This window comes from Lepisma saccharinum, chromosome 1 (assembly GCF_977018435.1).
Source record: "Lepisma saccharinum chromosome 1, izLepSacc3.1, whole genome shotgun sequence".
Taxonomy (NCBI): domain Eukaryota; kingdom Metazoa; phylum Arthropoda; class Insecta; order Zygentoma; family Lepismatidae; genus Lepisma; species Lepisma saccharinum.
The window spans coordinates 81892201-82112762 of NC_139229.1; the positions used below are offsets into that span (position 1 = coordinate 81892201).

At 38.7% G+C, this 220562-nt stretch overlaps 3 protein-coding genes and 1 pseudogene across 3 annotated transcripts; 2 read left to right on the forward strand and 2 right to left on the reverse strand.

Moving 5' to 3' along the window:
• The first annotated feature begins 758 nt into the window (after positions 1-758).
• LOC145997015 (cytochrome P450 4C1-like) lies at positions 759-33945 on the forward strand. The gene is made up of 11 exons (XM_083133637.1): positions 759-861; positions 3283-3373; positions 10595-10780; positions 12669-12738; positions 16465-16591; positions 19137-19221; positions 22841-22953; positions 24652-24720; positions 27446-27614; positions 31995-32174; positions 32490-33945. The coding sequence occupies exons 1-11, from the start codon at positions 769-771 to the stop codon at positions 32666-32668; spliced, it is 1362 nt and encodes a 453-aa protein (XP_082989763.1). The 5' UTR covers positions 759-768; the 3' UTR covers positions 32669-33945.
• On the reverse strand, positions 33946-103267 carry LOC145997007 (cytochrome P450 4c21-like). Its single transcript, XM_083133625.1, has 12 exons — positions 103070-103267; positions 100245-100351; positions 94660-94750; positions 90323-90508; positions 87954-88023; positions 86857-86983; positions 82502-82583; positions 77119-77228; positions 68697-68765; positions 37440-37608; positions 36770-36949; positions 33946-35281 (listed from the first exon to the last, which is right to left on the reverse strand). Exons 1-12 carry the CDS (start codon positions 103251-103253, stop codon positions 35112-35114), a joined length of 1545 nt encoding a protein of 514 aa, XP_082989751.1. The 5' UTR covers positions 103254-103267; the 3' UTR covers positions 33946-35111.
• Positions 103268-113436: 10169 nt separating this feature from the next.
• LOC145983651 (S-adenosylmethionine synthase pseudogene) lies at positions 113437-114714 on the reverse strand (annotated as a pseudogene).
• Positions 114715-126552: 11838 nt separating this feature from the next.
• On the forward strand, positions 126553-178744 carry LOC145997059 (cytochrome P450 4C1-like). Its single transcript, XM_083133681.1, has 12 exons — positions 126553-126730; positions 160678-160784; positions 162236-162326; positions 163473-163658; positions 164662-164731; positions 168280-168406; positions 170000-170057; positions 171358-171467; positions 172707-172775; positions 173764-173932; positions 176317-176496; positions 178184-178744. Exons 2-12 carry the CDS (start codon positions 160740-160742, stop codon positions 178354-178356), a joined length of 1278 nt encoding a protein of 425 aa, XP_082989807.1. The 5' UTR covers positions 126553-126730; positions 160678-160739; the 3' UTR covers positions 178357-178744.
• Positions 178745-220562: the final 41818 nt, after the last annotated feature.

The following is a 220562-nucleotide window of genomic DNA, read 5'->3' on the forward strand; positions in this document are numbered from 1 at the left end:
AAGTAATAAAGCAAGAGGGAGAGTAACAGAGGGCCTAGGACAGAAGGAGAGAAAGTATAGAAACAGAGGAAGAAAGGATGGGAGAGGGAAAAGGTAGAGAAAGATAAAAAGGGCGAGAAAGAAGGAATAAAGAACGGAGTTAAAGAGAGTGGAACAGAGAAACAGAGAGAGAGACAGACAGAGGAAGCAACTTGGCAGCAAATGACGACCGAAGCAGAGTCTACCTGGAAATATTTCGCCAACCTTGAAGCAAGTCACTTGGAACGGAATTCTCTGTCTTACGACAATTTGAAAAAAAAAACTACGTATAGTACTTCAGTGGTTCCCAAAGTTTACGCCGAGAAATGTTAGAATATTTTAACTGAAATTCAATCAATGATTTGATTGTTCCAAATATGTGCTTATTTAGTACTTTTTACATGTAAAAATGTTTCTGAATTTAATATATATGTTTATTTTTTAACGTAGGGCAAGTAACCTAACCGCAATAACAGAGCATTGCAAGTGTTAGATAGGCCTACATTCTGACTTGGGCGCCGCGGAAATATCTTGAAACGCTAAGGCCATCGTGAAACGAAACAGTTTGGGAACCCCTGAACTAGGTACTTGAAATCGTTCAAAAGGGCTTTACATACCTCCAATGATTAGGGTTGTCTCTCTAAATTTCCTGACGGTGAGGTTTCATTTTTTAAAAAAGGATGTACTGTTGAGAGATCACCATGATTGTAAAAGACTTTTCGCCCCTGTATTTCAGATTTCTTCAAGTTGATGTGCAGGGTTGCAGAAACCTATCGCCCCATATTCCGCTCCTGGATTGGTCCTTATGGGTACGTCGTGCTTCTGGCTCCGGATGACCTCGAGGTGAGTCCATTGTTGGGTAATATGTTGTTCTGTGAGGCCATCATCACTACACAACCACATGGGTTACTTGAGATTTTTTTTTTTCATTTAGAGTAGAGACTCGTTTTGGACGAAATCATTTTCCACAGCATTTATCTTAGCATTTATGCCATGACCAAAATTCTATCGTGTAAAGTCAAAAATCTTATGGCATTTCATATGCCATGGCATATTTCATGGCATTTCTCAAGAATAGAATCGGTTCTATTTCCGAAGCATTGCTCGTAGTATAACCAATCAGAAGCGACCTTTAGGTCACGAGTGCAGTTGCAATGGTAGCCGAGTGAGATGTAAACAATGTATCACCTCACATAGAAATGGCGGTCAAGGACAACATTTTAAGCTTTCATTTGAGATGAAGAACATTGAAATCGGACCATTGGTTTCAGAGATATAGTCCTTTTTTTTAAACATGCGCCATCTTGGATTGGCCGCCATTTCTATTAGCTACCACTTTGAGATTGCAATCATGTTTTTTTGCTATCCTTACACACCCATATAACTGTGGCATGAAGGATAATTAGTACCCCCCCCAAATTATACCGAATTCTTCTCTGGCCCATAGACTACCGTGTCAAAGATACCGAACTGGGGTTCGATTAAGGACTGCAACTATAGCGTATATGAAATTCCTGCTGATGCAACTGTTTATTTATTTATTTATTTATTTATACACACACACACAACCCCCCCCACACACACAACCTCCCCCCCCACACACATACAAACGTGGAAACTTACCGTTCTTCACGTCTATTAAATATTGCGCGATACGAAAGCGATGACGCAACAATCCAAACATTTGTTAAAATAGCGCTTTCAGGTTGCTGAAATACTGCGGTAGCTCAAGGATTTAGGATGAATGGGAGCTGCCTAATTGAGGAGCGCTTTCTCATTTTAACCAATTCGAGGACAAGGTCAAATCGACTGCAGGTGCACTTCTGACGTCCTCGTTAGGGCATATGTTTGTATTTTGCCAGCAACGTCTTCACAATTATTTGAGGGGGGATAGGGTTAAGTCATTTTTAGAGGTAAATATTAGCGAGAGTCTGAATTCTTTTGCACATTGTATGTTTAATAAACAGATATTCCTTTTGTTTAATGGGCAACTTTTTACATTTTGATTAATTGACATGTATTATTAATTTGATTAATGAGTACAGATTTTTAATTTCAATTAATGAGCACAGATTTTTATTTCTATTAATGAGCACAGATTTTTATTTTATTTCGTGAACACAGATTTTTATTTGGTATGTTAAAGCAATTTTCATTAAATGATCGATTTTCATCAACACAATCGTTTTCGTAGCATTTTTACAGTATATTTGGTAGTATGAATAATCTGATTCTTATTATGGGGTAACAAATAATTTGCCAACACAGCATATTATGTTCATTGTTATATCAAGAGCTATTTGTCGATTTTTATGCACTTTTAGAACGTTTATGTGTACGTAGTATATTATGCCCCAGAAATAATCTGGGCTCATTGTGGTGGTATGTTACATTTTAATGCCTCACATAATAGTATTAGTAGTACACATTTTAGTTAAGGTAAAATGAACTGTACCTTATAGCACACAGGGGTATGTGGAGGTATGGTCTCGTACATTCTCGATCTTAACCATTTTTGTATGTAATCAACACCATGCTCTGCCTGCTTTACTATCCAGACTAGGTTGCCCACGAGGTACTATTTATTTCAGCCAGAGCCAGAGCTTCATTATGCGGAGACAAGGCGGAAAAGATCATGAGCTTAGATCACCCACCCCGGGAATGTTATTTGTATAAAATAAACTGTTCAAGAAAATGTCAAAATAGAATAACACATCGGCTTTGGGGTTTGCAAGTCTTTAATAAATGACCAGCTGCAGCAAAGACAGCCGTAAAGTGGTCCTCTTTATGGTAAGATTGTGAATGTGTGGAGCCATACCACACATTTTCCCATATGCCTTATAACATGTTGCAATGTATTTTACCATGTGTGTGCGCGTAATACAAAACTAAGATTTATCCCAATTGAATCCTTATGTTCATATAAATTCTGTGGAAGCACATTAATGTCTTATTATACAATAGATGAAAAGTATTTACTGACAATGTTATTACTTAACAACCTTTCTGAGAGAATGTTTAATAATTAAAATAATTCCTTTTAGCATGTTTCAGAGTATTCGAATCAGTTTGATGAAGTTGTATAATGTAATATGTGATAGTAAATAATATGAAAATCAAAATTGACTTTCCAATCCGATCACATCACCATGCTTTCTTCATATGCCAGATCCAGTACAATGTCTGCAAATTAATACTGTTGTAATACCTAGGATTGTTTACTTTGTGGATTTACTAAAATTGTTTTCATTGTTTCATACGCAGGTTGTATTGGGAAACATGAAACACATAGACAAAAGCAGAGACTACAAATTCATTGAACCATGGCTTGGAAGAGGTCTCATCACGGGATCAGGTGAGCACGAAATCTAATCCAAGTAATCCAACAACCAGTGGCTATTTCTCCATGTAAGAAGTGAGGAACTTCCTACAGTTTCATTTATACTTATTTCCAGTTTTCTACTTTTTAAGAGTTTAGTGAGCGTTATAAAATTTTGAGCGCAATCAAGGTTCGGTACTCGACTGCCAAGAGTCAATGTGCTAGCTTTCACCCGCTCGTTCCAGATCTGTTGCCCAAAGACGACCGTCTTTGCCTGTCCCTGAAGAACCTTTCTTGTTATCCTACAGGGAGATGGGTGAGGGGCAGTGCAAGGGAGGGCGGGGGTACGCGGGGGGTAGCCCAGTTATACGGTCCGTGAGGAAGCTCCCGTGGTTTCCTCATCAGTGATGCCAACTCTAGCATAATGGTTCTAAACCTAGTAAAATTTGAACTTCATTGGAACCTAGCACTCTGTGTTTGGCATAATGGTAAAATCCAGCATCATCTCATAAACGAGCATCTCTGGGAAACAAAGAAATTAAATTCTAATGAAGATATTTTGAGAAAAATATTTATTTTTTAAAAAAAAATCTCCAGATCTTGTTTGTACTTCTTCAGCCGACTTGTTTCAAACAAAAGAAAGTATGGCGACCAAGGGACAAGCTTTTACAGGCCCTGATCCATCCTCTTGTTTTCATCTTTTCATTATCCTCCCCGATTTAACAAGTGAGGAACATTTCATAAAAGGAAATCGGTAGAGAGAGTTGGAGGTCACAAATAAAACAAACGGACTCTGTTACCAGTTATGGAATTTTCTTCAACTTTTTTTTGAAGCACTATGCTAAACACATTTTATTGAATGGCCGAAATTCCTAATGTTGCTTAACTACAATAAATAATCAATAACGCAGTTGACAACTACAAAATAGCAAAATAAAATTGAACTTAAAACCTCTACAGTCATCACAAAATAATAGTAATTAACTAATAATAATTGTATAATAATAATAATAATAATAATAATAATAAACTCTAGCATAATTTTATACATTTTGCGTAATTTAAGATTTGAAACAGCACCTTTTCTCATCAGGAGGTTGGTATTGGAATAGCTGTTCTCAATCCACACATGACAGACAGGGAGGGCCTGCAGCTAACATTACAAATGCAATGGCTAATACAAGGTACAGGCGAAACATGTCCATTGACGTCCGCAGGATTTTTTCCAGGGAGGGGCAAGGAAGGAATTTTTTTCCAGGGGGGCAAACAAGGCACATTTTCTCCAATAATAGTGCTGTTCCCTCAAAACACATTGCTTAAATTTGAATTTATCATTTCGTGCAATAATTAACACACATTATTGTGGCTGAAATGAAATTATGTGTGAAATATATTATTTTTGGTTGACTTTCATTTTCCAGGGGGGAACGCCCCCCTTGCCCCCAACTTCCGGACGCCCATGTGTAATTGAACACATTTTCAAAAACTTTCCTCGGTCTGTTTACCATAACTTCCTACATCCCAAAAAGTCCGCGAGTAGCCACTGCCATCAACCCCTTTACCTGCCAAATTAAGACAGGTACTGGTACCCTGAAAGACATGTGCACTAAAAGCGCTCAGAAAAGATATGGGCGCTATAGGACATTGTTGCTGAAGAACAAGGACGATAAAGGACAATGTCGCTAATGGACATTGTTACTGAAGAACACAGTCGCTAAGGAACATAGTTTCTAAAGGACATTGTAGCTAAAGAGCATTGTCTCTAAAGGACATTGTAGCTAAAGGACATTGTAGCTAAAGGACATTGTCTCTAAAACACATTGCAACTAAAGGATTTTGTAGCTAAAGGAGATTGTAGCTAAAGGACATTGTCGCTAAACGACATTTTGCTAAGGAACACTGTCGCTAAAGGACATTTTGCTAAGGAACACTGTCGCTAAAGGACATGGGCGATAAAGGACATTGTAGCAAAATGAAATTGTTTCTAAAGGACATTGTCGCTAAAGTCCATTGTCGCTAGAGGATATTTTAGCTAAAGGACATTGTCGCCAAAGGACATTGTTGTTGAAGAACATTATAGCTGAAGGACATTGCAGTTAAGGGACATTGTCACTAAGGGACATTGTAGCTAAAGGACATTGTAGCTAAAGAACATTGTAGCTAATGGACATTGTAGCTAAAGAACATTGTAGCTAAAGAACATTGTCTCTAATGGACATTGTAGCTAAATAACATTGTAGCTAAATGACATTGTAGCTAAAGGGCATTGTCTCTAAAGCACCTTGTACACGATGAAATAAATCCTGAACAAGTCCTTGAATTGAACGTTTAAAAGGAAATGACGTCAGAGACAATGTAATTTTTCTCATTTGATCCAAGGTTCGGTGAAAGAATTTCTATTTATGATTGGTTCCAATTAACGCGACCCAAGTCTGACTGTCGACCAATCAGAGCACATGCTATCGAAATCGATTACCAAAAAGCGACCTCTAGGTCACAATACAATGTATCACTTTACATTTTTAATAATAATGATAATAATAAAATCGTCTATATTAGAGCGGGCGTGTTTCGGCCTCCAGGGTCGCTCTTACAACAAACCCTTGTCTGAGTGATTATCACAACGTAAAGTAAAACTAAAGTACAAATGGAATATATATGAACATACCCTGATTACATGTAAGCTGGATGAACACTGAATATAAAAATACAAATTGAATAGAAATAAGAAAGAAAAAAGGATTATATGTATCAACTAATGGACATAGATATCTAATGTTCGTCGCTTTCATCTTTAGTACATATAATGTTACATATATAAAGTTAGCTGGAACAATGAATGAAACAGCAATGGCAATAATAATAATAAATTGGTTGAGTTGGTGTTTTAAGTCCACTTTATGCACAGAAAGGCTGAATAATAATAATAATAAATTGAAAAGACAAAAGCAAATTTATGAAATTTAGAATGCTAATAGTTATAACAAATTACATGAACAGAGTTCCAATTATTACAATGGGTATAACTTATTTATAACAGAAAAGTTGCTCGTGATTATGTGCTTAACTGTCTTACAAGTAGATGATTTTTTAGTTTCTTTTTTAAACTATGGGTCCATAGATTTACCGTGATAATCTAGGCTTTCAAACATTTTTTCTTAACCTCAGTGCCTACAATATTGAAACACGATAACTATTCAGCCGAGAGATATAAGGTTTCGTTGTAACGAGTGCACTCAAGGTCCCCGAAATGACGTGTCAATCATACCCCGGCACGGGGCCAAACGTCGTTATGCGTACGGAAGACCGGTCGTGACTCTCGGTCCAGGTTTTCAAGTTCGGTACTGAGACGGTCGTTTATTGTCATACTATTGCGAGGCGGAGATTAATACCTTGAAAAGTTACACTGTTTTGTTTACCTTTGATATGTAGATTCGAACAATCATAAAACACTAATAACATAATATCTGGTACCTGAAAACGTCAAATAACAACACTGACGAACGGTAAAAAGTGAATATATATTGTAACAACAAAAAAATATTGCAATCAACAACTGTTTACAAAGCCTCCTCACTCTCACAACATTCACTCTATCTCTCTTTCACACACATGAGGTATTTTTACATGTGAAGTATGGATACAAATCATGGATCTCATTAACATATCATCCCTTTTAATTTTTAAACCTTTATGTGAATTTAGGGCATATGTCTGCCAGCTCCTGTGCTCTTTTAAATTAACTTAAGTGCCAGCCCTCGGAAAGCGGTTAACTAAGACAATTGGGTCGGCGTGGTTAAATCTTTCGTTCGAATGAACGTGTGCATCGAGTCGTAAGCACGACATTACAAGTTTCTCGGACGGGGGTATTACACACAAGCCTCTCTCGTCCAATGAGAACAACTACTCAATTACATAGTGATGCAAAAACTTAATTGGCTCCAGCTGCCGGAAATACACAAATGAATCGTCGGCGCGAGCAAAAATTACATCAAAAACCACTATGCAACAAATAATACTATTTCACGCACACGACCTTGCAATAAAAACAACTACGCTTTCCACAATTAAAAGGGACTCATCAGTCAAACATTGACAAATTAAATGGCGCGACGGGGCGGTCGGTTACACAAGACATGTAGCACACTTTGACAATTTACACTAAATATTAAAGAAATGAAATGGAGCTTCTAACGCTGAATGCAGACAATTAAATTAGAACATCTGAACATGAAATTACCCTTTTTTATAACAATACCAAAAATTATCAGACGCGGGGGTTAGATTCGGGGTTTCCTGAGTAACTTTGCGAATAAGTGAGACTTCGGCGTTAACTGTACGGTGTTGATACTAACGACGCACGTTTACATGTACATGAGACCCTCTGAAGTATACTGTACCAGACTCTGCTACATGGCGTGGTCCTTCATCTCTCCTGGACGCGGGACTTGCACACGGTTCCTTTTTGGCGAAATTGTCCTCCGAGGTCGATCGCGACGAAGAATAATTGCGACGATATGGTGTACTTGCACCTCCTCAGAACCTCGGGCGTTCCTCTTGTCACTAGCGTCGGGTGTACGTGGTCACGCGCCGGTTCGGGATATCTCTAGTGTCGGGCATCAATTGGACGTCGATCTGCAATCATCTCTCTCTGGTGCCGGGCTTCGTTTGGGCGTCGTTCTGGTATCATCCTTCCCTCTCTTTCTCTGGTAACTAGCTTCGGTTGGAACGTCGATCTGGAAACGTCCTTCGGGCTTTGGTTGGGACGTCGATCTGAAATCATCTCTCTCTGGAAACGTCCTTCGGGCTTTGGTTGGGACGTCGATCTGAAAGCGTTCTTCGGGCTTTGGGCAGTGTTTGGTTTCGGCGTCGTCTGACTGGCTTCGGCGTCGTTGCAGGCGTCAGGGAAGCGACGCCCCCCTTTCTCTATCTTCTTTAGCCCTCCATCCTTATGTAGTCCACGCTTGGCAAAAACAAATCACCGCGTAATCTTCACCAAAATAAGGCGCACACTGGTAACTCCCTATCCGCAAGTCGCTCACAGTACGTAAGGAAACAAAGTTCACGGACACAAAACAATGATCACGCGAGAGTGTAGCGCGGAGCTGCTCTCTCTATGAAATCCGGGTGAAAACTGTTTTTGGGATGGTAGCACCGCATATATATAAGAGATTCGAATTCTTCCGTTGAACAGGACGCTCTAGTGGCTTGGCTTCGCTTTCTCAGGGGATAGAAATGACCTCTGTCCATTGTCTTGAAAGGCGCGGTCGGCGACGCGTCCTGGATCCTTGCAGAGTTATGCTCCAGCTGGTTTTCCTGGTCATCCGTGAACATGGGTTCGAACGCCTGCTGCGACTCGAGCCCGGTAGCGGCGAAAATAATCTTTCCTTATCTCCGCGTTGGTGCAAATATGTCATGTTCTAGGCGGCGGCTGTCACTCAAGAAAAACTCGTCCCCAACTCCCGACGTCTGGCTCGGATACAAGTTTATTCACAAAATAAATCAAACCTCACACTTTCATGTTTGTGCATAAAATGAATCAATAAACAAAAAATAATTTATATCGAACTGCGTTTCACATGTCACTAGATACCGTGACATCGTATTAAATGGTTTTAGGTACAAAAGAATGGCGCTGATTAAATTAAAGCGTTTACTCTACACGGATGCAAGAATATTTTAGTTTTTCTATTGTAAACACGGTGCACTCACCATAGATGGTGTAACTCGATGTGCCATTCGTGCTGTATTCGCAAAAGCTAACCGAAATGTTCCATGAAATGAAATGTTTTCGTGTAAATGTAAAGTACTGTTTTATAGCATTTACTTAGCATTTATGCTAGCAAAAATGTTAAATGAAATTCTTCCGTCTAAAGCGGACTCGAGAAAATACATCAACAACACAATTCTTCCGAGATTATAATATGTCCCTACTTCTTCCTTTGGAAATAAAATTATCTTTGTTACGGTTAATAGCCAGTCTATTTATTCATTTTCATGCCGTACGTACACACTGCCACGTTTTGGTTAAATGTGAACTTGTCCAATTTTTCTTTGATCGTGTACATTAGCATTTTCAGACCATTCAAGATTTCCAATGGGAACACTGTTCAACGACTTTCAATTGCGTTCAATTCAACCACTTGTTCATGATAAATTTGCTCGTGTACAGGACGCTTTAAGGACATTTTAGCTAAAGGACATTTTCGCTAAAGAGTATTATTGCTAAAGGACATTGTAGCTAAATGACATGGACGTGACATTGTAGCTAAAGGACATAGACGATAAAGAACACTGTCACTAAAGGAAATTTTTGCTAAAGGATATGGATGATAAGGGACATTGTAGCTAAAATACATTGTTACTGATGGGCATGGGCGATAAAAGACATGGTTGCTAAAGAACAGGCATCAGAAAAGAGACGAGTACGTGCACTGAAAGACAATGCCATCTTTGGGCAACCCTTCCCATCAGAGAATCTATTCTTCGGCAACATTCTTATTGTGACCCTGTGTCCGATGATGTCTTTTGACGATGCTATCTCCCGGTGATCCTCTGCTTCGGAAATTTGACTTTCAACTATTCTGTCTTTATACGACTCAATCTCTTGACGGTGTTTTGTCCCCCTGTGGCAACTTTGTCTTTTTAACATGTCAGCAGGTTGGAGACGAGGGAAGGGGAAGTAAATGTAGAAACCTTCTGATTTTCTTTCAGCAGCAGCCGCTACCTGAAATCCGTCAGGCGGTAAAAAAAGGCTGATAAGGTAGTTCCTTCCAGCCTCCTTGCTGATTGTACCGAGGTGTAAGAAACACGTGAAAAAGAGTGTCGTTTATGAACTGTGGCTTCGACAAGACAGTAAATATTGCGAGTTACTATCATAGATTATTTTCACGTTATATGTCTGTTGTTTTCACAAAGTACGTACAATACATATGTTATACTTTGTGTATGTAGACTTCTCATTGTTTTTATAATTCCGGATCTGACAATTCTGAAAAGTGTCATGCACACTTGGCTTAGTGGTAACGCTGTCACCTTATAATCAAGGGGCACTGGGTTTGATAGAGGCACATAGTGTTTCGGATCGCACTTTAAACTGTAGGTCCAGTCCTGATTAGCCTATCTGATCAAAAGTGGACTTAAGGTCTTTTAATAAAAAGTGTCAAATAAGAAAAAAACTACAGGATGTTGCAAAGTTTGGTCATCTGTTATGGCTCTCTCTAAAATTCAGCAGTAGTGACTAACTTGATTTTTCAGGTCCGAAGTGGCACGCCCACAGGAAGATCCTGACACCCGCCTTCCACTTCAGGATCCTGGAACAGTTTGTGGAGGTCTTCAATGAAAACTGCCAAATTCTGGTTCAGAGGCTGTGGAAGGAGGTCGGCAAGGCACAGTTCAACATTTTCCCTTACATCACTCTTTGCACACTCGATGTCATATGCGGTGAGTCATCCAAGCAGAACATCCACGAACCACCCATGGTCCTTTCTCTGTCTCATTTCATTCAACATATGCGGTATCTTCTTCCTAACGAAAACGTGACCCCTGAAATTTTAAAAGGGCACCAGGAACTCGATGTCCACTGAATTTTAATTATATTATTAACATTTCATCCACTTCTATGTTTCTTGTCCCTCAATCTTCTTTTAATGTTAAAAAATGCTGAATATTCTTAGTGAACGTTGAAATACATAATGATCATTTGAATGAAGAATACTTATTAATGTTAATTATCATAAATGCTACATGTATTAGAAAAACATTTGCACCTAAAAGGGACGAGGAGACAGGTGAGTGGAGAAGGTTACATAATTTAGAACTGAATAATATGTATTCATGCACAGATATTATTAGAATAACTAAATCAAGAAGACTTAGATGGGCAGGCCATGTGAAACGCATGGGAGAGGAAAGAATGTTTGGAAACCTGTTGATAAGAGACCTGTAGGAAGGCCAAGACGAAGATGGAGGGATAATGTTGAGATGGACCTGAAGGAAATCGGTAAGAATGGAAAACATTGAATCGATGTTGCCCAGGATTGATTGATTGATTGATTTGTTGTTTTAAGTCCACTTTATACACAGAAAGGCTAATCGGGACTGGACCTACAGTTTAAAGTGGGATCCGAACCACTATGTGCCTCCACAGCCCAGGATAGGGACAGATGGAAAGCTTATGTTGCTGTAGCCATACGCCTTCGGGATTAAGAAGGCTAGAGAGCTCAGTTTAGTGAATGAAGAATATAATGGACATAGACAGTGTATATTAGCATTTTTGTTTGAGTGCATATTTATGATGTTCCATACATGTTAAAAAATGCACTTAGATTGACACTTAAATTTTCAATGATCAAACACTACAAGTACAGAGGTTATAAGTGAATTATTTCTATATTTTCCTCATAACTTTAGAATCGGGGTGGTTGCCACCCTGGCCACCTCAAATTATTTACACTTTACTATGTGTCTCCATGGCAGAGCGAAATGCACAGCGGATAGCTTTATTTTCCTAAACTTTTCAATTTTGTTTGAATTGAGAAAATATATTGTCTTGTTACTTTTGTTTTGTTTTCCTCGACACAAGGTGTCCAGTGTTGAATCCACGTTTGAGTAGTTCGGGTACCATTTTTAATTCTAAATGGAGTCCTGATCAGTCTACCAGTGCTTAAAGAGGATATACGAGAACAAACTTTCTGTGTTTTGAGTCAACTTTATGCACAGTAAGGCTAATCGGGACTGGATCTACAGTTCAAAGTGGGATACGAACCACTTGTGCTTCCACCGGGTATCTAACCCTGGACTCCTTGATTACAAGGCGACCATGCAACTGTTATTTACAAATCGACCTCAAGGCTGTAACACTAATCAAGTGAGCTTCAAAACGCCATTTTTGTTATTTTGAAGATGGTCCGTCTTATACACGCTTGTTGTACCAGTGAAGATTTTTTGCCCTCTGTCAGCCTAAAACTTACAGAAATTTCTCGGCAAATGAAAATTATCTTACCGCACCAGCAAGTTTACTAATGGAGAAACAAACTCGACAATGGCCTCAGTTCGCAGGCAGATGGGTGGATAGGCCTTCAATAAGTGACTACACGTGGACCCCAAAGACTTATTCTCCTTAAGGTATACAGGCACTAACTCAAATTTCAAAATATATGCAGATCAGCAATATGCGTGTGCTAAAATGCAGCAAACTTGTGCAACACTACATACAGAAATGAACTAGATGATAAACAAAAACAAATTAAAGTTTTCATTTGACTATCCCTTGTATAATAGAACATACTGGTAAGATATTCACTTAACCTGACTGTATTTTATTGCACAGAGTCAGCGATGGGAACGAAGGTCAACGCGCAGAAGAATTCTCGGTCAGAATATGTCTCAGCCATTTACAGGTATGTACAGTCAGCTTCTAATAATTTCTACTAATTGTGAACTTAGAGCAATTTATAACAAACATTATATGATATTATATTAATATACACAAACTGTTTTCTTCTCAATAGGGATAACTCTCGAATGGGACAAATACAGTGGCGTCGCTAGGCCATCTGCTTTGGAGGGTCTGCCACCAGATACATGACTTACTACTATTGTAAATATTTTTAATGTTTGAAAATAGCAAAGTGATTAATAAGACAATAATATACATAACAAACATAAGGAATTAAAACAAACATAGACTTACTGCATTAATTTTTAATAATAGTATTATATTTTGTTGGTGGAATCATCTAATTAAAACAGATGGATATTCTTGTCCTGTTTTTCTAATGCTGGTGAACTATGTCTTTATGTATCAGCTGTACTCTGCGGTTCGAATTTCTTGCAAAATTATTAATAACACAATCCACACACAATTCATGACAGTCTTCCTTTTCTATGGCCAGTATTGCAAGTGAGGAAAGTCTGTCTTGGCCCATACTATTACGCAAAAATGTCTTGATTCTCTTCAAACAGCTAAAACTCCTCTGACACGATGCTGATGTCACAGGAATTGTCACTGCAATTTGCAACATTCTGCATAAGTTCGGAAACATGTCTTTTGGAATGGCGTTCATTAAATGTTAAATGTATACTATGGATGTGATGGTGTATGTCAAGTTCTTTAGGTAATTTTTTGCAACCATGATTTCAGCGATCGGCACTTGTAATTGAAAATATTCACAAAAACCACTCAAGAATTGAGGGTTCAAAAACAAGTCAAAATTTGTTGTAAGTAAAGAAGGTGACATACGCTGAATTCCAACCAGAACACTGGAAGTTGCTTTATCTTTGAAACGACTTTCCAGCTCATTTATCATTCGATCAATGATAGCGTAAAAAAGTCCGCAGAATTCAGATTTATCGGTATAAGTTTTGTGCCCCAGGGTTTCATTTACAACGTGGTCTTTCAGTGATGATGGTAATGTGTGAATACGTTTGTGAACTTTTGAATAATATTCAACACTTGTTTCATTGAGAGTTACCTTCTGTTTCGCAAATGACTCTGGCTCTTTGTATACAGAGTTAAAATATTCTTCATTTCGCATACCGCGTAAAGTGTCAAGCACTGCATTAACACCTGCAATTGCCTCCGCAATATCAAGGCTTGGTGACTGCAACTTGTTATTGAGAATTTCTGTTATGGACAGAAGCTCAATGAAAATAAACAGAGACGTCATGGTTGGAAAGAAACGGCTGTTTAGGTCCTTCGCTTTCACTGCCTAAATCTGAAGTGATGAAACTCTCGACTTCTTTTGTAGATGAACTTGGAGTGGGAGGACATGTTTCCGATTCAGCTAGTGCAGTTGAAGCAGGTACCTTATCTTCATCGAGACAATCTGTGACTGTGCTGCATTCGCTTAAAGCTTCAGATTTCAGGCGCTTACTTCGAATAATAAATTTGTCCATTGTTGTAAGAACAAAGTAAATGTTACAAAAAGCTTTGATAACAAACACACAATATCACAAAATCCGTAACACAAAACGCACCACTACCGTTTCCTCGCGTAGCAACCGTTGTGAAAATAGAACAAATGACGACGATCGTTTGCACTGTTGCCAGCTAAAGACATGGCGTGTCAGATGTAAGAACGTGGTTTTAAAAAAAAACAACTATGTCACAACGAAACGATTCTTTCCCAGAATATGTATCTAGAGGTATGTTCCTTCATTAACAATTGTTCAAATATGTTTTCTCGAATACTGTATGTAATAATAGCTAAAAATTGGGGGGCTTATCGATGGATTGGGGGGGGGGGGCTGAAGGTCCCCCAAAAAGGGCCTAGTGACGCCACTGGACAAATATAATAGACAAACTAGAAGAATTATACATGTAAACATGAAATGTAATCAAAATATAACACCATTAAGCCTTGTTTCCATGATATAAAAAACGCAATATGCTGACCAAGGCAGTAATTTATTTTATTATAAAACATAAACTAAACGTAACGTTTCAATCTTCTAGCAAGGTCTTCTTCAGACTCTGCACCAAGTACAAATGTCACAAGATACAAAAACAGGACGAATATATATACACAAACATTACTCCCCTCCAGATTATTAGAAAGTTGTTCTAGAACATTCTAGCAGGAGGCTTTCCCTTGTCAACTGTACTTTCACCTAAAAGGCTAAACATATATAGAATGTGGTTCACCTTCTTCCTGAAAGACAGGTTGAAACAACATAGGGATGATGTACGACTTAAGAGAGAGAGAAATGTGATATTTAAACACATGAGAGAAACAGGACATGACATAGAGTGGGATGAGGCTAAGCAGATGGGAAGGGAGAAGATAATACTAGTGAGAAAATGGAAGGAGGCCAAGAAAATAGAGAAGAAAGGAGAAGACACAATGAACTGGAATGGGGGATTGAAGTTAAACAAATAATGGAAGAAGGTGTTAGAAAGAGTGGAAAAGACAAGAGAGAAAGAGGAGAGAAGAACGAAGAAGAATGAAGGAAAAAGAGCATGAGATAAAGAGTCCAACCAAATTCTATATGGAAGTAAAATATGTTTAGCCTTTTAGGTGAAAGTACAGTTGACAAGGGAAAGCCTCCTGCTAGAATGTTCCAGAACAACTTTCTAATAATCTGGAGGGGAGTAATGTTTGTGTATATTCGTCCTTTTTTTGTATCTTGTTACATTTGTACTTGGTGCAGAGTCTGAAGAAGACCTTGCTAGAAGGTTGAAACGTTACGTTTAGTTTATGTTTTATAATAAAATAAATTACTGCCTTGGTCAGCATATTGCGTTTTTCAAAATGTAACATTTTTTATTTATATTTTCATAGTCTGAACAGAAAGCAATTAAGTACAACTTCTACCGTTGTTAAAAAAATTGCCTTAGAAGAAAACATTTTTTGTTATTACTGATTGATTGATATGATTTATTTTACTTCGTTTTTCTGCCAATTTTTGCTAATTGAAAATATGTGAATGAATAGTGATGAAATGAGATGAATATAGGAACAATCATAAACACACATGGCGACACAAATCTCCACTGGCTGTAGATCCAGACGCGACAACCTCGTTAGTCTGTAAAAAGCAGTCCAGGGTGTACTACGTCGAAGAGTGTTAGGGTGTTTTCCGAAAGGATCACCCCTTACACCCCTAAAGAATTACAATATACGGTGTATTGTAGGTTTGCTATGTTATATAAGAAATACGTGGTTATCAGAAAAAATCTTATTTTTCAATTTTTAATACGAAGTTGTTTTTTTCTGTCTGTTAGGGGTGTTTTCTCTTCACTCTCTGGTGTAGTCATTGATTAAGATTGTGAAAAATTGTCCTCTTGAACTAGTGGAAGTGCCACTCTAGTTCAATAGAATAACGGGGAGGATTATATTTTGCTCGAAAAACTGATGAAGGGAGCGTGTATTCTCCTAAAACGTCACAACCAAAATTTTTTATGCTTGTAACAACCGTAGACAACAAGATAAAGAATTCTACTATGGAAGCAATGCAACCATAGAAGAAAATTTGTAGATTACAATTGTTGAGTGTAGCAAAGATTAATTTGTCTCTTTTCTTCTCTTTCTATATAAATGTGAACCCTTTGTAACCTGAAAGAAGAACAAACCATATGCAAATTAAAACTAAAAATATCATTTTACTTTTCTTCTCAATTGCAGGTTCGGTATCTTGCTGCAACATCGCCAAACCAGACCGTGGCTCCATCCGGAGTTCGTGTTTCAATGGACGCCAACGGGAAAGGAGATGAAGAACATAGTGAGGGTCCTTCATGACTTCAGCAACAGGGTGAGGTTCATTTGTTGTCTGAACTACATAGCGAGACTGGAATGAAAAACTTATTAACATTCCGTGCTTTCCAGAATTTACCAGCGTCCATCGGACTGGTGAACCAAAAAATAGTGTCAAATTCGGTGAAATCTGGAAAGCTTCATGCTGAAACAAATGAAGACTAGATTCCATAAGCGCACGCACGTTCGTGTTGATTAGGAAAAACTCACTGATAGTGACTAAATCACAGAATATATTTCATGAATATTATATATTTTCACTTATCGAGATCTCAATTTGCATGTGCACTATGAATTTAAGTGGTATTCTTTTGTAAAAAAATATCGAATATTGCGAATGGATGCTTTCCTGTATGCTGCAGCAGAACAGGGACCCAGTTGAGCTACTGAAAACAGTAGAGAACGTTAGGTACAGTTCATCAACTGAAAACAGTAGATAGAATTTTCAGTAGGGAAAAAAATCTGACTATGAAATTTTGTATGGTGTTGCCAACTTAAAATAGTGATTTCCTATCTTGGTGCAATTTTCCCCCTTATTTTTAACCACTCTGTGTAAAATGAAAATTAGAGCTAATTTTCAATTTCCATTTTCACTGTCAGCACCACCGAACTACAGCGCCTTGATAACGTAGTGTGGAAAACGACCCAAGAAACTGTTTCCCCGAGACGATGACAAGTAGATGGCAGTGCGATCGACCCAGGTGCTAATTTTCTTATGAAAGTAATGCGGCTTTGTTAGTTTTTGGAATATGTTATGTAGATTTGTTTGTCTTGAAAGGCGGTACGTGAATTGATGAAAACAGTTATATTTGTGGAGTGATTTGCAGTCACGAAATGACATTAATTTGGAAAGAAAAGTAAAATAAAATTAATAAATAAATAGCATGCGTAACACAAGAAGAAACATCGCAAAGTGATTCCGGACGTCAGGTGTTGGATTGTGTACTAGAGTTTTATTTTCTATGTTATTAGAATATAAATAGTATCCTGAGAGATATTTCATACCGAGGCGACAAACCACAAGTGTCGCTTGGAAGCGAGCAGTCCGTAATCAATGAAGCCTTTCGAACCGTAGGGACACAAGCTCTGACTGCACCGTTTCTTCAGGGAGATTTTACACCAAAGCGACAAGCGACAAATACGAGAATTTCACACCAAAGCGACACGGGTCCTTCGGTCCAAGGCAACTTTCACACCGAAGCGACACATGTTGCTTGGAAACGAGCCAATCAAGAGCAACATTTCACATCGTAGCGGCATGACGGGAAGCACAGGCCAGCGTTCGGTTGGTGAAATCCTCAAGCGATAAGTGTCGCGTGTCCCTTGTTGCTTTGGTGCACAATCTCCCTAAAGCAAGACACTCATTGCATCGCGCATGCGCGAACAACAAACCACGGCAACATGTTGCAAGCTATTGAGGAAATGGCCCAGTTTGAGCGACAAAGCGACACGTGTGGCTTATCGTGTCGCCTAGATCTGTTGTTGTAATGTGCGGTTTTTCGTGTCGCCTATCTGTTGTTCGCACAATTAGCAGCGAACGCTTGCCAATAGACTGAAGGCAGGCACCATGTCGCTTGTCACTTAGTTGGGAACTCCCCCTGTAGCGCGTCGCTTCGGTCTGAGCACCCTTCTTCCTTTAAGGAGCTTTCCGACCGAAGTAACAAGTAGCACGCGAATACGCCATATGAACGTGTCGTTTGCTGTTTGGACCCTCATGTGCAATGAATGCTATTTTACAGTCTGGAAGTGTGTGTCACTAGTGTGACAGTGTGAACATCCCGTGTCACTTGTCCCATTGGTTTGAAAGTTTCCTTACACTCATGTCGATGGCACTAAGAAAGTTTTGTGGGGTTCCCCTTGTCGTTTCATGGAGTCATCATCGCCGCGATTAGTTTAAAGCGGAAGAAAAGAGACAGTAAATATCCAAAATACAAATGCTTCAGTGTGTATATCTTTAAAAGAAATGATGATGATGATAATAATAATGAACCTAATTCATACACAAAAATTTAGTTGCCAAGAGCATTCCACGCGTATTTTTTCTCCCGTATTATTTACGAAAGTATGACGATAACAGGACGTGGTCGACTGTCTAGAATGTTCGTTAATATCTTCGCGACCACTGTACCAAATATCATAGCAATTATCACATTCATAGAAATACTTCATGTAAAAGAATCAGACGTTGCAGAGAAAACTCCATTTACTTCCATTATAAGCAGACGAATACCAAGCACCGAGTTCAACACCAGCGCCACTAGCGGATCATTTTCGAGTGGAACCAGCCAGAGCGCGCAGAACTGTGCCGTTTTCCACACTACGTTATTCTAGGCGCTGTAACCGAACTGATAAGAATCGACCACTTTCACTTATTTTACATTTTTATTGTTGAACAGTGTTATTGATCCCATGCGCATCATTTGCTCCAGACTCCTTACCTACCTGCACTAAGCTTTGAATTTTGTTCTCTCTACACTGTATCATACTTCACTAATAAAATGCATCATCTCTTTGCCGTATTTTACTGTAAACTTCTTTCGTAGGTGATCGCCGAGAGGAAAGATCTGCTTCATTCAACCAAAGAACAATCGAATCAGCAGCAGAAACAGGACGAAGAGAATGGCCTGGGTAAGATATACATGATTATATCAAGTTCATATGAGCATGAGTGTTTGTGAGTGTCCTTTCATCAATTTCATCATATCATCACTCATCCCCATCTTCGCAATTAGCCAAAAGTGGCATAAAAGTGAAGTAAAATAAACTCAGTCAATCAGTCACTTTATTATTACTTCAAACCAATAGACTCCTGAATATTGGTTCCGAAATCTTCATTTTGAATTTTTAATGTCATTTAACCCATTCCTTTTCTTTGGAGTGACAAAAAATTGCTTACTTATTGTAACTATTTTCTAGTTTTTTTCCCTTGTATCTTCTTTTTTTCTTCGTGATTCTCTTTTATTAGTCTTAATGGTGTTTACTTACTTAATTGTGTATACTCCCTCTTTTCTTGAACATTTATCTTTCTAGGTTTCCCTTCTGTATTCTGTCTCATTTTCTTCTGTATTCCCTCTTTCTATTTGTCACTCCTCTATACTTCTCCTTTCATTCTCTCTCCCTCTCTCTTCCTATATTTTCCCCTCCTTTTAGTCTCTTTCCCCTCTTATTTCCTCTCTCTCCTTTCTTAATTTTTCCCCTTGTATGTACACATTGCTTGCATTGTAGAATTTTTTCTATTACAGACTTCTTTCACATTTAAGTTGCTATTACAACAATGTAACATTGGCAAGATCCATTCTATAACTGATTCTTTTGTTAACTTTTTTAACCATATTGTAACTGTTATCTTTAATCAAACTAAAAATAAATATCTGATGAAGGGAGTGTGTGTTCTCCTGAAACGTCACAACGAAAAACTGTTTTTATGCTTATAACAACCGTAGAATAATTATTTTCTTTATTTCTCCCCACTTCTTGATTTCTCTTCTACTCTCTCTGTGTTTATTCTTCTCTGCCTCGCTTCTCTTTTCTAATCGTTTCAGTCTTTCTCCTCACGCTTCTCTCTCTCTCTCTCTCTCTTTGTCCCTCTCTGCTCGCTTCATTCATTTTCTCTCTCTTTGTTTTGCTTTACCCTTCACTTCTTATTTCCTCTTTCTTTCTTTCTTTCTGTCCATTCATTCAACCTTTTCTGCTTTTTCATATATATATCTTATCTTTCTATAAATCCTTGCTTATGATCAGGGCTAGGATTTTGATGAAATTGCATCTTTTTTTCTGGTGAATAAGAAACCCAAATCTTTTAATATTTATATGTTTCCTGTCGTGCTGAAACTTTTAAGCACTATTTGTTGGGGCATTTTTTTGCATTTTTTGCCATTATGGGTTGTATAAGTCATTTTTTTTGGCATTTTAAGTCATTTTTTTATTTTCTTAGTTTTTCAGAGCACTTGTACGCTGCGAGTGCATGGGCAGCATTAACGTGAAAGGATTAAGATGAATAAATATCCTATTTTTTCATATCTTCCCTAGACAATTTAAAATATATGAAACCGCAGCTACCTTCCATCCGTCTCAGAAGAAAATAAACAACACGAATATAACGATTTCCTGACAATGAAATTCAATTGTTAGAAGTTCAAAACAGCTCGCAATTTTGCCCCAGGAGAAGAAAGTCGTTGCCCTGCCTAATCTTATCTTCTAATCTGCTCAGACCAATTGTCGTGTTCCTTCAAAGTGAATGGATGGAACGTGTGATCTGGCCATTGTCGAAGTTCCTGTTTATTGCGAGAATTTACTTTGGTGCAGTGTTCAGTAGAGCAGGTTTTCGAAGCATTGGACAAGATGCCAAAAACCAAGCAAAGTACACAGTACAAATTAAAACAGTTTGTGTCCCAGTATGGTGAAAATACGTTCAGTACGGACGGATCAGTATTATTCTGTCAGCTTTGTGGTGTAAGAGTTGCTGCGGAAAAGAAATTCACGGTGGAGCAACATGTCAACCGCGAGAAACACAAGGCAGCTCTGAAGCAAATTCAAGATCAGAAGAGGACGGTGCAATTGTTAATGGGTGAGTGTTCCTCCAAATCCTCTGTTATTTCTGAAGAACTGTGCGACGCTTTTATTTCTGCTGACATTCCTCTAAGTAAACTAAATAATCCTAAACTTCGAGCATTTTTGGAAAAACATACTGGGAAATCGATACCAGATTCTTCCACGCTAAGGAAAAATTATGTCAAGAAATGCTACAACCAAACAATGGATCAAATTCGGCAGAAAATTCATGGTAAAAAAATATGGGTGTCAATTGACGAAAGTACCGACTCACTCGGACGGTACATTGCAAATGTAGTGATTGGTACGATGCAGGAATCTGAGTCTACTCAAGTGTTTCTAATAAATTGTGAATGTCTAGAAAAAGTGAATTATTCAACGATCAGCAAAGTTTTCATTAACGCGATGCAGTTATTGTGGCCCGACGGCATTCAATATGACAAGGTGTTGCTTTTCGTAACAGATGCGGCACCGTACATGGTTAAAGCAGGGAATTCTCTGAAAGGTCTGTACTCGAAAATGGTACATGTAACATGTCTTGCACATGCGTGTCACCGTATTGCTGAAGAACTGCGAAGTCACTTTCCTGATGTAGACCAACTGATTGCAAACATTAAGAAGATTTTCCTCAAGTCCCCATCACGAGTGTTAGCTTTTAGGTCTCATGCACCTGATGTGACTTTGCCACCAGCTCCTATTCTTACTAGATGGGGTACATGGTTAGAGGCTTGTGGTTACTATTGTGAAAATTATAAAGTTGTGAAAGAAGTTGTAACCTCGTTCGACAGCAGTGAAGCATTGTGTATAAGACAAGCACAGGAACTCTTGGCTGATCCCGAAATGGAGGGAAAATTATGCTATATAAAGTCCAACTTCGGCTTCCTACCTTCTGCCATAACTTCACTCGAGACATCTGGAGCTACATTGGTTGATCAAGTTAATGTCCTTAACAAAGTTCAGGATAATTTGGAAGCAGTTCCAGGTGCTGTTGGAATACAAGTGAGAGAAAAGATGCAGAAAGTGCTAGGGAAAAATGCAGGATAAACAATAACATGTTCTATTCATGACGTATTGTGTGGGAAAACGTTTTCGTTGCCCGACTCTGAAACCGAATTAGAACCAAGTGACATTGTATGTTTTAAATATGCCCCTATTACCTCTGTTGATGTTGAAAGGAGCTTTTCTATGTATAAAAGTGTGCTAGGTGACAATCGTCATCCATTTCTTTTTGAAAATTTACAGAAAATATTCGTTACACACTGCAATTCAAAACTGAACAGTAACCTCTCATAATTTGTCAAAAGTTGCATACTAGAGTTGCTGTAATTTGAAGTGCAAATAAAATTTTAGTTTGGAATTTTTAACGGTTTTTAGGTCATTTTTAAAGTCATTTTTTGGCAATTTTTAGGTCATAAATGCATCTTTTTAAGGGCATTTTTTACGAATTTTTAGGTCATCAAAATCCTAGCCCTACTTATGATGATGCCATTCGTTGGTCAAGCATGTTAACTGGTCAACTTACGATCTTTCCACCGAAGTTTGGGCATATGGGTGTTTTTTGCCAGTGTTCCTTCATCAGTGTGATCTTATCATTACTTATCCTCATCGTCCCGATTAGCCAAAAGCGGCATACCCCCCTCTACTTTGGAAAAAAATATCCGGGGACAGCTTCAGTAAGGAATTTTTATATTTTCAGGTACGAAGAAGCGGATGGCCTTCCTCGACCTTCTTCTCGAAGCCTCTGAGGACAACGGAGGAAGCCTTTCCGACCAAGACATCAGGGAAGAAGTGGACACCGTCATGTTTGCTGTAAGATCAATATTCTTCTGCCGTTTGAGATTACAATAAGAGAGTTTATGAAGTATAACATATATTCATGTGAATAACTAGAAAATTTAGACTCTCAGTTGCAATATTTGCTTCACTACCATTACTCTTTGTCAATTGTTTCGCAACACTCCACCCTTACTGGGCCGCTTCTGGCAGGAAAAACCCAAATAAACAACTAAAAAGGCTCGTTAGTCCTGGGTTCCCATCCCGTTCCTCACCAGAGCGCTCGAAATCAAAGAATCAATCACAGGCAAGAACTTACTGAATTAATGTTACAGGGTGATGGCTGAAAACTCGCAGAAATGGGCTTTATACATTTATTTACAATTCAACAAAACAAGGCTCGGATTCTTCCAATAATTCTCTAATTTACATTATTTACATTTCTCTAACTTGAACCCCACGGCAGAACTGCCAAGTGGAAGCTAACTAGCATCGGCGGAACCGCCTCGGGATGCTCTTTCTCATGGGAGGCCAATGGACACCGAAGATCACTCTCACTTCTGCTATTCGTTTCACACACACTCTCTGTCCTGTCCTCTGTCAGAGGCCATATTTATACTTCCTCCCACGTCGCATGGGGGAGGGCTGAAAGTTTAAATCTTATTGGATCTTTTAAACTACACTGAACCATGGAGAAACCCAAGCATACAAAAACACAAGCAAAACACAAAAAAGAAACAAAAAAACAAATACTGTTTGTAACACAATTGACATTCTGTTGACAGTTTGAAATTTTCATTGAGGGATGTATTTTGTCTGTCCTCCTCCGTAGCCGAGCGGGTTAAGGCGTTCACTCGTCTTGAGATCGTTCGCTGCGGGACGGCGTAGGTTCGAATCCGGCTCTGGTCGGAATTTATTCGGCCTACGTATAGGGAGGAAATTGGGGAGCTCCGAATGAGTGAGCGGTAACCCGGTCGAGAAGACCTACAACGGCTGGGGGGTTCGACGGGCTGACCACCCGTCACCCCAATACTGGTCTAAGATCTCCACGCTATAACAGGTGACGGAGGAACAGTGTGGGAGGGAGACCAGCAGTCGGTAGGTAAGCCAAGGCTCTCAAGGGCTGTCGCGCTATGGGTTATTATTATTACGTATTTTGTCTACAGACCAATTGCATTTTTTTAGAATTTTTCAAATATAGCTAATTGAGTAACAGAAAATATCATTTACATTATTATTTTGGTTCAACACATTTCTTAGAAAATGATTGAGCAGATTTCGATATATTTTTATTTAACTATTCTGATTTCGATTTAATTCCAATTATAGAGATATAATAATAATAATAATAAAAGTTAAAAATTCTTATTTAATAAAATTTCAAGATATATCTGTAAAAAAGTGAATATTAAGAAAAATTTAAAACATAGTTGATATCTATTTATTATTCTGGAATGGGAAGTAAAATCACAGTTTCTATTTATATTTAAAACATTAAAATGTTATGTAAATTTGGGTACACATTCCTGTTCGATACAATTATCCAGATTAATTAATAAATCGTTTATTCGTTAGCATATATTAAACATTAAATTAAGTAGGCTTTCTAATAGCCTGCTACAATGGGTTAGTATGATAAATATAGAAAAATATAGTCCGTGTTGATGCACGAACAGTAATCTGAATATGTGTATGGATCTTATATTTGCTTAGTTATGTGTTTTTTTGCTGCAGGGCCACGACACGACAGCCTGTGCTATTAACTGGTGTATTCACTTATTAGGAGCGCATCCTGATGTTCAGGTAAGATTTTGGAACTTTAAACCATTTCAGCAATGTAATAAATGACGATGGCCATTTTATAAAGCATTTGCTGCTATTACACGGTTGACAGCAATTAATGTAATTTTAATGATTCAAGTTTTAAAAATATATTTATGGTGCACACAACTGCAATTTAGAATCATTATCTATCTTTATCAGTGTGTCTACCAGTCAAGAAAGTCATGGAAGTCAATAAAAAGTCAAGAAAATAAACAAGTATGTCAAGAAGTCAATAAAAAGTCAAGAGATTATACTTGTGGTCAAGAAGTTTTGCTATCACAATGACTGATTGATTTAATTTATTTTACTTTACTTTTCTGCCCTTTTGGCTAATTGAGAAGATGAGGATGAAGGGAGATGATATAAGATGGATGAAGGGACAGTCACAAATATATAGGGATAACAACATGAGCCCCACATAAGAATGTACTGGCTGTGAGTCCAGACGCCAGAGAATCGCCAGTCTGCCTAATGCAGTCCAGGATGCATTAATATATAAAGCAAGTCTAAGTCTCTTGTTACGTACAGCTTCAGTTTTCATCTTAACTAGCATTTTTGTAGGGGTTTTACATTAAAAAATATTTAATTTCTTGATTGCTAATTTCTAACTTTACCTAATTAGGGGTCGAATAAAGAAAGGTTAAGGAAAACTACAAAAAAGGTCAAGGAAAAGTAATGAAAATTCCAGAATTTTGGTAGACACTCTGTTTATTCAAGATAAAATGTTCAAATTTGATTTTTTTTTCTTTGTGTGAGTGTTGTAGTATAAGTCTGTATATATAGCATTCAAACAGCTAATTGCGCCATCTTCACTTATTCCAGCCTCGATACAAAAAAGAGAACCCAAAAATGTCCGGGACTGTACAGTACATGTACTCACGAAAAAACACGGTTGTGTTTTGTATTTGTAAACAGGTAGACTGTTAAATTTTAGTGGCAAAATACATACATTTTTAACAATAACTTTTATCAACAGAGCGCACTAACACATTTGTGCACCAAAGACATTATTTTGTTCAAGAGTTTTACCAAGGCTGACAACCTATTGCCTTTGCTACAAGTCGAATGTATTTATCAACATTATATCTCATCGAGGTATACGAGGGTCACTATTTATGTTTTGAGCCTAACAATTAAAAACAGGAATTTGGCATTGAAAACTGCTTTATTGTTTTTCGAAGTATTCTCCTTTATGGTCAATACACTTTTGCATTCGTTCGAACCATCTGTCAAAGCAGTTTTTCCAATCTTCTTGAGACACCTCCATAATATGGTTTTGAACGCATCAACGGCGTCTTCCGCCGACGAAAATCGTTGTCCACGCAATTTATTCTTGACATTCGGGAACAAGAAGAAGTCATTGGGTGCCAAATCAGGACTGTACGGCGGATGACCCATCAATTCGATTTTTTGACTGTTCATAAAGTCGGTTGTTAGACGAGATGTGTGACAGCTGGCATTGTCTTGATGAAGAATGATCCGACGGCGTTTGTTTGTTTTCCGTATTTGACCGAAGACCTCTGGCAAACAAATTGTTGTGTACCATTCAGAGTTGACCGTTCTACGTTCCTCTAAAGGCACAGTTGCCACACGACCAGTTTTCCAGAAAAAACAGGCGACCATTTGTTTCGATGTGCTTCGAGCGTGAACAAATTTTGTTGGGTTGGGCTCATCTTGGAACACCCACACCGTCGACTGCTGTTTACGTTCCGGCTCATATGCATATATCCATGATTCGTCACCTGTTACAATCTTATATACGTCTTTTGAAGCACCACGATTGTATTTATTGAGCATTTGTTTGCACCAATTGACGCGAGCGTCTTTTTGAGTTTTTGTCAAATTGTGTGGGATCCAACGAGAACATACCTTTCTCACAGCTGAATGATCATGTAATATTTTATATATGCTGGTGGAACTAATGCCTATGGTTGCCTCAATCCCACAGTATGTCACATGACGATCTTGCAGTATTAGGTTTTGCACAGCATCAATGTTTTCTTGAACAACAACTGATTTTGGACGACCTTCGCGAATCTCGTCGGTGAGCGAATGGCGGCCACGATTAAATTCGTTATACCAGCGTTTCACAGTGGCAAAGGATGGGGCTTCATCGCCAAATGTGGAAGTAAGTTGATCGATGCACTCTTGTCTTGATAATCCACGTCGAAAATTGTACGAAATCATCGCACGAAAATGTTCACGAGTTAATTCCATTTTATTGTTGTCGCGCAATCTCCAAGGCAACATAAACAACACAAATCAAGCTATTGACAAAACATTTGAAGTACGTTATGGTCAATAATGCCAGACGATTCCGTGCAAACGTCAAATCGCGTCTAATTTCAATCAGTGTTGCCAATGCTCAAAATATAAATAGTGACCCTCGTAGTATTCATCCAGAAACCATGATTCTTATCTCATAAAAGAGGTAATTTAATTGGTAATAATCTATGTGAGGAGAAAAGTTTTCGTATATGCAATACGAGGGAAGATATTAGCCAAAATATTAGCGCATGTTGCATACAGTAGGCCATATTGGAAAACAGCCATCTGGGATGTACACTAACTCATAGTGTGATGGACTTCACCACTGTTTTCTTAAAAATGGTTAAAGAAACTGAGTCACTTTTGAGCTGAATATACATACTAGACTAATGAGGTACCTAAGTGTGTTTCCTAACGTAACCAAATTTTGTTTTAGACCAAAGTGGTAGAGGAACTTGAGGAGATTTTTGGCGACTCAGACCGGCCGGCGACGATGCAAGACCTCCACCAGATGAAGTACTTGGAGAGATGCATCAAGGAGACCGTGAGGCTCTACCCCAGCGTCCCCATCATCGCCAGGCAACTCACAGAGGACGCCAATCTCAGTAAGAACAGTCTCGTTGATTTAGTTCATCTTAGAAGGTGGAACCATTGTGCTTTGTTTTGCTGTCTATATCAATTCTATAAGGACGATTCATACAAGAAAATAATAATCACTTTCAACATTATACAAAGTGATCCAGAAGTCATCTCAGAGCTTCATATTTAAATAACTTTATTTAATTATTTGTTTATTTACAAGATATGACTTGACCATAGCAGAGGGTTTCACCAAGGGTATGAATGAATAACTAGGCCTCCCCGATGGCGGAGTGGTAGCGTCGCTGCCTTGTAATCAAGGGGTGGAGGCACATAGTGGTTACATCCCACATTAAACTATTAGCCTTACTGTGCATAAAGTGGACTTAAAATAAAACACCAATTCAATTCAAACCACCAAATAATGAGTAGAAATGGCCCAACGTTATGAATAGCACCAAATATATCTGGAAAATGAACAAACCATTAGTTCAGTTACTTAAGTTATTTGGCAATGCTTGGTGACAGCTAGGCTATTCTATATAAATCTGAAACCCTTAAATGAACTGGCACCCAATGTGTGGAGATGACTGTATATACAGTGTCACTACAATTCATTGTGACGTCAGCATTGGATATTGTGGCATGTCATCGCTAAGGAAGATAGTTGGGCCTTTTGAGAAGGCGTTTTGTCTGGTGGAACTGATCAAAAAGGCCAATGCATTTTAGAATGTATTACGGAAATCTACCACCAACAAACTCAACAGTCGAGGTACGATTTAGAAAACAAATATCAAAACACGTACAAGATATGGTGTAACGAATACACTCACGGTCCAGTTATCAAGTTCGGTACTGAGACGGTCGTTTATTGTCATACTATTGCGAGGCGGAGATTAATACCTTGAAAAGTTACACTGTTTTGTTTACCTTGGATATGTAGATTCGAACATTCATAACACACTAATAGCATAATATCCGGTACCTGAAAAACGTCAAATAACAACACTGACGAACGGTAAAAAAGTGAATATATATTGTAACAACAAAAAAAATATTGCAATCAACAACTGTTTACAAAGCCTCCTCACTCTCACAACATTCACTCTATCTCTCTTTCACACACATGAGGTATTTTTTACATGTGAAGTATGGATACAAATCATGGATCTCATTAACATATCATTCCTTTTAATTTTTTAAGCCTTTATGTGAACTTAGGGCATTTGTCTGCCAGCTCCTGTGCTCTTTTAAATTAACTTGAGTGCCAGCCCTCGGAAAGCGGTTAACTAAGACAATTGGGTCGGCGTGGTTAAATCTTTCGTTCGAATGAACGTGTGCATCGAGTCGTAAGCACGACATTATACAAGTTTCTCGGACAGGGGTATTACACACAAGCCTCTCTCGTCCAATGAGAACAACTACTCAATTACATAGTGATGCAAAAACTTAATTGGCTCGAGCTGCCGGAAATACACAAATCAATCGTCGGCGCGAGCAAAAATTACCTTAAAAACCACCATGCAACAAATAATACTATTTCACGCACACGACCTTGCAATAAAATTTACGCCTTCCACAATTAAAAAGGACTCATCAGTCAAGTATTGACAAGTTAAATGGCGCGACGGGGCGGTCGGTTACACAAGACATGGAGCACACTTTGACAATTTACACTTAATATTAAAGAAATTAAATGGAGCTCCTAACGCTGAATGCAGACAATTAAATTAGAACATCTGAACATGAAATAACCCTTTTTTACAACAATACCAAAAATTGTCAGAGACGGAAATTAGGTTCGGGGTTTCCTGAGTAACTTTGCAAATAAGTGAGACTTCGGCGTTAAACGTACGGTGTCGATACTAACGACGCACGTTTACATGTACATGAGACCCTCTGAAGTATACTGTACCAGACTCTGCTACATGGCGCGGTCATTCATCTCTCCTGGACGCGGGACTTGCACACGGTTCCTTTGTGGCGAAATTGTCCTCCGAGGTCGATCGCGACGAAGAATAATTGCGACGATCTGGTGTACTTGCACCTCCTTAGTACTTCGGGCGTTCCTCTTGCCACTAGCGTCGGATGTACGTGGTCACGCGCCGGTTCGGAATCTCTCTGGTGACGGGCTTCGATTCGGCGTCGTTCTGGAAGCGTCGTTCTGGAGTCGTCCTTCAATCTCTCCCTCTGGCTTCGATCGGCTTTGTTCTGGAGTCGTCCTTCAATCTCTCCCTCTGGCTTCGATCGGCGTCGTTCTGGAGTCGTCCTTCAATCTCTCTCTCTGGTGACGGGCTTCGATCGGCGTCGTTCTGAAAACGTCCTTCGGGCTTTGGGCAGTGTTTGGCTTTGGTGTCGTCTTTGGCGTTGGCTGACTGGCTTCATCGGAAGATGGCGATGCATCGTTGCGGGGTCAGGGAAGTCGACAGACTCCCTTCTCAATCTCCTTTAGCCGCCCATGATTATGTAGTTAACGCTTGGCAAAAACAAATCACCGCGTAATCTTCACCAAAATAAGGCGCACACTGGTAACTCTCTATCTGCGATTCGCTCACGGTACGTAAGGAAACAAAGTCCACGGACACAAAACAATGATCACGCGAGAGTGTAGCGCGGAGATGCTCTCTCTGTGAAATCCGGGTAAAAACTGTCTCTGGGGTGGTAGCACCGCATATATATAAGAGATTCAAATTCGTCCGTTGAAACCCACGCTAAGGTGGCTTCGCTTCGCTTTCTCAGGGGATGGAAATGACCTCTGTCCATTGTCTTGTCCATTGTCCAGGCGACGCGTCCTGGATCCTTGCAGGCTTGGGCTCCAGCTGATTTCTCTGGTCATCCGTGAACATGGGTTAGCCCGCCCGCTGCGACTCAAGCCTGGTAGCGACGAAAATAATATTTCCTTATCTTCGCGTTGGTGCAAATATGTCATGTTCTAAGCGGCGGCTGTCACTCAGGAAAGACCCGGCTCCAACTCCCGACGTCTGGCTCGGATACAAGTTTATCCACAAAATAAAATACCCCACACTTTTATATTTGAACATAAAATGAATCAATAAACAAGAAATAATTTATATCGAACTGCGTTTCACATGTCACTAGATACCGTGACAATGGAAACAACATATCGTAACATCTGTTGCAAGTAGTATGAGGATACAATCAACCTGTTCCGAAATAATTGAATTATTGCATGATAGAGGGTGCAAGACTGCAAGTGTAGAACATCTGTTATTGTGCTGATGCAAACACAAGAACAGCATCTCAATGAAACTTTCTCTACATGTACATTATGGAATAGGATTACTTATGAGCCAACTCAGAATTCAAAATAGTCACCGGCGGCGTCCTCCAATGAACAGGGTGAATCCACGATCTTCCTTCGGAACATCTCAAATCCGTGCTTCCAATTGTTGCACAGTGGAGAGTCTTGTCTTGTACAGTCACGGACACTTCTGTATTGTAACGATGCCATTGAAAGTAAATAAGATCATTACAACCCAGAAGTGTCCGTGACTGTACATTTCCTCCTTTGCCCAGTCACACAGTAAAAAGTCGATGTTGTTCCAGCAAAAGTTCGGAAAAATTGTGGTCCAACCAGGCCCGTATGATAAGTTCAAAATGTGGCTGCACGCCGTCTTGCATGAAAACAAGCTCACGAATGGTTCCCAGCGAGATACGATGGGCCAAACATACCCTTGCAACATTGCGTTCGCCATTCATGGTATCATGCAGAAAATATGGACCTATGACCCTATCGGCTATCATATTGCGAAATTCATATGCACATATGTAATCCTATCCCATAATGTATATGTACAGAAAATTTTATTGAGATTGCTTAAATATTACAAAAAGTACAATAATTTTCAATAATGCCTAGTTACTTCTCCCCCACCTTGTGTATTTGGTTATAGGCGCAGGTGGAACAATTTCAATCCTTGTACAGCCAACAGCAAATATAATAGTAGACAAATTCCATCAATACATCCATTCATTTTGTATTCCACAATGTGGGGATCAAGAAGTGAAACAACAAGCAGGAATAAGCAGAGGCAATAAACATATATTTCCATGCTGAACATGCTGCTACACTCACCTTAATGATATCCATGGGCATATTTTAGGCAGAAGATCCTTATTGTTGTGACTTGTATTTTCAAATGAATTGTGTGCCTCCCCGATGGCGCAGTGGTAGCGTCGTCGCCTTGTAACCAAGGGGTCCCGGGTTCGATACCGGGTGTAGGCACACACTGGTTCGGATTCCACTTTAAACTGTAGGTCTAGTCCCGATTAGCCTTATTGTGCATAAAGTGTACTTAAAACACCAAATCAATCAATCAATCAAAATGAATTGTGTTTCCAGTGTTCTCTCCTGTGTGTTTTAATCAGAAGTTGTTCAATTCCAGAGAAGTACACTCTACCAGCAGGATGCACGGTGCTCATAATGACTTACATGGTACACAGGAACTCCATAGTCTTCCCTAACCCCGAGGAGTTCAACCCCGACAACTTTCTGCCAGAGAAAGTCCAGGGTCGTCATCCATACGCCTACATCCCCTTCAGCGCTGGACCCAGGAACTGCATAGGTAAATATGATACACATATTCTCTTGATTTCCCTCACCGTGGACGTACACTCGGTCTGGAACTCTGTGAAGCAAGGCCGCGCATAACGGTAGAGGAGGGGAGAAAGCGAGTGGGAGGAGCAAATCAGTGCATGCTGCTGCTACATGCACGCGCTTCTCCCTCATACGTCTTCACTGATCGAGCTCTCTGCATTCACTGCTTGCGTAGAGGACTTATATTCTTTCGCCTGCTCGGGACAGAATGTAGTCTCCTTTAATTTGATATCCAGACAGCTTGTACGCTTCGTTACAACACTACAAACATCTTTTTTTGCAGGTATGAAGTTCGCTTTGTTGGAGGTAAAGGCGGTTGTGTCCAGCGTCCTGAGAAACTTCAAACTTGAATCTTTGGATGAACGCCGGAAGATCCCTTTACTAGGAGAGATGGTCCTTAGACCAAAGTTTGGACTCAACATGAGAATTACTCCACGGAAAACAAGATCTTCGTATCATTAACTAGTCTGTTCTTAAAATCATTTTATTGTTACATCACAAGTTATATACGATATACCCTTTTCCCTCTTGTGTTTCATATGTATCATATTCATTTGCTGTTATCATATGATTATTATTGCTATTCCCGTAGTGGTAGGTTGTATACTTTTTCATCTATGCTGTTGCTTTCAAGGTATGGGAGTTTGTGACAGTAGGGTTGTCAAAGAATGTCCTTTCCGTGGGCTCAAAGGTGGACAAAATATACTTGTGTGGGATCTATGCAATGCCGGTTACCACAGCTATAGGAGCTCTCTCTCAATTTATACGTTTCTTTCTTCCCCTGTTCTTTCTACATTCCCTCTGCTTCCCCCCCTCTCTCTCTCGTATATCTCGTATCTCGTATATCTCTCCTCTCTCTATTTCCTTTCTTCCCCAATTCTCTGTTGTTTCCTTTCTGTTCTTCCTTCTCTGTTTCTCTCCCTTTTCTTCTTTTGCTGTTTGTCTCTCTCTCTTTCTTTCTTCCTCTGTATCTACAGGGTGATTCAAATGTCCTGTTACCTCTTGTGGAACAGCTTACAAAGTTACCTATCCAGAAAGTCAGTATGACTTCCAAAATTTTCTTGACACAAGAATTTGTCTGCATGCTCTGTGTGAGAATATTGTCTGTCTCGATTGGGCATCTTTGTTAAATCTTGCAGTGAAATCATATTGCACTTCCCTTATTGTTTTACTGTTCTGTGGATGTTCATCTGTCCATACACATGCTGCTCACCATTTATCCATGCTATAGTTACTATACTTGTATTAGCCATCTGAAGGCAGAGAACAAGTTTAATTCGTTCCACTGTGATAACTAGCTGGGGGAGGTGGGGGGGTAGCAAGACATTTGGAACACCCTGTATATCTACGAGGGTCGTTCACGTCAAACCGAGACTTTTGATTTTTCAGAATAACAGAAAAAGTTGAATATGTAGAAAATTCTTTTAGTTCCCGATGCAATCCCCTTCTACACTAATGCACCCATCCAAGTTTGGAGCGAGGTCAGTACTGTAAAGGGGGGGAAGGATGCAGAAACTCCCAGCCAAGGTCCTGTAGTGTGCAAATCATATAACGAGCAGGCTATGGGTGCAAATAACATAAATGATCTTGTTACTTGGATGCATTTTACTGCAAAACAACATACAAGGGCACTCATAAGACCTACTGTAGAGCATATAACCTAAAACTTATGAGGAATGATTGAAGTGTGTAGATTGGATACAACTGCAATGCATATCTATGCAATGGAGACACACGAGTTCATAAGATAAGTTTATTTACTACTAGCTACAATTGTCTGTTGTTACATTTTTTTGTATGGAAGTAACCACAAGTTTAATCGAATCAATATTCCTCACACAGTTATATAACATTTAAATATGAAATTATTTACTCATTGCCGCACCATATAATGTAGTGTTAGGAGCTAAACACTTCAGTAAATCATATGTTCTCGAAGTGGTAAATCTTGTATGCCTATTTGGAATAGAACATAGTATTAGCGTTGAACGGTGAAAGGGTTTGGAAAATACGTCTGTAAATTATATTTAAGTTCCTACAACGAAAAGTATTACTTTTACCAAAGAAATGTTTAATATTCATGGAACACGTTTTCAATTTCGAGAAAGCTGTGTTCCTGAACAAAATTATAATTTAATAAAAGTATATAAAAATGAACGAATTGTAAAATATGGATGTATATATATTTTTGAATAACTATACTGTGTGTACTTCTTGAAGATAATATCATGAAGTGAATAAATTTTAATATCAAAAGAACAATTTCTTGCATTATTGATAATTGAGTTACACAAATTCACCTGAATTGACTGTGCAATATTAAAAAAAAGAAGAAAATAAGTTTGGCGAATGATTTACTACTTACTTCAGCTGAGAAATATTGCTAAGAGATTTCTAGATTTTGCGTCTGAACCAATTCGTTCCTTAAAATTTGGGGAAACTATATTTTCCGTTCTTTTGTAAGGCGATTTATAACGATGGTAACTTATCAATATCCTGGAAGTAGCAAGTAGCTTTTTGTGCACATATGCACGATGGAAACTTTAGCTATAGTCTTTGGCGATATATTCTTTGTACATGGCTCATTTTGTAATAATTAAAATGTTTATATTTCTACACGTTTATGTAGGCTTATATTAGAGAAATTTGAAATAATAATATTTTGGAATAATGCAGTAGATCATTGCTAAACATATCAGAAGATTAAATTCTCCACATTGGTTCATATTTCCTTGCTTTATGTGTAAATATGATAAATCTGTGGTACAAATTAGTTGAAGCAATGTGAAACCAAACTGCCAAAATTTAGAATGGAAATGTGCAGGAATAGGTCGATTTATAGATGTTTAAGATTCAATTGTAGATTCAACATCGCATGTTTAGAAGGCCAATATTAGTCGTGAGATTAACAGTTGTCCCTTCTGCTGATCTTCACAGTGAGCCTGTTGTTATGAGGTCGAAGAACCATCCCCAACTTCAACTTGAGCTCGTCTCTTTTGTCAACGGCCGTCACGTGATAATTCCTCAGGAAAGTCGATATCACGGTTTTGGCCTCCATCATCGCGTACTTCTGACCTGAAACAGAAAAAAAAGAACTACTCATGTACATCTAGTTAACTGGAGAATAAGAAAATATGAAAGGTTCTAAATATGCTTCAATAACCTATTCATTCATTGTTTTCTGGCCAATGTGCAAGGTTTTCAGTACAACCTACAATTTTCCCAGTTTCTGTGGCTACTGGTGTATTCTTAACTATTTCTTCTGATGTATTACAAAAGCAATTTCATCCTAGCCATTGTTTCAATCAATTTCTTTCTTCTCATCCAGGTCACTGCCAGTTTCACTCCTTTTTCAGCACAGTTTAATCTATTACTTTGTCCATTTCACAACCTCCATATTTTCAAACCTCTATCCGCTCTTTTCCCACTTCTTCAGGTCCTTGTTCAAAGGTCCAGTGCAAACATTTCTTCTATGAAAGGCTTCCTTCATCATTGCTATCTTCAATTTGATTACCTGACTGCAACTCATGTTTCAATTAATATTATTTTTCTATTTTTTTGTCATCATTAATATAAAAGTTATGAAATTCTATATTTTCCTAAAAAGACAAGATACTAACACAAAATTCAATTCTCTCTCTCTATCATTCATTTATGCTAACATGGAACATTTAACTCTGCTGATAAATTTTCTTTGCAAGGTATTACACTAAATTCTTTCCAGATTCCAGAAAGCATGTTTTTAATAGGCATAGATATTGTATATCTTGCAAATGTATACAAATCACACTCTCCAAAACAAAAAAAAATGTCGAGTTGTTGCTTTTCATATATTTTAGATTAATTCACATACTACAATTATTAATTAATAATGTGGCTGCGGTGGCTCAGTCGGTAACGCGTCTGACTACCATGCTAAAGGTCCCGGGTTCGATCCCCGGCCGGTTCAAATCCGGGAACTTTTCTAACGTTAGAAGCAACCTAGTGTCGAATGCCATGGCTACTTGGGGGAAACCCTGGGAGGTAAAGGCGTTCAGGGGCGTGATGCTGATCACATCACCTCCACTCACGACCGGACTAAGAAAGTGTGGGGCGTTACCCCCACACCCCCTATACGCCTTCATGGCGTAGTGCTAAGCACAGGGGAGTACTTTACCTTTTTTACAATTATTAATATTCAACACCAGAAGCTTAGAAAATTTGTAATGGGCTATATGACTGTAGAAGGATAGAGTGAAATCTTACCTTTTCGCTTGTCGATGTTCATTTTTCAATCTTTACCATACAACATTCTCAATCTCTTAATAACATTCTAAAGGAATTATTCACCGCACATATGTGAACATCTAACCATGGAGGTACAAGCAGGCCATTGGGCCTAGTCTGAGCAATATGCAAGCTACACGTGCAGCTTGTCATGTCGTTTCGGCACGAAAGGTTGCATTAATTTTTGAAGGCTGGTTTGCAAATGATATGTGTAGTTTGTCGCTTCAGTCTGAAAGTTCCCTTAAACGTTGTGATGTGCTCAAAGAAAATGCCCAAGCTATAGGGTTTACCGTTTACCTATGCAATTCCTAGGTCCAGCACTGAATGGAATGTAGGCGTAAGGATGTCTCCCCTGGACCCTTTCTGGAAGGAAGTTGTCTGGATCGAATTCCTCGGGGTTGGGGAAGAACTCCGGTCTGCGATGAATCATGTAGGCATTGAGGGATATGGTTGAGCCTGCAGGGATCACGTGATTTTCTAAAAAGGAAAATATATTCTTGTCATTCATGCGAGACCACTTTCTGCAAAACATGTCTAGGCATTTCTTTGTTTTATAGATATTTCAATATTGATTGATCGATTTTTAAATTATTGGTATGTCAGCACATAGGCTATTTGTGCCTGTCACAGCCTTTTAACTAAAACAAAACTTAGGCCAGGACAAGAAAATTATTAATTAAAAAAGAAAAAATAAATTCTAATAGAAATTAATAATAGAAAAATAGTGAAAATTAAATTTCTGATTCGATTATTTCCCTTCTTTGAACAGTTCTCAAATACAATTATCAAGAAATAGTAACTATTAATCTTCGATCAGAGCATATTCTGAACAAATATACATATTTTAAACCCCTCCTTAAACATGAAAATAGTAATAACATTGATAACGTATTGTTCAATGGCCCAGATTTCAGTCGAAACCTTGCATAAATTGAATTTTCAAGAAAGTAGCTTTCCCAAACTTTACCTGTATGAAGGTCTTCCGCCAAGTTCCTCTCGAAGAAAGACACGCTGGGATACAGGCGGAGGGTCTCCTTGATGCACCGCTCCAGGTACTTCATCTCGTTCAGGTCCTGGACCGTAGGGACGCGCTTGGAATCGCCGAAGATGCCCTGGATTTCTTCAACCACTTGGTCCTGCATTAATTATAATTAATAATAATTATTGATAAAAACATTCTAATATATTTCATACACAGTTGCAGCTGTTTATTGTAATTGTCTGTTAGAATAAGTTTGAACGAAGGAAACTTATTAATGTTGCTCCTTATGCCGAAAGCATTAAATGTATTATTATTATTAAATATTACCTGATGACGGTGGCGACGAATGGGGTCCAAAACTAGGGGCGGGGCCAGGATAGTTTACTTTCCTTTGGTACATAAGGTACATAGTGCGGGGGCAAAAATAGCAAAAAGTGCCTGATGATGTGTTATAATCAAGGGATGGAGAGTTCGATTGCCACAGAGTGTTCTTAATCGCTTCGATGGAAGACATCGCTGGATGAAGCGACTTAAAATATTCAAATCAATCAATTGAACCAGGTTTTAAGAGAATTAACAATAATGGGAAGAAACAAATGAAATAATTGAAACAAAGATACACCCATGTCTCCCTGATTATTTGGCACCGATTTTCGTTAATCGAGCACACGCACACGGCCACGGAGGAGGATTCAACATTGTTACTAGTATTACATAATTATTACAAATTGTACACGCACACAAACAACACAGGGTTTCTTCATGAACCACCTACAAAAACTGACACCGTAAGACGAACAAGACACACAATTTTTCATGAGAACTTTCTTTGACAATTTAGGCCTTGTTTCGGCACTACGATCGCTGGGAGCAAGAACATTTTTATCATATTTATATATCGTTCCCATCGACATTTATTTTTCTCGTGAAAGAACATGACGTTAAAACTATACGAAAACGGGATCATGCTAGCAGAGAAGCCGACAGGATTTGTCATACCTTATTGAAAGGTATTTCAAGGTAGCGGAATTTTTTGAAAGCACTTTTCCGATTATTTTTTTGAAGTATTATTTTTGTTCTTTCTAACCTTTTAGAATTCTGATACAAATTTACGCTTCCTAGATATGGTATTTCGGAAACGCGAGGCCCTGTGCCGTGGCACGCGTCGCCATCCCTACATCGGCCTCCATTCAGCGCAGAATACTTACTTTGACAACATCCTGTTTGCCTGCTGGCTGTTTCGGGGAGGAGGGATTTCAATTTCAATTTCAATTTTCCTTTATTAAAGGGCGAGGTTCAGCCTGCGGCTGTTCTACCACCTAACCCCGCTCAGGGGCGCCGACTTGTCAAAATTATTGGGGGGGCTCTGATCACTGAAATAAATGAATGAATGACTCACTCCCTCCCTTTTTTAAAATAAAAATTACGTCTTCGTATAGCAGTTTTTAAGCAGCTATTATATTCCTCATGCAAATAAAATGTAACATGAAAAACGTTTAGAAAATGTTTCAAAGTCTCTTTATGTCTTTTGTGTATGCTCATTTGTTTTTTAGATAACAATTAACATTTTTATTGAAAAGTATGTATATACTTAACAGTTTTATGCCGGCCTCGGTAGCCGAGCATGTTGGGTGGTCGACTCAACTCGCTTTCATCTGGTGGTCTCGGGTTCGAGTCCCAGCGAGGGCATGGGTGTGTTTTAATGTCTGCAACAGACATGTGACAGGTTGCAAATAACCCATAAAATAACGAATATTTAACAGTTTTATATAATTATTTACATAAATGCTAACACAAATCGCAGGAAAATAGTTTTACTTTTTTGTTCTTGCTACAATATTTTACATTTTAAATTTAATTTTGCAATAATAAAAAAATAGCATGTACACTAAGATATAAAGTGACATACACAACAAAAACATATGAACATGATTTAAAAATAAAGCAAAAGTTGCTCTACGCAGTGGGTTATTTTTTATGAACTCATTAACGAGTGGTCTCAAGTCCAAATTATCAAGCACAAATTGATGTATGTGGAGTACCGCTAAGCTGCTTAGTCTCTTCTGCCTCATTGTAGATCTCAAATATGTCTTTAGTCGGCTAATAGCACTGAATGACCTTTCGGCTGTGGCTGTCGTCACTGGCAAGGTGCGGAGGACCATCATGAATTTGGCTCCTGGAGGGTGCTGCCTTCCAAAAAAAATTTCCTTATGTCACGTATGGTAGTTAGAACCACTTTCTTCTGTTTGGCGACATCACCAAGCATGGACATGTGTAAGGAGAGCCTGTCAGCATCCAAATCTTGGCGAAAGAATTCTCGCGTTTGCTGAAAGTTTGTTGTGCAACTGTTCACAGCTGAGATGCATTCTTTCTCTACGGCTGTTACTTTTTGTAGTCCTGTAGATTCTTGTCCTTGTTTAACACGTGATTTTGCTGTGTCACACACGTCAGTGTATATTGATTTATAATACTATTGTGGAGTGTAGAACTTGTGATGTTAAGCAGCATCAGGATTTTCAAGTCTCTCAGGGACGTGACGTTGCCGGGGCAATTCTGGCTCATCAACGAGGCTGGGTTTGCCCTCTGTGCATTTCAGCCAGAACTGCTCAAAACACATTCGCTTTTCTTGAAAGATGTCAGTCAAGTATTTTAGTTTTGATTCCACTTCTGTAGCACCAATGCGTGAAGACTGAATCTTACAGTTTACCTCTTCTATTGGACCATCACATGGCAGTAGAGGGAGAGAAAGAAAAATGTCTTGAAGTGAAGCAATGTCTCCAGGTATCCAGCACATTTTCATGCTGCGTCAGTAGAATCTTCTTCAGAAAATTTCACAAGAAAATTGAGAAGGTTTTCATTGTTCCTTAAGATCAGTTGCATACTGGAGGCTCTCAACGTCCACCGACGAGGGCAAAGTGGTCCCATTCTAGTATGACCAGCCTTCTCATTCACATCAATAATATTCCTAAATATTTGCATTCTTTTAGTCTTTAACAAGTCGTTGGCTAAATTCATTATGTCTGTGATTAATATATGTATAATAGTAAATAATAATTATATACTTAGTATATAGTAATAAGTCATGTGTTTTGCTGTCTCCAGTCATAGCCCCCCCAAAGTTGATGGTCTAGAACATTTCAAATGTGTATTTAAAGTTAAGTTCATGTGGCACAATTCAGAGTAAACTTTACAAGAGAAGAAAAATAATACATTAGATCCTCTTAAGCAAAATTATTTGGGGGGCTCTGCCCCCACATCATTAACATTGGGGGGGCTCGAGCCCCCCTAAGCCCCATGGAGTCGGCGCCTATGACCCCGCTTGTTGTCCAGACAGGGGGACAGCGGTAGGCCTAATTGACTGCTTGACCGCAAGTTTCTTTGAAACAGCGGGACACTGCCATAAGGGCGGGTGTAGTGCAGGTATACATTCAACGGCAAAATTAATATCAGGCAAATTGTCCATAACTATTTTCATTTTTTTAATGCTACATACTGTGTTATTTTAAGGAATGGAATTCTGTTGATTCTACTTATTAGACATTTTTATTTCAATTCATTGTAGAAAATAGACTAAATGAAAATGGTGATGAAAAGTTCGCCTACTGATTCTTTTGCCGTTGGGTGTACGTACCCTGTGTCAGTCAGACTGGTGCAAGGAAATTGTGTTCAGCCAAGCAGGCGCTGTACGCAAGAATAGCAACAAATGCCCGCCTGCTGTTAAACGTTCATTTGAGGAGTTAGCACGTACCACGTGGATATTCACCACATTACGTCGTTCCAGGAACTTAGTGCAGAAGGTGCAGACACCATGTACGCTACGTGACACGAAATCAACCAAGCAGACGACTTGTTGCAATTTGTGTGTGCTTCTTCTTCTTCTTCTTCTTCATGCCCCTCACTGCTTGTAGGTTAGCAGTACTTTGTGTGTGCAATGAGAGTAAAAACGTGCAGTGAACTAAACGGGGCTATTTATTAGTCTACAACCGAGGTGTGTTGTTGCGAGGCAGTGACTGAGTTGTTCCTGTCACTTCAGATGTTCCTGGTCGTATCCCACGAAAAATGTTTCGACGACATCAGAAACGCGTAGCAAGTAAAATGCATGCGTTCAGTGAAGCAGTTCTATCGACCATTGCTGGAGTATTTAACGCAGTTTGCCTGACCCTGTGGCCGAGCGGTTATCACATCGCGCTGCGACGCCAAGGGTCCCGGGTTCGAATCCCGGTCGGGCTTGGTTGTTTGTGAATGTCCATTCATCAATTTCATCCTTTCATCACTCATCCTCATCTTCGCAAATTAGCCAAGAGGCACAAAACGCGAAGTAAAATAAACTAAATCAATCAATCAATCAATCAATCAATTTAACGCATTTTCTACGCCAAACCCTCGCCGACTGATGGAGGCTCGCCAAACTACCGCTGTCAGTTCCAGAGTTCCCTCCCCTACTTTTTTTGAAGCCGAAGCAACAGTTGTTCCTTCTCAAGGTGAGTAAATGCACGAATCAAACCTAAGCACAACAGCGCCAGAGAAGTTCCATGTGAACTTTTGTTTCGGTGATCACGGCTACGTAGAATGTCTTCCTCTTCTCATTCTGTCTTACCATTTTCCTACCTCTCACTTTTCTATCATCTTCTGTTTCTTTCTCTCCATTTCTTCTTTTATTCTCTTTCTTTTGTCTGCTGTTTCTCTGCCTCTCTATTTCCCATTCTCTCTGATCTTTCCCTACCTCTAATCCGTTATTTCTCTCTCCTTAATCATATGTTATCTCTCTCTATCTTTTTCTTTCATCCTTCCCCTGTTTCTATGTGTTTTTCTTCCTTTCTCTCTGTTTCTTTAGATCTTATTGTTTTCTTTCTTCTCTTTCTTTTCATGCTTCTTCTGTTTCTTTACCACTTTCTCAACGTTTCCTCTTTATGTCTATATATATATCTGTTTTCCTTCTTCGTCTACTTCTCTACCTGTTTGTTCAGCTTTTCTCTTTATTTCTCTCTCTTTTTACTTATTCATTTGCTCCTCACCTCTGCTTCTGACTTCCTCTATTTCTCTACCTCATTTCTGTGAACTTTTACCTTTATTTCTTTGCCTCTCTTTTTCCTTCCTCCTTTGTTTCTCTACTTTTCTGCTTTCCTTCTCTCTCTCTCTCTCTCTGTTAATCCTTCTCATTGTAAGTGTTTCTGATTCTAACTGTACTACTCTAAATGATTCTGAAAATGTCTAACGAGAAATTTGCGTGAGAAGATGGTGACGGTTCTGCCTATAGTTCTGGCAACTGTGTAGCCTACTGTTTCGTGAACCATTAAGCCTTGTTTCCATGATAACCAAAAACTCAATATGCTGACCAAGGCAGACTTTATTTTATTTAAAACATAAACAAAACATTACGTTTCAACCTTCTAGCAAGCTGTATCAAATACAATTACAAATGTTTAAAACAAAATAAATTCTGCCTTGGTCAGCATATTGAGTTTTTGACAATATTAAAATGATTTCTTTATAATAACACCAGCAACAGACTCGTATTATTTCATCATATGTATAATAATCTTTTCTGTTATTTACTAAAAGCATCTCTTTGTATATAAACTAGCAGCAACAATTTCAGACGCCAATATTCACTCGAAATGAGTGTGGCTGGTACCACTCTAATACCTCGAAACATTGATAGAAAACCTGCTTTGTAGTTCAAGAACATTTTTCTTATAGTTATTTCGATCGATCGATGGATTAGTTGGTTTGGTTTATTTAACTTCGCTTTTCTGCCAAAAATTATATATATTTAATGGCTAAAACCTCAATATATGAAATAATACGCAAGATACCATACCGACAAAGCTTTAATAACACTCCAGCCAAAATTATAGAACCACTTACTGGCTCATCGCGTCGATGAGAATGAGTGATGATGATATGAAATTCATTGACGCTCGCAAAGAACACCTGCGCCCAGGTGTTCGAATGCGGAACACCTGGAATCACGTGGATATCCGTAATCTACATTTTCTTGCCTTGTAATCAAGGTGTCGCGGGTTCAATACCCAGTGGAGGCACATACTGGTTCGGATTCCACTTTAAACTGTAGATCCAGTCCCGATTAGCCTATCTGTGCATCAAGTGGACTTAAAACAACAGCTCTGCATTTATATTTCAATACATCTCTAACATCGTATACCAGACTACTGCGAGAAAGATGACCAATACATTTTCACTGCCTGTTCGTTATTTTTTGTGGTAAATCTGTGAACTCTCTCCTGAAATTATATAATCAGGGTGTCCCTGGTTCGATTCCACGTGGGAGAACATTGGTGATTGCAATCTACCATAAAGTGTTGCCTGCCTAGTCCCCTGTTAGAAGTTGCCGTAAAATACACAATTCTACCGTTAGAATTTTAGTCTCTCTGTTAAGTTACAAAAATGAAATGGAACCAGTTTTTCGTAAGTGCAGGTGCATTCATGTCAATCCTCCCGGACGAGGGTCGATTGCACCGCTACCATAACATGTCAATCAAACGACTGGGCGAATTGCACCAGACTTCCTCGCAGAGGTGTTCACCCTCCGGAGAGCGACCCTCGTGAGGGCAGACCTCACCCTCACCCTCACCTCCGGAAGACTTGTGAGGGTGAGGGCGGTGGAGGGTGAGGGCAACTGCGATCTCGGAGGGTGAGAGCGTTGGAGGGCGAGGGCGAGAGCGATGTCGGAGGGTGAGGGCGGTGGAGGGCGAGGGCGACTGCGATCTCGGAGGGTGAGGGCGGTGGAGGGCGAGGGCGAGAGCGATGTCGGAGGGTGAGGGCGGTGGAGGGCGAGGGGGACGTGCGATCTCGGACGGTGAGGGCGGTGGAGGGCGAGGGCGACTGCGATCTCGGAGGGTGAGGGCGGTGGAGGGCGAGGGCGAGAGCGATCTCGGAGGGTGAAGGCGGTGGAGGGCGAGGGCGACTGCGATCTCGGAGGGTGAGGGCGATGGAGGGCGAGGGCGAGAGCGATCTCGGAGGGTGAGGGCGTTGGAGGGCGAGGGCGAGAGCGATCTCGGAGGATGAGGGCGGTGGAGGGCGAGGGCGACTGCGATCTCGGAGGGTGAGGGCGATGGAGGGCGAGGGCGAGAGCGATCTCGGAGGGTGAGGGCGATGGAGGGCGAGGGCGACTGCGATCTCGGAGGGTGAGGGCGGTGGAGGGCGAGGACGAGAGCGATGTCGGAGGGTGAAGGCGATGAAGGGCGAGGGCGAGAGCGATCTCGGAGGGTGAGGGCGTTGGAGGGCGAGGGCGAGAGCGATCTCGGAGGGTGAAGGCGGTGGAGGGCGAGGGCGACTGCGATCTCGGAGGGTGAAGGCGGTGGAGGGCGAGGGCGAGAGCGATCTCGGAGGGTGAAGGCGGTGGAGGGCGAGGGCGACTGCGATCTCGGAGGGTGAGGGCGATGGAGGGCGAGGGCGAGAGCGATCTCGGAGGGTGAGGGCGTTGGAGGGCGAGGGCGAGAGCGATCTCGGAGGATGAGGGCGGTGGAGGGCGAGGGCGACTGCGATCTCGGAGGGTGAGGGCGATGGAGGGCGAGGGCGAGAGCGATCTCGGAGGGTGAGGGCGATGGAGGGCGAGGGCGACTCCGATCTCGGAGGGTGAGGGCGGTGGAGGGCGAGGACGAGAGCGATGTCGGAGGGTGAGGGCGTTGGAGGGCGAGGGCGACTGCAATCTCGAAGGACGAGTGCGGTGGAGGGCGAGGGCGAATGCGATCACGGAGGGTGAGGGCGGTGGAGGGCGACTGCACTCTCAGAGGGTGAGGGCGTGCGGAGTGAGGGCAAGTGGAGGGTGTTGGAGGGTGAGGGCAAGTGGAGTGTGGTGGAGGGCGATGGAGGGTGAGGGTTATGGCGGGGCCAGATCGAGACACGAGGAGATAGGATTAAATGAAATTTATTTTTGTTTTATAAATTTCCTTCGCCCAATAAGCCGCGGTGGTTCAGTCGGTAACGCGTCTGACTACCATGCTAAAGGTCCCGGGTTCGATCCCCGGCCGGCTCTAATCAGGGAAATTTTCTAACGTTGTAAGCGGCCCCGGCGCCCACCCAGCGTCGTAAACATGGGTATCTGGGGGGAAACCCTGTGGGGTAAAGGCGGTCAGGGGCGTGATGCTAATCACATCCCACTCACGACTGGATCATGGCGTGGTGCTAAGCACAGGGGAACACTTTACTTTTTTTTTGTTTTTACTTTACTTCACCCAATATAATATATCAATTTTTCGATAATATTTTTTTCCCGTTGTAACTTACATCGAATACTATTTGACCTGACATCGAATGGAATTGAGGCTCAAAAAGAGATATTACGATTTATTCGTGATGATCTCGTACAAATTTCTATGAGCGTCAAATGTCTATTTCTGAGCCATTAAGGCATTTATGAAATTGAAGCCTAATTCTAAGAATTACCTGCACATTTCACCCTGCTGGTAGACAGTGTGCGTGCCTATGGAACCATGAAGAATGCGCTGGATGATTCATAGAAAGCGTCCGTGGGAAGGAAAGACTGCTGGTACTTTCTTTAACGGCAGATATTTTCACTTGACTAGAAGAGCTTTACTTAGACACAGAAAAACAATCCAATACGTTTAAAGCCCTTAATGGATAAATACCTTATAAGGGTAGTAATATTCTGAAATATTTGAATCCATATGTAAAGTAAAAAACCACACACAAGTACCAACTAACTTCTAGCCATGATTTTTGAAACAAAAATAATAAATGTTGAAAAAACACATGCCTTCGTTTTATTATTATTTTTTTTTTTCAAATTTGTTTCATCTTTTAAAATCCGTGTTTTAAATGTGCTTTAGTGCTTAGAAATCTGTGTCCCTTCTGAGTATATTTGAAAGGTTTATGGGTCATTCCAAGTCAATTCAACCAGACCATGCTACCCATGATCTCAAAGTTTGATGAAATTTGACAAATTTAATCCTTTCATGGTGGTGAGAAACGACCTTTTCTTTTGTGTCTTACTTGCTTGGTTTCATATTTATATCCCCTCTAACTTTCAGTGATTCATCCTTTCTTCCGTTCACATAACCTCCAAGTATGAACTGCGCTGTCTTGGAGAAATAATCCTATCCCTCTTAAAAATAATTCAATCTTTTTTAAACTTTACGACAATGTTAACCAAACAATAAGGATTTCAAAAAAATATATTTTAACAGTTCACATTTATATTTTAGTACACTAATGAATTAATAAAATAGTATTTTCTATTTTTCTTTGGACCGAAAACATGATTTACTAAAATTTCAATTATCGTTGAGAGGGAAAGGTGCAACATCAACACAAGTATTTTTGTAATGAACTTATATAACTTGTCCTCCTCCGTAGCCGAGGCGTTCACTCGTCTTGAGATCGTTCGCTGCGGGACGGCGTAGGTTCGAATCCGGCTCTGGTCGGAATTTATTCGGCCTACGTATAGGCCCGGTGGCAACCCACCCTCGTGAGGAAATTGGGGAGCTCCGAGTGAGTGAGCGTAATCCGGTCGCGAAGTCCTACAACGGCTGGGGGTCGGTCGGGCTGACCACCCGTCCCCCTAGTCTGGCTGCAGATCTCCACGTCCCCTGGGTGGCTCACGTGGGAGGGAGGCCAGCAGTCGGTAGGTAAGCCTTGGCCCGATATTGGACTGTTGCGCTATAGGATTATTATAGGATTATTTTATTTATGCTTCTGGCTGGTTCGGAAGTTTTAATAAGTCTTAATTGTATAAGTCTTCATATATTTATATTATTCATTAGAGGCGGAAAGTATTCCTGTAGGGAGGGGACAAATTATCAATTATTTCTAGTGGAGAGGGGGATTGAGTTTCAAATAAGAAAACCTCTTTTCGAATTCCCCATAACAACAATAAATAACATGTCATAATAATTTCCTTCAATATACTACAAACTCATTGTAATTTTTTTTATTGGAATTAGGAATCTTATAAGCTGGTATCGAGATGAGACAATACTTAGCATAATCTCGGCTCTAGTTGTAAGCACCAATCTCGATCTCGAGGGGAAAAATTTCGGTCTCGTCTCAAGTCTGTAGCATAAGAAACATACACAGCATGTCGATGCACAAACTTTCACAGCGTATAGAGGACGAGATAAACGAATTTTCTTAACATTTTTGTACATTTCGACACAACTAATCCTCGGTAAAGGATAATTTTATCCTGAATTTATAAAACTGAGCTGCACAAGGCCATGGCTGCCACTGACGGATTTACTTTGCAATTGATTAAAATAAATAAAATATATACATGATCTATAGTGTTGCTCACGAAATGAGACACGATACGGGACAAGCTTTTTGAAATTCGAAATGAAACTGAATGCCTGTCACGTCTCACTGTTGCGATGAGACACGAGACAATACAAGACGGCTCGTGAAAAGTCTCGTCCCGTCTAGAAACTCTAGGAGAATTACAAACAAAAAACATTAAACATTTGCAAACATTTATTTACTTGGAAAAACGTAGTTTCTTTGGAAACCCAGGCCAGCGTTCATTACGTCTAAAAAAAGATAAGTACAAAGAGTAATGAACGAATATCTAAACTTTTTAAAATACTTTTTAATAATTGGAAGTAACCCATCGTTATTTCCCATTTTTCAATTTATTCAAGATTATTAATTGTATGTTGTATTAAAACTCCAAATACAAATGCGATTCATACAATGCAGATTCAGTTTTTGTGAAAATTATTGTGCTAGGGAATGGGCAGTTCAAGAAAATATTGTAAACTGAATAAAGAAAATTGAGGGCTTTGCTTCTTTAAAAAAAATATATTATTTGCTTATTCTTTTAAAAGTTCCCGTTTCTAATGCACCAGAAACATTTTATGAAGCTTTTAGGAAATTCTTTCTTTTGTGTATTGTACTAAATATTGCAGTTATGGATAGGTTTTGTGTTCGCACTACAAACATTTAAAAATATATTTTTTGTTTCTTCACAGCGGCAAGATTAGAATTTAAAGAAAACAATCCATTTCCACAGTGCATAGCAGTTCTTATAAGAATTCAATAGCAATAATGAAAAAAAAAACCACTCATTTATTGAACTTTCAGACCGAAGCGACATGTAACATGTATCTTTTGGAAAGCAATCTTCAAAAATAAACACAGTCTTTCGAACTGAGGCGACACGAGAAGCTACAGGTGTCGCTTATGTAACGAGTGCACTCACGGCCCCCGAAATGACGTGTCAATCATACCCCGGCACGGGGCCAAACGTCGTTATGTGTACGGGAGACCGGTCGTGACTCACGGTCCAGTTATCAAGTTCGGTACTGAGACGGTCGTTTATTGTCATACTATTGCGAGGCGGAGATTAATACCTTGAAAAGTTACACTGTTTTGTTTACCTTTGATATGTAGATTCGAACAATCATAAAACACTAATAGCATAATATCTGGTACCTGAAAAAACGTCAAATAACAACACTGACGAACGGTAAAAAGTGAATATATATTGTAACAACAAAAATATTGCAATCAACAACTGTTTACAAAGCCTCCTCACTCTCACAACATTCACTCTATCTCTCTTTCACACACATGAGGTATTTTTACATGTGAAGTATGGATACAAATCATGGATCTCATTAACATATCATTCCTTTTAATTTTTAAACCTTTATGCGAATTTAGGGCATTTGTCTGCCAGCTCCCGTGCTCTTTTAAATTAACTTAAGTGCCAGCCCTCGGAAAGCGGTTAACTAAGACAATTGGGTCGGCGTGGTTAAATCTTTCGTTCGAAAAAACGTATGCATCGAGTCGTAAGCACGACATTATACAAGTTTCTCGGACGGGGGTTTTACACATAAGCCTCTCTCGTCCAATGAGAACAACTACACAATTACATAGGGATGCAAAAACTTAATTGGCTCCAGCTGCCGGAATACACTAATCAATCGTCGGCGCGAGCAAAAATTACCTTAAAAACCACTATACAACAAATAATACTATTTCACGCACACGACCTTATAATAAAAACAACTACGCTTTCCATAATTAAAAAGGACTCATCAGTCAACTATTGACAAATTAAATGGCGCGACGGGGCGGTCGGTTACACAAGAAATGGAGCACACTTTGACAATTTATACTAAATATTAAAGAAATGGAATGGAGCTTCTAACCCTGAATGCAGACAATTAAATTAGAACATCTGAACATGAAATTACCCTTTTTATAACAATACCAAAAATTATCAGACGCGGGGATTAGGTTCGGGGTTTCCTGAGTAACTTTGCGAATAAGTGAGACTTCGGCGTTAACTGTACGGTGTTGATACTAACGACGCACGTTTACATGTACATGAGACCCTCTGAAGTATACTGTACCAGACTCTGCTACATGGCGTGGTTATTCATCTCTCCTGGACGCGGGACTTGCACACGGTTCCTTTGTGGCGAAATTGTCCTCCGAGGTCGATCGCGACGAGGAATAATTGCGACGACATGGTGTACTTGCACCTCCTCAGTACTTCGGGCGTTCCTCTTGTCACTAGCGTCGGGTGTACGTGGTCACGCGCCGGTTCGGAATATCTCTAGTGTCGGGCATCAATTGGACGTCGATCTGCAATCATCTCTCTCTGGTGCCGGGCTTCGTTTGGGCGTCGTTCTGGTATCATCCTTCCCTCTCTTTCTCTGGTAACTAGCTTCGGTTGGAACGTCGATCTGGAAACGTCCTTCGGGCTTTGGTTGGGACGTCGATCTGAAAGCGTCCTTCGGGCTTTGGGCAGTGTTTGGTTTTGGCGTCGTCTGGCTGGCTTCGGCGTCGTTGCAGGCGTCAGGGAAGCGACGCCCCCCCTTCTCTATCTTCTTTAGCCCTCCATCCTTATGTAGTCCACGCTTGGCAAAAACAAATCACCGCGTAATCTTCACCAAAATAAGGCGCACACTGGTAACTCTCTATCAGCAAGTTGCTCACAGTACGTAAGGAAACAAAGTTCACGGACACAAAGCAATAATCCCGCGAGAGTGTAGCGCGGAGCTGCTCTCTCTATGAAATCCGGGTGAAAACTGTTTCTGGGATGGTAGCACCGCATATATATAAGAGATTCGAATTCTTCCGTTGAACAGGACGCTCTAGTGGCTTGGCTTCGCTTTCTCAGGGGATGGAAATGACCTCTGTCCATTGTCTTGAAAGGCGCGGTCGGCGACGCGTCGTCGATCCTTGCAGGCTTGAGCTCCAGCTGATCTCTCTGGTCATCCGTGAACATGGGTTAGCCCGCCCGCTGCGACTCAGGCCTGGTAGCGACGAAAATAATCTTTCCTTATCTTCGCGTTGGTGCAAATATGTCATGTTCTAAGCGGCGGCTGTCACTCAGGAAAGACTCGTCCCCAACTCCCGACGTCTGGCTCGGATACAAGTTTATTCACAAAAATAAAATCAAACCTCACACTTTCTTGTTTGTGCATAAAATGAATCAATAAACAAAAAATAATTTATATCGAACTGCGTTTAGCATGTCACAAGATACCGTGACATCTCGCCCTCCTTCCGATCGAAAAATTCTGTAGGCGAATAAATTTTTTTACTACTCAGTGGCATGAAATTTTGACTACAAATTTTTTAACACCCTGTACAAGAAAAGTAAACCAGTTCGATAACACAAAACACATGATATAAATGATACCTCCAATTTACCTAATAAATATACATTTTATACACTCTGGGTATGGCGCAAGGTTATTTTATACTTCTAAAATGGCGCGACGTCGCTTAACCATGTTTCGCCATCCCATTCCTCTCTTCGGCGCTGACGACCTGACGGCCCCGGCTGTGGTTGGTGAAGATGATGCTCAAATGTTCAAAATGTTCCGCCACGTCCCTCGAAAAGCACAATATATCGTCCACGTACCACAGGCAAAAATCTTTGACTTCGTCCCCTAGTACCTCCGCCATGGCGTGCGTGAATGCCTGTACCCCGTTTGATATGCCAAAAGGAACAACAGTAAATTCATACAGGTTATCCTCAAACCCGAAGGCGGTGTATGGCATGCTTTTTTCCGTTAGAGAAATTTGCCAAAATCCAGACAGCATGTCTATCTTAGAGAATACCTTTTTGTCGTGGAACAACTGCAGGGTGTCTTGTAATTTTAATGTCCGGACGCGCTCTAACTTGCACCTTTGGTTCAATCCGCGGAAGTCGCCACAAATTCTAAGGCTACCGTCATTTTTTTTCACAACTAGGAGGGGATTTACATGCACCGCACGTGATTTTCTTATGACGCCCCATTCCAACATCTGCTGCAACTGCCGACGCACTTCCGGGCGGTGCGTAAAAGCGATGGGGTAAGGTTTGCTGACTACCGGTTTTTCTCCCTCAACTACGATTTCGTGCACGTATTTGTTACACCTTCCTGGTATCTCGGCGAGAACGACGGCATTTTCCTCCAATAGTTCGGCGAAGGCTCTCTTCTCCCCTATGGTGAGGCTTCCGCAGGAGGCTACCGTTGAATCCACTTTCTCTTTAAACTTCTCGTGGTGGTTGACCTCGGTGCATAATGCGACGTTTGGCTGGAACCCGCTCTCTTCTTCTTCCCCGGGCTTCATGAACTCGACGTCAAACTCTTCGTCGCAATTAGCCAGAGTTACGAAATGCTTGCCGATGTTCAGGACCGAGGCATATCGACTGAGGAAATCCATCCCGATTAACAAGTCGACAGACAAAGACTGGACCACCAAAACTTCAACTTCTACAGGGTGATCGTTCATGGACGCATGCAGAACTGTGTGTCCAAGCGGCTTCTCTCTCGCTTTCCCGGAGAAATCTACGAGTCTGAAATCTCGTAGGTGGCGAAGTTGTGGCCGGCGTACCCCTTCTGTAACTCGCCGCCATGTTGCCTCGGAACAAAGGCTTGCCTCGCATCCCGTATCCAGAAGTCCAGTTACCACCTCGTCTCCAACTCGCAGCTCCACTAACGGTGATCTCGTAGGCCAATGGTCCTCGCGTTTCTCCTCCGCATCCTCATCGCCGTGCATATCTTCGCCCAACCAGGCAGCTCGAATCCGGATTGGCGTGGTTTTTTCTCCTGGGTGGTTTGGCTCGAATTTGGGTGGGTTGGGTGCAGCCTGTCCCGCATCTGAGCCCTGACGCGAGACTCCTAACGGTTTCCCGTGTGGTGGTAATTTGACGGCCCCGGCTGCGGTGATCCATGTCTCGAACCCGGGCCGTTCGCATTCCTAGTCGGGCTCCTCTGGACCCCCATCTGGCCGCGCCTTGTGTTCTCGTTGTCAGAACGCGGGCTCCCCGGTCTACTGTCCGGATGACGTTGGTAATAGCCGTTCCTTACCCGCCCGTTGAAGAAGTTGTTGTTGTCGCTGTTGCCATGGTGACCCGGCGACCTACGGCTTGGTCCACCTCGACGTCTCCTTTCTCGGCACTGGCGTCTTCGTCGCGGTGAAGGCGGATTGTCTAGAAAACTGCTTACTTCGGCTCCTGGAGCGTGTTGCTGCCCACCGTATCTTTGCTGGACCAGATGAACGCGTGGATGCTTATTTCCTCGGCTTCCTTCATCCTCCGGTCGTCTCCTCTTGTTCCATCTGTCACTCCGCGTCCTCTCGCGTTCTTCTTCGCACTGGTTTAGGTTCTCGAGCGTGAGCGACATGGCTTCTGCGTCGAAAACGCACGCCCCGTTGAGATGCCGTCTTATCTCTTGCGGGTAATGGTAAATTAAGGCCGCAATTATCTCTGACGTGGTCATCTGTGGCTGGAGAGCCTGGAACTCATTGAACTTACGCCAGAAATATTGCGAAAAAGTAAGTCCCCCGTTCCTGTCGTACCTCTCGTTCCTCAGCTGGATGAGCATCCTTTCCACTTGCATAGGGCGCTGAAAGTGTGTCAGGAACGCTTCCCTAAACGCCGAGTATGAATGAAAGTGTCTTTCATTCCGATCCAGCCAGTTCTTTGCCCGATCTTGCATTAGGCCTTTCAGCACGAGTAATCGCTCCCCATCCGCAAGTCCTAACTCCCGCGCTGTTGCTTCGAATTCCTCGATGAAGGCAGACGGCAAAATCCTGTCGGCCCCGGAGAACTTCTTGAAATGTTTCTTATATTCCGGCGGGAACAGAGCCCTTCTCGTCGGTGCTGGTTCAGACCGTATACCTTCCCGGTTTGAAGTTTGGGCTTCGAACGGTCGCGGCGATGGAAGATGTAGTCCAGGTTCCACTTCGCTTCCTCCGTTGACAAGCGTAACCGGCCTTGCGTCACTCGCGCGCCTTGAAGACGAGGGGACCGCAGCTGGCTGTGGTGACGTCATGGCCGCCGGCTCTCGCGATGATCCGGGAACGTCGGCTACGTTTAGTCGTTGCAGTTTATCCTCGATTTCCTTTATCTTGTCGGAATTCCCTTCCGCTATGCTCGCTGCTCGCCGCACTTGTCGCTCGAGGGCATCGTTGCTCCGATTGCAGGCCGTCTCCAGCTGTGCACACTGCTGGCCGATGTGTTGCAAAGCTCCTTCCTGCTCACTTACGCTCTGCGCCAGTGTTGCCACCTTGGCTTCCTGTTCATTGAGGCGAGCGTCGGTCCTGGCAATCCTGGATTCGATTCGAGCCTCGGATTCTCGGATCGTCTGAAGGAGTTGTTGCGTCACTTCTTCTCCGGAGGCGCGAACAGTCCCTTGGAGGCGTTCTTCCATCCCTCGTACGTCGGTCTGCATCCCTTGCACCTCAGCCTGCAATCCCTGGATGTTGGTTTGGACTCTGGTTTCCAATCCCTGGATGTTGGTTTGCACTCCTTGCATTTCAGCCTGCAATCCCTGGATGTTGGTCCGCATCTCGGTCTGCATTCCCTGGAGCATCTGGAGAACCAGCTGGAATTGGTTGGCACCACTGCCACTTCCTACGTCATCTTCTTCCTTGCTGTGGTCGCTGTCCGCACGTGACGATGTACCCCCTTGGGCACTTGGTATCTCCCTTTCCATTTCCAACGGGCCCTTGCACTGAAGACAAACCGGTCTGGCCCCCTCGCTGTCGATTTCGGAATCAGCAAATTCCTTTCCACAAGCCTCGCAAACCATCATGACGTCACTCTTGTTCAAACAGTCTATACGACGATTTCTTAATCTCATGAAGGCCTTTCGCTAATTTATCTGCTCAATCTTCTGTCGCACTTAGGAACAGTTACGCAAAATTACGCGAGCTCACGCAAAATGTGAATTACAAATCGATACATAAAAAGAAAAAGGAGGTCCGTCGGGAATCCCTTATCCCGCAACTCAGCCTGATGCCATAAATTACGCCAACAACCAAAAAAAATACACAAAAAGTACATAAAAATGCCCTATGCAGCTGCCCTTGCTGCTTTCGCCGAAAAAATATCTGCCCTATTGTTACCAATTACGCCCAATAACGTGTCCTTACACGTGAACCTACGACAAATACATGAAAATAACCCTCGAAATACAAAGCAAAAACACAAAAATAACCAGGAACCTAACACAAGAATTTTATGCGTGACGTATACAACAATGAAATTTCTACCGCTCTCGCAACCTGGCTTTCCTGGAAAGACATGACAAAAGTTGCCGTCCCATGTTCGGGGCGCCAAATGTAACGAGTGCACTCACGGCCCCCGAAATGACGTGTCAATCATACCCCGGCACGGGGCCAAACGTCGTTATGTGTACGGGAGACCGGTCGTGACTCACGGTCCAGTTATCAAGTTCGGTACTGAGACGGTCGTTTATTGTCATACTATTGCGAGGCGGAGATTAATACCTTGAAAAGTTACACTGTTTTGTTTACCTTTGATATGTAGATTCGAACAATCATAAAACACTAATAGCATAATATCTGGTACCTGAAAAAACGTCAAATAACAACACTGACGAACGGTAAAAAGTGAATATATATTGTAACAACAAAAATATTGCAATCAACAACTGTTTACAAAGCCTCCTCACTCTCACAACATTCACTCTATCTCTCTTTCACACACATGAGGTATTTTTACATGTGAAGTATGGATACAAATCATGGATCTCATTAACATATCATTCCTTTTAATTTTTAAACCTTTATGTGAATTTAGGGCATTTGTCTGCCAGCTCCCGTGCTCTTTTAAATTAACTTAAGTGCCAGCCCTCGGAAAGCGGTTAACTAAGACAATTGGGTCGGCGTGGTTAAATCTTTCGTTCGAAAAAACGTATGCATCGAGTCGTAAGCACGACATTATACAAGTTTCTCGGACGGGGGTTTTACACATAAGCCTCTCTCGTCCAATGAGAACAACTACACAATTACATAGGGATGCAAAAACTTAATTGGCTCCAGCTGCCGGAATACACTAATCAATCGTCGGCGCGAGCAAAAATTACCTTAAAAACCACTATACAACAAATAATACTATTTCACGCACACGACCTTATAATAAAAACAACTACGCTTTCCATAATTAAAAAGGACTCATCAGTCAACTATTGACAAATTAAATGGCGCGACGGGGCGGTCGGTTACACAAGAAATGGAGCACACTTTGACAATTTATACTAAATATTAAAGAAATGGAATGGAGCTTCTAACCCTGAATGCAGACAATTAAATTAGAACATCTGAACATGAAATTACCCTTTTTATAACAATACCAAAAATTATCAGACGCGGGGATTAGGTTCGGGGTTTCCTGAGTAACTTTGCGAATAAGTGAGACTTCGGCGTTAACTGTACGGTGTTGATACTAACGACGCACGTTTACATGTACATGAGACCCTCTGAAGTATACTGTACCAGACTCTGCTACATGGCGTGGTTATTCATCTCTCCTGGACGCGGGACTTGCACACGGTTCCTTTGTGGCGAAATTGTCCTCCGAGGTCGATCGCGACGAGGAATAATTGCGACGACATGGTGTACTTGCACCTCCTCAGTACTTCGGGCGTTCCTCTTGTCACTAGCGTCGGGTGTACGTGGTCACGCGCCGGTTCGGAATATCTCTAGTGTCGGGCATCAATTGGACGTCGATCTGCAATCATCTCTCTCTGGTGCCGGGCTTCGTTTGGGCGTCGTTCTGGTATCATCCTTCCCTCTCTTTCTCTGGTAACTAGCTTCGGTTGGAACGTCGATCTGGAAACGTCCTTCGGGCTTTGGTTGGGACGTCGATCTGAAAGCGTCCTTCGGGCTTTGGGCAGTGTTTGGTTTTGGCGTCGTCTGGCTGGCTTCGGCGTCGTTGCAGGCGTCAGGGAAGCGACGCCCCCCTTTCTCTATCTTCTTTAGCCCTCCATCCTTATGTAGTCCACGCTTGGCAAAAACAAATCACCGCGTAATCTTCACCAAAATAAGGCGCACACTGGTAACTCTCTATCAGCAAGTTGCTCACAGTACGTAAGGAAACAAAGTTCACGGACACAAAGCAATAATCCCGCGAGAGTGTAGCGCGGAGCTGCTCTCTCTATGAAATCCGGGTGAAAACTGTTTCTGGGATGGTAGCACCGCATATATATAAGAGATTCGAATTCTTCCGTTGAACAGGACGCTCTAGTGGCTTGGCTTCGCTTTCTCAGGGGATGGAAATGACCTCTGTCCATTGTCTTGAAAGGCGCGGTCGGCGACGCGTCGTCGATCCTTGCAGGCTTGAGCTCCAGCTGATCTCTCTGGTCATCCGTGAACATGGGTTAGCCCGCCCGCTGCGACTCAGGCCTGGTAGCGACGAAAATAATCTTTCCTTATCTTCGCGTTGGTGCAAATATGTCATGTTCTAAGCGGCGGCTGTCACTCAGGAAAGACTCGTCCCCAACTCCCGACGTCTGGCTCGGATACAAGTTTATTCACAAAAATAAAATCAAACCTCACACTTTCTTGTTTGTGCATAAAATGAATCAATAAACAAAAAATAATTTATATCGAACTGCGTTTAGCATGTCACAAGATACCGTGACACTTATCACTTACGTGTCGCTCGGTCTATTGGAATAGGCGATGAATTCTTTCTTATCGTTTGTCCCTTCACAGACGACAAGCAATGCGTGTCGCTGGAAACGAACCCTTAATAATACATGAAACCTTTCGAACTGACGTTTGATGCTCGGACTGAATACCGTCTTGCCCCAGTTTGTCTCGTGGCGAGTGCATGCAGATTGACTGAAGTGTCGCTTGTCGTTTCGGCTTGAAACTTCCGTGTCGCTTGTTGCCTGTCTCTTCGCTATCGAAGCGACAAGCGTCACAGGTCCCTTCAGTCTATAAGCAAGCATACACTGCGTGTAGACGAACAATATAACTTCAAAAAGGAAATCGAAATAATAAAGAACTATTTAAGATCCATGTTCACAACACGCCCGACCCTGTGGCCGAGTGGTTAGCACATCGCGCTGCGACGCCAAGGGTCCCGGGTTCGAATCCCGGTCGGGCTTGGTTGTTTGTGAATGTCCATTCATCAATTTCATCATTTCATCACTCATCCCCTTCTTCGCAAATTAGCCAAGAGGCACAAAACGCGAAGTAAAATAAAACTAAATAAAATCAAATCAATGTTCACAACATGCCTGTAGGTGTTGCTATGTTCATTCGCGGATTTTAGTTTGCGAGCAGTAGCCATTTACCACTGCAGAAAATCAGCAACAAAGTATTTGCATTCTCTATCACTATCACAGATCAAATAAAGGGGCTCGTTGTTCTGCAGCTATGAACAGAGTGGACTTGTTTATTACCCCTTAGGCGACTTTCTGAAGCAGATTCCATTCTCAGTATGAGGAACGTTTATATCTGGAAATCTTTGTCAAGACAAGAGACCTGGCCACAGATTCTGGTCCTGGGAAGGATTAAATGCGCTCTCTCCCTCCCCTGCTCTTTTAACAAGGAAACGAGGAGATAGTTGGCGTCTGTGCTTTCAGTCAGCCTTGAAAATTTGGCTTAGGTGATTCCACGAAAATCTTTGAAAGTTGCCAAATGTAGCTCTTGTCCCACGCCACAAATATTCAAGTTTGCAATTTAAGTGTCGTAAAGTAACTGTTACTTGTAACTACTTGCTTCCAATCAATGTTTCATATCGACGGAGTGTTTCTTTCAGGGTGCGGCACTATTATGGGGGAATATTCCTCGATTACAACCCTTCCACGAAAAAATAAAATCTGCGTATGCCCATGATTATTGGTTATTTGACTGAAAGCATACCCTTAGAATTACTTATATTAGAGTGGGTGGTTTAGGAGTGGTTATGTCCAGGACCCTTGACCGACAATACCCCTCGAAAATGATTTATGTCAAATTTTTAATCAATAGATTTAGATTGAATGATTTGATTTATTTATTTGGTGTTTTAAGTCCACTTTATGCACAGTAGCTAATCGGAACTGGACGTACAGTTTAAAGTGGGATCCGAACCACTGTGTGTGCCTCCACCGAGTTTATAACTCGAGACCCCTTAATTGCAAGGCGATGACACTACCACTGCGCCATCGGGAAAGCACTCAATAGATTTATACTATGATGTAATACGTATAAAATGTGTTTCCGAGTGCAGAAATCACAAATAACAGGAGATATTGGATCCCAAAGTATGGACCGTGTAAGTTAAAATAAATAATAAAACCTACCTCATAGTACTTTCACTGCACAGAACCAGACAGTGTCGGCGATTAGGGGGCAAGGGGGTCAGTTAACTCCCCCCATTTTTGACACTTTTGCCCCCGCACGCGGCTCGTGCCTAAAATAACAAGTGAAGAAGTACATTTATAGGCAATGAAAAACAAATAGTAAGTGTCAGTGGGCCCCCCACAATTTAAAACATCTTTTCTGTCTTCATCCGTCCATCTGGAAAATGGTGTCTGCAACAAATTATACACTAAGTCATTTACTGGGTTCATTGTACAAACCAAAGCTCAACACATGAACACAACACACGATAGGAAACGCGAAACACACACGCGGAACAAGGTCTCGCGAGAAAGCAACGATTTTGCCACAACCACTGGATGCAATGTTTTCTTCGACGAGAGAACTGCTGCACCTAGATGGCAACACCCGTTCAATTCCAACGCTAGGTGACGTCACCGTTGCCATGACAACCGGCTAAAGTCTTCCGCAACCTAGCGGCGTCTGCTCTTGGTTTGTTTATGCTATGATGAACTCTTCACGTGCGTAGCGCCGAGCGGCGTATTATTTGAGTATTATCGTGTGCGTTCTGCTGGGAAATAGTTTAATTTAACAAGCAAATGAAAAATGTCAATATTAATTTGAAAATTAGGTGAAAACATCTGCACTTGTTGCACTTGGCCAGCCGCCACTGCGCACTATGCTAAACGTTCTCTACCAAGAGATAGTAAACTGTCCTTGCCCCCTCAGTATTGGCACCTTCTCATCCCCAGTTTTGGAACCCAATCGCCGCCACTGGAACCAGCAAAGCCATTCAATAGAGGAGAAATTGGGTTGAAGAATGCCACAAAATGAAAATATTTGTAATGTGCTCGAAACATATTGACTATCCGAAACATCATTTTTAAAATGCTTCTACTGAAATTGTATGTAAGGGTGCCCTTACAATGTTGTTAACCCCCTCTCTATATCTCCGTGTGTATGAGGGTGGGGGTTGTGGGTGGGGAGCTAGTTCTTCCCCCTCATCTATCAACTAGCATGGGTTAAAAATCGGTGCAATTGAACGAATTACATTAACAATATGCATAAATCACGTAATAAGCAACATTAAAATATGCTGCAATTTAACCAAATATATGACTACAAACATAAGAGAATGAAAAGCATCACACGAGCCTCCAAAATGTCGTAGTAGTATCATTATTCCTATTATCACATCTGAGCATACAGCAGCAAACAATATTCATCCCATAATATTCGCAAACTGTCATGGAATAGATCTTTGGAATATTCATATGGAAAGAAATGAATGTGGATGGCCAAGGGAACTAAGTATTTTTGTCATCAAAGTCACCAAAGCTATTTAATCTACAACTTATAATGCAAAGTATATTTCTCATTAATTTCATTCCGTGTATTAAAAGTTAGAATATCAACTACTTTTTAAAATGTATCTTTTTACTAATAAATGTAAAAAAACAATAGAAGATATTATAAGGGCATGCTTTCAATCATGGCCGTAGGCAGAAAAAAATTTCGGGGGGGTTCATTCATAATTGTTCCCAGGGCGTCACCAGAAATTTGAATAATAGCAATAATAATAATAATTGTACAATAATAATGAAAATTTCATAATAATAAAACAATTTTATTCCATAATAATAATACTAATAATAATAATTATTATATTATTGTTATATCCTTGAGGGGGCTTACTCAATCCAGCAGATGAGTGAATATCCAGCATAAGTTTCTTTTTGTTTTTTTTACGTTTCATACAGTGTGTACTGAAATGCACAATTATTTTACTTCGTCATTAAACTTTAGATACCTTCAAGAAAAAAACTTTAAAAAGTTAGATGGAAATTTTAGTCTTAAAGCTTTTGTTGTTTGACTTTGAAATTAATTTTTTGGAATTTTGAAAAGTGTGGAATCAGTTATTCTCTTTAAAAGCTTAGCCTGGTGCATGGATTGTAACCTCAATCGCGAACGTAATGCGCTACGAATCTGGAGGTACTAGGTTTGAACTCCTATCAAGGGGGATTTATTTTCGACTTTATCGGACGTGGAATTTAAAAGCTGGAAAGGGAATTTTGGGACAATCATAAAGGAATCTTCAGTGTATATTCCTTGTGACGCAGGAACAACACTGGAAAGATGACAGCAGAAGTGATAATGAAGGGGTCGCCGGTGGGCTGCAATTCCGAGAATAAATCCTGTTTCACTCAAGTTTCAGAATTCCAAATGTATGAAAATTCTAGCTCGATCGTTTCAACATTGTCTCCTTGTATTTTTGTGATGCTTCGAAAAAACAATTGAAAATTTGTTACAGATTTTGGTTTCTGAACATCAATTAATCCAACATGTCAGAGGTTTCGGAGTGGGTTTGAACCCTAGAAACCCCCCTCTAAATACGGCCATGCTTTCAATCTAATAATTAATAAGAACAATTCATGGACATCAGCAGGACTTTTATTTTGGTGGGGGAGAGGGGTGTAAATGAGGCATATTCCTACACAACAGTGTCGCCCCCTGAAAGAAACACTCTGTAGATATGAAGTTATCATGTCCCTGCAATACCCTTTTAATAATATACACAAACGACTGTGACTGAAAGAAAAGGATGCGTGTGAACTGATTTCATTGATTTGGTGTCTCAAGTCCACTTTATTCACAGTAAGGCTAATCGGGACTGGACCTACAGTTTAAAGTGAGATCCGAACCACTATATGTATCTCCACCGGGTATCGAACCAGGGACCCCTTGATTAGAAGGCAACGACGCTACCACTGCGCCATCGGAGAGGTCTGAATGTGTGTAAAATACGTACTTTTTGGTTGACCTTCATTTTCCAGGGATGGTGGCACTGCCCCCCCCCCCCCGTGCCCAGCCCTCTGTGCATTCAGGAAAACATTATTTAAAATTGTATGCTCTCAACATTTACTTCAATGATATTTTGAATTAGAATCTTAGATTTTAAATTAATTTGAAAAATATAAAATCCGGTAGCCGTTTTTAAAAATTTTCAGAAATAAGTTGTCATATTTTCAGAAGGAAAAAAAAGCTATCAATTTTGTCTCTGGGTAAGTTAGATCTTATAAGTTCATTACAAAAATACTTGTGTTGGTGTTGCACCTTTCCCTCTCGATGATAATTGAAATTTTAGTAAACCAAGTTTTCGGTCCCAAAAAATTAGATAATAATACTATTTTATTAATTTAATTGTCTACTAAAATATAAGTGTGATATGTTGAAATATTTTCTTCTGGAATTCTTATTACTTGGTTATCATTGTTGTGAAATTTCAAAAAGATTGAATATTTGTAAGGGAGATAGAATTATTTTTCGAAGACAGTGCAGCTCACTTGGAGGCTTTGGGAATAGAGGAAAGGATGAATCACTGAAAGTTTGAGAAACTGTAGAAATGAAACCAGACAAGTTAGAGAGAAAAAAAAAAATATGTAGTTTCTCACCAGCATGAAAGGATTAAATATGCCAAGTTTCATCAAAATCTGAGAGCATAGGTTCCAAGACCTCTTTTTTTACTTGGTTGAACTAACATGGAATGACATGACTTATATATATTATCTGTATCATAGGGCAAATATGTTAACTTTTTAGTACCTCGTTCTACCCAATGAGTACAGGGAAAGGATTGTAACTTTCTTTCATCTTCAATAAGCTTATGTTTATATCCGTATAGGAACTTTAAATCTGGAGAGATGTATAACTAAAGGAAGGAACTAAATACCAAAACTTCCAAGTGTCTACATAAAGAATGTTTTTTCTTGGTCAATGGGGGTAAAACCTACCACTAGAGCATGGTTTATCAAAATATGGTATGCAGTGCTGGTACACGTGCTATGTGTTCAGAAAGTAAATACTCGGTCGATGATGGCGTTGAGAGCGAAAATTAAAATATGAAATCAATTAAGACCAAATCGTATAATTTCAGATGCCATTGCCACTTGAAGTTCTTGGAGAGACATACATTTCCTTTCCTGGAGTGTCTACATGTGTGCTAGAAAGATTTCCGTAGGTAACAGAAAATAAAAGCAATAACAGTCTTAAAATACGCACATCTGAAAGACAAAGAACGAGAATAAAAGTATTCGAGTGATAAGACATTCAAGTAATTTATATGATTTGTTACCGCTGCCGCATAAAGTAGGAGCTGTATGTGAGTGATTAATGTTATCTATTGGATGCGTGTTTGAGCTCCCATCCCCAACGTAATGGAGTTTTTATTTAACTGCCATTTATAAAATGATGCCGGTACGATTTCATTTTCATCTTAAATCGAATTTATTTTTCCTAAATTTCCGGGGACAAATTTAGTACAAGAACTTTCACTTTTCATCTTCATCTATTGTTTATAAGAATTAATGTGACAAAGGATGGACTTTTGTATGGAGTATTATGTACATAAAATCTTTGTCCAGTGTCACAGCACATGGCCGTATTTAGAGAGGGACTTTGGATGTTCAAAGGTTCAACCCCCCTCCCCCCTAAACTTCTGACATGTTGTATTAATGGACGTCCAGGAACCAAAATCAGTATCTCATTTTCAAAAATTTATTCGAAGCTTTTCAAAATACAAGGGGAGACAATGCTGAGACGATCGATGTACCTTTATCAATTTCATCATATCATCTTTCATCCTCATATTTGCAATCAGCTAAAAGTAACAGAAAGCGAAGTAAAGAAGGCCAAACCAATCAAATGGTCGAGCTAGAATTTTCAAACATTTGCAATTCCCGAAACTTGTGCAAAACAGTTTTTTCTCGGAATCACAGCCCACCTCCATTGCTCCATTTTCACTTCTGCTGTTGTCTTTCCAGTGTATTTTTCTGGTTCTGACTGAAAAATGGGTTTGGGGTGTCCCAAAATTGCCTTTCCGACCTTTAAGTTGCCCCATTTGATAAGGTTTTGATCCTCCTTGACAGGAGTTCAAACCTAGGACCTCCAGCTTCCTAGCGCGTTACGTTCACCACCCTCCACCCAGCGGTAGTGTATACATGCAGTCCCATAAAACACGTACTTAGTGCATAGCGATTGTCGTCTGTCGACTGTTTGGTAAGTACAAGAACAATTATGAGCATTAGGAGGAGAGGATCGAACCGAACCGATCCATGGACCCCCTGGAATTTGCATAGTTTATTTCAAGATACAAAACATTTTTACTATTAATAAGAGAAATAACAAAACAGTTTTATTTTTAATAAGATAAATAAATTTCAGTTAGTATTCGAACAGAATAACAAAAATAAAAGTTTCATTAGATCGAAAAAAATAGTGTACATTAAAGAAACCATTTTACATATATCTCATAATCTACCATTTAATCGAAATAATAAATGGTTCCACAGTTTTGAAAATTCCAATTTTTTTAAAAAAATAAAATGTTCAGCTGTCTCATTTTGAAAGCTTTTATTGAACAACGAATATAAAATATATTAACAAAAAAGAATAACTACACATGTCGTGTACTCTAACTGTATTAAATGTAAAATATACAATGTAAAACAGCTATGCTGTTCATCTGGTGGATCGAGAACGAAAGTCTTTTCACGGATATAATAACAGCAATAATAATAATAATAATAATAATAATAATAATAATGATATTAATAATAATGAAAATTATGATGATAATAATAATAATGGAATTAAATTATATAAGTTTTATGGTATTTTGATTAACATTGTATAATAATATTTATTATTATTGTTATTATTTATATTATTGAAATTTGATCAATGGTCTGATCCCTCTCAAAATTTTTTTTGAACCCAACCCATGTCTACGGCCATACCATAGAAGGAATTAAATTCCGCCACCAAACTGATTTGCCGGAACAGAGTTCCGTTGTATTCCGGGTCTGCTGCATATCTACTTATTTAATGAACTATTCACATTTCCATAAAGTGTAAATATTTATTCAATTTGTTCAGGTTTTCAAACGGATGGTGACAGCCCCCACCTTGGCATGTATATTTATTTATGTATGTATGTGTGTGTGGGGGGGGAAGGGGTCATCCCCAAAGAATGAACATTTGCAAACTGAAAGAGAAATTCCCCCTTTAACCTTCCCCCAAACAGGTATCACTCAGGCACGGACACACGCACAGATTTACAAAGATAACGTATCACCAAATAATGAACAAATAATGCATCCCTGCGACTGTTTCTGGCACCTAGAAATGTGTGTGACTCATTCTTTTAGATGTCCCTGGTTGATGTGATGTGGGAGGTGTTTTTCTTGATCTTAGCATAAACAGTAGTTTCCAATAACTGGATATTCTTGACCCATCCAACTAGAGCCCACAGGCCATATAGCACAGATTAGACGCGCGCACACACACACACACACACACACTCACACAAAAAGAGGCAAAGTTGAAATGAACGATTGCATGGAAATTACTGCCAATACGTATATGCAATAATAAGCACATTAAGCTCAAATATACACTAACACCTGTGATAGAACTCTAAAAGGTTGCCAGAGTATCCCAAATCAAGATATATATATATATATATATATATATATATGAATGAAACCGTTGAAAGCATATGAATTTTCCTCAAGGTAAAAATGCAAAAAAAGCAAAAATCAACCCACTAGTAATGCCGTGAGGGTTGGTGGAGGGTCGTGGAGGGCGAGGGCGGTGGTGGGCGAGGGCGATTGCGATCTGGGAGGGTGAGGGCGGTGGAGGGCGAGGGCGATGTGCGATCTCGGAGGGTGAGGGCGGTGGAGGGCGAGGGCGACTGCGATCTCGGAGGCCGAGGGCGGTGGAGGGCGAGGGCGACTGCGATCTCGGAGGGTGAGGGCGGTGGAGGGCGAGGGCGACGTGCGATCTCGGAGGGTGAGGGTGGTGGAGGGCGAGGGAGACGTGCGATCTCGGAGGGTGAGGGCGGTGGAGGGCGAGGGCGATTGCGAGCTTGGAGGGTGAGGGTGAGGGGAGGTTGACTCAAAATGAACACCTCTGCTTCCTCGTGTACAAACAAGTTACTTTCACCCGACTTCCTCGTGTACAAACAAGCGAGTTGCACCGATTCCGGATACACGACGTCATAGCCAGTGTCCGCCTCTCTTCTAGGCAATCAGGCGTTTGCATGAGCTATCGTAACGTGTGTTGTCTGAAGGTACGTACCTAACTTTGTTAGTATCGAATGTCTTATCGTTTGTTTGAAGTTTCTTAGTAATAATGGAATTCATGATGAGCGAAAAAGGACGTAGGCTTATGGTTTACGGTAGTCATAAATTTTACAAGTAGCATGAAACGCAAGAAGGACTTAAATGGAAATGCGTAAAAAGAAATTGCATAGCAAAGCTTTATACGGACGGAAATGCCACAGTTATTGTAAAATGTGATGTGAACCATAATCATGACCCCGATAAGAACTTGAAAAGACAAGCCATCTCGAATAGTGTTAAAAGGAAAACTCTCAACGAATTGAACGAACGGCCACAAAAATATCCAAATATTTATGCTTTTATTGAAGCAGGCCCAGGTTGATGTATATGCTTTAAAAAATAGTGCAGATGTCACAAAAAACATAGTAAATTTCTGAAACAGAGAATGGAAAAAATGAAGCAGAAATATAAGAATAAAGCTAACACGATTTGATTTCTTAAAGGCTATTTCCTACTACAGTTCAAAGAAGGATAAGAAGAAATAGAATTGAAACATAGAGGTAAAATTACACAAAGGAAACTCATCCGCAAATTTTTAAACACGCCATGAGCTTTTACGCCATGCAACTTACCCCTTGGTCCGAAGGATTTAGCGGTGCAACTGACCCCTTGGTTCGAAGAGTTTAGCGCTGCATCTCGCCCATTTAGGTATTCTCGGGGTGCAACTAACCGTCACCCATCCTCCCTGCTATGGTTAGAATAAGAAGTAAAGATGGCATCGGCAACCGATTGAAATATTATGTTATACGATGCGCAGGACTGAGGCAATTATATTTCATATTTCATAAAAATATTTAAAGATGATGAATTTCAGTTGTGTGAACCATATACCTATTCTTAACAACGAAATCATTAATACATTAATTACGATCAACTATGTTATACCGTTAATGCTTTATAACCAGGCACTGGTATTTTTTACGCGTAAGACTTGTGAGGATGACGGAGGGTGAGGCATGAGTTGTGAGGGTGAGGGAACACCCCTACAGTGCATACGAGCATGATGTCATTACTACACTAAGAAAGCTTTGTCAAACTTTTAAATCTGAGACCATTAATAGTATCACAGATGAGTGTCTGTGGTAGAACAACCATTAATATACAGGTTGTCATTTAAATCGCGCCCACAGACCACAGATTCGTATAGAGAACATCAAAACAAACAACTTTTCTCAGTAACATTTTTCCCGTTGGTGCGTCGATTCGACGCTACAGCCGTTCAGAAAGGACCGTTTTGCCGCCTGCATTATCATTTGATCGTATCTGTGATGTCATTTCCTGCGGCGAAACAGCTCACGGCAGGGTTGCAAGGAACACACAAATTTTGTGAAAACTGACACACTACCAACCACATGATTAGGTGTAAAACAAAGCGAGAAACGCGTCCAGTAGACCGAACATCTTAGCCTACCAGCCAAAAGATCAGTAGTCATCTTAGGGGAAGGGGGAAGTGAAGCAACCATATGAGAAATGGTAAAAACGCATTCAAAATGAAGTGTCAATATCTGATTTTGTCTCAGCCTACATGTCAAATATCAACAACAATACATTTTATTGGACTTATAGCTTACAAGTGGCTGTTTACGCCCAGCTACATGTCAAATATTTGCAAATCTCGTTGCAGATTGATATCTACAGGTTTGTGTCCAGATGTCTTGTGGTACTTCTGTGCTGATAACGGAAGTATCCGAGGTTCACGTTGTTACAACGGCTAAAACACGTTCAACCACAGTAACAATCTAATGATGAATCAGTAGCGAATATACTGACCTGTGCACAGTTGCAAACTATTACATGTGTATCCGGTGCATAGATAAACACAGTCGTCGGAGAGCTTGTATTACTACTACTTATATCCCCGTTTTGCAACCATTTTTGTCACTTGCCTCATAATGCCCTGAATATACATTATATTATGTGTTGCAAACCTTTGGAATTTTGAGTTCTTTCATTTCTATTTTGTCATCTGTTCAGTGTGTCACAGACAACTAGTATCAGAAGGACGAAGTGAATAGACTAAATTGTAGGTGCTAACTTGCTAACTAGATTTGCAAATATTTGACATGTAAGCTGAGAGAAAATTCGATATGACCACTTCCACTTGAATACTATTTTCTTTCTACCATTTCTTGTATCGTTTGTTTACTTCCTGTTAGGTTAAAGAACGTGTTTTCTCGTTTTGTTTTACGGTACAAAATGTGGCTGATTGTAGCTATGTCATTTTTCACAGAATACGAGTGTTCCTGGAAACCCTGGAAGGCATCATTTCACGACGGGATATGACGTCACAAATGCAATCAAATGTTGTGTGTGGTTGCCAGCATTCAGGCGGCAAAACGGTCTTTTTTGAACGACTGTAGCGCCGAAATGATGCACTAACGAGAATAATGTTACTGAGATATGTTGTTTGTTTTGATATCCTCTATACGTTTCCGTGGTCCGTGGGTGTCATTAAATTGACACCCTGTATAATATAAATGAATAATATTGAATATAAGTATATAGGGCTTACCTGTATGTCCGGGTATGTGCCTAGAAGGAACAATGTCCAGGATATCGCCGTTGAAACTGTATCATGGCCCTGTGAAGATAAATCAGAGGATTTATTTTGAAAATAAAATGACACGAAAGAGATTTGCACCTGAAAGATGTCATGCAGTTGAATGAAGTTGGCAGTATATTCATCCCCAGAGCCGTAGCTAGAGATTTCTGCGCCAGGGGCGAGAATAAATTTCGGCGCCCCCCTACACTCGCCTTGTTGAACTTCTACCATTCTTTTTTTTAAGGGAGGGGTACAAAAACTTGTTGTTGTGTCTTACTTAAATAATGTCGTTCATTTAAATTGACGTTTCATTTATGCTAATAATTGTAACAATTGTATGTAATTGTAGCAATTATATGTAATTGTAGCAATTACAACTGCCGAGTTGTTTGTATGTATACACGTATTCTTCTGAATCAAGGATCATTATTGACCTCTCGATGTGCGATGATAAAATATCCTAGAAATGAAACTAATCCATGCAAAAAAAAAAAAAAATAATCTTACTATATGAATAGCATATATATTTCTTAGGTAGCAGAAGAATCTTTAAGAAATATCATTAATGTAATGTTTTTTAAAAATACATGAAACCCTCTCAAATACCCTGCAAAGTCATTGTACAAACTAGCTAAAATCATTCAGTATTAATGTAATGTTTATAAAGGAAACCCTATTTATACTGATGAGCTGAAATCAACAACAATAGAAACAAAATCGTATTAAGAACTACAATCAGTACATGATTAGTTGACAATTCTTCTGCGCGAACATACTATCTATAGTTTCACTCTTCTTGCCTTTCGAGCAGCAAAGTCATTAATAACATCATCGAACACAAGTGATTGAACTCTGTACTTCTCAACAGACAAAATAGCCAGGTTAGTCAGCTTTTCGTGACTCAAGGAAGAACACAAGTAATTCTTTATAAGCTTTAGCTTACTAAAACTCCTTTCACAAGATGCAACAGACGAAGGTAGAGTTAAAAATAGTTTGAGTGCAGTGACAAAATTTGGGAACAACTCAATACATGATATTTTATGAATGAATGAGAGAGCAGCAAGTGGTGACAATTCTGACAAGCATTCCAAGTGAAAGTCTTTAAAAAATGCTTGCGCATGATGTTTAAAGAACAACAGTTCATGAAGTAACTCACTTCCGTTAATATCCTCGGGGAATAATAAAGCCAGATCAAAGACTCCCTTTCTCAACGTTTCTTCTGACATAACTGCCATATTGCTTGGAATAATTACGTAAAAATCCTCCAAAACTACTTTCATTAGCTTGAATCGATCGCCTGTGTGTGACAAAATTGAATCCAATGCACCAAATAAGCTCTTCCTATTTTTTTGTTCTTCATTTATGGCTACACTTCCATCTTCTGCAACTTCATCGAAAAACTTGGTTTTCTTTTTGGGACGTTGTTCTCTACTTGCAATGTTCATATCACCGCAGATCTGTTTGCTTTTCTCAAAAGCGTTCGTCACAATTGTTTCCCGATGGGCAGACAGAAAGCTTTGCAGTCCCTGTAAGTGACTAACACCTATATCTACCGTAACAGACTTTTCTTGTAGCCGTAGGTTAACGTCGTTAATAGATCGAAAGATATCAGCCAAGCAGAATAAGAACACAAGAAAGTTAAACTTCTTAAGGCTCTGTAGCAAGCATTTGCACCGTGTACTGTTTCGGGTGACTCATTTGAGAGGTCACATAATTCCTCCAAAGCTGCACAGACATCCGGAAATTGGGTAGTTAGAGATTGTACTGCGTTTGCTTTTGAAGACCACCTAGTTGCTGATTAACTCTTCACAGTCGTGTGGCTTTTATTTCAGGCGCTGAAGAATCTTCGTTAGCGTCTGTGGATTCAACATTTTTCTTGAAAAACTTCGATAAAATCGTTGCACTTCTAATGTCCTCTTTCTCTCTTATCTTCTTTATTTTTCTGTTTTGAGCCCCAGAACGTTTCTTGGAAGACACCACTTATAATAATTACACAATTTCGGATACACACAGCTTCATCAAAGCACGTTGACTATACAATAGTCCTCGCAAAGTGAGTGAATAGTTCGTAGTAGCTACATCCGAATGGTCACGCAACCCGGTGTTTACGACCGTATAACGGAATAGTGAAACGGAATGAGAAGAAACGCTTTCTGCCAAGAGAATGCCCTGTATATTAAGAAAATTTATAGAGACAAACATATGTAAGAACATGCATGTTTTAATAACAAATAAGCAAAGTGTTGCCAAAGGCGGAAAAATGTTTTTTTTGCAAATCGTGTGTATTGATGCACAGAACTCACTGAGGTAAATTATTGCAACATTTCACTATACCAACGAACAATTTGGATGGCCATCTATTGAATTTGACAGAAAAAGAACTTTGACAAAGTTTCAAAAACATTGCACAAGGGAATAAATGGGCTGTTCCAAAAATCTATGTTTTCACAATATTACGAGGGACACTGGCAACACTGTTGCTGTCACGTGTCACTAACAGACGTGTTTCACCGCAGGATATCACACTAAGGCACTTTTAACGACAAAGGAGAAAGTTGGTTATTCTCGAACATATGCAATAAATTACATACACCTTGCAACCATGAAATGTGGGTGTATCTACAAATTAAAGCAAATATTCTAAGTGTCCACCATTTTGTTGGATACGTAAGTTGGTTCGCTTGATCATGTTCTCACATACCTTCCTGAGGGTTGCAGCACCGATATTATCAATTTCCTGTGTAATGTTTCGTTTCAGCTCCTCCAATGTTCTGGGTCTCGTTTGGTATACTTTCCCCTTTAAGTAACCCCACAGAAAAAAAAATCTGCAGATGTTAAATCGAGCGAGCCACTGGGCCATAAATTCTTGGATATTAGACGATCACCAAAAAATTCTCTCAGCATACGAAGAGATTCATTAGATGTATGGCAAGTTGCTCCATCTTGTTGTAGCCAAGCATTACGTTCGTCGTCTTCTAGGAGAGCAACGAATTGCATTATGAAATCCCCGTACACAGCGGTATCCACTGTTGTCTCGGAGAATAACGGTCCCACAATACGACATGCATGTTCTTACATATGTTTGTCTCTCTAAATTTTCCCAATATACAGGGCATTCTCTTGGCAGAAAGCGTTTCTTCTCATTCAGTTTCGCTATTCCGTTATACGGTCATAAACACCAGGTTGCGTGACTTTTCGGACACTCTGTATAATAGCATGAGTGTTTTTGTGAAGTTAATGAGAGCGTCAATTCTGATTTCCATTTGCACGGTCGCTCCATTTTTTTCTCTCGCTATTTTGTTTATCGTAATGCTCTGAATGTGTCATTGTCGCATATGAGAACGCAGACAATACTGACAAAGATCAAAGACGTCCGAGTATTGTATCTCGATGCCAAGCAGCATAGATTTTTATTTATTACTAGCTGATTACCCGGCGTTGCCCGGGTGTTTACTGAATTCTAACTATAGCGTAAAATGTAACTCATTTTATTTACGGGTATTTAAAAGCATAACTGCAGTATACAAATTATAAAGTAATATCTTTTACAAATTCACTATAATATAAATTTAACAACAATTTATGAACAACATTTTTAGTTCCACCTCCAAGAGCAAGAATAAATAAATTAAATGGCATTGGGAGTGTAACTATTCATCTCAACGGCCCCGAAAACTATGGTTTCCACACTAATATCGGTCGATTTACATGTCACCCCCAACTCTAGGGTTGCCAGGGGTGTCTTGGAGTTGAACGGCATTGGGAGTGTCACTAATCATCTTAGCGACCCCGAAAACTGGGGATTCCACACTAATATCGGCCGTTTTCGATTATTTTTACATGTCACCTCCTTCCCACCCCCATCCCTAGGTGTGCCAAGGGTGTCTTGGAGTTGAACGGCATAGGGAGTGTCACTATTCATCATAGCGACCCTGAAAACTATGGAGTACACACTAATATCGGTCGTTTTACATGTCACACCCCTAAGGGTGCCAGGGGTGTATTGGAGTTGAACGGCATTGGGAGTGGCACTATTCATCTTAGCGATCCCGAAAACTGTGGATTCCACACTAATATCTGTCGTTTTCAAATATTTTTACATGTCATCCCTTCCCACCCCCTCCCCTAGGGGTGCCAGGGGTGTCTTGGTGTTAAGCGGCATTGGGAGTGTCCCTGTTCTTCTTATCGACCTCGAAAACTATGTATTCCACACTGATATTTGTCGTTTTCGATTATTTTTACATGTCACACTCTTCCCACCCCCGCCCCTAGAGGGTGCCAGTGGTGTCTTGGAGTTGAATGGCATTGGGAGAGTCACCTTTCATCTTAGCTACCCCTAAAACTGTTGATTCCAAACTAATATCGGTCGTTCTACATGTCACACAATACCCACCCACACCCTTAAGGGTGCCAGGGGTGTTTTGGAGTTCAACGGCATTGGGAGTGTCACTATTCATCTTACCTACCACTACAACTGTTGATTCCAAACTAATATCGGTCGTTTTACATTTCACACAATTACCACCCCTACCCTTAAGGGTGCCAGGGGTGTTTTGGAGTTGAACGGCATTGGAGGTGTCACTATTCATCTTAGCGACCCCGAAAACTGGGGATTCCACACTAATATCGGCCGTTTTCGATTATTTTTACATGTCACCCCCTTCCCACCCCCATCCGTAGGTGTGCCAAGGGTGTCTTGGAGTTGAACGGCATAGGGAGTGTCACTATTCATCATAGCGACCCTGAAAACTATGGAGTACACACGAATATCGGTCGTTTTACATGTCACACTCCTAAGGGTGCCAGGGGTGTATTGGAGTTGAACGGCATTGGGAGTGGCACTATTCATCTTAGCGATCCCGAAAACTGTGGATTCCACACTAATATCTGTCGTTTTCAAATATTTTTACATGTCATCCCTTCCCACCCCCTCCCCTAGGGGTGCCAGGGGTGTCTTGGTGTTAAGCGGCATTGGGAGTGTCCCTGTTCTTCTTATCGACCTCGAAAACTATGTATTCCACACTGATATTTGTCGTTTTCGATTATTTTTACATGTCACACTCTTCCCACCCCCGCCCCTAGAGGATGCCAGTGGTGTCTTGGAGTTGAATGGCATTGGGAGAGTCACCTTTCATCTTAGCTACCCCTAAAACTGTTGATTCCAAACTAATATCGGTCGTTCTACATGTCACACAATACCCACCCACACCCTTAAGGGTGCCAGGGGTGTTTTGGAGTTCAACGGCACTGGGAGTGTCACTATTCATCTTAGCTACCACTACAACTGTTGATTCCAAACTAATATCGGTCGTTTTACATGTCACACAATTACCACCCCTACCCTTAAGGGTGCCAGGGGTGTTTTGGAGTTGAACGGCATTGGAGGTGTCACTATTCATCTTAGCGACCCCGAAAACTGGGGATTCCACACTAATATCGGCCGTTTTCGATTATTTTTACATGTCACCCCCTTCCCACCCCCTTCCCTAGGTGTGCCAAGGGTGTCTTGGAGTTGAACGGCATAGGGAGTGTCACTATTCATCATAGCGACCCTGAAAACTGTGGATTACACACTAATATCGGTCGTTTTACATGTCACACCCCAAAGGGTGCCAGGGGTGTATTGGAGTTGAACGGCATTGGGAGTGTCACTATTCATCTTAGCGACTCCGAAAACTATTGCTTCCACTCTAATATCGGTCGTTTTACATGTCACACCCCAAAGGGTGCCAGGGGTGTATTGGAGTTGAACGGCATTGGGAGTGTCACTATTCATCTTAGCGACTCCGAAAACTATTGCTTCCACTCTAATATCGGTTGTTTTACATGTCATCCACTTCCCACCAACATCCCTAGGGGTGCCAGGGTAGTCTTGGAGTTGAACGGCATTGGGAGTGGCACTATTCATCTTAGCAACCCCGAAAACTGTGGATTCCACACTAATATCTGTCGTTTTCAATTATTTTTACATGTCACCCCTTCCCACCCCCTCCCCTAGGGGTGCCAGGGGTGTCTTGGTGTTAAGCGGCATTGGGAGTGTCCCTGTTCATCTTATCGACCTCGAAAACTATGTATTCCACACTGATATCTATCGTTTTTGATTATTTTTACATGTCACACCCTTCCCACCCCCGCCCCTAGAGGGTGCCAGTGGTGTCTTGGAGTTGAACAGCATTGGGAGAGTCACCTTTCATCTTAGCGATCCCGAAAACTGTGGATTCCACACTGATATCGGCCGTTTTCGATTATTTTTACATGTCACCACCTTCCCACCTCCACCCTTAGGGGTGCCAGGGGTGTCTTACCCCCGCAGTATTTCATTCCAGATTGTAAGTCAAATGTGTACCAAGTTTGTTCATCGTGAATGTGACCAATTAGCTTAGCGACTCCAAAGACTATGGATTCGACACTAATCTTGGTCATTTTTGACATTTTAATTTTCACCCCCTCTCACTCCCCATCCCGATAGGTGATGAACTTGAAGTGGAACGGCATTAGGAGTGTCACTATTCATCTTAGCGACCCCGTAAACTATGGATTCCACACGAATATCGGTCGTTTTCGATTATTTTTACATGTCATCCCCTCCCACCCCTACCCTGGGGTTGCCAGGGCTGTCTTACCCTCACAGTATTTCTTTCCAGATTGCAAGTGATAGGTGTACCAAGTTTGGATGAAATCGCTCCAGGCGTTCGAGAGTTGTGCCGGAACAAACATACACATATACACACATACATCCATTTTTATATTTACTATTGTTGTTCTAAGTGACGTGTACTCTCGTCCTGTACACCTTTTAGCTATTTGAAAGCTGTCTGGGAAGATCATTGAAAGAGCCAAAAACCATCGCTACGTATTCTTTTAAATTAAATAGCTTTTTTGAAGAGATATTAGGAAAATTTAGTACAGTTGTTACGACATGCAGACTGCAGTTTACACCAATAGTACTTTTACAACTAACTAACTAACTGACTCTCTAGCCTTCTTAAACCCGAAGGTTCATGGCTGCAGCAACACAGGCCTTCCATCTGTCCCTATCTTGAGCAAGATCTATATTTTCCATCCCTACCGATTTCCTTTAAATCCATCTCAACGTTGTCCCTCCATCTTCGTCTTCGCCTTCCTACAGGTCTCTTACCATCAGGTTTCCCAACATGAATCCTGTAAACTCCTCTTTCCTCTCCCATTCGTGCCACATGGCCTGTATACACTATTGGAACTATTCACTAAGAAGTTGTAAAACACGTCCTCACTAACAAATAAATAATAGACATATACAGGGTGTCGCAAAACTCTTTCAACAACGCTTGGGTGCTGGTAGATATCATAAAAACCAGTAACTTTTCCCTATAAATATTACCTCGATGGCGCTTAGTTTCTGCGCTATAAGCGTTTAAAATCTATCCTGTACGTATGCAGCCCATCACAAGAATCGCTTGCTCTGACATAACTACCAGGGGCGCGTGGCAGGGTTGCCACTAGCGTTCCTCGTTAAGAGAGACGACTTGAAAACAACAACTTGGGAGTCTTGTCTGAGCAAAATCCAAATAATAATGATACTTTCGATGTTGTAAGAAGCATTGACAGTATTTATAAACTGACCAAGACAAATAATGGGTAGACTGAAATTCAAGATTACTCATTCTAAAATATCTCCATAATTAATTGATTGATTTGGTTTATTTTAATTCGCTTTTCTGCCACCTTTGGCTAATCACGAAGATGAGGATGATATGATGAAATAACAAATGACACCAATTTCTAGTCGTCTCTCTTAACGAGGAACGCTAGTGGCAACCCTGCCACGTGCCCCTGGTAGTTATGTCAGAGTAAGCGATTGTTGTGATGGGTTGCATACGTACAGGTTAGATTTTAAGCGCTTATAGCGCAGAAACTAAGCGCTTTCGAGGTAAACTTTATAGGGAAAGGTTACTGGTTTTTATGATATCTACCAGCACCCAAGCGTTGTTGAAAGAATTTTGCAACACCCTGTGTATGTATATATATATATATATATATATATATAAATTGGATATTTATTTCTTTTCTTTTATTTGTTTAAAAGAAGAGCGTGTAATGCGAGCGCAGCGAGCAAAAAAATCAAATCAATATCTTTGCAAACAGGCAATGATATTGTTTTAATAGGACTCCAAAACTTTCGAAGGGATTGCTTGCATCCTTTATTGCAAGTAATTTTCAATGTTTTTCTTCTTGCCGTTCGGCGCCCCCTTTCATCAGCGCCCGGGGCGATTGCTTCTCTCCCGCCCCCCCCGCCAGCTACGGCTCTGTAACATCCCCTGATATTATTAAACCAATTCACCAACAAGAGCAGTCACGAGGTGCGTAATGGAATCTGCTTGATTTTAAAATATGCCATTAAACGAAAACTTGCCTCAAACATGAACGTATCCACCTCTTCCCTGATCTCCTCGTCGGTTAGGACGGCGCCATCTTGTGAGGCCTCGATCAGGAGGTCCAGAAAGGCGAGCTTGTGCTTTTTGTCTGAAAGGAAAACAGTTGAAAGTAAAATAGGATACAAGCAGATTAACTGATTAATTTCGTTTGCAAGTACTACGCACATACACATTAAAAATTAATAATGCTTTTCAATCTTTCAACCTACAAAAGTCAAGTCCTTAAAGTTGTATTTTTGTTATTCTTGAAGCTTTCCTGGCGTCGAATGATGAAGAGGTTTTCTCGGGATATCATCCGAGTTGAAGATGAGGATGACGTCAGATGAAAAGTCGGAAGCCTATCCAGAAATTAACCGAGAAAACCTTTTCAATTTGTAATTTTATTATTTGGCGTCGCTTTTCTGCCTATTTTCGCTAAACGCGACGATGAAGGCAGGGTTGTTAAAGGTTCAGGAATTTTAAATAAATTCAATTCCGGTTCAAGAGAGGAAATCAGCAATCGTAAATGGGTTCTGGACCGTAAAGGACCATTTGAGTTGTAAAGTATTTCTTTTTCAGTTCGGGAACTTTTTTTCCGGAACAATTTAAATTAGGTCCAGGAACCTTTCATCCGAATCAATTTCAATTCGGTCCAGGAACATTTTTTCGGATCAATTTAAATACGGTCCAGGAATATTTTTCAATGAAACAATACGCAACTTGTATCGAATTTAAATTGAATTTAAATTAAAAATGTCCCGGTGCTGCAGCGGAACCCAATAGAACCCATTAGATTTTATGGGTTCCTGGACCTCTGTCAACCCTGGATGAAGGATGATGGGGTGATATTGATGAAGGGACACTCACATTGAACACCCAGGTCAGGACGGGAATTTAGTTGGCGAGCACCATAGTGCAGCACTTAGTGTGCTTGACCAGACCACCGAGCTGGCTTTCCTTGATTTCACGTGAAAACGCGTTGGCTGATTAACGTCTGCCCACTTCCACCCCACCCCTATTTCTAGAAGCAAGAAACCAAAGCAACAGTTGTTTTTGAATCTTGAGCAAACTGACTTCTGTCAACACAAGTAACTCATGCCTGGATCACATGAGGCTAGATCCACTGCTGGATTTTTCAGTTGGACTTGGGCTAGTTATGTGGTACTGGCGCATCTGCTAGTTTTCGCCTCACACGATACGTGTTACCCTACTTATCGGCACTGGCGTACGCAGGATTCTTTTCGGGGGGGGGGGGGTTGAACTTGCAAAAAATTGGATAGTGTATAGCTGCGTTCCTTGGCACAGGAACGTTTTCCATTTGGGGGATACAAAATTCAACCTCAATATATATATTGATGTAGATATGTATAATGTGGGGACATGGAAAATTCCATTTTAGAATAGCTCACACGGATTGCCTGTTTTGTAATGGAAAGTTTACATAATTATATTTATTATGTTTATTTATTTTTTTAGAATTTATGGTTATTTTATGTTGTTATGAGCTACAATTAACACTTTAAACTTTCGTTTTGAAAGTCATTCAAGGACAGAAATGGCTATCGGGGATCAATTTAAAGGAGGGTCTACACTTACCACTTTGGGTTTTCACGACTTCCTTACTGCTTTCATTACATTTCTTATTTTCTGAAAAGACTGTAGCTCCTTCCCAAACTCACAGATTATCTTCATATGACCACCAAACTTTGCTCTGATTGGCTGTTCTACAGAATCTAGCAGAGAAAGGCAGTTGCAATTACAACACGGTCTAATCGTCAAAATCAGTCAAGCAGCCAGCCAGGTAGCCATCATATCCGGTCAGGTAGCCAGTCCAGCACCAAGTAGGGCATTTCTACTGGAAAACAAGTTCCGTGTGATTCGGCCTTTATGCAGGGGTTTCCAAATGTTTTCGTTTCAAGGCGCCCAAGTCAGAATGCAACACTTGCAACGCTCAGTTAGTGTGGTTAGGATGCTTGCCTTGAGTTAAAAAAACAACACATTTCAAATTCAGAGACATTTACATGTTAAAAAGTACTAAATAAGCACATATTTGGAACAATCATATCTAAAACCATGTGTAAACTTACAAGTAAGTCTCATTTCAGTGAAAATATTGGAACATTTCTCGGCGCCCCTGTGAGTCCCGCCAAGGTACCCCAGGGCGCCGCGGCGCACACTTTGCGAAGCACTGCCCTAGTGGAAGGATGAAGTCATGGGCAGATTGCACTTTGCAATGAATGTTTCCGTGCTCAGTGATGCCTTCATTCGGAGGTTACACTAACGCGACCAATGTTTGGAAATAGAATTACGTTCTGTTGTAAAAATGCGTATTAACAAGTTTCTTATCTCCACGAAGTTCTAAGAACAAATCATTGAATAAAGAAGCAAGGCAAGTTATGGAAACTGTAGGTCTCTCCCTAACTACAAGCAGCTATGTTATAATTTTCCTTTAGCAGTACATTTCTCACAGCCAGTAATAACAACGTCGTATTCCTTAACAGTAAACTGAATGCATGGTGATAATTTTTCACTAATCGTAATTATTTTTACCTACTTTGCACAATACTATAATCACTTTTACTCTAATATCAATTCAAATACAGGGCCTCCCCGGTGGCGTTGTGGTAAAGTCGCCGCCTTGGCAAGAGGTCCCGGGTTCGATACCTGATGGAGGCATATTGCACAGTGGTACGGATCCTGTTTTGCGTATGGTCCCAGTTTGGAGTATATATACATATAAGATGATGGTTGTATCTTTCTTCAATTTATTGTGAATATTCGTCTGAAGAACACCCTGTTAGCAGGGGCGGCGCTAGAATTTTTTGACCGGGTGTGCAGAAGCTGCATATTGATAAATTAGGGTGGGCAGTACAAACGTAAGGCATTAGATGAGTTTGACTAACACGTATCCCCCCCCCTCTCTCTCTCACTCGAGATTTCCCTCTTACCTTGTGTAGAAAGAGATTTGGACACAAGGAATTCATCAAACCTAATCATCGTATCTTTTTTACAGATCATTTGGGCTGTAAGTGCGATCTTTTCGAACACATTCAAATGTCAACCTCTCTTCTGAACAGTACATCCTGGAAACTGTATTCGTGTAGGCAAATGAATCTCTGGCGCCTGAAACCGCAGTCAAGATAATCCTCTTGGTGTTTTGTGTCCCCTTGAGTGTCTGTGTTTGTCCCTTCATGACGTTCATCTAATTACTATTCAATCTCAGCGTCACCATTGGTCAAAACTAGCAGAAAATCGACTTGAAATAGTATAACAATGAGTAAAATCAGTCTTGATTACTGTCCACAAATAGAGTATCAACAGTTCATGGCACTTCAAAAGTTGAGAGAGTAATTTCAACTCCACGATGCTTCATTTTTTTTATTTATTTCTTATCAAAACAGACAACTCCGCGAACAACAAGTCTCAAATATTTTTGTCCGTATGTGAAATAAATAGTTTAAATCTCAGGCCAATCCATGGGTGTCCGGTAGGAGGGGGTGCAAGGGAGGCACGGCCCCCTGGAAAATGGGTCTTACCATGAACTTATAGATTACACACATATATTTCATTTCATTCACAGTAATTTATGTTAATTATTGGAAGGGTGATGCAGGAACATGATAGCTTCCAGCACTATTATCGGGGGAAATATGTCTCGTTTTCCTCCCCTGGAACAAGTTACCATGCTTGTCCCTCCCTGGTAAAGATGCTGCGGACATACATGGGCCAATCGTAATAATAGTGTAATCCACCTCTTAAATGGGCGCATCTTATGTTATGATAAAATGATACGGTTGACTCTACTATACTCTACTATATCTACTATATCGTCTCTCCGATCGCATAACGCTTTTGTCTTATAATTAAGGGGTCCTGGTTTCAATCCCCAGTGGAAGCCAATGCACACTCGTTAGGATTAGAGTTTAAAATGTTCTTCACTCGTGGATTATTGTCCTGATTATTTATTTTTTTCTTTAATTTGGCTCCTTCATTATAGGTCTCTGAGACCCCCGAATCAAGCTTTCTTTCCACCCCTTTCTTCATCTTCTTTGAAATTCTTGCAAGTTAGTCATAAGAACTGCATAACTGATAGTGAAAATTTATATGTTGGAAGAGAACTTGTAAATAGTGCTAGCCACTAATTACATCAGTTCAGTAATACTATAGATTTTTTCCAAACCTACAAAACTGTTTCATTAAAATTTGCTCACCTCGGTATTGTAGTGATTATGATTACTCGTTATTAATTAGAACAAATTAAAAATTATAATTTTAGAAACATTGCATTATTTGAAGATGACAGTTATGTTAAAATAAACTGTGATAGAATAAAGAAAGTGACACGTCAAATTACCCGCGGAGTGTTTATCGCAGTGCGTTATGACGCCAGGGGTCCCGGGTTCGAATCCTGGTCTGAGCATGGGTGTTTGTGTGAGTGTCCCTTCATCATCGTCGTTCATGCTCATCATTGTCATTAAGGCAAAGAAGATTTTTTTGTTTATTGTTTGTTACTTTGATCAGACCGAGATTTATGTGGAGGGCCGGTGCTGACAACATCACTCCTATCTATGCACAGATTCAGTTAGTCTATAACCTTTAGCGCAAGTCATGTCTGATGGTTAGTTATACTTTTTATACTTCCACATTGCTAATATCTATTTTCTTCAATTTACGACTGATTTCAAAGCAATTTTTCTTCATTGAAAGCTGGAAGCTGCAACCCTTTAAATCCTTTTAAATCCTGATGAACTCTTGATCATAGACATATACGTACCTCATAATCGTGAGTATCACATAAAACTTACTAAGCCTGTTGATTGCTTTTAATCATAGCAGTGTTCATTAGATTACAATTTAAAGAAGAGTTCTGAGAGTTCCTTTAGCTTTCCAATGACAGAATTAAGCTTGTTATGGGATGAATTGAAACTTGTGAACTTTCTACAGTTGGGACGCGCTAGCAACCGGCGTGGAACCACCCGCTCTGGTAGCGACGCGCTGTTGCCGGATTGACCTACTTCAGGATTTTCGCGAGCCCACAGAAACGCGTGTAGGATTAAACATCTGGTTAAACAGTCAACAACAGGACACTTCCATTGTTCTCATTCTCAGCAAAAACAAGTTCCAAGTGAGATCTGAACCACAATGTGCCTCCACCGGGTATCGAATCCGGGACCCCTAGATTACAAGTCGAGAACGCTACCAGTGCGCCATCGGGAGGCAGTCCTCTTTTAATTGAAAGTGGATAATTACAATATATAAAATTCATGCACTTCAGAGCAATATTAAAAGATACAAACATTCCAGTTTATGTTATCAATCAAAACACTATTAGCTTAAGAATAATTCCTCAACTTCTTGCCTCTACAATTGTCGTTTACTTACAGAAAGCGTCTTCATTTTCCCTTGTCAAATCCTGTTTTGCCTTTTTCCTCTCTTGGTATAGCTTCTTTCGGTCTTGAATCACCTGGAAGTTGAAAGTAAAAGCTGTGATTGTCTTGGTTTAATTTTTCCATACCACGGAATAAGGCGGCTTCGCATGAGTGCACTACTGCCACGTAGTGCAAAAGCAAAGCAAACGAAGGCTAAGAATTGCTTTTAAATTCCGTTTACAACGCGGAGGAGGTGAATCGCCAAGTGAAATGAAGACGAAAATGTAAATGGAATTTTGTCGAATGACGCACCGTGTCAGAACTAGAGGATGCCGAAATCGTGTGAAAATGGACTTCACACTTCCATATGCCGACAAATAGTACTCATAAAGAAGATGCGGCACGATATCCCCAAAGAAAACACACCTGGGCTAGCGAATGATGCACAAATCGCGTGTCGAAAATGAATGCGACGGGGATTCCCCACAAGAAGTGAGGGATTCCCGAGAATATGTCCGACATGGAAAGCAGGTATCGAATGGGGGTACAAAGGGAAATGACGGAGGTCACAGCACATGAAGAACATTTGGTCAGGAAGTGTCCGAAAAGCATTCTGCAGAAGGGGATTCCCCAGAGAAGAGGGGACACAGACAACATGTGCAAGAGGTGTATGATGACACACATGTACACAAGTAGTATTCTTCATTGGCTGTGGAAATGACATACGATACATATCACAGACGTTGTTGAAAATGTCCACCAGCCACATCTACACACAGACGGCATCGGCGTAGCAGGGACGCTCTGGTATGCTCAAATACGTTGGGCATGTCAGTGATCATCCCAGCACGACGGTAACTCGAGCAACGAGGTCCTCCACACTTTCCACCGGGGTTTCGTAAACCAGCCTCTTCATTTTGCCCCACAAGAAGAAATCTAGCATTGTGAGGTCGGGTGACCGAGGTGGCCACAGAACAGGTCCACGCCTACCAATCCATCTATCACCGTATGTATTGTTGAGTACAGCTCTGGCTCGGCGGTCAAAATGTGCAGGGGCACCGTCATGTTGATACCATACATCTTGCCTAATTGCAAGGGGTACATTTTCCAACAGTTCAGGTAGAACTTCCCGTAGGAACACACAATAGTTCCCACGGGACAAAGGATTGGGCAACACGTACGGACCTATCAGGTTGTCCCCGACAATGCCACACCACACATTCACTGCGAACCGTCGCTGAAAATGATGGTCAATGATTGCATGCGGGTTTTGCACATTCCACACGTGATTATTATGGGTATTGAAGACGCCTTCTCTGGTGAATAGTGCCTCGTCGGTCCACAACACTGCATTTGGAAATTTGGGGTTTGCAAGGGTTTGTTGCAAATACCACTGACAAAAATCAAGGCGTAGGGGAAAGTCCGTCAGCTGCAGATGTTGCACCCTCTGCACTTTGCATGGTGCATACCCTCATCGTGCAGCACGCGCAACACATTGGTATGGTGCGTGTGTCGCACATGGGCAATGGCACGGGTGCTTGTGCCTGGCGTCTCCCGTATCTTGTTCAACACTTCCTCCTCAAATTGGACACTGCGCACACTGCGCGGTCTGCCACGATCCCACACCCTAGGTCGTACAGATCCAGTTTCACGTAAACGAGCATCCACCTGTTGAAACAGGACATGTGATGGTAGGCGCAGATTTGGAAATCGTTCGCGATACACACGCCTTGCCTGATGGCTGTTTTGGTGTGTGTCACCGTAAACGAGATGCATATCGGCAAGCTCGTTGGTGATGTATGTCGCCATTGTCAGGCTCACAAAGCAGCACACGAATACGTACGAAACTAACTTGTGATGTACCGTTCACGACTACAGTCAGTGGCGGCTGGCCAAGTGCAACAAGTGCAGATGTTTTCACCTAATTTTCAAATTAATATTGACATTTTTCATTTGCTTGTTAAATTAAACTATTTCCCAGCAGCACGCACACGAATAATATAATACTCAAATAATACGGAGCTACGCACGTGAAGAGTTCGTCGTAGCATTAACAAACCAAGAGCAGACGCCGCCAGGTTGCGGAAGACTTTAGCCGGTTGTCATGGCAACGGTGACGTCACCTAGCGTTGGAATTGAACGGGTGTCGCCATCTAGGTGCAGCAGTTCTCTCGTCGACAGCAAACATTGCATCCAGTAGTTGTGGCAAAATCGTTGCGTTCTCGCGAGATCTTGTTCAGCGTGTGTGTTTCGCGTTTCCTATTGTGTGCTGTGTTCATGTGTTGAGCTGTGGTTTGTACAATGAACGCAGTAAATGACTTAGTGTGTAATTTGTTGCAGACACCATTTTCCAGATGGACGGATGAAGACAAAAAGACGTTTTAAATTGTGGGGGGCCCACTGACACTTACTATTTGTTTTTCATTGCCTACAAATGTACTTCTTCACCTGTTATTTTAGGCACGAGCCGCACAGCACTGAACACTCCACACAGGTGTCCACCCCGTACAGACAACACAGATGGTACGCACTACGTACTTCCTAACGGTCACTTTAGCAATGCGCTCAATTTCACCACACGCCTCAGGATGAACACCTTGCGACAATACGCGTAACTGACAGGCAGATCGCTACTCGCGTACACTGACGCGTACATACGTATACCAGCAATAGCGGGCCGTGACAGGTAGCAAGCATCCCACTGTGCGCCTCTAGCGGAGCTTTACGTCTTCCGTTGTCGTATTTGGAGCCGATATCAGTATGTGCTGGTCGTTCTCTCACGTGTACGTACGTATTTCATTTCTACGTACAGCCTTGGATACTACTTGTGTAAGTGTGTGTCATCATAGTACACCTCTTGCACATGTTGTCTGTGTCCCCTCTTCTCTGGGGAATCTCCTTCTGCAGCCTGCTTTTCGGACACTTCCTGGCCAAATGTTCTTCATGTGCTGTGACCTCCGTCATTTCCCTTTGTACCCCCATTCGATACCTGCGTTCCATGTCGGACACATTCCCGGGAATCCCTCACTTCTTGTGGGGAATCCCTGCCGCATTCATTTTTGACACGCGATTTGTGCATCATTCGCTAGCCCAGGTGTGTTTTCTTTGGGGATATCGTGACGCATCATTTTTATGAGTACTATTTGTCGGCATAGGGAAGTGTGAAGTCCATTTTCACACGATTTCGGCATCCTCTAGCTCTGACACGGTGCGTCATTCGACAAAATCCATTTACATTTTCGTCTTCATTTCACTTGGCGACTCAGCCCCTCCGCGTTGTAAACGGAATTTTGCACCACCCTGTATATATATATATATATATAAACTACATACACTACTAAACATAATAGTATAAACTACGATAGAAATATAGACTTACAAAAATTTCGTTCATGTTTACATTGTTGACATTTATTCTTCCATACTTTGAATAGCTTTTTTGGAGGTCTCAATAGTCATGTGAAATATATCTAATTTTGGTTCCCTTTCGGAACATCTGTTGTACAATTCACAGATTCCCCTGATAGGTGATTTATTTATAATGTTCGATCTTCTGGTACTTCTTCTACTTTTTCTACATGCTTGATGGTCATTTTCTGTGTTCGTACAAACATATAATCAACATTTTTTCAAATTTCCATGATATGAAGCCATTTTTTAAATATTCAATTACGGCCATGAGAAAGACCCCTATGGACATGGTTCTTCTCAATTCAATTACATACTTAGAACTTAAATTCCTCGCAGTACGGAATCACACTTCTATTTTTACTGGTTGTTTTTAGAACAACACATGAAACTTGCAATCAGGTCATTTGTCATCAATAATAATTACTGTGTGTGTGTGTGTCGTCGTCATAATTATTGTTGAACAAAAGCATTGTTATACTGTAATATATAACTATAATTGATGACATTAAGATTGGAGATGAAATGAAACCAATAACAATGCAAGTTGGCTGTGATTTTGCAATGCAAATAATTTCAGTTCTAAAATCAAATATCTGTGGATATGAATAGAAAATATAAATTGTTAATGACTTAAGAAATTGAAATATTTTGTTGCATTGATGTTTTTTTGTGCTTTTTTATAATGTTACAGACAATAATTTGCATCACGTATTCTTTGTTACTCTGTCCCAGCAAGCGAACGAAAACAAGTTTCTGCGCAAGTAGTGACGCGAGACGGCTCCACCAATGAACACGTGAGAGCGAACAGGATTGCGCGGAGGGGAAGCAACTGCAGTTACCATCCTTCGCAGAAGCGTGTACTGCTTCGCTCTGTCCACTCGATCTCCTCCCCTTCTCTGCCGCTATGTGCGAACTTGCTCCAGAGATAACCGATACAGCGTATAGTTGATAGCTTACCTTGTAAGCTAAGCCATGTGAAATTTTCAGACATTTCTTGTACTGCCTTCCCATTGGTGTGAGGAAGTATATGAAGTTCGGGAAAAACCAAGGACTAAAAACTCGTTCAACCAGGAGATCATTCAGTCTATGGAAGGAAAAAGAGACACAAATGAATAAATAAGTTATGCGCTTCAATCATAAAGAACAATACACTTAGTATGAAGCAAATAATAAGTATGAAGCAAATAATAAGTGTTGGGTCACAGAGAGGCATGAGCGGATTACGTGAGAAGGCAAACGGGGCGATCGTGAAATTGAAGTCCTGATTCGAACGTCAGCTCGGTATCTTTGACACTAGAGGAAGCCGACAGGATGCGTATCTGGTTTCGAGCCAGCGCCTGTTTCTTTCTGAAAGGCGGTGTTGTTACTTTTGAATGCAGCGTTCAGACTTCCATTCATTCACTGAGACGCTAAGGTCTCCACATTGTATGTATATAAAAAAAAATCACAATACTATAACACAACATGCCGGCCACCGTGGGTGCTAGGACGCCAGTGCACATTCATGAATTTCATCATATTATCAATAATCCCCATCTTCGCAAATTAGCCAAAAGTGGCACAAGAAGCGAAGTAAAATAAAGCAAATCAATCAAGAACACAACCTGGCAAAGATAACGCAGCCACAACCTCACGTTCAGAAATCTCTAAAGAAACTGATTTGGCAACATCTCATTTACTCCACGTGGACTTGACAAGTACTGTCTTGGACGGACGCTATTGGTGGGAAAGGTTTGAGGGGAGGATATACCACAGGGAAACTGATTTTTCGGAACTTTTTTTAAGTAAAGTGGCGTTCGAATCAGAACTTCAACTGCACTTTACCCATTTAAACTTAACAGTGAATCACCAATTAACGTCAATCTATCCCCCCGGGACCGCTTTGGAGTCTGATGCGATAAAGTTTTTACTTTGGGCATAAAAAAAAATAATTTTATAAAAAATTACTTGAGGTGAGAGGGTATTTTCATCAATAACTATATTTTTTATTGAAGATTCGTGCCTATTTATTATCTTTTACGTAGTTTGTTTCCATGGAAACGTGCAAGACTCACTTATAAACAGTGGTAATATATTCCGAAGACTTCTCTTCCTGTGCCTTCATCTTCGTTCCCATCGCAGTTTCTGGAAGAAAGGAATATGTTTCATGTAGCAATTGTTTTAACGAAACACAACATAACAATGGATATTGAGAATATCTACGTTTCATACATATTTCAATCGGGGTACTTTTACAACATTATGAGAAGATTCTAGATATGGACTTTTAAGAAAGCTTGCTAATTATGTTCCTCTTAAACAATAGCAGAATTCAACACTCAATAAGCCACTATACGCACGGTCATGAAGATAGGCGGTTGGGCAGAATTGCGCTGGTGCCACATATGGGAAAAGCAAAGCGAGAGCGGGATAAAAGTCGCTGGTTCCCGCGCACTGTGTGGCAACGTCAACCGGGCAGCGTTGCCTACAGTTGGGACGCGCTAGCAACCGGCCTGGAACCACCCGCTCTGGTAGCGACGCGCTGTTACCGGATTGACCTACTTCAGGATTTTCGCGAGCCCACAGAAACACGTGTAGGATTAAACATCTGGTTAAACAGTCAACAACAGGACACTTCCATTGTTCTCATTCTCAGCAAAAACAACTGATTCGCCCTAATTTTCAAGAAATACATTTCATTTGTACCTTCTGAAGCTTCAACAATGTTACAGAAGTATAAATGCCATGTCTTTACAAAACAATGGGCGAGTTTCGTATACAAAAACAATAGGCGGGCATAGCTGCGGTCGGTATAGAGTTGCGAAAAACACGCACGCCGCAGTGTGACAAAGAAGGCAAAGAGAGGCGGCATGAAATCAAAGGAGAACGTTGTTCATAACACAAGACGCTTTTTCTTTTGTAGGTAATTGTGATACGATTCAACACAAGCAAAAAGATGCCGGTAGCTGATGCTTGCAATGTACCATAATAAAAACACAACAGAGGTTCATTCAGTGAAGGTTTTCGGTTGCTGTGTAGAGCAGGAAGATAAAATGTTTCATGCTTGCCAGAATGTAAAATTCACACGGGAAGTTAACATTAACCTACAAGAAACTTCAGATTCAAACTTCTAGATTCTTTAATTTATCACTTTACGACGGAAATAACATATATTAGCATACTGATACGTACGTGCTTAATTTTGCGTGACTTTTCTTTTTTCCCCGAGCTTGCCAACAGCTGATTAGCCTGTCCACCTGTTTGTGCAAACGTGGCAAAGCAGAAATCCCCCAGCCACATGACAGCCAACGGGAGGACAGAATTTGGTCACGTTCTGCTGTTCTGCGTTCTGATTGCACACCGCTTCTTATCGCGTCGCGACTGTAGTTCGAGCGTCAGACCGACCGTCCGGGGAACTTTTGTGTTATCCCTGACTTTCGAGCAAATACTGTCAGTTTGTATCACATGGATTACAAAGACCAACTCTACAACGATCTTTCATTCTCTTAAACCGAACACACGGGGTTGTGTTCCGACGTGGCAACAGCGCGAACTTGTACCACCCGCCTAATTTCATTGCCGTGCGTTCAGAGCGTTACTAAATGACAATGTCTCTATGTGTTTTAAAGCAGTAATTTTCATTGTGCGCACAATATGTGTGTAGTGGTGTAATTTAGGCAGAGGTGCAACGCTACCAACTATCGCCTAAACGCACACCAACTTGATTAGTAGTGCGAGTATTTTCGTAACGTCCCTGACTGTTTTGGACTTGTTGCTTGAGAGCGAGTCATGACCCTCAGTCTCCAATTACTTAGCGTGGATGCCAGTGAGCCCTTGACGAACAGAGCCCGGTACGTGTCGCTAGCCCTGTTGGTCTGCTCTATACTGCGGCATTGTTATTTTTATATTTTTTTAAAATTTTACTTTATTTTCTATTTTTATTTTTCATATATTTTATCTATTTTATTTTTATATTTATATTTTTATTCTTATTATTTTTTAACATTTCTATTTTTTTATTTTTAAATTTTTAAATTTTATTTTTGACACATAACGGTGCGACCAGCGTTAGAGATCGGTTAGTTCATCGAACTCTCCAGCCTACATATTTTTGGGGGAGCAGGGAAAGGTGTATAAAGTCCTTGCCTTGACTCGTTCTCAGCCAACAGGTTGGTAGGTGCCCGGGCTTGCCCCTAGTTGATACTTGCCTGGAGATGAGCTCTGCTTGAAAAAGGTTCTTAAAGGTATAGAGCAAATAGCCTAAGTCTACTCCCTCAAGTAGGATATACAGTACCTTTTTGCATAAAATAAAAATTTGCAATCTCGTCTTAGTAGTAGTTATAATTCCTATCGTATATCATAGCTCATTTTCTCCAAATACGATACAACAGTCAAGTCCACTTTATGTGCAGATAGAACAGAATAACATATCAACTGGACTTACCGGAAATAATATCCAGACTACAGAGACCAATATACTGGAAAAGGTTGAATCCAGGAGACTCCAGTTCTTCCTCCAGCTTACGCATCAAGATGGCGCTCTTCTCGTTGAAGACGTTCAGGAACTGCTCCAGAATCTTGAAGTGGAACGCTGGAGTCAAGATCTTCCTGTGAGAATGCCATTTGGAACCTGTGGAACATAAATACAGGGTGATTAAAAAAATATTAACACTACATGGAAAATAGAGAATGTACTACTCACCGTCTTAAAGGAGGAAACTTTGCTGCAATGACTCGAATTTATTCGTGTTTAGTGTGATATACAGTATGTTTAATGTGTAACAGTCTATGCAAACATAGGTGTTACAATAGTTTTAATCCTTTTAGCAAATTTTCTATTTCCCATACAATGTTAACATTTTTTTGAATCGCCTCTTTCCTTTGCTGGTAATATTTCTTCTTCAAAGTCTTGTGCACTATGCGAATTAAGCTTCTTGCTTTTGAGGGGATGCCCACTCAGTGGCGTATTTGTGATTTCATTTCGGGAACTATTTTTTTTAGGGGGTATGCAAATTTGTATATGTTATTAAGGACGTATTTAGGACGGGGTCCAGGGGGTCCGGACCCCTCCGAAATATTTACCAAGTTTTAAAATAAAATAATTAAAATTGTTGACAAGAAATAACGTCTCACGGAGTTATCTCTTGTATGTACAGTTTTATTTACACCACTGCCCTACTCCGTATATACATCTTTTCATTACAAATCCAATATCAACTGATCCCCGTTGCCTTTTGCCCCAAAACACAGAGAATTGCACTTCTCAGGACTTCACTCTAAGAGCACACTATTTATCATAGCGCTAACCCGCTCTCGCCGTTTATCACGCAAGAGTCCCTACGCCGTCCTCTAATCAGTGCAATACATCTTATTTACGCTACGAGCACACTATTTGGCATAGCGCTAACTCGCCCCCGCTGTTGATCACGCAGAGGTCCCTAAACATTCGGCGCTCACTCTCTGTTTTTCTCTTTGCATCCATAAAAACTGACTCAATCCATCGGGCCTTGTATCGGAAAATTTGAAAACTGGCAACTTCCTGGGATATGAGAATATGAGAGAGCGTAACAAGTCGGAACCGGTATTTATACCTCCGACAAGCGACCCGCCCCCAACCACCGAGGCAAGGTCCTATTGTTACCTTTCATGGACGTTGGAGGGTTTTGGTAAGAATTATTGTTTCTGTTCTTTTTTCTCTTTTTTTTTTGAAAAAAAAAGAGGAGCTATATGCTGTGTGGTTTTTACGCACACAGCTGAAAATTGGAAAGTATATATGTACGAATTTATTTCTTTGTAAATTCTCTGACCTAGGTTGCTTTTTGCCCGGTAGTTGGGGAAGCCAACTGTTGCTTTCCCTCAACGGCTTCTTTCCAATTTCCAGCTGTGTGCGTAAAAACCACACAACATAGCTCCCCCTTTTTCTTTAAAAAAAAGAGAATAAAGAACAGAAACAATAATTCTTACCTGAATCCTCCAACGTCCATGAGAGTCCTTCACCACACTTTCCATCAGTCCCAGCAGTGTGTGAAAATTTCCAGTAAACAACACTACACATTACACAAACACACTGCATCATCCCCCCTCCTCAAGGAAGGATATACACTACAAACACAAAAAATAAACAATAATATACTTCACTAGTCACAGTTCATATTCACTCTTATAGTGTCTTTCACACGCATAATAAGGTAGAGGTCTGCACGGGCTCGGGCCAGGCCCTCGGGCCGGACTCGGGCCATAAATAACCAGAACTTCTCGGGCCCGGGCCTCGTGGCTATTTTGTTAGCGAATATTGTCATCGAAAAATAATTTTTAATTATTGAAATTATGGTTTACTTCGAGAATGAGAATAGGAGCACGAAGTACAACAGTGCCCATTTTTTTTTCAAATGCTGAATTGGAAAGTAATTTTAATTATGTTTTCGGGCTCGGGCCTGGCTCATGTTTACTTATTATCGGACTCGGGTCGGGTTCGGGTTTCATTTCCTCGGGCCGGGCCGGACTCGGGCCGCTGCGCGTCGCGCTAATTCCCATTTCTCGTGCAGCCTTGTTACGTGTGCGACATTTTCTTATTCCAACCCATTGAGATCATTCTGGGCCACTTTCGGTTGCAACATGTCAAACTGGTTGCCTAACTGGCGGTCGTAGTGAAGATGGAATGGCAAATATTGAGTTTTGCTCGTCACTGTACGTCATCCGCGTCTCGACAGAACCGTCGTCATTAGGCACCTCCTTTGAACCGGGTACCCCCTTCTCCCGCAAACGAAACACCAAGTGTACGTCTTCTTCCTGGGCGACATCTGGTTGCCTTGAAGCAAGTGGATAGCAGCGGACGGCCGTCTCGGTTAGCCTCGGTGCATTTTCAGGCGGATACTATCTCCTTCGCGTTTGTAACAAGGCCCCTACCAGAAGCCCCCGTGCTTCTCGTTTCGTTTCTTTATTCAAACGGCCCAATAGAGAAACACTTAGTACATGGACATCCTCCCTGGCTGGCCTTTTGGGCTGTGCAGTTGCAACAATAGTCGTCGGCGTTTTCTGTGCTTTTCTTGGAGCGTCAAAGTAGAAGATTTCATTCTTTTCCCCATAGAAACTCCACGCATTGACGCAAATATGAAAACTCATTCTGGCTTTTTATATAAAATCCCTTCCCAATAAAACTGATTTTATTGCATGTCTCAGCACCAGGAATGCCTGTTTAATCACGCGTCCCTTAATTCCACAAACAAGACCATCCGGCCGACAGTGTGAGGGGTGCCGGCCGCTAAACTTAATTTAGTGCCATCATGATAAAGCTTAGCCCCTTTTTCCCGTAGCAACTTCGCCGTGTTTACATCTAGTAATTAACAACTGGCTCCCCTATCGACGAAAGCTTGAAATTCCAGGCCTTTTATCTTGCAGCTAACAAGAGGCTCTTTCGCAAATTTTGGAACGGTGTTTCCCTTTTTTTCGACGAGACTGATTTTTGCGTGCCGTGTTGCCTGGCAACCCTGATTCATCCCATTTCCAGCGCGTGCGTTGGGAACTTTTACTTTCTTTAGACTTTTCATGCCAAATCGAAAGACATGATACTGTGATTGACAACCCCAGCAACGGATTCCATTCTTGTTCCTTGCCGGTCGTGTCGAACGTACTTCCGACGAATCTGTGCTGCTGGACTTTGTCGCCAACCTTGTCCGTCACAATGGCGGCCGAATTATTTTCTTTGAGTATCGGACAATTCTTCATAAAATGCATCTCAGAACAAACAAAACGCCGCACATCTCTCTTACGACCCCCATCTTGACCTGAAGCCGCACCCTTCTCAGAGCGAACCTCTTGACGCAGGTGTGTCTTTCTGTCGGGATTTTTCTTGTTGTCGAGATCATTAGTCTTCTCAGGCACTGGTCCCTTTTGTTGAGAGCTATTTTTGCGAAGAAAGCTGAGCGCTGGATCCACCAGCGACCTTGCTGCATCAGAAACTACCGACCCCTAATTGTATTTATTGAACGCATTTTTGTGTTTCCATCTGTAAGGAGGGGGAGACATAACGCGTTCTTCCTGGGTATCTTGTGTCGATAGATGTTCGAAGGAAACCATCTCGAAACTATGGATTGACATCCCTCTTCGTACAAATCAGCGACTGTTCCGAATTCCTGTCTGTACAAATACTGGCGAAACAAATTGTGCGCTTTCCTTGTGATCATTTGCTTCCTCTGAACTTCCGTTCGAGGAACCTCTTCCATTTTAAACAAGTTCTGCATGAAAGCCGTAAAAACTTCGTTATCGCCTTGCTTTACCTTACGATTTTTTTCCTGCAGTACTTCCTCATGTGAGGAATGAAAAAAAAACCACTCAAAAATTCATTCCTGAATGCCTTCATATCGCGAAGCACATTTCGCCGATATTTGTACCATTCCAACGGATCCCCTGATAATGCGACGAACACGAAATGATCTAACATTATTTGATCCGATATGCGACACGTTTCCTGAAAGAACTTCAATTTCTCACAAAATTCTAACGCCGTTTCCTGTAACGGTACTGTGCCAAACTTGGGGAGGGGTAACTTATATTCCCTGAGAAGACGCTCTCCCATGTCTTCTTCCCTGCACACCTCGATCAGCTGATAAGCCCGGTTAATCTCGCCTGCCCGCGTTGTTGCTCGATCCCCGGTACTTAATGCCAATTCAAGCAATCGATAAAATCATCCCTGGCAGGGATAAAAATAATTTTCTTTTGCCTGCGATAATTTTATTACTGAGGGGAAAATCCCCTGCACGGTTTTGTGCCACTGAAACTGACCTGCGCTTGTAAGCAGCCCCGTCCCCATCCAGCCATGGAGAAGGTCGTACAGGTTGCTCTTCTCAATGTTTTTAGAGTTACCAAGTAAGACCTGAAACAAGAATTGTATGCAGGTTACCAAATCACTAGGAGCAAGAGACAGAAAGGCATTCCCAAAACTTGCACATAACCATTTGCAATGAACAATATACCTGTAATAATAGGAAATGTTAGTAAATAATGTCAAGTTGACACATTTTTCACATAATGAATTTTAAATTTTGAGAATTTTGGTTAGGTTGTAGGTTAGGTTAGGTTAGGTGCTACACCGAAACGAACCTTTGAGCGTAGGACCTAACCTAACCTAAGCTAGAACCTAACCAAAATTCTGAAAACTGATATAATCAATTTAGGCATACTTCTCCAAGCAGCCAATTTCTCTCAAACACTTAATTTTGGTTAAAATATAATGAACCGTTAAAATCTATATATTTGTATTATTCTACGTCGTTTTTCTGTAACCATTGGCTAATCGCGACGATGAGTGATGATTAGATGAAATTGATGAGTGGACGCTTACGAGGAACACCCATACTAACACCGGGACTCGAACCCGGAAACATCGGTTGCGAGATCGAAAGTGAGTACTAATCATAAAAATGTTATTACAATATTAATTAATATTTGGGGTATGAGAGGGAATTATGTGGACATGATTAAGTACCTTAATTCGAATAGAATTTGGACAAACAGGAGTGTAATTGGAACTCACCATAATTGTAAATGCACATTAATTTTTTGTAATCTTCTTCCTAGTTATGCTTAATGGAGGGTTTGGAATTGACTAGTTCCCCTAAAACTAGGAGCTCCAGCCATAGCATTCGCACTACTAAATAATATAAGATTTTGACTCCTTCCTTCCTCTCTTTACTCTCCCTTATCAGGAAGTATTGTAGACGGAGGTAAAGGACCTGGATAAACCGTGTATCCTCAATTATCTGGACGAACTGCACATGAGGGCATCCCAGAGTTCGACATCATTGAAGACTGGTGGGGGGAGGAAGATATTGATCTACAAACACACACACACAGAGATATATATATATATATATATATATATATATATATATATATATATATGTTGTTAAATGTAAAAATAAATTACTAAATAATTAAAAAAATGTTATTATTAGGGCTAGGATTTTTATGACTTGGCATATTTTTTTTGGTAAGGGTGATGTGTTCATATTATGAAGAAACCAATTAAATTAAGGTGCTTTTTGAAAGCATATTTTGACATATTTGGCCATTTCTGCGTGATAGAGCATATTTTGATCGATTTTCGGTCATATTTAGCATATTCTTGCTTATCCAAGAAATATATATACGGTCATTTTCGAAGTGGATTCGTTCTTATTGCCATGTTCACTCGGGTGCGGGGATTTTGCGGCTGTGGAATTTGTGCCGGGATGGATTTTGCGTTAAGTGTTGCCAACCCCACTTACACTCCTTTCTGTGGCGAACCGTGAAATTTTTACGTAGTCATCGCAAGATTTACCAAACATGAGGGTCGATCTTTCAACGGATAGGCCGGGGGGGGGGGGGAATATTTATCTATAAACGCCAAGGTCACTGCCAATTCAATGTAAAAGCTTATACCACAGACCGTACGTCTACAAAATACACATAATTCTATACCATACTGCGAGAATTATTAAATATGCTGGAAACTGAAATGCAAACATCTCAATTGTCGCGTTTAAAGATAAGAAGAACCTTTATGGTTCGCCGCCAATTGATGTTTTGATAATGAAAAGCAGATTCATATAGTTCAATGTGTGCTTTTCCTTTTAAGTGGAAATAGCAGACATTCGAGTGGTATGCCCAGGATTTTCGAGGGGGGGGGGTTACGTGTACTTTTTAGTAGTCATTCCTGAAGTCCTCATTTTGCCATCCTGTCCTGCCTTTTCTTTCTTCTTTTTTTTTCAAAGAATATTGAGTCTAAGCAGAATTATGATCCTCACCACCCTTCCTTGAGCGCGCCACTGGACACTCCGAAGCACCTTGATGACTCCAGACAAACCCTGCCGTGGCTGTAAACATGGGGAAGGGGACTGAAAAAAGGGCCTGTTATGACCCAGACATTCAAGAGTGGTGGAAAGTACAGATCGTTGGACTCTGCCTGTTCGGAAGCGTTCGGTTGTTCTCGGCACCTGCAGAGACCAGAGAGATTCGCACCATTCTGCGATGAGCTGGTCCGACGAACAATATTAGCCTTCAATAGGAAACCTGGAGGGAGGGTTCGCGCGAGGGTTAGTACTGGAGCCTCATTTCGATGCGCTAAGATTAGCCAATTTTCTAGCTGTTTCATACTGTCGCTTGGCTTTAAAAATTGTAATAACAATCTCTTTCTTGTTTTGTTGTAAATAATAAAATTAATTAATTAATTAATAGAAACCATACACCATCTAATCACTTTTTAATGTTATTTCGGGCCTGCCTGAACGAGAAGAGGGGATGTCCGGCGACAATATCAACAAACGGAGAAACAATTATTTCGCAGAAGGACCATACCTGTGTACCAAATATAGCAGCATCTGAAGTGAGGAAGGCACTGACTGTTTGTAGGAAGAGAGTACGGGGAAAATGTAGGTGTACCTGTTCCCGCAGAGTTCTCGAAAGGGATGAAAACTGTGTAGGATAACAGTTACGAAATGGTTACCGTACTTCCCCTGTATTCGTCGGTAAAGTCGGGCTTGAACAAGCTACGGAAAGCCTCTCTGCGTGTCAGGCAAGAATCCGAGAAGCCAGAGGACATTATCATCCTGGAGGAACAAGTGAGGTTTTTTGACGGGAAAAGTTTTCTGGAGGTTGATTCGACTTATGGCTCCAGAATTCTCATGTTTGCTACGGAGGAAGTAAGGAAATTTATGGATAATACCAATTGTGCCTTTGCCGACGGAACTTTCGATAGTTGTCCAAAACAGTCCACTCAGTTGTACACTATTCACGTAGATGCAGGGAGTACTGACGAGGTGACTTGTGTTATACCAGAAGTGTACACTTTTGTTCCAGATTAGAAACTTTGCACTTGCCTACGACTTTTTAATCTAGTCGAAGGGTGGTGTCCGGGGTTTAATCCCAAGACCATAATGATGGACTTCGAATCTGCAGCATTTTCCACAGCACAGGATGCTTGGCCTGCAGTGGATATAAAGGGATGTAATTTCCACTTCAACCAAGCGCTGTGAAGGGCAGTTGTACAATGACCAATGATCAATGTTATGTAACGAAATTATGTTAACAATAATGATTTGTAATGTATGTAACTTGGAAATATAAGCAACAAGTATGATTTCGCATTGGTATGTGTTTATTTATTATCTTCGACGATTTGGGGTATTTGATTTCAGGTTGGCAACAATGCGTCTTCGGCGCAACTTCCCCATTCATCACGGCGTTTCCTCGGTTTTCCTTGTCGGCGGAAATTACGCCGGCGCAAGTTCCACGGAGCCGTTCACTCGAGAATTTCTTTTTTGACTGTAGCAAAATCTTTTTAATTTTTATTTGAAAATTTACAGAAAGTATTCATTATGCATTGCAACTCAGGGCCCATAAAGTGAACTAAAAATAGCACGTATGTGAAAATATCTCAGCATATGTTAGATATTGATGTTTGAAAGAGTCCAGTTATAAGGGCATATTTTTCAAATTATATTACATATTTTGTAAAATTTTAGGTTATAAGAGCATATTTTACTTTGTATATTTTGGTGATTTTAAGGTTCTAAAAATCCTAGCCCTAGTTATTATTATTATTATGAAATACATATAAAGGAATGTATTTGATACTTCTATGTATTTATATCAAATATTTATAAAGTAGCAAACTAATTCCTTTGCAAACTGGTTAAAGATGTCAATAAATTACGAAATAGTTGAAATGTTTAAACAATGTGGAAGTTTTCTTTGGTTTTTGCTTTATATTAATGTAAATCAATTAGATTTCATAGTTATTTTTGTCTTGCATTCTTGTAAAAAAAAAGGTAAAGTGTTCCCCTGTGCTTAGCACCACGCCATGAAGGCGTATAGGGGGTGTGGGGGTAACGCCCCACACTTTCTTGATCCGGTCGTGAGTGGGATTCTTGTGTTTTTGTATTTTGCGTATATTAATGTTGGCGTAGATCTGTTAATGATCTTTTTAGAGAGAAAGAGAAACCTTTCAACTCTCTTAACTACATTAGTTTGTATGTATTTACAATATTATCCTTGGTAAAATATATTTGAAGTAAAAACTAATTGCCTATCTTTTGTTGTTCTAACAAAAACTCTCCCCCCGGAAATTTTTGTTGGGGGGATTTTTGAGGCCAAGATTGTTGGTGGGGGTGGGAATCCACCCTGCTCCCCCCAGGATTTCGAACCCTGGGGCATCCGTTGATTTATAATTTTTTTCACTACACCTAGCAGATGTTTAATCCATTTTAGGAGCAGTTAACTCTAGTACAACAATTATTATTATACGAACCATAGGAATATACCTAGGCAAACAAAACGACGACTTCTATTTCTGTGATCCGTAGTTATTACAGCCGTGCTACTATTTCTATCATTACCAGTAGCAGGAGCAATCCTTAAACTATTAATAGATTGAAACTTAAGTACATCATTCTTTAACGCTTAGGAGGGGGAGGTCCTATCCTCTCTCAACATCTATTCTGATTTTTTGGTCATTCAGAAGTGTACAGTCACGGACACTTCTGGATTGTAACAGCACCATACATTTTCAATGGGATTGCTACAACCCAGGTATGTCCGTGACTGTATATTTTAAACTTTCCAGGCTTCGGCATCATCTCACACATTGTAACCCAGGTTAAAAAAATAAGCATAGTGTTAATTATGTACTTTTATATGAATTATCGTTTTATTAGTAATCAAGAGGAACTATATTTTTGTTTATTTCTCTCTTTCCTAGAGAGAGGGAGAGAGTGAGATGGGTTCGAATCCTGGGACGGGTGGTTCCTGGTAAGAAATTTTTGGCATTATCCTTGTATATGCAGGCTCTGGAGTTCACTGTGACTATGTATAATGTATATGTACAGGCATTAAGGCTGCCGGAGCGTGGTGCTGATCACATCATTTCCACAAATCGATGAGATGGTGAATGCGCGGGGCGTTACCTCCATATTCCCCCATATGCTTTTACGGCATTTTGCAACATGTAAGGGTAGCTCTACCTTTCACAAAGACACACACGCACATACAATACACGTGTGACACATGGCATATTACTAAACAAAGTCTGGAAACCTAAAACAAGTGTCAGAAATAACTGTAGGAAGCACAAAATTCTTAAATAGGCATGAACATGGAATAAACTAAAGAGAGAAAGAATACATATGCCATAAAAAAATATTAGCAGTGAAAATATTTAACAAAACTCAAAGATTGGCAAGGGACAAGTGGAAGTTGATTCTGTTTCCACGAAAATAGTTTCAGTCACAGTCGGAGCGTTGTCGCTGCTTTTGCACTGATAAATACTATACAACTTATTATGCCCAAGTAGTGGTGCTCTTGAAACGAGTACATTTAGAATCTCAGCTTACCTCTAAATCAGGAGCCCAGGTGAGACTCACCACGGGATGGAAGCCAAACCAGAAGCAGTAGACGTCCTTGTAACGAGCGATGTACTTGTTGATAGTCATAAAAATATCTGGAAGTGAGGAAATTTGCATGTGTTCAGTTGATAACCATATTGACATTCTTTCATAAGTAACTCGTTCATTGGCAATTCTATAAAAATTACTCACTTCTTGCACTAAAATAAAAGGTGTTAATCAATTGTCTTTAGGCACTGTGAGAATTACGTTTCTTGCTTTGAGGGTGGGGGGGGGGGGATGCCCAGTCAGCGCCGCAACCGAATTGCGCACACTTTAGATCCAGGATTGCGCACAAATCTCGCTGACCTGTTTTGCGCACAGATTTTGATCGAACGTTGCCACTTTGATAGCTTTAAAGTCAGTGCGCAAAACTGTTTTTTCTTTAGACAAGAAGAGAGAGAGAGAAATTAGAAATAAAATAGTAAATCATACCAATTTACTCAAAAGTTAGGTTAGGTTAATGACTGCAAGAGCACGTGTAAGTTTACACACACACACACACACATACAAACAAACACAACAGAAGTGAGAACCATCTTGAGAACATTTTACATCTGACAGCATCGCCTCATTGTTTTGTGCGCAATCCTGTACATTGTGACAGCTTGTCAACGGCTTATCAGATACCACTGATAAAACCGGAAAAGTGTGCGCAATCCGGCTGTAACCCTAGTCAGTGGTGAATTTGTGATTTCATTTCTAGAGGTATGCTTTTTTTGGGGGGTTGCATATTTGTATGTGTTACTAGTCAGTAAACTTAGCTATTGCCTTGCAGTTACCTTACAATATTGGTTCTAAGCTAGGTCATTAAATATGAAAACATTTACCGAAATTTAGAAACAGTAAATCTATTCATATTCGATTACAACCCAAATTCATTCATAAAAGGAGCTATCGAGCTCGTAACAACGAGAACTTGACCAAAATTCTATTGCCAAGTTCAAACTTAATGCCATCTAACCTACCTATAAGTTCTTCGTGAACATTTTAATACAAGTATGCTATGCAAACGTAAGTAGAAAACAGCCTGCTGTTGGCTCGGTGAGGTTGATCAGTTGCATAATGGTGTCCATCTTTATTCCACAAGGCTGCACACTTTTCGGCATGGAAATGTTTGATGACTGGATCATTAATGGGCACGAATGACTTTTCAATTGTGTTTGTTACATAGTTAAGAAATGGTATACAGTCACTAGGGGGAATATGCCCATCGGAGTTAAATGACCACCCCCTCGTATCTCGCGCAACGGTAATCTTATGGTAACTCTGCGACTCTTGTTTGAAAGCGCCCTCCGTGGTGAAACGAGGCAGCAGGTTTGGCGCTTGTGAGAAGAATCTGAAGCCATTCAGGGTTAATTTCATGAGGTAAGAAGACAATTTTTGAGGTAATAATTTTTTGGACGTTGCTGTATTAACAGTGTGCAATAAAATTCCCACGAGAGAAAGAAACGGAATTATATTTGGTGTAAAGATCAAGAGTGAGGGAAACATATCTGCAGAGTGAAACTGCAGCATGGTGCACAGAGTTGCCAACCCAGTAATTCAATTTTCTGCTTGTAGCTGTGGGGTGATTTGCCCACAGAAGTTAAGTACAATATGCCCAAGGGCATTATTATGAGAAGAAAGGTCCACAATGTGAATGGATCCAGTGTATTCGTTGTAGTATGTGGATGCATGAAATATGTACCAAATTCACGCCCATGTGTCCAAAGTGCAATGCAATTTCTCACAAATGTAAACAGTAAAAGAGGCTATGGTAAATTAAAAAAAAATGTTGTTAGAAACGCTATGCTTGTCTGTACAAATGATGTTCTGTTTACGAAAGAAACGTTAATAACGTTAATGGAGTGTGTTATTTTCCTTTAAATATGTCATGTCAAGTATTACAACAATTGTTTCATGTATTGGGCATTTTAACCCTAATGAGTGGGCATTTTACACTGAACACGGGGTGATTTGCCCAAATTGATGTTCATCTGTTCATTTTACATTATTTTCATTGCGACACTCCTTCATTTAGCGAAGCTTTAAACCGTCAAAAAAAAGTTGGGCGTATTCCCCCGAGTGACTCTACTATATGATTTCAATCCAATTTTCTTTGAGAGGGATAAAAACATCCATGGCAGGGATAAAAATAATCTTCTTTCGCCAGGGATAACATTTTTTGTGGGGGAAACCCCCGACACCCCTCCCTCGTTAATCCGCACACTGTCTACGTATTCTAAAAGTTCTATAAATCTAGAAAAAGAAATAGACTGAAGCACAGGGAATCATAATTTGATAGCAGTTTATCTTAAAAAAATATCATCTCCTAAATGTGCCTTCATGGAACGGTGCTATGTACTGGGAAGTTTACAAAGTAACGTCGGAGACTAGAAAACCTTTGGTTGTTTCTTCCTTAATGTAGCTTTTCTGCTTTTAATCGTGGCGGTGAGGACGTCCATGCTGGGAATTGAACCCGAAACCTTCTGCGGCGAGTTCATGAATCGTTCGCAGAGATAGTAAGAAAAATTCTGTGTGAATGTTGGAAACAGGTTAGATACATTTGTGATACCCTTAAGTATTAATATTTTAATTCGCGAGAAATACCGTTGTTGCTAATGGACTTGCCTATCATAATTTTAATATAAATAAATTAATAATGATGGTGTTTCTGAAAATTCTTATTGAAATCGCATGAAATCCGAGTGACCTTCATTTTTCTAGTTTCTAAAAATATGGACGTACAGAATATGCTCTGTCATTAGGTTACATAATAAGCTGTTACTTACCGTGAGGATTTCGGAAGAGGTAGAGCAAGGCATTTCCTATGATGGGCCATGGCGGAGGTCCAGGAAGCTTTCTGCCTAATTTAATAACTCTTCTTAACTTTATCCTCTTGTAAATAATGAACAACGCCAGAAGAAAAATCGGCGATAGAAACAGGAGAAGAGTTAGTCCTACGGTGTCGGCCATCTTCAACTTTATAAAGAGCGTGCAGCCATTATGCCCAATCATGCTGTTATCTCGGGGGTCATGCTCCGAAATGTAGTCGCAACAAGACAAGAGTTTGTGTGTGATATATCTTTCTTAATAGAGATTAAACATCATGTACACTCAGAGAAAAAATTAATAATCATGTAATTTATATTCCTTCTTCATTGTTACAAGATACTGTATTTACTATATTCTAAATTCCAACAGTCTACTGTCAATTTAGAAAAAAACAAACATTATTGACTTTGAAAAACTTTCTAAACTAAGGTTAAAACTGGTAATTACGAAATATTTTATTGTGCACCCCCCGCCCCGCCCCGCCCCGCCCCGCCCATAGAACGCAGTTATTAATATAGCCCGTGGCTCGACAGCCCTTGAAGGCACTAGGCCAATCTCCCGACTGCTATACTGGATTTCAGTGTAGGAACCAAGCACTTCGAGGTTTCTCGGAATTTTGAGGGAGCGGCCTTCCCACCCCTCGCAGGTCATCAAGAGGCAGGGTTGGGTGTTGCCATTGCGCCCAAACAATGTTTCCAGCTCGAGTAGTTTGTGAACAGATTGAAGAATGACTGCTTGTGCGGCGGTAAATCGCATATGCAAACAGTTACAAGCGGTCTCGAATCAGAGCGCAATACACTAAAATAAGTATAATGATGGCGGGATGCCTATGTGGATTATCATATCTCAGAGCAAGTAGTATTATTCGCAGCTACTATTGAGACAGCTTAAAACACGCAACGTGTTGACAGTTATTATCTTCACAAACTGTACGATTTCTTGAGTCGCACATTATTTTTCTCGATTTCGTGAACACCGATTCTGACAACCCTCCTTAGCAAACGATGCCTCCGCGATGGCGCAGTGGTAGCCTTGTAATCAAGGAGTCCCGGGTTCGATACCCGGTGAAGGCACATAGTGGTTCGGATCCCACTTTAAACCGTAGATCCAGTCCCGATTAGCCTTACTGTGCATAAAGTGAACTTAAATCCTATCTCAACTCCTTAACAAACCTTTCGAATAATCATTCATTCATTCATTCATACTTTATTGGTTTTAGCTGTTATACCAGCTCTACACCAAGTGTCCTAAAAATATGTCATGCATGACACTGTTACACAAATTACAAATTTTGAATATATACAGTTTTCTTATACATAATTTATCTACATCATTATCATACAAATTTAAAATTGATAATAAATACAATTGTTATATCTGGTGACTATATCAAGTTACACATTTTGAATATTTACAATTTTCATATGTCTACATTAATATCATGAAAAAATCTACAAATGATAAATACAATTGTTACATCTGGTGACGATATTAAACAGGGTAAAGAAGTTGGAAGAGGTATTCCTTTTTTTATTAGATTCTTGAATAACATCTCCCTTTGAATGGTATAAAGTGGACATTGAAATATAACATGATGAGCATCTTCCTGATCTAGATTGCACGTGCACATAGGTGAATTTACTAAATTAATTTTATATAAATGGTGATTTAAACGTATGTGACCTGATCTCAATCTTAGTACTAAAACTAAAAACTTTCTGGGTATATTAAATGTATAAAACCACGGAGTCTTATTGTTTAAATTTAGTACATTTTTATATGAATGACCCATATATGTAAATTTTTGTTTGACATATGTCTCCCAATCTTGTTGAATTTTGTTTTTAACTCTTGGTAATATATCTGTATATGATAATAATATATTCGTTCTGTGATCCATAATTCTTGCCTCTTTAGCATTTTTATCTGCCAGTTCATTATAATGAAACCCTGAATGTGCTGGTATATATGCAAAATGAATTGTCCTTCCCTCTGTAGTTAACTTACCATACAATCTTATTATGTAAAGTACCAATGCTGATTCCTTATATAACTTTTTATATGAAGATTGCACACTGTACAAAACACTTTTAGCATCTGTTAATATTAATATCCTTTTATCTGGAATATTATTAATGTACATCAATGCACGATATATTCCATATGCTTCTGCCGAGAAAATAGAACACTCTCCAGGTAGTCTAAACTTTTTAATATTTCCATTTGAAGAGTCAATAAAAGCACATCCTACTTCTTCTTTATTTTTTGATGCATCTGTGTATATGAATCTATAATTCTCCCAATTTTGTAAATATAATTGAATATTTGCATAACTTGTTAATGAAACATTCCTTACCGGTATTTGATCATATGAAATTTCATAAATTGGATGTTTGCTATGCGTTATTATTGTAGAAAATAAATCTTGAAATTCTATTTTACATTGTAGGAAAGTTGAATATTGTCCCTTTATTTTGTTCTCTTGATATAAAATCCATTGGTCTTGCATAAGTTTATTTACTGGATGTTCTTGTGTTTCCCAGCACTTGAAAACGAATTTATTTGTAATCCATTTGCATCTATACTTAAAAGGTTTTTCTATGGATTCTAAATAAACTCCTACATTGGGAGCTGAATTCATGAGACCCAATGATCTCCTCAAGACTTTTCTTTCTAAACTATCTATCTTAGATAGAATTCTTTCTGTAGCATTTCCATATATGCTGCATCCGTATTCTAGCTTAGGCCTAAAAAAGTTTTTGTAAAATAAAAGCATTATTCTTGGGTGAGCACCCCAATTAGTATTTCCTAAAATTTTAAGCATGTTGAAATTTTTTTCACCTTTAGCTTGTAAATACCTTATATCATCCATCCACATTAATTTTCTATCAAAATTAATTCCTAAATATTTTATTTTATTTTGAAATGGAATACCAGCAATTTGTGTCAACGTATTTGGATATTTATGTTCACTTTTGTTATTAAAACATACAGCTGCTGACTTGTTCTGTGATATGATAAAGTTCATTTTCTCCAGCCAACATTTCACTTTATAAAAATTATTTTCTATTTTCTGAATACCTTCATATGGATTACAAAATGATCCTAATATACACAAGTCGTCTGCATACTGAATTATTTTTATTGTAGAATTATGAAATTGAAATATTCCTCTCATATATATATTAAATAATAATGGACTCAGTGGACTTCCCTGAGGTAATCCTTGTGAAGTGGTACGGGCCCACTAAGTGTGTCCTGAAACCAAAATAATATTTTCCTATTTATCATCAAGTTCCATATTATCTTCATAATTATTTTCGGAGTATTTGTCTGATTTAACATATCAATTAATATATGAGGATCAACGCTATCATATGCACCTTGTATATCTATAAAGTGAGCAAATGTATATTGTTTCTTATACATTGCATTTTGAACATGCAATGTTAATGTTGATAATGCATCAATACAACCCTTGTTTAGCCTAAAACCGAACTGATAGGGATAAAAATATTGTTCTTTATCAAAATACCATTCTAATCTTTTTAATAATAATCTTTCAAATATCTTCTCAATTGTAGGAGCCAACGTAATAGGTCGATATGATTCAGCTTCTTTCGGATCTTTAGTTGATTTAAGTATAGGTAGTATCAGATGTGTTTTCCAGTTTTGTGGCACATTTCCACTTCTCAGAATATTATTATAAATATTTACAAGTACTTTTAATGCATTGTCCGATTGATGTCCTATCATTTCATACGTTATTCCGTCGTATCCTGGAGCAGTTGATTTTATATTACTTAGAGTTTCTCTTAATTCTTGCAATGTTATTTTTGAATAAAATTCATCACTGGAACTTATATTATTTATAATCTCGGGTTTTTTGTTTCTTACATAACTAGGTGTAAACTTTTTTTCAAAATGTTCTTGCCAAATTGTTGTTATAGGTGAAACTCTAGTTTTATGTCCTTTTTTAAGAAAATTTATTTTTTTCCAAATTGTGTTTGTTTTAACAGATGGTGATAATGATTCACAGAATTCTTCCCATGCTTGCCTTTTTGCTTTATTAAAGATACGTTTTGCTTTAGCAATTACTTGTTTTAAACTTATCCAATTATTTGGCAAAGGTTGTTCAGCAAATATTTCAGACAATCTTATTCTTTCTTCTTTTGCATCTTGACACTCATCATTCCACCAACTTATAGTAGGAAAGTTGTTTTTATTATTAATTTTCTTCCGTTTGGCTACAATATCCATTGCATACGTTATTAATTGTAAATAACGTTGACACGTTATGTTTTGTTCCTGTTTAATATCTTCCATTGAGATATAAGAGTCCAAAATTACAGAATATAATTCCCAATCGATGTTTTTAACCTGCCACCTTCTAATTGGTAATGAATATATTTTAGGTACTGAGTGTGCATCATTTAACAGTGTAATGAAAATTGGCAAATGATCACTACCCCTATTCACAAAATCTACTTCCCAAAACAATTTATTTATTATATTATTTGACACAATAGTTAAATCTATGGCTGTTGGTGATTTACCATTCCATGGATAATGAGTAGCTGACCCATCGTTCATGAAATGTAATGATCGATCACTAATCCAGTCCAAAATACTACATCCTAATGCATCTCTATAATTACAACCCCATGCTTCATGATGAGCATTCATATCACCTGTGATAATGACATTGTCGTGGACATAATATAATAATTCATTAAAGTGTGTTACTTTAATATGTTGAGATTTATAACTCGATGGAATATAAATTGAAACTATTGTACACTCTAATGTCTTCATCTTAATTTTCACTGCTATTAATTCTACATTAAATAATTTTATCAACCCTAATGATTCTGGTAATGTTACTCTCTTAAATTTTATACTTTCATGTATATATAAACCTACACCTCTTGTATCTTTAGTATGTAAATTGGATATTAACTCGTAATGAGGTATTTGATAATATTGATGCTGTCTACCACGAAATTCGGACAAACTCAATATACCTGGATGATGCTCATCTATAATTTGTAATACTTCTAATCTTCTAGCTGTAAATGAATTTATATTCCACTGCACTATAAAAGACATACCTATTTATCCTCTTTTACAAGTTTAACTTTCTGATAATATTGCAATTATCTTTCCTATAATTTGTTGCATTGAAATTAAAATCTTCTGTTTCTTCCTGGAATCATTTAAATCACGAACTGATTCAATCATGTCTGGTAAAAGGTCCAACAATGACTGATATATTTCCTTTTGTCTACAAGAAACTGATTTACGATCCGAATATCTTGTGCAATTTATATTGTCCATATCTTGTTCTTGCTTACTATAAGGGGATTCTCTCAAATATACTGGATATTTGTATTTTATTTGTTCTTTTTCTGTGTCTGATGAGGATGAAGAATCCACATTCACATCCTTTTTGTTTTCCCGTGGGAGTTGTACAATACGTCTTGTAGCCGTTTTCATAATCTTCTTTGGAGGTGATGTAACAACTTTTCTGTATTGTACTCTCATTTTTTGACCACTATTCTCTTTTGATATTTTCTTTTGTTCCGCCATTTGAGTTACAAAACTCGCACAATAACTATCTCTGCCCTCCTTGCAACTATCACTTGTCGGTGCATTCTTCTCATTCACATAACTCTTTTTGATGGGAGGGAATTCCAATCCGCTTCTTCGAACAGTTTCATGTTGAAATTGATCCCTAAATAATTTAATTTTTTGTTCACATGATATATTTTTTGAATTATTTCCCGTCACCATGCCTTTTGCTTCATAGTATGAGATGTTTTTCTCGGCCATAATAATTTGAATTTGCTTTTCATCCTGATATTTTGAGCACATTTTGTTGCAAGCGTTATGATCTCCTTTGCAATTTATACATGTTTCACTCATTTCGCAGTTTCCTTCGTGATAATCTTGGCCACATTTATAACACAATTTTTTACCCTTGCACTGTTGACCTGTGTAAGCAAATCTGAAACATCTATTACATTGCAACACTGGTTTCACACGTGGCACTACCTCAACTATTTGTTTTCCAACTGCTATGTATTGTGGTAAAACTGTCTCCTTAAAAGTTACACATAGAACTTGAGTAGGTTCAAGCTTAAATGACCCATCATTCCGCCATATTTTCTTCTTCATTCTTTCCATCTTAGTCACTAGCACTGGGCTTTCTATACTGCTTTCCAAATACTGCATTTCAAATTCTGTGGGTATTCCAAACACAAGGCCTTCCTTCTCCACTAAAGATTTAGGAATTCTGGCATTTACTCCTAACTTGTCTAATAACACTTTATTTTTCACAAAGTTATTAGCTTCTTGTGACGTGTTGAATAATGCTCGAACTCTATTTCGTCCACTTTGATCTACATACTTTACTTTCACATTATTATCCATCAACATATATCCAACTTTAACTGGATGCAAATTTCCTAACTGTTGGTTTCTACTTTCTATTATCACTAAATAGGGTTCGTTGGCACCTATGTCATACTGGTATATTTTTCTTCATGATTGGTAGTGTGTTCCATCCTAGAACTTTTGTTACCCATTTCATTTTGTATTGTATTGTTCTTTCTTTTATTCGGCCCATTTACTTTGTGTGAAATGTCCATAACATCATTTACATCATTTTCTTCATGTTTTGAATCAGATGATATTATATCCATATTGTCACTGGTTATAGTATTATTGCATATCGCACTATGTCCGTCCTCAACAATTCCCTTTTGATCCATTATGATAAATAAACGAGACAGTTAAAGCACATCTCTAATACAATCCAAAGGGATATTGAACGTCTTAAATTGTAATCGATTTGATTATTATCAATCAACTTTTGTCCTTTTATATCACAATAGATAATAATCTAAACACTACTTAATCTTACTACACAAGTCCTTCAATTAAATTCACATAACATTCGATTCAATCTAGCGAATAATCTTGCTTATTGAACCAATACGCCATTTTCTCCCATTACTCACACAGTCACGAATAATCAAAAACTTAAGCAAGTAAATTCATTTATCTCATTTTGAGGTAAATTATCATTTTGGGCTATTTTTGGCTCATATGAATCTGCCTCGCCCTCCTCCGTGGCCGTGCGATCTAAGGCGCTATGCTTTGGGCTCCGACTGTGGGACGGCATGAGTTTGTGTCCGCCTGGGGTCAGTCTCTGGGTTCTCGACCTGTGTATAGGGCCGGTGGCAACCCCATCGTGAGAAATTTGGGGAGCTACGATTGAGTAGCGTAACTCGGTCATAAAAATCTCGTACAACGGCGGGGGGGGGGGGGGGGAGGGTCGACGTGCTCACCCCATTACCGGTTGAATATATTTCCTACCTCTAGGTAGGAATGTGGGAGGGAGACTGGCAATCGGGAGATAGGCCAAGGCCCTTCAAGGGCTGTCGAGCCAAGGGTTATTATTATTATTATTATTATTATGAATCTGCCTCGGTCAATAAGTTTATTATAATGAGTCAAGCACAATAGCGAACTCTTGCAATTAGTCACTGGAAAGACATACATGTGTGGTTGCACATATATCTAAGCATCTAAATATAATATACAGGGTGTCATTTTAATGGCGCCCACGGACCACGGAAACGTATAGAGGACATAAAAACAAACAACTTTTCTCAGTAACATTTTTCTCGTTGGTGCGTCGTTTCGGAGCTACAGTCGTTCAAAAAAGCCCGTTTTGCCGCCTGAATGCTGGCAACCACACACAACATTTGATTGCATTTGTGACGCCATATCCCGTCTTGAAGCGATGCGTTCCAGGGTTGCCAGGAACACACATACTCTGTGAAAAATGACATAGCTACAATGAGCCACATTATGTACCGTAACACAAAAGAGAAAATACGTTCTGTAACCTAACCGGAAGTAAACAAACGATACGAAAAATAGTATAAAGAAAATAGAATTCAAGTGAAAGTGGTCATATCGAATTTTGTCTCAGCTTACATGTCAAATGTTTGCAAATCTAGTTACCAAGTTGGCATCTACAATTTAGTCTATCCACTTCGTCCTTCTGATACTAGTTGTCTGTGACACACTGAACAGATGACAAAATAGAAATGATTGGTTGATTTGGTGTTTTAAGTCCACTTTGTGCACAGTAAGGCTAATCGGGACTGGACCTACAGTTTAAAGCGGGATCCGAATCACTATGTGCCTCCACCGGGTATCGAACCCGGGACCCCTTAAAATAGAAATGAAAGAACTCAAAATTCCAAAGGTAAGCAACAGATAATACGATATTCAGAGCATTATGAGGCAAGTGGTAAAAATGGTTGAAAATACAGGGATATAAGTAGTAGTAATACAAGCTCTAAGACGACTATGTGTTTATCTATGCACCGGATACACATGTAATAGTTTGCAAATGTGAACAGGGCAGTATATTCGCTACTGATTCATCATTAGATTGTTACTGTGGTTGTACTTGTTTTAGCCGTAATGTAACAACTTGAACCTCGGATACTTCCGTTATCAACACAAAAGTACCATAAGGCATCTGGACACAAACCTGTAGATATCAACCTTGCAACGAGATTTGCAAATATTTGACATGAAACTGGGCTTAAACAGCCACATGTAAGCTGTAAGTCCAATAAAATTTATTGTTGTTGATATTTTAGATGTAGTCTGAGACAAAAGCCGACATTGACATTTCATTTTGAATTCGTTTTTTACCATTTCTCTTATCGGTGGTTCACTTCCCCCTTCCCCTGAGATGACTGCTGATCTTCTGCCTGGTAGGCTATGATCTTCGGTCTGCAGGACGCGTTTCTCGCTTCGTTTTATAGGTAATAATGTGGTTGGTAGTTAGTCATTTTTCACAAAATTTGTGTGTTCCTTGCAACTCTGCCGTGCACTGTTTCGCCGCAGGATATGACGTCACAGGTACGATCAAATGTTGTGTTGGGTTGCCAGCATCCAGGCGGCAAAACGGTCTTTTTTGAACGGCTGTAGCGTCGAATCGACGCACCAACGAGGAAAATGTTACTGAGAAAAGTTGTTTGTTTTGATGTCCTCTATACGAATCTGTGGTCCGTGGGCGCCATTAAAATGACACCCTGTATATTCTTGTGGTAAGGATTCGTTGTCATTTAACAAACTTTATCGATTAATTCTATCAGCATTATTGAAAATATTGTGTCATGCTGAACTTAACAACTTAACAAAAGCACATTGATTGCTTAATGAGGAATATTTCTTGTGTTGCAGAGCAGGTTCAGTTTTGGAGTATTACAATGCTTTACACAGTCCGTTCGAAGAATTTTGAGAATATTGATGTTTTATCAGAAGGACCTCGAACGAATAAATATCTGTGGAGTGTGGATGTTTTACAGGTTTCATTGCATTTAAGATGGTAATTTTCCGGTGCAACATGTCTGTTGCCACTCGGGCTGAAGGGCCTGATGACGAGGAGAAAGTTCCAATTCATAGGTGGCAACACTTACAGGCAGGAACGACCTTGGCAGGGACTCGGATTAGCAACATGTTGACAACTATCTTAATTCAAGAAGCCCCGCGACCGTCAGAACTCGAAGTGCTCGGATCCTACGTTCACATAAACTTTAGTCTTCCTCCCACAATCCTACTGGTGTGGAGATTTTCAACCAGTAATGGGGTGAAGTGGGGTCAGCACGTCGAACCCTCAGCCGTTATAGGAGATATCTATGACCGCGTTACTCTACTCAATCGTAGCTCCTCAATTTCCTCACGATGGTGGGTTGCCACCGGTTCTATACACAGGCCGAGAACCCAGAGACTGAACCCAGGCGGACTCGAAACCATGTGGGGAGTCCAAAACACAGCGCCTTAGACCGCACGGCCGCGGAGGAGGACAGTTTTTTTTAATATACACCTTTACAATTAGTCTCCTTCGAAAAACAAGGGCCTCCCCAATGGCGTAGCGGTAACGTCGTCGCCTTGTAATCAAGGGCTCCCGGGTTCGATACCCGGTGGAGGCACATGGTGATTCGGACCCCACTTTAAACTGTAGGTCCAGTTCAGATTAGCCTTACTGTGCATAATTTCCAGGATAATTACAATCCTTGCAAATGTCGCACAGCATTTCTGCGGACCCCATTAAAGACCAAAATGCCGGGAAAATATCTACTGGTATCGGTAGATGAATTCCAACCGATACTTTCCGATACCGATACCACTGTTATCGGCCGATACCGATACATCAGCACCGGTATGAGCTCAGCCCTAAATTAAACATGATATATTAAAATATGTTGGATTTCAGATAAGCATTTATTTTCCGTCAATACATCAGCTTCTTTGGTTGCTCCCAGGGAAATATGTTTCTGCCAAAATGCCCGTAGCTACTAGTGTTCTGGTACAGGGTATTCCTGAGCTTCAGTTCCCTGATGATTACTCCAGGACGCAGGTCAAAATTGTGTTGCACTATGTCGACGAGCTCTTTTCGATTCTTCGTTGAAGTTCCGTAGTGGAAAACGCTCACGGACACGGGTTCAGCGATTCCACATGCGTAGGCCAACTGAATCAAGCAGCGTTTGCACAATCCTGCCTTAACCAAAGATTTCGCAACCCAGCGTGCACCGTACGCAGCACAGCGCTCGATTTTCGAGTAATCCTTCCCGGAAAACGAGCCCCCACCGTGCGCACCCCATCCACCGTACGTGTCGACAATGATCTTCCTTCCCGTCAAGCCTGCGTCACCCTGAGGACCTCCCACGACGAAGGAACCGCACGGGTTGATGTGGAATTTCGTACCGTTGTCCAAGTACGTTGCGGGGATCACCATTTTTATTACCTTCTCCGTGACGTCGTGCCTCAGATCGTCAAGCGAGACTCTCTCCGAGTGCTGAACGGACACCACCACAGTGTGCACCCTTTCAGGGATGCAGGCACCTCCACAGAACCTGTACTCGCAAGTGACCTGGGTCTTAGAGTCCGGACGTGCCCACCACAGCACCCCGTTTCTTCTGAGCTCTGCAAGTTTCTGGTTCAACTTGTGTGCAAGGGTTATCGTGAGCGGCATGCACTCCTCAGTTTCGTCGGTGGCATACCCGAACATCAACCCCTGATCGCTAGCACCCTGACCGCCATCTTCTATCTTGAGAACCGTGGATTGATGCTCCAACGCCAAAAGTACATTGCAGGTCTTGTAGTCGAACCCTTTCGACGAATCATCGTAGCCAATGTGTTTGATGGTGTCTCTGACAACTCGCTGGTGGTCCACCACCGCTTTAGAATCAACACGACCGCAGACCATCACCATTCCTGTTTTGGTTGCCGATTCGCATGCTATTCGAGCATCGGGATCCTGGCTAAGATGAGCATCTAAGATTGCATCACTTATTTGGTCGCACATTTTGTCGGGATGGCCCTCTCCTACGGACTCCGATGTGAACAGGAAGATCTCACCTTCTGCAATCTCTGCCTCCATTTCTACTCTTAGAGTTCATTCCTGTTAAACATCCTCAAAATCATCATGACATTTCTTCTTGAACGAAACATGTGCTGATACATATGGAGTGGCATCGTGTAATGAAGACTATAAACAATGTATGTAACGAACGAGTACGGTCATTATAGCCAATTGAAATCTTAACATCATTAGCCTCGTCTAGTACGCTGCACTTTTTGACTCTCTCTACACGTCTAGTTGGTTGCATGGTGCAACACCGACTCGTCTACTTTGTTCATTTGGAGTCTGCACAGTTTGCACTACTTTATTTAATTTATTTATTTACCTTTATTTGGGATTACCACTTTTAGCAGTTTTTCCCATCTGCTTCTTCTTCTTATATATGACCTTGTCAACAATATCCTGTTGACTTTGGTCAGCGTTTCTGTTATTGTTTTTCTTCAGAAGTCTGTAGATTGTCACTCAAGTTCACCAGTAGCACAAACACAAATTGATTATATAAATAATCACTTTTATCTTTGCGCTGTTACATTATGAAAGTATTTTATATTTCAAGTCTACATTTTTGTGCATATCCGTACAGAAGCCAAATTAGTGTAGGAGATAATTCTGATTAAAGGAATTAGAGTGACATAGGAAATGGAATTTTCGATCGTTATATTCCTTTATAGAGTGTGATTCGTTGTTGTGAGAAAATATGACATTCTAAGAATAAATCTTGCGCATCCGAGTTTTCATTTGCAATGTTGATGAGTTGTAATATGTATTTTTGCTAAGTGGGCTGGTGTACGCACGTGTCCCGTCCTTAATCTACTGATGAATACTATGACCTGCCGTGGAATTGTGTACAAATAAAACCATGGGGTTTTTAGTTGTAAAATCTGGTGTTCTGGAGCGGTTTAATGTCTGGCATATAGTCACGCTGTGCGTGCTAACTAATCAAATGAACGTTTAAAGCATCAGATGGGCATTGGTTGATCTTCTGAACTTGAACACCGCTATCCGTTGAACGTCATTTCCTTGCACCAGTCTGACACCGGGATACACCTGCATTACACCGTGTGTCAAAAAGTGCAGAAAACTAGACGGGGCTACTACTATTATTATTATTATTAGACTTAGGTTATAATTTTACGAATATTTGGATGTTTTCGCCCAACACTCATTTTGTCGGACGCTTTTGTGTTTGGGAATTTTCGTGTGACGCATTGCCGCATAGAAAATAACTTTTCTCGGATGTCTTCTTTTCTTGTTTTTTTTTACAATTGCAGCTTTACAAAGATAAGTCGTTGCAAGTTGAAGCATACGTGCCAACTTAATTAAGATTATAATTCTATTAGTCTTCAAGTGTTTTAACGTGTTCGTTGAAAATGTAGAAATTCCACCTTGTACTGTACCTTCCTACAAGATTTGTAAAATAAGATTCGGCTATAGATTGTATGAGAACAGTAATTGGCCGTCAATGAAATGTAATTTTGTTTGATGCGGCCCCGGCGACCACCCAGCGTCGAATAACATGGGTACCTGGGGGAAACTCTGGGGGGTAAAGGCGGTCAGGGGCGTGATGCTGATCACATCACTCCCACTCACGACCGGATGAAGAAAGTGTGGGGCGTTACCCCCACACACCCTATACGCCTTCATGGCGTGGTGCTAAGCACAGGGAAGCACTTTACTTTTTTTACTTTCTTATGAAAATAGTGATAAAAACTAACAAATTCACGAGAAATTCTGGAAAAACTATTCATCACAAGGAATTGTTTCACATAAAAGTCGAACATCTGAACTTCTTTGCAAGTCAAAGGACATCCTGGAGCGGTCGAATAAGCTGAAGCTTAAAGAGAAAATTCACGTCTTCATAAGACCTTATTTCCACATTACCCTTTCATTCCATAATATACTTAACTCAGTGGCGTACGCAAGGGGGGGGTTACGGGGTTTAAACCCCCCCCTTGAGCTTATGAAATATTATGAAAAATGCTGTGGAAAAAAAATTAAATGGCCAATTTACCACAGTCAAAGATCTGGGACAATACTATTACTATTACTACATCTACTACTACTACTACTACTACTACCACTAATAATAATAATAATAATTTGAATTATTATTTCCATGTAGCATGAAGAAAAGCACAGCATTCCAAGCACACGCGTCTTTCAGAGTGATGCCTTGAAAATAAGCACAAGTTCTTGAAAGTGAAATATGAGGGTAACTATGATTTAAAAGAGAAATAAAATGTTTTGTATTTCAATACTCTGGCGTACGCAGTTTGGGGGGGGAGAGGGGCCGGAATAGTAAATGTGGATAACACATGGTTTCGTTTTGGAGGGCAGGATGCATAATAAAATATTTCGTATTTTTGGAGCTTTTCAGTCTATTAAAATTGTATTCAAAGATAAAAATGGTAATCGGGACTCACTTTAAAAGAGGTTTCGTATTTACACATTGTGATTTTTTAAAGTTCTTAACGGATTTTTATTTGAAAATTCTGATTTTCTCAAAATTTTGGTAGGGGCTGTAGCATCATCGGTAGAGGCATGCATATTTAGTTTTTGACAAAAAGAAAACGAAATTTGAAATAACACATTGCAATGTTAATTTTTAAGGTTTCTGAAAGGTGTGAGGTGCATTTTCCTACCCTGTTTTGTCACGAAATGATGCGAAATGAACTGCAAAATGCGAAATAGACTCTTAAACACGAAATTTACCGTTTATATACCGACGCGACACTTTCTGAAGTCTGAAGTATCCTGTGTGTTATGCAATTCACGGAAAATTGATTAATTTTGCTGTAAATATTTGAAAAGCAAAAATGGACTCCTCTATACAGGAATAAACTTAATATTCTGGTAATGATTTAATGTGCTATTAGAAGGGATATGTTTATTTTGTGTAATAGTGCAGTTTTCAAATCAATTGGGATTATTTTCACATTTTTAAAACCAAAATGTAATTTTATATACAGCTTTTTCACCGCTATAACAGCTTTTGAACCCGAAATTGACTCTGTTTTTATACTGATATTTTGCTTTTTTATTTACCAAAAGTATGTGCCTCTAACCATCGGCCATGCCTCTACGTACGCCAGTGTTCAACGAACATGTATTTTTTTGTGTGAACAATGAGAATTAACTAAAGCAAGTTCTTGGTTCGTTGTTAGATTCTAATGTATAGGCAAAGGCTAGGCGGACAAGAATACAGTCACCAGTCTGCCTTCCCATTGTATTATTTACCGCAGCACGTTTGAATGTCTCTTTAAAATGTCTCACCTTGTTGACTAGACAATTATTCAAACGACAATAAGCTTAACTATTGGAAAATGTTTTGTTGGTAAGAACAGCGAGACAATCCAGATGTGAATTATCGGGGACATTTATGCGGGGAAGAAGCCGGAAAAATTCCAACCAATTTCGGGAATCGAATCCGGATCTCCCGCGTGATTGTCAGATTCTCTACCGACCAGACCACCGCAGCTTCTTGGATGAGTTCCATACTTTAATTATTTCAATTTATTTTAATATATTTTCTTGTTTTATGGATTTTCTTCACCCTTAAAATGTCTCACCTCGTTGACCAGACAAAAAACAAAAACAAAACCAAAAAAATGCTCCCAGGATTTGATAAAAATTGAATGATTAGAAAGTAATTTCTTTCTATTGTTTTCGTAAATGGTATATTTATGTAGATCTCTACTACATAATAGTAGTAGTGGTATTAGTAGTATTATTAGTAGTAATTCAGCTAATTAATTAATTATAAGTATTATTAGTTAATTGTGATCATTATTATTTAATTAAAGTATAATAAATCAAAGGTAATGTGAATTTGGAGAAAGTTTTAGAAATAACCCCCCCCCTTGACGAAATCCTGCGTACGCTACTGCTTAACTGATAATCATACAATAAATACGTTCAATAATAACGATAACAGAGATAAACAAAACAAGTTCAAGGATATGAGTTTGCTAAATATTCAATACATACACACACACACACACCATATTTCTGTATATATAAATAGTTTTTCAATTTACTACGTCTACTGTCTGAAATGTATCGAGGATATTTATTCGGAATTCTTTTAGGTTCATAGAATATGTCAATGCATTTGTTCCTAGCTAGTAGATTGTTATAACTCTTGCACATTCTATGTATTGGTGGATTTTTTTAAGCATGTTGGTTCTTGCTCGTTTAATTAAAAATATATCGTTATTGTGTCTCGTTCTTAGTCAGGGAACAAGTGTTTGCTTCAAATGTCCCCTCCACCCCCTCTCCCCAAGACTCCGTTACAACTTTGTCTTCAAATTTAAGGATTTCTTTTTCTCAAAAATGGTTGCTGAATGCTCATAGGAAATAGTGGTTAAGGTGTATTTAAACAATTTGCTCAGTCTGTGACCTGTATGCCATCTTTCACTGAGAATAAGATGTGCATGTAATTAGCCCCAGTCCGTAGCTAAGGAGTGCTTCAATTGTTTTTTCCTTGCTCTTGGCGTATCGTGGGAACCAATCTTCAAATCTCACATATGAGAAGTGTGTAATGTGTAATGGATCAATCAACCACAGACAGAAGAAAAATGCGCAATGACTGATCTGTCGTGCACTCTACTTCATAAAAAATCCACACTTTTGTTGTTTCTAACACCAGACAATTATCTGATACGAAATGTCGGACCACGCTTTTGCATTGAAGCATGCATTTCTACATGTATGTGAACCTATCAACACATCTCTACAGTCACAAGGGGTTCAATGCGTATGCTGGGTCTTCTTTATCGTTTCACGGAAATAAACAACTTGACTGCCCTCAGCACCTTTTACAAATCTTTTGTGTCACCTAAAATTGAATACTGTTCTCCGATCTGGTCTATGGCATGCCCCTCAAATTCAGATAGACTAAATTCCGTCCTAAATTTCTTCCTGGCCATTGTTCGACACCGAATTCCGTCCACAAAACACTTGCAAAAGTCCATCCTCCTGCAAATGTTAAATATCCAAACTCCACAAGAGAGACATAGACAGGCTGACCAAATATTTCTACATAAAATAGTGAATGGCAACCTCAGAAGTGACCGCCTTCTTCAGGAAATTCACTTTCGTGTGCCTGCCCGTTCAACAAGAAGCACTCAACTTTTTGCCTCTCAGAAGCCGAGATTGTGTCTCATCCAGCGCTCTCTGTTCCATAGACTGCCCAGTGAATATAATAATCTAGGAAGCCAAATAGACATTTTTGAAAATCTGGACAGTTTTAGAAGAAAGTTAGCAAAAAATATGTAAGTCTTTTAACCACATGTAATTTTTTTTTATGTTATTATTTTTGATGTATTATGTTATTATTTTTTTGTCCTTATGTTCTATAAAAACGTTCCAATGTAAAATGGCTAACGCTGTATTTGGAATGTTCTATTAAATAAATATATAAAGAACAACGAACACAAATACTCGAAACAACTGTGAGGAACAAATAGCAAAGAGTTTATGCATATACCTAATGCTAATATAAAGTAGTAATATTTTTACCAGACCTGCTACATTTTTACAGATTCAGAATGGAATTAATGTTGCTGTATTATAAATATACTGACAAATGGATTATTATAGCGTGAATGACAGACATTCAAAGTCATTTGAAAAATAAAAATGTTCCTCTTTTGGGTCGGGTGATTGTGTTATGCCCTGTCTGATCTGTTACTCAAATCTTTGAAGATTTATATTTTGTAACATTAGATTTCAATGTATTCTTAGTTCTTGAAGATGGAAATGTTAGTTAATTAAATAATTTACTTTATAAAAGTAAAGGAAACTTCGAAAACGGCTTTGTTGGCAAATGGTCCAGTCTTAAGTACTTCTCTAACTTATCACACACTTTTTCCATAACTAAGTTATGAACTTTGTCAAAAGGTGTCCGAAAGAAAAACTTATACTTACACCTATATAGGCCTATGGAGATTTTGTTGGAATTGGAGATTGTGAGGAGATGAGAGTAATCTCTTTTTTAACTCAGTCCCGTCTCGAATTTTGAGACGAGTTGCGTCTTTTAAAACGTGAGACGACAATGAGTCCAAACATTTCGACACTTTTTGAGACGAGATCGACGAGAGCAACTCTCTCTTTCTCTCTAAGAAAATCTAAGGATTAATAATTCAAATCATTAATATCCCTAATTCGTAGCTACGTGAAGTCAATGCTGTTCACATTTCCTGTAAACACACGTTTACGGACATAACGGAAGAGAAAGCGTTAGGTATACAAATCTTATTTAAAGGAGGTGTTTATTGACCCTGCATTAGATTTTAAAATCATCTTAAGCGCTAGAACCTTTAGATTCCGCCATTGGTGTATGCAGAGGGGAAATTTTGAGAAAATCGAAATTGTTATGTGAAAGCAGTAAATAATTCGGATAAACCAAAGTGATAAATGCAAACTTCTCTTAAAATTACACCAGATAACCATTCTTGTCTTTGAATAACTCTTAAAATGAAACCCTGTTCCCTCACATCACAGCTTTATAATTCTAACCCCTCGAAAAAAAATCCTACGTATGCTAGTAGATTCCGCGTAGTCTTCTGCATTGAAATATAAACCACACACATTTTGTATGTTTTACTACATAAAGATGTCGTATATTGACACCTTTACGCTTGCACGCACGAATCCTCTGGTCACAAAGCGACGAATACTTTGGAAAATAGCCTGTCCCCGTGGCAGAGTGGTTAGCAAATCTTCGCAAATTAGCCAAAAGTGGCACAAAAAGCGAAGTAAAGTAAAGCCACTCAATGAATCAAACAATCAAACCTTTGGAAAATAATTGTAAGAAATGTTTGTATCTTTGAATATACGACTGTCAGCAACAGCAGAAGCTAGTAGTACCTATTATAACTTGACCATTTGCATATTAACGAAACAGCTTAGTGTATTTATAAGCACAATACAACTTTTCCCATGTGTAAAAACTGGTTATGAATTGTTGATATGGAATACTGCTTGAATGCTGAAAAAGTCACATCAAATTTCATAATATAATCTGGCTACAGGTAAATCACAATTTTGAAAGTCTTATATATTCAGAGAAAACAATTAAGTGCTCTTTTATGATACAACATACATAAGTAAAAACATCATTAATGTATTTTTCCGCAGTTGAAAAATTGAGTTCTAAGGCCATTCCATTTTAGAATTAATTTCACAATTACGTAATATTGTATATTTTTTTCACGATTCAGTAACTAATCATGTTACAAATTATTCATAAATTATCATGTAATTTCTACCAGTTTTCACTAAAATATACATATATTTAATTTTTTCGAATTAAGTGAATCATACGATGTTTCATGTCAATATCATGTTACGCAATACAATTAAAGTGACGGAGATAATCAGAATCAGCAAAATACAAATATGAAAAGAAAAGGTTTCCGCTACCGGATTCGAGCTTAGGTACAACCTTGAGATTATAAAGCAAAACCGATACCACTGGGCTAATTTGCCACAACAAGACATGTGTTTTATGAATGATGCATATATTTTCTATTGTTTTGAGGTTTGAACTAGGAATCGAAATACACTGATTTAAGAACTTACATTTGATTTCAATTACGAAACTTGCCTTTGCAAGTTATTTTGTTTAATGTGTGATATTAATTGTGTAAAACTATTGCTCAAAACATTAATTCAGAACATCTATAATGCTGAAGCGTGGCCTCGGATTGCACATTAGGTAGCTTGCATATCTATCTGAAAATAAGCAATTTCAACCCCCGTAAAGTGAAAACCTCTAAAGATTTTTAGTAATTACAAACCATAAATGAACTGTCACATCAAAATATAAGCAATTCTGTGCTCCATTTCAAGTTTTCACTCTGTGCTCTTTTTTGATATGTGGATAATGCAACACTTCTACGTGTACTTTCGGGGGTTAGATTCACTGGATCCCACGATTCGACATCAGATCGCATGCATTTTGAGTAAACAAGCTTACGCCCCAACCTTATATAATTCTAATAACCTTGCATGTAATATACGTATCTCTATCGTGACGTCGGATACACTAAAGCATGCGGCACTGTTTACGCACTTCCTTCACTTGCAAAGAATTGTCTGTATCAGTAGCGTCACTTCTAACCTACTTCGCTATCAGTTAAAATTAGACTTTTAACCTTTGGAAGAAAAATAATTGAATTATGTCAGTGGTGCACCAACAAGAAACAGATAAGAATTCTTAATGTGGCAGGGAGTTATGGCAAACTGCATGCACAGAAGCTTAAATGGAAGTGGACTGCAACGTAGTATGTGTCATGTAATACAATATCTAATGATGAATTTGCTAATACTACTCCTGTTAGTCTTCCTATTGTAAATAAAAAAATAAATCCTAATGCTCATAATATTGATGGGGAGTAGTTGATTTGTGTCCCGTGTAGTGTGGCAATCCATCTAAATACTTTAATTCCTTTTTGTACGGCAATAATTATTGTAGCTGCAGTAAAGTATGCTCGTGTATCTACGTCTATTCCTACAGTAAATATGTGATGTGCTCATACAATAAATCCTAGGAAACCAATTGCTATTATTGCATAAATTATTCCTAATACTCCGAAGGTTTCCTTTTTACCTCTTTCTTGGGTTACAATGTGCGAAATTATACCAAATCCCGGTAAAATTAGGATGTAGACTTCTGGGTGTCCAAAGAATCATGTTCATTAGTTATTATTACTGTACACTCACGAGAAACAGTGCTTTGGAGTCAGGAATGGAAATGTGAATTCTGAATATAAATGAAGCACCAAATTCTTACAATTAGACATCCGCAAAATGTTCTGTAATTCGCACCAGTGGGTGAGTGATCAGCTAGTATTGAATATTTTTTTTCAACGTAGTGTGAAATGAAAGATAATGATACATATTGGTATAATAAAAGGGGGGACCTCCTGAAGAAGCCTTTCAAGGATGAGAACGAGACAGACCACTGTAAATTGGAGACGAGATTGTTTTTTCTTTTCATTTTGGTTCTTTCGATGAACTCATGAGATGTCATTGGGGAAAAGTAGCTATCTTACCCAGATGTTCGAACTCTGGCCTTCTAGCTTCAAAGCGCCACGAAGACTAGCAAGACATGGAGAGATTTGCAGTATGAAATGATTTATACAGATATAAAGAGAAACTGTGCTACACAGTGGACGTGCGGTCTAACTGTGGTACATGTCGCACGCTCTTAAAGCCGGCCCTGACCCCGGGTTCGCTGTCTTCTAGAGGCACGTTGCACAGCAGTTCGGATCCCACTTTAAATCCGATTGGAATGTCTGAGGATAAAGTTTGAAATGGATGTAGGGCTGATTGGGTTTCGGTAGAAACTTTACCTACCACTTTACAGACAATAACAAGTAATTATTACAGTTCTTTTGTTAATGAGAAGCAATTATTATTAACTGAGCAGATAAATAGATACTTGTGGAGATGGCAAGAGAGATTCACGTGTCTTAACACACTTTGCACTCTTCATAAGGCCTGTTACAGACATATGGGGAATTACGTATTATAGTAACAGTACATAGTACATAGTACTGAATTTTAATAATCTCTATTTCCTCTCGCTTTTATCCATGACCCACGAAGATGATCTTTGGTGTTTAGTATTTCTATGCCAAAACTTTTTATTTCTGTTACCTGTTGGAAAAATACAAAATGTGCAATTTACATAAAGGTATTGTAGTTGTAACTCCCTTTCGATACTGTTATTGTTACCACAGACCACGAGGTCCTGGCTACTCGGGAGAACAGATGTTCGATTCAAGGAGGGGTTGAGCTCTTAAGGAGCTTTCATACCGAAACGACTCGCGACACGTGTCACTTTGGAACAAACCTTCAAAAATAAATTCAATCTTTCGTGCCGAAGTGATACGATAATCTGCACGTGCCGCTTGTACGCACCTACTGGCGTACGTAGTGGGGAACTGATGGCCCCTTGCGAAATTTTGAGAAAATCAAAATTTTCAATTGAAAGTGATAAAGAACTCTGGAAAAACGAAAGTAGCAAACCCGATTACCATTTCTGTCTTGAACAATTTGTAAAACTAAGGTTAAAAATGAGTTACAAGATGTTTTAAAGTGTATTATGTCCACCCCTTAGAACGCAGTTATGCAATACGCACCTTTCAATTCCAGTTCCCTTCGAAAAACATCATGCGTTCGCTAGTTGCTCTACCGAATTTCTATGGGTATTTCTATTTTAGGGACATACACGCACCTCTCACCGTAACTCTAACGATCCTCACACCTCCTCTACACTCCCGTCCAATCACATACTTCACGATATAACCATAACCAACTGCCTCATCCATGTCTACAGATGCTTTTATCCCCCCCCCCCCCCTGTGGTACATAACTGATGGCAATGCAGAAATACGTAGGAAGTGAAGTTTCCGATGAAAGAAAGAAATCTGTTCAGCCTCCATGGTTCAGCAGTCAGTGGTGTACTCAAAGATTATACCGGGTGTTTCATAAATAATGTAGGGGTTAATTTTTTTTTTTTGCAAGTAAAATATTGAACTTACGTTAACACGCGGTATACATGAATGAAACTGCACAGAGAAAACTACATGCATCCAATCTATTTGATGCACCAGAAACTCATCGACTGATGCACTAAAGTGCCTTTGCAAAGAATCAGTTTACAGTTTAATGTATTTTTGTACACCGTTTGTAAAGGTAACGTCAAAGTGCATCATATGATGTCTATATTTTTCTTTTAATGTGCTTTAATGCATCTGATCTTAACATTTTTGGAATATAAAAATGCTATAAAAGCCACACTTAACAGAGATACTTCCACAAATGGTTGATTATTTATTGTATTTATTATTTATTGTAGAATATGTTCTATATGTATCCCTATATACACATAAATATGTGTGTGTGTGTATATATGTATCTGGATAAGCTTTTGGATATGTGTCCATTAATATGTGCATGTATTCATTTCATTATTGTTTCTATTCTATTATGGTCATATTTATTCTGAACAAATCTAATATGCATATGTATTCATGAGAAATGTGATAATATTGGCTGTGGATTTATGGATAATTTATGTGTGTTATGTTTATGTGTATATATATATATATATATATATATATATATATATATATATATATATATATTTGTGAGAGCACATCATTACTCTACGTTATATAAGTATACTTATGTTATAGTTATGTCTATGTAATATGTATACATGCTATTTAATCTCACTTATATTCATATTCATATTCACATTATTTATGTTTATATATTTATGTTATATGCCTCTGTAATTGGAGATATCCTTTCTGTGTAGAAAGCAAATAAATAAATGTTATTTTATGCTCCGAGACTAATTGCGGCTGGCCCTACAGTTTAGAGTCGAATTCGAACCACTGGCAATTGCCACTATCAGGTATCGAATCCGAAGCCTTTGATTAACAAGCGACAAAATTGATTTGACATGGGAGCAATAAATAAGAGATATATAATCGAATTTCAGCTCGGTGATTCACTTTCAAGAGATAACTGTTACACGTGGAGCGATTAAATATTTATGCAAATATTAATGAAAAGAAACGAATAAAGAATCACATGAGTCACAGGGATCGAGATGTAATAAGCATTTCTTTTCATGAAATCTAATAAATAAGACTGGCGGAGGCGTGTACTGATTGCAAACTCTTACTAGGTCAAGGATCGTCTGAATTTGTTTCCGAACTCGACCAATGACATTTCTCGTTTGATATCATTTTATTTTGCCACAATTTCTCTTTGAAACATATTACAGAATTGGTTATGCATGAGGAATTAGACGATAAGGAAATCACGGGACTTTACTATTTATGAATTTTTTTCGATGTTTAAATAAAATAAGTTAACTACGCAAATACACAGAGGGGAGGAAGAGATTAGGTCCCTATATAAAGGTTTTGGTCGAATTTTACTCCATAGTTTTGCAACATGGAATTCGCGAGTTGGGTGTCCTTCGCTTGGTACAGCATATTTCTTCTGGTTCCTGCGGTTTGGCTGTTTCAACAGTGGAGTAGACATTTGACGTTCGCGAAGGCTTTGAACAAACTGCCTGGACCTCCGGCATTACCTTTGCTGGGCAACACACTGGAATTTTGGGTCAAAGCTGAGGGTAAGAGCCCATGAAAAAATAATTCAGGTGTCTATTTTTCAAATTAATAAGACTAGTGTACCTCACATTTTCTGAGCTACCCTTGCCTTCGTAGAAGGAAGGATATACAAGGAATACGTTTACGACAGCAGTATACATTTCCAGTATCATGAGTTTGAAAAAAGGAAGTAGGGGAGAAAAGAGGAAGGAGAGAGCGAAGGTAGTAAGGAGAACTGAGGTGAGAGGAGTGGACATTCGATGTTTGGCTTGGAAGGAAAGAGGAACATTTTGGAGATGATGTAATCAGCACCACGTTCCGGTCGCCTTTATTTCCCAGGATTGCCACCAGGTACCCATTGATTTGAGGCTGGGTGAGCCCCAGAGCCGCTTTATGCGGGGACATGGTCGAAAATATTCTGACCTTTGATCACAAACCCCCGGGAATCGAACTCGGGTCTCTCGCGTGGCAGTCAGGCGAATAATTAATGATTATTATTTAAATTAATAATAAAATTTAATATTTAATGTTATGTTGGTGTTAGTGGGTCGCTGTTGTCAGTAGGGATGGCCAAACGGATCCGGATCCGAAAATTCCGGATCTGGATCCGGATCCGAAAATTTCGGATCTGGATCCGGGTCCGAAAGTTCCGGATCTGGATCCGGATCCGAGAGTTCCGGATCCGGGTCTGAAAGTTTCGGATCTGGATCCGGGTCTGAAAGTTTCGGATCTGGATCCGGATCCGAAAGTTCCGGATCTGGATCCGGATCCGAAAATCCGGATCCGGATCCGAGAGTTTCTTATCTCAATCCCATTATAATATTACCACACCTTAAAAGGTATTATGATCTTTGATTACAAAGAAATTTTTCATTAGTTAGTCCTACAAGAATTTTTTTCAAGTGTTGTTCCTAAAATACTTTGCTACGCATCGGCTAACACACTCGTGCACAAAAAAAATCTTACTTGTTTAACATAAAATGTCAGAGGTGATTTTGTTAACGCCATTGAAACGAATATGTATTCATTCCAATGTATTGGAAATGAAAACACACATAAATGTGAGACATTCCATTCCAGGATGAAACCTTTAACACATATAACAAGATAGAAATGTTATACAAAAATTATACAATTGTTCTACAGTTACAGTTTTACAAATTAAAATAGAACATTATAATATATGCAGTGTTATATAATTACAAAGTGTAAGACTAACAAGGGAGGTTATCTAAGGGTCCCCCTCCAATTTCCATGAAACTTGGCAGGCGTATAGTGGGGCCCAAATGAAGAAATACGTGTTTTTTTGTTTCAGCTAAATGTCAAGATGAAAACAAATTGAAGTGAGGATCTGGCACCTGTGTCTCTCCGATTTCCATGAAACTTGGCAGGTGTATAGTGGGGCCCAACGGAAGAAATACGTGTTTTTTCGTTTCAGCTAAAAACGGTTTTAGGGGGGCAAAACCCCCTCAAATGTCAAGATGAGGACAAATTGATGTGAGGATCTGACCCCTGTGTCCCTCCGATTTCCATGAAACTTGGCAGGTGTATAGTGGGGCCCAATGGAAGAAATGCGTGTTTTTTTGTTTCAGCTAAAAAACGGGTTTACAGGGCAAAACCCTCTCAAATGTCAAGATGAGGATAAATTGAAGTGAGGATCTGATCCCTGTGTCCCCCTCCAATTTCCATTATACTTGGCAGGTGTGTGTATAAACGGGCCCAAATGAAGAAATACGTGTTTGTTTTGTTTCGGCTAAAAAACTGTTTTAGGGGGCAACCCCCCTCAAATGTCAATATGAGGACAAATTTAAGTGGGCATTTGACCTATGTGTCCCCCTCCGATTTCCATGAAACTTGGCATGGTGTATAGTGGGGCCCAAAGGAAGAAATATTTTTTTTTGTTTCAGCTAAAAAAAAACGGTTTTACAGGGCAAAACCCACTCAATTGTCAAGATGAGGACAAATTGAAGTGCGGATCTGACCCCTGTGTCCCCCTCCGATTTTCATGATTTTCATATATATATATATGTGTGTGTGTGTGTATGTATGTATATTATATATATATACGCATTTCTTCCATTGGGCCCCACTATACACCTGCCAAGTTTCATGGAAATCGGAGGGATCTTCTTTTTTAATGATTTTTAATGATTTATGTGTGTGTGTGTGTGTGTGTGTGTGTGTGGTGTTTATATTGTGTAGTAGTTGTGGTGTGTTTGTGTTTATATTGTGTTATAGTTGTGATGTGTTTGTGTGTGTCTTGTGTAGTAGTTGTGCTGTCTAATGTGTTTGTGTTCGTCTTGTGTAGTAATTGTGCTGTCTAATGTGTTTGTCTTGTGTAGTAGTTCCTCCATTCATATTGGGGGTTAGGCGTAGAGCTGACAACTCTGCACTGTAAAAAGACATGTCAAGAAACAGAAATATAAGGCCATGGATGTTCCCAAGGTAAAATATTCCGGAGGTAAAATAGTCCCCCGTTCGGATCTCCGGGTGGGGACTACTTTGGGAGGTCCCTGGACTAAGGATAAGATCTACGTTAGGAATAAGGATATTAAATTAGGCACCTGGAATGTTCTGAGCCTTTACCGGCCTGGGGCATTTCAGTGTACAGTTAATGAGATAGTTAAGTATAAATTAGATGTAGTAGCTGTCCAGGAAGTTAGGTGGCCAGGAGAAGGGAATTGTAAAACTAAAAATTATACCTTTTTCTATGGTGGTACTGAAAATCATAATTTTGGAACAGGCTTTTTCATAAATACTAGAATTATATCGGCTCTTAAAACAGTAGAATTTATTAATGATAGGATATCATATGCAGTTTTACAGGGTAGGTGGTGTAAAATTATTTTAATAAACATACATGCACCAACGGAAGATAAAGATGATAATACTAAAGATGATTTTTATGCAGAGTTAGAACAGGTCTTTGATAAATTTTCTCAGTATGATATGAAAATTCTGTTAGGTGACTGTAATGCACAGATTGGCAAGGAAGAGACATTTAAACCCACGATTGGTAAAGAAAGTCTTCATGAATTAAGTGATGATAATGGTATAAGATTGATTACTTTTGCAACCTCAAAGAATTTAATTGTGAGAAGTACCACTTTTAAACATAAAGATATCCATAAATATACCTGGTCTTCTCCAGATGGTAAAACTCACAATCAGATAGATCATATTCTCATTGATAAGAGAAGGCATACTAGTATAATTGACGTTCGTACACATAGAGGTGCTGACTGTGCTAGTGACCATTATTTAGTAATTGCTAAATTAAGAGAAAGACTCTCAGTGATAAATCATAACCAACAAAATCTAAAAGTTCTAAAATTTGATACAGGAAAGTTTACTGATGAAAGAATTAAGAAAGATTACCAAATTAAACTGTCAAATAGATTTGATGTTTTGCAGGATTTAAATGATGATGAAAATATAAATGAAACAGACGTAAATAAGAATTGGGAGCACATACGTAATGCAATAGAATCAGCAGCTAAAGAAAGTATAGGATACCATAAACCAAGAAAAAGTAAGCCATGGTTTGATAATGAATGTCATAATCTAATAGAAATAAGAAATCAGGCTAGACTTAGGTGGTTAAATAACTCGGATGATACAAATCTAAGCAATTATAATAGAATAAAGCGAGAAGTTAACCACACGTTTAGAAGTAAAAAAAGAGATTACTTGAAAAGCAAAATTAACGAAATTGAAACAAACAGCAAAAATAAAAATATCAGAGATTTATATAAAGGTGTAAATGAATTTAGAAAGGGGTGGCAACCTAAAGTAAACTTGATAAAAGATAAAGACAATGATTTTCTAGCTGACCCAAGCGATATTCTAAATAGATGGAAGAACTACTTTAATGACCTTTTAAATGTCCATGTAGGAGATAAATCAGAAGTAAATGAAGTCCACACAGCAGAACCTTTAGTTCCAGAACCTAACTTGACTGAAGTTAAAGATGCTATTAAAAGGCTAAAGAATAACAAAGCACCTGGCATTGATTTAATACCAGCTGAGTTAATTAAATATGGTGGAAATTTATTAATATGTCAAATTCATAAATTAATTTGTTTAATATGGAATAAAGAAGAAATACCTCAACAGTGGAAAGAATCCATAATTGTTCCTGTGTTTAAAAAAGGTGATAAAATGAACTGCAATAATTACCGTGGAATTTCTCTACTCTCAACAACATACAAAATATTGTCTAACATTCTTTTAACAAGACTAACTCCATATGCTAATGAAATTATAGGTGATTATCAATGTGGATTTAAACGTAACAGATCAACTACAGATCAAATTTTTCACATCAGACAGACACTTGAAAAAAAGTGGGAATATAATCAAAATGTCCATCAGCTATTCATTGATTTCAAAAAAGCATATGATTCGGTCAAAAGAGATAAATTATATAATATATTAGTAGAGTTTGGAATACCTAAGAAGCTTGTTAGTATGATAAAAATATGCACCAGTGAAACAGAAAGTAAAATTCGTGTGGGTATTAATATGTCTGACAAATTTACAATTCATGATGGGTTAAAACAAGGAGATGCATTATCTCCATTGCTTTTTAATTTTGCCTTAGAATATGCTGTAAGGAATGTAAAAGAAACTAAAGAAGGACTAAAATTAAATGGTGTGACTCTGTTGTTAGCATATGCAGATGATGTAGACTTACTGGGGGATGATGTGAATAAAATTAAGAATAATGCTAAAATATTTTTCAAAACTGCTAAAGAAATAGGTTTGGAAGTTAACAAAGAGAAAACTAAATATATGCTTACAGGCCGAAACGAAGTGTTAGGTAATAATCAAAATCTAATTATTGATAACAACTCGTTTGAACCAGTTTCCAAATTCAAATACTTAGGAGTAATATTAACAAATGAAAATTATATTAAAGAGGAAATAAAAAGTAGGCTTAATTCAGGAAATGCATGTTACTTCTCTCTTCATAAACTTTTGTCTTCTCGTTTAATATCTAAGAAACTAAAAGTTAAAATATACAAAACAGTAATTTTGCCTGTAGTATTATATGGGTGTGAAACTTGGTCCCTTACATTGAAAGAGGAACATAAATTGAGAGTATTTGAAAATAAGATCCTTAGGAAAATATTTGGACCTAAAAGGGATGAGGAGACAGGTGAGTGGAGAAGGTTACATAATTTAGAACTACATAATTTGTACTCATGTCCAGATATTATTAAAATAATTAAATCAAGAAGACTTAGGTGGGCAGGCCATGTGGCACGAATGGGAGAGGAAAGAGGAGTTTACAGGATTCTTGTTGGGAAACCAGATGGTAAGAGACCTGTAGGAAGGCCCAGACGAAGATGGAGGGACAACGTTGAGATGGACCTAAAGGAAATCGGTAGGGATGGAAAAGAGTATATAGATCTTGCTCAAGATAGGGACAGATGGAAGGCCTGTGTTGCTGCAGCCATGAACCTTCGGGTTTAAGAAGGCTAGAGAGTTAGTTATATATATATATATATATATATATATATATATATATATATATATATATATATATATATGTATATGTATATTAGCGGGTAACAATATGTTATAAGCACATTCTTACTTTCCCAAGAAGCGCATGTGGGATGGCAAAACGGATCCGGATCCGAAAGTTCTGGATCCGGATCTGAAAGTTCTGGATCCGGATCTGAAAGTTCTGGATCTGGATCCGGATCCGAAAAATTTTAGGATCCGGATCCCAAGGATCCGGAACCAACCCGATCCGGATTTCGGATCCGCCAGGATCCGCATCTGGCCACACCTAGTCAGTCGTTAGGGTGATTAACTGCCACGCAGGGGACTCGGGTTCGATTCCTGGGTGGGTGATTTCACGTGAATTCTTCCGACAATTCCTGCGTAAAGCGTCTCCGCGGTTCACCCAAGTACCAGATGGCAAAGAGCGTGGCGCGGATCAAATCACCCACAAAGATGACCGAGATCGTGAATGTGTGGAGCCGTACCTCCACAGCCTCTTACTTGTTTGGCACATCGCGCTACGATGTCAGGTGTCCCGAGTTCGAATCCCGACCTGGGCATGGATGTTTGTCAGTGTTCATTCATCAATTTCATCATATCATCACTCACCCCTATAGTAGTAGTATTGATGATATTATAAGGACGAGAAAGTATGAGCCCCCCTCAGGCAGATTTGGCTACACTTAAAACTAGCTCAACATGCCCATATGAGCTTTTTGCTCAAGTGTGGAACCCTGTCTAATCCAAGATTTTTGTAAAAATGCCCTCGGGAATTTCCCGGGAAAGTATGACCCCCCTCAGATTGATTTGCCTACACTTATAAAAGGCACTTCTGTGAGATTGTTGTCCATAAATTTGTTAAAAATATGCCCCTCTTGATATTGTTTTTGCTACACCTAAAACTAATCCAAAAAGCCACCCACACACACACACACACACATACACATTTAATTCCGGTTTAAGTTCAATTGGGCACCAGCCTCAACTCATATATCTAATACTAAGACAATGTAATATGCAGAGACTTTCTAGAATTGCTTTGTGACTCTCTCATTTCTTACATCATAAACATATGATTTTTCACCTATAAGAATAACACTACATATGGTGTCATCAGGGAGTGCATCATGGAATTCACAGATAATTTTAATGTTTGTCCTGTCATTAACCACAACTTGTTTCCTTTTTGAGGTGTTGATGACAAACATGGGTCTCTGTGCTTTGAATTCATCTGGTGTGTAATACATGTCAGTATTGCCAGTGGTGACCCTTTTGTATGCTGTAAATGCCTCCTATAATTTGAGGAAATCATCCTTGGACATCTCTAAATTATAATTTTCTCTAGGGAACACCTCATTTCTGCCATTCTTAAGATATATGTTTTTGATGTTGCAGTTATCAAATTTACTTGAATTTTTTTCCTGATTATTGTGTCTTCCAGTCTGAAACAGTACCACCACAAAATCTGGCATGTCATATTGTATACTGGAGAATGAATTTGTAGCATCAAACTCATAATAGGTACCAGTGGCAGGCTTCTGTACACATTGATATGTATAAAATTGTAAAGGTACCTGTGGATTTTTTATTATATCTGCTTTGTATTTAAGAGCATAACTGGCCTCATATTCAACAACCGGGATTCTTAGCTCCATAGTCTGAATAATGCATTTGCCCTCATCAGGTAGGGTATTAGGCAGAGCTTCCCCTGTAGAGTTTAATGTACTGTACCTCATCAAAGCATTATTATCATTGGCAGCTCTTCTAAATGTGATTCTTAAACCACCCTTCCACATAATATCTTTGTAATCTGAGAAGAATCCTGGCAACAGGCGCATGGGGAACAGCACTGTGTGACTCTTAGATATTATTTTATCACCAGCCTCAAATCCACCTATTTTATAGTATGATGCCTCGGTCTTGGATAATTTTAGTGTGGCCAAAGCTGTGGAGGTAATGCCGGGGTAATCTACTCTGTTTATAACAACACCATGTTTTCTGATCTCAATTTCAGAGAACAGATGCGGCACAAAATTGTCTACCAATCTTATATTTGAATTTGCCGGATAATCTGTACCATCGAGCTTTACAACATCAAATTTGATGTATAGATCTGCTCTGTGGGGGTGTATAAAGCCATCCCCTACATCAAGATCAACCTCAATCTCTGTGTTGGGTTGATTTAAATTTGCAAAGGTCCTCCTGTTTGGGGGGAATGATTGTAGCTCATAACTCGCAATATTTTCCATTTTTTTTGTAAGTATTTTTATTTAAATATTAATCTCTATGATTGCAGTTGTTGTGGCTCCAGCAAAATTAACTAATTCTTCTTTTTCATTAGTGACCATCAACTCAATGTAATCTATTCTGTTATGACACACAGGAAAATATAATGTTGGTGATGGAGTGTAGATGATCGGTTCCATAAATTCAGAGTTAGGTTTGAATGTTGCAATGATGCCAGTTTGTTTGTGAGTGCCTATGCCATTTGATTTGGTGATCATACCCTCGGCCACATTACAGTGAATATTCAGAGTCTCTATGGCTAAGAATTTAGGTATATTAATAGTAGTGTGTTTAATGGCCGCTTCAAATTTTGTGTTGTTCTCAAAGCCTAACAGCTCTCCTATAGTACCCAGATCCACTGTTTCTGTAGCAGATACAATCTCTACTCTGTGAGTGACAGAATTTTGAGTTAATACTATACCTCTGGGTAACTGAGCATTTAAAGTGGACAGATTATACTGCCCTGGAGTGATGACAATTTTTTGATCCCCTACTGCAATTGTGTTGTTGTGGTGTGTAATATTAGGGATCAAGTACATGCCATAAAATGCTCTGAGAGCAATTGTTTTGGGATACACTATGTCATCATGTAATCTAAGTTTCAATATTGAATTTTGGCTGGTGAGATGGAATACCCCCATGATGTTTCAGATACCACAGGGCTTTTTGAAAATTTTCAATTGATGGTTTATTTATTTGAGACAGATATCTAAGAACAGATAAACACAGATGTCCACAATTAACATCTTTGAAATTTTGAACATGGGCATTATTTTAATAAAGATTAGTTGATTTTAGATATTTTACTAAATTTTCAGGTGGAATACCTCCAAATGAATCAAACACAAATGCCTCATTTTTTAAATATTTAAGATAACAAATCCAGTGAGTGCCCTGATTTTTGTACTTATCCAAATTAACTATGCCACACTCTTTGTTGAGTGGTTGCTCTGGCAAAGAATCAGACATGTACACACCTCTAAAATGTTTGATGCCCAGTGGCTTGATTAAAGCTTCAATATCTTGGTTTGTAAGCGACTCTTGTTTTTTTTAAACTTATTCATGGCTCTCTTAACACCTTTGCCTTGATTCTCTATGGCCAGATTATGGCGCTTCAATTCATCTAATTCTGCCTTATTCTTCTTGGCATCTATTACTGTTTTTGCTATAGCAGCTGATCCCCTAGCCAAGCTCCCAACAACCCCAAGTGCTGCTAATATGGCCGGGATAGTAAATATGAAGCCACCCACATGTGATTTTTTTCTAGATTGCTGTAATTTTTTTAATTGGGGGTGCTAAGCAACAATTTCATACCATGGCCCTTTGCAATACAAGAATTTTTTTCTTGCGCTGCTTTTTGGTTAAAAGACTATGAATAGTTTTAAGAGATTTAAGACCTGCATAAGGTATCTGATACATAACACCCTTGGCCTTCATTGTAGGTTTATTATATACATATTCACAACCCCCACCCCAGTTTTTGTTTGGTGTTCATAGCTATGGTGGTCCCCAATGCTGCTATTTTTTCACTTAAAGAAGCATCTTTGCTTACAAATCTACCAAATGCAGCCTCTTCTAATTTCATGTCTGCAACATGTCTCTTGTCAAGATCAGAATGTGTGTTGTATGCTGTGTCATGGTCTCTCCAAGCAGCATCTAGGGGATTAACACCAGGATCACCTCTGTTTAATCTATGGTCCAATTTTGTGCCTGGACCACAATACTGATAGCCTGGAATGTGTAGTTCAAATGGCAGCTTGTTTATGATGTCATTAACCAACCCACGACCCTCAGAGATATTCCAAAATTTAGGTGGTAGAGTATTAATAATTTTTATGAGATATCCAATCCCCTTAGTGTCATTCACTATAAAATTAGACAATTTTGTGCTTATCATGTCCATAATTCCAACCTTTTCATTGTAAAAATTGTGGTTGCCAGCATTTTCCTCCCCAGCTATCACCAGCAACCTATCTACAAGTTTCCTGACATCATCAACCCACACAAATTCTTTAGGCAGGGTGTTGTATTGTTTGATTCCACTGCCAGTCTTGATCTGTGACCATATGGGCTTGATTAAATTGTTGTATTTTGCTCCACTGCTAGACTTGACTCTTTTTTGTGTGGGATCATTGTTCTGGTATAGAGCATCTGATTTTATTAATATTTCTTTGTAATGCTCATAATCTTGATCTGTATAGCTGCCAGGCCTTTTCCTAGTCATCAGTTCCCACAATCCAGGTGTGCCAGGATATTTAACAAAAGCACCTTTTTCTCCAAGATGAGATTCTGAATATACAATTAGATCATCTCCCATAAATGTTACTCTGAAATTGCCAATTCTATGTATGATGCTACCATCACGCTCTGTGTCAGCATATAAGCCAAAGACCTCATCTTTGTTGTCTTTAGGTGTGCTTAAATATTTTTGAGCAAGAAGACCCAATTCAATAGGATCCTGAGTAGCTTCAATTCTTCGAGGAGCAACAGGACTAGGTGTATGAATACTAGAAAGTGGGGTGATTGGATAATCTAATATGTTCCTTGCAGCTACAGGTACAAGCTCTGTGATCAAATTTTGATTTTGCTCTGTAACAGTTTTGATATTTTTACCTAATTCACTAATAGCATCAATAATAGGCTGTTCTGTTTGCTTGTGTTTTTCATAGATTCCTCGGTTCTCTGATTTCCATCCCTTAAATCTTTTTACAAGATAATCTCTTAATTTAAGATCATCAATGATTGGCCTTTTCATGGTTATTTATATATGTTTCAATGTCTAGAAAATTGTTGATTTTATTTCTGTATTTACCACTATTGGGTTTCCTTGTCATATTAATTGTGACAAACCCATAACTGTCCTGATTCCAGCACCTACTGCAAAACTTAGAAAAAATATTGTAGCTCAAGTCCCCACCTACATATTCATCATGTATGTGTTTGAGGTTGGTATGATCTTGATGAAACACACATATAAAATTGCTGTTGTTTCGGATCAGCTGCTTCGGTATTTTAGAAAAAGTCTGTGCCAGGTAGAAGCAATCAATGTTTTTGTGTCGGCCCTGTGTAAAGAAATTTCTAACCTTGTTTTGATTATCCAGTATAATGTCATCAAACACAACAACAGAATTATCGAGACATTCATGGAGTGGCTTAACATCTGGTTCAAAAGTGGCTATACCCAGTCCATCATATAGCTTCATCAGCTGCTGATATTTTAATTGTTCCAAGCTCTTAGAGAAAACATACAAGTGCCTGTTTTTCCAGTCTAACCAGTTGGGTGCCAATAAAAAATTATCAATCATTAGTGTAGTTTTACCACAAGCCGATGGCCCAACAATAAGACATCTAATATTATCAGGCAGCAACTTGCCATTTCTCTTAATCTGCTATTCAGGTTCTGGCAGCCTCTTTATAACATCCCAGGTGTTCATAGTATCACTTTGTCTGCATCGATCCAGCTGTGTTCTGGGAGTCCTAGCCATTTCACAAGTAACTTGTTGCCTTTTCTGCGGATGATTTTCTCTATAAGATATGTGTCAGGCTGTTTAGTTTTGCTGAGTTCTTCTTCATAAAACCTGCCTTTGAGAATTTCTCCTCGGTGATCTTTTATTATATATGTGTTAAGGGTCCCAGGTTTAACTTGAACCACTGTAAATAATTCAGTGCTCCAGTTTCTTGTAAAGCCTCTTTTGAATAAGTGCTTATATTTGCTGATTCTTACTTGATCACCCACCTTGTATTTGGCTTTTCTTGTTGTTGGCTGGTATCTAGGATAATAAACAGTTCTGATCAATTTTTGCTCATCAGATGAAGTTACCTCAGAGGGTTTCATGTTGATTGTGGAATGGACAGAGTTGTTATATTTATGTAGAAGTTCTGGAAGAATATTAAGCCATTTATAATTACCTTGAAGGGTAAATTGTTTATACATATGATTTTTTAGGGTTTTGTTGAATCTTTCTACAATTGAGGCCTTAAGATCACTGTAACTCGAGTAATGTTGTATTGACTGGCTTTTAATAAATTGTTGGAACACAGAATTATAGAATTCTTTGCCATTATCAGTAGTGTAATTGGTACCACAACCAGTGCCACTTACAAGTGTACAAATGATGAGCTCATATAATTAAACAGCCCGATTTGCCCACACTTAAAATTATGCCAAGATGCCCTTATTCCCCAATTCTTCAAGTGTAATATGCTCTTAATTCTAAGAATTTTCAATCCTAGTGTACAAATGATGAGCCCCATCAGATTGATTTGCCTACACTTATAAAAGGCACTTCTGTGAGATTGTTGTCCATAAATTTGTTAAAAATATGCCCCTCTTGATATTTTTTTTGCCCACACCTAAAACTAAGCCAAAACGTATTAACACACACCCACACACACATACCCCCCTCACCCACACCCACCCATACACACACACACCCACACACACACACACCCACACACCCACACACACACCCACACACACACACACACATACACACACACACACACACACACACATACATGCTTACTTCTGGTTTATTTCCATTGCATTATGCTGTGCAACAAATTATTATCCAATATTATGCAACAAATTATGATGCAAGAGCTATTACATCGTGCTGTGCAACAAATTATTATCCAATATTAAGCAATAAATTATTATGCATGTGTTGTTTTCTGATTGGTTAATTATGACATAATGTGATGATGTGTTTAATCCATGCTTAGGGTATATAAAGAGATTTTGCTTTACTCCTCGGCCAGTATTGTGAGAGTGGCTGAGGAGAACAGATGTGTTGTTACAGTGCTTCTCATACTTACAGGCCTGTTTGGCTTAATTCTTATTATTCATATTAAATATATTTCTGGTATATTGAACAAAAGGGCTTATATTTTGTATAAAAAATCTGATATTTGTTGCATCCAGCTTGTTTGTTGTAATCCACTCATATTTAGAGTCAGGCTTATATCTGTCCCAGCCTGTTATACAAAAATCAATACATAACACAGCGCTAGGTCATTGCCTTTCTAGACATGCATGTCTGTGCAGGCATTTGCGGAAGGTCAGTGTAGATCAATATTTATTCTCTTTTTCCACTTGTGGGCTATTAGCTTTACAACCTGTCATAATAAGCATAGAGTTTAGGTTTAAAACCCAAAAAAAATTATATAATAAACTGAGAATAAAAATTAATAATATTAACATATTAAATATACACAAGAAATAAACAAAGCACACAGCTGAACAAAATATATATATATATTAAGTACAAAATTCTGAATTGAACCCCAGGAAATCTTATATAATAAACCAACAACAAAAATGCCAAATCAAAAATATTGCAATCAGTGTAATAAGAATATATCCAGCCCCAATTGGGCCAGACACCAAAAGAATTGTAACCCAGGCAAATTCAGAACTCCCACTAAAATATGTTCTAAATGCAATAAAATATTTAGCAAGGCATATTTCAATAGACATGTGGGTTCTTGTTCTGTACAGTCATCAACATTGCCCCCACAACCATCTACATCTGGTCTGAAAAGAAAGCATGAAACACCTGTTAATGCTGGACCGGCAAAGCAGCCACGCTATGAACCCATCCATAGCAGTTTTAACGGCCAATTAAGGGATCACCGGTTTGTATCAGAGCCAAGATGTGACATTAAGAATTTTTTGAAGAGTATAAATCCAGATGTGCAGGCAATTCTAAATGCACAAAATGGCTCTTATAAGCTGTCTCTCAAATTGTTTACACAATATAAGAAGCCAAATGGCACAAAATTTACACAGCCCCACATAACAGAAACTGTACCGGTATATTCAAATGCAAATTCAGACAAAATAATAAGCAGCTTGATAGATCAATTGAATATTAAACACTCTGAATTTGCAGCAAAAGAGTCAGGATGGAGCCTATGCGGATCTCCACACAAGTTATATATTAATATTTCTGAATTCAGCCCATTACAAGGTTCCACTTATGTGCCTTTACCTGCCAATATCAAAAACAAAACAGCCGTGGTTAATATAAAAAATAATGACCAGAAATGCTTTTTGTGGTGTATTTTAGCTGCTTTGTATCCAGTTTCAAGCAATCCTGAGAGAATAACTTATTATAAACAACATGAAAATGATTTTGATGAAGCAATGGAGGGTTTAGAATATCCAATGTCTGTTCAGGTAATTGATAAATTTGAAAAAAAGGCCAGGCACATCAATGGCAAACAATTATCTATTAATGTATTTACTTGTTCTACTGGCCGTGACAATTGCTTGATAGATCCTCTCAGAATCAGTACACTTGATGATGAATCTGCTATTCCGATTGATCTGTTCTTAATTGAAAAGGATGGCACATATCATTACACTCTGATACATAATCTTGAAGCTTTAGTCAGAACACAACTAGACAAAACTCATAGAATATTCAAGTTGTGCAGAAGATGTTTGTCTGTATTTGATGGTAGAAAAATGGTGAATGGGGTTCGTGAAAAAAATGCAGAAATTGCTAAAAACAAGTTAATTGAGCATCTGAAATACTGTGGCAACCATAAACCTGTTCATATGGTGATGCCAAAGCCAAGTGAAAATGCAAAATTCAAAACATTTGAAGCCTTGTTGGAACACCCAGCATATATAGTCTGTGATTTTGAATCAAATCTCAAACCTCTTGCATTCTGTAGCCCAGATCCTGATGAACCTTCAATTACACCATACAAGTTACATGAACCTTCCAGTTTTTATTATGTGGTTGTACAGGATGGTGTTGTTTGTAAAGAATATTTATACATGGGACCAGATGCCATCAAAGAATTTGCACATAGAATAGAAAATGAGTGCCATGACATAGCATCTAATATTTTATTAAAATCAAAACCTATGTTGCCTTTAACAGAGAAACAGATTGAAGATTTCAACAAAGCAGAAAAATGCCCGGTATGTGATTCTGAATTTTCAGATGCAAATATCAAGGTTCATCACCATTCTCATACAGATGGTAAATTCTTAATGGCCCTGTGTAAAAGCTGTAATATTGAGATCCAGAGACCAAAATTTGTCCCCATATTTTGCCATGGAGCATCCAATTATGATTTTCATCATTTGATCAGGTACGAGGGGTTTAACAAGCAGAATTTAAATATTTTAGCTGAAAATGATGAGAAATATATTGCCATTAACAAAATAATTAAAGTTAATGGTGTTTCTATTCACTTAAGATTTCTTGATTCATACAGAATTTTATCGGCTAGCCTGGCTACACTGGCCAGTCAATTATCTGATGATCAATTCAAAATCACATGTGCTTTGTTTCCAAATCAGGACCTGAAATTAATTAGGCGAAAGGGTGTATATCCATATGATTATGTTACAGATTTTTCTAAATTTGATGAGTGTTCTCTGCCACCACAACAAGAGTTTTACAGCAAAATCAGAGCATCTGGAATCACTGATGATGATTATCACCATGCCCAATTGATGTGGAACAATTTAAAATGCCAGACATTTGGTGATTATCACAAGGCATATTTAAAACTTGATGTGACTCTCTTAGCTGATATATTGCAGGCATTCAGAAAATCTTCCATGGAAAATTATAAGCTGGATCGAATGTATTTTTACAGTGCTCAGGGCCTAGCATGGTCTGCAATGTTTTTAAACACTAAAATGCAAATGGATCTGATCCAGGATCAAGATATGTATCTGTTTATGGAACAATGTATAAGAGGAGGCATGGTGCAATGTTCTCAGAGATATGCTAGAGCAAATAACAAATATATTCCTGATTATGATCCAGCACTGCCATCAAATTATATACTGTATGTAGATGCAAACAGCCTGTATGGTTATGCTATGATGGATAAACTGCCATATGCAGGGCTTGAATGGGTTGAAGATTTCAATATTGAAGATCTTAAAGATTTTGATGACAGTAACTATGGCCTGTTCTTAGAGGTTGATCTGACAATTCCTAATGATTTACACAGCACATTTTCTGATCTGCCCCCAATTTCCGAGGTTAAGTGTTCACCTGGCTCTAAACAGAAGAAATTGATGATGACTCTAGAGCCAAAACAGGATTACGTCATATATTACAAAAACCTCCAGTTCCTGATGAATCATGGTGTTCAAGTGACCAAAGTTGGAAAAGTTTTGAGGTTCAGGCACTCAAGATGGTTGAAACCATATATTGATACAAACACAGAGCTTCGAACATCTGCAATGAGCCAATTTGATAAATCTTTGTTTAAATTGATGGTCAATTCAGTGTATGGCAAAACAATTGAAAATGTCAGAAAACATATTGATGTTAAAATAATTACTGACCCCAGCCGGAGCAAAAAATTGATTGCAAAGCCTAATTTCAATTATAGAAGAATTTATGATGAAAATATGGCACTCTTCAACATGAAAAAAACAAAGATCAAGTTTGATAAGCCTATTTATGTAGGGGCTGTGATATTGGAATTGGCCAAATTACACATGTTAAAATTGTATTATGATGTGTTGAAACCTTTTTATGGTGATTGTGTAAAACTGATGTACATGGACACAGATAGTTTTGTTCTTGATATTCAAACAGAAGATGTTTATCAAGATATTGCACAGCCTGAATTGTTTAAATATTTTGATACCACTGAACATTCAAAAATTAAACACCACAACAAAAAAGTGCCTGGCAAGTTAAAAGATGAGACACTTGGTGATGTTATTGTGGCATTTGCTGGGTTAAGACCCAAGATGTACAGTTTTGAAACATGTAGTGGTGTTGTTGCCAAAAAGGCCAAGGGCATTGGCAGAGTAACTGTTGACAAAGAGCTTGAATTTGAGGATTACAAAAATTGTCTCAAATCCCAGAGTTTAATCAGAACATCAGAATCCAGAATTCAGAGTGTGGATCACTTATTGACTAGCAATATTGTAAGAAAAGTGGCTCTGGACCCACATGATGATAAGAGATGCATTTTATCATGTGGCATACATACCCTACCATGGGGGCATTGTGATTTGAAAAATGGCAATCAATGCCCAATTACAGAGCATGATTTGAAATAAATAAACATGCCTATGAACTTATTTGGGTTCAAAAAACAAGCTATTATGGAGCTGCCAACACCACAACCCTCTTCTGATATGATATCTAAACTAAGTGCTTTGTTAATTATTCATCTGAACAGCATACTTACAGATGTTGATGATAAAACAGGTAAAACATTGTACATATTTAACAATAATTTAAATCATTACCAATTACCTGTAGGTGGTCTATTGCAATTTATTACAACCCCTGAGGGTGATGTCAAGATTTCAGTAGGGAGAAATATTTATAGAATTAAGCACTCAAACATGATTTCTGGCACTGTATATACTGTTTCTGCTGGTGACTGCTTATATATTGAGGTCCCTGGGTCATATGACAAGCTTATACCTTTTTTTATAGAATTAAGAATCAGATATTCAATAATAAATAACCACTAAAACAAAAATGCCTAATGATATATTTGGCCATACAAGGCATGAAGATCACAGTGATGAGATTCTGATGCTTGATGTCAGAGTCAAGAAATTAAGAAGTGATTTACAAGCTTTACAAACCACACTCAATGCCAGTCTTCAATTAGAAATTACAAATTTACAATCACAATGCATGGACCCTCTTCTTAAAATTGACTCAGAACTCAAAGTGCTGCTTCAGAAATATACTGACCTGGCCACATTGGATAATTTTCAAAGTTTAGAAGAAGCTGTAGCAACTCTTCAAGCCAAATTTAAGAGCCAGGCCACCAACTCTGAGCAATTGAAACAACAATTGGAAGAGCAGATAAATAATGTCCAGACACAGCTCCAAACAATTGTCAAAAGCATAAAATCACAAGAAGATTTTGATCTAGTGATTTCCACTCTAAAGGAACAGATTCAATCACTCCAAATACCTAATCTGGACCCTCTGAACAATGCCATAGCCGAGGTTAAAGAAAAAATTGAGACACTTGAAAATTTTATGAACAATTTGCCATCTTCTGATGCTTTGAGTGCAATAACTCGGAGTGTTGCAAATATCAAGCTGCAACTTGAAACATATGAAGATTTTGGAAAAATTCAAAGTACCATAACCCATCTTGAGGGTACAATAGCAGCAGTGCAAAGTGATTTGACAAATATACAAGAATCTCTAGAATCCCTCCTGCCCGGTATTGTAGACACACTTGTCAGTGTCCAGGAACAGATCACAAAGCTTGAAAACCTCAACACTGAATCTGAGCTATCTCATTTTCATCACTTGATCGATGATATCCAAACAAAACTTGAAATTTTACAACAATCAACACCCTCTCAGGCTGATATAGCCCTGCTCCAAGATGCTATGCAAAATGTGGCTGATGCTTCTGAATTAAACAATGTGAAATTGGCACTTGAATCTCTGCAAAATACTGTAACAAATCTGCCTACATCACAGGAACTTAAAAATATAAAGAGAGCAGTGAATCGCATATTGAAATCAGAAGATATCAAGAATATCCAGACAGAGATCAAACAACTTACTCAGACAGTGGCCACTCTACCAACTAATCAACATATTAATGAACTGCATGCCCTGTTTGAGGATATCAGAAGACAGGCCCATGATCTTACTGCTCAAAATTCAAAATTGGCAGTTATTGAAAATTTGCAACAAATTGTAGCTAATATCAAGCAACAGCTAGGGACCATGGAATCCAATCAAGCAAATGCTCTGTCCGTTTTTGCCACCCAGCTTCAAGAGATTGTGCAACAATACAAGAAACTTGTTGTGGACATAAAAATCAAGCCAGGCCATGATGATGTTGTTAGGACCATCAATGAGCATCTTGAATCTGTAACAAGCAGATTGCTTACAGCAGAAAAAGAAATAACAGGCATAATCGAGAATCCAAAACATACAGTAATTCTTGAATTGTACAGCATCCCCAACAAAGAATATGATTCACCATTTACACCAGGTGGCAAAATATATATGCTGTCCCCTGCACAATTTTATTACCAGTTTTTTGTTGGGGGCACACTTAGACCAATCAAGATCAAATATTGGCTTCAACCACAGGCACACCACTACCCTACCTTATCAATAACAAATGCTGATAACAAAGCAAAAATCACCAGTGTAGAGTTAGAGGATTTTACAGACCCCAATACATTAGAAACAGCCTATGATGAAGATGATGGCTCTCTAGAATTTAAAATACAAATAGGGGACAAATTATATTTAGAAAATCCTGTAGTATCAGCTGCTGAACACCCTATAGTTGCAATATTCTTGTTTACATATTATGTCTAGACAAATTATTGTTGATGAATTACACAGAAAAGCCAGACATAATTATAAGAGACTGCCAGTAGTCACAAAAGGCATAGATGATTTATGGCAAGGGGACCTGATTGAGTTGGCAAGTGGACAGTTGAAAAACTTAGACAAAATCAACAAGGGCTACAAGTATCTACTTACTGTAATAGACACATTTTCAAAATTTGCCTGGGCTGTGCCACTCAAATCCAAAACTGGAAAATGTGTTACAGAAGCCATCAGGACAATCATCAATCAGAGTGGAAGATCACCGCGCTATTTGCAAACAGATAATGGCAAAGAATTCTATAATTCTGTGTTCCAACAATTTATTAAAAGCCAGTCAATACAACATTATTCGAGTTACAGTGATCTCAAAGCCTCAATTGTAGAGAGATTCAACAAAACCCTAAAAAATCTTATGTATAAACAATTTACACTTCAAGGTAATTATAAATGGATTAATATTCTTCCAGAACTTCTACATAAATATAACAACTCGGTTCATTCCACAATCAACATGAAACCCTCTGAAGTAACTCCATCTGATGAGCAAAAATTGATGAGGACTGTTTATTATCCTAGATACCAGCCAACAACAAGAAAGGCCAAATACAAGGTGGGTGATCAAGTAAGAATCAGCAAATATAAGCACTTATTCAAAAGAGGCTTTACAAGAAACTGGAGCACTGAATTATTTACAGTGGTTCAAGTTAAACCTGGGACCCTTAACACATATATAATAAAAGACCACCGAGGAGAAATTCTCAAAGGCCGATTCTATGAAGAAGAACTCAGCAAAACTAAACAGCCTGACACATATCTCATAGAAAAAATCATCCGCAGAAAAGGCAACAAGTTACTTGTGAAATGGCTAGGACTCCCAGAACACAGCTGGATCGATGCAGACAAAGTGATACTATGAACACCTGGGATGTTATAAAGAGGCTGCCAGAACCTGAACAGCAGATTAAGAGAAATGGCAAGTTGCTGCCTGAAAATATTAGATGTCTTATTGTTGGGCCATCGGCTTGTGGTAAAACTACACTAATAGTTGATAATTTTTTATTGGCACCCAACTGGTTAGACTGGAAAAACAGGCACTTGTATGTCTTTTCTAAGAGCTTGGAACAATTAAAATATCAGCAGTTGATGAAGCTATATGATGGATTGGATATAGCCACTTTTGAACCAGATGTTAAGCCACTTCATGAATGTCTCGATTATTCTGTTGTTGTGTTTGATGACATTATACTAGATAATCAAAACAAGGTTAGAAATTTCTTTACACAGGGCCGGCACAAAAACATTGATTGTTTCTACCTGGCACAGACTTTTTAAAAAATACCCAACAGCTGATCCGAGACAACAGCAATTTTATATGTGTGTTTCATCAAGATCATACCAACCTCAAACACATACATGATGAATATGTAGGTGGGGACTTGAGCTACAATGATTTTTCCAAGTTTTGCAGTAGGTGCTGGAACCAGGACAGTTATGGGTTTGTCACAATTGATATGACAAGAAAACCCAATAGTGGCAAATACAGAAATAAAATCAACAATTTTCTAGACATTGAAACATATATAAATAACCATGAAAAGGCCAATCATTGATGATCTTAAATTAAGAGATTATCTTGTAAAAAGATTTAAGGGATGGAAATCACAGAACCGAGGAATTTATGAACAACACAAACAAACAGAACAGCCTATAATTGATGCTATTAGTGAATTAGGTAAAAATATCAAAACTGTTACAGAGCAAAATCAAAATTTGATCACAGAGCTTGTACCTGTAGCTGCAAGGAACATATTAGATTATCCAATCACCCCACTTTCCAGTATTCATACACCTAGTCCTGTTGCTCCTCGAAGAATTGAAGCTACTCTGGATCCTATTGAATTGGGTCTTCTTGCTCAAAAATATTTAAGCACACCTAAAGACAACAAAGATGAGGTCTTTGGCTTATATGCTGACACAGAGCGTGATGGTAGCATCATACATAGAATTGGCAATTTCAGAGTAACATTTATGGGAGATGATATAATTGTATATTCAGAATCTCATCTTGGACAAAGAGGTGCTTTTGTTAAGTATCTTGGCACACCTGGATTGTGGGAACTGATAACTAGGAAAAGGCCTGGCAGCTATACAGATCAAGATTATGAACATTACAAAGAAATATTAATAAAAATCAGATGCTCTATACCAGAACAATGATCCCACACAAAAAAGAGTCAAGTCTAGCAGTGGAGCAAAATACAACAATTTAATCAAGCCCATATTGTCACAAATCAAGACAGGTAGTGGAATCAAACAATACAACACCCTGCCTAAAGAATTTGTGTGGGTTGATGATGTCAGGAAACTTGTAGATAGGTTATTGGTGATACCTGGGGAGGAAAATGCTGGCAACCACAATTTTTACAATGAAAAGGTTGGAATTATGGACATGATAAGCACAAAATTGTCTAATTTTATAGTGAATGACACTAAGGGGATTGGATATCTTATAAAAAATTATTAATACTCTACCACCTAAATTTTGGAATATTTCTGAGGGCCGGAGGTTGGTTAATGACATTATAAACAAGCTGCCATTTGAACTACACATTCCAGGCTATCAGTATTGTGGTCCCGGTACAAAATTGGACCATAGATTAAACAGAGGTGATCCTGGTGTTAATCTCCTAGATGCTGCTTGTAGAGACCATGACATAGCATACAACACACATTCTGATCTTGACAAGAGACATGTTGCAGACAAGAAATTAGAAGAGGCTGCATTTGGTAGATTTGTAAGCAAAGATGCTTCTTTAAGTGAAAAAATAGCAGCATTGGGAACCACCATAGCTATGAACACCAAACAAAAACTGGGGTGGGGGCTGTGAATATGTATATAATAAACCTACAATGAAGGCCAAGGGTGTTATGTATCAAATACCTTATGCAGGTCTTAAATCTCTTAAAACTATTGACAGTCTTTTAACCAAAAAGCAGCGCAAGAAAAAAAATTCTTGTATTGCAAAGGGCCATGGTATGAAATTGTTACTCAGTACCCCCCAATTAAAAAATTACAACAATCCAGGAAAAAATCACGTGTAGGGGGTTTCATATTTACTATCCCTGCCATCTTAGCTGCTCTCGTGGCTGTTGGGAGCTTGGCTGGGGGATCAGCTGCCATAGCAAAAACAGTAATAGATGCCAAGAAAAATAGGGCAGAATTAGATGAGCAGAGGCGCCATAACCTGGCCATGGAGAAACAAGGCAAAGGTGTTAAGAGAGCCATGAATAAGTTTTAAAAAAAACAAGAGCCGCTTACAAACCAAGATATTGAAGCTTTAATCAAGCCACTGGGCATCAAAAATTTTAGAGGTGTGTACATGCCTGATTCTTTACCAGAACAACCACTCAACAAAGAGTGTGGCATTGTTAATTTGGATAAGTACAAAAATCAGGGCACTCACTGGATCTGTTATCTTAAATATTTAAACAATGAGGCATTTGTGTTTGATTCATTTGGAGGTGTTCCACCTGAAAATTTAATAAAATATCTAAAATCAACTAATCTTTATTACAATAATGCCCGTGTTCAAAATTTCAAAGATGTTAATTGTGGACATTTGTGTTTATCTGTTCTCAGATATATGTCTCAAATAAATAAACCATCAATTGAAAATTTTCAAAAAGCCCTGTGGTATTTAAAACATCATGGGGGTATTCCATCTCACCAGCCAAAATTCAATATTGAAACTCAAATTGCATGATGACATAGTGTATCCCAAAACAATAGCTCTCAGAGCATTTTATGGCATGTACTTGATCCCTAATATTACACACCACAACAACAAAATTGCAGTAGGGGATCAAAAAATTGTCATCACTCCAGGGCAGTATAATCTGTCCACTCTAAATGCTCAATTACCCAGAGGTATAGTATTAACTCAAAATTCTGTCACTCACAGAGTAGAGATTGTATCTGCTACAGAAACAGTGGATCTGGGTACTATAGGAGAGCTGTTAGGCTTTGAGAACAACACAAAACTTGAAGCGGCCATCAAACACACTGCTATTAATATATCTAAATTCTTAGCCATAGAGACTCTGAATATTCACTGTAATGTGGCCGAGGGTATGATCACCAAATCAAATGGCATAGGCACTCACAAACAAACTGGCATCATTGCAACATTTAAACCTAATTCTGAATTTATGGAGCCAATCATCTACACTCCATCCCCAACATTATATTTTCCTGTGTGTCATAACAGAATAGATAATATTGAATTGATGGTCACTAATGAAAAAGAAGAATTAGTTGATTTTGCTGGAGCCACAACAACTGCAATCATAGAGATTAATATTTAAATAAAAATACATACAAAAAAAAATGGAAAATATTGAGAGTTATGAGCTACAATCATTCCCCCCAAACAGGAGGACCTTTGCAAATTTAAATCAACCCAACACAGAAATTGAGGTTGATCTTGATGTAGGGGATGGCTTTATACACCCCCACAGAGCAGATCTATACATCAAATTTGATGTTGTAAAGCTCGATGGAACAGATTATCCGGCAAATTCAAATATAAGATTGGTGGACAATTTTGTGCCGCATCTGTTCTCTGAAATTGAGATCAGAAAGCATGGTGTTGTTATAAACAGAATAGATTATCCCGGCATTACCTCCACAGCTTTGGCCACACTAAAATTATCCAAAACCGAGGCTTCTTACTACAAAATAGGTGGATTTGAGGCTGGTGATAAAATAATATCTAAAAGCCACACAGTGCTGTTCCCCATGCGCCTGTTGCCAGGATTCTTCTCAGATTACAAAGATATTATGTGGAAGGGTGGTTTAAGAATCACATTTAGAAGAGCTGCCAATGATAATAATGCTTTGATGAGGTACAGCACATTAAACTCTACAGGGGAAGCTCTGCCCAATACCCTACCTGATGAAGGCAAATGCATTATTCAGACTATGGAGCTAAGAATCCCAGTTGTTGAATATGAGGCCAGTTATGCTCTTAAATACAAAGCAGATATAATAAAAAATCCACAGATTCTTTTACAATTTTATACATATCAATGTGTACAGAAGCCCGCAACTGGTACTTATTATGAGTTTGATGCTACAAATTCATTCTCCAGTATACAATATGACATGCCGGATTTTGTGGTGGTATTGTTTCAGACTGAAAGACAATAATCAGGAAAGAAATTCAAGTGGATTTGATAACTGCAACATCAAGAACATATATCTTAAAAATGGCAGAAATGAGGTATTCCCTAGAGAAAATTATAATTTAGACATGTCCAAGAATGATTTCCTCAAATTATATGAGGCATTTACAGCATACAAAAGGGTCACTACTGGCAATACTGACATGTATTACACACCAGATGAATTCAAAGCACAGAGACCCATGTTTGTAATCAACACTTAAAAAGGAAAACAAGTTGTGGTTAATGACAGGACAAACATTAAAATTATCTGTGAATTCCACGATACACTCCCTGATGACACCATATGTAGTGTTATTCTCATAGGGGAAAAATCATATGTTTATGATGTAAGCAATGAGAGAGTCACAGAGCAATTCTAGAAGAATTACATTGTTTTAATATTAGATAAACAAATTGAACCTGGTATCCAATTGAACTGAAACCAGAAGTAAATATGTGTGTGTGTGTGTGGGTGTGTGTGTGTGTGTGTGTGTGTGTGTGTGTGTGTGTGTGTGTGTATGGGTGGGTGTGGGTGAGGGGGGTATGTGTGTGTGGGTGTGTGTTAATACGTTTTGGCTTAGTTTTAGGTGTGGGCAAAAAAAATATCAAGAGGGGCATATTTTTAACAAATTTATGGACAACAATCTCACAGAAGTGCCTTTTATAAGTGTAGGCAAATCAATCTGAGGGGGCTCATCATTTGTACACTAGGATTGAAAATTCTTAGAATTAAGAGCATATTACACTTGAAGAATTGGGGAATAAGGGCATCTTGGCATAATTTTAAGTGTGGGCAAATCGGGCTGTTTAATTATATGAGCTCATCATTTGTACACTTGTAAGTGGCACTGGTTGTGGTACCATTTACACTACTATTATCTGTTTGCAAATAGCGCGGTGATCTTCCACTCTGATTGATGATTGTCCTGAAGGCTTCTGTAACACATTTTCCAGTCTTGGATTTGAGTGGCACAGCCCAGGCAAATTTTGAAAATGTATCTATGACAGTGAGTAGATACTTGTACCCCTTTTGATTTTGTCTAAGTTTTTCAGCTGTCCACTTGCCATTTCCACCAAGTCGCACTGCCATAAATCATTTATGCCTTTTGTAACCAGTGGCAGTCTCTTATAATTATGTCTGGCTTGTCTGTGTAATTCATCAACAATAATTTGTCTAGACATAATATGTAAACAAGAATATTGCAATTATAGGGTGTTCAGCAGATGATACTACAGGATTTTCTAAATACAGTTTGTCTCCTATTTGTATATAAAATTCCAGAGAGCCATCATCTTCAGCATAAGATGTTTCTAATGTATTGGGATCTGTAAAATCCTCTAACTCTACACTGGTGATTTCTGGTTTGTTGTCAGCATTTGTTATTGATAAGGTAGGGTAGTGGTGTGCCTGTGGTTGTAGCCAATATTTGATCTTGATTGGTCTAAGTGTGCCCCCAACAAAAAATTGGTAATAAAATTGTGCAGGGGACAGCATATATATTTTGCCACCTGGTGTAAATGGTGAATCATATTCTTTGTTGGGGATACTGTACAATTCAAGAATTACTGTATGTTTAGGATTCTCGATTATGCCAGTTATTTCTTTTTCTGCTGTGAGCAATCTACTTGTTACAGATTCAAGATGCTCATTGATTGTCCTAACAACATCATCATGGCCTGGCTTGATTTTTATGTCCACAACAAGTTTCTTGTATTGTTGTACAATTTCTTGTAGCTGCGTGGCAAAAACAGACAAAGCATTTGCTTGATTGGATTCCATGCTTCCTAGCTGTTGCTTGATATTAGCTACAATTTGCTGTAAATTTTCAACAACTGCCAATTTTGAATTTTGGGCAGTAAGATTATGGACTTGTCTTCTGATATCCTCAAACAGGGCATGCAGTTCATTAATATGTTGATTGGTTGGTAGAGTGGCCACTGTCTGAGTAAGTTGTTTAATCTCTGTCTGGATATTCTTGATATCTTCTGATTTCAATATGCGATTCACAGCTCTCTTAATATTTTTAAGTTCCTGTGATGTAGGCAGATTTGATACAGTATTTTGCAAAGATTCAAGTGCCAATTTCACATCATTTAATTCAGAAGCATCAACCACACCACGCATAGCATCTTGAAGCAGGGCTACATCTGCCTGAGTGGGTGTTGATTGTTGTAAAATTACAAGTTTTGTTTGGATATCACCGATCAAGTGATGAAAATGAGATAGCTCAGATTCAGTGTTGAGGTTTTCAAGTTTTGTGATCTGTTGCTGGACACTGACAAGGGTATCTACAATACCAGGCAGGCGGGATTCTAGAGATTCTTGTACATTTGTCAAATCACTTTGCACTGCTGCTATTGTACCCTCAAGATGGGTTATGGTACTTTGAATTTTTCCAAAATCTTCATATGTTTCAAGTTGCAGCTTAATATTGGCAACACTCCGAGTTATTGCACTCAAAGCATCAGAAGATGGCAAGTTGTTCATAAAATTTTCAAGTGTCTCAATTTTTTCTTTAACCTCGGCTATGGCATTGTTCAGAGGGTCCAGATTAGGTATCTGGAGTGATTGAATCTGTTCCTTTAGAGTGGAAATCACTAGATCAAAATCTTCTTGTGATTTTATGCTTTTGACAATTGTTTGGAGCTGTGTATGGACATTATTTATCTGCTCTTCCAATTGTTGTTTCAATTGCTCAGAGTTGGTGGCCTGGGTCTTAAATTTGGCTTGAAGAGCTGCTACAGCTTCTTCTAAACTTTGAAAATTATCCAATGTAGCCAAATCAGTATATTTCTGAAGCAGCAATTTGAGTTCAGAATCAATTTTAAGAAGAGGTCCATGCATTGTGATTGTAAATTTGTAATTTCTAGTTGAAGACTGGCATTGAGTGTGGTTTGTAAAGCTTGTAAATCACTTCTTAATTTTTTCACTCTGACATCAAGCATCAGAATCTCATCATTGTGATCTTCATGCCTTGTATGACCAAATATATCATTATGCATTTTGTTTTAGTGGTTATTTATTATTGAATATCTAATTCTTAATTCTATAAAAAAAGGTATAAGCTTGTCATAGGATCCCGGGACCTCAATATATAAGCAGTCACCAGCAGAAACAGTATATACAGTGCCAGAAATCATGTTTGAGTGCTTTATCCTGTAAATATTTTTGCCTATTGAAACCTTGACATTACCCTCGGGGGTTGTAATAAATTGTAATTGACCACCTACAGGTAATTGGTAATGATTTAAATTATTGTTAAATATGTACAATGTTTTACCTGTTTCATCATCAACATCTGTAAGTATGCTGTTCAGATGAATAATTAACAAAGCACTTAGTTTAGATATTATATCAGAAGAGGGTGATGGTGTTGGCAGGTCCATAATAGCCTGTTTTTTGAACCCAAATAAGTTCATAGGCATGTTTATTTATATCAAATCATGCTTTGTAATTGGGCATTGATTACCATTTTTCAAATTACAATGACCCCATGGTAGAGTATGTATGCCACATGATAAAATGCATCTCTTATCATCATGTGGGTCCAGAGCTATTTTTCTTACAATATTGTTAGTCAACAAGTGATTTTTACTCTGAATTCTATTTTCTGATGTTCTGATTAAACTCTGGGTTTTGAGACAATTTTTGTAATCTTTAAATTCAAGCTCTTTTTCCACAGTTACTCTGCCGATGCCCTTGGCTTTTTTTGCAACAGCACCACTACATGTTTCAAAGCTGTACATCTTGGCCCTTAACCCAGCAAATCCTACAATAACATCACCAAGTGTCTCATCTTTTAACTTGCCAGGCACCTTTTTGTTGTGGGGTTGAATCTTTGTATGTTCACTGGTATCAAAATATTCAAGCAATTCAGGCTGTGACATATCTTGATAAACATCTTCTGTCTGAATATCAAGAATAAAACTATCTGTGTCCATGTACATCAGTTTTACACGATCCTTATAAAAAGGTTTCAGCACATCATAATATAATTTTAACATGTGTAATTTGGCCAATTCCAATATCACAGCCCCTACATAAATAGGCTTATCAAACTTAATCTTTGTTTTTTTCATGTTGAAAAGTGCCATATTTTCATCATAAATTCTTCTGTAATTGAAGTTGGGCTTTGCTATCAATTTTTTGCTCCGGCTGGGGTCAGTAATTAATTTAACATCAGTATATTTTCTGACATTTTCTATTGTTTTGCCATACACAGAATTGACCATCAATTTAAACAAGGTCTTATCAAATTGGCTCATTGCAGATGTTCGAAGCTCTGTGTTTGTATCAATATATGGTTTCAAGCATCTTGAGTGCCTGAACCTCAAAACTTTTCCAACTTTGGTCACTTGGACACCATGATTTATTAGGAACTGGAGGTTTTTGTAATATAAGACATAATCCTGTTTTGGCTCTAGAGTCATCATCAATTTCTTCTGTTTAGAGCCAGGTGAAGACTTAACCTCAGGAATTGGGGGCAGATCAGAAAATGTGTTGTGTAAATCATCAGGAATTGTCAGATCAACTTCTAAGAACAGCCCATAGTCATTGTCATCAAAATCCTTAAGATCTTCAATATTGAAATCTTCAACCCACTCAAGCCCTGGATATGGCAATTTATCCATCATAGCATAACCATACAGGCTGTTTGCATCCACATAAAGTATATAATTTGATGGCAGTGCTGGGTCATAATCGGGAATATACTTGTTATTTGCTCTGGCATATCTCTGAGAACATTGCACCATGCCTCCTCTTATACATTGTTCCATAAACAGATACATGTCCTGATCCTGAATGAGATCCAACTGCATTTTAGTGTTTAAAAACATTGCAGACCATGCTAGGCCTGGAGCACTGTAAAAATACATTGGATCCAGCTTATAATTTTCCATGGAAGATTTTCTAAATGCCTGAAGTATATCAGCTAAGAGAGTGACATCAAGTTTTAAATATGCCTTGTGATAATCACCAAATGTCTGGCATTTTAAATTGTTCCACATCAACTGGGCATGGTGATAATCATCATCAGTGATTCCAGATGCTCTGATTTTGCTGTAAAACTCTTGTTGTGGTGGCAGAGAACACTCATCAAATTTAGAAAAATCTGTAACATAATCATATAGATATACACCCTTCCGCCTAATTAATTTCAGGTCCTGATTTGGAAACAAAGCACATGTGATTTTGAATTGATCATCAGATAATTGACTGGCCAGTGTAGCCAGGCTAGCCGATAAAATTCTGTATGAATCAAGAAATCTTAAGTGAAAGGGAACACCATTAACTTTAATTTTCTTGCTAATAGCAATATATTTCTCATTATTTTCTGCTAAAATATTTAAATTCTGCTTGTCAAACCCCTCGTACCTGATCAGATGATGGAAATCATAATTGGATGCACCATGGCAAAATATAGGGACAAATTTTGGTCTCTGGATCTTAATATTACTGGTATTACACAGGACCATTAAGAATTTACCATCTGTATGGGAATGGTGATGCACCTTGATATTTGTATCTGAAAATTCAGAATCACAAACCGGGCATTTTTCTGCATTATTGAAATCTTCAATCTGATCCTCTGTTAAAGGCAACATAGGTTTTGATTTTAATAAGATATTAGATGCTATGTCATGGCACTCATTTTCTATTCTATGTGCAAATTCTTTGATGGCATCTGCTCCCATGTATAAATATTCTTTACTAACAACACCATCCTGTACAATCACATAATAAAAACTAGAAGGTTCATGTAATTGATACGATGTAATTGAAGATTCCTCAGGATCTGGGCTACAGAATGCAAGGGGTTTGAGGTTTGATTCAAAATCACACACTATATATGCTGGGTGTTCCAACAAGGCTTCAAATTTTTTAAAATTGGCATTTTCACTTGGATTAGGCATCACCATATGAACAGGTTTATGATTGCTACAGTATTTCAGATGCTCAATTAACTTGTTTTTAGCAATTTCTGCATTCACTTCCCGAACCCCATTCACCATTTTTTGACCATCAAATACAGTTAAACATCTTCTACACAACTTAAATATTCTATTAAATTTGTCTAGTTGTTTTCTTACTAAAGCTTCAAGACTGTGTATCAGAGTGCAATGGTGTGTATCATCCCCTTCAATTAAGAGCAGATCAATCGGAACAGCAGAATCATCATCAAGTGTACTGATTCTGAGAGGTGCTATCAAGCAATTGCCACGACCAGTGGAACAAATAAAAACATTAATAGATAATTGTTTACCATTAATATCCCTGGCCTTTTTTCAAATTTATCAATATTCTGAACAGACATTGGATATTCTAAGCCCTCCATTGCATCATCAAAATTGTGTTCATATTGTTTATAATAAGTTATTCTCTCAGGATGATCTAAAACGGGATACAAAGCAGCTAAAATACACCACAGAAAACATTTCTCATCATTATTTTTTATATTAACCACGGCTCTTTTGTTTTTAATATTGGCAGGTAATGGCAGATATGTAGATCCTTGTAATGGGCTGAATTCAGAAATACTAACATATAACTTGTGTGGAGATCCGCATAGGCTCCATCCTGACTCTTTTCCAGCAAATTCAGAGTGTTTAATATTCAATTGATCTATCAAACTGCTTATTATTTTGTCTGAATTTGCATTTGAATATACAGCTACAGTTTCTGTTATGTGGGGCTGTGTAAATTTTGTGCCATTTGATTTCTTATATTGTGTAAACAATTTGAGGGACAGCTTATAAGAGCCATTTTGTGCATTTAGAATTGCCTGCACATCAGGATTTATACTGTTCAAAAAATTCTTAATGTCACATCTTGGCTCTGATACAAACCGGTAATCCCTTAATTGGCCATTAAAACTGCTATGGATGGGTTCATAGCGTGGCTGCTTTGCTGCTCTAGCATTAACAGGTGTTTCATGCTTCCTTTTCAGACCAGATGTAGATGGCTGTGGGGGCAATGTTGATGACTGTGCAGAACAAGTAGCCATATGTTTATATGTGAAATATTCCATGCTATATTTTCTATGGCATTTTGGGCATATTTTTGTGGGAGTTCTGCATTTGTCTGGATTACAATTCTTTTGATGCTTAGCCCAATTGGGGCTGGATATATTCTTATTGCATTGATTACAATATTTTTGATTTGGCATTTTTGTTGTTGGTTTATTATATAAAATTTCTTGGGGTTCAAATCAAAACTCTATGCTTAATAAAAAGTATCAGTTGGGTTCAGCAGTGTGCTTTGTATACCTAGTGTGTGTGTATGTGTGTTAATATTTTTGGCTTTGGTATTTATATAAAATTTCTTGGGGTTCAAATCAAAACTCTATACTTAATAAACCTATGACAGGTTGTATAAAGCTGATAGCCTACATGCACAGAGGTAGAATAAGTACAGAAGCACTGCCCTAGCAGAAATGCATGTCTACACAGGCATGTCCTAGAAAAACAATGACCTAATACCATGTATCATGTATAACAAACTGGGGCAGATATAAACCTGACTCCAAATATGAGTGGATTACAACAAACAAGCAAAATGTGTCAAATATCAGACCTGTATGAGGAGCAATGCAACACAATTGCCACTCTCACAATACTAACTGATGTGTAATGCAAAAGCTCTTGCATCATAATTTGTTGCACAACATAATGCAAAAGCTCTTGCATCATAATTTGTTGCACAACATAATGCAAAAGCTCTTGCATCATAATTTGTTGCACAATATTGGGTAATAATTTGTTGTACAACATGATGCAATAGAAATAAACCAGAAGCAAACATGTGTGTGTGTGTGTGTGTGTGTGTGTGGGTGTGGGTGGGTGTGGGTGTGTGTGGGTGACTTTTTGGCTTAGTTTTAAGGGTATCCAAAAAATATCAAGAGGGGCATATTTTTAACAAATCTATGGACAACAATCTCACAGAAGCGCCTTTTATAAGTGTAGGCAAATCAATCTGAGGGGGGTCATACTTTCACGGAAAATTCCCGAGGGCATTTTTACAAAAATCTTGGATTAGACAGGGTTCCACACTTGAGCAAAAAGCTCATATGGGCATGTTGAGCTAGTTTTAAGTGTAGCCAAATCTGCCTGAGGGGGGTTCATACTTTCTCGGGTTTATAATATGGCCTTTCCCACTACTCCCTATCTTCGCAAATTAGCCAAAAGCGACACAAAAGTGAAGTAAAATAAAGCAAATCAATCAATCAATCAATCAATCTAACCACAGCCTCTTATGTGCCTTCGTGGCAAGGTCCAATGAACACAGTGAACTCTTTTCAATTCGAACTCTAAGGGGACACGAAAAATGTTCATTATTCACAATTTGAATTAACAAAAACATTAAAATATCATTATAAATGTTAAAACTGCAGTGAGATATTAACAACAATTAGCAAGGAAAGTCTTGAAATCATCGAGTGATACTAGGTGAAAGAAATGGTCTGAACATGTGTCTACTGCAGAACGCTATCTTCCTAATAGTAGTAGTACCATTTTTATTTTGAAGATCACTTTGTTCATCGACTTCGTTAAGTACTGAACTTTGGAAAGGCACAATAATAATGTTGTTGCAAGAAGTGGCATGTGGAAATCCACTATAATTTCGTCCATTTTTATCGCAGTACACGCTTCAAACAGCTGGATTGCTATTTAATGAAGATTTGACAACTATAGGATCACATTTTCACATTTCACATTCCGGGCTTTTAAATTTTCGTTTCGCTTTATGTTGTCTTTATTCGTTCTACAGGAACGTTTACAATCTCAGTTTTTAGAATTTAGTACTTAAACCAGGCCTAACGTATTTCAATTCCCTGATTTACAGAATTTGCTTAAAAGCACGTCTTCTTTATATGTAGGTGAACCATAGGTGGCCCTAGTTAAGCTTCTAGGGCAATTTACAATTCTCTAATGAGAGATAAATGTCTTAAATTAAAAGAAATAACTCCTCTAACTAATTAACAACGTGTACCAAATGGATATATTATGTACCATTGCTTGTAACTTTTTTAAAAAAATACAAAACCGTTACATCTGTTTCTAAGGTGGCCCACGGCTTATAGTTGGCTTAGAGAATGATACTTCTGCTCAAGAAATCATATTTACTCATGTTTATTCACGTTTCTACATCTTATTAGAGAAAATTGTTGGTGTCAAACTTTTGGTTGTTTACATGCATTACGTATAGTAACGACGAATAGCCGACCTTCGTGGAGGACTGGTATGCACAGTCCCTACGACGCCGGGGGTTCCACAATAACTTAAATAAAATGGCTGCTCGCAGCCCTAGACAGTTCGTTTTCTGTATGGTGCACCTGAGAGGGTCTCGGTATACTAATGTAGTACCATTTGTTAGCTGTGTAAAATACTAATATGATTTTCGTAACGTGGACCACTTTTGGCTCACCTACCTTACGTTAAATTTTTGTAAAATCATGTGTATCCATGTAATATCATAGATGTTAGGTTATGCATTCATAGCATATACATCTTATAAGTTCTCTGTCCTCCTTGTCTTGATAGCACTCGACGAATATTTATATCTTCACAATTATAATCATTTCACATCTAACCCATTTTGTTCAAATTTTCAGAATTATTCCACTTGAAATTGGTGTTCAATAAGAGGTATCGTTACATATATCGAGTATGGCTGATGGTGGTGAATTGTGTGGTGATCGCTCATCCTCGCCATATTGAGGTAAGTGCAAATGGAAAATGTATATACTATGTTCTTAACAGAAATGGCGGACTAGAGTTGGATGCATGAGTTAAACCAAAGAAATGGTCCATCTCCATTGGTTTCTTTAGTGGCCTTCACCTGGTTTGGTGACTTTTAGCCAGTTTATTTCACTGCTTAGTGGTTTTTCTCTTTTCTTTTTTCTTTTTTGTGTTAGATTTGTTAGCTTATTCTAGACGCTCACACATTTTGGGGTGTTAATAAACAAATAAACTATTCTTCACTCCTTCGAGATACTTGAAAATTGCAATAATAAAGTTTGTTCAAAATATTGATCAATAAAGGTGTATAAATATTCTTTTTCAATTATGTGCAACATTTTACCACGAAATTTGCTTTAGAATATTCAAGAATTGCATCAGATATTATGGAATCACAAAATAGTTTTTTGGACAAAATTGGTGTAAAATAAAGCGAAGGTTTGAATTTTGCATAATTTGCAGGATAATTGGACTCAGCGAAAGTGTCGCCCGGCATTTTTGCGGACCCTGTGAAAGACGAAAATGCTGGGAAAGAATCGGCTAGTATCGGTAGATGAATTTCAACCGATACTTCCCGATACCGATACATTGGCTTCGGTATCGGCTCAGCCCTATAGTTATTATAAATTATCATATCTCTATTTGTTACATATTAATTTTTGACATCTTTATGAATTTACTAATACTCTTCAGTATGGTTGGGTTTTGTGAGAATATGAGGTTATTTAGTTGTTTAGGTGTTGATATTTGTAACTGATTTAGTGTCTCCATGAGTATATATCCCTCTGGTGTTGGTAAAAATGCATTCGAATATCACGTGTTCTATTGATGAAATAGCCTCTTCACATTCACATATATTTGTGAATATTTGCGCTGTGCTTTCGACTTCGACTGCGGGAAGGCTTGGGTTCGAGTCCGCCTGGGTTCTCAGCTTGTGCATAGGACCGGTGGCAACGCACCATCGTGAGGAAATTGGGGAGCTACGAGTGAGTAGCGTATCTCCTGTAATGGCTGAGGGTTCGACGTGCTTACCACACGTCACTCCATTACTGGTTGAAGATATACACACCTCTAAGCAGGATTGTGGAGGGAGACTGGCAGTCGGGCGATGGACCAAGGCCCTTCAAGGGCTGTCGAGCTATGGGTTATTATTATTATTATTATTATTATTATTATTATTAGATATGTAGAACAGTGACGAAGACCTCGCAGGTCCGTTATGTATTAATTAATTATAGTTTCCATTACACGTTATAAGAAACAAGTTTTAAGTAAAAATAAAAATGCCGTTGTTACAAGCCAAAGCAGCCGAAAAGCGACGTAAAATAAATCAAACCAACCAATCAATGTACTTAAACGGGAATAAATTATGCCAGAAACCACATTAGAAAACAATAGTCCTCTAACTTCATATTCTTTTACTCTTAACAGAGTCTTCTGAGCAGCGTAAAGTACATCGAAAAGGGGATGTTCTATTTCGTCCTTTGGCCATGGATGGGAACTGGCCTATTAACCAGTGGAGGTGAGTTTGGGTTTACTTCGTAACATTTATTTTTCTCACTGTTAATCTCCCAATCAAGACCGACACTCAGTCTTTCACTAAATGTTCATTCAGGCATTCACCACAGCTTCGTTATCTAAATGGACACATTGTAGAATTTGGAAAGAGATATTTCTCAAGATTTTCTCCATTAAGTATAAGTACATCACATATTGTTTTTCATTTTGAACATGTTTCTTTACTGCTCAACTTGTGCTTTTTGGTTCAAGATTTAATTTCATTCTTCCTCTCCCAAAATGTGCATGTCTTCATATTACGTTATGAAGATGTGTTGGTGGTAAATAATTTTAGAACAGAAATCATTTCAAACTTATCAGAGGTTCCAAACATTGTTAAAGGAATAACTGAAACAGTTGAGATTTAAAGATTGAAAACACACAAAGTTAATATACAACAAACTAACTCTCTAGCCTTATTAAACCCGAAGGATTATGGCTGCAGCTACACAAGCCTTCCATCTGTCCCTATCCTGGGCAAGATCAATCCAATCTTTTCCATCCTTACCGATTTCCTTTAGGTCCATCTCAACGTTATCCCTCTATCTTCGTCTTGGCCTTCATACAGGTTTCCATCAGGCTTCCTAACAAGAATCCTGAAAACTCTTATTTCCTCTTCCATTCATGCCACATGGCCTGCCCATCTAAGTCTTCTTGATTTAATTATTCTAATAATATCTGGACATGAGTACATATTATGAAGTTTTAAATTATGTAACCTTCTCCACTCACCTGTCTCATCATCCCTTTTAGGTCCAAATATTTATCTAAGATTTTTTTAAAAAATACTCTTAATTTATGTTTCTCTTTTAATGTAAGGCACCAAGTTTCCCATCCATATAATACTACAGGCAAAATTACTGTTTTGTATATTTTAACTTTTAGTTAATATGTAATAATATTTTTCTTTATTAAATTGTTTGTCATCTACAGTAAAATTGTATGTATACCTAAAATAGTTTTTGATTAATTACAAGCAAATGTTAACTGAATTTGTCATCGTACAGCAGTATTGTGGACAATATACGAGAGACAGGACTCGATTACATTACAACTATAAATAACGATGGAAAGTATTAACTTTTCAGTTTGTTCTCCTTCGCTTGTCCAGGTCGCAAATGGCATCTCCACAGGAAACTGCTTACTCCGGCTTTCCACTTCAAAATCCTGGACGAATTCCTTCCAGTGTTCCACGAGAAGAGTCACTTCCTGATCAAGAAGCTGAGGGAGCAAGTGGGATCCTCAGGATTCAACTTCATGCCTCGGGCTTCCCTCTATACTCTGGACGTCATATGCGGTACGGTATACCATTTTTATTGCAAATGTAGACGTGAATTAGCTACTTCCTGAAATTAAAACCCTCAGGTGTTTAAGATTTTCGTGAATCGTGCCTCATGTTCAGAAATTACAATAATTCTGTTTCGGATTCCCCTGTACAGTGGGATGCACAAGTATTGCTCGTCAAATTGTCTAGGACTATTTTCATCAATTTTTCTCTTGCATCTTACAAGTTTTTCAGGAATAGATATTGAAGTATGCTGGTTCAGAAGCTGTCAGCGGCTTGTTCGGTGTTCTGTTTAAGTTCTTTAAACTTCCATTGGGTTAAACAAAGTGTATGAACATGGTAATATATAATTTGCTTGGTAATACTTATGCATCTCACTGTACATTTCTGTCTCGGCAACAAGTTCCTTGAAATTGTCTCGTTTCGAAGAGCCAGGCTAACATTTTAAATTCTGAAGTATTTGATCTCTTTAAAATTCTTCCTGGAGCATTTTAATTGGATTCATTTTTGCCTGAATACGTCTAACAGGACGTTGCCCTATTCGAAATAGGCTCAGCAGATTTTTAAACATGCCAAAAGCTAGTTTCTTTTTAAATAAAGGAAAGATTGCATTCTCGTGTGCAGAAAATCAGTGATTGATCTGATGTCTTAAAATATGAAATCACAGGGCGATATTGGGTATGTGGGTAAAGTTTAACGAAAAACACATATTAAATTGTGCAATTTTTAATTTAGCTATTACATTTCTGCACAAAACTCCTACTTACAAAACCGCGATTTGTACAATCCATGGTCAACATGCATTAATTATACACATTTCTATAAGCAGATTGTTTGAAAAATAAAACCTCAGCAAATTAACACAAGAAGAATTTTGACACACAATACTATTCATATTCACACTTTAAGTGGCATGTTTGAGTTTAAGAAGCTTCCAGCATAAAAATGCTATTCATTTCATACTTTTAACTTGTTATTAGAATACCTAATATCAATGTTATTGTCTTGTCTACAGAAACAGCTATGGGTTCGAAGATTGATGTTCAAGAAAACAGCAATACAGAGTACATCACAGCCATTCGGAAGTAAGTATCACTTCATAATGCATTTAGAATTTCTTATATGTGTGTATGTAATGGCACATATGTAGTTGATATGATACTTTCTGTGTTGAATTTATACGTATTTGAATCAGTTGCATGATGATAAAATTACGGATATAATTGCACATTGATCTGCAAAGATGCTTTATTTGTGAATTTATCAGTAAGTTTCATCAAGTAAGTTTACAGTTTATTTATTTATTTATTGCAATTTCCAGTACAGCAGAAGCCAATTTAAACCGGAAAGACACAACAGTAAAACAGTACCCTAGTGTTAAAGAGAACACACAAAACAAGATAAAATAAAATAAACAAGATATAAACATAAAAATATAAGCAAGTGAAGACAGTGCCAAGGTAATCAGATTACTTTCACAATGCATTACTTATGTACAATTTTTTCTAAGTTGGTGATAAAAGACGAATATGAACTGAAAATATCTACTTGGTTTGAGATGATATTGAATTGGTTCGGTAGCCTATGGAGTTTTGATATTTCTACACACATCTGCATACCCATTTTAGGATTCTTATTAAACACTGTTAATTCTATTCTCAAGAGGCATATGCGAATGTGCAGCATACTTGCTCGTGAATATAATGTGGCCACAGATATGGAAAAAAGGAGGGTTTTGAGGGTTTCAAATTCACCCAGAAATGATGTTTAGAAAATAGATTTCTTTGATTTTTTATTGTAGAATCTTGTCAACTTCCATCATTTTCAATGGTTACATTACGAATATATCCCCTTCTTTACTGCCCACGAAGGAAATTCATAGTTTGAAATTTAACTTATCTCTCCCCCAATTCGTCTTTTCAGACAATTTTTATAAAAAATAATTAACTCGAAAGCTTAACGGTACCAAGGAAATATATTTTGGAGCACGCCTATGAAGTGGCCATTCATGGTATTACTGAAGTGCCAGAAGAAGTACTATATGTGTATAGTTACTATACAGCAAGATGTTCCATACAAATTTTGCGTTATCATAGCGATTAGATTACATAAAGTAGCAATCCTCAAATTTCCTCTACGATGTGATGTGATGATACACACATGCTTTCTCCCTCACACACACTCAGGTAGCAGAAATGACAATTTAAATTGTTCTTCACCAAATATAATCTCTCTCTCTCTCTCTCTCTCTCTCTCTCTCTCTCTGTGTCTGTACACTGTGTGTACGTATATATAATGTCAATAAATATGTGTCAATTATTAAATAATCAAATTATATTATAAAATATACAATATATTATATCGACTGTCCTTCTTTCAAAATGTAATTGCAAATTGAAGATTTTAATGTACTACTAATGTTATGAACAGTGATTTGCCTAAGGGAGGAGGGACAAAAATTAAGAGACATTAAGAAGATAATACAACTTGTATAAAATTCACATCTAAATGCAATTACGTGTTATATTAATATATTTATATACTTCGTGGTTGCTAACGAAAGACGATGAGAAATGGAGAAGAAATAACAAGTCGGTCTAATTTCTGTGTTATGGGGATTTCTGGGTTCAGTGTCGTAAGAGATGAGGCTTTGTTGTCCATTCTTTTTGTATGTAGACAGGTCAATTTAGCCAGAAAAAAACCCTAACCTAAAACAAATTGCAACAAAAGGTTGTAAACTCTTTTAATTCCTACTTGATGTACTGATCAACAGAAAAAAAGTCTACCAAAATCTGGCAACCGGAAGTGGGTTATTTTCCAGATGACCATCGGTAACCTTGAAAATCAGAGAAAGTCCAATAACTTGCTTATTTTTAAGCGTAGAATAATTATTTTTTCATCAATTTTACGGTTTTTATGGTCAAGGAATTCATTTCAACCAACACGTTTTGTCTATGTGATCAAAAAATGGAACCAACAGAGAAAAATAAAGGTACAATATCTCTTTCTGGTCTAAGTACACAATATGAAGTTGTAAGTTTGTATTATCATCACACATTTTAACTATACTGCATACATATTTTTTCTGTATTTTTCCATATTTTACAAAGTACACTTTAAATTAGGTTATGAAAATGTGCATCAATATGGGGGTCTTCATTGTCCATTACTCCTCATCACTGTCCTCTACTTCATCTGACACCTGGATGTCACAACGCGTAACTTGACACGATCCACATACGGAACTACATGGAAGGACGTTTGTTCTGCAACTGCAACGGTTACCACTGCAACCAGTTCTACAACTGCAATGTATAATTTTCAGTAGAGTGTCTGATGCAAAATTCATATCACACATTACTGGTACAAGTTCATCGCCATCAGGTTGCCAACCCCAATTCACAGGATTCATTTCGCTAGCCGTACTCATCCATGGCATAGTCTGATAGTACACTCTTAGGCAATGGAATTTGTTGGAAGACTCAGTTGGAGCAAGACGTTCTGGATGAGCAAACGATTTGGCTGTGACGGCTTTCTTCGTAAGTGTCTGGTAAAGAACTTGTACTGTTGCTACCAAAAATAACAAGCATTGCTTGACTGCCAAGACTTACAATATCGGCAGGGTTCTGACCTGGTGAAGTGAATGCCGTCGCACAGGAATGAAGGACACGATCACCTTTTAAAAGTCTTTCTAATACCGATTTTTTACCAACACTATAAAGATGGGAGGTGAAATCACATCCTGTGAATGCATGAATAAATAACAACTTGCACATAACTCACTGCCAAGAATAGACTTCAAGTTATTAATGTGATACACTTTTGAAGTGTCTCTTGACTGATTATCCGATCGAAAATACAGTGGTTTGCCATTAGCTTCAGCGTAATATAGGAGAAGAATTAACAGGTCAGTATCATTCCCAATGAGCGTGGTGGAACGTTCCTTCGCACTGTTAACTGCAACCATTGTAATGTCCACGTCAGCATCACCTTCCGTTTGAAAAACCTTGCAGCCTCTCATAACCATTTCCTCACTGATTAATGTGATTAGTTGTTGTTCATTACGTCCCACTGAAAGGAATTCTTCCTGCTTCCCTTCGACCTTTTTCTCTTCGAATTCAGTATCACCGGTGAAATGAACTATTGGATGATGGATGTTTCGTTGCCTTCTCTTATGTGTATTATCCTTTATTGAAGGATCTGTGTTATACCCATCAAACACAACAGTTGTAATACCATACTGTTGAATTGTAAAGTCTGCATATTATCTGGCTATTTTACGATATATATATATATATATATATATATATATATATATATATATATATATATCCCTTTTCCACATCAGCTTGCGTATCAAGTAGCCTCAGTCAATAACGTATCTTTCAGTACACAGAACAGCATCAATTGAGGTTTGATTGTTACAATGCTCATCAATGCCTAATTGTGGTTTATCTGCCTTTCTCAGAATGTGCATGTCCTCAAACAGTGATGTTGGGTATGTAATGGACATATGTATGCAATGCACAAAATTTACGTATGTATGTCTCAATAGAACAATGTTCTGCGGCAACATTTGTTTAATAAATATATAAATTAGACGTTAACAGTGTTTTGTAACATTATTTTCTAGGTTAAGTGATATTTTGTACGAACGCGTAATGGCCCCTTGGTTGTACCCAGACTTCCTCTTCCACTTTAGCAGCCTTGGAAGGGAGCACAACAGGTGCCTCAAGATAGTCCACGGCTTCACAGAAAAGGTAACTGTCAAGGACACTGTCCCTTTCCTGAAACAAGTCATTGCTTGATCCGAACAAACTTCGGTATCAACTAAGTCGCAGGTAAAATTGTCGCAGGTTTATCAAGTGATCAAGATGAAAATGAGGAACAAAACCGCAATCACAAGTTGAAAACAAGGGATAATTAATAAACATTTCTATTAGCCTTTTAATCTTCAGAACAGATCCTCCTTATACTACTATACTGATCGCGAGCCCAACTGGCGGCTGACCTACTTTTGGCTACATAGCTCTGTCTGTCCACCAACAGTTTTGGTTGGTGTGTGTCAACAACCTCAGTTGCGAAGTAAAAGCTGTAGGGGTAACATCGCTCTCCCGTTACAACGTTGCCAAGCGTACGTGTGTTTTTGTCAGTTGTTTATATTAGCTTGTTTGTACAGTGTTTGGGTGTTTTGTGTACTAATTTTCCGTGCTTCGTGTACTGTTGTACAACTTTCATCCAGTAACGGCGCTGAACAACTCTCTTTGTCCCCCATTTTACAGTAAGTTTGGCAACATGCGGTGTATCCAACGCTCATTTGTTTCGTCCCGCCAGGAACTTTCGGTGCCTTGTGACTCGAAAATGCCCGATGCCAGTGGAAGTGAATTTGATCGCTGATTTGTTGTTCCCGAGCCGCCAGTTGAAAATTCGACCAGTGTGATAGATACTGTATAGTGTATTTAAATAAGGTACTTCGTTATTCATATTCTCTATTACCCGAGGATGTTACATTACATTGCTGTGGCCGGTATGTTTTATGTATATTACCACTATCCTTCAACCACAAGTGAAATGTTCTTACTCCAACCATGACTTATATACAGTCTTTTCGTTGCCTTTGTATCAAAAGACTACTAGCTTTATCACTAATCTTGAAACACGCTGGGGATAACTTCGAACAGCACTGATCTTATTCTTCACAACACAGCCAGGGTTTAGAACCTCACAGACCTTACATATATAGTGAGTGTCCCTTCACTTGGAAAATCGAAAAGTTGGCGAAATTAACATATGACTAGCAAAGTTACGAAAAAGTCACAAAATGTCTTAAAAATGTACATAATGTACAAAAACCTAGATGTCAGGGAGTATTACATATGATGATTGCATATGCAACGAAAAGCACTCTAAGAATATACCCTGTCAAGCGAATTCAAGTACATTCATACTTACAGAATGATCTAGATTTTCATAAAAATGACTTGAAAACTTTAACAAAAATTAGTGGAAGTTTGTCTATATCATCCCATATAAACTAGAAAGATAGAAAAGCTATGTAAAAATAACTAAAGTAGAAATAGATTGATTTGCTTTATTTTACTTCGCTTTTTGTGCCACTTTTGGCTAATTTGCGAAGATGAGGATTAGTGATGACATGATGAAATTGATGAATGGACACAAACAACCATGCCCATACCGAGATTCGAACCCGGGACCCCTGGTGAAAGTAGAAATAGAAATCGGAAGACACTGTGGATGTACTTGAGAGAATAGAGGTGTTACTTTATACTTGAGCTTTCTGTGTATCAACATTTGTCGAAGCTTTTTGTAATAACAAAGTGGAATCTTTTCAGGTAATTCGACAAAGAAAGGAATACATGAGGAGCATTAAGCAAGACAAAATAGTAGATGGTATGTTCTATTTCTTAAACGAAAAATTATATATATAATTTATAATGTAACTTGTTTTCTTAATATCAGATTATAATATTACAAGTCTATTCTTGAATAAATTTTGGGATCCATTTTTAGTTGTTTTAAGTTACGTCCACATACTATGTAGTTTGGTAACTTTCAAATAATTACACATACTTACAGTCATTACCACACATGCTCATATACTGGTTTACTCTTTTTCCTCATTTGCTACTAAGCCAATTGCTTGCCAATTTCCTTACTTGAACTAAAACTGTTTTCAAAAATAATACGCCTTAAGAGAACAAAATAATTTTTATGTTTATGAATGCAGCTGTTAGAATACATAAATCTGGACACAGCTTACACTCACAAATATCATGTTTTTGTGCCAGAAATGGAGTAATAGACTTCTTTAGTCTTGTTTCCATGAGGAAAATATAATCGGATTCATGAAGATGTTTTAAAAATATGATTGACTATTGAAAAACTATAGCCATAAAGACTCTCTTTACGTTCATGCAAAACATTCTCGACATCCAACTGATCGTATCCTTACATAGTACAATCGTACCTACAGATATTATCTCCATTTTGCCAACATCCGTGGGGGAGTGGTTAGCACATACGATGCCAGGGGTCGGGATTCAAATCCCGACCTCAGCACGGAGGTTCTTTGCGAGTGTTCCTTTTACAATTGCATCACATCATCACTCATCCTGATCGTCGCGATTAGTCAAAAGTTGCAGAAAATCGAAGTGAAATAACTCAAATCAAATCGTCTCTATCTGTAGTAATACGTAAATAAATAACTTCAGAGAAATCTCCACATAAGAAACAAAATATTGATTACCATTACAGTTACAAGTCCGCACTCAAAGTTTATATGAATTGTGTTAACATGTTTAAAAATCACAATGTAATTTGGGCCTTCCCATGGCGCAGTGGTAGCGTCATTGCCTTGTAATCAAGGGGTCCCGGGTTCGATACCCGGTGGAGGCACAAGTGGTTCGGATCCCACTTTAAACTGTAGGTCCAGTCCCGATTAGCCTTACTGTGCATAAAGTGGACTTAAAACAGCAAAAATCAATCAAATCACAATGTAATTTATTATATACTGCACAGTCACACATCATACACATTGTCTTGCGTTCAATGTAAATAATTTAGTGAACCCAACTATTTATTAATATCCTCAAGTTTATATTTTATATCGACACAATTTGGAAATTTAATGTAAGATCTAAACGCGTTAGAAAGAAATGAAAAGATTAAAAAAATAATTATGTTTTTGTAGGAAAACGCAGACGGCTTGCTTTCTTGGACCTTCTAATCGAAGCTTCACAAGACGGGTCTATCCTCACAGATAGGGATATAAGGGAAGAGGTTGACACTTTCATGTTTGAGGTAAGAGAAAATAGATGTATTTGAACTACTACCACATATTAAGAGATGAGAACGATTACATTTATGTCGTAGCTACTTCCAGTAGTTGGTTCAAACACACAGTTATAGGCTTGCTTGGCAATGGCGAGAAGAAGCGAGGGGACAACAGCCTCTCCAAAGTCATGTGAAAATGAGAGAAATCATTTACTTACCAGCCGTATTTCTAGTAGTAACTGGCAATTCAGAATTGAAATATTTTTATTCCGATAAATCATACGTACGTACGTTATTTTTAGAACTAACAAATAGTGCGAAAAAAATGATCAATATATTTCGCTCCACCACCTGTATGGGTGCACGTTATGAATTCAGTTTTAATATTTAAGAAATTATGCACTACGTACAAAACTTTCTACTAGCAAGTTATTAAAGTTATTACGTTGTTGAAAATATCATCGTAAAAAAACTAAAGGAGTTTTCCCGCTTTCCTTGAATTGAAAAAAGAAACGTTTATTTCTTTTAATATACGTATGTTCTAGTTGGCTGTTCGTTCGTTTAGAGACAATCGTGGTTTGAATTCTATAGTTTTCATCGGGTGCAATTAAACTGCGAGGTTTCAATTTTACTCAAGAACCTTTTGCCAAGTTAAATAATCTTATAATAATGCATTTTATCAAAATTCAAGATAATTCGTTTAATGTGTAGAATAAGGTTGACAACTAGTCTTACCATATGCTAACTAACTAACTCTCTTGCATTCTTAAGCCCGAAGGTTTATGACTGCAGCAACACAAGCCTTCCATCTGTCCCTATCCTAGGCAAGATCAATCCAATCTTTTCCATCCTTACCGATTTCCTTTAGGTCCATCTCAACGTTATTCCTCCATCTTCGTCTTGGCCTTCCTACAGGTCTCTTACCATCAGGCTTTCCAACAAGAATCATCTAAACTCTTGTGTCCTCTCCCAATCGTGCCACATGGCCTGCCCACCTAAGTCTTGTCGATTTAATTTAATTTTACCATATGGCATTGTATAATTATTATGTGGTTTAATCTTTAAATTAAGACAGCCCTTTTTTATGTTTATTGACTACATTAAGCTACACATGATGATATGACACGTGCAACTATTGCTAGGCATTTAAATGCGTACAAGCAAATAATATGTGGAAATACTCTATGGATATGTTGGAATTCGACTACACATAGCATATATATCTATGAGTTCCTTCACTGTAATTAAAATCGCCATATTTTGCAGGGTCATGACACCGTATCAGCAGCCATGTCATGGAGCTTGTTCCTGCTGGGTAACCATCAGGACATACAGGTGAATGTGATATATTATTGTATTTGTAATATTTTAGAACACATTATAATAAATCATACAATCTATAAATGTTTATTGCATGTGAGACCTGGAATGAATTTTTGAGTATATAGTATATATAAAAAAATATTACTGAAAACTGAATGAAACATAATTCAGCAGAACATTTTCAATATAATTCTTAAAAATTAAGTTATAAATTTGTCCAAGGTTTTATATTATTACTTTTTTTTAATATTGAACTAGTAACAAAATAAACATAGAAATCTTATCTGAATTTGCCTACTTGACATATAATATCTTACACAGGCTGAAATAAATCAGTATTCTATAGAATAGAATGTGTATGGGAATCGTGAATTTAGTTTTGTGACGAAGGTTAATTTGTTTTCCTTTCTTCCTGTACGAGGCAATTTTGCCACGTAAATATTTTCGTTCCTTGTTATTCAGGATCCTGTACAGTAAAGACATCATATTTGAAGTTCATATGAAATAAACGCAAACAATTTTTTTTTAAAAACTGCTAACCCAAAATGCAAAATAGTAAAGAAAAATCAGTTATCTAGGATATGAAAGTATAATTATTGCATAAAATCTGCTATTGAAACGTTATTTTTTAATATTTTTTTATTTTACGTAAAGTTTCAGTGAATGACCATTTTATACTGAAACTAACAGCAGGAAGACAACAACAATAATAACATCAAAACAATAGACTACAAGATGGCACAGAAAAAAGTTACACATAGGTACATTGTTAACAATTTTCTGAAGCTGTGCTCTGGCAAGAATATGTCGTCATTCGACCCAACATCATCAATTATAAATATATCACTAAATTGTATAAATCTTGGGATTATTTGGAATCAGGTTATTATATGAGCGAGGAAACGTGTAGAGAAGAGACTGCTGTAGAAGGGAGATCAAGGTACTAACAGCTTATCGTAGAGTGAGTGGATCTATTCTGTAATAAATGATTCCATTGTAGGAGAAAGTGTTTGAAGAGCTCACAACTATCCTTGGCAGCGCTGAGAAGTCCCCAACCATGGAGGATCTGGCCGAGATGAAGTTGCTGGAACGCTGTATAAAAGAAGCTCTTAGGCTGTACCCAAGTGTGGCCTTCTTCATGAGGCAACTTACGGAGGACGCACAAATCGGTATTACTTATTATTTTTAAAACAATAGAAGGTGAAATTTATGAAGAAAAAAACAGACAAGTAAACTATTGTACGTGTACGTAGGTCAGAGGCTTGGGTTGAGTTGGTGTTTTAAGTCCACTTTATGCACAGTAAGGCTAATCGGGACTGGGCCTAGAGTTTAAAGTGGGATCCGAAGCACTTGTGCCTCCACCGGGTATCGAACCCGGGACCCCTTGATTACAAGGCAGTAGGTCAGAGGCATTCCATAGCATGGTCATTGGGGTTCAGCCCAATATGTAATAGCTTGTAGGCTGAAGGGGTCCGTGTCGCGTGTCACATCGATTTGTAACCTTCGTATCGCTTGTCACCTGTCGCGTGTCTCTTGGGAATGAAGGCTCCCTAATGGATTTCCTGGACTTGGACTTGACTTGACTCAAGAAGATCTTCTTCTAAATTATCTCATGCTTCGAGGAACCACTGGGCATTCTAAATCCTGGAATTAGGTCTGTTTAGAATTATTTTTAGATTATTCAAAGGGACTCCCTGTACATATATTACCGGAATATTTATAATGTAACTTAAGGTGTAACGAAACAATTGCAAATATGTAGAGAAACGTTGAAGTTTGTTTTAAGTCCAATTGATGCTCAACTAGGCTAATCACCACTGGACCTACAGTTTAAAGTAGAATCAGAAACACTATGTGCCTCCACCGGGCATCGAACCCGCGAACTCTTGATTACAAGGTGACAACGTTGCCACTAAGTCATTTGGGAGGTACATCTAGAAAACAGCAAGTGTAATACACGTTTCATTGTTTCATTTTTGTTATTTAGCGTCGCTATTCTGCCACTTTTGGGAAGATGAGGATGTTGAGTTGTTATTTTAAGTTTACTTTATACACAGATAGGCTAATCGAGACTGGACCTACAGTTTAAAGTGAGATAAGAACCACTATGTGCCTCCACCAGGACCCCTTGATTACAAGGCAACGACGCTACCACTACGCCATTGGGGAGGCCCGCGACGATGAGGATGAGTGATGAAATTAATGAAGAACTCACAAAGAATACCCATGCCAAGACAGGGGTTCGAACCTGGGACCCTAGGTGGCAATCCACGTGAAGATTATTCTGATAGCTTTGGATCAAACCAAAATCCCGATCCATATTGTGTAGCAGGATGGATTGATTTAAATCGCGATTTAAATAAATAATTTATAGAATAATGTACATATGGATTTTTGTAGATATCAGAAACACTTTTCGTGAAAGTACATTACTCTCGTAATGGTGTTTATTAGGCTCTAAGAAAGGAAAATAAAGGAAATAAAATATATGTACTGATGGTGTCAAGCTCATACGAAAGAAAATGTAAACACAGGATTTCTCTTGATTTAATATTCAATAATTTCATGGACAAAAATAGCAAACATTTTGTGTAGAAAAATACACAAAATACTAATCATGTTAAACCATAAATAGAGTCAATATCATTAAATTGTAAATAAACATGACAGCTGATATTTTTCAAAATAAATAAAAATAAAAAATCTTCAAAATTCAGGTACAAAGACTATAAAAGTATTTAAGTTAATATTTTAAGTTACAATTATAGAGTACATTCAGAATGATTTAGGTTCACTGGAAGAAAAGTTACTGAAATTATTATTAGTTTCATTAACAAACTCAACAAACATTTCCATAGCAGTTACAGTATGAGAAACAGAAAAATCTATGTTTACGTATATTTTTTTTATTTGTTTTAATCAAACTGTTCAAATATTTTACAGGGCCATTTACTAGAAAAAGCCTTTCTATAAAAAAAAAACATATATCTATGTGCATGGTGCCAAAAACCATGCAAGCAATTTTAATCATGTTTTCTTAGAAAAATAAGAAAATCCGATTTAAATTTTAAAAAATCAACATCAATGAATTATTAAAATAAAAATCATGATTTTTATCCACCCTGTTGTGTAGGAATATTAAAAAAAAAGGTAAAGTGTTCCCCTGTGCTTAGCACCACGCCATGAAGGCGTATAGGGGGTGTGGGGGTAACGCCCCACACTTTCTTGATCCGGTCGTGAGTGGGGGTGATGTGATCAGCATCACGCCCCTGACCGCCTTTACCCCCCAGGGTTTCCCCCAGGTACCCATGTTATTCGACGCTGGGTGGGCGCCGGGGCTGCTTCCATCGTTAGAAAAGTTCCCGGATTTGAACCGGCCGGGGATCGAACCCGGGACCTTTATCATGGTAGTCAGACGCGTTACCGACTGAGCCACCGCGGCCACTCGTTGTGTAGGAATATATGTTCCATAATTTTGTGATCTATGTTGTAACACAATACAGCATAAATACTAGCAATTGTTATAAAGAATGTGTTACTATTTTTATTTTAGGAGAACACATTGTCCCGGCTGGAACAAACGTGTTCTTCGACGTGCATGGAACCCATCGAGACCCAGAATTCTTCCCCAACCCAGATGAGTTCAACCCAGACAATTTCCTTCCCGAGAAGGTCCAGGGGAGGCATCCCTACGCCTACCTGCCCTTCAGTGCTGGGCCAAGGAACTGCATAGGTAAAGGATACGCCAATACGATCTTTTGAGTTCACTTGAAACATTTAAATGACTTGATTCAATTCCAATCTGATTAAAACTGAAATACAGACCCATCAATGTTATTCCTTCGGCCCAACCACTACCCACTTAGATCTGGTATTGACCACACAGGATTGAAAGTATAAATAAATTACCCATTGCGTTTAAGATAATGAGGAAAATATCATTTTGAGATCATGTTAAGGAATTTTTCTTAAAGAATGTGTTTCACAAAAAGATGAGATGTAACAAAAATAAATTGAAACACAAGTACTATACTGCTTATCATCAGAATGTATGTACTGTCAGAATTTGCTATGGGAAAAAGGGAAATAGATACCAAACAAGACTGCAAGCGTATAAGTCAGTACTGGAATCAATTTTACCATACGGAAGTGAAAGCTGGCAAGTAAGAGGAAAATAAGTATGATAAATAACAACAGTAGAGATGAAATGCTTCCGTAGATTAGTTGGTAAAACAAGAAGAGATAGAGTACTTAATGAAACAATCAGAGAAGAATTACATCAGAAGCCAATAGAAGAAAAACTGACAAAGACAATTAAAATGTGGCAAGAATGAACAAAAATAGAAAAGCAAAGCAATTTATGGAAGTTAAAACAGAGGGAAGGAGAATAAGAGGTAAACCCCGGAAGACATTCGAAAATGGAATAGATGAAATAGGACAAAAGAAAGGAAAAGGAATAAGAAAATTGAAGAGGATGGAAAAGGAACGGGAGATGGAAGGAGTGGATAGAGACAACCCCGACGCTATGAGGCAAAGGAGAAAGAGGAGGAAGAAGAATAATAAGAACAATTTGCTATGTCTATGATTTGTTTACAATGTTTTATGCATTATCTTCTAATTATGTCTTATAGAGTGTTATTATTTCACTTCAGTACACCTCATATGGGGACACTTTCTGAAGACGCCCAAATGTCAACCTCACTTCCACGTAGTACACCCTAGTTTACATTCTTGCTGCAGACTAACGAGGCTCTGGCGTCTGGACTCACAGCCAGTATAATATTCTGTGGGACTCGTTTTGCGTCCTGTCGACCTGTTTTTGTTATTGTTATTTCACCATTCATCCTCATCGTTGCGATTAGCCGAAAGTGGGAGAGACATATCTCCACTTGTAATCCTTAGCAGTAAGGTGGAGTCACGTATCTCCAATTTACTGACTCTCAAAATACATTGTTTCCTCTCTCCTGTAACTTTGATAAATTGGAGTTACGTCCATCTGGTTCTCACACGACGAAATAGTTCAGGTTCAATGTGAGCTAAGGACCAGGGTTGTTAAAGGTCAAGGAATTTTAAATAAATTCAATTCCGGTCCAGGAGAAAAATGGGTTCTAGACCGTAAAGAACTTTTTTATCGGCCCAGGAACCTTTTTTTCCGGATCAATTTGAATGCGGTCCAGGACCTTTTTCGAATCCATTTAAATACGACCCAGGAACATTGTTTCCTTATTAGTTTAAATAGGGTCCAAATTTCGTATTGAAATGAAACAATACGCAACTTGGACAAAATTTATATTGTCCGAGAAAAAAGGTTCCGGTTTTATTACGGAAGCTTATAGAACCCATTAGAATGTATGGGTTCCTGGACCTTTATGCAACCTTGATGTGGGCTTGAACTAAACCATCTTCCTTTCTTTTCGCAGGTCAGAAATTCGCTATGCTGGAACTGAAGTCCGTATTGTCGTCTGTGCTTATGAACTTCAGGATCGAATCACTTCAAAAGCCGAAAGAATTGAATCTCTTGATTGGCATCGTCCTGAAGCCGAAGGAAGGGGTTTGGATCCGCGTCCATCCTCGAACTGAGGTTGCTGCATGATGAATCGCGCCTCATACGCTCTCCCAGTAGCTTTAGTTACTAGCACCCGATCTCTTGTATATATTTTGTTGTATATATGTTTTTTTTTTTACTTCCTTGTAAATTAAACTTCTTTAATAACACTTCACATCTCGCATCTTCAACATAAAAACACAAATTTAGGAGCCGACTTCCATGGCGGAGTGGTTACCACAGCGCCATACGATGGCAGGGGTCCAGGGTTCGTATCCTGGCGTAGACATGAGTGTTCTTTGTGAATGTATACTTAAACTGTTACTGTTTACACACTTTCTAACGAACAATTGAACATAGGTTTCTCTGTATGTATAAATTGATGAATGTCTATTGTAAATATATTTGTACATAAATAAAAAATAATTTCTTGCAAGTATTGTACGTACTTAAGGCTCGGCTGTACATCTAAGAACTGCCAACACCAGCGAAGGTGGTTTCGAAATTTCCTCTTCTTTCAAGAAACCGCTGTGATATTTCAAAATCTGAAAAATTACATCTGCTCAGAATCCCTTCTACAACATTCACATGAATCTTCGCGCGGTTTGTTTTCGTGTTGTCTAGATACACAGTGGCGTGCCCAGGATTTTCGAAAGGGAGGGGTTATGTACATATTTTCTGGTAGTCAGCCCTCATTTCGCCATCTTTTCCAACCTTTGATGTTCTTTTTTTTTTTTTTTAGAAGTGCTGAGCCAGAGGGGGGTTATAACCCCCACCGACCCCCCTTAGCACGCCACTGTAGATACATGTGATGGAAAATAGGCTTACGTATCCACGAAACTATTGCGAATATCTAGACAACAGCGAAACCAATATACGTACACGAAGATTCACGTGAATGCTATAGAGGGAATACCAAACATACATGTAATGTTATATATTTTTTTCATAATTTGGAGAGCCGGCCCCCTGGTGGAGTGGTTAAGCACATCACGCTACAACGCCAGGCGTCCCGGGTTCAAATCCTGGCCTGGGCATGGATGTTTGTGTATTTCCATTTATCAATTTCATCATATCATCATTCATCCCCATCTTCGCAGATTAGCCAAATGTGGCACAAGAAGCGAAGTAAAATAAATAAATAAATAAATCATAATTTGGAGCATCATAGTTATTTTTTTAAGGAGAGGAAATTTTGGAAAACTGCTTTCGTTTTCGAAATTTTGGAAAACTGCTTTCGTTTTCGAAATTCTGAGCCTATTTCCTCTCACCTAGAAAATGAGCACTTGTTACAATCATGTCATAACTTTTTACTGGTTAAAAGATACGGCTAAAAATCTTCACCATTGCATTTCCCGTGAAATTCTAGCTTGATTTGATATATCACATCACCCCCTTCCCATTAAAAAAAAATGACGTCCGCATGGAACACACCAATGTGATTCCCCTAGGCCTAACCTGTTTCTATCATGACCAATTCTTCCAAGCCTAACTCCATTACATTTTATAGGAGTTGTTAACGGACTTTTGAATCACCCTGTAAACTGGTCTTAAGTCGATACCAGGGCAGAGACAGGGAGAAGGTAAACAGCGAGAGAAAGAAGATGAGACGAAAGGGAGAAGAGCAACGAAAGAAGAGTGTGTGTGTGTGTGTGTGTGCATGAGAGAGAGAGAGAGAGAGAAGAAAAGGGGGGGAGAGAATTTAAAGATGAGGGAAGAATGTAACAGGAAACGACTGAGAGATCAAAGGCAAACAGCAAGAGAAAGAAAGAAGAGAGTTGGAAGAGAAGAAAATGAAAATAGAGAGAAATGAAAGTAAAAGAGAGAGACATGGAGATATAAGAGAGAAAGACAACCAAGTAAGAGATAGAAAGAGAAGCACAAAAACTCGATAGAGAGAAAGAAGAGGAAGAGAGTGAGTGAGAAAGAATAGAACCATAACCCGCATCGAGCATAGCGGACTATGGTAGAACAAACGACAATGGGTGCGAATGCGTTTAGATTGAATCGCTGGCGACAAGCTTCAAATTGAACGCATTAGACGAGGAACACGACTTTGCAGTTTTGTTGCAAGCGTGACTCACTCACAACGTTGCACTCACAGAACCGGTATCTGCCTCTAGCTTGTTGACTGTGTTTTGCTAATCCTGTGCTCGATTTCCTTTTCTACCGAGAAAGAAAGGTTCCTGTGTCTGTGCTTCGGAGCGAATTCATGTAAGTATGCATTACCTTATATTCCAGAATTTAGCATAATGTTGCACTATTATGAAGGCCTATTTGCATTCGTGGTAATCATATAAGCAACATTAAATCGTAATTTTTTGGCGTTGCAAGCTAACGTGTGTGTTTACGTTACTCTTGACTCAAATCGTCATTTGTTCGTTCGATATTTGAATGCACTTTCAGAGATCGAGTTCCGAGTTAAGTGTTTGTTTTGTTTATACTTCTATTTTCTGCCACTTTTGGCTAATCGCAAACATGAGAATGAATTAGGCTCCGATGAAAGGATATTCACAAACATATCGTCGTATGACAACCAGAGAAACGTACTTTCAAATATACGATTTTGTTTTTGTTTAAATTAACTCCTCTGAGTCAGATCGACAAATTACCACTTCTAATCTTTAGCTGTAAATTGAAGTCACGAATCTTAAATTTACTGAGAATTTTAAGAGTGAAATTAAGAATACATTATTTCCTCTCTCATGAAAATTTGATGAATGGAGTTAAGTCCCTCTGGTTCTCACACGAAGATATATCGACAACACAACACAAACCTGTATTGTACAGGCTGAATGTCCAAACCCAAGGGTATCACTGACCGCACTCTTCTCAACCACCATTCTTGCCAAAGATCCCACCCTTCGTCTTCTGACATCACGCTAAAAGCTTTCGTTGTTAGCTTAGGCATGTTAGATTTAGGGCTCTCGACATTAATACACTGCAATTTTTGTCGAAGGGTGAAGCTTGAGCAAGAAGGTGCTTGAGAAGTGTTCTATAAGCGAGACCCGTGAATCCAGACGCCAGAGCCTCGTTGGGCTGCTAGAATGTAGTGCGGGGTGTACTACGTGGAATTGAGGTCTGGCTTAACGGATATGATATTAAAGCATGGAACGAATATGTAAAAAGAATGTCTCTGTTATCAAGGGATTCCTGTTCCATACTCAGAGGCGTCACATTTCAATGTTTCATATCCCACTGTAGGTGTAGTAGTACCAATTTAAGGACAAACTTTTAAATGCCTTCAGTACATAAATAAACGAAAACAAATAAAAAGTAGACCTATTTGATATTCATCTTACAATAACTCTTGATTCTGTAAGTAAATCATACCATAAGATATTCTTGTTATAATATTTATAAAATTGTTTTATTTTAAAAGCATGAATCAAGAGACAAGATAAATATGAAAGATGCATAGAAAACTGTATTATCTTAATAAAGTGTAAAGAAATAACACTATTCTCAGATGACAACTTAGGAAACGAAGTTACTTGTCGATGTTTTTTTTATTATTATTATTTTTAGCGCAACGTGGTGTCAAAATATAAACACATATTCTATTAATGGCTATATCTTCTGTGAAAATATAAAAAAATATAAATGGGCCCAAGTTCCGATTGTTTACAGAATTCACCAAGGTCAACAGGCATTTTTAATATATGTCTGTTAACACATACTTCCAGTGCTGGATCTACAAATTTTGGGCCCTTTCGGAAAATATTACTAAAGGTCCCCTCCTATACGTACTTGTGAAAGGAAATGCCAAAACTTTTGCTGTTATTTATTCAGTCTCTTCAATATATGTATGTATGTATGTATATATATATATATATATATATATATATATATATATATATATATATATATATATATATATATATATATATATATATATATACAGGGTGTCATTTTAATGGCGCCCACGGACCACAGATTCGTATAGAGAACATCAAAACAAACAACTTTTCTCAGTAACATTTTTCCCGTTGGTGCATCAATTCGGCGCTACAGCCGTTCATAAAAGACTGTCTTGCCGCCTGGATGCTGGCAACCCAACACAACATTTGATCGTATCTGTGATGTCATTTCCTGCGACGAAACAGCGCACGGAAGGGTTGCAAGGAACACAGAAATTTTGTGAAAATTGACAAACTACCAACCACATGATTAAGTGTAAAAAGAAGCGAGTAACGCGTCCAGGGGCGGCGCCAGAAATTTTCGACCGGGTGGGCAGAAGCTCCATAGTGATAGATTAGGGTGGGCAGCATAAATGTAAGACCATGTATGTGTACGTAAGACGTATGTATCCTCCTCTCTCTTACACTCCCGATTTTCCTCTTACTTCTTTTCCCTTTCCTTGTTTTTCTCTTTATTCTTTTCTAATCTATTCTCGCATCTTGTTCCATTTCCTTTCGCTTTGTCTCTGATGGACACAATTATTTTAAGGAAGTGTTTACCCATGCCCAGCCATACCCCAGTCATACATTCTAAATCACACAAGCAATAACATTTTTACATCCATTTTTTTGCAGGCTTTCAAGAATATTAATTTAACGGGGTGTCAATACTTTCTTAGGATCCCGGGATATTTAGTCTTTTCCAACTTCTGTTTTGGCACATTCGGGGTCGAAAACGTGTGGATACCATATCGCTAAATATAGTCTCCAAAATTTAATGTTCAAACTCTCTCTTCACTACAGATATCCCTTGACAATCTAAGATTTAACACTTTATCAAGAGCTTCCTATCTCCCCCTTTAAATTTCATACTCAATCCTACCACAAAAATGTCCATGCCAATTTTAGACTTACTGTTGATATTGAAGACTAGATATTGCCTCCTCCAAAAAAATAATTCTCAGTCTCCACACCAGAATTTCTGCAACATTCTAAGACAATAGTAATACACAAGAATTGGATACCTTAATGCTCAATGCCCCTCTGACTAAAATACCCTCCATAATCTAAGACTTAGAGTTGAATACTGTCCCCGCCAACGTATAATTCAGAATTCCCCCCAGAACCCACGTGCCAATTAAGGCCTAATATACATATAAGAGTTGGATATTTATCCCCCCCCCCTCGCACCTTCAATAATAACCTTAAACGCTTTCTTTTCTTTATCTAATGGATTAAATATGGTGAATTTAAGGTGTAAAATTTTTACCTGTATTTTGGAAAAATATATAAATGTTCAATTTTACAGTATTTGAAGGGAAAAAATTCCCCAACGAATCTCGATGCCGCAGCCTGCGCCATAATCCCCCCTGTGGGCACCCCTGAATATACGTTTTCTTGGTAGAAAAGGTTTAGCATAAAGAGGCCATAGTGCGGGGGCAAAAAGTGGCAAAATGTGGCTGGGGAACTGCATCCCCCACTTCCCACTCCTCCTAATCGCCGCCACTGAATGTTTGGATTAAAATGAACGTCTTCTTAGGAATGATTTAAAACACACACGGAAAACAAATTATTTGTTCATTGTCCATTAAGTTTCCCTAGGCTAATGAAAGGCTATTTTGACAAAATATCACTCGTCATAAGTAATAAACAAGTAAGATTGAGAAATCTGTTCAGAATTTAAGAGATTATTAGTTAAGTTGCTCTTCGTTTTCTGAAGAACTGTCATATTACTAATGCGAGAAGCAATACACGTATAGTTACATGAACTTATTTTTTGAGGTAACAAAATGATTTAGGACACAAGGAATTCATCGAAGTTGATCATCGTACCAGTAATACTTCATCTATTTTTCATTGGGTTGTATGGCGTGACTATTTCGAACACTGTCAAAGTTATCATTTATGAGGGTTTGTATTTTAAGTGTCATTTGAGAATTTCTAAATAGGATAAGCCACTCATTAGCAATTGAATAATTCTGTAGCTTTTTCCATATATAACTGTTTTACTAAAATTTATTCACTTCGGTATTGTAGTGATTGTTGTGATTTCTTTTTATTAGTAGAACGAATATAAAGTTGATATTTCGTATACCATATTGATATTTGAAGATGACAGGTACATAAAAATTGTACTGAAAAAAAAAAAGGGGGACACTTCTGGAATTTCAATGCAGAGCTAATTAAAATTATATTATACTCTATAGCAGGCATGTCCAACTTCTACTTTTTATTGTCACAACAGACAGTGAGCTACGATTAATCGTTAATCTTTGCAAAAATCTGTACCTACTCAGCCATTATACATTATAGAAGTTGAATTCAAAAAACGTATATTCGTATAATTACAATAGATAACTGCGATCGACCAGCAAACACCCCGCGATCGACTGGTCAATCGCGATCGACGCGTTGGACATGCCTGCTCTATAGCACACTTAAACCCGAAGGTTTATGGCTGCAGCAACACAAGCCTTCCATCTGTCCCTATCCTGGGCAAGATCAATCCAATCTTTCTCATCCTTACCGATTTATTTTAGGTCCATCTCAGCGTTATCCCTCCAGCCTCGTCTTAGCCTTCCTACTGGTCCCTTACCATCAGGTTTCCCAACAAGAATCCTGTAAACTATTCTTTCCTCTGCCATTCGTGTCACATGGCCTGCACATCTAACTAAGTCTTCTTGATTACATTATTCTAATATTAATTAGAATGTCGAAATAATTTATTGCGTTGCTGGTGGAAGTAACGCTAAGATGTTTAGATTTGTTTATTTGGAGATTATTTTAACCATAGCCAGGCCGGAATATACATACGTAGTGGAGGCCCGGAGCTGCAGCCCTCAAGTTCACCCTCAATTCTGATTTAATCGTGATCATACCCTGCATAATTTTGAGCCTCCTAAGCCTACTAGCTGCTTTTAAACATGGAAGTATTAATTTGATCACAGTTTTTGTTTCAACAATGAGAAAAGAGGCTTTTTATGGGTTGATAATATGTGAACATTTCCAGCATAGATAATATTCACAAGTAAAATATACATGTTATGAACACCAGGTTACACTTAAATATTTAATCATTCATATATCCCCGAGTATATGTACTTATTGAATTTGATTGGGTGGGCAATCGGGTGGGCGCTTGTCCACCCGTGCCCACCCCTGTCGCCGTCCCTGAACGCGTCCATTAGACCGAACATCATAGCCTAACAGCCGGAAGGCCAGCAGTCATCTCAGGGGAAGGGGGAAGTGAATCAACGTTATGAGAAATGGTAAAAAACGTATTCAGAATTAAGTGTCACTGTCGGATTTTGTCTCAGCCTACATGTCAAATATCAACAATAATACATTTTATTGGACTTACAGCTTACATGTGGCTGTTTACGCCCAGTTACATGTCAAATATTTGCAAATCTTGTTGCAAGGTTGATATCTACACGTTTGTGTCCAGATGCCTTGTGGTACTTTTGTGCTGATAACTAAAGTATCCGAGGTTCACGTTGTTACAATACGGCTAAAACACGTACAACCACAGTAACAATCTAATGATGAATCAGTAGCGAATATACTGTCCTATTCACAGTTGCAAACTATTTATTGCATTACATGTGTTTCCGGTACATAGATAAACACAGTCGTCGGAGAGCTTGTATTACTACTACTTATATCCCTGCTTTTTCAACCATTTTTGTCACTTGCCTCATAATGCCCTGAATATAGATTATATTATGTGTTCCTTACCTTTGGAATTTTGAGATCTTTCATTTCTATTTTGTCATCTGTTCAGTGTATCACAGACAACTAGTATCAGAAGGACGAAGTGGATAGACTAAATTGTAGATGCCAACTTGGTAACTAGATTTGCAAATATTTGACACGTAAGCTGAGACAAAATTCGATATGACCACTTCCACTTGAATTCAGTTTTTTTCTACCAGTTTTCGTGTCGTTTGTTTACTTCCTGTTAGGTTAAAGAACGCGTTTTCTCGTTTTATTTTACGGTACATAATGTGGCTGATTGTAGCTATGTCATTTTACACAGAATATGAGTGTTCCTGGCAACCCTGGAACGCATCGCTTCAGGACGGGATATGACGTCACAAATGCAATCAAATGTTGTGTGTGGTTGCCGGCATTCAGGCGGCAAAATGGGCTTTTTTGAGCGACTGTAGCGCCGAAATGATAGCACCAACGAGAAAAATGTTACTGAGAAAAGTTGTTTGTTTTGATGTCCTCTATACGTGTCCGTGGTCCGTGGGCGCCATTAAAATGACACCCTGTATATATATATATATATATATATGTGTGTGTGTGTGTGTGTGTGTGTGTGGGTGTGTGTGTGGGTGTGTGTGTGTGTGTGTGTGTGTGTGTAAGCAGCACACCAAGCGCTTGAAGTGGAAATTGCTAGCTCGCAGGATGTTTGGTCGAGACTTGGAGCTAGCTGGGAAGAGGCTCCTGTAGTTTAACACGGTTACAGCTTGGAGGGGAAGAGGGGGCGGGGGGTTCGAGAAAATCTTGCTAGATGGGGGGATGTGATCCCCTGTTTCCCCCTCACTTCGAGCGCAGCAAACACCCCTGGAAAGTTTTGATTTTGTTATTTAGCGTTACTTTTCTTCCACTTCTGGCTAATCGCGAGGATGAGGATGAGTGTCGATAGGATGAAATTCATGAACAATCACATAACAGTCATGCCCAGGCGGGGATTCGAAATCAGGACCCCTGGCGTCGTAGTGCGCTGTGCTAACCACTCCGTTACGGAGGTTAGTGCACCTCTGGAGGGTAGATAGCATTGTACTCGTATTATGCTTCTCATACATAAGTTCTGCAAAATCCTGTAGAGATGAAACTTTTGATAAGTCACTTTTGAGAGCTGTTTAAAGATAGAATTCAAGTGAAAATGATTGACCAATACGTGTTTCGTAATTTTTTCTGTAATTGCTCTGCTCTTGCTATCCGTTTGCCATTCGTTGGGTTGGGTATGCAGCGGTGGTTAGGGAAGCAAATCAGGCTTTATGGCTCTCAAAGTAAACATTAATTTTGTTCCATCCGCGGGTTTATCGTCCCTTGCTCCGCCTTCTTGGACTTACTAAAATAGGAACCGTTTCACATCTTAACTCATATATACGCACAATACAATCTCAACTATCGGTAGTAGTTCCACAGCACAGGGCTAGGGAAGAGAAAACTCGCGGTTAGAAATTGATGTTTAATTGTGGTATGGAGCATTCAACGGAAGCTATTAACCGAAGAAAACTGATCCATGAACTTAAAATGAACAAGAAATCCTTTCACCTTACAATATTCATGTGGTCTTCTCTGCTCTGCGGTGCAGGACAATTTACTACGTTTATTGTTTTACATATTTGAGTATGTGAAGAGCATGCCAAGGGCCTCCTAAAGGCTTGTTCATCCCCCCTTCCCACATCGGGGTTTTGCGGTTTGTAGATCCGGCACTGCATACTTCCAAGTTTTAGCGATTACTTAACTGCATGTTTGCCTTAGAATTGTTTTTCCCTTCCACATGTGTGGGGCTCCCGTTTACCGTGCGGTGAGCTATCATTTGCGAAGCAACTATTTCGGGGCCCTGGGCGAGATTAGAATGTGAGGCCACAATCAGTTCTTTAAATTTGAAATCTCAACGTGAAACAAAATCTTCAAGCATATGTCGGCAAAGATATTATCAAATTTAAACAGTAATAATTAATGATTAAAATTATATTTAATAATTTCACTCGCAGCTAAGAATGATTTATCTGCTTTTCCTGGAGCTGAATTCGCTCACGAGGCGATGACGTTCTCTGTGGATAATTGAGAATCTGGCAACCTTGGCAAATGGACGGGTGATGAAGCTTCACTGTGCTCCGTAATTTTGTGTATTTTTTGCAGTTTTTAGTGAGTTATGGCGACTATTCTAACGCATGGAGAACTGTAAGTACTATAGCACTATATAGAATAAGAATTACTCTCCAAAATGCAGCTTCAATACAGAAATTCAAACAATTTAGCTCGTTCCAGTGGCATACGCGATATGTAAACAAACAGTATTGCCAACCACTACAAGGTGTAACTTAGAGCAAGTTGCTACCCGTTTGATATATTGCAATGAGCTTCTGCGTGGAACGTGTTAAAGCCGTATCAAGGCAGGAAGTGAAAGTTGTATTCTTGTGAGTATATATTAAGTTATGTAATTTAAAATGTGCACATTTAAAAGAAACAGGCGTAGAATGTATGAAATCCAGAGTCAAACATGGTGTTGTAAATCTTGTTCGAAAGCGAGATGAAGTAGTCAGCAACTAGAATCCACCATGCCAGCAGAGGTGCTAACTCTTATTAACGGTAAAATTTTGAAAGCCGTCAAACGTATTTCTTCAAATTTACAGGAGAAAGTACTTACTGGAAATTAGTTTATGTAGACTTTACGAAGGTCTCGGAAATGTTTTTTTTTTCCTCGCTTCATTTATTTTGCCGGTAAATCATGAATTTTTCAAGATTAATGTCTCTCCGATGCACGAAAGCTGTTGCCTTGATGTCCTTCTACTACGTGAACAAAATTTTGCGTGCGTTTGATTATGTAAACCCCGGTCAGTGTTTCCAACCACGCTGTTCTTTTGCAAGAACATGACAATTTTAACTGTTTGCCTAACCTAACCTAACCTTGCCGTGCATGGTTCGTGGGGCTATCCATGAATGGTTCGTGGGGCTATTTATGAATGGTTCGTGGGGCTATCCGTGAATGGTGTGTGGGGAAAGTAGGTATTTTTCGGTGAAGAAGGTTGGAAACACTGCACACCCACTGAACATAGACAACGCTAGTCAAGATTTGCCCGCCATATTGCGTGTAACGCAACGCAAAAACGAACGAACAATAATTACTCGATATGTGGAAAATTGAAGTTATTTTCGTGAAAAAAAAACGGAATCCCACCTTCAAGAATCTTTAGCAATGCAGAATACGTAAGTACGAATGTGAAAAACAAGAAAATAAAGGAATTTCAGCCGTTTGGCGGACACTAAACTTTTAATGGTTCATTTTGATATATGAGATAATAATAAAATAATTGTGTTACGCTTATCAACCTTTCTCAAAGACAGTGCCAATGCTTACTTTTTTAAGCTTCCTTAGTATCCTAAAATCACACGGCTACAGCACGTTTCATTTAAAATTCTAAATATTTGACGTATTTGTTTGAAATCGTAGAATTTACCTAGAATTTAAAGCCTGATAAAAACAGAATGTTGTAGTTTTATCGCCCACAAAATTAGCTCTTTTCATCCATTTTTCTCACTTCTATTTACTACACTTTTTAAAATTTAATCCCATGGTAAGCGGGGCCCTGGGCGGTCGCCCACCCCTTGTTACGCCTGCATGAGTTATTGTGTATGTTCCATTACATTGCGAATACGTTTGGAGATTTCCGAGATGTGTGGAATAGATACAGGTTGTGTGAAACTTTTCCAGATGAGCAAACAGCATTGCAGTTGTTCGTGGATAATTGTTTCTTACCCACATATTGTGCGTGTCCCTATACTCTGGAGCAAGCGAATGCAAACAAGTCTCTGCGCAAATAGGGATGCGAGACGGCTCCACCAATGAACACGTGAGACGGAACGGGATTGCGTGGAGGGGGAAAACGACTGCGGTTACCAGCCTTAGCAGCAGCGTGTACTGCTTAGCTCTGCACACTCGATTCCTCCCCTTCTGTGCCGCTATGCGCGGCCTTGCTTCAGAGATAGCCGGGACAGAGTATTTCGTAGTTAGGTTACGTGCTCAGGATTAGTTATTTTTGGGGGGGGCAGATCTTCGTGGCGGGGTAGTTGGCACAGCCCGTTACGACGCCAAGTGTCCCGAGTTCAAAGCCCTGCCTGGGCATGGGTGTCCCTTGTGAGTGTCTCTTCATAGTCATAAATCTTACGTTTTGTGCCTCTTTTCACATAAAAATCTATTTTTTGAAAATTTGAAAAAGCTAACCTAGTATTTTATATTCAATTCTTTTGCCCTAACGCAGTTTTTACTTTGGTTAGTCTGTTCGAATGCTATCTACCTGAACTTTATTTTCGTTATGAACTATGAAAATAACAAGCTTTCTAATTTGTAACTTGAATATACCAATTCTATACCAATTGCCATGGGGAGGGGGGTGGTTGACGGGCGCGGTTCGACTACCCCTGCGGTGCCAAGGGTGATCCTTTCTCAAGACACCCAAATGTTAATCTCTCTTTCACGAAGTACAGCCTGGACTGTATTGCAGCAAACAGGCACGTATCTAGAAATATATTTCGAAGGGGGTCCGAAGTAAGTGTCTCAATAATAATAATAATAATAATAATATAAATATTGAAATTAAATATTAAATAAAATATGTAAATTTATTCATATTGCATTTTTATTATTACATGAATATGTAATAATATGGTATATGAATTTAGATATATCATCATACATCTAGCTTGCGTGTATTTAAGATTGCCAAAGTTTGCATAGAAAACAAGGAAATTAATGCCAAATAGATAAAGAATCGAATATTTATCGAATAATAAAAAAGGATGGTTTGATCCGGTTGAAAAAAGTAAAGTTCCTGATAAATATTTTATGCATATTATCATGAGTAGTAGTGTGCATAATTCTTCTTTGGTACTGTCCTTCAAAGCAGTATGATCCAAATATAATAATAATATTAATAATAATCCTTGCCTTCCAAGTTCATAGGAAATAAATAACCATCGATTATAGTACAATCGAGTGCAGTATTATGCTGAAAAGTACATTTTAATTATTTTATTTTAGTACTCTGTAAGTCTTTCGGGGGGGAGGGGGTCCGGACCTCCTGGACCCACCCCTAAATACGTCCTTGGTTGCAAACTTACGAGGCTCTGGCATCTGGACTCACAGTCAGTAAAATCCTTTGTGGAGCTTGTATTGTGTTCTGTCTATGTGTTTTGTCCGTTCACCCATCTCGTCTTATCATTCATCCATCTATTAGCCAAGAGTGGCAGAAAATCGACTTAAAATAACATAATTCATTCATCGACGCCCATATCCAGGGGCTAGACCAGATATGTGTTGTCCTGAACTGTAACATTTTCACACGAAGACTCACCGCCGCTTCAAGTATTCACGAAAATAACTTGATACAGTAAGATAAGAGAAATGAAGAACCCGGATCACATTAAAATATGGCACCAAATTCGTACGCCCCTAAGCTTGGGACTAGGGCCCAACCTGGCCCTACTAGCTGTTTGTTCTTGTCAATCAACAGTTGAAAATTGAACATTCTAGTATCCCAGAGGACAAATTTAAGAGAAAAAACGCCAAAGGCACATTAAATTGAAATGTACATTTATGAATATGCCAAAATAAGGAACCAAGTGGATTCAAAACAATCTTGGTGAAAGTTTATTTGTGTACGTTGTCGACAACGTTCAATAGGTTTTCATGATCTTGCAGGGGTTATCGTAAAGCTTTTCGTAGTCAGATTATGAGTTCAAATGCCAGGTAAGATATGAATTTTTGTGTTTGTGGCCTATTTCAACCATTTTATGAACCTCTAACATGCAAAGTAGATCAAACAAACAATCTCTCAGGTCAACTGTCACAGCTGTCTCGAGATGGCTTGATTTTCCACAACGTTTCTCCTATTACAGTGCTTAGGGTTTCACTTGATATCTGCGAGTTGGTTCTTATATAATAATAACATGAAATGTTCAGACTTAAAACAGAAAAATCTAACTTATATTTATAGTTTCGAAGTTAACAGATATTTTGAAAATCGGGACTGCACAGCCAACGGGAAAGATAATAGTAGGAAAATTGCCCATCACGATTTGCATTCTTTCTTAATCTACAAATGAAAACCTTAAATGTCCGACAAGAATTACAGGACAGACTGTAAACAGCTCAAATTTACATGAGGTATCGACTATTATTTACAAAACGAGCACAAGACTGCAACACTGATCAAGTGAGTTTCACAACACCATTTCTTTCATTTTAGAGATGGCGCCACCTGCATACACGTGCACCAGCACGTGGTGTTTTAAGTCCACTTTATGCACAGTAAGGCTAATCGGGACTGGATCTACAGTTTAAACAACCAAACAACAATACAACTCGTGAACACGTCTACACAACGTTACATCTACTAACTGAACTCAGTCGGGTGACGTACTGAAACACACACTACATACCTATAAGAAAACGACCACAAACAAATATCATATTAAAAAACTTTGTAAACCGGGTTTGTTCTGGATTACCGAACAAGCCCGGTACCAGATCCTGCGGATTACATTCTAACTTGCAGGAATGTATCCTATGTATTATGTATTCTTTGATCCAAATAAAGTCACGAGGAAATGAAAACGGGGGAACCGATAATCCGTGGAAAAGACGTTCTGGTCTTTTAGGTACCAGAACACAGGCGCGTGTAGTGTAGTGTATACTCGAATGTATTTGGGTGGAGGCGGGAATCTTCCGGGGGTTCCCCCCTTTCGTAGTTTAAAGTGGGATCCGAACCACTGTGTTCCTTGATAACAAGGCGACGACGATACCATTGTGTCATCGGGGAGGCCCTCACCAGCGAAGAGAATTGGTTTCTTGCCCTCTGGAAGCCTAAAACCTATAGACATTATACGCAAATGAAAAGTCAATTTCTCTATGCATGCTTACAACGCCAGCAAGTTTACAAATACAAGAGGAAGTTCGACAATGGCCTCAGTCCGCACGCAGATGGGTGGAAAGACCTTCGCGGTCGCTCATAAGTGACTGAACATAGATTCCAAATATTCTTCTTCTTGAGAGATTAACTCAGGCTTGAAAATATGTGTGGATCAGCAATGGGTCTATGCTAAAATGCAGCAAACTTGTGCAACTTTACATGTAGAAATTTACTAGGTAAAAAACAAAACACAACCCTCTTATATACTCTGTTGTTTTAAGGAATTGAATTGTGTTTGTGTGAAGCAGATGACGTCCTCTGCTTGTTGAAATTTTTATTTCAAATCATGATTATCACATTGTGGAAAAATAACGGAATGAAAGCTCTGATGGACAATTCCCCTACTATTACTTCTGCCGTTGAGTGTACCTGTAACTAACTTATTATTGAAAATACTCCTGAAAATCCAAGTAAGCTAATATTTAGAAATGCATTTTTTTTATCGAAACAAGAAAAGATTTCTATGTTTTTCTAGGTGGAAGTCAATGTTCGAAAAGCTACTTATTTTTAGAAAACTGATTTACAGTTACTTTGTTTGAAAAGTAATTTTACAGTTACTTTCTGTTGGAAATTTTCTTTCAAACAAATTGCACACAAAAATCAGTGGATCATTAATTTAATTGTAATAATATAAATGTATAAAGATTCATGTGTGTTTTATTTACACAAGTCTTCATACATTTATAAAATGATGGAACAAGGAGCCAGCTTTTCTTGAATGACTCAACCTGAAACAGAATATCAGATGTCGGTGTTGCTAAACAGGAATATTTAAAAAGAGCTAAATCAAACATAACTGGAGAGAGAAAAGACACTCTCAAGAAGCTAGATTTACGAGCTGAAACAATTTGAATCCTTGCTCAACGATGCTCCCAAACCAGGAATTGCGAGTTCGAATACCACAACGTGGAAAGTGTTGGAGAAAATCCATTTGTCAACTTTATCCAATGGTAAATGTTTTGGGCACCCCAGACATGGCATATTTGGGAGACTACGGTTTCAAATCAGTTTTGCTACTGTTAACCAGATGGTAGAAATAAGACACGTGAAAATATGTAATGTAATGAAGGGATCCCGGGTTCGATGTGTGGTAGAGGAGAGGCACATAGTGGTTCGGATACCGCTTTAAACGGTAGATCCAGTCCCGATTAGCCTATCTGTGTATAAAGTCGATATAAAACTTATACTCATAAAAAAGGAATCAGTTCCTATCACTGCCGATGTCCATAGCGAAGAGAAGTGAAATCACGGCCTTTCAACCTTTTGTAGTGGAGACGAGGGGTGGGGAAGTAGAAATGGAAATCTTCCGTTTACCTTTTGGCGGCAGCCTCTACCTGAAGCCGGTTACATGAATAGGCTGCTAGAGTAGTAGCTCCTTCCAGCCTACCCGCTGATCGTACCGACCGAGGGGTGAGAAGCCTGTTAAAAAGTGTGTTGCGTATGAACTGTGGACAAACAATAAATATTGCGATTTGAAAATAATAACTGCGAGATCGCTTGATCTATCACTGCTACTCCTTGTAGCCCTGTGAATAATTTTGACCTCGTGGCTTTTAGCGAAAGGTTTAGTTTCTGTAAATGCCAATAGAGTGTACAGTTTGGTTCTTACGTCATCCACCCACATGTAATTAGAATGACTCACTTCACTTCCAGCAGGCCTACACATTGCTACCTTTTTAAATGGACACCCGAAGTGACGAACGAGTTCTACAAGAGATAGGATTTGACTACACATAGTGGTGTCGGTTTGATTTACGTTTAGTAGTTAATCGTTTAACACTATATTTTTAGTTTGTTTTGTTGAAGTCGTACTAGTAATTATTTTTCTATGTTGAGCTCCATTCGAGTGATCGTAATATCCGCCAAAAAGGGCTATCTATTAACAGACACAATTTCAGAATTAATAATATTATACGTATATTAAATGAATATTTTTTTAATGATACGAGTTGTGGAATATAATACACTTTCAGAGAGAGCCTCTTGTCGCATTGGAAGAATGCAATTATTAATGATAATTGAATGTTACTGTTAAATATGAAATGGATCTATATATTTATGAAAATTATTGTAAAATTCCTCGTGACAGTTTGAGTTTAATTATTGTTGTTAAGATTCAAGTAATTAAGATCGCTAATAAACTGTCGTCGATTCCAGTGCTTTTTCATGCCCTTGATAAAAATAATCAGGGCCGTATCAAGGTTTGTGGAGACCCCTGGGCAAAATGTTTTGTGAGGGCCCCCCATTTTTTATATATTTTTTTACTAGCAGCTTTATTAACTCAATATGTTAACCAACAATTTTCAGCAGTTGAAATGGTGGACCTGATTTTAGAATCGGTAGTCATTCACAATCGAACATATCGCAGATACGTTTGCAGGGAGAATAGCGCAGTAAAATAAAGTTACAGGACGAAAATTGTAGCGCTATAGCAGCAGTAAAATTCTGGGTCTAAATGTCTACAGTATATTATGAAGAGTGAAAACCGTAACTACAATATATAGTAAATACTAAGGGAATTCAGACGGAAACAGAGAACTGAGCAGTAGACTGTACTTACGTACATAATTTATTATAAATGATATTATTTACAATTAAGAGTAAATATGTCACTACATATGCACGGTCCATCTACTGGACAATATTACCGACAGGTTTATTGTGGAAATTGTAGTAACTACAATTTCTTCAAGAAAATTCCCAAAGTCTTAACACTTATAGTAGACACACTTTCTTGCATTTTTCACCGAAAATTCATCTACTATATATATCATCGAAGTCCAATTCACGAAGAAGTTCATGTTCAATGCTTAATAAACAAAGATTGGATAAGCGATCCTGTCCCATGGCCGCACGAAGTCTGTTTTTCACTAATTTCATTTTTGAGAAAGATCTTTCTCCGCTGCAGTTTGTTACCATTAAGACCAAATACATTCTAAAGAGAATTTTGACATTGGGAAATGTACTGCGGAACGGGTCCTTACATACAATATTATACGTAGACAGTTCCATTGGGATGTCTTCCTGATGTTTGACATTGCTACTGCTTACTAGGTGTGCAAACTGTATCAGCTCATTCTCTAGCGAGGGTTCCAGATCCTCCTCGTAGATGCTCGCGAGCTGCAGATGTAATTTGTGATGGAGTCGCCACTGCAAGTTCATTTAGAATACTGAAACTCTTTGCGACAGTTTCATAGGGAAAAATCCTGTCTGCGAGTGATGAGGCGATTTCATCAATCACTGGTAGAAAACTTTCCACTCTGGAATGTTCACTAGGCGAGAGGTGGATTTGAGGTTCATTTTCATAGTCAAGAGGATTCAGTCGGACGTTTCTCACCCGCTGACGTGAGTGTTCCTTATTGTACTCTTCTGTGCCACTTCTTCTTCTAACTATCTCCTTATTTTCAGAAAACGAGTTCCTTTTTGATTCTACGAACTTCTTTGAAGATCTCAAAATGTCAATGGCACACTGAAGAACCCACCTTGGGTCCTGGAGTGTTTTGCTAGTAGCATTAAATCTCTCTAAAATGTCATTCCAGGAGACGGCTAACAATGCGATTTCCAGGGACGACATCTGTCGTGGGAGCCCATTCGCTTCACTTCTTACAATCCCCTTCTCTTCTTTGTCATTGCCTATTTCGACAAGAGCTTCCTTAAATTTTTTGTAACCTTGGACTATGGCTTTTGTGGCATCTGCTCTATATTCCCACCGAGTCTCACTTAAACTCTTGGGAACATAGTATTTCCCTTCTGCTTGTCTTGACTTATCCAACAATATTTGATAATGGTGAGGTGATGCTGTGAAGAACACATAAAGCCGTTGTACAAAATCGAAGAAATGAACAGCTGCAAGACATGCATTAGCCGCTGCTTTCCCTACCAGATTCAAAGAGTGGGCCGAAAGGAAACAATCAACTCATTCCGGCGTCCGTTAGCTTATATTAGAACGGTTCACAAAAGCACTGCTTAAAGTTAGGTGTCCCGTAGTTCACTGATGCACCGAGAGAGAGAGCGGTAGTATCTCCACATTTTTTTTCCCTAGAAAAACTCACAGTTCTAACAGGCCTCCCGCACTGGTGCAAAAATCCGAATAAGGTTAATTTCGGAATTCATTTGTTCGTGCATGAATTAACCAGCTACCAGTCGACACCACCATCGATGCTAAATCCTAATTTTCTCATTAAAAATTTAGTTTATGTATCTATTAATCAATGATGATCACTTGTACGTGATTTTGTATTTTATTAAATGCCTTTCCCTTCTTAAACCTGTATAAGAAAAATCGTATTTTTAAAGTCAATACTTCTACATGACGTAACATCGTTCCATATGATCTGTCATGGACGTACACTAACTATTTTAATAAGGATGTAGAAGAACAAAAAAATAAAAACAATGGCTTATTGTGCAGCTTTTTATTGTAAAAACTGTGAGAAGAGGAATCCAGAGCTGTGTTCGTGTTCTGTCATATCCTGAAAGGTTAGTTATTTATGAATTCTGTTCGCTCTTTATGTAAAAATAATTTCCATAAAGTTAGTTTCCACGGAGAATAATTCCTAGCATGTCTTCGTATTCTGTATTTTGCTTCATTTAAGGCCGTACTAAAGGCAATTTTGTGGTAATTTTTCGATAACAGATGGCAGCACCGTTTGCCATGGCAACCGAGGGCCATGTTGCCAGATCTCCGCGTAATCAAGGTAGATACATACAGGTTGGTCGATTAGGGTACTCCTTGATGAGATATGACGTCACGTTGGTTAGCAGATTTTATTGAAAAATCTAAGTAGATGTGGAGCAACGTAATTGTTTATCATGAGATTTTAGTTGTATGTTCTTATTGAAAAAAAAATACAACAATTTATCAGCAATGCAAGATAGTAATAGTCGTAATAGTAATATAAAATCCCTTGTATTGTATTATGTATTTCTTTTAATATTTCGAAAGCAGAAGAGAACATACAAAGATAGCTGTAGTTAATTCAAACACGAAATGCATAAAGTAAGAAGAGTAATTGAAATAATTGAAAACATTTTGCAATTACATTTGAAGCGAATGCTGCATTGACTGTAGAATTCACTTTATATGACAGTACTTGAACATATTTATATCTTTTATCGGTGACGTTAGAAGAATTTCAGTGAACATCTTGTAAATATTTATAAATATTAGCGCTCTCTAACGATCCTTAATCTTTTATCCTTCAAGTGAATAAACATGTAATTCTGCACCCTTATTTTTACTGAGTTTTAATATCGCGATTTTGAAAGAAAAATGTCAGAAGAATCCTGGATACACAATAGAATACATATTTGTTATTTTTATAATAGTTCAATATTAAATACAGTTTTGTAGCGCATCTAATTTATTTGCATGTCATGTCACCACACAATGTCCTGTTTCATAGTTCTTTACGGATTTGGTGTATTCTGGTTTTCAGTTCTGGTTTTCAGCTGATGTAGAATGTTTGGAAGTATCAGTAACATTTTCAAGTAACAGTAATTGTAACTCAGTTATTTTGCCACCTAACTAGTAAGTTGTACAATTACTTTACTGCATGGAATGAAATATTAACTTGAACGAAATGTTCTCCTCAAAGAATTGGTAAATTGACGATTATTAAAGCCGTCCCCCGTGGCGGAGTGGTTTTGTCGACCTCCGTGGCGAAGTGGTTAGCAGAGCGCGCTACAACGCCAGGGGTTCTGGGTTCGAGTCCCGGGTAAGGCATGGGTATTTGTGTTCGTCCAGTTGATAAGAAACAAAGAAAAATGTAAGAATTGAAAAGTGTAAAAGTGAGAAAATGAGTGAATGGTGGGGGATACCTCCGTGTAGGGGGTATTTCCTTTTAAAAAAAAAAAGAGTGGTTAGCACATCGCGTTACGACGCCAGGGGTCCCGGGTTCGAATCCTGGCCTGGGCATGGATGTTCGTGAGTGTCCATTCATCAATTTCATCATATCCACTCATCTCCGTCATCGTAAACTAGCCAAAAGTGACACACAAAAAGTGAAGTAAAATAAAGCAAATCAATCAATCAATCAATTGATGATTATTAACATCTCGAGACCATGAGGACAATTTTGTATTTTTTTCGTCAAGAGCCAGGATGTATCCCAAGTTTATTTGTATTAGAACACTTACCATATAAGACTACATACATAATCTCCAACAATCCTCATGGACAGTAATTTTATAGTTCAACAAAAATTCTAAAAAAATAGTTGGTTTGCTCAACAAAATGAAATGAAATGTTAATCGTCATTGCTTTGTAACAGAAGTTTACTGTGAATTTTATTGCGTCAATGTTTGTACATGAAATGTAAGAAATAAGTTATAATTTCATGAAACTTAATGCTTAGCATTTAAGATGAAACAAATCTAGAGTAAAGTAACTGTAATAATACCTATGTCAAGTACTTTCTAAGAACAGTAATAACAGTAATTATATGCGAATTACTTTCTCAAGTGATTAACTCGGAGTTACTTTTAAAGAGTAACTATTCAAACACTGCTGATATATCATCGAGGGAAGTTGAGCCTCCACAATGGCAAAGTGGTAACGTAATCGCCTTGCAATACAGGAGTCCCAGGGTCGATAGACGGTGAGTGTACAGTGATCGTAAAATAAAAATGGGACAACTAGATCCTGAAAGTCTCCCTTCTCTGCAGTGCGTCTTGTGTGTTGTCTAAATCTACGGCGATGAGTGAATTGTAATAGCAAATTTTCAATGGCAAGTTCTGTCACTGCCGTTGAGTTAGGCAACACACATAACGCATTGCAGGGATGCAGATATTTCAGAATATAGGTGTCCATTTTTATTGCCGGTGACTGGATATAGTGGCTTGGATCCCACTTTAAACTGTAGGTCCAGTCCCAATTAGCCTTTCTGTGTATAAAGAAGATTTAAAAAACATATTTCGAGGGAAGATACAATACAGTAATAAATACCATTAGAATAGAAGTTCAATAGCTTACAAAATAATTGTATACAGGGACTACTAAAACTAGATTTTCGGGATATATGAAATCATATTTACGTTGTTGTTTCAATGCATATTTATTATTTTTCTTTATCGTACCCTGTAAAACATTATTGCGTTCTCTGAGAGCAGTGTTGGCGATTGGGTTCCAAAACTGGGAGAGGGCAGGGACACTTTAATTTCCATTGGTAGATGAGGTTTTGTATAGTATTGGGGTAAAAGTGGGGGCCATCTGCCCCTCCCCCTAATTGCCGCCACTGTCTGAGAGATATGCTTTTTGCAAATCATCATCGTATTCAGGATGAAATTTGTTTCCTTAGGATTTTTGAAAATACCTCTAAAAATTTAAACTTGCAAGAATATCAATAAATGCGTACCAATGCTGGACAGACAAGACAAGTAAGTCACACCCCTGGCACTGTTTTTTTTCTCCTGTTTCCCCTAATATACAATTTACAATTGATGACCACTTGCTATCAGATATTATTAAGGCTTGAAACATAATTTCTTGAGCATATTTTGGACTCTTGATTTCTAGTAAATCATCACCATTCAATCAAGTGTCTACGCTAGCAAGCAAAAATGTATGTACTCTTCCATGTAAAGTTCAAACAGTCCAGTTTGTTGATTTACAGTATATTCCGTAGAAGCTTATACACCAACTGCCATGGTACGCAACTGCCATTGTCGGTCCAACCTACCGTCCTTTTGTACAAATTTCAATAGTGCTCTTTACTATTGGTAGAAGACACTTCGATTAGTTTCTCAAATGCTCATCTGCAAAGGGAACAAATAAAAATAGTTTTAACATCGTATATGAGACTATGAACTTACAAAACATGTTAAAAATATTGATATTACATTGTTACAACCTTAGACAAGTTGAGTTAATAATGGAACTTACAGATGTTGAGTAAATGGATTTGAAAATAATGGATCCAATTGGCACTATAATGCTTAACGATATCGTCCTGTTATTAAAGGGCAGTTTGGTTCACGATATGAGCTCACTTCAATGATCTAACTTTATAATGAATGTTAAATATGATGAGCCTAAAACAGAAATTGGCAAAATAATTGTTAGAAATATTTTCATAGTAGAGTGATGATTGCAACGCTATATGGAGTGAAGTTCCTCCAGGTTCGAATCCTGGTTCCATGTATGTATTTAATCATTATCTTTGTTCAAATCATCCATTTTTATCAAATCATTATTCATCATCATTGTTTCAAGGAGCAGAAGTTGGAGGTAAAATAACAGAAATACATTATGAAATGGAAATTCAGTTCCTACTATATTTTTATTTGAATTATTATAGTAGGCCAGCCAAGAAGCAAAAAAGCTTAAAAAAACTTTTATCTGCATGGAATGTTAATAATAGGCATCCACGTAAAATCAATCAGTCATAGGTCTGAGAGAAAAACTAGTCAAGCTTCAAACTCACTGGTATTTGAAGTAAACTATTTAGTACAAACGGCTACTAAAATCCAATCTGATATTGAACCAAATATACGTAGCATAATCAGGACAAGTTATGATTTCTATGAAGCTCTGTGTCATTCCCAATTAAATTATTGCCCTTGTACTTGCAAGTATGGGAACATTTATCTATACCGGTACTCATTTTAGGAAAAAGGATCAAGGGCTGTGAAACAACCGTTTTACCAAGAAGGGGCATTGGCTGTGACGCGACCGTAGGGCAAAAGAGACCCTCTTTTGATGCAACTTTTGGACAAGCGGGGGCCAATAAAAATTCTGCAAAGTTAATTTGTTGGGGCTGCCGTAGTGAGGGCCATAAACTTCAGGAATGTCAACAGACCAATAAAAGGAACCAATCCTCTGGAAAGGGAGGTCAGCAGCGTCCCCAAATAAACCTTCTGTCGCCCGCCGGGAGAAAACGCAGAAACAAAGGCCGTTTTTTGAATGGAGAAGGCTGTTTTCAGCAAGATCTCGAACCTCTCATTCAATGTAAGATTAACAACAAACGCTTTGTATTATTTGCAGATACGGGAGCTTCAGCTTCTACGCTAAGTTTGGAAACAGCCAAGTTGTTAGAGAGGGATGGGAATAAATTCATGAAAACGAAAAAATGGAACATTTCATTAGCTGTGGGCAGCGTTACGTCGAAGGGCGAGATGTATGCTACTGTTTGTATTAATAACATGAAATTTAAGCATAAATTTATCATCCTTGAGAATTGTTTCCGTGACATAATCGTTGGAAGGGATTTTTTGAGGCAGAGTGGGATAATTTTGCACATTGAGGACAACGGTTGGTCGTTCAAGGATAGCGACGTGATTTACACGTTCTCGAAGCGTGCATGTAAACGAGAATTTGCTGTTACAGTTATGCAGAGAAATAACGTGGTACAGGAAAGGAATAACTCGTCAGATCCCTCGAGCCTGGATGGATGCAACACACATGCACATGAGAATAGCGGGAAGTCTACGAATGAGGATACGGGCCAATTAGTGGATTCCCAAGGACTCGAACTTCAGAAGACTGCAAACGCTGGTGCATTATGCTCTCTGAAAATCTCGAAAGAGGTAAAGAGAAAACGGAGGAAGGGAATAAAAAGGGAATGCAAATTTCCTCGAAAAAATTCCATTTCTACTGACGAGAAGAACCATTCATTATCATTGTTGCCTTCTGCTTTAGAGGACAATGAAAATGATGAATTACTGGTTTCTAAGAGGCTACAAAAAACTTCATCGCTTGTTTCGGAGCAAATGAGAGACAGTTTGTTATCTCATATAATGAAACAACTGAAGGGAAAGCATTTCTCTGGGAGTAGGAAGTATAAGGAGAAAGTTGCTAAGTTGGCCAATCTGTCGTTTTTGGATGAGGAGGGAGTTTTGTGCAGGAGGATAGACTGCAAGCAAGATCCTAAGGGAACAGCCAAGATATGGGTCCCGTTGAGTTTGAAATCTCAAATATTGACGTCACATCACGATTCTGAATTTGCAGGACACAATGGGAAGCAGAAAACTTTGTCGAAAATCAAGGAGAAATATTCGTGGCTTGGAATGACACGAGATATCGCTCGCTACGTCAGAAGTTGCGTTCCCTGTACTGTTTCCAGCAAAGAGAAGACAGAAGAAGTGAGGCTGAAATACAAGAAAGCGAGGCCAGCCATACTTCAGGTGTTCCCGGAAGAAGAGAACGAGATCAAACGTAGGCCATGTAAATTTCGCATCGGAGACAAGGTGTGGCTGAAAGAGCACACTACATCTGGTAGATTGCGTGGCGTTAATGGTGAACTTGAAACGGAACACTCAGGTCCATGTTTAATGTCTGGAAGGATTAAAGAAGATACTTTCAGGGCAAAGAATGGGAAGGATTGTCCGATTGTGTAAGCTGAACCAGGCCAGTTGTCCAGCCATAAACCACCAGCTTTTGCTGCGAGGTGGAGGGACAGAAAACAGCCAAGGGGAGCCACGCGACAACTCCTAATGAGGGTTAGGAAGACTACCGTCGGGCCGCCTAGCCAGCAATCCCAGCTGTCATAATAGCCGACCGCGGATCTTCTTTTATTTGTTATTTTTTATTTAGTTTTCATTTGTATATAACTTACCCCCATTTTCTACATTTTCACAACACTGTTTATTTATTTGCGTGTCTCCAAGTTGTAAACAGAAAGATACATTGTGGATTTAGATTCGAGAGTTGAACCAGGGACTCAGTTGGGAGTCGAACCAGGGACTCGGCTGGGAGTCGAACCAGGGACTCAGTCGGGAGTCGAACCAAGGGACTCAGTCGGGAGTCGAACCAAGGGACTCAGTCGGGAGTCGAACCAAGGGACTCGGTGGAGAGTCAAACCAAGGGACTCGGTGGAGAGCCAAACCAAGGGACTCGGTGGAGAGTCAAACCAAGGGACTCGGTGGAGAGCCAAACCAAGGGACTAAGTGGAGAGTCAAACCAGGAACCAGAGAAAACCAACTTCAAGGAAGATGCTGCCAGGAAGACTTCATCCTAGAGAGGATACTTCAGTGGCGGACTTCACAAGGAAGAGGATGCTTGGTGAATCTGTGAACATTGTGGACAATGTAATAAAGTGAATGAACTAGTGACTATTTCATCTTTCAGATACTCTGAGAACAGTTGAATATCTTTAGTGTGTGTTGGGTAATTGTGTTGGATGATTTTGTAAATATGGTGATTATGTTTTGAGTGTATTGTTTTTTCTTGTTCCTCTTGAAGGGGGGAACTATGTAACGGTCGGATTGACCATTACTGGTTTTGGTATATTGTAATAATTAATTGCTGGCCAGCTACAAGGTGTAGGGTTAAGTAATATGCTTCCATGAGTGTACTTTTATGTTATTATTGCATGTAAGTGTATATTATTGAATTGTGCTTTGCTGGATGTTAGATTCCCCTGTTTCTTACCTCCCCGGTTGGGGGAGCTAGCAGTCTTTCAAGAGACCGTTGTAGTGGAATTTTCCAACGCTACGGGGTCCACGTCCACGGACGTTTACCCCGGCTATAAAAAGAGCCAGTGGGCTTTAGCGAAAAAACAGTGTTTCCCCATTGATCGACGAAAGAGGAACGTCTCCTCAAGTTTAGTCCACTTATGGTGGCTAGACTGGATAAAATACTGTAGCATCTGGTTATGCCAGCCCCTGTTGCTGTCCCAAGTCCCCTTTTAGAGAAAGCTTTGATTATGTGGATATTTCCGTATTTGATTAATTGATGCCCAAAAGAAAGAGAGAAGGCGTAAGGAAACGCAAATTGTAACGGAATATCATTTAAGCTGAGGATAGGCCCACCGAGATAGTTTTGCTAACTCGGTGGTAAGGGAAGTGCCGATGGTTATGCCATAGGTGCGCATATATATTATTAGAGATTTGGTAATTTGATCTATGCAAGACACTCATGGAAACGCTCTGTAAAATATGTATATATATAACTACGTAAAATAAACCAATATATCCTACGAGAATGTTATAATTTCAAGAACTACGGTACTGTCCATTTAACCAGATGTATATTCACTTGCTGTATATGTGTAAACGAACCAGGGACATACAAATATAAATTGTTATGTGAAACCCCCCTTTTGTAATTCCGACGCAAATATAATCTGCTCGCTTGGCACCCAGGGTGAGGTGAAAGGAGAGATTGAGGGATGAAAGTAGGAAGTAATCCAGAGGGCCGGATAGAAACGAGGGAAAGGGGGGCCGACGACTCTCACAAACTGTTCTCTTCTTCTGGAGTATTTCAACATGTAAATTCATTCTTGGTGAAGTATAACATGTCACCATAGTGAGTGTCCGACCAAGAAACCTATCAGTATGACACAATGGTTTGTCTAATGGAATTTCATTAACAATATTATGATAATATTCAATACAGTGGAAATTATTTGATGTAGGGTTTTAAGGATTTCTTATAGTCTTTTACTTTATATTCCATATGCTTAATGCTAACAATATAATTTATATGTGTAATTGGAAGTAAGATGCTTAAAATAAATTTTGGGACTTGTAGGCATAATGACCATATTGGGCCATTCAATGTATGTGAGGAGGAATCCTCTTATCTAATATCCTTACTTGAGTTTGAACTGTTCTTTTAGATCTACTTTATGCACAGGAAGGCTAATTTGGTTGAAACTACCGTTTAAAGTGGGATCCGAAACACTATGGGTCTCCACCGGGTATCGAACCCATACCTGAGTTAAAAAATGTGTGTGAAGAGCCCCTTGAGAAAGGTTGAAAGTGAAATGTTATAAAGACTTGCAAAGGATATACACAAAACTACGAACTTCCTCAGAGACAGTATAAGAGCCCAGCTCTTCTCAAGAAGGTAATGACATTTCTTAAAGTGCTTTCATTATCTCCCAACCTGGTCAATAATTGGTAAGATCAAAAGTTTGAGGAAAGTATAATCTACACATTAGGTAGGAATAAGCCAATCACTTAACATTTAGACATGGCACATTGGATAGTCTAGCCCTTGCAGCAAATCATCATGAGTGAGACACCTATGTTCAATACGAGGCCAAGTTAAATTTACTTCTTGATGGAAGGGATGATATGAGAAACATGCACCAATGATCGACCTGATAGTGTGAAGCTTGAAATAATGATTATTTATTAACTCTTTATGTTCACTTTCTTTTAGACTGACTAGAAACATGTGTGACATTATTTAGAACTAGCAGGGATTTTGTCAATATGGCATCCACTATGAGTGAAATGTTGCTGTTCATTGGTTCATTTCCAAGTGACATATGTCACATGTCACTTTGGTGTGAAATCTCTCTAAATTGCAAAAAATACTGTTGGTTTCTTTGTCATCAGCTGGAAATTTGCACATTTCTTTTGTTTTTTAATTAGCTTTAAAAAATTAATGTGCAATATTTATTCTGAATGCATGGATTGTATCATCTTCAGTACTGTATTAAGTATATGAATATATAAAATACATATCTGTGCAGGATAAGATCTTTCAGTGGTGTATTTTTAATTCCATTGTGTGTGTGTTTAGGAGTGGGGGGCTGGGAGTGTGCTTATCTAGCTTGATCCTACATACTCAATGACTGCTTTGTTTTTTATTCTAAGACATTCATATTTCGAGTCCAGATTTTTGTGTAACTATGAAATATGTAATGCCATATGATGAAATTGTAGTCAATATGTAGAGTGGTTCCAGTACGTAACTTCGAACAAAACTCGCTTGTATGACATATTCCTACTCCCATTCTAGATTAAAAATTAGGGATTTTTGACAAATACTAAAATGAATAAGCATGCAGTGATTAGTTAATAATATATCTTACAAACATTCGCACGTTTTTAGAAATGGGTTGAAATTACTCTCATGCAAACCAGAAAAGTGAAATATCATACAACTTTGATTGATTGATTGATTTGGTGTTTTATGTCAACTTTATTCACAGTAAGGCCAATCGGGACTGGAACTACAGTTTAAAGTGGTTGCTATATAGCCATTCTAGGTTAACTTGTGTAAGGTGTGACCTTTTCTTACTCTATTTTACCATAACTATTCATTATCACCATCATAGTAGTTTTTACAGAGAAATAGACTGATAGAATTAAAACAATTACAATTTTATTCCAGAAATTATTCTGTTTGATAACTTCCCCAATGAGCTGTGTCACTCATAACTATTATTTTATTCTATTCTCTCATGGCAGATGGCACTGAACTAGTTTCTATGTCGTATTGTCCAAAATACTATTTCATCTACAGAACACTGAATGTAAGTTGTGATAGAAATTAACTGTAGTGTAAAATATTTACTTTCATCTACAGCATAACATAACCCATGGTTCTACAGAATAGTTTCTCAACCTATAGGGTGCGATCCACTCCTGGGTCCTGAGGGGACATTTGGTGGGTCGGGAAGTTGGGCTCGAAACTTTGTTAACTGGGTCTTAAAAACCCATTACCTTAAATTACTTAGATATATTGTTTTAACAATTTAAATTCAGGCCGTGTTGTTGTAAAAGAGCAAATATATGATTATAGACTAGGTGCACACCCCTACAAAGTAATTCCGCTTGTTTCCATCTTATGGGTCCCATGAAGTGTAATATCCTTCAAGGTGGGTCCCCGACTGAAAAAGGTTGAGATCCACTGCTCTACAGCCCTGGAAGGTCCTTGGCCTATCAACTGACTGCCAGTCTGCCTCCCACAACCCTACCTAGAGGTGTGGAGATCTTCAACCAGTAATGGGGGACGTAGGGTCAGCACATCGAACCCTCAGCTGTTATAGGAGATTTCCCAGACTGGGTTACGCTACTCACTTGAAGGTCCCCAATTTTCTTAGGATGGTGGTTAAGTTTGGAAAACAAGTACTGACTGACTATATGTATATATATCTTTTATTCCAGTATATTTCATACCTACAAGCCGCCAGCCGATTTGTAATGGTTTCGTTAGATGAATAGCGTTAATGTTCCATCAGTAGTTTTTAATATACGTTTTATGATTTATTCTTATTTCCTGAGACAAAACCTTCGAATCCTGTCTTTTGTTTCCCTGGCATTTTCAGCATCAAATCCCCCCCCCCCTCTCAGGGTACTCCACTGATATCAATTGCAGAGAAAGTGGATGCATTTGTCTTTCGTTTTATGAGGCCATAGACAGATGAATGGAATTTTCTACGTTGGTAAATCAGAAGTGTCTACATCTTGTGATTGAATATAGTAGGCCTACACAAGGGAGAAAATTACAGTGACGGCACCAGAAACAGATGCTGGTATTAAGTATGCTGTATCCTGCAGATTGCCACCCACGTTAAACTGTGCAGCAATTGTTATGAAGAGAAAGAGACAATTTGGGAAATGTTGCAACATGGCTCGAGCGCCCTTTAGAACACTTTGGGTAGCGCAATGATCTGCTCACCCCACCCTTCCATTCCTGCTTTTATTTTCTGTTAATAATTCGGGACATATCTCGTAAGGTCGTAGTATTTATTTTATTTAAGTTCATAAAAATGTTATACAAGGATAAATACCATTGTTCGGTTAATGCAGGGGTCCTGGGTTCGAATCCCTGTTAGAGCTTTCTTTGTGTCATCAATTTTTCATAGCATCGTCGCGATTAGCCTAAAATTGGAAAAATGCGACGCTAAATAAACAACGACGAGGGAGGGGTAAAAGGCATTGATCTACGAACATAGTAATCGCCGTAGAGTTTACACAAGATACAATTGCGATTTGCCCAAAATGTCAGAAAAGCAACGCATAATAGGGAGAATACGAATTAAAAATACTTATTACCACAGATAATACACGGACCATTTTCCATGCACAACGGAATGATTTACGTGCTGGAATTTCAGGAACTTGAAATTATTTTCGTATGTTGTGCTTCTGGGCTACTTATTCTGTATATCTCGTAACTTAGATGTAGAAATCATTCAAACGTAACGTGCATTAATTGAACAATGGTATTTATCCTTGTAGAACATTTTTATGTACTTAAATAAAATAATGAATACGACCTTACGAGATATGTCCGAATTATTAGCAGAAAATAAAAGCAGGAATGGAAGGGTGGGGTGAGCGGATCATTGCGCTGAGATGCATTCAACTGTCACTGCCAAGAGTAAGATATGATTGGCGGAGAGGTTGCTATGACAACGCTGTACGTTTCGAAACAGCCGTAGGGTGGCTCCACATGTCCGGTTTGGTATACGCACAGATTACAAAGGAGAGATAGGAAGTAAGCGATCTTATTAATCTGCGGTTCTAATACGATGTTATTAACGAAAGAAAGTTGTGTACTTCATAGGATTATTTATTATCTTAATCGTATCTGAGAATTTATTGTTTGAATAAGTGTGCCTTATTTCCACACCACAGCCAAATCAATCCATGGTATAAAGTATCCGAGCTTCAGATATCTACAAACAGATCGACTGAGAGCTGCGCTACAATTGGATCCAGAAGAGTGTAGACTACTAAAGGTAAAGGTAAAGTGTTCCCCTGTGCATAGCACCACGCCATGAAGGCGTATAGGGGGTGTGAGGGTAACGCCCCACACTTTCTTGATCCGGTCGTGAGTGGGGGTGATGTGATCAGCATCACGCCCCTGACCGCCTTTACCCCCCAGGGTTTCCCCCAGGTACCCATGTTATTCGACGCTGGGTGGGCGCCGGGGCCGCTTTCACCGTTAGAAAAGTTCCCGGATTTGAACCGGCCGGGGATCGAACCCGGGACCTTGAGCATGGTAGTCAGACGCGTTACCGACTGATACACTAGTATAATACTACAGGCAAAATTACTGTTTGGTATATTATAACTTTTAGTTTCTTAGATATTAAACGAGAAGACAAAAGTTTATGAAGAGAGAAGTAACATGCATTTCCTGAATTAAGCCTACTTTTTATTTCCTCTTTAATATAATTTTCATTTGTTAATATTACTCTTAAGTATTTGAATTTGGAAACTGGTTCAAACGAGTTGTTATCAATAATTAGATTTTGATTATTACCTAACACTTGGTTTCGGCCTGTAACCATATATTTAGTTTTCTCTTTGTTAACTTCCAAACCTATCTCTTTAGCAGTTGTGAAAAATATTTTAGCATTATTCTTAATTGTATTCACTTCATCCCCCAGTAAGTCTACATCATCTGCATATGCTAACAACTGAGTCACACCATTTAATTTTAGTCCTTCGTTAGTTTCTTTTACCTTCCTAACAGCATATTCTAAGGCAAAATTAAAGAGCAATGGAGATAATGCATCTCCTTGTTTTAACCCATCATGAATTGTAAATTTGTCAGACACATTAACACCCACACGAATTTTACTTTCTGTTTCACTGGTGCATACTTTTATCATACCGTAACGATCGTTACGATACTAACAAGCTTCTTAGGTATTCCAAACTCTACTAATATATTATATAATTTATATATTTTGACCGAATCATATGCTTTTTTGAAATCAATGAATAGCTGATGGACATTTTGATTATATTCCCACTTTTTTCAAGTGTCTGTCTAATGTGAAAAATTTTATCTGTAGTTGATCTGTTACGTTTAAATCCACATTGATAATCACCTATAATTTCATTAGCATATGGGGTTAGTCTTGTTAAAAGAATCGATAATATTTTATATGTTGTTGAGAGTAGAGAAATTCCACGGTAATTATTGCAGTTCATTTTAACACCTTAACACCACCTCAGAAGAACAGGCTAACTACGTATTACGTACTCAATTATGTAATTGATTACTTGTATTATCTGTTTATGTATGATTGTATATATGATAATTATATTGGTTGTTTGTTCTTTCTGTAAAGCAATACATTGCAACGTCCCCCCGGTTGTACACCAGCCGTCACAAAGTTAGTCCGCCAATCCTTTAGTCGGGAACATGAGAATCTTTGCAAATCATCAGGGCTTGCTGGGTACAAAAGAAACACAACACAGTATTCAAAGTTAAACGGAGTTTTACAATCTCTTATATTTCATAATCACTTACCAATAAAACACCAGAACATTCAATACTAACGTTGGGCAATTCACTCACATATAGCGAAAGTCAAATTACATAATTAATTGTTTACTTTCAACTTATCGGCAAGAAGAAAACTCGAAAAACCAAAATCTATACTTCAATTCTCTCCGTTTCACCTTCACCTGTTTTTCAAACTCAGTCTGTCGTCAAGTGAGGAACATTCAGGTGGGTTCACTTCCCCTGCTGAGATGAGAAAGTGACGTCAACACGAACAGATTTTGACATATTTATAAACATATATAAAAGTTCCAACTACAACTGTATCAGTCTAACTATAATTGTCTGTGACAACTTGCACATTATTTGAAGTAACAAACATTTTCAAATCTTAACTTCTTACAAATATAAAATCTTAAACTCTCAGGTTCGTTACAATTGCCCCTCGTCCGGGGAAAATTTTTTGAAGAAATTGTAATTTACAAGTTCTGAGAAAAATTTTGAGTATACCATGAAACTTTAAATACAGAAATTATCTTGACACTAAATCAACTTCACCAACCAATGCTTGTCTGTGTTCTTGAGAACAATTAAAGATCCTAAGATTGTCAAAATTTACTCGATCGATCGGGTTCTTGGACTTGGGATGTAACAGTAGGGTAGTATTGCTTCGAATATCTGTTGCAATGTAGGGACCAATATATACCTCAAACAACTTAGCGATGGTTTTATTTTTCCTAGAACTTAGTTTGTGATTTCTTACGAGCACCAAATCTCCTTCCTTTAGCTGAAGAGCATTGCACTTGACTTTGAATTTTCTCCTATCACTTTTCGAGCGTTCCCTTTTCTTCGCCATAAACATCTTTCTATCCCAGTTAGTTAAATGAGGATCATCGTCGTTATCAGGCCAATAAAAGTGGTCCAATATTTCATTGGGCACAGGGCGATTGAAAAATAGTTCTGAAGGAGCATACCCAGTAGTGTCCGAAACAGAATTGTTCAGTAACCAGGCAATTTCTGATAAATATTTCGACCAACTTTGATGTTCGTGATGACAAAATAACCTGAGCAGTCGAACAATCTCCTGATTCATACGTTCTATAGTATTACTACTAGGGTGATAGGCCGTAGTGAATAAATACTTAACACCCTTTTTGTCCAAATATTCTTTCCACAGCGCAGACGTGAATTGCGTAGCTCGATCCGATAAGATTGCCTTAACTTTAGGAAAATGGGTGAAGTACCCTTTCTCCATCACAGTGATTATTTCTCTGGCGGTGCCACGCCTCAGTGGGTAAACGGAGACGAACTTTATTCCTAAATCTACCAAGGATAGAATGTATTGGAATCCTTGGGACATGGGCAATTTACCGATCAGGTCTATTGATAGTAGTTCGTGAGGACTCTTTTGATTAATATGTAACTTGTCTTTGATGATTCCTAACTTGTTCATTTTAGTCTTGGCACATACGAGGCAATCCCTAGTGTGCTTAACAACATCCTGTTTCATCTTTGGCCAAAAGTATCTACTTTTTATTCTCTTTAGGGTTTTTGCTACCCCGAAATGTCCTAGTTCGTCGTGATTTTCCCGAAGCACTTTTTCTTTGAACTTTATAGGGACACACAATTTCCTGCTAGCGTACTGCACGACAGTTTTCTCGTCGCCTTGTTCTTGAAATAAGATGCAACCTAGACCTTTGGAAGAGGCGTCACATTGAATACAAAATTCTCTGTTAAGATCAGGCTGAGCTAGGGCTGGAGTATTTGTTAACTTAATTTTCAGCTGGTCAAAAACAGTTTCTTGATCCTGAACCCAGTTCCATTTAGCAGACTTTGAGAGCAATCTTAATAAAGGCTCCGTTTTGATGGAAAAGTCTTTGATAAACTTCCGCCTCCAATTTGCTAAACCTAAAAATTTTCGAACATCCTTCTTACACTTAGGTTGTGGGAATTTTAAAATTGCTTCATTCTTTTTTGGATCAACTCTAACATGGTCTCCAGAAATCAAGTGTCCTAGATACACTAGTTCTCCCTTAACAAAATTACACTTCCTAAGTTTCACTTTAAGACCTACGTCTTTCAGTCTTTGAAGTACTTCTTGTATGTGCTGAATGTGAGTGTTAAAATCCGCATCGAAAATCAACAGGTCGTCGATATAAACTGTTAAGAAATGCTCTGTTTCTGGCCCAAACACTCGATGCATTACGTATACAAAAGTGGACACAGCATTTGACAAACCAAAAGGCCTTTTCAAAAATTCATACTGTCTTCCTTTATACGAGAACGCTGTGTATTTGCGGCAGTCTGGTTTTAAAGGAATCTGTAAATAACTAGAGGCAAGATCCAGACTTGTAAAATACCGCGATCCTTTAAACTTCTGAAGAGACTCGTCAATTGGCGGAACCGAACTTTTAGGTATTAACATGATGGAGTTTAGCAGTCTGAAATCTATGCATGGTCTGACACTCCCATCTGGCTTGTCTACAACCAATAGAGGATTTAAGTAAGGAGATACTGACGGTTGAATGATATTCCAGGCCTTCCATAAGTCTAGTTCCTTTTCCAGAGCAGCCCTTTTTGAAAGTGGCACGGGGTATGGTGGGCGATGGACTGTTTCGGTGCTTGTTAAGAGTATTTCACACTCAGCGCTCTCCATTGTTCCGGGCTTCTCAGAGAATACCTTTAAATAACTAGTCAGCACGTTTATTAGCTCCTGCTTCTGGGAATCATTTAAAATATTAATAGTTTCAACCTTCTCTCTGAGGTCCGCGGTTTTATACATCCACTTCTCATCCTCATCCTGGACCTTTTGGATGTACCGCACTATTTCTATATCTACAGGATTCCCTTCTTCTTGATCAGGAGTTCTACCGAACAACAAAGTAACTGAATTCTTCCTGAAACTTATTTCTGCTTCGTGCTGTCTTAGAAAAGGCATACCTAGAAGAAGATCCGTACGAAAACCTTTTAAGATGAATACTTCTGTGCTAAAATTCATGCCACCAATTTCCAGTTCTACCCGTCTACTTCCGAACACTCTCTTCTTATGACTTCCGGAAAAATCTACCAGTCTTATGTCAGAAACGTTTTGCATTAGAATGCCTGGTATCAGATTAATTAACTGGGTCCAGATCTCGTAACTTAATATTGAACATTCACTTCCAGTATCAATAATGCAAGTCAACTGGATGTCCATTAATTTTGCAGGAACTGCAGGAGATTTGTACTTAGTTTTTGATGTTCGAGCTGATTTTAATTTCTTCTATTTCTGTTAACTAAAAATTTACATGTAATTCTTGTATGGGACGCTCCTCAGAGGCTCCTTGCCTAAACGGAAGCGAAACACCTAGACAAAATCCTAGTTTGTTTGACATGATTGGGATCGCTGGTTTTGCAGAAACTCTCTAGTAGTCTAGACTGCTTCTTCCTGCTCTGAGGCAACGTCATGTCTTGGTGAGAAGGTACCACAATTGTCACCTGTACGTGGTGGAGAGTACCGACTGGGCGAAGTAGGATTACGTCGTTCTTGGTAACGCCATCCGTCTGGAGAGTTCCGCTCTTGTTCTGGACGAGGTCTGTAGAAATTTCTCTGTCTTTGGTTTTGATCTTGGTTGAAACCTCTCCTGCCTAATCCTCTGGTGAATCTTCGAGGTCGTGAGAAATTTTCTCCTCGACTCTCTGAATCCGTCTGGATATTCCGGATCTTAAAACTTTTATTGCCTGCAGCCTCTTTATTCTTAGGGTCTTCTTTATTCTTCCAGGCATCAGGGTCATCATAAATATCGAAGTCCTTTAAGAAATGTGTCAATTCATCCACACTTCGTGGAGCATGCGCCAGACAAAGATTCCGAATGCGATACGGCAACTGTCCAATGATCAAATTAAGTACTTCACTCTCATTAAAATTGTCAGCCAGGTTTCTATACGCTGCGTAGACACTCCAGGCAAAACTTTCTAAGTTGTCGTGGACGAGGCGAGAATACCTTCGGTTCCTCACAGCCGCTAGTTGTCTTTGTTTTGCCTTTTCTGATGCAAATTCATCCTTAAAGCGTGCGCAGAAATCAGCATAATTCACAAAGTTGTCCATATTACCAGCTAACCAATGCTCAGCCTTGCCGGTGAAAACCCGAGGTAATAATTCCAATCTATAGTGCTCAGGCACTTGCATTAAGTCGAAACTGACATTTAATTCACGCAGATATCTTTCGGCAGATTGAGCTTCGATATCGCCTTTAAACTTCGGAATGTTCGCGATATCAGCCATTCTGGGCATCTTAAACTCTCTTCCGCGTCGAGGGGAGAAACCGTCATTACTATCCTTTTCTCTAGGCCTCTTGCATCTATCAGAAGTTGTGGTATTACCGGGGAAGAATGGGTTTGGAAGTACAACAGGAGGTTCATAGGCAGTAGCTTCTGGGTTCAGTCCTCGGATTGGATCAGGCATTATATCGGAAGAGGTTTCTGGTCGAATCTGTAAATTATGGATCTTGTCCTGCAGTTCACTGACCCTACTTATAATTGTAACTGACTGTTCCTGAATTTCTTGGCGAAGAGATACTTCCATCTTTTTAGCCTTCTCGTGGAGAAAATTAACCTTTGCTCTAGCTTCCTTTATTTCAATTTTCTGTTCTTGCACTATATTTTCTATGAGTTCTGTTCGTTCACCAAAGGTTTTTAGTAATACATTAATAGAGTCTACAGAACTCTTTAATTCTTGAACTCTCTGTGGAGGGTCACATTCAGTTTCTCTTCCAGACTGGACAATTTCAAGGCAAGTTTCCATATTCGTCTTCAATTGTTCCTTCTCTATCTGTCCTTGCCGAACTGTTAAGAACTCTAGCTGCTCTTCCACAATTTCCTTTACCCTTTCGTCCACCTTTTCAGTGACTTTAATACTAAGCTTTTCTATCTCTCCTCTGATGCTCTCTACCTGTTCAAGTTTATGTTGAGAGAATAGAGCCTGTAACTCTGACCTTAGTTTTATATCTTCCTGTATCCTCCTTTCTTCCTGGTTTTCAATCAATGCACGGAAAATATCTAAGTCTTCTTTTCTCTTTCTCTCTCCCTCCTCTTTCTCTTTCCTTCTCTTTTCTTCTTCCTCTTCTTTTTCCTTCTTTCTCCTTTCCTCTTCCTCCTCTTTCTCTTTCCTTCTCTTTTCTTCTTCCACCTCTTTCTCTTTCCTTCTCTTTTCTTCTTCCTCTTCTTTCTCTTTCCTTCTCTTTTCTTCTATAGACTCAACTATGAGTTTAAACTCCATCATTTCCTTCTTTCGAACTTTCTCTATCTGAGCCATCTCTTTCTTACGCTGTTTCTCCTCCTCTATCCTTTCCTTCTGTCTACGCTCCTCATCCTCCTTTCGAACTTTCTCTATCTGAGCCATCTCTTTCTTACGCTGTTTCTCCTCCTCTATCCTTTCCTTCTGTCTACGGTCTTCATCCTCCTTTTCTTTCTGGTTTCGCTCTGCTTTATCTTTCATCAACCAATCAAGTAGCCAGTGATCTGATGAGGGTTTGGTAGGAACGCTCGGTTCTGGTCCTGTTTCTGGTGCTGACAAGCATGATGTGCATCGCATCTCTTTATTTGATGCCAACGTTACTTCCTGCCCATCACAACTACTATGAAACCTCTGCAAACATTGGCAACACTGGAAGAATTCCCTGTCATTGGTAAGATCATCACAGCATCCAAACTTGGTTTCTGCATCCATTGTCGTTCTTCCTCTGCTTCGCAGATTCATTCCTGTCGCGTCTTTCTGCATTCTACAAGACCGTCTATGGCTCTTACCAGTTATTACCTCCACTTCACTATCACACTTTTACCTTCGTGAATTCCAAGGACTTTCACTATCACCTTCCTGAATTCTATGGACGAACACTTTCAGTATGCACTAAATCGGGTATCACGTTTTAATTGCTAAAGTAACTTTGCACTCAAGCCCCCACGATTGTACCAAAATAACTATGCACCCGGGCCCCACGTTGGTGTGCCAAAATAACTATGCAACGTCCCCCCGGTTGTATACCAGCCGTCACAAAGTTGGTCCGCCAATCCTTTAGTCGGGAACATGAGAATCTTTGCAAATCATCAGGGCTTGCTGGGTACAAAAGAAACACAACACAGTATTCAAAGTTAAACGGAGTTTTACAATCTCTTATATTTCATAATCACTTACCAATAAAACACCAGAACATTCAATACTAACGTTGGGCAATTCACTCACATATAGCGAAAGTCAAATTACATAATTAATTGTTTACTTTCAACTTATCGGCAAGAAGAAAACTCGAAAAACCAAAATCTATGCTTCAATTCTCTCCGTTTCCAAGTTCTTATTATTTTTCACCTTCACCTGTTTTTCAATCTCAGTCTGTCGTCAGGTGAGAAACATTCAGGTGGGTTCACTTCCTCGGCTGAGATGAGAAAGTGACGTCAACACGAATAGATTTTGACATATTTATAAACATATATAAAAGTTCCAACTACAACTGTATCAGTCTAACTATAATTGTCTGTGACAACTTGCACATTATTTGAAGTAACAAACATTTTCAAATCTTAACTTCTTACAAATATAAAATTGGAGGTTTTTACCTCTGTTGAGGGCAGTAGTTATATAAATAAATATGGGCGGAAGCTCGCTTGCATAATAGCTCCAATAACGTTTATAGCATGTAATGGTAGAACCAGTACATGCCTTTTCTTTATTAAATGATGGTATATGTTCATTAATATTATTTTCATAGGTTGGTGAAGGTAATATTTGTTATTCAGTTTCTTATGTAACCTGCTACAAAGCTGGCCTACGTGTCTGGGAAAGCCAGTTGCTAAGAAAGTGGGTAGTTTAAAAACTTGTCCTTTCAAAACCTGGAGGGGTGGAAAAGAAGTCTTTACTGGCTGTTTTCGAATCGCCTATATGTGGAATTCTATTGAGTAGCGGGGGTTGGCATTTTTTCGTTGCTTGGGCAAGAGGAGGGACCTTGGAAGTTCTCTCGATGCCGGTAGTGACTGTGGCCAGTCTAAGAGGGCTAGCGGTCACGAGTCAACCATTCTCATTGAGATAGTACTGATGGTCTAGGCCAGTGGTTTCCAACTTCTAAAGGTCCGAGGGCCAAACTTATATCCAGCAGTTGATTGGCGGGCCGCATTTTTTTCTTTGGGGGGGGGGGATTAAAAATTACAAAAATTGTAAGTACTGAACGGAAAATGTAGTACTTTCGCATGACCTAAGTTTCTAAAATGAGGCAATAAAAACAATGGAATCACAAATCAAAATTGTATAATTACAATTTATTTCACAAAAACCCAATACATTATGGATGAATTGAAAGAAATGAAAAACACACCATACAAATAAGAATCCTCCATAGTAAGTGTTCAATGTGAAAATTGTGGTCGATGTGCTTCTTTTATTAAAGTTGGAATGTCCACTTCAATTTCTGTATTTGAAAGTCTCAGAAGGTGAAGCAGTGAAGAATCTGCCAGTCGGCTTCTGTAGCGATTCTTGATGAACTTCATTGAAGAAGAAACACTTTCACACGTGTATGTGCTGCCAAACATCGATGTCATTTTTTGTCCAAAACTACGAAGGTTTGCAAAGCGTTCCTTTGAAAGGTATTTGAAAATCTCTGGCCCCTTTTCTTGTCTAGTTTGAAGGAACACATCGCCTTGCAAATCACACGATTCAAGTTGGGTAGAATCTATTTTCATTTTCAATCTTACGTTTTTTGGAGATATTGCTAATTTCGATATTTGCACAAACTTTAACAATCAGTCGCAGTACAATCCGAGTTGGAACACTGGAAATCTCTTCGTACTTCGTGCGTAGTAAAACAGATCTCTATAGCGCCGCTCTGCAGTTTGTTTTTAAACACAAAGAGTGAATGAAGCATTCGCGGAAGCTGTGCAGTTCATTCCGCATAGCGAAGGGGTTGAGTGCATGGTGTGAAGAGAAAGTTACGTCACTTTAGATTCTTCTGATGATCATTATTGACTGCCAAATCAATTCTACCTGTGATATTGTCTTTCTTCACAGAGCTTTCGTTCCTTCAATAAAAATACAACGTATTTTAATAAAAATAAATACAATTAATGTTTTTTGCAAACTGGTTTCGCGGGCCGAAAAAAAGGCAACGGGGGCCGCATGCGGCCCGCGGGCCGCCAGTTGGAAACCCCTGGTCTAGGCCAACGAACGAACCTCTATTATATATATATATATATATATATATATATATATATATATATTAATCATATGTCATTTCAACTAATTTGGATCATGTGGGGGTTGTTGCATTTGTAATTCATTTGTACATATTTAAACGAAATAAATAGTCTTTTTATATCTGTTTTTAATCTGAATGTCCAAGCTTTCATTCATGAGAAAAGAAAGAGTTGCCCTTATATCCATGGTACAGAAAAAAATAACAAGAAATTGTATGGTAGTTATTCTAAGATGTGTTATTTCGAATGAACCGTATTGTTAGTTTATTATGTTTTTGCATGTTATTCACCTGTGGCAGTAACGGAACAAGAAACTGGTAGAGCCAAGGCAGGTTACTGTTTTACAGAGGAAAAAGAAGCAAATCAAGCATGGGTGTCAGGGACAGGGAAAACTTGTTAATCTTATTGTTACTAACATAAATAAAGTTCACTTAGTTAGTATTCGAACAGAATAACAAAAGTATGGCACTTTAAATCAGGAACAGACAGGGGCAGCTTAAGGGGCACTGCACTCTGGGGACGCCGAATCGGGGCCCACTTTGAGTAGTGCCAAAATCTTATTTCTTATTACATAAGCGTGGCTATTTGTTTTAAAACGAGTTGGATTTGCGTAGGCACGAATTAATTGAAGTTACTGCTAGATAACATAATGGTATATTGCAAAATCATGTAGCAGTTTAAGCTTGTTTGATATCATTATGTAGGTATTAAATAAACGTATAAAAAAAAAGGTAAAGTGTTCCCCTGTGCATAGCACCACGCCATGAAGGCGTATAGGGGGTGTGGGGGTAACGCCCCACACTTTCTTGATCCGGTCATGAGTGGGGGTGATGTGATCAGCATCACGCCCCTGACCGCCTTTACCCCCCAGGGTTTCCCCCAGGTACCCATGTTATTCGACGCTGGGTGGGCGCCGGGGCCGCTTCCACTTTATTGGAGGTATACGCTTAAATAAACGTATACCTCCAATAAATGTGTTCTTTAGTCATATTTAAGGTATTTAAAAGCAAGGCTATTATATTTCCTCGTTAAAGCCGTGAATGTAGTATATAACATACTCATGATTTTTATTGAGGGGTGGTGGAAAGTTAGGGAAGTTGCAGGGCAGAAAGTAGGGGGCGCGAAAAATCCACCTCGTCTGGGTGAAACTTTTTCCTTGAGCCGTCCCTGGGAGCAGATGGTACGTGCAATTGGTCAGATAGCTTAATAAACTGAGGAAGCCCGGGAACAATTGATGGATTGATTTGCTTTATTTTACTTCGCTTTTTGTGCCACTTGCGGCTAATTTGCGAAGATAGGGACGAGTGATGATATGATGAAATTGATAAAAGGACACTGACGAACATCCATGGCCAGGCCGGGATTCAAACCCGGGACCGGGAACTATTGTTCTAGTTGCAAGAGAATGCTCTCGATCTCCCCATCAAAGTTCCCGGGTTCGAGTTTCGCCCTTGGCATGGGTGTTCTCTGTAAATGTTCATTAATTTCATCACTCATCCCCCATCG

What these genes read in the sequence shown, in the direction of transcription:
- LOC145997015 (XM_083133637.1), top strand. Translation starts at nt 769, where the DNA reads ATGTGCAGGGTTGCAGAAACCTATCGCCCCATATTCCGCTCCTGGATT. An exon ending in TATGTCTCAGCCATTTACAG is followed by an intron (nt 12,739 to 16,464) that starts GTATGTACAGTC and finishes TCTCAATTGCAG; the next exon opens with GTTCGGTATCTTGCTGCAAC. An exon ending in GAGCGCATCCTGATGTTCAG is followed by an intron (nt 24,721 to 27,445) that starts GTAAGATTTTGG and finishes ATTTTGTTTTAG; the next exon opens with ACCAAAGTGGTAGAGGAACT.
- LOC145997059 (XM_083133681.1), top strand. Translation starts at nt 160,740, where the DNA reads ATGGTGGTGAATTGTGTGGTGATCGCTCATCCTCGCCATATTGAG. An exon ending in TGGCCTATTAACCAGTGGAG is followed by an intron (nt 162,327 to 163,472) that starts GTGAGTTTGGGT and finishes TCGCTTGTCCAG; the next exon opens with GTCGCAAATGGCATCTCCAC. An exon ending in TTGACACTTTCATGTTTGAG is followed by an intron (nt 171,468 to 172,706) that starts GTAAGAGAAAAT and finishes CATATTTTGCAG; the next exon opens with GGTCATGACACCGTATCAGC.
- LOC145997007 (XM_083133625.1), bottom strand. Translation starts at nt 103,253, where the DNA reads ATGGCCGACACCGTAGGACTAACTCTTCTCCTGTTTCTATCGCCGATT. An exon ending in GGAAAATGAAGACGCTTTCT is followed by an intron (nt 77,229 to 82,501) that starts GTAAGTAAACGA and finishes TTTTCCTTTCAG; the next exon opens with ACAAAAAGCACAAGCTCGCC. An exon ending in TGGACCTAGGAATTGCATAG is followed by an intron (nt 35,282 to 36,769) that starts GTAAACGGTAAA and finishes TTTCTGTTTCAG; the next exon opens with GTCAGAAGTACGCGATGATG.